This window comes from Halichoeres trimaculatus, unplaced genomic scaffold (assembly GCF_033239565.1).
Source record: "Halichoeres trimaculatus isolate MK-OKI-2021-1 unplaced genomic scaffold, fHalTri1.1 fHalTri1_scaffold_15, whole genome shotgun sequence".
NCBI lineage: Eukaryota > Metazoa > Chordata > Actinopteri > Labriformes > Labridae > Halichoeres > Halichoeres trimaculatus.
The window spans coordinates 11492453-11722701 of record NW_027437193.1 but is presented as its reverse complement, the minus strand read 5'-3'; the positions used below and the strand labels follow the sequence as shown (position 1 = coordinate 11722701).

Below are 230249 nucleotides of genomic sequence, written 5' to 3'. Positions count from 1 at the left end.
TGTTGTTAAGGTGAGTTTGTGTTTCCCTTATACTTTGCACACCTTCAAACCCAGTCTTCAACTCAGCATTTGCTTATTTCTTACTGAAAACCAGTTGTCAGTCATGTTCTCAATTAAACTTCTGTTTTATTTTAGGGAAAAAGCTGCAACAACTGTTTAAGTTTGACTTCTCTTAAAGCTGCATTTCCTCTCATGCTGATTTTGAATGAGCTTATATTATAAATCTTGTGAAAAGTGAGTTGTTGTTTTTTTTTAAATTCCTCAGCTATTGATTAAAGTTAGTTAGAACCTGACTGCCTTGTAGTGTTCAGCCATAGAGCTACAAAAGGTAGAATGAATATGACCTGTTTCCAGCTCTGAGCTCGCGCACTTATAAAAATATTCCCGACGCTTTAAGCCTGTGTTGAAAGTAATGGATTTTCCTTTTTTTTTTTTTTTTCCTTCAAATTTATAAAGTCACTTTTTGTAATGGATTCCACAACAACAACAAAATTCCTAATATAATTTCAGCTTCAGCATCGACTTTGTTTTTCCACCTCTTGTGTGAAATCATGCCAAATTCCACCATGTAGTTCTGTGTAATAATCGAACGAGAGTCACGCACTTCTAAGTGTGTAACTTTCGTTTGATTCTGATTTTTAAAGTAAATTCGTAATTTTAAAAAAAAGCTAGAAAATTCACTATTTGCCTTTTTGAGTGTGATCTGCCATAAGTGGGAATGCTGCTGCTCCAGAAATCCCTCTCTCCTCACTGGGAGCTCTGGGATTAGATGTCTGAGCTCTCTGGATGGTATCCAACACCTCGTGACACTAATCAGCATTGTGATGACCAAATTCAATCACATTATACAGACAGGAGGCCTTTTTGACCGAACGAGTTCAAACACAAGCGTGATAATTGTATTACAGTTTATTGCATTTAAAAAGATTTCTGTAAAATCAAAGTATGGATTTTATTTTGGGTTTAAATTTTGCCCCAAAATGCTGATTTTAATAGTTCAAGGGCCTCTTACGCATTGTGTCACAAAGTCTTGAGAGATCGTGCAAGCTTATTAAAAGATGTAACCTCTCCAAAACAAATAAACAGAATCCGGCCCGAGGCGTTTTTACATCCTGATTTATTTTCCTAACAAGTTGTTTTTCATAACTGCCGCGTGCCTGCTGTCGATCATTTGTACAGAAAGCTGAGAAGCTGCTCTCCAACATAAAGCCTCTCACAGCCTCTTCATTTTATTGCGACAAACACATCACAAAACATTAACACATTACTTCACGAGGATTTCGATCCATAACGAGTTCTCAGGAGTGTGTGTGTGTGTGTGTGTGTGTGTGTGTGTGTGTGTGTGTGTGTGTGTGTGTTTGAGAAAATAAAACTTATAATTATCATCCAATAATCATTCGGTCATTCGGGTTGAAGATACAAAAGCAACATAGTTTATGAGATACAGTCACCGACATTGTGCAGAAAGACGTGAAGTGCGTCACAGCAGGAACCAGGAAGTGTCAAAAGTTCACATCAAACTATCCAAAACTGTCACTTCGTTGCATATTGATGGTCAACATCTCTTTTTTAAGGCATTTGAATCACTTTGACCAGTCCTCTTCTTTCAGCTGCAGTGAAATCTTTACAACAAAGTGTAAAATGTTAGCAAAATCACAAAAAAGGTAACACCGCTGAATTTTACAATATTTTTTTTATAATATATTTTCCACATTCAAATGTACGTACTTATAATAAATAAGCTTAAATAAATTAATAAATACAATAATAGTAATGATAATAATAATTTACATTCACCTCGTTACCACACTATTTACTCCAAAAACAAACGGTTAATTTCCCCGCAACTTCCTGATTTCAAAGGACCATTTCTGATTACATCATCGTCAGGTCTCCTTGACACGTGCACGTCTCCAAACATTTTAAACAACTAAATGAGTTTAATTATCATCATTTTAATAAGACGAGAAGAAACGCCCTGTGAGATTAAATATACATATATATCATTATTTTATAAGCTAAGATTGCATTTGGCTGCCTTGCATAGCTCGATTCACCTTTATTGCTAACACAATGAATCTGAGAACTCCAATCATTCAGAAAAACTTCCCTGATCATGTAAAAACACTTTAGATGTTTATTCCTCGGTCGTTTCGTTTAGCTGAATTAATTTTCCCCACAAAAAGTTGTCTCACCGACTCTCTAGACTCAATCGTACGAATCCTAAAAATTAAATCTAAAGTTAATTAAATGTTAACTGCTCTATCTGATTGATCTTTAACCTTATTGCAGCACAGCCAACACTGAGCATAAATTACACCTCTCTGCTAAAGAAGAAAAAAATGCTTCTTGAACGAACTATTCTACACTAATGTGAATTTCTGGAAACACAATTCGACAGTGAGTCATTAGATCTTATTTTTAAATAACTAATCAGAAGATGTGTCATCAGATTAAAGGGGGTTCATTCGTTTATGATAAAAAAGCATCACTTTATGCCCCGTGTCAACCCAAGAATTTGGAACACTTGAAACCATCCCAAAAAAGAAATAAAAGGAAAAAGAAAAAAAATCTGCAGACTTTTCACTTTTTAAGAAAATAATAATGAGAATTTCACACAAAATGAAACATTAAAACAGGCGTTTGTTGCAGTGCATCAGCGTGTCTGGAGTTCATTTCGTTCCACTCTCGACATCTGCGGGGGGAAATTGCATCGCTTTCAAAACTTGAACTTTGTCCAGCTGATTGATTAATTGTGAAAAGAGCCATTAACTTCCCCTTGTGCTTGGAAGGACTGGCTGCGGACGTGCAGGTCGTAGGGGAAACGGGCCTCCTGGGAGACTCGGTACATGGAGTTGTGCGCAAGAGCCGTGCGCCCTGGCGCACTACAGTAGCGCATTCCATAGTGGCTGCTTTTGCCGTAGTCTGGCGGATCGTCGTGCTTGAGGGAGAAAATCCCGTTAAAGTTCATAGGAGGGCTCAGCTGGCCGTCGAAATGCGGGCTCGCGCTCTCTGGGGACGGGTTCTCGTAGTAAGACTCGTACGCGCTGCTGTAGCTGTAGTGTCTGAAGGGTTTGGAGCTGGCATCCAAGCTGCTCGCGCTGTGTCCTGGGGGCGTGTTCATGTCTGAGCCCGGGTACGGATACATGGCATCGTAAGGCGATCTGCCAGAGAACATGACCTCCCCGTTGTGGTCTGTGAGGAAATTTCTGGCGTTGAGCTGCAAACACCCGGCCACCAGGTTGGTCGTTGGCTGAGATAATCCTTTGCACAAAGTCTGCACGAAGGCGAGTAGGTCCGGTCTCTTCCCCGCGCTCAAGGTCTCTGACAGGGCCCAGATGTAGTTCTTAGCCAATCTTAGGGTTTCAATCTTGGACAGTTTTTGAGTCTTTGAGTAGCACGGCACAACTTTGCGCAGACTCTCCAGCGCGTCGTTCAGGCCGTGCATCCGGCTGCGCTCCCGAGCGTTGGCCTCCTGGCGCCGGAGTTTGGACCGGTCCATCCTCTCCTTCCCCGAGTTCTTTTTCCTTGGGCCTCTCTTTTTAGGGAGCCCGTCCTCATCCTGGTCCTCTTCCCTCTCGTCCTCCTCTCGGTCGGAGAGGTCGTCCTCGGCCTCTCTCATATCTGAGTTGGATCTCTTCGGGTTGTGCTGTCGCTCCTGCTCCAGGCTCTCAGGTAAGCTTTCACGGGGGAAATTGGCACTAAACCGCGGCTCACACATCACATGAGATTCCTCGAATGGCAGTGTCAACATATTTCCTGAAAACCAAAGCAAAAGGGTATAAAGAGTGAAGACAAAGCACATCACTGTGGTCTTTCTAAAGGTTGTCTGTTAATTACCTTTTGGATGAATCCTCCCAAGAGGGAGAGGAACAAATTAGAAAGCAAGGCCAGTGTCAAAGCAGGCTGTCATCTCTTTGTGTTTTTTTAGCCAAAGGGCATAAATAAATCTTTTAACAATAACTGAAGCCCTAGAAGTCAGCGAAAGCATTTAAAGCCTGTACATACCTCTGGTCAGCATGCACCTTGCATATTCCCAAATGTCTCCGCGGAATCTGCGCTGCAGCTTCTTCTCCTGCAAACCACAAATCAAAGAAAAAGCTGAAACCCGCGCTCCCTTTTTCTCTGCTGTGTTCTGCTCTCCCTCTTCTCTCCCCTCTCTCTGTCGCTCTCTCTCTTCCTCTTCCCTCTCTCTTTGAGGAATGACACTCATGCCAACAGCGGGTACCCATGCCATCTGCCGCTGACGTCTTGTGGCAGCCGAGACCACGTGTTCAGCGTCCCATGGGACCTCCATTCCGTACCGATCATCTGGCAGCTCCGGTAATGGGCACCGGGAGGCCCGCGTTTACCGTCAGATACACAGACCGGAGAGGGATAACAACTAATATCTGCCTGTTTCTCCGTGTAAGAAAGATAAATTCACGTCTTTTTTTCGTCAGGGAGAGGAAGGATGGATGTGCGAGTCTGCAGCATCCTCAACAGGTGAGACAGGCACACATGGAGACAGACAGGCAAGTTTTAAAACGGAATTAATGAACTTTCGAGTTGCTTCATTTCAAGTATTTGCACAAAAAAAAAAAATCAAACACACAACTGAACCTGAACAAAGAGATCCTCTTGAATTCAGGATTTAGACAGCTTAGTTACACTGAGTTAAAACCATATGGATATAATTAACTCCTTTACAATAAGGGTCGTTTTTAAAAGTCAAAAACCCACAATACTTTTGAGGCTTAGGTATAATGAACAGCAGTTTGTTCTCTGTTGTTGATGGCTGTTAACTACAGAAACTAATTACTCTAAAGGAAAAATCATGCTGAAACCCTCTTTTCTATGCAAAAGTAGAAACACTATCAGCGGCCCTTATGGAGGAGAAAAGTTAGAATGATCTATTGGCCCATGATTCATTGAGACTTTCAATGATATCAGAAGATTTCCAGGGCAGCGAAGTGACAGAAGTCAATGTGATCATTTTCCAAAGGGTCCAAAATTCTCCTGTGGGGCTCCTGGATTTCATTAAGGGAGTTAGGAATAAAAAAATAACACTGACCTACAAACTTTTAAACATATTGAGCCAAGTTGCCAGAAAAATGAGAGACTGGGCTGGCTGCAGCACAGGTCTATGGATTTATTGACACATTTAAAGTGACATAGTTGTTTTACAGTTTTTGCTTTTTCTAACCAGTTTCTCTCTGGGTGTTGTTGCCCTAGGCACCCCATATATAGAGGCTGTAGTACAGAATCAGAAACACTTTATTGATCCCTGAGGGGAAATTACATCTCAGTTTCATCCCTCCCAAGAAACATAAAATGACAGTGACATGGGGAGTACAGGAATGGGACAGTGTGCCCATCACCCTGTTTTAGTAGTTATGAAATGAAAACATAAGGGAAAAGAGGGGGGAAAGTAAATTTCAGACTATGCCTTGAAGGGAGGGGTATCGTTGAGATTAAGAAAAAAAAAACACCACCATATAAGCACATGATAAAAACAAACAAAAACTTAAAGACTTGCTCAAATATCACTGCACAGACACGGAGGGGCGCACACGCAGCCTCACTCGGGCGCGTGCGCAACAAACCCCAGCAGACTGCACTGTAACAAGCCAAAAAAGGCGTTGAGTCTGAGTATTGGTTCGACTCCCACATTTCCTTTCTCTCAGAATCAGAAATACTTTGTTAATCCCAGGGGGGGATTTGGTGTTACCATTACTCTTCACACAAATACAGCAGTAGGGGATAGAATAGTGAATGATGTGTCCATGTTAATAATCTAGTGTCCAGGTGTGTGATCCTTAAAGGGAGGAGTTGTAAAGCCTGATGGCCAGAGGCAGGAAAGGCCTCTCTGGCTGTCCTATAAAATGAAGAACAAATCATCAGGCACACAAAAGTTAGAATCAGACCAGAAAGCACTTTATTAAGGAGAAAGTGACCAACTTAGACATTTTGGATGTTAAAACAACTGAAAGTAAGAAAAAATGTCACATTTGCACTTATTAAAGCACTAGTTAGACGTGCAGTCCTGTGCAGCTGATGTGTTTTTATGACACTTATAAAAAAGGCAGAGCTGTGTTTTATGAAATAAGGCCTTCTGAGAGTTGTATTATTAAGATGCAGATGACTTTCTCCATCATCTGACTTCACATTTGGTCCGTTAAAAGGCTTAAAATAGGGAAAATAACAGAATATTTATGAAATTCTTAAAAATTTGTTGCATTCCACCAACATCCCAGATTGATAGAAGTGTAAAAAAAGAATGTGCTTCTTCACATTAAAGAAACTGTATTGCAAACTGTGCTTAAGGAACAGCTCTTCCCCTAAGCTTTACAATCATTGATCATTAAATGACCTGATCATAATGGAGTAAGTGATCAATAGTTGCAGTGTTGTTTAGAACAGACTCCTGCAGGCTCCTCACACTCAGGAAGGTGTGAGTGGGAGTGGGAGGGGAGGGATGGGGTTGGGGTGTGCACGGTGTTGGTACCTCAGGAGCGTACACATTAAGTACACCCCGTGGAAAAGGCCTGTGGCACGCTGCCAACTCCACACAGGGGCACAGCTGGCACTCGATATGGGTATATGCACTCCTCAGTTATGTGAAACACACACACACACGCACACACACAGGAAAGCACGCCTGTGAATGACCTTGTTGCAAGGAGAATCAATTAAAGCGACTTATCAATCTCTGTGTATTGGACGTTACACGACATCGATCGGCAGTGTGGGGCTGACTGCAGAGCGATGACACCAGAGACCACAGGGAGGTGACATATCTGTGTGTGGAGAAATGTGTGTGTGTGTGTGTGTGTGTGTGTGTGTGTGTGTGTGTGTGTGTGTGTGTGTGTGTGTGTGTGTGTGTGTGTGTGTGTGTGTGTGTGTGTGTGTGTGTGTGTGTGTGTGTGTGACAGAGCATCTAACATGTCACTGGTAAGTGTGTGTAAGTGGATAAAAAAAAAAAATCTTCACACACATTCACAGGTAGACACAGAAAAACAGCATAAGTAATGAATAAAATAGTCCCTTCATCTCTGCCTCCCCCCAAAAATGCCTCAGCTGGTCTGCTGATCGTTCTGGTCCAGCACATACACACACACACACACACACACACACACACACACACACACACACACACACACACACACACACACACACACAAACACACACTCTCTCTCACACCAGCATCTGATGAGTCAAACTCCCCATCTCAGACTAATCAGTTGACTGCACTAATTGCAAATGCAAATATGCAAATTTATATTAATTAATTACTCCACTAATTAGTTCTCTTGTCTTTTCAGGTAATAAATCATGGTGTGGTTGAGAGGGAAAGAAAGAGAGTGAGACAGAAACATGGCAGTGATCTTTTGTCTGCTAGAAATCCTTCTCTCAGGTCAGAGTCTGGAGCCGTTTTTGGGGACGATTTTCATCAAAACTCTGCTCCACTGAGACGACGTTTCCTCACCACAGCAGCTCTGACCTGCTTAATTATTCCAATTGATATTTTATGTGTCATACTCCAAGGGTGGAAGCATTGTAATTTGAGAGGTATAGCAAACAGCAGAGGTTGGTAAATCAGGGTGTCTCGCTGACACTTCTTGCCTGTCAGCTCTTTTAATTATCACATTATCAGCTTTTATAGGCACGGCGCGTGGTGTGGAGCTGCAAATGAAGGCGCCGCTGATCGCACGCTGAGCCGCAAGCGTTTCTCAATTGATGTCAGCACTTAAGTGGGAGTTTGGAGGATGAGAGTAGGGTGAAGTGGTGGTGTGGTTGTATGACATGATCCTGTCCGTTGTCTGACCTGTAGAGCTGCTTCTCACACTCTGGGACATCTCTTCAGTGAGGAGGTGTGAAAGGAGAAGCTCCTGAGGTCGTGACTGAACCCTAAAACTCCACTTTTTCAGTCTTCACACTGACTTTATAATGAGCCTCCTCAGTTATCTCAGCTCCTCTGAGATCTCACTGTTTCACTGAGGTAGATGTAAATTAAATGTGTGCTGGGCTCTTCTAAATGCACATTAACCCTGAATGCCTTGAGCACACATTGGTGTGGAGACATTCAACTTGTTGCAGCTGCCAAATAGTTTTCAACTCTTTTTTTCTCACTTCAAACCTGTCGCTGTGTCTCTTTTTGTCTTCGCTTTAGACTCCAGAGCTCTCTGACATTTTACTCACTGACATCATGTTTCTTTTGCTTCCATTTGTTCAACGCTAAAGTTTAGGACTTATTCCGAAAGACACCTGACAAGACAACAGAAAAACATTGTTCCACAAGGATAAAGACTCAAACTGCAGCAGGCTTCAGTCTTAAAATTAAGGCCATCTGAAGCAAAATTTGGTGTTGAATTGAGGCCACAAAACACTTAAAAGCTCAGGAACAACATCAGTTTTAAAAAGTTTTGCAATTCCGAATATTTTCCTCACTTTGTTCATCAACACGGCAGCGCTCTTAACTGGTTTGTCTCCTACCTCAGTGGTGTAAGTTTCCAGTGGCGTTTTCTCCCGGAGGCCAAGGGAAGCCATGCTTCCTCTCTTTTTTTAGACTGTAGCTGTGATTTAATGAAAATATTCCTTTTTAACAGTTTCGATACTTCTTCTGTGTTTTGTCACCGTCATCTCTTCCTTATTCCTCTCCTCTAGTTATTGAGCATTTTACAATGTGTAAAACAGCGCCCTCATAAATGTTCTGTGGCGAATGCGTGGTGAAAATACGATACTGCACGCTGTTGTCCGCAAGGAGGCCAAGCAGAGTTGGCATCCCTTGGTGAAAAAAAACAAGAATGATTAACCAATCAGATGAGGCCGTGGTCATGACACTGCTCATCTGTGATTGACCAAGACTGTGCCAAGGGAAACCACCCCGTCTTTGGCCTCAAACCAATGAAATCACAGTATCGTCATCCTCGAGCCATTGAATGAAATCAGGGAGATTAGCACATTAGCAGTGTGCATGAAGCGGCCGGTTGTGTGTTTAAGTGGGCGGTTGAATTAATTAATACGATGTTTAAGCTAAGTCAAGAGGACAATGTACATGTGTGAATGAGTGAGTGAGGGTGGGAGAGCTAAAGGGCGTGTGTCGGTGTTTAAAGTAAGTAAAACGAGCTCTCTCTGGGCACTCTAACAGGTCCGTTACATGAAATAGCGATACAAACTGCAACAAAGCCTTTTATGTACCCCACTCCCTAAAAAAAAATACAGATAACAGGCTTTGTCTCACTTGGCTTCCTCAAAAAAAATCTCCACGCCACGGCACTGGAAGTTTCTCTGTTGCTGCTGGCCCTTATACCTCTGATTCAGTCCCTTTGTCATATGGTGGGCCTCAAGGATCAGTATTAGGTCCAATTCTATTTTCAGCAGTATCATCAAGTTTAACAGCATTTCTTACCACATGTACGCAGACGACATTCAGTTGTATTATTCTTTTGATCCAAACAGTAATGACAACCTAAACATACAGCATGACTGTCTGTTTGCAATCAATGACTAGTTAAGCAATAACTTCTTTCAACTTAACGCTTCTAAAACTGAAGTCTTCATTGTCTTGAAGTCTTGAAGCGAATTGGTTCTTTGGGATCTAATGTCTGCTCTAACCTGAAAGATCTTGGTGTTATTTTTGACCAGGCCATGCACTTCGATAAACACATACTGGCCTTGACCCACGCTTGCTTTTTCCATCTGAGGAACATCTCAAAACTGAGATCCATTGTTTCCTCTACAGAATTGGAAATGATAATTCATGCCTTTGTGTCATCACACCTGGATTATTGTAACTCTCTTTCTGTGCCTGAACAAATCTTCCATTGATCGACTCCAGATTATTCAGAATGCTGCTGCAAGGCTTCTGACAAAAAACACAAAATATTGTCACATTACCCCTGTACTGGCATCCCTACACTGGCTTCTGGTAAGGTTCGGGATCCAGTTTAAGGTGCTGGTTTTAACATGTTAAGAAACCTAAGATTTAAAGCTAAGTCTCACATCAACCTGGACCAAAGGGCTTTAGCACAATAAAGTTACATTTAGAACCTTCAGATATCAGATTGAAAGACTCTGGGAGGAACCAAAAATGTTGCTGCTATTGTAATATCCTCTATAATAAATAAAACGCTTGTTTTTTTAATAAGAAGGGAGAGCATGCATTTTTGCTTGTCTTTACGGAATTTGTGTTTTCATTCCCGAATTTGAGGCACACTGAAATCCTTTGGGAAATCAGAAATAAGTCAAAAATATAAGTGAATAACAGAGATTTGGCCTCCAAAAATTATGTACTTAACTTTTTCTATCTTTCTATCTATCTATCTATCTATCTATCTATCTATCTATCTATCTATCTATCTATCTATCTATCTAGATAGATAGATAGATAGATAGATAGATAGATAGATAGATAGATAGATAGATAGATAGATAGATAGATAGATAGATAGATAGATAGATAGATGTACATGAGCGGTTGAGAGTATGTAGAGAAGAGAAACTGAAACTTAAGTATCAACCTCATCACCCACCCCTATTGATCCATAGTGATCCAAACGTAGGCATCAATATCAATATTTTAGATCGATCAGCACACCACTACTCATAACAATATATAGATCTATATATATATATATTTTTTAGGAATGGATCAAAGAGCCACACACTGAAAGGCAAGGAGCCACATGCGGCCCACGAGCCACAGGTTGGCCACCTCTGATGTACCATCACACCTTAAACAGTTTCTAGTTCCATATCAGTCCCCATATTTTCTTCATAATATCAAAAGTCCTTTTTTTGTAAAAAGTAATTCCAAGAATCTATAAAGAAATAGGTCGCAGGTCATTTAAGTTCAAAGACCCATCTCACTGGAATAATCTTCCTTCTTCTTTGAAATCAATAACTTCCTTCAAAAGCTTCAGATCACAATTATTCTCCCATTACAAACTAGCTGTTCCTGATTTTGATGCTTTTTTCCCTTTGGTTTCTGGGGGATTTATTTTCTATTATGTTCTATTAATTTCATGTTCTATTGATTTATTTATTAATTGATTGATTCATCCATTGTTGTCAATGCTCTCTGGTGATATAATGTTCTTATAACCTCATTATTCTGTTATTTATGTATTTACTTATTTCTTTATTATGACCATACTTGAGTGTTGTGCTGGGATGGAGGATATGTAGGGGTGTATATCTCAAAAAAGCAGTTTGTATGGTCTGTCTGTCTTGTATGATTTTATTTTATGTTGTGTACTGTAATTGTCGTGTTGAAATATCTGTTTTGTGTTGGGACCCCCCTAAAAATAAGATGCTGCATCTCAAGGGTCTATCCTAAATAAATATGAAAAATAGAAATATTGATTGAGGTGTCTTAAAAGGCACTAAACTAAATGAAAGAGTGACAAAGTTTGATCGTTTTGTGTTGAAAAATGCATCAGTTAAACATAACAAGGCTCAGTATGGAAGAAATATGGCATCATTTAACACACGTAATGAAAGAACATGAATAACTCTGGGTGATTTTGCTTCCAGTCAACTGAAACATAAGTTTTCTCAAACCTTAAAGGGAGAAGAGCTAAATGTCATCCCTCTACACACTAAACAGCCCAGAGTGTGATAGGAAACAAATAAAGTGATTTTTCTTCTTGAATGTGCGAGCAACTCCTCGTGTTCTGAATGTGACCTGAGTTTTTCTGATGTCAAACACTGTTCGAGGACACGTTTCCCTCAGTTAAAGCAGTCAAACACATCCCCCTCCCTCCTCTTCAGGCTGGATGTGCAAAGGAGAGCAGAGGATTGTGGGACTGATTACCAGAGGCCAGGTCCTGGACTGGTGTCCTCCAGCTGTGCTGTTCTACCCAATTAGAAAGTCCATATGCTGCCCCACTCAGCTGCTGAGTGGCCACACCTCCCACCCACACAGGTGGGAGCCCTGAGTGTGTATGTTGGTGTGTGTGAGGCTTTTGTTGTTGTTGTCTATGATAAAAAAACACACACACACACACTACACACAGACTCCCTGTTTTCCTGCTTTGGCATCCAAGTTTTCACAGCGTTATAACCTCACGAATATAATTCAGAGCGATGGTTTTCTGCTGCAGCACTTTCTAAATCCCAGCCGCTCCTTTCAAACTTAAACAAAGTAACTCTGCTGTCTTGGCTGCTTTGATAAGAAACACACAGGTATTTAGGTGGGTGGCATGGAAGTGCTAATAGTATTAAAATATGTGGCTATGAATAATGGATATGTTTTTGAAGATGTATAATGTAAAGATGTTGGTCCCGTTTTCAGACAGAGATGGGACGCAGACGTGAAATGTTGCTGCAGGCGCCCATTTTCTTTTTCAAAGCACAATCTGTTCACACGCGTTCAAAGTGGCTGCGGCAATCTGTTGTGGAAGAATGCGACACTTTAAAACCCCGAAAGTGATAAGATAAATAAAAAAATGTGTCAGATATTAAATTCAAACAGGAGTCACATTTTTTTCTTCCTTTTTTTTTTTTTTTGCTTCCAGTGTGTTCTCTTTTTTTACTGCATCGTAAAAGACAAAGCTTGTGTCTGAGTATTTCAGTGGTAGAACAAAAACATGGTTTAAATTCCTTAATCAAATCCACTGACATACATGTAAACAACATTGAATTCAGACTGAAAGTGTGTTCTTTCTCCAACTTTTTCCACTTTTTTCACAGCCACTCTCCTTTTTTTTTCTTCTCCAAGCATGAAGCCGAGGTGATTGACAGGTCTGCAATGTGCTTTTCTCACCTAATCGACACTCTGGGTGTTGATATGATGTCTTTCCCTCTTTTCCCTCATCAGCTGTCCTCGGCTCTCAGGCGTCACACTGAGTCTCAAACCATCTCCTGTTCTTAACATAGCCAAAGTGTGGTGGTGGAAGATTTTTAAATGCTAAGTGCAAATTAAGTTTTAGATCAGTTTTAACGTTATTTTCAGAATCAGGAGATTCATAGACGAAAAAAGAAGATTTTACTGGTTGGTCACAGGACACCAAGACTTCAAATCTGAGCACTATTAGTGTCCATTTCACCATTTGGTTGTAGAGTTGATTTTTGTTCAAGTGTTTCTTGAGGATGACAGTATTTCTAAGCTTCCCTCTCACCACAAAATATAAAGATAAACCCATATACACGACACATATTTCTATATCTTAACCTTTTTTAAAAAAACAAAACAAAACATTGAACTAATACATCAAATATGCTTTTACAGAGATTAAGTGATACTTCGACCTGCACCTTCTAAAATCTTCTAAATGTGTCTTTAAATGCCAGATTTCACAGTCTTCTTTTGTAACTTCGAACACTAATGTTATTACCAGCCACCCATAGGTTGTTCACCTTTGCCACAGTGGAGTTGTGGTGAAAACTCAAGTCTGTACAGAGTGTAGACTATGAGCAGTGACAGAAGCATTCATCCGTCCGTCCATTCATCTATTTCCTTCTGCATGCACAGGTTGGAGGCAGCAGTCTCAGCAGGTTGAGCCTCTTCCCAGCGATGTTTCCCTGCTCCTCCTGGGAGATCTTGAGGCGTTCCCAGGCCAGATGGGATGTAAAATCCCTCCTGTGAGCTCTGGGTCTACCCCCAGGCCTCCTTCCAGGAGTGTGTGCCAGGAATACCTCCAAAAAAAAAGACGCATCCAGGAGGCATCCTTGTCAATTGCCCAAACCAATTCAGCTAGATCCCCTGGATGTCCAGGCTCCTGCCCCTGTGTACAAGAAGGAGACTCATTCTGGTCGCTTGTTCCTGTGATCTCATTCTTTCAGTCATCCCCTGAAGCTTATGAAAAGAGCTGGGGGTTGGTATGAAGATCGAGTGGAATCCAGAGCTTTTCAAGAGCAGCATTACTGCTGATACAACACCTTTCTGCCAGAAAGTGTCACGATCTGGGATCTCACATTTTAAAACTAAAATATTTCAATGATAGATTTTTCTAAGATGGTATTGTTGACTAAATATTTCGATGCACACATTTTTCATGCCTACATAATGACATAGCACTTACTGTCACACAATGCCTCCCTTTTTTACTGTCTTGAGAAGTTACAGTGACCTTTGACCTTTGACGACAAATTTTTACTCTTAAGAGACAGATGTACTGACAATACAAAAATATAATATAACATTTAAACCTAGAGGCTTAAAAATCCCCCAGTCTTTCCAAAAGTTGTTCATCAACTCTTTTATGGACTGTATTATTTTTGTTTCACACTCACCATGGCCTTGTGTATTTATTACCAATTTGTATTATTTATTTTTATGTTGGAATTTAAAGTTAAATTCAACCCTAAGTGAAGCATTGAAAAGTTTCTCATGTTATTTTAAGTGTGGTAGTCCAGAAATAAACATTCCTGCAGTGGCTTGTTAAGCTCTCACAAAATAAAAAAAATAATAATAATAAAAAAAAAACAAAGGAAGAAAAAAAAAAGGTAAATGAAAGATAAAGAACAGACTTCAAAACAAGTAAATCCTCCATCTATTAAATTCCTTTGTAACGTTGCTGGAAATATCTCAACATGACACCCCGCCATCTGTGTTTAACCAGTTTTAGCGAGAACAAGCTACATGTTGTTGTGATGTTCTGGTTTGAAGTTGATCTGAGGGGAAAGTGCTGCGTGGTTTACAGAAGCTCAGAAGAGAGTAAACACCACGACGAAGAAAAGTTCTGTCTGGAGTTATTTGCTGGTTCATTTAAATGTTGTTCCTGCCTCTTTAGCATCTGATTTGTGTTGACATCTGTTCATTATGCTGAAATCAACAACAGTGAAACATAGGAGTGAAGGATAATGTCGAGTAAATGGGTGTTGTGCTTCAAATCCTGCTCACCTTGTTAAAGTGTTCGTTTGCAAAACCACCTGTTTACTATACATCATTCTGTTTATCACATGACCACCAACTAATCCAAGACATTGATTTAGATAATAATAGAAGATATTTTCAGTATTTAAAAATAATTCTTTTGTTCCCATAAAAATAAAACCCCAATAACACCTCCATGGTAATGGATTCCCTTTGGTCTCCATTTAACCATCATCACAGTGCATGGTCAAGTTAAAATATTAGCCTGCCATTATTTCCATTAAAGTGAACATTTCACTTGAAGTTAATATTACATACACGTACAGAAGGTGCGCTAATGGAATATGGATGCTGCTGCCCGGATTGCAGGACAGGATCTTGGTCAACTCTTTGCTCTAAAGTTTTTGCCACAGTGTCAACAGGCAAAGGTAAAATATGCTGGACTTCTTTCTGCAGACTGATTTGAGTTGATGTGTGTGATCACTGATGTTATTATAACAATTAAGAATTAACCCTTGCTGTTATTGGTTTTGGCCAATCAGAGTCAAGTATTTAACCCAGTTTGGTACAACAACAAAAAAGTATTAAAAACAGATTTTAAAAAATCTGGACATAAATAAGACGATACGATGCAAGAATATTACATGAACAATCACTGTAACTACTGGCAGTTGAGTGGGATTGTGGGTAATTTAGATGTCTGACCAGTTATTGTATTAAAATCCCTCAAGGATACATACTCAGAATTTCAACAATTCCTTTTTGGACTTTTAAAAAAAATCTTAAAACAAAGTAATGCTAATCTTTATGTTATTTTAAAACTAAGAAATGTCTTCCGTCACAAAAAAACAGAGAGCAAAATATGATAACTTAATCTGTCAGATTATTGTGACAAAGACATTATTAATGGTGCATTATGGTGATGAAGTATCACAGAAAGATCATGACTTTAGATTTAGTACATTTTATTTCAGGTCTTTTCTGACCTAGAAAAAAAAAGCCTCACATATAATTTCTCTTGTTGTCCTTTTGTGTAGAGTTGTGGGGATTAACTCACAAAACAATAACAAATTCAATTGTGATTCTGCAAAAACGAGCAATAGGTATTAAAAGTAAAACTGATTATTGTGCTCATACTGATCTTCTATTTCTTAACTTCACAGTTATGTAGTTCGAAGACTTATTCTATTACATTATAATGCAAATTATGTTCAGAACAAAATTAAAATCACGACAACACTCCAGAAAAGTTTTTTTGTGGTGTTTGTAAATTTACAACAACAAAAAATAAAATAAAATTAAATTAAATTAAAAGGAATCTAAAGGAAATGTGTTTCTGTTGTTAGAATTTTTTTGGAATGGTGCAAGTATAAATTCGAAAAAATTTGATTCACTCTAATTTTTTTAAAAAAATAACTTTTTCACAAAGCTGTTTTTGAAGATTGTAAGACAGTAGATTAATGATATGTTGGTTGTTTTTAACCTTAAATTTTTGGAGTTGATAGCTTAATTAAAAATGTTTGTTATATAGTAGGCTAGGCTTAAATAAGCTTCTGCCTGTGCCTGTACTTTAATAGCTCAGTATGTGACTGTCTTTGTTGAAGTGTCTGTACCCTGAAATATGTTATCGTGAAGTGAGTAAATGGAAATAACAGCTACTACTTTTCCATGCAGCTGAAGATGTAACATGATGTGAAGGCAAATTATTATTAAAGCTAAACTGATGGCATGGCAGGAACACAAACATGTTCATTAAAGAAAGAAGGAACCAAGTTCTCAGTAACTTTTGGCCTATCTGACTGTGATAACAAAATTAATTTGGGCACAGCCAGGCGGTTGATATAATACTTTGGCTGATAAATTATCCATTATTTTCATGCATATATTCTAACATTCAAGCCCTCAATCATTCTCCTGGCATGACTGTCTGAACATTTTTGTACTTTCATTAATCCATCACTGCTGTGGAGTCGACTGGAGCCTCATTCACAGCAGATCTTTGTCTGCAGGAATCAGCCTCTCACCCTGCATCATCTGCTGCATGTCACCATGATGGGGGTCTGCCCTGTCCCCCCAGAGCCCACCTGAGGGGACTTACAGTTGGCAGCCAGGACTTCTCACCTGTCAGGCTTCCAAAGAGGAAGCACTCAGCTTCCAGCAGAAATGGCTTCTTCCTATTTGGGGGTCGGCCTCGAGTCAAGATGGGGGAAAGCTTGGCTCTTTAAGAGTTGGGCCAATTCCCAGACTCAGTGTCTGCTCGTGCCACGGGGCCCTCTGATTCTGGGCTCCCCATCAGTCACTCTAAACACAGCTCTGTGCTGCTTCCAGTCTGTACACGGGGTTTCATTTTATTAAACAGCTTGATATGCAGCGTCGGCTTCACACGCTGCACGAGGAGGCCGTGTGTAGTTAAGTGGTGGGAACATGGTGTGATGTGGTCAGGTTAGAGGACGGAGTCCCACAAGGCCCAAACTGACACCTTGGAGTGATAAACATAGATTTTATTTATAATCTGTGGTTTGGATGATTTCCCTGCCTCATTACAAGACAAGAACACACACCAACACACACGTAGATGAAATATTTGCACACATTATCCCTTCTCATTTTAATCCTTTCCTTTTCAAGAAGCACAGAGCATTCCTGCTGCTTCTTCTTCATCTTTTACCAACATCGTTTTATTGTTTTACAACATCTTTTGGGATTTTTTTTTTTGTGTGTGTGTCTGCTTTACATGTACCAGATAAATATTTGTTTGTATATTTTGTTTTGTCCAAGACTTGAATTTTCACACACGTTAAAAAAGATGTAATCTTTCTTCTTTGTTTGAGAGCTCCAGAGACAACTTCAGTGTTTGATCAGATGACAAGAAAATGGATCTTTCAGGCAGAGATACTCAGAAAGGGTTTATTCATATGTTTTTACTCTTCTTGTTTTAAAACAAGTAATTTAGTGGCTAGTTTAGCAAATAAGGGAAAGATATCAAGCACACAACTTCTCAGGATTGCTTTTTTGAAGTCTTCCATGAAGATATCATTTACTCTCTACCTGCTTTAGAAATGCCAGGTTAACAAAATATGTAAAGTGACTCTTTAATCCCACAGATGTTCAGTTTATCAAAATTTCTGATCTAAAAAAAAGCAGCAAATTCCACAGATCTGATCTTGACATTTCTTTTACCAAATTTACTTCATCGTGTTCTTGGTATCTCTGCTTTGTTATCCAGACTCTATGTGAAAGACTCGCTCGTGTTTTGTTGCCTCCACATTTGCATGCGTGCATCCATTATGCATGTGAAATGTGCAGTTGAGCGCATCCTCCTCACAGGTGTGTCTGTTTTCCTTTTGATGAAGGCAAAGCAAACTTATTAGCAGGTCCAGGTAACATCAGAGCAGTGGCCATGTGATTCAATCACACACACACAGGGAGTCTGGCGCATGCCTGCACACCCTCCAACTTGTCTCCTCTCTCCTCCTCCTCTTCCTCCAAGTCGCTCTGGGGCTCAGCCCAAGAATAGGACAGGAGGCTGGGTGGCACATGAACACCAGCACTTGCAGAACTGCATATTTGCATGCATGGACACATATTAGATGTTGTATTCTTCATGCTTTTTATTTATGTTTGAGTGCATGAAATTGTGAGGATGAAGTCACAAGAAGAGATGATGCCCTGAACGTGAGCTTTCTGTGCTCCAAAATGATGCAACAGCCTCTCTTGTCTGACCAACCACCCTTGACTGGAGTGAAAACCAGAAAAAATGAACTCATTTGCATGTTTAACTTCCCAGCAGATTGACTTTTTAAGAGAATAATGAACAGAAACAACAGCTCAGTAAATCACACTGAAGAAAAACAAAAAAGAGGGACACAAATCTTACTTTGGTGCCAAAAATGAGCATTAAAAGCTCTTTAAAATACTGTGAATGGCTTCTGGTTACATGCAGTCCCTGTTCTCATGCCTGCCAATGGTCTTTTATGGCGAGGGACCTAATACAAGATTTCTGTTCTAGTGCAAACACAGTGGCCATGGGCACCAAGGAACAGCTGCCGTATAATTGAATTAACATTCGCCTTCTGCTCCGGCACTCGGCTCGGTGCTGAGGAGTCGTACACATCCCTCCACCAGCTCCATCAACCTGCACATGAATATGCATGCTGCCTGTGATAAATATGCACTCTGTGTGCGTGTAATGTTTGTGGAGCTGCATGTATGGAGGATAAAGAGCTATAGCAGACGATCCAGGGAGAGTGACGCCGCGTTCATCAAGTCCGTTGAACGTCGTTAGAGCTGCAGGGCCTCTGAGGAGGAGAGATGAGGAGCTTCAGTGATGTGAAGGCTAACAGAGACATCTAGTGGAGCACACACAGGGAGACAAGTTTAAAGTGTACAAAACTGACTGCATGGACAGGGCTGTACATTAAATACACCTCTGCTCTGCCCATAAAGTGTGCATAAAACATTTTCTACCTCTGCTCATTAAATAATTGTGACATTGTCATTTCTCTTAAATAGATTAAGCGTATATCTCGGAAAAAAAAAAGAATCTTTGGATGAACCTCAACTCTTGCAAATCACAATAATTTCACAAGAAGAAGTAAAAACAATATTTTATTCGAACTTTATGGGTGACAGTGCATCATAAGATTACTGTAGATATGAAAATATGTTATTTTAATTATTTGATTTTATCTTTTATTTCAGAACTCGAATAAAGGTTACGTAGGTTTAAAACATGTTTGCAGACTCAATATCTTGTAAACCACTTCTTCATGTATTTTGGTTTATGGTCACTTCTTGTAAAATCACAGTCTCATGAACTTTTGAATGATGCTCCACTGAAAGAAAACCTGAAAAAAATCAACAAATCACTGCAGTTATTTAAATAAAATAAAATGAAATGAAATAAATTAATAAAAAGATAAATAAAGCAATAAATACATTTAAAAAATAAATAAATTATTACTATTTTTTTAAAAGGGCCCTTGAGTTTTCTTAAAGGTGTCAGTGAAAGAAAAATCCTCCACAGACACCCAGTTATTCTCTAAAAATGATGAACAAACAAATCATTGGACCCAAAACCCGAACAATAAAATCTAATGAAACAAAGATCAAACTCAAACTTTCATTAATTTGTGAACAAAGACAGCCAACTGACCGTGTTAACCTTCTTGTTAGTAGAAACCCAAATGAACAGAATGAGATCAATCTTTTTTGAATAACTTCCCTCAGCTGGTTGTAATCAGCAGATTACGAGGACATCACAGGTGTCCCAATATCTACTGATTGGCGAGGACACCTGAGACCCGGATTGGGACCTCGGCCCAAAAAACAAAAATCCTTTGATTTAATTTGATTCAGATCAGGCCCATAACAGCAGACACATGACTTGTGTGTGATCAAACAAATCAAATCATTCAGTTCAGTTTTTTATTCAGTAGCTGTTGAAGCTTCTTTGAGGAACTTTTGGTTTGTGTTGCTTTTGCGCCCCCTGTGGACTAAGTTGTTGTCTTTTTGATGACCTTGTTCTCGTTTTTCATAAACAGAGTTTCCTGATGAAAAATATCTTATCCTGTTTCTTTCAACAGTCTATGTTTCATGTAGTGTAGGTTAGATCTAGGTTTAAGATTAGGGTTATTTACAGTTAGGGTTAGGGTTAGGATGCTAGGGTTAGGGTCAGGGTTTTGGAAGGGGGCACAGGTCAGTCACAGGTAGTTGGTCCTCAAAATAACTAATTCTACTGATTCCAGTTTTTGTTATAGTGGTGATATCAGCATTATAGAGAGCTACACAGCTGCATAGAAACTACACATTGCTGAATATGATAAAGGTCTTCCTATCATGACATGTTTAAACCTTTATTCCCTGGGAGCTTCTAAACAAGAATGAGGTCATATATCAGTGTGACTTCTATTCTGTGTTGATGGTAATTGTGTGTATCTGTTTCATATCTGGTTACAGAAAACGACATATTCACACAGAGTAGTGTATTTCTGAATGATGTTTAATGAGGTTTAAAGACTTGTTAAATTCCTATATTCCTGCCTGTGTTACACAGCTTTAGCCTGAAGGGGGCAGCAGTCTGTAGGGACTTGGCTGCTGGTTAAAGCCTGATATTGGTAACAGTGTGTGAAAGTTAGGACTGGTTTATCTGAGAGATGACAGTTTACATCCAGGGAACTGCCGATGTTCCCAGATTCTGATCTGTGTTTTCTTCGCATAAAGCAGGTTCAGTAACAGAACAGTGTTTAAATCTGTTTATTCCATAAAAACCTGTTCCAAGCAGAGAGCATCTTGCAGAATGAAATGAAAAATAAATACCTTGATGTGGTCCAGGTCATTGAAACCATAGAAAGAAAAGAGATATCAGAGGTGTTATTTCTGACTCAAAGTTGTCTTTCATTCCTTTCATCTATAGATCGACAGAAGGTCATCCTCGCTTTTATGTCCTCCAGACTCAAGGTAACCGTCCACCGGCAGAGGAAACATTCAAAGAGGGAGTTTTTACAGAACACCTCTGAAAACATCTAAACAAATCTGCCCTCCTCTGATTGGCTGTGAGGTTAGGAATTGATTTATATGTTACTGCTCTTTGAGTCTTTGTCTAGAATTAACATGATATCTGTTGTATTTGTTGTTTACAACCCTGTTTGCATACTTAGATGTTCTACTTTATGAAGGTATTTGTGTTGTTGTAGAAATGAAGACAGGCACACATGATCTGAGCCCTTTGAGTCCAGATTTATTGATACAGCTGTGCAGTCACAGAGCATGGTGGCACACGCGGCCGCCTGGCCGGCATGGGACAGTGACACACACGTGCATGCACAAACATGCATACGCACATACATACCCACTCTTACACACACTCTCATTCAGTTCTTCACTCTGTTTAAAGATGTCGTGGAAGTTTAGCTAGGAGTTGTTAGCCAGTTTGATGTTTTCTGTGTGTATTTCACCCTTTATTGAATTTCATCATCTGTGTGTTTCTTTGTTTCATACAGAAACATGTCCAGTGTTTTCAGCTTGATTATAATTAACACAGAGAGTTGGAGTGGTAGTACGAAGGGTGAAAATTATTTACCTTCCACTGCATCACTTTTTATCTCTCACAAACACACACTCACACTCACACACTCACACACTCACACACTCACACACATGCACTCAAGTCATCACACTCTCATCAGTATAGCAGATCACAGTGAGGAGATCAGAAATGCACGTTAAGTATTTTCAGCAGTTTCACCCACGCAAGCACACACCCAGGCATCGGCACCCAACGCACACATACTCTCTCTCTTACACACACACACACACACACACACACACACACACACACACACGCTTACTCACATACACATACACTTCTACGCTCTCTACATCCATCTAACCGCAGTCACTCCATCAGTTTGAGTTCAGTCGATACAGAGCGATTCAGACTAAACAAGGAAACAAAGCATCAAACAAACGACAGAGAATCTGTTCCATAGTAACCGTTACAAAACACCATGGTTAGAAGTCTTTACATGTCATAAATACAGCTATGTTTCTGATTATGGTTGGTATAAATTCTTGTTAAATATTCATACAGCAGCCTATCACAGCAGCAGGTGAAAGATAGAGCAAACTACAAGACTGTACATGTGTTGGTCTCTTGGTGCAGAGATGAAACTCTGCTTCACAGAGCGTCAGGCAGGCTATTTTCAGGATGCAATGAGTTCTGTTTTTCTGGTATTCAAAAATCTAATTTGCTATTTTTGTCACATTGAACTTTTTACAAGTTTGAGCCATTTGATTTTTCCGACTTCAGAGCTGGTGGATAAAACAAACACAAGAAACGAGAGAACCGAAGCAGAGGGACAAAGAGAAAGACCGTCAGATTACATTTTGAAGACGTACTTTTGGACAAATCCATCCACATAACAGTATCAAAAAAAAAAGGAGAGGACGGTACAGTGAAACAAAGACAAACAGCTAAAAACAGATTTTTTCTAAATGAAACAGCAAAAACATACCATCATAAATACTTCTTCAACATCAAACTGCTGACTTTACAGACAGATATTCTTACATTTACCAAAATAAAAGTCTTTACTGGAGAGCGTGAATCATTGTAGGAAGATATTGAACTGGTTTGTTTGACTTTACCTGAATCAGTACAGATTCATTTGACATCACAACTTTAGTTTTCTCACAGGTGGAAGGTGTAAAATGGAAAGTTCATTTATAGGCACACATTCAGCCAGGTGGCTTGCTAACCTCTGACTGCTTTTTTTTATTTTCATAGGTAGAAAGTAAAGTTTTGTGATATATTCAAGCACGATACTCGAGTTGAAGTTAAGGTATAAAAATGGGGAGTGTGTGTTGTAACTAAAACAGTTAAAAAAACAAACTCTGGATTCATTAAAACCAGATCTAGAAACGCATATATGAGAGAACACAACAGTATCCTTCAAAATAAGTGTCAAATATGCCAAAGCTTTGATCTTGGCACTTTTACATTTTGGATAATTTACTGAAAAAAGTAAAACAAACTTAATAAAAAAAATAAATAAATAAAAGTGCACATTTTAGAGAAAATATATTCATTCTTATGGAAATACTGCCAAATTACTTCCCATTACGTGTATTTAGTATATATTAAAAGCTGCAGTGTTGCAGAAGGTTCATTATGTTACATATGCACATAAGCAGTATTTGTTTCTTCTATACACAACATTACAAGCTTTAAAAAACAAGAAGCAGATACAGTTTGGACTCCTAGCTGCAGATGCATCACAGAAGCATGGCGGATTCAACAAGCTAACATATCAGCACACTGTAAACATGGTGGTTTAACAAACAAACCAACGACCTCGCTGGTGAAGCAAAACTGCCCTGCAAATAAAAAAGAAAAAGAAAATAGAGAAAAAAAGTATATTTTGTTGATTTTCTACAACTCAGTGACAATTTGGACTTCCTGCTACAGATAACAGACATTTAAGAAGGCATCAAGAAGAAGTTTTCTGACAGAGAAATGACGAACAGTGTGAGGATATCTAACACATCTAGTGCTTGGTGCGTACAGGATGTAACAAATGCATAAACAAAGAAGCATGTAACAAAACGTAAACAAGAAGATTTAATATCTTACAAAAACATGAATTCTTTTTCTGTTTCTGTGTGTGAATGTGTGTGTGTGTGTTGGTGTGATATGTTCCAATTGCAAAAGTTGCATCCTAACTTTTGGACATTTTTTTTCACTACAATATCTTACATTATATCCATAAAAATATCCGTTGGTGGAAAATGGAATTATAGGATTTCTGCTCCTCTTCAGGTCTGTATGCATACAAACTTTCAGTATATATACAACGAACAAACACAACAAACAATATGAAAGTGGCAATGAGGAACACATGAGAAATGCACAACGTCTGAGGAAAGCAATAAGAAAGTAAACAGTGAGAAGAAAAGTGAGCCACAGTTGGTTTAAAGAGACAGGAGTTCATAACTTTTCTACAGAGTTTTTGTATAAGGAGACAACTGCTAGTAAAATAGTTGTGCTATAAACCTGTGAGTTAACTCCAGTGTACTCTAAATATACTCCTCTAATGCACAACTTTCTCACCTGTCTTACAAATCTGTATCTATGTCGCACAATAAGCTGCTGTGACGCCTCACCCCATGTCTATAAATAACCTCTACACTGAATGTTCATGTGGTGCTAAGTGTTGACAGAGAGGCTAAACACAAAAGTGACGAGAACAAGACATGTCTGTAGTGTCTGAGTTAAACATACAGCTTACATTTAAGTCACAGATTGGCAAACCAATGAAAAGAACATTTTCAGTGTCAGTCCTCCAGAGGCTCTTCTTCTTCTGTCTCCTCTTTTTTTAGTACACAGCAGGAATGAGAGAATAAAGCACGTGGGTGGAGCTGCTAACTCTGCACACAGGAACGTGGGAGAATAAACACGGTGAATGAAAAAACAGTTGGTTATAGAAGACAACAGGAGGTGAAGGATGTCGGTTTCTTTGTGTCCTGTAGAGGGCGACACAGTCCAGCTAATGGGTTCCCTCTGGAGTGAGTCTGAGTTCTTCCTGAACAGGTAAATGCAGGTTCAGGCCGACAGCGGGGCAGCAGAGAGGTAACAGAGATTCTCCACGGGTTGTTTATTCCATCTCCACTTCTGCTTCAAAGAAATAAAGAAAGGAAGGTAAATAATCAAGATGAAACATTTTAACCAGGTCAGGCAGTCATTCATCTTCAGTCTTTACAGTATTTATCCTGTATTTAGTTTTTTAAAATACGTTTGAAAGTCAAAGACGCATATCCTGATTTTCACTGTGTGGAAAAGAAGGTTTACTTGTGGGCACTTCTCTGCAGCAGCACACCAACCACAAAGTAAAAATGGTCAGTGGTTTGATCAAAATCTCTCCAACCTGGTCTTAAAACCTAAAAATGAAGCGAGAACACAGCGTACAAAGACTTCAGTTTCTTGGTTTTTACATGCACGAACAAACTCACCATCCACTCCTTTGTTCTTGTCTTCTTCGCCCTCTGGAGATATCGCTCCTTCAGACAGCTCTCCTGAAGGAAGAAATGTTGTGTTACTTGTTGTGGGGACTCAAGTTATCCGGGAACAACCTGCTCTCTATCCAGACAGAGAGCAAGCATCTTCAAACATCCTGATGTTTGTAGGTAAGATTTCAGTGACTAAAAGACATTTTAGTAAAAACAAAGGGTTTTATTTGTATAAATGCAGTATTGGTGAACAAAAAAATATGTCAGAGTCCAAATTCTTTTAGTGTGTCATGTAAGATTAAAGTATATTTAACAAGAAATCCTTTCAACACAATCAGTACACACACACACACAGAGCTGCGTGCGCTCGGTTCAGTCCATTGCCATTCTCCACTCGTCCAGCAGATGCTGCCTGACTCCTCCACCTGTTCCTGTCATCTCAGCGTCTCTGACTCCAGCCGCTCCCTCCTGCCTTACAGGAGCCTCTTTCACTCCAGCTACCGTCAGCTGACGCCTCCTGCCCACATGCTCCCACCTTTCATCATCAGGCCTGTCGTATTTAACATTTCCACGTACCCCCTGCCAGATTGTCTGTATATTGCAGAATAACCTGCGCCTGCCTGTGTCACCTGCTCTGCGGACATTAGCCTTTCCACTACGCTAAATGTGAGGTGACACAAGGTGCTGCAAACAACAGGAGGAAGATGAAATCCTATTATGAGGTAACACAAAACCCCGGTTAAGGAACAACGTTGATGCTGAGGAGCACAGGATTTAAAGAAGAGAACTAGAAAATACAGAAGGGACTAAACTAACCTCAAGGTAGCGTGAAGGAAATCAAAAGTAAGTCAAGGGGAAAAAAACTTGAGCTATAGACACTTTTTGCTCAGGAAACTAAAACTTGTCTCTTGGGAAAGCAAAATGAAATATTGCATAACAAAAACCTCCTTGCTCAAGAACACCAAAAAGTTTGGCAAAGGAGCAGAAAATGTACCAGAAAGGAAATCAGGACTCAGTGTCAGAGAACCATAAAAAAAAAATACAGTTAGGCTACACAAAACGTTAAAAATGGTAAGGAAGGATGGCAAAATGATGCATGGCAGGATGACACTCATAACAGGAGCAAAGACCTTAGCAAGAGGGAACAAAATGTACAGCAAGAGAACAAATTTTCTTATTTAAGTAAAAAATAAATTCTTTCTAGGGAACACAGCGCTCATTATGAGAGGGAAACTTTAAAACAGTTGTTAAGTGGTGATGTTACTTCCTCTGAAAATTGTCTGTCACCATCACTTTTTGCATTTTCAAAATGCTGAAGTGTTGCTTTCCTGCTTTTTTTAACAGATCAGAGTGGAGGAAGAACGCCATGAGCCTATTTCCACTTATATCTATGAGAGGACAATGAGAAGATGAGATGGTGGAAGTAAAAGTCACATTCTTACATGACAATGCGAAATTCCATCCCTGAAGTTAATATGAGGCCATGAAATCTGTAAATGTATGGTACTGCATGCTAGTTTTGGATGTATTACGAGGTTTAAAGTCTTAAACAATAAAAAATAGACAAACTAATGAAACATAATGTCACAAATGGCAGCAAGAAGATACACAGGTAAGAAAGATTCAATATTGGCAACATTTGTTTGACTTGTAGCTGAATGACTGGTGTTAATACGTGGACGGTAAAGTAGCTTGTGTCTTGTGTTCGAGCTTTAACAGTGTTGGATAACAGGCTGAGCTGATGAGGGGGTGACATGTTGCTTTTCTGTAAACTTTGAATCATGATTTTGACATGTCAAGTGACACAGAGAGCAGGAAAAAGCTTGAGTTAACTAGTAAATGCAACACTTATCAACCAGATAAAAGGAACATAAACTTTATTGTAGAGGAGTTCAACATGTACTGTGAGCGTACAAGATGCAAAAGAGACTCTGAAATCTGAGCTTCTGGAGCAGGGAAAGAAAACTTATTCATAGAAAAAATCAAAGGCATGAAGGAGTGAAATTAACTTTGACATCTGTGGGGCTCTGTGTTAAATCATTTGGGGTGACATTTTTAGAATAGTCAGGGTTTTGATAGGGCTTAATGAAACAAATGGTATTAATGGGAGTTTGCTGATAATGTGGTTAAAGATGTCAGTTTGCTGGATGTAAAGCACAGTTATGGACGTACTTTGGGGATAACCCCGTCATTGGGACGTACCGTTCTGCAGCGGAGTGTGTGCGGTGCTCCCCGGCTGTGCTCCCTGCTCTGTGTCCTCTGTGCTGCCATCTGCTGGTCTGCTGGCCTCCGCTGACTGGGCTTCGTCCCCCTCCAGTTCGTCCTCCTTTGGTTCAGGCTGTTCGGTTTCTGTGTGGACCTCCTGGGGATCCATCGTCTCTTCTTGCTCGGCTTGCTCCTCGGCTTCCTTTTTCGCTCTTTCTTCTGCCTCTGAGGTCAAACAGAGAGACACAGGGGCAGGTTAGTATGTGGGAGACAGTGAGTGTGTGGTTGCGGGCTTTTTGCTGGACTATTTATCTTGTTTCAGTCCTACATAATTAAAACTTCTTCATGTTTCTCAACTTGCATATTAGCAGATATTCTTTGAGTTGGAGTGTAGCAGAGAGAAGCTGTAAACACATTTATTTACTTTAAGCTGAGGTAGACAACTTTGGAGCAACTGGGAAATTAAACAAACTAAGCCCTGTTTACACAACAACGTTTTATCTGAAAACACTAGACGCAGTGAAAATGCAGGGAAAAAAATCTGCGTCTACACAGAAACGCTGAGAAACTGAAAACACTGTCAAGAAGCCACGTTTGGGAATCTCCACCGAAGTAGAGCTGAACCAATCATCTGGTGCATTGACGAATACTAAGTGTAGAAGTGGAGCAACAGATGCACATTTTGTTGAAAGACAGTCCGCAGACTAAGCAGATTGAGCAGCACAAGCACAACATGATAGTCCACAACGATCATAACAACGGTTATGACCTGTTGTATGGGCTTGCACAAAGCAGAGCGCATCGTCATGGTTTCCACTGAAAATGTCGGCTTACTGTTTACACGACAACGGTGTTGGTAGCGTTCCAGAAAAATTCCACTCTGGGTCTGGAGGATGTTTTCAAAAGTTCGCGTTTTAGGTCAGCTAAAACGCTGTTTCTGTGTAAAGGCGAGGTTGCAACCAAGGTTGTAATAGTTAACTAAAACTAAACTAAAAAGGAAAACTAAAATTTAAAATACATTGCAGTTAACTCAAACTAATAAAAACTAGAAAAGAAAACAAAAACGATAAGTAAACTAAAACTGTATCTTGTGTTCACAAAACTAACTGAAACTAACTAAAATAACAGACAAAATTCCCTTAGTTATAGTTTTTGACAATATTAATAGCCTTTAGGATTTAAATTAATCTGACACATTTTCCCAACCAATTTTAGACAGTTTTAGGCAGTTGTCAGTGCCGCACAGCACCATCATAGCGGCGTATAGGGACGAGCTTGTTTACTGCACTGACTGGCTGTGCTCTGTGCTGCGACCAAACGTAGTGGAGCAATGAATTAGAGCATCTGTAATAGTTTAATTGTTACAGAGTCCAAGTTTTTATTTATTGAAGCTCATATTATATATTTTTTTTAATTTATGTTAATATTATTTTTATGTAATTTATGTCAACATTATTTTATATAATTTATATTTATATTTTTTTACACTAAGTTTATATTATTTTCATGTGTTTAAGGCAGCAGCCAAGATTTCGATATCAGCATTGACTGAGCAGTGAGCACTATGTTGGACTTGAAAAATAAACAGTATGACAAAATATTTACTCTGACCTTTTTGAATCCTGCACCTGGTTAATAAGGTATGAAAAAACTAAAACTAAACTGAGACTAAACTGAAACTAAACTAAAACTAAACTAAAACTAAGCCTTGTTGCAAAAATCAAAACTAAATAAAAACTAGAATGCCTGCTCTAAAACTAATGTAAACTAAACTGTAATGGAAAATAAAATGTCAAAACTAACTAAAACTAAACTATAATCACAAATCCAAAAATGTTATAACCTTGGCTGCAACGCAACAATACGCTTAAGTTTCACCCGAAAATAGTTGTCACGTACACTACCCCTTAAATGTTTGGAAAATATCTGCTCAGAAAAAATAAGTAGATGCAGGAAGCAAAAGCTTACAGTCACTTTAGTGGATCAATAAACACATTCTATCACCTTCCTCTTTAAGAAATGGATTCTTACTAATAAATATTAATCTATGAAATTAAAATGAAGTTTTTGTTCAGATGGACGATGAGTTAGGACTTAAACTCTTCTTGTAATGGGTGTCTGATTAAATAATGGCACCAACTTGGATAAATATTGTGATAAAACTTGATGCACAGACTCAGAGATCTCTGTGTGCCCCTTAAAATCCCGCTCTAATACAGGTCAGTCAGAATCCCCTTTGAGGCAGCTAAGAGCATTGCAGGCGTTAAGAGCATTGCAGCTCTGTAAGCCAATTTTACACATTCTGCTGGATTTCACGATCTGCTTGGACAGATCCCTTTTTACCACAGCATTAATGTCCCCTGAATCCCTGAATTTTACTGAGTAATAACGGACATACTGTACCTTTAGCAGCTTGTGATTTCCATCTCTCTCTATTCTGATAAACCTCTTCGTTCCACAGCGCTTTGAAGTTCTTCAGGTCCACCGTCAGCAGGGAGCCCTGTCCTGACGAGCTGCTGTCGGAGCCTATGCTCTTCACGCTGTGCCTCTTGGTCTCGTCTGAGCTAATACTGTTTAGACTGGACAGAGATAAGACGGTGGAAAAGAATTAGAGAGTAAACACGCTGCCATGATACTTCTCTACAGCTTAAACAGAGACAATGTAAGCAATCCAAAGGTGTTTAAATAATATTTACAGTGGACTGATGTTAAGCAGGTACAGTGTTTTCTTTCCTTCTAGCATAAGCCAATCAGAAATAAAGAAAAGCAGAAGATCACTTAGAGAGGACTTTTTCAATCTTCCTAACCAAGAATGTTAACTCCTCAAGCCTTGACTAAACCAAGTCAGCATTTTGACAGTCTGTCTAAAAGATAACCAGACATCAAAAACTAGATGACAACTTTTTCCCAGATACAAAGCAACATGGTAAGTTATTAATCAACTGTTTCGTAGAGCTGTTTTTGAAACATGACAACAAGCAAACTTTGTAAGTTTGTACTGTTAGTTAGCCAGCTTTATCTAGTGCTACTGACAAGCCAGTGCTCTGAGACGAGTCCTTAACTTGTAATGTTAACTAAATCCTTGTTATGTTCTGCCAGTGCTCGTCTACCAAGCAGGGCTAAAGTAACCTTACTCTTCATTTTATTGGGAGACTCTCAAGTTTTAACAGACCACTGCAGTGTTTTTAGCCTTTAGCCCGTGCTCTATCACTCTCCTGTTCATCTTTCTTCTGCTCTTCTGCTCTTTTTCTGTCTGACATTTCAGCTTCCGTGTCCACCATTACCACAAAATCAATCCAAGGAATAATTTTTTCAGCAGCAGAGAAAAACACAGATCTCTCTTCTCACCACTAAACTTCGTCAGTCACACTCAATAAGGAAGCTGAAAAGTAGCACTTTGTAATAACCAGTTTTGGTGCTGATTATCTCATTTTAAAGTGTGGATTACAATCAGGCATATATCTAGAAGGCAGACTTTTTCAAGATCATTTAGAAACTCCCCACAGCCCTTTTAAAAAAACTGAATTCCTTTTATAAGCCTGGTAGCTTCTGAACCTCCCCTGACACACCCTTATATGTTTTTCACTTAAATATTTTATGACAAGATCTTATGCAATTTTTGAGTGAAGATTAAGATTTTTTTTTGTTAAAGTAAGAATTTACTGTTGATCATAAAAAGAGCTCGTTGCTGTCGCAGAAAGAGCTACACAGCTTAAGCACCACAGCACACAGGCTTCTTGTTCCTTCTTCTGTGGGAAGTGTTTAAAACTTCATTCTTTAATACATCTTAAAACTTTTAGTTAACCAGCACAGAAAAAGTAACATTCTGTCTGGTCAAAACTGGTTAGAACTGAATTTTGGATGCTTTTACCTGATTTCCCTCTGTTTTCAACCTGATTCTTAGCATTAACATCCTGGTTAGTGCTCATTAGGAAACTTAAAGCTTTCTCCAGTTTAACACAAAAAAGTTCAGTTAAATAATCAATGACAGAAAAACCTAAATATTGAATTTGCTGCTCTGGGGGGATAAGATAGTCTTATAAACTTTCTGAAGTGCTTTAAGTTTGGCTGAAAGGAACAGTTTTTCATATTCAATTGCACACTGAAGAGGACAGAAAGAAAGACTGATAACCAGAGGAAGACAGAGAGAGCAGACACAGTTACAGATGATTGAAAGCAGCTATAAATGCTGTGCAAAAGCAGTCAAAGCACCACATAAGCACCCAGGTGTGTGTAAAGACAAGGAGTCTGCCTGAGTAGAAACACTATCTGAGATTTCCACTTGGTTAGCTCTGACTGCAGGCCCACTGAGTGATGCTAATGACTGCTGCTGAGGAGGAGGGTGGTATTGATGTGCAGGTGCAGGAGATTCAGAGCCAGACTCCCCCAAGTACATCTTTATTCTGTAAAATGCTCCGTCTGATAGGCTCAAGTTTCAAAGAAATAACCAACTTTGAGTTTTTCCAACCATTTCCCTCTGGATAGTTCGACTATTAGTTATGCAAGAGCAAGTGGAATGTACTTTCTTATTTGTTTGGTTTCAAAGACTAAATGTCTGATTCAGAAAGTGGCTGGAGGAAAAGCACTGAACCAATTAATTTAGCCTGTGGAGACGAAATCATTCCATTTTATATCTCCAGAGGCTAATGTGTATGCAGGACCAGTGCTGGGGCCCATTCTGGATCAGGGACGGCAGAGTTAGCATCTCTAAAATATCAATTTCAAGGTGTATGGCTCTGCCTGATGAGAGGTGGAGACACTTCCACGCACAGAAATGGATTACTGATGGAGGACTCATCTGCTGTTTTCAATACTTCCATTAGATATGCTGCTTTTACAGAGGAGCTGTTGAGGTTTAATCGTGTCATAGAGTGAGCAGTAAGTCAGAAAGGAGGAAGAAGAGCACGACTGGAAACACGGGTTTAGTTATCCTTGATTTAGCAGACTGGCTGATTAGAATCCACTCAGTTCAGGATGCTGTCACCCACTCCCAGCTACTCAGCCATGCTGCTGAGCAGAATGAAACCCAGATGAACTCTCGGAGAAGTGCCGCAGCTTACCTGGAGCGTCTAAAGCCGGCGAGGCCTGAATGGGAGGCCTCGTCAATGAGTGGTGTGACAATACGTTCCATCATGTCCGACAGCACCGTGAAGGTGGGCACCACGATGAAGTCTATAAAGCCTGGTGACAGAGTCAGACGGCACACATTCACAATCTATTAACTGGGACAGACAGGGCACAAACAATCACTGTTGTTGTTTTTTTAATGTAGAAATAAGATTTTAGGTAAATTGTAATCTCACAGGCTAAAACAAAACGGTCTGCAGTACCACCAGTGGCCACTTGAGGAGAAGCTTACCTTCAGGCAGCTAATGAATCACCTCAAGTATCACTTGTATACTTATCCCGTTTTGCCCCACTGGCAAAAATTGTTGCTGAAGTGTTTCACTGTCAATTTTTCCTCACAATAAAATTCTCAATGTTACTGATGCAACTTTTTCCACTTATATGCTAGTAGACAACTTAAACAAAGACTTTGGTTTATGAAAAATAGTTTCCAAGTGGTTCCTGTCACATGACATCATTTGTTTCCTGCTCCTTCCCTGGTAGAAGACATGGTTGATGCAATGGAGAGACAATTTTCTATAATTTTGTATAATTTTCCCCCAAACATATTTATAATTATTTAATCATTCAATTCTCTAGTGTAACCCTCCACCAAAAAATTGTACCTGGGATGAATATTTCTTTTCATGGGTTTATTTCTGTGAGTGGCAACAAAAGTTTTTTATTATTTCTATATAATTATTAGGTGACCTTGTGACAAGCTGTATGACCATCAGCAACAATTGTGGCCAGCAATAAAAATCCTATTTTCCTTAAAACAAAAAGTACAAAATTACAAAATGGAAAAATAAATACATAACATTATTCAGAGAGAATCAACTGATAAAACTATATGCCTCACAACTCTGAAAAAAATGGGCAAAAATGGGTTAAAGAGGGGCTATTGTGCTGTTTTTTACTCTATACACTGGGAGCTTTTACATAATTTACACACAAAACATTTCTATTTTTGTGTCACTGGTGTTTTAAAAACCTTTAATCTAGCCTCTGTCTGAAACATTTTGTCTTGGTAGGCCTCCCACTCCAATAACCCCTTCCCTCTGATTGGCTAGCTCTCACGAAGCCTGTCAGTGTCAGAACAAGGGAAACTCCTTGGTGGCCCACTCCTGCAAGGTATAATGACCTGTTTTGGAAACCCTTATGTGATGATCTCATCATTTCAGCAAGTCTTGTGAGGATCTTTACAAGATGTGAGCAGACGTTTGAGCAGTTTGCACAAAGATTCAGGAATTTGTACAACATATGAATGTGAAGCTGTTTGAAAATCTGCACAAAGTTTGTATGAACATCCAGCGTTGATACTTCATGTTCTAAAATATAAGAATAATACCCCCTCTTAAAGTGTTACTATTTCTCCTTCTTTAAAACTCAGATAGCAAAAGCTTAATTCAAACTGGAGGCAAAAAAACAAGAGTTATCAAGACTTTCAACCAAGGAAAGCTTTTAAGTCTCCTTGTCCTTCATTTTGAAGGTGCAAACTTTTAGGAATGTTTCTTTTCTCACTAAAATTTTTATATTCTGTTTCATTACTGTGCCCTTCTGCTGGAGTACAGACTTTAAACTGATCAAGTTCTGACCGTCAGTGGAGAGGACGAGCACATCATTGCCTTCATGAGCTGATGAAAAGACGCTGATGTAGCTGTCTTTGATAATGTTTTAAAAATGTGGCATACTGTTTCCATATTTCTGTCCATGCTGGCTTTCCTTAATGGGTCCTAGAAATGTCTACCAATGGAAGATATGATAAAGAAGAGAGGTCTTTCACATGCTTTGCAATTTATACGAAATCAGGAAAACTGCAATAGCTGCAGCCCAGGAAAAGTAACATTGTAATTTTCATTGCCTCCTTGTATTCCTATTTTCCTGTTTCGCTACATTTCTCAGTACACGAAAAAAGTAAAATGACCAAAATGCGAACAATAATACACTTGTTTTTTCATGTAAAAACAAAAACCTTAAATAACTTACCGTGGACCTCAGATTCTCCTGTATAACCCACAGACATACAGATTGTGTGTTCAGAGGATAAAAGAGTCACTCACCGATCTGGGACTGTGCCACCATTGTGGACTTTCGGTCGCAGAGCGGCGAGAACGGCAGGCCGAGCTCAGCTTCTTTGTCCCCCTGGAAAATGTAGCAGTGGCCTCTGTGACAATCATTTTCAGATTTTGGTTCCTAGCAAAATGTTTTCCCCTTTTCCAGGCAAAGACACACAAACACAACTGACTGAATCCCACCGTGCAGACTCACACACCAACAGACTCTGGCTTTGTCCTCCCAGCTCACCCCGAGTGCTTTTGGGCCAGAAATGTGTTTCATTTTCTTTTCTGATTTGTCACAAACAGATGAGATGTGGAGTTGGGAGGCTATGTTCTCTGGAGATGCTATTTACCAGCAATTCATATTCTGAGAGACAGAAGCCTGGTGAAAGCAGCCACAGTAACAAAAGCCCCATAATGAGAACAATGTGGATTAATAATGAAAGAGCTCAAAGCAACGCTGCACCAGTTAAACGTCTGTCTTTCATGTTGTCATTGACAAACACGCAATTTATTATCTATAACAAATGCATTGTTTTATCAAAGAGATTATGGTCTACATTTTAATCTGCCGTGGCGTCATTTTTAAACTCGACAGAGAGCAGAGCGCCCGCAATTAAACTTCTGAATGGGACTGCATATCTCGCTGATGGTAAGTGCTCTGAGGATTGGATGCGTGCCAAAGCCCCACCATAAAACAACCACCCATTAATCACCGTTATAGTGTAGTTAGATTTACACAAAACTGTGTGAAAGAAACCTCAAATATATGAGAAAAGATTGGGATGAAATAGCACAATCCCAAACATCTGCAGCAGAGGAGAGGATAAGAGCTTGAGGAGTGTCTTTTTTTAAAAGAAAGATGAATCAACTCGACTCCACATCAAGTGTTTCATCTTTTGGCAATCCCGAGAAATCCGAGGAAATCGATTCCTCCGAGACTTCACAGCTGGTCCAAAAGAGCGGGTATTTTCAGAGAGCGCGGGGAGCACAGTTGTAATCTAAAGGTCAGGAATGAACTTTTGATCTAAGCTTTTCAGCCAATGTCCCAAAAAATGGTTCAGAAAAATCTGAATTTCCCATCGTCAGAAAGAGTAGGATGAGGTAAAACTGAGGAATGAAGTGTTTTCATACATTTTATTTAGAGTTTTCTCCTCAAGAACCCAGTTTACTACAGTGACCTAAATAAAGTGACGCCGTCATAAACTTTTTTCCAACACTTTTCTCCCTGAATTTCTTTGTGCTCCTTTCAGAAAATGCAGATCCTACCCTCTTATGTTCACTGGAACACTCTCTCATGATTTACTCACTGATCCTTCAGGTGACCTCACTCACCTGTCTGAAGAACTCCTCCAGTAGGGAGGTGGTCCAGCGGTGGTGAAGGTCCCAACTTTTGGCTGGGTGGCTGATGTCTGCCGTGTGCAGCAGCAGGGACAGAGCTTTGGGCTTGTCGATGCTGCAAAAAGAGAACAGACATATCATTTTCTACATCACACAACCTATTTCAGCTCTGACTGTTACATGAACAGTTTTACACAGGAGGAAATGTCAGAATAACAGCAAACAGACCTAAACTTGTAATCTTTATTCATTCTTCCATCACACTCGTATATCATTTAAGATATGACAAGGGATTGAGCGTTAAAACCATGTGTATCAAACAAGTTCAAAACCCTGCTTATTTCATTCCTTACAGAAGCAACACTGCCAAATAGATAACCCAGGAAAATCTACAACAAGGATATTGAAAAATACCAATTCTAAAAGGACCACAAGAAATTTTCTTTGTCCTTGAGTGTCCTTGATAGCAGCAGGGTCAATCATAAAAAAGTGGCACAGCTGCAGATGTGTCCTTTGCAATCTATTGATTAAAACTGACTCAGAGCAATCGCAGGAAAACAGCAGTTTATAGAAATATTCTGTATATACTACAAATACAGAAAGTCATATCTGACATGAAGTATTTGAGGGAGGCTTTTGTTGAGCTTGTAAAATCCTTAAAGAAGCTATGAGGGGGATCTGTTTTAATTGCACTCACTCGCCACCTTGTGGCCTGGAGTCTCCTCACAGTGTCGTAAATTACTTTTAGTGAGACGTGTGTTTGTTTTGGAATAAATAAATCAGATCGAAACAAATTTTCTTCGTTCAAGACAACTTTTTACTGGATACGACGCTCTGAAGTAAGGTATTTATCAGTACAGTTACGTAGCGCTACGGTTTGAAACGTGACAAAAAGCAGACGTAGCAGCCGGCTAAAAGTAGCGCTGTCAGAAGCCTGGACCTCTGAGGTATCTGTAGGCTAACGTAACAAGATAACACTGTCAGTTTGTAAGTAGTTTAGTAGCTGTTAGCTATGTCCTGCTAGTCATCTACCGAGTAGAGCTAATGTAATGTCACTCTTCATTTTATGATAGACTCTCAAGTTTAAACAGACCACTGCAGAATAACTGCTGCATGTGGGTTGAAATGAACATTATCACAAACATTTAGCCCCTGTGTTATAGAATGATACAGCCCAAGCTAAAGGCTAATTAGCTTTACGTTTTACACTGGATTTCTGCAAACACATCAGCACTTTGAAAATGTTGAAAGTGCAATATGTTATGTAAGTGCAACTCCCCAGATTTTACATAAAGAAAGAATGATCCATCTAGCTCATCTGGTTTAAAATCTATCGCCAGTCAAAACTTAATGTGCAAATGTAGCACCAGCGCTATACTGGGCTCTATAGGGTTAAAGAGGGACTGATGCATCAGTGCCATCATTAGTATTTGTTTGTTTCTTTAACTTTTTGACACTATCACTTGTCTGAAAAAGCCTGAAGCACCCTGGTTCCATCTGTAGACTACAGTGAGTTATCTTATTTCTTTATTTTCATCCTTTATTGAGGCCCCTTTAAAACCCACCCTCAAGGAAAGTCAAAGTTAATCCAGCAGGCTGTTTAAATTCATTTAAATTCATAAGGCAACACACAGGAAGAAGTGAAAGAAGGGTACACAGGCCACACTGTGAATATCCACATCACAATCCAGCCTGGTTCAAATATTCTACCAAGCAGCAACACATTTCCTTCAGGGCAGATTGTAAGAAATAAAATATTTAGATAATCTTTGTCATAAAATCTTAATGTTTCAGAAAAGACTTTGAAAAATGTTTAAAACACTTTCAAGATACTTAAATACAGTCCGTTCATGCAGGATAATCACACATGTAGCCCTGGCAGTAGGAAACAGAGGTTATTTTCATGTAAACAGAAACATGTCACTTAGTCCTGCAGTGGGACTGATCGATATCTTTAGCAGCTTTTAGGAAATAAAGCAACATGACACGGAGGAAAACAGTCATTATTGCATAATCATTCAGCTAATTGTTGTTTTTTTGTATTCCTGTGATGTGTGCTGATGGCATCGGTCTAAAAGCAACACCCTCAATCTGCCAAACTTGTAAAAGCAAATACAACAACATCCCTTGTCACATGCCCATTAAACAGATGCTAAAAAATACTCAGACGTTTATTGGCGTGCGCATAAAAACACAAATTGTCAGCTGTCACAAAAACAGAGAAACAGCTCCATCCAAAACAAAATCCCCTCCATCAAAACACCTCCATTAGGCTAATCGCTTTTCTCCGCTGGAACTCAGTGTAAGGACGCTTCATTTCACCTCATCAGACATCCGTGGTGTCTGAGATACCACCTGATAACCATATCAAAATATCATGTTTAATGGACTGAGGTATGAATTGTGAGACACAGAGCAAAATGGAAAATATGCACACAAACACATTCACACACAGAGACACACACACACACATGCAGCAGAAGGTTAAACAGGGGTCAGAACGACTCGCTCAGATTTCCCCTCCTTCCATTTGTGGCAGATTGGGTCTTGAAGTGCACTCTAAGCAGACCGGGGGCACACTGGTTTGAATTACTGCACATTAAAGTCTATTCAGCAGTACAGCTTCCTGCAGACTGCAATCTCTCATTCATGTGACCCACTGCATGTGTTTGTGTGTGTGAGTGTGAGTGTGTATGCCCTTTGCTGGACCGCACTTCCACGATTACCTTCAGTCAGCACTCTTTAAAGTAAATTCACAAGTATACCAACATTGTATTGTTGATTGCTGTGTTCATATACATTCCTGGGAAGTTACTTATCTCCTTATCACTGCCTTTGGAGCATTCCTCGAGTCGTGACGAGAGCTGTGTGTTATCCCTGTGAGATGAATAACCTAAAGGTCAAACGCTTTGTGAACACTCATCTAAAGCAGCAGTGATGACTCATCACGTCATACGATAGTTAGCTCGATAACGCTTTTTAATTCTGTTCTCATACTTCAGCTCTGTGTCTGCATTCAGTGGACACGACTATCATTTCATTCAGCCACACCCATTATCAACAGCTGTATGGATACTTTCAGCATAGGATGACATGTCTCCACCTCCACTCACTGCATGAATCTGAAGCTAAAAAAATCCTGCATAAGTGGCATTTACACTCACCGGCCACTAAATTAGGTACACCTTGCTAGTGCTGGGTTGGACCTTCTTTTGCCTTCAAAGCTGCTTTAATCCTTCGTGGCATAGATTCAACAACATTCCTCAGAGAGTTTGGTCCATATTGGCATGACAGCATCACGCAGTTGCTGCAGATTTGTCAGCTGAACATCCATGACAAGAATTTCCCGCTCCACCACATCCCAAAGGTGCTCTATTGGACGGAGATCTGGTGACTGTGGAGGCCATTTGAGTAAAGTGAACTCATTGTCATGTTAAGAAAAACAGTCTGAGATGATTCCAGCTTTATGACATGGAGCGTTATCCTGCTGGAAGTAGCCATCAGAAGATGGGTACACTGTGCTCATAAAGGGATGGACATGGTCAGCAATAATACCCAGTTAGGCTTGGCGTTGAAATTATTGGTACTAAGGGGCCCAAAGTGAGCCAAGAAAATATCCCCCACACCATTACACCATTGATACAAGGCAGGATGGATCCATGCTTCCATGGTGTTGACGCCAAATTCTGACCCTACCATCCGAATGTCGCAGCAGAAATCCAGACTCATCAGACCAGGCAACGTTTTCCAATCTTCTATCGTCCAGTTTTGGTGAGCCTGTGTGAATTGTAGCCTCAGTTTCCTGTTCTTAGCTGACAGGAGTAGCACCCGCTGTGGTCTTCTGCTTCTGTAGCCCATCTGCCTCAAGGTTTGCCGTGTTGTTGGTTCAGAGATGCTCTTCTGCAGACCTCAGTTGTAACCAGTGGTTATTTGAGTTACTGTGGCTTTTCTACAAGCTCCAACCAGTCTGGCCATTCTCCTCTGACCTCTGGCATCAACAAGGCATTTTGGCCCACAGAACTGCTGCTCACTAGATATTTTCTCTTTTCAGACCATTCTCTGTAGATCCTAGAGATGGTTTATGGTTAAAATCCCAGTGGATCATTCAGTTTCTGAATTACTCAGACCAGCCTGTCTGGCAACAACAACCATGCCAGGTTCAAAGTCGCTTAAATCACCTTTCCTTCCCATTAGAAATTTGTGATAACGAGCAGTTGGACAGGTGTGCATAATACCTATTCCAGATAGTCCTCACGGCACCTTTAAATAGGGCAGAATTATTGAATGTCACCTTTGTCACAAGACAATTCACAGCATTTCATCCAACAGGATCCACCCTGTTTCACATAAGTGCCACAAAAAGCATAAAATGACTGAGTGCAGAAGCTTTTTCCATGCTAAAACCACCTTTAACTCAATGCATCATTCACTCCAGATTAACAAACTGCTCCTGAAAGCACCATAAACATATGAATTATGCTGTTGGAGCACAGAACATGAAATAGGTTCCCATGGCCAAGAAGCTGAATGCAAGCCTTACATCACCAAGGAGTGGTGCATGGTACACTGCAGCTGAACTCCCGAGCAGTGTTTTTTAGAGTGGTGAATCATGCCCCGCTATCTGGCAGTTTGATGGATGTAGTTGGGTTATGTGGTCATGAGAAAGCTTCTCTCTGGGAAGCATGGTGTCTACTGCAAAGTTGGAGGGAGCCAATCACATTTCAGAGGATTTGGAAGGGCCATTTGATAAGAAGTGAATGTAGCTCCTATAGAAGATGAAAAGTGCTGGATAAGACTGTTAAACAATGATTTCATGAAGGCAAATATCCCCTTGAAGCATTTCTTACAGCACGGTGTGCCAACAGAGTTTCTACCACAGGCTGTTTTTCACTGCAGTGTGCAAATAAATCCACCATGCCAGATCTGTTTGGACTGCCTCATAACTCTGCTGCATAACAGAAACACAAACTACCTTCAGTGTGTGCCTGAGAAGGCTAGTGCATACCTGTGCTGTATAATTCATACCCTTTGGTACAGACATGCAACACAATCCTACATTTGTAAAAGAGTGAGTGAACCACACTAGAACGACAGATATCACTGAAAAAATCTGTTGGTAGTCGACATGAATACATTTGTTGTGTTCCACTTTGGGTGCAGCCTTCAGGGCAGGGTTAATAGGGTTGGAAACAATGGGTGGGGAGTGAACAATACAATTACGGAGAGGTTAATATGGATGTAAACTGCCGGAGGACAGCATAGAGTGTGTGTTAAAATGGCGACTAACCCCTCGGGTTGCTGTAGGAAGTTCTTCATGGCCTTCACCTGTTGGAAGTGGCACGACATGTCTGTGGCGAGCACCATCTCCACCACCAGCGCCCTCAGCTCTCTGTGTGCAAACAAAGGGACACCGTGAGCTGCAGAATGACCTGGCAGAGTCGACATACCTTGGAGGCTGGGAAAGCTGAAGTCTGTTGAGTTATTTCTTCTCTGACAGAAATTTTACTGTTGCTGTGGCCTTTTACGTAATATGACATTTAACAGTCCTGGACCCTGAGGTGATCCAAAGTGTAAATTCCTGCCTCAACAAGCTTCGTATTAATTCTGATGAATAAGAAAACAGATTACCCTTGGTGTTGCAAAGTAAATTTGTACATTGCTTTCTTTGACCTGTCTGCTTTCTTAATGTCTCGTCTGCCTCCAAGTTTGCTCCACCTGCTCTCTTCACTATCTCTAGTTTTACTTTCCCTTTACTTTCACCCAGCTCTTCCTTTGTCTGCCTAAGTTCCTGTTTCGCTGACCTCCAATCATCCTTGGAGAGGTTATACAGGATGTTCATCTCATCGTCATCCTGCAGCAGGCGGTATGCTGCGCTGACATGGTGACTCTCCAGCACTGAGCGGTCATTGTACAGGATGGCTGTGTCTGACCTGTGAGACAGAAAGTAAGAAAAGACATCTTTTATCTGGCTTCATGAAAAAAAAATCTTTTAGGGAGAGAAGGATGCTGCTACTTCTCCAGTTTGTCAGTAAAATCAAAAACTTTCTCAGCTTTTGGAGTTTAGACTCATTCAAAGATCTACTCTCTCCCTTTTCTTTAGCTATTTCTCAAGTTTCTTAGGCTGAAGCTTTCTGTCTGCATTTGAAGGAAAGTTCTGGTTGCAGTACCTCAATATGTAGACAAAACATCATTCAGTTTCTGCAGCTTGTACTTTAGGTCATACTTCATGATTTATTCATTTAATGGTGGTCCACTGCTTGGGGGAATTCTCTACAGGAACAAAAACTAACAAAATGTGAGGAAGGACAAAAACAAAACAAAAAGAGAAACATGAACAGTGCTAAGAAATATGTAGAAAATGAAAAAATTAGAGATTTACATGATAACAATGTTTAAATTGGATGAAGTCTGTAAAGCTGTTTGAACAAAGACTTACAAAATTATTCACTCAAAGATTAAAGTTCAGCTTTCCAAAGTAAAATGAATCTGAACTATCTCATGAAGGCTGTAGAAAATACGCTTTCATTTTAAGACTGCTGATAAGGATACATTCAAGGATAATAAAGAAAGGAGATATAAATAATGCAACTTTCCAAAGTATAATCACAGCAATTGCTGCCATTAACATTTTTTCTTTCTGCCTCAAGTTCTCCAGAGAGTGGAGTGTATCTGGAGTCGCGTCCTGCCCCAGTGTTATTACTGCTCTGCAGGCCATCTCAGTGTCAATGTAAAGGCCCCCTGCTGCAAATGAAAACATTGATCGGGTGAGTCTGCGCCATGCATTTTTGATTTTATGATCCATTACCTTGTCTGGATGTGAAAGTTGTTTGTGGTCCCCGTGTGCTCGTAGTCGTGCACCGCTGCCGCAAAGATCATAGCAAAGATCTCAAGCTCAGTCAACCAGTGCTGCAGGCAACGAAAGGAAAAGAAAGGCAGGGTGTGAGGACCAAAGAACGAGATGATGTTAAGTGAAGAACATAAAGGAGGAGAAATGAACATGACGGTAGCAAAGAGAAATGAGAAGCCAGTGAAGGGAAAAAAGGAGAGCAGGAAATGGTTCATCATGTCACGAAGATACAGGGGAGGGAAGTGATATAAAGGATGCAGAGAGAGGTATTTGGCATGTGAATACATTAAAGTCACGGATGAAGGAGAACCAACAGGGAGCATAAGATGGAGAAAAGGTCAGCAAATCAAAATGAAATCTTCAGTTAAGACAAGCTCGATTGGTATTCACATTTTAAACTGTCTGTTTAAAACTTTTTCTTCCTCTCACACATTGATCCTGCTCTGTCACTGTATACTCAGTAAAAAATGAAAAAAGTTATACTCTCTGTTGCAGTGGCGGAAAAATACATCATGTCCTTCGATTTAACTTTTCCAAATCAAGTTTAAACCTTTTTTCAGTCACGACTCCTGACAACAGCAAAAAGAGGATAGTTTAAAAGTAGCAGCAAATCTTAGAGGAAGAGCTTGACAGTTTGGGAAACACAATTTCACCCTTTTGGGCAGAAAGTGAGATAAGTAAGAATACTGCTTAAATGTCAGTTTGGCAAACACAAAGTCAACCATTGTGTTTTATTGTCTAACAACATCATGAGGTATATGTCTCAGCTTATCATGTGTTCCCCTTTTTTCGGTGTTTCTCTCGTGTCTTCTACACATTTATCTTTTGTTTTTTTGTGCCAACAGGTTATGTCTCTTTCTTCCTCTTAGTGTTTCTTGTTTTGAATGTTTTTACCTTCACGTTTCATGTTTAATTTTGTAATTCTTACTTCTTATGTTTCTGTTTCTGTTCCTGTCTCCTGTTTCTTTCTGTTTGGTCTGTTTGTCGATCAAATTATTTTGCTCCAGTGGTTTTTTTCCTGTTTAAATGACTTTTGTTTGTTTGTTTGTTTGATAAATATTTTGTTAATCTGTCATTGGGTCCCCCTCTGTGTTTGGCCCTGTTTCTACCAAGCAGTCTGGTACTGATCAGTACAAATGGATCGGTAAAGCCCGATCCTGTTTGCATTTCCACAGCCAATCCTGCCCCCTGGTGGTAAGCAGCATGTAAATCAGATGCCGATAGCTGCACCAGTTACATAATAGCGTGACGCCATAGCAGCTAGCAGCTAGCGCTAATAAATCCAACGCGACACAGTTAACTATGCAATGATGGGAGACATCCAGCAGTTTGATTGGTTCTTTGTTACAAAGCGCAATCAAGCCTTGTTTCAGCTGTGCGCCGCAAGGAGAAATACAGCTGCTGTCACACTGTCGGTGAAGATTCCTTCGACCAATCAATGGTCTGCAGTGTTGTAGCTCCACCTTCTGGGATTGGATGGGAATGTCAGGCACTCAAATAGAAGGGAATGCAAAAGTGGGATGGTATGGGTCGGTAATTTGGGGACCTGTCCTGGTATTAGTCAGTGGAAACTAGGGCTGCACGATTATCGCAATCGCAATCGCAATCGCAATCGCAATGTCAGCACATGCAATTACGTAATCGCAAAAGAGGATATCGCAATCGCAATCGCAATGTCAGCACATGCAATTCAGATTTTTCTCCATGATAACCAAGCAAGTCTGTAGACTCATTATGACACAACTTTTTTTATTGAATCGCAAGCACAATCGCAATCGCAATATTGTCCACCTAATCGCAAATCGCACCTTTTCCCCAAATCGTGCAGCACTAGTGGAAACACCACAAAATGCAGACCCTACCGAAAGGAACCAAACTGAACCGCTTGGTGGAAATGGGGCTTTAGTTGCCCTGCAACTGAGTCACATCTTTTCAGTAATTCTGATGTAGCCAGTGCTCATCATAAACAGCTTCAAGGTAAGACTTCTCCTCTGTTATGGATTTTCATCTGCATCATTCTTCAGTTCATTACTCAAGAAGATAGGAAGACAACATTTTAACTTCTGTAGACTAGAGATCAGATCAATGATTTCTGTTGAGTTCCAGTTAGTTGGGATACCTAAGAGTCATGTTCTTATGGATCCCAGCATTGAGCAGGTTTGTTGCTAAAGAACCTCTTTCACAATACATGTAATTTTGCCCACAGCCCAATTTTTTGTTTATTGTGTGGTATTTGTAGTACACCCAAAGACCCCCAAGAATATACCTTTAGAAAATCCAAAAGTCATCCAGGGCCTGTACTATGACCTATTTTATGATCATTGCCATAGGTGTGAGCCAGGGTGCACACTTTACCCCAAAACTTACTCAAACACAAATAATAAATCATCATATTGGGTCAAATCACCAAACATCTTATGGATTTCTCAGATCCCCTTTCCCTTACTATAGTTCCAGTCTACAAATTAAAATTGTCCAAGCCATTGCTATGCAAAAAGACACGAAGGCCATAAAACAGATTACATGTATATACAAGTACTACAAACAGAAATTGACAGAAGTAATGTTTATGTATTGCTGTCATTGTAGATATATACAGTCTGATCAAAACAATCCTAAAATGCATCGGTTTTTACTTCAATGGCTCATTATTATCTCATCACAAAGGCATAATATACAGGCCCTTTGTGGCTGAATAACATTTTATGTGAAATGTTTGTTTTAAATCTAGCATCCAAATTCTAAAAGAAATCATACTTAAAGGATGAATTCTGAACAAATCTTGAAAGGTCCCCCTGATATACAAGATATGTATCCTGATTCTACCACAGTAACCCAACCTGTTAATTGAACAACTTTACCGGTCTCAGGATTTGATGATTTTTTTCCCACTTTGAGAATATATATGTGGCCAAATAATTTGTAAGTATTTTAGGTGTACACCAACTGTAAGTTGGCCAGACACATCTCTAAAGAATTGAATTTGTTGAAAAAAATCATGAAAAAAAAACTTTTCTTTCCAGTTAAAATTTAATAACTTCTTTCAATTTTAATACTTAGCTTTACATTTGATTTCAAAAGATGCACCAGACTTCACTGAAGGTGATTTGACCCAATATGATGATTTATCATTTGTGTTTGAGTAAGTTTTGGGGTAAAGTGTGCACCCTGGCTCACACCTATGACAATGATCATAAAATAGGTCATAGTACAGGCCCTGGATGACTTTTGGATTTTCTAAAGGTACATTCTTGGGAGTCTCTGGGTGTACTACAATTACCACACAGTAAACAAAAAATTGGGCTGTGGGCAAAATTACATGTATTGTGAAAGAGGTCCTTTGATCCACAGCTGTTCAATTTAGCCAAAACTGTGTGCAGACATCAGGTTGTAATAATGAATAAGTTATTGTTGGATTGGAGCTGAAGGGAGCCTGGATGTTACTGCCTGTACGGGTGCTTCCCACCTGTTTTTGCTCTTCATAAAGAGACCAAACACATTGTCTTGTATTTTTTTCTGTGTGGAATGTGATTGTGTAACACAGCTCTGTCTACAAATGGAAACAGGATCATTGGGGATGCCTAAAACTGAATCTAAAACAGTAAGTCCAACTGGTGCTGGGGGTTAAAAAACATTGTAGTGAAATAATTCAGTGGAGTTGGGTGTGTGAGTGTGTGTGTGTGTGTTTTGGTGGGTTGTGGGGAGACCAAAAGTTGTGAGCTGAAGAGGTTGAGGTAAACATACATCAGAAAGGTCAGGGTCAGCAGTTGATCATGAGACCAGTGCTTGAAGAGCTGTTGTCTTTAAAAAAGAGTGTAGAGAATTTTACATGTGACTTAAGTTTTAAATTTAATTATTGGGAGAATTTTTAAACAAAAATAATTAATCAGGTTTTGTTATTTGCCAGCCCATTTTACTCTAGCCCAGGTTTAAAGCCTTCAAAAAGCTCCTTAGTTCATGGTTTAGCACAACTCTACTGACAGCTATCACAGAGTCAGGGTTTACTGGAGAAGCTGACACACCGTAGTGTTGCTGTTGTGCCTTTTGACAGTTGTTTTGCAAAGGTTACAGCCCGTCATACTGTTGATCCTGCCGTGCTCTGTGTGCAATGACTCAGCTTAACAAAGAAAAGTGATCCGCCACCACACTCCGCCCCCAAAACAACAATATAAACCACCCAGCGCAGTTTCACCCGAGGCATCATCATATGCTAATGTGGTAAATATGAGAAGGGTATTAATCTTCCCATCAAACTATGGGCATGAAAGTGAATACGCTTATTTTCCTAAATGTCAAACTATTCTTTTGACTGCCTGAAAAACACTTGCTGAAAAATTATGTTTCATGAAATGAGCAGCGACCCGGACAAAGACTCTGAAGATAAAGTCAACAATGACTAATGTGGATCATACAGACTGAACCTGCGTGTGGACGCTTTCTCTTTTATTTGTGGGCGTCGATGTTTAATCTATGAGTGTTTGCAGCTTCCACACACCTGTGAGTGTGCTTTTTCCTCGGAGGGTTGCTCGACTTTCAGTGCGCTCGCATACACAGAGCGGGGATTTAGCCCAGGAAGCTCGGTCAATACTGGTGACTAATCAACAGTGGGGGTTGGAGGAGTCATTAAGAAAAGGAGGGTGTGCTAAGACGGCTGATCCATCCTTCAGTATTTTGTCCTCATGGGGCTGGCTTTATGAATGACCTGTTGATTGTTGATTTAATGGAGTCTGGAGGGCCTGTGAAATGATAGATGCTGTTCTCCTGCTCTCCCAGGAGCCCAAGGTTCTAGCAGTAATGCGGTTTACTCCGCAAGGCACTGCCCACAGAAACGTAGCATGTCGACAGCTGTCGCAGCCACCTTATTACGGTGATTAAATAAAAACACTGGAAGTGGGGGCGGCTGGCTCGTTGGCTGGTTGGGGACTTTGAACTCAGCTTTTTACTTTTATGAAATGAATCATGTAAGAGAAATACCCTTAAGACACTACAGTGGGGAGAAGAGAAATATGGGTCACTGGATGGAAAAGAAGAAAAGCACCAAGGAGCAGATGAAGTTAGATTTTTACAACAAAACATAAAACACCTGATTTCAATGCTGGTGGTTTAAAAATTTGACAGATACTCTTCAAATCATGGGTTGTTTTTCTCAAACTGGCCTTGAGCAAGACCAAAAATAAAAAGGGGGATTTTCTTTGGATGACTTGTTTTTTTCTGCAAAGAGCGGCTGCTGGACCGTCCAAAAATAAGCCATCTTTAGCAGCTGCATGTCCGGCAAAGCTGCAATTAGGCTGGCACAAATGTTTCAAACACCATGTGAATAGGAAAAAAAAGTGTTTACACTCAAGTTCAAACAAAATCCTTTGGGTTTGTTAGAGTATGTCGTACTCACCACCATGCCAGTTTTGAGAAGCAGGTAATGTACAGTCTGTGTGACATCAGCAGCGTGCATTAGGTTGTGGTACGGGTTTTTATGTTTGCTGTATCCCACTTCTAAGGCCTCCACAAATGACACCACTGCAGAGATTGGGATCTGATGAGCAGCAGAAAGCACAACAACACATCACTGAGAGCTGAAACACACCACAGACACAAACTTCTCAAAGCTATCTGCTCTGATTTAATATAATCCCTATCCATGCACAATCTCCTCCACGACCAAAATTGATGTCATAAAACCACAGATTGTGAATCTTTGGGCTTCTTTAGGCTGTGCGGTTACATTTTCATTACGGCTTTATTGCCTGTGCTGTCACTTGAAGTGGAGTGTGCTCAGCCACAAGCATCTCATGAGATGACATATGACCAACCTTCTTCATTACGTGGTCATTGTAGAAATTAAACAGCATGATCTCTCTCATGATCTCAGAGGCACGTGTGCGTGTTTCCGTCAAAACATGTATGATGAAAGAGGACTATGGAGGTCATTATGACCTGTGCTGAATGTGTCTCCTTGTTTTTACGACAAACACAAAATGTACAGCTGAGAAGCATGATGCAGCTTTACCTTGAAGCGGCTAATAAGGTCATATCTTGTGAGCAGCTCGTAGAATATGAATTTAAGTGCGTGATCCCCGCTGGCCTCATTCAAGGCAAAGACATCAAAGGACCACCTGTCGACGTTCTGTGTGAGGAGAGACGAAATTAAATGTTTCATTATTTTTCATCAAACAGCCTAAACTGAAATGATAAAGAGAAAAGTTTGATACCGCCGCAGGACAACAGCGTGTGCTGGCGTGTGCAAGTGATTTGATTTCCACTGTGTGGACATGCGTGCACACGTTAATACCTTAAGCACAGATATGACAGACGGGGGGTAGCTGAGTCCCACCATATTGGAGGTGCGTCGGTACATCCTGTGTGGAGGAGATAAAAACATCAAATGAGGAACACCGCTGACTGTAAACGCCAGAGGTTACTAAACCCACCGCAAACCACAGCCTGGAAGATCCCCCACCGAGAACCTTTTGAGAGCTTCAAATCAACACACTCAGTATGAAACTGTCTGGAGAAGGTTAAGTTAAGAGAAGACTTGAATAACTTTGAGGTTTTTTTTTTCAAATAGGGAAGGATCAGTTTGTAAGGCTTTGCCAGAAACATGGGTCATATACGAAGAGTTATTCAATGTAAAAGCAATTGTGTAAGTCTTTGTGGTAAACATGTGAATCAAGAGACAGATATGTCACAAAGAGCTTGACAAACAGCAGACTTCTCAATTATAATGAATCCACAAGAAATTAAAACTAGAATTCCCACTTTTGTTAAAATATTTTTCCTAACAGTGGATACATCATGTCTCATCAAACCTGGATAAGTTGAGTTTACTTGAAAAACACTTGTAAACAGGTTACTTAAAAAAACTAAGTAATGAAATATGAAAACAAGTTAATTTAACTCATCATCTTGAGTAGTTACAATTATTATGGAAAATAATTCTTCTGAAAGTCATTAATCAAATAAAGCTGATGTCTATTTGTTACAAATAAAAATATTAAGTAATGTTAAAAATTTTTGGGCATATATTACTCAAAACCGAAAGATGTGATATCAATAAATTTGCCCTATGAATTAAGTAAATTTGATCATAAAAATTAGATTAAAAAAAGCAGATTTAAACAACTAAATCAAATAACATTTTAAAGTACAGCTAGGTTTCATATCCATAGCATTCCCTCCTCACTCATGGTTACAAACGCAGTCAAAACAAAAATCAGCTCTAATTTCATAACTTAAGTAACTGTGAGTGAGGAGGGAAGGCAGCAGAAATATTGAAATATTGTTCCTCGGGGGCACAGGTTCTCTGAGCTCCATGGCACTGACCAGTGGTCTGTGCTCCATGGCACAGGGGTCTTGTACCTACTGACTTCTGCAGAGTGCCTAATGATTAATATATTAAATGAAATGTTTGACTGGACTACTATACTACTTTGGCTAATTCTGAAATTGTGTGTAAAAAGATATATCTATTTTTGACACAGACAGTCAATCTACACCACAGACAGCATGGACAGCTGATCGATGCCACTACAGGCACAGACAAACAGTCCGTGCCATGTGGAGCACAGGGATCCTGTGTCACTGCTACAAATCCAGAAGTATAGCAGGGTCTCATATTAAATGCATCCCCTCCTCACTCAAGGTTACAAAACGCAGTCTCAGAAACCAATGATTTCAAGTTCTGCTTACTTGAACAGTAACAAAAGTTTAATCCACTCAGAAATCATCAGTTTCAACACTGAAAACTCAGACATTTGAGTAAATTCAACTTTCAAACAAATTTAAAGTTTTCATAGCTTAATCCAATTGAGTAATTTGAACTTTGGGGTTTACGGTGCAGCTTTCCACCTTTTTATTTCCATCCCTGTTTCCCCACTCTTCACGTCTCAGTGGATATCTAAAAAACAGACACCCCTCTGAAAATAAAGATTAGACAGATTAAGGCTCCCATGTTTGAGGCTTACTGGCTTGAACAAATGCATGTTGCATGTTAGCGTGTGATAAAGCACAGCCTTGGAGAGGATGCCATTTGCAACTCTCTGAATAACTGTGCTTTGCCAGGCGTGCTGAGGCTGAGAAGATGTTTGGTTGACTCAGGTGAGGAACCAACTGTACAGAGGACACACACGTGTTTCCTACAGGCGGCAGTTTGAAGAGGAATCAGTTGTGCTCATTTTCAGTTTCTTTTCTGCCAGGTTTAATTCTTTTGTAAACTTGAAATTCACTGCATAAGCAATCATTTCTTCCACCAAACTATAATAGTTGTTTGCAAAAGCTGCTGTTTCTCTTGTCCACTCACTGTTGTGTGAAATATTAGATCAATGAATGATTCACTCTGAAGAGTGAGCAAGCTGTGACAGATGATGGGATGCTCTTCTTTCAGCCATTGTACAAAAACAGAGAAAATAAGTCTGTCTGCCATTACAGCTCCTGTATCAGACCTGCAGCTGAGTAACAGTGCATCAATTTCCAGCTGAAAATTATCATGACTGCTGGTGTTACAGAAAAATAAATTAAATTGCAGGTTTTTTCATTTCTCCTCAAAATCTCTAGAAAAAGGAAAATATTTCCCGCAGTATCACTAAGGCAACAATTTATGTTAAACCAACAGCCCAAAACTCAGCATTGCCTTCCAGGTTCTTGTGAGGAATATGGAGCAAAATATCTGAAATTTGGCTTTTTTTAAACTCACTAAAATGACAATTTATCAGACTGAAAACTCTGAGTAAGATGAATCATTTTTTTCAATTTCATGCTAAAAAATCGCATGAAATTGGACCATTTTGAAAGCTTTTTTTGGTTACCCATTAAACATAAATTTCAAGTTTTGATGAGTATTCAGGCACAATAAAAAGGGAAAAAACAGATTTCGAGACTCAAGATGGTGTTTTGTCCACAAATTGTGGATTTGTGAGAAAAATATAATTTCAGTCCATAATTAGCCTAATTGTTATCTAGAAAAAAAGAGCAGCCAGCCGAATCTGCTAAAATAAAGACTCTGGGGCTTTTTGTGAAGTTATTCTTGATTACAGGGTTTCATGAATAACTGAATATTCAATCTTGCAGCACACAAGCGCCACATTTTAGGATTTTCAAATAGGATTTTTGAGTAAAGCAAACAAACACTGAGTCTGTGTGAAGACGAGCAGGCTAATCAGCAGCCCGAGAACTCTTCAGCAGCTGTTGTTTATTTTCATCTCATTTTAACTTTTCAGATAATAAACCTTCCTCATCTTGGAGAAGGCCTCCTCTTCTGAAATCCACCAACATAGTATATGTAACACCTTTATTCTCATAAATCTACAACCTAATCCCCTGTGCTTGAGAACTCCTGCTCATATTTGTTTCTGTGAATTCATTAGATTCTTTTTCTCAACTCTTCCCTCCTGATTTTATAAAATTTGTATGTTAAACTGACATGGAAAAAAATATGAATGTCTACTGTCAACAGAGTACGTGCAGTGAAACTTGCAGGACAGGTGTGGCTGTCCTTTCGTGATGTGAGGCCAAACAAAAGCTGTTGAAAGCTTTGCTTTAAGTTGCTCCAGGCTATACTTGCACAGGCAGACTAGTGAGGGATAGGATCTCAGTGCAGGAAAGATAAAGGTGACAGTCCCTTTGAATTATTTAGCATCACTGGCAGCCCGCCTGGAAGTGTTTGTGTGCTCGTGTGTCCCACACACACATGTATGTTTACCTCTCAACAAATATGCCGGCCTGGACGGCGTGGACGATGCTCCGAAAGCGAGGTTTCTCCTCATTGCGTCGCAGCATCAGGCCCATCTGTCGGGTGAAAGTGGAGGCGAGCCAGTCCCGCACCTCTGATGGCACCGACTCTGACTGGATGTCACTGAGCTCATCTTCTGTGTCCACCAAGCGCCTGGGAGAAGTGAGGGATGAAAGTTAAAAGCCAGACACAAAGAAACTTAAGTAGAGAACACAGAGGGATGACACCAAAGGCTTACTAAGATTTATTTATCCTAGCTCTACTTTTACAGGGGATCAAAGTCAAATCCAAGCACCGCCATCAAATAATATCACCTCTTATGTAAGATAAAAACATCCCAGGCCTCTTGGAACATTCAGACGGGAGTTTTTGAATCCAATTGTGTGATATAATTCTCTGCAGCCACACTGTTGTGTTGACATGTTCAGGGGATCAAAAGCAAAGCCTGCTGGTCTCCACCCTCTGAACTGAATACAAGTTTTTATGGCAGAGAGAAAGCATTCACATCACATTGATAATCATGCTGCTACATGGATTCTGCTCTGGACGGTTCATCCTCCTCCATCCTGTAGTGGTCATGTAGCAGCCGGCCCTAATCTGGTGAGATCTAGATGATGAGGGGTTTATATAATTCCATAAGCCTACTCATATCTCTGATTCTGGACCTGCATTCGACCACTGATGTGGATTGACCTACTATTTTCACTGACCTGAACCAAACCTAGCATTATTATCTGCCATAACGTTGATGTTCATGATTTGAGTCAAGTTTATTTATTTTTTAGACTTTGTTTTGTAGAATCAGGGAGAAGGTCAGTACAGCAATCAGTAAGCTCTGCAGAGTTATGGAAGGGTTAGCTCCTTTACAGAAGTTATACATTCAGTCTATCATCCATCATAATGATGTGAGTCTCAGTTACACAGCAAGGGAAAGAAACGGCTACCATGAGACTAAGAAAAACAAGCAGAGGTCAATCGCTGCACTAATGACAGTCATTTGTTTCCAAGAGTCTGGCCTCTGTCAGTGCTCGGATGCTTTTTCCACAACAAATGAACCATGTTTCATCATATTTGTCCCACTGCGTTACGCTCCTGTGTCCTTACCTCGTCTCCTCGATGTAAACGGACTCCAGCACCGATGCTGCATACTCTAGATTTTTCTTGAGGTCAGTCAGCGAAGCCTCTCCTCTCTCAAGTTGTTTCACCAGACATCTTAATCTAAAACAGAGATTCAGCAGTCATTAACAAATGGGATTACTCCTCTACTATCATGATATGATAAATTAATTGTAACTGGTATTGGATTAATCTGGTTGTGGATCCTGCTGTACTAGGCAATCATCTTATTTCTGTAAAAACACAACAACAGCGTGCTCAGTGTAAGTCACAAAGCAGGACAGGAACAAAACAGTCTGAACGATAAACTGAATCTAATAAAGGTAATCTGATAAAGTACAGAGTGGTTGTGTGAGCCAACAGAAAAAAAAACAAAACAAAACTGAGTTTCTTTTTTACTTTATGTGTCAAATAAAACATTTCAGAGCTGTACAAAAAGACAGATACGATGAAAAAAGTTCACACTCCTGCATCTCTTGAAAGAGAAACTCTTCGAGCTGATATGAACTCTAATGAAAGTCTACACTCCAAGATAAACTCTTCTTTTTCATTAATTTCTAGTAGCACTGTCAACCTCATGAGGCACTCTGACTTTTAAACAAAGGATATCATAACAATAAGGACGCTATCATTGACATTATTAGCTTAACCTCTGCTTTTCACGCTATCAGGGGTCAAAATGTCCCCTGTTTGAAAGGTCTTTTTATTCCCAGCAGTGCCGTGTGGTCTGATTTGCATTTGTTGACTTTTTAAAATTAAAAAAACGCTTTAATATCCCAGTTCTGGGTTCTCATGTTTTATGACTTTTGAAAACATCTCAGCTCAAATTTATTAGATTTCCCTGTATTTTCTGGGTCACAGTCACCTTTTTGACCTTGATCGGCTCAGTTTTAATCTTCACAACCTTGAGCGCTCCAGTCTTGATACATCGAATCATAAAAGTGCTTCAGAAAGGTATAACAGCTTCAGATCAGAAAGAAATTGCTCGGTGCGTGGCAGCTTTGGCAATTCAAGGAATACATCTATTCTATATTTGGTTTATATTGTCCAGAGCCACAAAAGGGACAGGAATAGGCAGAGAAAAACAACGGTTAACTTCTGCATGGACACCAGATACCATCCTGTGCTCATTTAAAAAAATTTCATGAGCACGTTATTATTGCATGCTTTCAAGAAGGTTCCCCGTGCTCACATGAGACTAACAAGAGCCTTTCTGTTAAGTTTTTAGAGTGCTAAAGGAAAGAAAAAAAAAAGCAGACACTTTGATCAGATATGAGTTTGACCTTCAAGGTAAATCCAACCAGGTGTGCACACACAACCTCATGAGCAAAGTAAATTTCCTCAAGAGTACAGAAAACTTCCTCAAAAGCATCATATGTCTTGTAAATTTTTTGTGAGCTCTGGTTGGTTTCTGGTGCACATGTATAATGTATCTTGTTTATGAAGACCCTTTTTTATTATGTCCATGTGCCTTTAGGGGCTTTGTAAAACTATGCGTGGAACTAGCTGTGGGGAGTGGGGAGTGACATGCAGGAAAGAGGGCACGGGCTGGATCTGAACCAAGTGGCAACCTCTGGTCTGGGAATATGAGACAATGCAAAAGTGCTAAAATCTGCTGTTTCTCGAGTGTTCGCTTGAGGCTGGCTCCAGAAGCCAAAAAAAAGCCAAAAAAAAGCCATTTTCAAAGCAGAAATTAACCTATTTACAGCCTGGTTCATAAAATGTCTCCTGTCTGAGTCGCTAATTTTACTATTAGCACACACTGTGAAATTTTTTTCTAAACTGTCTGTTTGAAGGATATTAAGATCGCGAGCTCCCCCAATAAGAGGCACAGCTGAGGGTCACGTGACCCACAGACGCCCTATGGCTGGAGGGGAAGTCCTTGCCACTAGCAATATGGCCGCTATAGCCGATGGGCTTCATTTTCGGGTTCAGAAACAGACAGGGGACATCGGCAAGACCATGTCTATGTTTTATACAGTCTATGCCACCTGCGCGAGGGCAAACCTCATGGACTGCGTCCTAAACCACTAGGCCAGGGATGTCAAACTCATGCCATGGAGGGCCAAGAGGCTGCAGGTTTTCTTTCCAACCAAGAACTCCACCAGCTGATTCCAATGATTACCTCACCTTCAAGCGGAGAGCAGGGACTAATCAGTGAAACCAGCTGGTGGAGTTCTTGGTTGGAGGGAAAACCTGCAGCCTCTTGGCCCTCCATGGCACGAGTTTGACATCCCTGCACTAGGCCATCTGTGCTCCACCCTGTCAGGTCTTGATGCAGCTGAAATGACCTTTGTATCTCATTATTACCTGTTAAATCATATTCTGCACATACCAAAGATCGTATCAGGTCCACTATGTCACAACATATTGGTGAGGGCATGAATTTGTCATGTCTATTTATATTATATGACTCAGTTATAACTATTGTGTTTACTCTTGATTTACAATCTCCACTTGATTTAACATCTGTAAGAATGTAAGAACACATAAACCAATCTATTTTTATAACTGTTTATTCAGGCAGTAAGGAGTTAAATGAATCACGTAAATCAGTTGTTGACAGGTAAGAAATATTTCTGAAACATTCAACAATGACTTCCTTGTCGGTTTCTTTTCTAATAAATCCATTTCCTTGTGGATTAATGTGTGAAGCATCCTCACATCCTGGCACAGATATTAAAGAGAAGAGCAACTTAATTTCTGCACAAATGCAACCTCCGGTAAGTCTACCACCTGCTGCAGGACTGGAGGTCACACAGTCCCTTTCACAGTCAATGCCCACAGAGGCTACGACTGTTGTTGAATTATTAAGCAGACAGGTGGGAGAGTGGGAGGTTTCAGATGCTCCCATTGATTACTTCCTCTGAAAGTGATTACAGTGTTTTACGAATTCATACCACCAACATGTTTCTGTGCATAAAAAAAAAGTTGTGGAAAATGATTATTTAATATTCATGAGTGTTTGACCTATTTGTCCTTTTGTGTGTGAAAGCAGTTAAAATATTTTCTAAAACCTCACCCCACAAACCAAAATGAACGGATGATATGCTTTGTTACTCATTTTATCCTCGTTGTGAGGCTTCAGCATTTCAGCATCACTAGCTCATAGCTTTCTCCACCCCAGCCTTTGTAATTACTACCATGGCATGACACAGGCCACCATGAATGACCGGACCCTTGCAACATTATTTATCAGCGACATGCACAGGTTGAAACTCTGCAGTAAACCTTCAATCATAACAAAAGCTTCTTTGTGTACTTACACTTCAGTGGGAGCTATTTTAAGAGTCATAAGGAAGTGAATGGATGAAGGGTGAGCTGCAGCTCTAGAATCAAAGAAAGCACATGTGATTTGGTTTGCGCTAATGATGGTTATTAAGAACAGCTGTGTGCCAATGAGCTTCCCCGCTAATACACAAGAGCAGAAAAACTACCCTGCTGCCATCAACAGAGCTGCATATCAGACTGTAACACGCCTACAGTGCTGGAAAATCTGGGGTGTATTTCTTTTGTTTTTGGCCGTTTATTCTTATTTAACATCTTGAACGTGTGAAAAGATGCTGGTATGCCCAGCTTATTTGGCAAGCCTGGGCTGAATGACAGTGTCACATGTGCTGGAATAAATGTTTGTGAATGTCTCATCAAAAAAAGCTTTGTCGACGGCTTGTTGCTTTTGTTTTGACAACAATAGACTAAATTGAATGCAATCAAATTTTGTTGTCCAGTCAGAAGATTTTGAAACAGATGCGAAGCATCCAGGACAGCTCTGTAAGAGCGAATGCTGCTTCAAAATGAAAACAATGAGGACGAATGGGCTTTTGTTCTGTCATATCTTTGTTGTTTTTCTATTGTATGGTATTTGCGTTTAGAAAGCACCGCTCAAAGTGTCTTTATATCTTACATTCACCCATTCACACCTACTCACTCATGGCTGAGGCTGCCATGTAAAGCAGGCATCAGCGTTAGCTAATCCCATTCACACATACAGCCACTGGGAGTCATTACCGTAAAGTGTGCTGCCCAAGAACTTTGGCGTGTTGGCAGTGCGACCTAGGATCAAGTTCCCAAACTTTTCTGTGAGACAAGTCACTCTACAACTGAGCCACTGAAGTACAACTCTATCATTTAGAAACTGAATCAGAAGAACGACCTTGTAATGATGAAAGAAATGCCAGGACGGGTGTTACATCAACATCTGCCAAGCAAAACAAAATCCGCTCTTTACACCTGCTATTACAAACCGTGGCGACACACTGGGTTAATGGCACACGTTAAGGACCAAAGTAACTCCTGGGCACAGAGCCATGTGGAAATCAGTTTAAGCCAGAGAAAAGCTGCTGGGGCAGAGGAGCACAGCCATGTAATGTGCAAGGGATGCACATTTAGCAGTGAGAATATGATCTGATTTCCTCTATTTCTCCCTTTATCAACTTCTCACATTTGATTCACTGCAGCATGGCTGAATACAAATGAAAAGGCTCAATGTGGCCCAAGAGGAAATGACTTTCTCTGAATTATATGAAACAAAAGTTTGAATCAGATTCATTGAAATGAGTGAACATGGATCCTGCCCATTTAAACATTTATCATCCTGTGTGAGGATGCTTTGCAAAAAGCACTAAAGATGAATGACGAACACAATAAGACTGTTTTTTTTCAGAGTCTCCAAGAGGAAACAAGGCATTTAAAATAATGAGTCTAAAACACCACATTTCAGGGGAATTGCTGCAGAGAGCTAAGCTATCCTGCTATTGTAAGTACAAAGTCACTCTGCTAACACCTTAAGTTTTGTTTTTAAGTGGTAAGTCCTAGGTTTTAGTTCAGGAAAGAGGGCAAACAACATAAATTGAATAATATCAGGGCAATCAATCAACACAATGACCGTTACAACAACTCAATCCTCCTTACATGGGGTGCCTGCTACCCAGGAGAGCTAACAAAGCACCCCATTCATTTTTTTCCAATTGACAGAAACTGGCCCAAGAGACCTTTTTTGTCAGTAGTATAAAACAGAAAAAAAAGCATTCAGTATTTTCAAATTAACAACAATTTTCCCTAATAGTGTTGTTCAAATGATTGTAATAAAAACAACAATCATCTTGATTCCTAAACTCTTAAAAAATGATAAAAACAAAGCCAAAACATGTAAAGCTTAACTGTGTAAATACTAGGCTGTTGTTTCTGTTCTTTGTGATGTATGTATGTTTTTGAAATCATATATAGTAAGGACCATGTTAAAAAAAACAAAAAACACCTGTAAATGCAGAGCAGAGAAGTATTATGGACATATTCTTGACAGCAAAATTTGTTACTGGAAAAATTTGGCCAACCCCAACTCCATCTGATCACAGTTGATAGTTTCTGGAAAGATTACGATACAAAAGCTGCTTTTTCTTTTACTAACGATAAAAAAACAACAACAGCACTGGCTTTGCTTGGTTGGGGCTTCTTCTGGAATATCTAATCAGGTCATACGTTGTGGACTGCAGAGATTACAAAGCCCTTTAAGCCAAGTATGAATACACTGTCTGAATCAGAAGAAGGATAGCAACCTGTTTTGTTTCATTGTGAACAACAGGATGTCGTCTGCAAACAGTCGTAATTTGACAGAGAGCTTATTGCAGGGGAGGCAGCTCAGGGTCTTTGCTCAGACATTTGATGTCCTCTTGTTTGACAGCTCAATATTTCACCAACAGCTGCCGCCAGCTGAGGGGTCAGCTGGAAAGGCCTGACCTGTGGGGGCTCTGATATCATGGTGCTGAATCGCATGTTGGATAAAAACGACAATGGCTTGTGTACGTGAGCTGTCATAGTGTGAAGACATCAAATATCTCATTGAAGACCTTTTGGTGAACCGTAAGCTAGTCTGTTCTGTCTAGGGATTAGATCGAGTGGATTTTCTTGAAGGTGTTTTAAATCCACAGGTCAGAATAACAGAGATTTAGGGGAAAGGAAAGGGAAAGGTGTAATAACTGAAAAACAAGTTAACCCAACTGACAGAGACGTCACAGTTCAAAGCTTTTTAACTGCTGGTAGAGTTATAATGTTATTAGAGGAAGGGGAATATTACTTAAAAGGTGATCCCTTTTCCTCATCCTGTCCCTATTATTTGGTCTGAGTGATGTTTTACAAACATTTAACTGACAACTTCCAGTGGCCTCCAGGTTAAACAGGCCAGAGAAGGAATGGGACAAAGACTCGAGCCTTCAGCTGTCTTCCTCTATAACTGAGGATGGAAGATTTATTTGCTCTCCCTTAAAGGGTTGAGCAGAGCGCACAGAGAAAAGATTAGACTTGGAATTCTGTAGAACATTTTCCTCCCAGCTCTTTGACCTCGACTGACCTGCTCACAGAGAAGGACAGGAAAAAAACGGGGCTGAAGGGATCTGGCGTCAAACTAGAAGCCGCCCTGCAGTGTACAGTCAAGCTCCACAATGCTCAACCCCTCGACAGCTGTTGTGGCAGCCACAATAGAACGTGAAATATGGGGAATTATCAGCAGAGCAGCTTTTTCTTTGCAATGAATTGTTTTGTCACTCAAGCAAAAAGAATATGGAACGTAGAAATGCCCCCTGCTTTCACAGTGTGAGGAAATTTAAAAGCAAAATATACCCCCTTTCATTCTAAATTGTAATAAAAACATGCCCATTTCTGCTTCGAGATGCAGAGGCAACAGACAGACTCTATTTTCCGCCCAGCAGAAAGCAGGGGAGGTGATAAATGGTGCTATTTGAGCAGAGGGGAATGAGAGCATTGCCAGGTGCAAAATTTGGTCACCGCCTGTGTTCCAATGACATTCTAGCCTAGATGGTGTGTAATCAATGGCCTGGGGTCAATGTAATCACCAGAGGAGATTAGCATGCTTTCAGGGAACACACACAGGTTTTTGGGCTGATAAGCGCGACAAGGGCTGCAAAAACATGATGACTCAGGAGAGCCGGTTCCACCTTTTCAGTGATTTGTGACTGAAGATCTGTAAGGAGAGCACTGTCAATAAATTACGGGAGTCCAGGGACATCTACATTTAGACAGATGGATGGGGTGCAGAATTCTGAGGTAGGGTTTAATCTGGAGTTGGCTTCTGATCAACAGAAAACAGCTCAATGTTCAACCTGTTTCTATTTGTTTGAGATTACTTTTAGTTGTTTCCTTTCCAGCTCATGAAACAGTTGAGTTGAGCCAGAACGTTGTATTTTTATTGGAGCTGTCAGCCATGCAACATGTTATTACTGTGTTCTTGTTTTGTTTATATTTTGTTATTGTGCCTTATGGCACATTGTAGTAAAGCTGCCGCATTGTCTTCTTACTTCCTACTGCCAACATGATGGAAAATAATGAAACCACTGTAATATACACTTTTTTCAGGTGGTTTTAAAATACCCTAAAGCACTTTAAGTTCATGCTATGAGCCTAGCATACAGGTGCAACTAGCCAGGCTGATATCAACAAGCACTGCTAAAAGTTTAGACCACAAACATCATTTCATTGCTCACATGTGATTCCCAAAAAACATGTTTACATTGTTTATGTTTAAGTAATGAAGAGTCACTGTTTTGTTCTGAGTCTTTGAATGCATCATTCCTGGAGCGGGGGCTTGGTTCCCTTTAAGACGTCAAGGTAATCAAGAGAAGTAGCCCCAGCTGTGAAAAGGCCAGAATTGATGCACTAGACAAACTACAACGCCAAGACAGCAGACTCAAAGCACACCCTATTTTTGGGGATTACTGGTGTGAAACCCTTTTTTGTTTTTCGTTAAGTCTCAACTTATTTTTAATAAAATCGAAACTGTGACAACCACGCTGGGGCTGGCCGTTCCCCTCAGCGCTGCCAGCCGGTCTGTCATCGGACTCCGGAGGCCAGGTGAGCTTATCCTCACTCTGTATTTCTCGTTCATGAAACCAGTCCTTACAGCTGTCCGTCTTTTGTTCCACATTTAATGTGTTAGGGTCAGTTCCCTGGATAACAATATGAACTCATAAGCTGTTATAAAAAAGTCAACTGACTTTTGAAAAAGATACAATTGAATTAACAGTTGAAATTCAGTGAATAACCTGGAGTAAGAAAACTGTGTGAAAGTCTCAATTTTCAAGTTTATCATCATCAGCTTACATTTGAGAGATGAAACCAAAGTAGGACCTGTTTCACTTTGTCAGCTACAATCTTAACCATCAGACACACTGGTGATATACACAAACATGTTAAAGCCAGTATTTTACTTTCATTGTTGCCTCTGTAGACCTAGTTTTGTAGTTTTGTGCCATCTGATGATGTTGTTCTGTTTGTCCATCTCTGCCGTTCTGTCTCTGATTATACCCCCAATCTATCTGCTCATCCGGTTGGACAGATTCATGATAAGATAGGAAAAGACTTTATTGATTGATCCCCAGGGAAGAAAACTGGGTTGTTGCAGCTGCACATACCTGGTGTTTGTCTTTTCTTTAAGGTAGGTAGCTTGCTTTTCAGAAGTCAGCACTGTTTACTTGATATGAAACATTGTTAAAACAAAGAAAGTTCATTGCTTTAGCATATTTTTATAAGGATCTTTGACACATCTTTTTCATAATTTTATCACGAGAATACACATAATGAGCAACATTGAAGGAACAAACTGTACAATACATATGGGAGAAAACCTACCTAACACAAAACCATGCCAAAGAGTTTACATTCCAATAAAACAGTCACCACAGTGTGTGACTGTGTGCTGTTGAAATGTTCCACCTCCTTCGTCAGTCTGTGTTGCCATGGAACGTGAGCAAAATGCCTAAAGTGCATTTAAATACAAATGTTAATGTGACACCCACTCTTTAACACTGGTGGCCATTCAGCAACAGCAGCTCAGACTGGCTGCTAGAATTACAAAATCCTGCTGCAGTGCCAGAAAAACTGTACAGTCTGTGTAACACCGAAAGCTCCTGCAAGAAGTTTGGATATCTGTTCTAAACAAAGATTTCCTGTGGGAGGTTGCAAATGACAGATGTGACAAGAATGGTGGAGGATAGAAAAAAACTTAAAAAAGATCAGTGTTTGGCTGAATACAGCCCACTCATGCCAGAGTCTGACAATCAAATCCACTTGAAGAAGTAATAGAAAGAAAAATCAATCTGCTCTGCACAAAATATATCAGAGTCAATACCCGGGGATAAAATGCTTTGAATGTTTTGTGAAAGGTCAACTCAAATTAGTTGGTACAAAAAGTACATTAAATACACATGAAACACCATTTTTTTCCTGTTTAGTTTTTAAACTCATCATAAAAATAAAAATGCTGCTAATGCTGTCTTTAAATGTTCACAGGCCCAGCACCATCAGTACGAAACAGTGGGGTTTTGACTTTAGAGGGTATATGGGATAACCTCTCATTTTAAGCTGATTCTGGCGCCCTCATTTTTAAAGCTGTATCCATTAGCTCCTACATTCATCTTCTGAATGTAAACTTTTAATTTAAACAAAAAATCTTATTCTGCAGTTTCTTAATGGTCAAATTTATCTCCTAATGTAAGCTCTTATTTTGGATTATTTTTTGTTTTAGTACAAGGAATTGAAAATATAAAGTAATAATTCACTTTTGTTGTTTGTTTTTTGGGGGTGCATCAATATCAACTTATCTGCTTCATGACCAGCTAAAAAACTCACACAGAAGTTTTAAATAGTCAAATGTATTTTTTAAAGCAACGTTGTGTATGAATTTTAATTGTTGTAGAAAAATAACACAGCTCTAACAATTTTTATAATATCATGCAATTGAAAATATTTATCAATAAACTGATGTTTAACATGATATGGAGATTTAACAGAATGGTCACATGCTAGTACAACATATGAGTTGCCGCTTGTTTTCAGTCTTTTTTTTCTACTCTTCGGTATTCAGCTCCATATATAGCTTAAAAAGCATTTCACAGGCTTTAAAGCAGCCATGTAGAACCTGAACTTTGGCTCAAAGCTGCTTCAGGCAGGACTTTTGTGTAAGAAATGTAGCCGTCTTATCTAAAGTGGATTGTGAAGGGCAAAGAAGGTTAACTCAAGCCCCTCACTCCAGATGCTGTAGATTACTGCTTCTGGCTTCAATGATGCCGAGGTGTCTGGTTTGGCCGGTGGATAGGAGTCTTCTCACTTTGACAGACAGGTTAGTAAATATGAGCAGGCGCTGCTCACTTCTCAATATGTGCGGTTATGAAGTTCAAACGCGTTCAAACCATTTACATTTGAAGCAGATAATATGAAAAATGGCTTTGGGCTGTTTTATGAGCTGGCTGTTTTCTGGGAAGAAAGCTGTTGAGATAAAATGTGTACTTATACATAAATGTATGTGCAGCATTTTGTGAGTATAGAGGAGAATAGAATTTGAAAGTTTCAGTCCTTTTCAAAGCAAAATGGACCTCAAAAACAAGCAGAAGAACAACAATGTTGACGCATGTGTGCTCACATTTTCTATGTGATCATGGTCACACCGATGTGGACATGAAGATACTGTAAAGCCTGCAGAAAGCCGGATTCAGCAAATTCCAGCCTGCACACAATGACTCAATGAGAGGCGATGGACCATTTGGCAGCAGATGACTGTGGGTGTTTGATTTACCGGCAGCCAAGTCATCATTTTAAAAGGTTGGCATTCATCTGCCATATGGGCTTTTATCGTCCCGCTTAATGCTGTATGTATTTCAAAGCTCCACGTGACATAAAGCACTACCAGTTCACACTTTGACTGAAGAATCTTAATCTCAACAGTAGATGGAACAATAAAGGCTGTCCTCACTACTTAAGAGAAGATGAACTTATGGAAGCATTTTCTTTAGCGGGTTATGATGATGTTATAATCTATGCAGTAGTGTTTTTTTCTGGTACAAAGCACGGCTTCTTCAGTGACGTCCCAGTGAAGCAAAACTCAAATCAGAAGAAGAAAATAAAAGACTTGCTTCGTTTGTTTTCCCCCTGTGGACCTGAGTCTGTGGCTCAAACTTTCTTTCAACCGAAGCTTGATGATTTAACTTTCAATTCCAGTGTTTTAAACATGGTGTTTAACACTCGTCTGCATTGTTGTTCCATTGTAAGTGTGTTAATGAGCAAGAGTGTATGTGTTTCTGTTGTGCCTGCATGAATCAAAAGCCTCTTTAAATCCTAACTACATTTTCTTTAATCCGAGTAAGCAATTTGAGAGTTCTCAGAAGTAATTTGTTCAACGGGGAAATAAAACAAAGCCAACAGCTTAAGGGAGAACAATCGGTCTGCGCACAAGCAGCAAGACGGCTTGAAAATGGTTTTAAATACACCACAGAGGCATCAAACTTCATTTGTCCTGGTACATGTCCATGAGTGTGCACTATATGTTTGTAAATGTGTGTGTTTTAATCTGTGTTTTGGCATGGACCAGGGTTAAGAAGCTGCAGCAGGAAACAGCCAGTGGTGCAGATAAGAATGTGGCCAGCAGCCAGAGGAAACTTGAGGAGCTGAGTAAGCACAGAGTAGCAGACCGATGGCATTGCTGGAGGAAACCATCTGCTTAGAGAGTCCTTAAAAAAAAAACTAACACAATTTCTGAGACGTGCACTCGTAGATCAGAGCTGGTTTCATTTTCACAAGAGATCCGCTGCATAGAACTGGATTATATGCTGAATTTACGAAGAAACGTAAACCAATACATTCCTGTTGCATTTAATTACAGCTATATATTTCATTTCTGCCAGATCTCTTATTTCCTACATTATATTCAGTGAAGAAGAAAAGTCATAACAAAAAGTTAAAACACAATGAGTCACTGTACAAATACCAGCCCTGGCCATAACCTGAACTTTACTTCACCTCAACAAACTCAAGTATTAATGTCCTCTTCTTTTACAAACTTTAACTGCAGATGCATAATCCCAGATAATTAAGGATTCAAGGTTTTTATTTGCCATTTGTTCATGGACCAACAGCTCAGACACACAGGAATCCTTGTGCAGGGCTCTCTCAGAGTCGACAAGGTATGAAAAATTTAAATAGAAAATATAAAACAATTTAAATAATCTATATAAAAAACACTAAAGCACTAAAACACTATAAAAAGATGGTGACATATACAGGAATGGTGGTGATGAATTTAAATATAAACAAATCAACAAAAGCATTAAGTAAAACAATGAGATATGGCCAATTAATAGTTGGTCCCAGTGATTTAACACATTAGTTAGCAGAAAAAGATAAATGCTTAGCGTGGGAGCAGAGGTCACAAAGAAGCAAATGAATGCAAGGTACAAACACGAGCTCGCTGGAGTGTAGATGACACTGCAGGATCGTATAATTAAGGATTTAATGGACTTACTAATGGCTGTACATTTGTCCGCCCTTCGCTTTAGGCCTCAAAACAACAGTATTAAGAAGAGTTGAGTTACGCATTCAGAAAAGGGAAATGGCCTTTACATCTTCCATAACAAACTTTTTTTTTTTTTTTGTATAATTAAAACAATTCCCAAACTTGGGGGACTTTTATTGAGTGATTTGTTGTTATGTTTACAGTGCTCAATGATTCCAACAATGACTTAATGACTATACTAAAGATGAGCAAATTCTTCAAACAGTTAAACATTAATAGGCAGAAGAAATCTGATTGTTTGTGAATTGTTCAAAAGAAACACCCACATATCATGAGATTTGCTGAAATAATGAGGTCCTCTCATAAGGGACACCAAACTGGTTTATGACCTGTTGTGGTGTCGGCCCTCAAACACCAAAGTCTTTCCATCATTCTGTCTCTGACAGGCCTCCAGAGGGCTGGCCAATCAGAGGGAAGGAGGTTTGTGGAGTATAGAGCCTTAAAGAAACAGCAGCTAAAACAAAGTTCAGACAGAGGCTTAAAAAAATATTCTTAAACACCAAAAAAAGGATTTTTGGAGCTGCAAACCATGTACAGCTACTCTAAGTGTCGCAGAGTGTCAGTATAAATCCTAAAATTATAAAAATGTCGCATCACCCCTCTCTGTCCCCTAAAACAACCACAATTCTTTTAGCTTTTAACTGCAAGAAACTGTCTTGTACATAAATCTTAAAGAATATCTTTGACATCTGGAAGTGAAAAAAAAGGAAAAGAAAACACTTTGAGCAGAAAACCTCTAAGTTAAACTGGGATGGTAAGTGAACTGGGATTTGCAAAGTGCTTGTCTATATATAGTTTTTGAAACACTCACAGCACTTTACACTTCCGGTCAAATTCACCCTTTCACACGTATACACACATTCACACACTTATGTGTGCAGAGGCTGCTGCAAGGTGCCAATGTTCACATCAGGATCCAACCAACACATTAACACACTGATGTCTGCAGCTTGAGGGGCAGTCTGGGGCTAAGTATCAATCCAAGGGTCACTTTGACATGTAGAATGCAAAAGGTGGGAATTAAACAGTCAACTTTTCACTGCATGGAGGACAATGGCTTACACTGAGCCACAGCCACCAAGAGAGGTGCCAACATTTAAAATATGATACCCAAACATGATTTAGGCTTTTATTCACAAATTTTGACAGAGCAGAAGCAATAAATATCACCTGAATACGACACAACTGCTGCATCAGCTTAGAAGAGTCAAATCTATACCTGAGAGTTTAATCATCTTCTGGAAAGATGTTGAATGCTTTAAAATGAGTCTGCAGTATTGTGATGTGAGTAACAATTTAGTATAATTACTCCAACCCTCCACTCAGTACAGAAACCCCTACTAAAGTTTCTACATCAGTGAGTGAAAGAGAAAAAAAAACATTTCTTCCATTTTCATCAAATCCAAAACTTCTGTGTGGAGCAGAGGAGGGTAAAATGATCTGAAATCACCACAGAGAAGCAACATGTAGTTCATATTTGCATAAACAGCTGGGATAATAGGGTCGTGCCTCTCTCTGCTATTCTTGATTAGCAAAGCCAGCAGAGTGAAGCAGCTCAATCAAACAGTCTACACACTATTGCACAGCAACTCAGTGTATTAATAAAACGCAGCAGACAGTAAGATATCTGAAATTACAGAAACCTCGAAGAGTTCAGCGGCCTGACACTGAACAACCAAAGTGTACTAATTGACCTCACCGAGCTGCACCTCCTGTCACTCCAATAATCCACTCAGGGAGATGACGAATACATGCACATACTTATGACACATCACTCTCTGTGGTATATCTCCCCTGCATCTACGATATTACATTTTGTCCTTGCACCATATGTCAGTACAGTATGCACTTTACTGATGCACAATTTGTTCCCCCATTACTGAAACAAACTCCTGCAAAGTGATTGTGAGACTGTTTCTGAGTGCTCTAAACTCCAAGAATTAAACCAAAGCAGAGTGAACCCTGAAACAAAATAAACACCGCCGTGTCTCTAATCTCACAAACAAATCCTCTTCTTGATTTCCCTCCAGTGAGCGTATACCTGCAGTACGATCTGCCCAGCCAAACATGCCATCTCTCATGACATGTGTCAGTGCCGGATTATAATCTCTAACGCACAGTGATGCTTGGGTTACGTAAGAAGAGAGATTAAATAGTGCAAGCCACAGTGAGGGAGGGTCTACAGCTAGAAGAGGCAGAGAGTAGCCAGCATGACTGTAAACAAACATTATTTCCAACCTTAAATAAAACCAGGGCATTTGATTCAGCTAAGCGCAAGTAACTAAGTACTAATAATTAGTTACAGTTCAAGGTGCAACAACATTCGACAATTTTAGGCATTATTCATATTCTTTAGAAATTCATCTTTAACATCGTCTAAGGAAAATACAATCTTGATTCCTTTTCCAAGGTGAGCTTAAAGAAGGGTCTGTTTCTCATTTGCATCCAAAGTAGGCACCTGGAGGGGCTGAGGCACCTTACTGTGAGGGTTTTCAGGCACACCCAACTAGCATGGTACATTATATGAATCCCAGACCAGACTGGAGGGGATGCATATTACATCTGGCATGGGAGCACCAAGATCCTTTAAGAGCAGCTGGGAAACAGTGCAGGGTAAATCAAACATCTTGACTGACCTTCTGTTTGCTACTATGCCCTAGACAAGTGGGAGAGTATGGATTAATGAATGAACAAATGAAGCACGTGGTTATTGTTCTTGAGAAGACAGGTCTTCTGCACCTTCTGCACAGAAATATTTCAATCTGACAGACTCAGGTCTTTTTAAACAATTGTTAAACACTGGACATGATATAAAGATTCAATGAGCTAAGGAGCAACTTGGCATATGTATTAAATTAAACCTGAATGGTGCTAAACCTTCTGAATCTATCTAAAAATTGCCATTATTGAATTCTGATCTGTATCATAAACTGAAACTGAACTGAAAACTGAGAGGTTACAGACAGTTTTGCCACAACCAAAGGTGTTGGAGTGAAATTGTAGGTAGAAAGAAGTAATTTAAAGCCCCGTTTCCACCAAGCAGTCCAGTTTAGATCAGTACAGTTTGGTAGCCATGTCAGTGAAGTACTAGCTTGACGCCATAGCAGAGGACACAGTGCACCCTGCAGATAAATCCAATAAAGGAGAAAACAGTACACGGTAAACAAAGAGAAACGATGGAAGACATCCAGCAATTTGTCTTTTTTTGTGATTTCCATGTGGCTCTTTGTTACAAAGTGCAATCAAGGTGTGTTTCAGAGAAGGCTGTGTGCCGTCAGGAGAAATACAGCTGCTGCAGCACGGAAAGTGACGATTCTTTCGACCAATCAACAGTCTGCAGTGTTGTAGCTCCACCTACTGTGATCGGATCAGTTTTGTCTGCCACCCAAGCCGAAGGGTCCAAAAAGTGGGACATTTTGTCTTAAGCCGCGTTTCCACCAAGAAGACCGGTTCGGTTTGTCTCGGTACGGCGCGCTTTTTGCGGCGTTTCCACTGACTCATCCCGGGACGGATCCCTAAAAACCGAGACGAGCTGTCCCACTTTTTTGGGACCCTTACGTATGGGTGCCTGACTGAACCGATCAGCTCTCGGAAGGTGGAGCAACACACTGCAGACTGTTGATTTGTCAAAAGAATCGTCACTTACCCCGACAGCGGCTGCATTTCTCCTGGCGGCACACTGACTTCTCTGAAACAAAGCTTGATTGCACTTAGTAACAGAGAGCTACATGACAATCACAGAGAGGACGAAATGCTGCATGTCTTCCATCCATGTTCTATGTTTACTGTGTCGCGTTTTTCTTCTTTGTTGGATTTAATAGCGGGGTAAGCTGCTACGGCGTCACGCTATTGCTTAACAGCTATGGCTTCCGGCATGAGAGGGCACAGTTTGCTGTGGAAACGCAAATGGGATCAGGCGTAACTGTACCAAACCGTCACAAACCGTACTGAACCAACCCGAACTGCTCGGTGGAAACGCAGCTTTAATTATTTGGAATCTGTCCCAAATTTTGTCAGTGACAATGAGACGAAACGAACTGAACCATTTGATTAAAATGGTGTTTCAGACTCTTGAGCCACAACTACAACACCGAAAGGTTTCCAAGATGTAAAAGTAGACTGCAAAAAGTGATAGTACAATTTTCAACCATGACTGAAAATTTAGAGCTCATGCACAAATAAATATAGGCTTAAGAGATTTTGAATATAAGAAAACATGGTTCAGAAGTGACAATGAGCTAAATATTGTCCAGAACTACTGTCAGAATATCTTCTGATGACACATTTTACAAATACCTAAATAAAAGATATGTACTAAGTGATGCATAAGATATAAAGTTCACATGGTTTAAACAGTGTGAGGAAAGCACAATTACTACCCAAAGAGTCCTTTAAATTATCTAATAGAATTCCTCACACAGTATTGTCTCCTTCATCCTTTGTCGATTGTGTTTTGTCATGTTTTGTCCGTTTGATCAGCGTTGTACACCATGTGTCAGTTCATAACAAGGTCATTAAATGCCACTAATTCACTTACAACAATCTAATAAGGTGGAACAAGATTTCCAAAGGTCATTGAATTCCCATGTCAGATGACTCATACAGGCAGGAGATTAAAGAAGGCTTTCTATCTCCGTCAGCCACACACAACAGATACGTACACACACACCAAAGTCAAGTCGTGAAGCTGCAGGCAGTGCTGGAGATTGCAAAAGCAATTTTGAAAAAGTAAGTTTCACCACTTTAAGCCTCTGTTTTGGTGTCACAAAAGAAGGTTTCTCTTCCTCTTTTACCACCACCAGCATGGCTCTGAGCTGCTAAATATGAAAGCTTATTGGTGGGAACTAAAAATACCTGATGGGACATCATGCAGCTACCTGGGTTCAGACTGTGTGCTGTAACATGAAGGTGTTGCCAAAAGAAGAAAATTTATGGTAAACCACCGAAACCAATTGGAGTGAAACGTAGCTCCTCAGTCACAAATACAACACAGTCACGTTCTACAATTACATCTAATTTGTATGCAACACTTAAAACGTCTTAGTGATCTAAGAATAGTGATTAGCACAGCAACACTCTGGTTCACACTCATGTTATTTTAAGTCATCTACCCAGCACTGGTTAGCTAACACAACTTTCAATGCCAGCAGCATGTGTGGACATTGCCAAATGCTAATGCTAGGCGAACGATTTTAACATAGATTTTTATTTTCAATCTGACAGCCTCATGTGGGCTGAGCAAACTCAAAACTCTGCACAATAACAGCCAATCGATGACTATTAAGATGTGTGAAAACCTTTTTTTGGGGGGTTGTGCAGAAATGAAAACAGCTTGCAGAGCAATTTGAAAACACAATCATAGTCCCTCACTCGAAAACAAATCAGGTGTAGAAACACACAGCACAATATGAACAAATCCCAGAGGCAGATGGAGGAAGGTAGGTAACAGTGATAAGAGAGGACACTCATTGATATGTATTCGTGCTGGTTGCAATCAGACATGAGGCCATTTCCTCAGATGATGGGAGATTAGATTAATAATCAGGCAGGACATCGCCACGGGGCTGTTTCTGTACGAAGCAGTGAGGTTCATCTAAAGTTGTGGGCTATGAGTGGGAATGGAGAACATAGATAAAAGAAACATAAAATGTCAGTTTATATTGACACATTTCTTGTATACCATATCTATATTACATGTACTGTCGTAGTATATGCTTTCCATAAAATGGGATGAAACTGGTTGGATTTATCTGATGAAACCAGTTCTACTACAGCTGTTTGAGATGAAGTGATTCGCTCAGTTTATGATATGATACAATGCAATTACAAATTGATTCAATGCTAAATAATGCAGTAATATAGGATTGGGTTTGACAGGAAACAATATGATACGATCTGTCATGCTCCAATAAGAAAACAAATAGCATACGAAACGAAGCAAAGGACACGATAAAATACTTAACAAAACTAAACAGTGTTAAATGATATGAAAACAAGATACAATGTGATAATACATAAGACATAAGAAACGAAAAGATGATATGTTACAAATAAAATCAAAAGAACTAACACATGTTACAAAACAAAACTATATGATACAATACAATAGGATATGATACAAAATAGGGCTGAATGATTTTGGGAAATTATATAGTTGCGATTTTTTTGGACCAATATTGCGATTGCGGTTTAGCATGTGAAATTATTATTATTATCATTATAATAATTATTATTTTCTATTTTTATTAATTTATTTATTTATTTTAGTTTATTTATTTTTTTATTTTTTTATTTTTATTATTTTTTTTTTTTGGGGGGGGGGGGTTGTTTATCTTCTACATCATTCACTGAACACAAGTAACAAACTGTTCTATAGTATGACCAACACAACAAAGGATACTGTCAACATATAAACAATTCTTTCCTGTAGGCCAGGCCTACATGTTACATGAAATGAGATTAATCGAAGCATAGATTGATATGAATAACGTATCTTTATTTAACTATTACAATCAGTAATACAAGTAGAATATTGACTGATTGATTTAACTTCAAGCCTTGTAGACGCATAATAAAATTATCATTAATTCCCTTGAATAAAATCAGAGAAAGGAACAAAGCACGACAGAACAACAAGCCTGTTACGAACAATAAAATAAGAATAAATATAAATCCTATTGTCCATGGATCTCACACAAAATTAAGTGCAGAAATGTTAATAAGACCAAATCTCTGGCTCAACAACTGAAATATGTCAACATGTGGAATGCACATTTTTTTTAATAAAATGATAAAGAAATACTGTGTGAACATAAATTTAAATATTAAGTGTATAAAAATATTACTGAACTCTCAGCAACACAACACAAACAAAAGTAAATGCACTTTTTTTTTTTGATTGCAGCCTTTGGGATTCGAAAATTGCATTCTATTACATTTCCATGTTGGTTTAAATTACATTAATTGTTCAGCCCTAATATGAAACCAAATGTAAGACATGAAACGGAATACTATGATACAACATGGTGCGATTTGATACAGGATTGAAGATTTGGTCCATCATGGTGTAACATGGCAAACGATGTAAGGTGTGTAACTTAACCACAATTTACCTGCAGAAGGTGTGTGAGCACTCACTGGGCTGCTGGTGGCCTAACCATGGCCCTTGGAGAGGAAACCTGGGGCTAACATTTATAAAAACGTGCAATCTTAACACCTCGAATCCCTATATGACTTCATTTCTCAACTTCACATCTGATAATGGTGGCCTTCTTTTCAAACCCAATCCCACAGGTACAGATCTCCCTCTTGGTCTTCTTTTTATACTCCATGATGCTACCTTGTTGTTCATATTATGATGACATCTTTTCTTTCTCCTCATCTGCCTGTGAAGAAACCTCCACATTTATTCTGGGCAGAGACTTCTCAAAGTTTTTTCTCCAAAGACATCCATCTTCATGGATATGGAGGTCATGGTCTGCCAAAAACTCCTCTCCAGGCTGCTGATAAAGTGCCACTTATCCATTTGCTCCCCCTCTGACTCCTGGAACTTGAGATTTAAGATCTCACTCTTCCTCTTTTATTTTTTGCTGCTGGTCTTTGAGGTCCTTCATTTTAGCTTCAAGAACATTTTTCACTGTGTGCTGTGGGAAGGATTCCTGACTTGTCTCGTCCTTGAGCAGTTGATCAGAGTCAGTGATATTTTACCGTCTGAGTTTCAGAGACTTTGACAAAATATTGATTGAAGTTGAAAGTCTTTTTACATGTCTTTCATATCATACATGAGGTTGTCTTTTCACAGCTGCCTTTTTTGTAGCCAAATAATTTTTCCTCTTTTTCTTTTAAACCCACTTCTGCTCTTAGGAGGCCAGCATTCAGACAAAGGTTTCCAAGAGTCTCTCCCTGTGTTTCAGATTTTATTAAGAGGTCTGTTTTGCTTTGACAAAATCTAGAATCTGTAATAAATGCTTTGTATCTTTTTCTCTGGTCTCCACACTCAGGGAGGATAAATGTGTTTGGGCAAATCAAAAACTAAAACATGGACTTAGTTCAGCTCCTTTATCAACATTCCTTAACTTCTCCTCTCTCCTCACCTCATCCCTCACAGCACACTGACAGCAGCCTTCACTTTTATCTCTCACTCACTACCCCTTCATCATCTTTCCTTTCCATCTTTCTACTCTATCAAAGTCCCATCTTCCTGCTCAAACACTGTTACAAAGCCAGATAGAAAAGACAAATACAGGACTGAACTTTAGGGGTACAGAAGTTTCTCATTTGGCTCGATTATTATCTCAAAGGAAGTTTTTTTTCATCTAAATGTTAAATAGTGTTTCTGCAGAGAGGGGAAAGTAAAACTCCTGTCTGCACTCCAGCAGTTTAGTCACAGCATCAATGTGGGAGGAGTCGTGAACACATTTTGGAGTGGCAGATGCATTTACACCCTTGGAACATCTGGCTAGTATGCATCTTCCAATCAGATTTACAGATTTGCAGTGAAAATAATCCAGTTTTACTGACTTTACTTGGACTGACTCAAATGATGTGCATGGAGGACAAATAGTTAATTCATCTCAGCTGCAGCCTCAGTCACACCTGACTGGTTCAAACTCAATATCGAACTTCAAAGCAGCAGGGAGAACTAATACCCTTTTGTTTCTGTTAAATGACATTATAAATCTTGATGTTCTTGCAGTCCTGCTGGAGTTTGAATGCACAGACAGTAACTGACTGCAGCTTGAATTATTTTTGGCATATCTGGCCTTTAACTTGTGTTTCCAATAACCTCCCCTCTGTAATTATATTGACTTATGTGGTCAATCTGGGATTCAATCAAAGGGCACAGAGAACAAAAGTATCCAGAGAATAAAGTGAATCTAAGCTGTTTAAAGATAGGGTTGACGGCGCTCATTTCTAAAGTGTGGCACAGACACAGAGACACACAGCAGATTTGCCTCGGTTCAGCCCTCCTGACAATGAAAGGTAAAATTTGGTCGGGGACTTGCGTCTGAAGTGATGTTAAACTGAGATTGCTTGGTGAGATTAGAGAGCAAGTCTTAAACCTCCTGAGCTGACAACAGGCTCATAGAAGGAAATTACTCAGGATTTCAAACATGGAAGGTACTTTCAGTATTCTCTGAGTGGATGCCATTGGATGAAATTTTTGATATTGAATTTCTTTTTTTTCATCTCACTAATATTTGAGGAGCATTATTATGGTATTCAATGGTATCATAAGTATTTAAGTATATAAAAAAGACAACCCACAGTCATATCTTAAAACTAAAGCTAAACAGTGAAATTTGAGTTATAAAGGATTAGTAAAGACAGGGAGCACTTGTTGATAAAAATGAAGCAACCTAAGACTAAAGCAAATCAAGAAACCAACAAAGAGTTTGAGATTAAGACAACGCAAAGTGCTAAGTCCATCGCTATGATGCAAAAACCTGCCCATCAGCCCCTATAAAGCTTAACTCCTTGACCTAATATAATCAAATCAAAAGGAAAATTAAGAGTCACCTCTTTTACAGTTGTAAAGGAGAAGGAAAAAAATGTGTTAACAAAAAAGAAACAAATGAAAGAAACAAACAAACAAAAAAATGAAAGGAAGAAACAAAAGCAAGAAAGAAAGAGAAAGGCAGAAAGAAAGAAAAAAGAAAGAAAGAAAAAACTAAGAAAGAAAGAAAAAATTAACAAAAGAAAGAAAGAAAGAAAAAGCAAGAAAGAAAAACGAAACAAACAAACAAAAGAAAGAAAGAAAAATGAAACAAACAAAAGAAAGAAAAAAGAAACAAACGAAAGAAAGAAAGAAAGAAAGAAAGAAAGAAAAAAAAACAAATGAAAGAAAGAAAGAAAGAAAGAAAGAAAGAAAGAAAGAAAAAAGAAACAAACAAAAGAAAGAAAGAAAGAACGAAAGAAAGAATGAAAAAGAAACAAACAAAAGAACGAAAGAAAAAAAAAGAAAGAAAAAGAAACAAACAAAAGAAAGAAAGAACGAAAGAAAGAAAGAAAGAAAGAAAGAAAGAAAGAAAGAAAGAAAGAAAGAAAGAAAGAAACAAAAAGAAACAAACAAAAGAAAGAAAGAAAGAAAAAAGAAACAAATGAAAGAAAGAAAAAAGAAAGAAAAAAGAAAGAAAGAGAAAGAAAGAAAGAAAGAAAGAAAGAAAGAGAAAGGAAAAAAATCCACTAGGCTATTAACATGGGTGTTAATTGCGTCACCTGACCTTTTGGGGCAAGCCCCAAGTGGACATTTGGGGAACTGCAGTTTGTTGCATTTCCCCATTGGCTTTACTTTTTGACATCTGAGGTTGCTGCATGAAAAGTTTCTCTTCATGTGCTTCACACAACCTTTTTTTAGAATTTAATTCAGGATTTGAAGTTTATTGGAGGGAATAAAAGCCATTTGTCACAGCCCAATCCACGCTCTAATAATCTAATTTAATTTTCAAAGCTGTCTAATTGACTTCATGTAAACATGTTTGTTGGAAAACTTTTATGACTGGATATTAAAACAAATGTATTCCAGCTGTAACACGAAAATCAAAATAACATGAATAATAAAGCAGAGAATAAATTAGACATAAAGCCACGTGAGAATTCTGAGTGTTAGTTGGACTCCAGGGAGGGTCTAACTGGGGGGTTTGCTGTAACGGAGTATCACGATTGACTTTGGCTGTCCTTTCACGGGTGACTTAAGTATTAGTGTTATCTCACGTGTGGGACAAAGCAGCTCTGAGGAGCGCAGATGTGAAGGTTACTGCTTGGCCGATGTAACCTTAAAGTGTTCTTATTGTAGAGGTGGACATACCCCTGAAGCAAACTATACCATAGGTGGATAGTGGATGTTATAACACATACACACACGCACGCACACATACAGGTCAGTGAGCTAACTCAATGCAACAGAGGAGGTAGCAGAAAAGAGCTTTCAATTAGATTATCTGTTTGACTCTAAGCCAGAGCGGCTATGTAATAACAGATAGTGCATAATGCTCTGAGTCTATCGGAGATGATTACATGAGTAATCCAGACATAGTGATAGCCAATTATGGCTGCTTCAGTGTTACGTTGACAATGGGAACAGATGCAGTAATACAGCAACAACGGCTGAATTCCAAGCACTGTGTGGTGCCCTCTAAGATGAACGTTCTTGTTTTAATGAAGGAAAGAAATAAGTCTGTACAGAAGTAGAGATAATCTAGATTAATACGGAAACACAAATGGGGAGACCACAAGACTTACAGAGGGAAGGAGGGAGACCACCATAAGTGAACTGTCTTCGTCCTTGTCACACAGACACAGGACACACAACCACACTGGTAGATCAATACAAGCTGCAAAGTGGTGTGCTGTGGTGAGTGAGGTCATCCCTCGTCTGTCCTTCAGTCCCGGCACGGACAAACAAGGACGAGAAAGTGTACTTCGTTTGGCAATGGGCCAACTTACACCACAGACTCAGGGGAAAGACCTCGAAACTGAAGCCTTATCTTTTTCTCAATGAACTATTGTTCCATCTGCCTTCAGAGCTCCACATGTGGACATTTCCAGATACCTGCAGTAATTACTGTCCCTGGCACAAAATGAATTAGACCAAATGCAGCTGAGCATTCATTGAAAACTACATACAATCATGCCTCTTGGGGAAAGTAATAAATCATAAGTACATCCTTTGGTATTATTCCTGTAAAATTATACATCGCTTATAAGCGCAAGCTCATCCAAAGAGCATAAAGAAATGTAACTATAGAAGAAATCATCCCTTCCCTTTGCAGCCTCCTAAACTAGGAGTGTTTGAATAAGGGTTTAAATATTTGAAAATGGACTTCAATAATTGAGTTTGTTAGTAAAAAGCATTTAATGACTTTCTTCTCCCATCGATCATTTCACCACTTTTCATCTTCCATTTTTTCTTGATCACAGCACACGTTTAATCACTCATTGATTGTACATTTTCCCTCTAACGTATTTCTTCACTTAATGAGAGTGCTGTATCTGAAAACGCCAGAAGAGAAGCACTTTAGTTTTATAATCATGTTCTCATAATGAAACTGCTAACTGGAGCAAAAAAAAAGTATTTTCTTTATCTTGCTTTCCTGTTTTATGTGATGTCTTGCTCGTGGCCAAAACACGCAGAACTAAGAGACATTGAAGGCGTCTGTTTTTAAGCCTTGAAGGTAAAACAAAAAGCAGAAATGCAGCACAGCATTCGGACACTTAAATATACTGAAAACATCACCTGTGCTGAAAGTTTTAATGGTTGGAATAAAGTTGTTTGTGCAGACACCGAGCAGAAAATGTCTTCATTCTCACACACACCTGTCAATCAGCTGTGCATCAGAGTAAGCACTGTTTATTCTCTCTAGATTACACTGTCATAAAGTAATAATCCATCTCTCTATTTTCTCCAGGTAAACACAAAACAATTGCAGCACTATAAATGTTGCACTTGGAGTACTTTCTCTGGCACTAAAAAAGTTTGGCTCTCAGGATATAAATGTGAAGGTTAGGAGAGCTGTAATTTTAGTGGGGTTGTTGACGTCTCTCTGGGGGATGCAGGAAACAACTAACTGAGGAAAATAAACATCAGTGAAAGCTGTGGCAAGTCCGTAAAGTCAGAGGAACACAAAAGTAATTTGTGACATTTATTGGGTGAATAAAAATGCTGGGTGCTGGTTTTGTTCAGTTGCTGAAACTTGCACGCCATATGCAAAGGAAACAGAAGCAGTTAATGGTTCAATTCCCACTCACCATCATTTGCTATATATGTCATTCCCAACTCTCTGCTCCCATCATTTGAAATATCTTTGCTTTGTTTTGCAGTGACAACATAAGGAGTATCAAAAGATTAAACTTTAGGTAACTGTTGGCAGTTAATGTGTTATGCTGTTTCAATATGATATCATTTAGTAGTGTTATGGTTTACATTGATTTCGACAAGCTTGCCACACCAAGATGAAAACTAGCAAGTTATGAAACAGAAGCCAAGAGCACGTCTTGTATTCCTGGATCAAGCATATTGTGATTGTCACGCAAAACTTTGGTCCTACTTTAATGTTATACTTCCTTTTAGCAGACTGTCTGCTACAATTTGTTGTTAGTTGAAGGTTTGTACGATAAATTGTTACCTGACAGTGCTGAAAATTTTAATGACCCAGAACATATTTCATATTTCGGATCTTAGCAGAATGTTGCCAGGATCTGGATCATACTTTTACATCTGTCAGAAATTACCATGACCTTGTCTTGTATTCTATTGCAAAGCAATCCAAGCGGGGAGTATATAAACATATGGTGAAAACGGCCCTATCTCACAATGATAAAGAATCCTTTATAAAACTCCTGGATCCAGATAGTGATCCGGATCACCTCCAAAATTTAATCACTCCTTCCTCATCCCATTTTGAACATTCCCTGAATGTTTCATCAAGATCTGTTTGTTACTTTTTGAGTTATGTTGTTCACAGACAAACAGACAAACTCTCCCAAAAACATAACCTCCTTGGCGGAGGAAACCATCTGACAGGCAGGCATGCAGAGTCAGTTTTAAATGTGGCTTCAAATCTCTGTAAACACAAATGTCCTCATCAGAAACCAAAGTTTAAAAAAAAATCATCCTGTGGCTACATTGAGCTTCTACTACCTGGGTTCTGGAAATGAAACAAACAATCGGCTCATCCCCATCTTCACATCTCTTAATCTGCCCTGAAGGTCGCTCGGGTCCGTTAGCCTGGGAAATCTGCCCCTAATGAAGGCAGACTATCAACTTCCACCCACAAACAAAGGTATAAAGTAACATGGAGGTAACATGAAATCATTAAAAAACCTCTTCTTTCAGAGTATGTTTTCATTTAATCATCGAAAAAGCTGGAGCACGTCCTTCAGTACTTTCCTCCTGTCAGTCCTGTGTTGTCTGCATTCATGAGGGAGCAGAGGTAGACGCATGTTGAGAAGAAAACAAGAAATAAAAGTACATTATCCCGTGTATTGCCCCCATAGTGTGCGTGGCCATTCTCTACAAGGAGAAGCAATGAGGAAAACACATAATGAGTCATTCTGCACCAAAGCTGTAATTGTCACAGCACACTGCTTTTAAAGGGCCACTAGGCCCAGTATGAGTGAAGAACCCCCTGTGGAACAAGAACCATCCAACATTTTTATGCTACTTCTCATTATATTTCTTATATTACTTCCTAACTTTCTCGAGTCTTTCTTTTGAACGCCCAGCTCAGTATGGTCTTCGACAGAGTCTCGCAAAGAGAGGTACGGGTCTGCAGCTTTGTCAAGGTAATTTAAATATTTCCTATTCTTAATAAAAATATAATAAAAAGGGTTTCACTGGATAAATTTTTCAGTGTTTTGAATGATTTACCCTGGTTCCTGCCTTGAAACCAATTAAAAAGCCTAAAAACACGATATGTTACCAAGACAGCAAAGGATCTTTACATCCAAGCCACTTATTTTCAGTCCTTTGGAGGGAGTCCATAGCCCAAACCTGCTGATGCAACAACTTCTGCAGCTTGATAATTAAAACTGAGCTTTACTCCTTTAAAAATGCATTTTCAATACTCTGTCCAGAGACGGCCAATGCTTGAAAAGAATTATTTTTACTTTCATTTTATACCATTATGCATAATTTATATATTTGGTTTCATTATTTTTCTTCATAAAATAGCCAGCCTCCAGCATGCCACAATCATTTCAATATAATGTTGTGTTGCTGCAAGATGTTATTAATTCTCTGGCCTGCTTTAGTTAATAATTCAGCAGATGAAAAACTCCTGAACTTTGACAAGGAGCTACAATTCACAGTCTTTGCATGTGTTTTTAAAGGGACTTAAATGTGAGAAAGAAAGAAAGAAAGAAAGAAAGAAAGAAAGAAAGAAAGAAAGAAAGAAAGAAAGAAAGAAAGAATACAATATGTGTGACACTGTGAATCAGGCCAGTGAACCACTATTCTGTTTATTTTCTGTAAAGGATGTTTGGCCTAACGTGTCAAGAAGAGTGTTGGAAAAACTGTGATGGAAAACAGACACCTGTGTGCGTCACAGCTTTGACTCCCAGCATGCCTTGCAACAGTTCATGCATTACTGCAAATACACAACAGCAAGTAGTATGAATATTTACAAACATGTCCAAATGTCCGTTTCTCTCCGTTTCTCTCTCTTAGACACTAAATCACACATGCACACGCACATGCAGGCGCGCACACACACACACACACACAAACACACCAACAGTGTTTGATCATTTTTCCATATTTGACAAAAAGGCTTTCTACAAAGTGACAACAACATGTTGTGCTATACAATGCCAGATCCCTCACTGTCCACTGTTTACATAACAGCTAAGCAGCAACAAGCTGCTTAGCACCACATCACCAATCAAGCTATTATCTACTTGGCAACTGTCCAGCAGCGGCTGAATGCTTGTTAAAGTTCACTCACTGTTTTTAATTTACTCTTTGATTTAAAGGATTGAAACTCCCATAAACACTTGGACAAGAGGTCTGCTTTAAATCTATTTAATGTTGGTTCATAGCTTTGGCCAACACCTTTGGGCATAGTGTTATTTGATACATTACTACTATAAGAAAAATGCCAACTGTAGCTTTAAGTAGATGAGATAAAACTCATAAAAACTGTAAACTATTCAAGACTTTTGAAAAGAGGGATGAACAAATGCAGAAAAGTGTGGTTCTGTGACTGTAAATACATCCGGCCACATGTACCAACTACTTGACCTCAGGCTTTGTGTATGTTATGTACGTTCAGGCCTGTTCCCTTAAGTCCCATCACTGGCTGCTGTGGTTTACAATCAAGGGAATCTTTATAAACAGGATGTGGTTAAAAAAGTTAGCAGATAAGACTATAACAGAAACTTAGGGGAATATTAGCAACAAATGTTGGAGTTCTATAAAAAAGTGGGTATTAAAAGACAGGGTATGTGTCAAAGGTTATAAACAAATTATAAAACACATAAAGGCGAGGTGTCAAAGTGCCTTTACCCTAACTTTGTAAAAACTTTATTTTTGAGGCACAAACCAGGGAATTCACTACATATAAGACAATCAAGTGTCTTTTAATTTATTTATTTTTTTTATCTTCCACCTTTTCTTTTCTTTTTTATATATTTATTAGTTTATTTAGCTATCCATTTCAATCTCTATGATATTATTGCTATTTGATGCATTAACTTGTGTTTTTATGTTATAAACTTGTGACACTTCTTCATGGCAAAAAGGTCCGATCCTACAAAATAAATAAATCCACTTAGAAAAGAGTATTGAAATTTTGTACCTCTGCCTGTTGACACTGTGGCAAAACTACAAGTGGGCGATATTTTTTATGGTACTTTAGTTTGCAGGAAATAAAAATCATATTCCTGGTTTATGGCTGTTTTCATTGACAATTATGAGAAAAATTGAGGAGGTAAACACAGCAAAAAAAACAGTGAGGGATGTTGAAAGATATAAGGAGCTGAGCTAAATCACTTTAGATCAAAGAAAAACGCACACAGGGGCCTAAATTAAAAAAAGGACTGGGTAGTATTTACATTCCCTAAACCTGTACAAATAATTGCAAGTCAGGCTCAAAATATCCCCACCTCTGGACGAGTGAACTTCTTTGACATTTCTTTTTCCATAATATTAAGGGGTTAAACTAATCTGGGGCTGACTAACACTTCCTTAAGAGGCATTTTATTTCATAATCTGAATCTTAATGAGCTGCTTTGCTGGCTCACACCAGGAGGTAAACTGAATATAAACTGTCATTATCATTATCAATAACATCTGTCATGAAATCAACCTCGAAATTAAAGTGCTCTCCACCTCCATTCAGATCATCACATATATGGATAAGATAAAGCAGCGCCAAAGAGACAAGGTGCTGACGGCTCATCTTGGTCGGACGCAAAACTCAAGCAAACACTTGATTATCAATAGTGCAATATTTACTCTGGAAATCTAACCTTAAGGAGGAACAGATTATGTGCAAAAAAGGCGCAACAACAAATCATATCCAGCTGAAATCTATATCAAAATGCAAGAAAGTTCCCATCCAGCATTTGCCTTGACAGATGACAGAACTACAGCTGTTTAAGTTCAAGTTTATTTCTAAGAAATTAAATTTACTTACAATTCATTAGTACAGAAAATTAGTTTTGAAGGGAGCTAAAAGCCACCCATGAGTTTTCTATTAGCACAACAAGGAAATGTTGCTATTTTACATATCCCGCGAGTCGTTAAAAAGTTGTGCTGTGTTACAAAATATTCAATCAGGCAACACAGTTTCCGTTTGTCGTGGCGTTATTTAAAGTTTATCCATTTACTTGTACTCTGGTCAAGCAAGTAACTCCATGCTCTTTCTGTGTGTGTGTGTGTTTATTCTCCATCAGCCTGCTTTCATAGCCCTGAAAGGTCAGTTTACAAAAACATTACTTAGACCTAATGCCTTTCCCTCCCTAGCTGCCGGCTTCTCCTTTTGCATAAAAGATTCTATTTTGCAGACCTGGTCTTTCACATCAAGTATGACAGATGCGGCTGGCCAGAGAGGGTATCTGAATACACTTCAGTGAGGTCTGCTCCTCCCGCTAGGACCCAAATGACTGGGTTAGCTAGAGATGAATGAGGTGAGGTGACAGAGAGTTGAATGGCGAGAGCAAAAACGCACAGCACATGCATGCAGATGGCTGCTAGGCACCACGCATGAGTAAACACATCAGCATATAGATCACTGGAAGATGCTGCAATCTTGGTGTGATTTGAAACACACACACACAAAGATGTAAAAACATCTCTGTGCCTCTTTTCACCTGCCTCCACTCATGGGACCATCGGAAAGCAGAAGCCTGGGTTGAGGTGGTTTATGGGGGATAAGGTGTGGATATGACAAACCAGATCACAAGGACAATCTCCATAAATCTGCAACGTTATTATCAGCAGGCAGCAAGAAAGGGAAGCCTCGTGATCTGGCGCTGTGACGTTCATGCTCTCATCTTAACTGAAGTCTTAACTTAGGGTAAAAGCCTATCTATTCAGCTTTGTAATCAATCTCCAGAATAGCAGTTCACTTAGCTTAATAACGTCCTCCTGAGTAAAGAGGGAGGGGATAATCAGTGTGGAAACCCTTTGCTGCAGAGAGAAAATGCAGCACTTGTACTTACACTACGCCTCTTACCATGTCACTTTAAGATAAGTGAGGAAAGAATCAATCTGAAAGTGATTTGCCTCATTGTGAAGCCATCGAGAGGTATTGTGTTCTCTGAAAGGAGAAATCCATCGCACTTCAGCGTGACTCCAGGCAGCTGCTCATCCATGACAGCACATGTTTTCTGCCTGTTGTGGGAGTAAAATCTGTGTTGGTGGTTAGTCTACCGATGCACACCCGTGAGGTTGTTGTTGAGCACCTGCGAGGTGTAGAAAACTGTGACGTGCGGTGATTCATGCTAACCGAGGCGGTTACTTCCAATAAGAAAAGAGCACCTGATGTGGAGCGTAAAAGAGAAAAGAGGTGAAAAAAAATAAAGATTGGTTGAGGAGAATGTAATTAGCTGAAGCTTGAAGATTCGTTTGAGCTGGGCAATTACCCCTCTAATCATCAGGTAGAAAGAGAGAGGAGGAGAGGAGGTGAAGGGGAGGAAGAAGGGAGAGAAAAAACAGCGCAAGAAGAAAAAAACATGTATTCTGAATCTCAACGTTTTTCTCTGGCTGAGTATAGGAGCTTTCATGGAAACAGCAACGGCTCCATGCAGCTCTTTAAAGGTACCAGGTGTAGCAATGGGAGTATCATCAAAGTCACGGCGGTCAAGGTCGAGATGCTCCTTTGAGTAAGTATCTTCTTCTATTTGAGAAGTTTGGTGCTTGTTTGGCCGCGTGTTAAAGTTGAAAACCCCACACAGAGGTCAAAGTTTTCAAGCAGAGGGCCTGGACTGATCTTCAACCTGCAGGTCCTTTCTCGCATATCACTACCTGCTTTTTCTTCTGGTTTCTTCTTCTGTCCTCAAAATAAAGGCAAAAAACCTAAAATACATCTAAAAAAGAAATCAAAATCCACTATGGAAGGCTGAGAAGCTCATTCAAAGTTACAAAAAACGAAACTAATTCTCCATTCAGATGTTTTTGTATGACTTGAGACTAGGGGTGCACCAATTACAGCCAGTTATTTCTGGCCAATCACCGATCACCGATCTTTGAAAAGCCTGATCTGCTGATACTGATTTTGGCTGATACCAATTTTATTTTTTATTTTCTATAACTGACAACATATACCTTCAATGTTCCAATCTTATTTAATTGAAAATCATTGAACAATACCTTTGAAACAATAAAATCTTTATTTTTTAACTTAAACAAACAATAAAGTGTCCTGAGTTTCAGGTCTCAGAGCAAAAGCAACAATGGCTGGCTGTCAGACCTCCCCGGAGGTGTACAATATCAGTTTCATATGTAAGGATGGGCTGATCACCAATCACCAATCCCCCAAAATTAAGAAAACCAGCACTGATTGATCAGTGCACGTCTACTGGAGACACACTCAGAAAATATAATATTCCATTTCTACCACATTTGTCCAACTAAACACCTTAAATTACTACACGCCACACATTTAACAAAAACATAAATGAAATGGGGCTGGAGAAAAAAATTAAGGACCCACTGCACGGCAAAAAAATGAAATCTTAGCAAGTGTTACTTATTGTTTATAGGGATGGGTACCAAATAAGATACTTTTACAGGTACCAACTGAATTCCATCTGCAGTATCGAGTGTTGATTCATGTAAAATCAAACAGTACCATGTTGCGGTACCTAAACGCATCCTCGTGACTGTGAGGGAGTGGAAAAGTAGGCAAATTTCCATGCTGGACATGAACAAAGCATTGAAAGTTAATGTATTGAGAAATAAATATGTTAAAACCGAGTACTGAAAATTGGTACCGTTGAGTACCGATATTGATTGCCAGGTACCCGGCATCTATACCAAATCGTTTCAAATGTGACCGGTACCCATCCCTAGTTATTAATTTATTTTATTTACCTTGTTTTTTTTAAGAAGTATCTTATCAGCCTTAATTTGAGCCACATTCAAAGTCAATGGGGTAAGAAAATTTGCTGGTCAAGATCCTTGAAATAAATAAAATATCTCAATACAAGAAACTTGCATTATTTTTGTCTGGTGGTTTGTTTGTTGAATGTAGCTCATATTAAGTTCAATAAGACAATATATTTTTCTTAGATTGCACTCATTGCAGTGAAGGTTTTCCATGATAAATGTCTGTTTAAACAGCCAAATGTAAATGTTCACAGTGTGGTTCACAGAACAGTTTAAAGAGATCAGGTCTCTAAATCTTTTTCTCCACTTGTTGGCGAATCCAATTTGTTTGTTTTCATGCCCAGATTTATGTTGTTACTGAGTTGACACCTAAACTTAGCTTGGCCAGGAAGCCTGACAGTTTCTAAATAAGTCAGAATTTTAAATATAGCATCTCTGTCAAAGGGCTTTAAAGCATCTTTTTAGAAAACAATGGGTGATGTCACCAAACTATGTTTCAAATTGTTTTTGCTTCTTACATACAAAATATTCAAGTTATTCTGGTGACATATAAATAAGGTTCCGCCAAACAAATTGATATCAGTAATATCAGTAAACATTTATCAGTGTTTGTCTGATGTTCAGCTGACGTTCTTCAATTTCTTTTCACATAATAACTGCATGTCTTTTTAGAATATAAAGTGATGTGAAGAGTCGTGTTTTTTTTCTGTGAGCAAAACTGTTAATTAAAAAGTTAATTGTTTATAATACTATAAATGAGTATAATTACAAAACTGATAGACCTTTAATTTCTGTGTGAAAATAGGCTGTGAGTTTTGAGATTAATAGTCAACATTTTAAATGAGTATTGAGTAAGCCGTGAGCATTTTTAATTGATATGTGATGCATGTATCTTGTGTATTTCCTTTTTTTTATCCGTGCACATCATTATCTTTATTGCCTGTGTAATTTCTGTCCTTATTGCTCAAGAGACAGCTATTTGTTTGGCTAGCTAATCCAGATCCAATAAGAGCATGCATTGTTGCCCCAAATGAATCATCTCCAATAAATAGCCCATGGCTGTGATGACTGACAAATGGTCCCAAACCACGGAGAGGAGAGACTGAGCGGCTTTAGTAATGGCATCTAATGGGCTGTTCTTGAAAGGCAGCCAATGCCTGGAAGATTTGCTTCCTGATTACTGACATTAACCAAAGAGTTGCATTTCCCCTCCCGATGCTCATCCTGACGGTATCTGTCCTCCTCCTCGGTGCTCTGCTTCTTTTTTTACTCCTTTGGTACAAATATGGAGATGTCTCTTTTGGTATTTTTATGCAGGTGTTGCTTTCTTGGCTGAAATCAGAGTCATGGACCAAGAGTTACACATAACACACTTACAAATGTAGGTACAGCTACTGAACGTCAGCCTCAGCCCAAGCACATATTTACAAACACAGACTCACTGTGTGAAGAGTTGAGAAGTCGAGGCAGTACATGCCTGAGCAGCTTGAGTCATTACTTCCCCTGAAAACATGTACTGAAGCCAGGAACAGAGCATCCAAGGCTGCAATCTGAACAAACACAGCAGCCCTGGGAGATAGACAGGAAGAGCTGGCTACGTGGCAGACTACATGAGGCCATTTAAGGCTGGAGGCCTGCCTGGCTCAGATGGCAAAACACTTAAAGCATTTAAAAAGAGTGGTCTCAAGGAGCGACCACTGTGACAGCACGCTTCATTCAGCTATTCAGAGCAGCAGTCAGGCGCCTGTCAAAGAGATGCACTAACCGTCTACTTATTGCTTTGTTGGTGGATAATCGTTGTAATTGGTGCTGCTTAGGTGATCAATGTCTTCTGTGATTAAGGAGAGATTTGTCAAAGACATGTTTCAAATCGACCATTCCCTAAACCCATCCCCATATCACAGACTGTCCAATCAGCCGTAACTAACCATGACTGCAGGCTTGTCAGGCTATGGATTCTTGCACATGTTTGAACTAGTGTTGATGCGGCTGTAGCTGTAACATTTTAGTGTAAGAAATTCATCAAAACACCAATGGTATCACACTCAGTTAATGCGGGACTTGAGCAGTATAAATGACTGAATGTGTAAGTCTTTAATCTGGAAACAGTACTTTATCTTCAGGTTGTTTCAATATAAGAAGAGTAAACAAGATGCAACCTCAGTCTTCTGAAAAGTAGAAGACAGCTTCTTGTTACTTTTTCTACCTCTTTGGTAAGAGATCAGATACATGTATTTTTCATGAAGAAAGCATATTCCCTTACTGTTTTTCACTTTTTACGTGTTTACCTCTAAATCTTTTAAAATTCATTTTGTAGTAATGGTAGACACAGGAGCCTAACTGACAGACAGAAAAAGGATAGAAGAGCAGAAGTGGAGAGTGATAGCGCGAGAGCCAAAGCTAAAACATACTCTAAAGGCTAGAATTACACGTTGAGGACATGTCTCAGAGCACCAGGCTGCCAGTAACACTAAATAAAGACAGCTACTAAACTACGGTACAAATTGACAACGTTTGCTTGTTGTCACATTTCAAACTGTAGTACTACGTGACTACTAATAAATACCTTACCTCGTCGGGTTGTATCCAGAACAAAAAATGTCTTAAATGAAGAAAGTGATCTCGATCGAATCTCCATTCATTTCCAAAACAAACACACTCCTTGTTAAAATTCATGTCTTTACAACAGTGTGCGTGAGACTCCAGGCCAAAGGGTGGCGCTACTATTCAACTTAAACAGATCCTCCTTACAGAGAGGTTTAAATATAATATCAACAAAAAATGAGGGCTTATGATAAGATTTATATGAAGGATTGATTCATACCTGATACTTGACAGCATAATGATCTATTTATGCAATTCTACATCCAAAACTTCATGAAATATCATGCTATGACATGTGACCTAAACTTTACTTGGCTCTAGGGAATCAGATCTGTTTTAAATTCAGGACTGACTGGGACTAATCCCAGCTGACACAAGATTTGGATTTTCCCCAAAAGGTTTAAAAACAGCTCTGCATGAACGTGCAGAAAACAGCAGAGACAAACAAACACAGCAAGACACAGACACAGCAAAAAATTAAATGCAGACTTATCCACAAACAGAGGCACTGCCCCTGAATCTTAATGCCTCTGTCTTGCACAAATACATATTAACAAACACACATTTAAGAGTGTGAAGACTGGAACAAACTGGAGGAGACGTAGGCTGGAGATGTCTGAGCTGCCTGAGTCATTACTTTTCCTGAAAACATGTACTGAAGCGCCGCAGAGCTTCTAAGGCTGAAATCTGAACAAACACAGCAGTCCTGAGAGACAGAAAGGATACACTTACACTCCCATATAAACATACACACACACATGCTCATACACAACACAGTTGGCAACCAGGCAGACGACAAGAGACCATTTAAGGCTGGAGGCATGTCAGGATCAGATGGTAGAACACTTAATGTTTCTGAAAGAGGGACAAGGAGTGACCACTGTGGGCCAAAGCCTGTTTCATTCAGAGCAGCATTCAGACGCCTGTCAAAGAGATGTACTAACCACTTTGTTGTTGCTTGGTTGGTGAATAATCACTGTAATCGCTGGTGGTTGGGTGATCAATGCCTTTCAGAGAAAGGGTAGTTTCTTTTTCTTCCTCTTCAAATGGATGGAATCAAATTGCTGTCTGTCCCATTCAGAAGCACAAGACTATAAACACACTTGTCAGAGACACGTTTTGGATTGAATGTTCAGCAAACTCATCCTCTTAACAGCGGCTGAACAATCAGACCAATTTAGGCGTCGCAGGTCTGTCGAGATATGGATTTCTCTGCATGACCAAGGCCTGTGCAGAGTGTTGTAGTGAGAGTGACACTTCAATTCAGTCTGTTTACAACCTTTTCTCAACACCACAACAACAGCCTATTAGAGCAGTTGGTTACACTGCACGCACACCTGGTGATACTTCAGGAACAAAAAATTCTTTGTGATTATGAAAACAAAAGCCTCACATGACACAACATGAATCCAACTCTATGATGGTCAAAATAGGCAGGAAACATTAGCAGTGGGAGTAAGTGTTCCCTGAACAGATGAGTTTTCAGACATCTCTTGAAAGTACAAAGGGACACTGCAGACGGTATGGACTCAGGTAATTCATTCCACCATTTGGGCACAACAGAGGAGAAGAGTCTGGCTAGAGATTTGGAGCCGCGCTGGGCTGGAAGCACCAGGTGTCTTTCACAAGCAGAGCGCAGTAGACCAGAAGGAGTGTAGACCTGGATGAGGGACCCAAGGTAGGCAGGAGCCGTTCTTGACAATGTTTTGTAAGCCAGAAGAAGAGCTTTGAATTCACTGGAAGCCAGTGAAGAGAGATAAACAGCTGGGTGATGTGCTGTTTTGGGCTGGTTAACGGCCAGAGGTGCTGCTGCATTCTGGATCATCTGCTACATTATGTTAATTTAGAAAATATTATTTACAGATTTGAAGCTCCAACAATAAGAGGGACAATAACAGGAGCAGTCAACAACAAAAAAAATGACTAAGTTTAGCAGCAAATATGGATATTCTTTCTCAATCTGGACAAGCTGTTTTTTTAATATATGCATGGTAAAAAAGTAATTCTGCATTTCACAAAAACATTAATGTGCCAAAGATACAGTCACTGGAACCAAGGTACAGAGATTCATCATCCTTCTCTGCTGTAGCCATCACTACCATCATTAAATGAACAGCCTGAGCTGAGTGATGTGACTTGCTCCACAGTCAAGCTTAGAGATAAAGAATAAAGGGGTATGGCAACACCACAGAGTCAAAACACACACAGAACTACACTTCAGAGTCTTTAAGGTTGGGTTTTGGAAAAGAAAAGAAAATTAATTGATAGACTCCAGAGCAAAGAAAAGATTTCTAGAAATGGCTTTTGTCTTTCAAATTCAGAGGAGTTAAAGTAACAAGTTAATCCAAAAACAAAACGCAGCCTTTAATACAAATACTAAAAAAGTGTACGTCAGTATGGTACTCAATAGGGGTGGGCAAAAATATAGATTAATTAATGCATTGCAATATTTCACCATTCAATCTCTAAATCAATTCACCCACCTGGCCAGTGGGGGGGTTCAGGACTGTGCATGTTATTAGCAATGTGACATACCACATAGGTTCACATCAGCATGAAAATCGGAAATCAAAGCTCTAAATCAATATCGCATTGAATCACAACCCTAAAGAATTTAAATTGAACGGAACCGCGAGGCTCTTAGCAATACCCAGCCCCAGTGCTCAAGACTTTTTATCTTTCAAAGGTTGAGCTAAGACCAATATTATTGCCTGCATCCTCCTTTTTTCTTTACAATACCCTCCACCTTCAGAGTTTATAATTCTTTTATCTATGGAAGATGAGCCCAAACTACATGAATTTCCCTCTGGGGATTAATAAAGTATTTTATCTATCTATCTATCTATCTATCTATCTATCTATCTATCTATCTATCTATCTATCTATCTATCTATCTATCTATCTATCTATCTATCTATCTACCTACCTACCTACCTACCTACCTACCTACCTACCTACCTACCTATCAATCTATCTATCTATCTATCTATCTATCTATCTATCTATCTATCTATCTATCTATCTATCTATCTATCTATCTATCTATCTATCTATCTATCTTCTAGTTGCCTGACATCAATGGTGTCTAATTCAGTCTTTTAGATTAAGACTTGCTTCCATACTTAAGCTTTTCTATTCCATAGCTTTTATGTGGAACCCAGAGTGGTGCCAATTCTTTGCTGAACATTAGTCTTTAGCCTCAATCTATTAGCATCATTTTACTTATGTTTCCATAACAAGTTCATTGTAGATGGGACTTTGGTTCAAAAAAAGGTCAGTCAGCCAGAGACAGGGGCTAATATTAGCTCATTGAGCTTGCTGCTGTAAAATCTGAAAACCTGAAAGTGACAAAGTTGATAGCATAATTGTGTAGCCTCAGACCAGGTTTCAAGAATTAATACTGCTTCCTGATGTTATTTCTGCCGTCATTATCAGTGTGAACCACTGGTGTGCTGTGAAAGACTGGAATGCTTGACAGGCAGAGTGATGGTAACGGGGGGGCGGAGCTTAGCAGATTGCCAGTAATTAAAAAAGAGGAGAGTGGCTCACAATAGTAACCATGTGGTCAAAAACCAATGTAGCAACAAAGAAGCAGTTTCCCAGACTACCACCAAGACAACCCACATCAAACGCACAAAAAACCCACGCAGACCACTGTTCCTTTCTTTACCGTCTTTCTAATAATTCCCTTAATTATTTTCATACAGGCACACGTACACAAATACTTTTACCTCCCATCCCTCCATCCCTTCCTCTGTGAAGGGGGCTAACTTTCCCTCCATCTGCATGTGTGAGGGGTTTTACTGGTGTGTCAGTAATGACAATGTCCCGGCGTTCCTCTCTGCCAATTAGCCCGGCTGTAATTACACAGACACATATGGAGCTGTCAATCACCCGGCTCCTCCACACAGGAACTCACCCACCAAGCAGAGCGAGGGATAGCGGCAGAGAGACGGCAACGGAGAGAGAGAGTTTCCAGCAGCTAGCTCTACACTACTCCAAAGGACCACACGCTGGGCCAATAAGCAGGATGATGTGAGTTTCGTTCAATTACTCTTACTGTGTGGCAGTCCCACAGTTCACTGGAAAATGTCATGTATCCACATCAGAGTGGAGCTCAAGCAACCTATTTTTGTTTTTGTTTGTGGAGCTATTTTCTATTTACTGAGTTAACACAATTTGTGCAGATGCATTCTTCAGATTGCTGACTACACTGATACAAAGAGAAAATTGTTAGTAGAAAATGGAGGGAAGCTTTGTAAGGTAAAAAAAGACAAAAACGTTAATAAGGAAAAGAATGGTTTTGTTCTATTTAATGCAACAGCCATTTAGTAAACACAGCATTTTAAGTCTGTTTAAAACTGTAGAGGCTGCTTAATCGCATTGAGGTTTATGCATAAATTTGCATAATTTAGGGCATGGGGAGTTGACAGGCAGGTGGGTGTGTTGAAGCTGTTGCCAGGAGGCTGAAGGCACACCTCATCTCCACCTTTTTTTTGTATCCAATTGAACGAAAATTAGATGACTATAGCTTTTTGAATATGATGACCGCCTTTGTTGGACTTCCTTATGCAGCTCAGACAGCTCAGGGTGATGTTACAAGGACTGTGTAATTTATTTTAGCAGATAGGTCTCTGGATGCCTGCAGACATATTTATCTACTAATTCAAACCTTAACTGTTCTAAATGTTTCACATTTTAAACTTTGCAAGGATTTTCTTCAAGTGGCTCAGACACAACCTCTTTAACTCATTGGCTGCCAACCACTTCCAGCCCATCTTGAACGGTCTTTTAAGACCCAAGGGATATTAATTTTTTATGACTATGTAAACAAAACTACTTAAGAAGAGTAGGTTCTCTTCGTTAATGTCTCTCTTCCTGTTTTGATAAAAAAATAGACAAAACATACTTTTTTAGATCTTCTCGTCTCTGACGCTCCATCCTTTGATCCTCTCTTGGATCTCCGTTGTCTTTTTTCGTGACTGCGCGACTCTTTCTCTTCGAACTAACGCGACAAGTCGTCAGTTCAAGTGTGAGCTGCCTGAACTCTTCTGACTTGCAATCAATCAATCAATCAATCTTTATTTGTATAGCACCAAATCATTGACAGGTCTAGACCCGTTAATGTTAATAAAATTCTAACAGAAGCCCAACATCAAGACAAGACAAGGGGCCTTATCTCATCTTAACCCACCATGAGTACAGCACTTTGCAGCATTTAGCAAGGAAAAACTTCCCTCCAACAGGCAGAAACTTCTGACAGAACAAGACTCATGTTGGACAGACATCTGCCTTGAGTTGAAATGTTTCACCTTGTCTCTGTCATCTTACATGTTCTCCTTGATACTGATCTCCTTCCAAAGAGCGAACCGCTCTCACCTGTTATAGCTTACAATTCTGATATTGATTGACAAGCTTTGCCAGATCCTGCAAACCTTGCAGAGCAGATGGACCTGCCTGATTCAGTTTCTGTACTCCTGCAGGTCCATCTTGCCAGGCTTCAATGACCAACGATTTCACTCGGCTAAATTCTAACCGGCCCAATCAGGGAAGAGAGGCGGGAGCTGTGGGAGCAGATGTGACGTCAGCAGACTTTCGTACTTGTCAGCGTTCCTTTGATTCTTAAATTAAATTTATAAAAACGGAAGCTGTCGTCTGACGCCTTTTTTAACAGCTGTTTCTCGTGATTCAGTAGTTGTTCAACTACTGTTTCTCAGAAGCATCAGCTCACATAAGCTACGTCATACCGTGGCTTGATGTGGATTGGTCCGTGGTGAGTGTGTTAATCAGAAATGTCGTCCAATCACCAGCTGCAGATTTTTTTTAAAGTCCCGCCTCTGAAAACAAATCGAAAGAGCTGCTACCCAGATGGACTAATGAAATATTTCCGTGGCGGATATATGAAACTGTTCGTCTGGCGTGTCAGGTTAAGATCCTGCCTCCCCCTCGCTGAAGACATTATCGACTTCTATGGACATCAATGGCAGCCAGTGAGTTAAAAACATCATGTTAGCAGAACAGGCAAGTTAGCAAACATTTGGAAGATCTACACCTTAATTCTAAACCTCAGTGTTTTTAAAGTGATCCAGTTTGGTGAACTGGCTGTTTGGCTTGCACTGTTTGGAGACAAGACAAGCCCTGTAAATAAACAGAACACTGTGCTGCTTTTCAAGATGACTGAACAAGGTCCAACCTGGCAACGCGATAGAAGTCACAACAGTGAGATGAAGCTCTGTGATATATTTTTCTGTTTCTCTCTTTCAGGCAGGACTTATTTCTGCAAAGAAAACTAAGATGAGGCTTTTCTTTCTTTGAATCAAGTAACAATGTGTGTCCATGTTTTCTATAGTCTAAGGTGCCGACAGGTAGAGGACTCCCGACTGTTACCAGCAGCCTCACTCTCATCTTCACAGCAGGAATCCATTTTGTCAAGCTGCAGTTCTTCCCTGCTCTTTGATTCTCCTCTTTCTTTGTTTATCTCTGATTCCGTGACCTTTTGTGACAGATCTTTCCCTCACTTAATCTCAGTCTGTATTAATGACAGTCCCACCATGTCATGGCCTTAAAAGCCGGGCTGTGATAATGTTATCTGAGAGCTGAAAGATTAACAACTTGGCACAAAAGCGCTTGCATGGTTCCACTACTAACAGCAGCTGAGTTATTAGCATACAAAAGTTTTCCTTGTCATGTCTCTGGATGTGGTTGAAACATTTTATAGTCTTATGAGCTCTCCTGCGTCTCACAGTCATAAAATATGATCCCAGCATCAGAGAGAACTCATCACAGCTGAAGATTAAATTAATAATGAAGGACATCGATTGTGAGATTTTGGATCAATACGGCAACACTGTGAACAAATGATACTTAAATCTGCATCACCCTCTAATCAAATAGCATTAATTAATGCCTGTGCTCATGTTAAATAAATGCATCTGAGTCTAGTCAGTGCGTGGAGAATGTGATTTCCCCTGAGCCTCTTTGGCTGAACTCAACAAATGAAAGTTTTATAACAAAGAAGATATCAAGCATGCAGCACATAAGTTATCTGTCAAGCTTATCCCCAAACAGCTTTGTTTTTTATTAAAGATGAATATTTGTGAATGCATACAAGTGTGAAAAGACATTTTTTGACTGGTTTAGATATTCCCTGTGTCTCCGAGGCATGACGGTGGATAAATCAAGGAGATAATAATGACACAATGATAACTTTTATTTAAATTTCAACACCATGATTAAGGTACACAGCCTTCACAAAATAAGGAATAAGAACAAAAAAAAGAGAATGGAAGGGTGAAGGAAATGATCCAAAGTCCCAACAGAGGGTCTTACCTCTGGGATGTCTTCTTGTACTTGCGCCTGACAAAGAAAAAAAAACAAAAGGATGGTGAGTTTTATAACATAGCTACAATGTCTTCTTAATTCTGAAAGGTTAAAGCCCTAAAGAAAAGAAGAGACTGACTTTGCATGTAAAATGGAAAGTTAAAAACAGTCTAATTTCACCTCTGCCTGTTGACACTGTGGCAAAATGTTTCAGTTAGCATTTGTACAAGACTTGAAGAACATTTTAAATGACATACTGAAAACGTTGAAACTAGTAGTTGATGCCTTGCTAGCCCCCAGTAAAGTAAACAAATGATACTTTAATTATATGAAAGTGAAGGTGGTTATACATGGTGTGGGCTTTGGCGACCAGCCACGTATATATGGCCCCAAATATTCCGCTTGCATTCGGTTTATTTGCTCAAACAGAAAGAATTTAACCTTTGTATACACCTCATTCCGAAAGAAAAGTGCCAATCTGAATGGAAATTCAATCGGTTTCACAGGAGTGGAATATTCCTTTCCCCAAACCGATTGAGGTATCATGTTTTCACTCAAACCGAAAGTTGTTGGGGTGCATTCTTTCAGCGCATGCTCGGATGTGATGTAAGACGCAATTAGAGATGTTCCTCAATTTTAAAAAAGGTGGCGAGCAGTCAGCACTGGAGGAAAGTTTGCTTTTGATCCAAACTTCAAAGAACTCAACATAATTTCAAGACTGGGCGGACAAAAAACTCGCAATATGGAGTATAATACCATGATAAAAAAAATGTCATCCTCCGTCTTTGATAAATCATGTGATGTTTACATTTTTCTGCGCATGCCCCATTGAGTATTCTGTTTAATTACAGCGGCGCATGTAGACCAGAGATTGGATTATTCCTTTCTATGTATCCTATTGTTTTTGGAAAAGTCATTCAGAAAGATTTCATTCAGAAAGACAAAAAACTCCTCAAAGTAAAAGAAAATGTTAAAGCTCAATTTAAAAGGTTAAAGACCTTAATGAGGTGCTGCGGTCATTTGATGTGTCAGCTAAAATGCCAACAGGAACGGCTAATGTTTTGGATCTTAATGTTAATCCAGCCCAGAGGAATATACTGTTGCCGTAAAGGGCTACTAATCTCTAAATCTGAGTGATTGTTTCATGGCTGGATAAAGAAACAGTTTTTAAATAAAAAAAGAAAAACATCTTTACACATTGGGTTTGTGTTTTTCCTTTCATAGATCTAATAAGTAAGAAAATGTTAAGTGAGCTGACATAAATAAAAATCCAGAGCCTTGAGGACTTGCTCACCCTAAAAAAAATCTAATTTGCATAACCACCTGCTCACTTTACATTATCCTGTACATTCACAGCATGTCAGTATATTTGTCAACATGACAACACAAATAAGATACACTGAGCCAGACATAAAACCCTCTCATACATTTCCTCTCAGCACTTGTGAAGTAAAAAGAAATTCACTTTCATTCTAAACCTGTGTTTGTTTGATGTACGGATCATAAAGCCTCATCCTGAAGGAAAAAACCGCAACAGTTTCACACAAACATGAGTGTGCGCTAAGTTAACTAGAACCAAATGAAATGTTGGTTATTCTTTACTCCTTCTGAGTCATGTACCAACTTTCAAAAAGTTTTCTGGCAAAAAAAAATCTTTGAGCCAAACAGATTTTTATCTCTGTCGCAGTGCAGCACAATACAAGATGCAACACTTTTGGCTGCTCAGTATTCCCTAACTGTTTGAATTTCTGGAAAAAGACTTTTAAATTCAACTTATTCTCTTTAATTTGCTGCAATAAGCCCTGCAGCTTAGTGATTTGATTTTCTTCTTCTTAAAAGTCTGCACAGAAAAAGAATGAAACTGTAGATTCATGAAGAAATTTCATTAGATAAAGAAAAGAACAGATCTGATACATGCCCAACGACAGATGCAAAGGTGGCCTTCACTGATTCAGGGTAGCATATGTTAAGCTGACTTGAATAATATATAAAAAGTAAGGCTTAAAGGTAAATGTATCCTGAATCATGAGCCTGTATGTTTATTTACTTGCTTTAGGTCATTTTTTTCCAATTTTCTTGGGATAATGACAGAGCAGTCACATCATTATTATCTACATGTCCATGAATCAAATGCCCACAGTCATTTATGTAAATGAGGGATTTAGAAGTGATAATGATACACAAACACACATCCAGATACCTGCAAACACCTACTATCACTTACTCTAACATTGGCCTAAAACCCACAAACACCTCCATGGAGAGATAGCAGTGTAGCTCTAAAAGCTCAGTTCATACACACTCACTTGAGACCCTCATAATAGCAAAGTGGAGGGAGGGACGGACCCACTGCTGTTTGAACAACAGACGTCGATTAAAATTCCAGTCAGGCAGAATTCACAGCACTTAGCTTGATTTGTTTCTCAGTTGTTTTCTGTATCCATCTTTCTCAGAGCTCAGCATAAAGCTTTAAGCTCAGGAAGTTAGTCTCTGTAAAGAAATGCTGGGGCGACTGATGAAAAATGAAGTAAACGCGATAAGAGAGGGCAGAAGGAGTTTTGAGAAAAGGACATGAATAACAAAAGCTGATAAGCTTTGAAAAGGAGTGAGTAAAATGAGAGTCAAAGGGTCTCTCCTCATCTCCTCCCCTTACTGAGCCTGCTTTACATCTAAATGTGTGTGTCAACAACGTAAAGCCTCTTCTAATTAGGCGGCTTTAGTGCAATAACCTCAGCGTAATGAGGATCTGGGTTAAAAAGGGTCACAGAAATTCTGGGCATTGTTATTGTAAAGGTCACAGAGGGCTTATTAAGCTCCAAGCATTCTTACATCGGTATATGCCAAATAGTGTGTTTTGTTTGTTCTATTCAATGCCAAAGGCTTTATAAAAGATGGACAACGTGGCAGCCCTCAAAAAGTGAAGCCAAAACGTTAAGCAGTTCTTACGTACTGACTTTGGTTAAAGTCTTACAATCCTTTTCTGTTATGTAAACTAATGGGAAGTTAAGTCAAATTTTAAAAATGCGAAACACATGAAACAAATGGTTTCTGCAGGACGACACACAGGAAAAGAATAGTAGGTTGGATTCAAGCTGCAGTGGCCTATTTATGGGCTAGCTTCATTGAGCGCACAACCTAGACCATGTGGCTAGATCAGCACCCCATAGTTATCTTTTTTTTAAGCTGATTTAAATCAGATGGTTCATTTTTTTCTGAAAAGTTCAGTTTTAGTTGATTTGACACAGTACTATAAGGTATAACACCTTGATTGAGGGCCCTGTTAGCACTTGATTAGCATAGCAGGACCTTTAAGAGAAATCTTAACATTACCAACAAGTCACCAAACTTAACAATGCCATAAGTCTGTCTCATGCTGCTACACTGTTTGTTGTATCATCTAGCTCAGTGCCTGTTTTGGTTGATAGAAGAGCTAAAGTGTCACTATCAACGCTTAACCAGCTGATCTCTGCAGCACTTCACATTAGTGCCAATGGGGGGAGCACTTTAGCCAACTTCAGTCCAAGGTTTTTCTGCAACAAAAGGTTTTTTTTTTCTTGCAAAATGCTGAATTATGTCTGGTCTCTGTTAGTAATGTTTTTGGAAAATGTCTCGAGATATGTTTGTTGTGATTCAGTGCCATATTTAAATAAAAGACAAACTGGCTGACCTTGGCTTCATTTTTGTACAATAGGAGAAGCTTGAGACCCATCATCCATCTTTATAAAACACTGAATGTTTTTTTTTTTCATTACAAGTGCCTCAGGGCCTAGAACACACTACATAAAACAGTAATCCAGCCACCTTGATCCTCCTTGGGCCATGCCAAAGCTGCCCTTCCCTTAGGGGAGCTCTCTGTTATGAACTGTTGAACAAGTGGTTAAATAATTCATTGATTTCTATTAATCAATGGGTGACAGAGAGGTCAGTGTGCCGCACTGATCTGATTCATCAATGGAAATCTATCAGAGTTCATTCACCGATGCAAAAACATAGAGCGGCCGTTTGTCAGGGGGGAAGTAATGAAGACCACCCGCTGTTCATGCCTCCATCAGTGCATGTCAGCGGGCTTTAGACTGCATCACTGAAGGTGGAGCAGAGGGAAAACTGTCCAAAGCAAATGCTCTCTCTGTCTGTCCGTGGATGATTGGTGCACTCTGTAGACTACGCTGTGCCAGAGAGAGCCATTCAACACACACACACACACACACACACACACACACACACACACACACACACACACACACACACACACACACACACACACACACACACACACACACACACACATATCATACAGCTGCCAAACAAATCTCCTAGGATAAGCTGGCAGCACATACAGTAAATGTCACCAAGCTGCCATGTACACTCTTAGAGGCACATCCAATCTATATCACACCGTACATCCACACCAGCACATGCAGAGTTAACCTTTCCCAGTAACAATCACACACATATATGCTGCTCACTTTTAAATGTACATCATATACTGTGTGCACTGCAACATCTGTAAGGGCTGCCTGTCAGTCAGAGCTCCCTCTCGCTTCAGACGGAGGCTCTTTGTGAGATTAAAGGCTAATGTGATCTCTGACACGCAACAGGAGCCCTCGGAGCACCCAGCGGACAGCGGCGTAGCCATGATGAAAAAATAAAAACACAAACAAACTCGGCCCCCTGTGCTCCCTTCCCCCAAACCCATTTAAAATTCATCTGACTCACTATCCATCAAATATCCAAACAGACAGATGGTTATGATTGAGAATTTATGACGGTGGCCAAATTGGGGAGACAATGAAGCCATCCGAGGAAACTGAATGTGGCAGGGGATGATGGTGCTGGAGCTGGTGGGGGCTGCATATTGGGCGTCTGACACACAGAAAGAAACAATGACTAATCACAAAACAGCAGAATCACCATGAAGAAAAATTAACTGTGAGGGAGCTGCATGGTTCATTCACTAAGTCTGTGGCACGGGAGGAAACCTGCAGCTGTAACGTTAAAGTTTTGGGGGGTTTTTTTCTACCACGCAACACCTCTGTCATCTCCTCCCTGCTGAGATGAATAAGAACTGAAAATGGACAACGGGGACAGTGCTGTGTGGAGATGTATGTGCAGGGATGTCACGGGGCTGAGGGTCAAAGAGGTGTCGATTGGACGGGGGATAAGATAATAAGAAATATTCCTGTGGAGGAGGGATAAATATGAGCTCCCTGGGAAGAAACTAAATAAATCTGGGGGGATGCTCAAAAGGCTTTTGAGTAAAAAGGAAAGGATTAGAAAAATATACCAGGCATTTGTTTTTGGCTCAATATCTCGATGAGAAATGAATCGACTGAGGCGTAGATTTATTCTCCTGTTGCACTTTTATGCCACAGGTGCCATCAGAATACATCATTACATCCTCTCCTCTTGATAGTTCTGGTGAATGGAAGTGAACAAGGAAGCTTAAATGGGCTGAAAAAGCATGCAATAAGAGTGAAAGTGTGAGCAAGCCTCCCTGTATTAACACTGAAGCTCTGATCTTTCTTTTTCTTTTCATCCAATAAAACGTTCAGAGTTCAAAGGATGTAGCTCAGAGCTGTTTGGTTTTAGTCGTTTCAATTTCTGTGTGTGAGTGTGTGTTTCCTTTAAGTCTACAGGTGTGTCTTGGTTTGATTCTTTCTCCCACAAAAAGAAACATGCACACACAGGATTCATGTGATTAAACTTTTAAAGACAAACTAGTAAAGATTTGTTTACATGTGAACTTTAAAGCCTAACTTTCACCTTAGTCTAGCTAACACAAAACACATCCTCGCACACACTTGTTGAAAACAGTGAAAGTAGATATACTCACAGTCCACGGAGCCTGAGCCAGATCTTCTCTATCTGTTCAGGCTGGAGGTACTTCAGGGCCGTGCTCTCAAACTCCTCGATCTCTTTGGTGGGAGACTCCATGTCAACACTTCCAAAATGTGCCAACCGGAGATCAAAAAGAAAAGTTTAATCCTCCTTAAGTAAGAGCAGAGAGGAAGACGTGACGCCGAGCAGAGGGATGTTGCTGTGTGCTGGAACTCTTCATTCACATTTGCACCCCCAGCTGCAACAAACTGACCGTCATGCTTCTCTGTCCCCCCTTCCTCTTTCCTCTCTTGTTTATATGAGAGAGTAAGTGTGACTGAAACTCAAAAACACTGTGCTCAAGCAGCTGTAGTAGTCGTGAAACATCCCAACTGTCCCCTGTTTCCCCTCTCTTCACTCTTTCTCTTCCTTTCTCCCTCCCTCTATCTCTCCCTCATGTGTTCACTTCTCTCCTGTGTGAGCACAGGGGTCCTGGAGCCGTGCCATGCTCTCCCAGCAACAACGGGATGCAGACGGCAGGGCAGCTCAATCCGGGATTAACGCTCACTGCCGAGCTCTTCAACACAAGAGGGAGGGAGGAGAAACACCAGCAGTCAGAGAGAGGGAGGAGAGGGAGAGAAAGAGAAGGAGGGAAGGAGGGAGGAGTCTGGCTCATAATGAGGAACCATGTTCTGCTGCATCCAGTGGGAAAGCGGAGGAAGTGAGTGAAGTGAGGGGATGCAGAGGGAGACAGGAGGGGAAGACCTTTAGGAGAGGAGACGACAAAGGTGCGACTTCTCTGCATTACTGCAAGAAAATACCTGGATTATAGGAGATTGTGAAAGTAGCATTTCCTGCGCGACGCTGCAGTAATGACAGATTTCTCTTCTTTCTACTCTGTTATTTACAGACACTTTGCCTACATTTCATCAGAAGCATAAAGGTTAATGTTATAAGCAAATTATAATGTAGAGTGACACATTCCTCTGAAAATGCAGATACTACAGTCATTGCTCAACATATTAAATGTCATGACAGGATTAAATAGCGTGCAAACAGCGCTTTGACACTGATTTGACCGAGATTACTCTGATCCACTGGGAGTATTCTGGACTGCCCCATATTCTCCTTTAATACAAGCGAAGTACGACATGAAATATTCTCTTACATCCACACAACACCATCAGAGCCCAAGTTTTCCTTCATTTTCCAAAGGGGATGAAATGCTCCCTCTGTGTTGTTTGGTCTCGACTAGCTGTTGCTCGGCCAGTTTTAAATTTAAGATGGTTTTATGATACCCGCAGCTATAAGCCATTATGACGCACAAGTTTCTGCATATATTATGTGTCACATTTCATCCATTATGAAGGCTGCATCAGTAATTGCACACTGAGTGCTTTAAGCTTCCTCATTACAGCTGGACATTTGGGTCTTTAATGTTTGAATTTTCTCTCTTTGATTTGTTTTAGACTCCTATGCGCTGTCTCTTTATCAGTTTTACCTGCAAGCTTAAATAATATAAACGCTCTCCATTAGACCGGAGAGGAAAGCATCACAGTTCACCACATTTCAGCGTGCACAGCTTTCTCAGTCCCCTGTCACTCTTTTCTGTCTTTTTATTTTCTGCAAGTCCAAAAGAAAAGGATGCGAGGATGACTCAGCCCAGACCCCCCTTTTCTTTAAGCCCCCGACCACACTCTTAGGTCTTTCAATTACTTGATGCAGGATGCAGGGATAATGCTAGGGCTCCACCTCAAAGAGGCTCCAGCTTTCATCTGCAGAGATGGGTCTTCCACGCAGAGGGAAGAGAGGGGGTCTGCCTGAGTGCCATGACGCCTGCTGATGTTCTCTTCAAAGGCGCACATGCTCTCCCCTGTCCCTTTGGCTTTCACTTTCTCTCACTTTTCCGGCTGCCATCTTCAATCCACTCTCCATAGCGGTGTTTCTCTTCCTTTTTTTTGGGGAGGTATGTCGGCCCCCAGGAGATATTAAGCCACAGGCAGAGTTGACAGGTCAACTTGAGGGGAAACCACAACAGTAACTTCGCATTACGCTGCCTGGTGTTCACAGGTTGACGCTCCAGGGACCTGATGTACCGTGTCATCTGTGTGTGTAAGTGTGACACTGGACAAGGTTGAGGCTGGTGGGAAAGATTTTTTCAATAACTGCAAGGACTGGGAAGGTCAATTTAGGCTGTTTGGCACTTAGGAGTAAGTCTTCACGTAGAAAAAGTTCACAGGGAGTGTTAGCTCAGAAAGAAGTCAAGATGTTGAGCGGAAATGATCAACTTGAGAAAGGAACTGACCCTAAATGTATAAACCATGGACATGGTCTCAGTGGGATCATCTATTGGTTTCTGAAGAGAGATTGTGAACGCTAGTGGCAGCAGTTGACAGCTAAGAGTTTAGGTTATAGCCTTTCTACATGGCACAAAAGCCCCGTCTCTGCTTCTGAGTATGGCACTCATTTTGTGGCGTTTTCACTGACTAATACCAGGACAGTTCCCCACATAACTGAGACGAGCCATCCCACTTTCTGTTGGGGTGCCAGATAAAACCAAACCGTTCCCAGAAGGTGGAGCTACAACACTGCAGACCATTGATTGGTCAAAGGATTCGTCACTTACTGCATCTGTATTTCTTCTCGCTGCACACAGTCTTCTCTGAAACAAAGCTTGATTGCGCTTTTTAACAAAGAGCCACGTGGAAATCACAAAGAAGACAAATTGATGGATGTCTTCCATCGTTTATTGTGTCGCGTTTTTCTTCTTCGTTGGATTTATTAGCAAGGTACACAGTGTCGCACTGCTATGTAAATGGCGCCGTTATTAACATCCAGCTTATATGCTGCCTACCAAGAGGGACACACGTTTGACTGTGGAAACATAAACAGGATCAGGCTTAACTGATCAAACCCGCACCAAACTGTACTGGTCCAAACAAGACTGTTTGATGGAAACAGGGCCTAAGTATCTAGCTGTCCGTCAAAGTAGCCACGCCCCGTATCATCCCTAATTATACATAATTTTTTGTCTTCATATCACCGAAACAAACAAGTTACAAATAAATAAATCAATAAAAACTATGAGGTACAGGTCTGAATGTATTTCACAGCTGTTGAGCCAACAACTCCAGAGTTTGACCCTCAAAGTATACAACATTGCCCTCAAAACTGAATAATTACTGCATTTCAGACCAGTGATAAGAGGCTGGGTTAAAAAAATGTATTTTTGAGTTGACGTGAATTTAAATGATCATAGTGAATCAAAAATGCTATTTATAAATAATTGTGATAAAAAACAGAATTTGAATGAAACTGAATTGAAAAACTGAATCTGAATCCTGAAAGCTGAAATTAAACATCCAATTTCAGAATATAAGGATTATAGAGTTAAATGTTCATGTTGGTTAAAATACAAATTTGTTTTCTAGTGGCACATATCTCAGCCCATGTTGGTATATCTTTATCTACTCCCATCACAAGATCATCACAAACGACTAGTGACCAGAATCAAACAGTTTTCAGCCTGTTAAGCCTGAGTCATTTTAAATACAACTGGTGCTGAGGAAACACATGAGGCATATGCACAGTGACACCAATACATGAGTCACATACATACATAACACATGTGTTATGTATGTATGTAGAAGAAGACAAGACTAAGTGGCTCAAGTTCATTTATCAAGGAAATGTGCCAGCGACACTCAGTAAAACTGTGCATGTGTGAGCTAGTCACTTCACGGCAGACTGCTTTTCCAACTTTGGACAGTACAACAGAGGGCTAGCCAATAGACTGGTCCTGAATCCAGGTGCATTACCAACCATACGCCAACAAACCTCGGACCCTGGAAATGTGAGTATTTTAAATGCTGTGTGCTGTGGAGCAGATGTGAGAGCTTTCCCTCAGTGTCCCCCCTGTCTCTGTGTTAGCTTCAGGATGCTAACTGTAGCTGCGGTTAGCCTGTTGTTTTAGCCTGTAATGTTACGGTAAACGAGCTTCGCTGTTTTCTAAAAATTGTGCACTTGGAGCTCTTGGCGCCGCTCTCAGTGACGCGGAAGAGTGGGACGGTATCAGCAGTGGCTCATTTACATATGAAGGTCACGCCCACTAAATCAGAGCGTTCTGAACAGAGGGGCTATGAGAGCCTGGAAACAATGCTGCTGTGCTTTAATTATTGGCTTTTTGGACCAAAACATGCTACTACCATTTCATGAAGACATCAATGATCCATATTTAACTGCAGAAAAGGAGCATAATATGGGACCTTTAAAATCTTCACAAAACTCAGCTTAATGCAGAGATGCAAATTCTCAAAGAGATAACTTTAGATGACAATTGACCTTTTGTACATGAACAAATCCGATTTTGCCGGTTCCTGTTTTGTTTTGACCAGAAATTCGAAATTCAAAAGCAGAAGTGTCTGACAAAAAATTATCCAAAAATTGCATTTAGTGCATATCTGGTGTCTTTTTTTTTTTGTAAAACGTATATGTTAGTTGTTTTTCTTTGCAGAGATGCAAAACATTTTCTCCTTCATCAAAGTGAGATCTTCAAAAAAAACAATGTGCAAATTTTACCTTTTTTTTTCTTTTACACCTAAAAGTCTATTTTCTGGTGTAAAAAATAACTTAATAAAGAATGCAGCCTGGAGAGAAATGTGGCCTCGAGCCTCTGCTTTCAAAGAATCTCAGAGAATAGCATTACCAGCTGATGAATGAAACGCCTAAAGGAAAACAGCACAGCTGTGATTATGTGGCTCTTTTTGACCACTGAGCAGTCCAGAAGGGAAAAACAACAGTGTTGAGAATGTGGTGAAAAACCAGAAAAGCACGGAAGTCTTTAGTTTGTTCTTGATTACATGTTGTAAAAGAATCTGACTGCAAAATGAGGAGTAATTAGCAGCCTGAAATTGCACATTTTAACAGATAGAGAGCCAAGCAAAGAGCATGAGATTTGTGGTTCGATAAAGCTAAGTTTGAAGAGAATGAGAGGAAATAAAGCTCTCCCTGGGGAGACGATGGAGGCTTTACTAATGTGCTGTAAGGCTGAATGAGTGATTAAGGAAGAGAAAGATTACACATGACGGCAATATCAAATTCAATTTGAAGACTGACGCACAAAAACATGTGGCAAAAATAACTTAAAATATGTTCCTGATTTAATAATATCACAACAACTGCTGAAGAAAAAAAGCCTAATGAATCAAGTGTTCAGGGAATGAATTATTCGTATGACTATGACGAACGGACCTGCTGAAAATTACGCTCTGCTAAGGTATTCTTGTCACTGCGCTCAGGCTCCCTCAAAGCTCACACATCCGAATCAAGACATTAACAGCCGCAGCCATTTGGAGGTACATGAAAAATTCAAATCTCATTTAATATTTCCAGGCAAGCTGATAAGGATATCTATGCATCAAAATAGCAATAGCCTCAGTGGTAATGACCACATTTTGGTGGAGATCATCCATCACAAAATGTGATTTTTCCATCCATACTTCATTTCTCTTTTTGTATTGGTTGGAGTGGAGATGGAAGGATGGGTGGGAGAAATTGAGGGCACTCTGTGAAATAGCTGTATTTATTTTTACAGTAATGGAGGTGGAAAAAAACAAGAGCAAAAAAGAAACTTCCCATTTCTTCATCCTCTCAAGAGAAACCTGGAGGTCAAAGGTGATGCAAACCAAACCCAAAGAGAAGAGGAGTGAAGAGGAAAGCAATCACACTCCAGCGTTTAAGCAGCATGAGTGTAGACCTTCCCTCACACACCTGCTGCTAAAATGAGGCAACCTGTGAAGTTGTGTGTCACTGTTTTTCAGCTCTTCTGACTAAAATTGGTGGCAGGTGGAGGAAAAGTACTCGAAGCTCATTTAACTGTTGGATTGTTTTCAGAATTTTTGGCCACACCACAAAAAAAAGTTTGTCTGTCAGTCCGCCACTTTGGCTCAAAGTTAAATATCTCAACAGCCTGTAGAAGAACTGTTACGAAACTTGGTACAGAGAGTAGAGGTGCCAAGAAGATGAACTGGATTGACTTAATGTATCCTGTGACCTTTCCTTTAGTGCCACCATGAGGTTAACAGTGATGGTTAAGAATATAAAATTTCAACAACTTGAATAAGACAAATAAAGCTGCTTAGTCAATCTTCTTGAAGTGGCTGCAACTTTACAAGAAGAGAAACATGACAAACCAACAGCCAAGACAACAGTGAATTACACACTGCTCCTGATCTCATTAAAGCCATGATTGGAAGTTATCACTAAGTCTCACTTTGTCTGACTGCTCACTCAGCTGTCCTCAGAGGCCCTGTTAGCCTCCACTATCATCCATTCACAGTGGACAGGTAGATTACAGTTGGCCGTCTAAGCTCGCTGTATTACCAACACTCACAGGAGGTTAACTGAGGATGTTAATGTGAGCCATTTGGAAGCAAACGTATAGTCTAAATACAGATGGGATAACCTGGACAAAGCTGAAAGCAGCTTAGACGTGTAAATAGCTCTGGCTTTGGGTGTTACATTACAATAAGATTGGCATTAATGGATGTTTTTTACGTCAGGAGTTATTTACGTCACTGTTGACAAATAGTTTAGATTAATATTTTTTTTTTAATACTTTAATGTGCTTTGCCTTTAAACTCTGGAAAAGTTTGTTCGGCTTGTAGTCTTTGAATTTCTTTGTTGTTGACTTGTAATAGCATGGTGGGTTCTCTCTTACATTTGTGATTTTATTTTGGTGGTTATCAGCTGTATACATGCATGGATAAAGTTCAAAATCCATTAAAATATTCCCAACTTACATTGAACCCCTTAACTGGCGGTGGCCCACCTCCAGGCTATTTTCACTTTGATTTGAATAAAGAGCCTCTCAGTACTACAGTGTCAACATTGCAGTCTTTTGAATGACTCCTCATTTGACCAACTGGATCAATCTATGGTCTCTCCAGAGCCAATAATATCCCAGAGCATGACATGGTGTGAACGACAAAAATGTTCAATTTCAGTGTCATCTTCCTTTAATAACTACAAACTATTTACATTTACACTTAGTTTGAAAGCTGCAGTTAATAGTTCAGAGTGTCAACCGTACTGAAAGTTTAAGCTTTCTAATGTACTCTAGAAGTTTCAAGAACGTCATCTCAATTAATTCGGGTATGTCTTTTACAGGGGTTTTTGGCATTTCCGGGGGATGGTTTAGGGATTAACTCTCGTCATAATCATTTTTTATTTACTTGCAACAAGCAATTTTTGGCTGTATGAATCTTTTCCGGGAACTCCTTGTCCTTCTTGCTTTCATTTGATTGTGTTTTAAGACTGTGTAGCACTTTGGTTAACCTTGGTTGTTTTAAAATGTGCTATATAAATAAACGTAGGGGTGTAACGGTACACAAAAATCATGGTTCGGTACGTATCTTGGTTTTAGGGTCACGGTTTCGTGCATTTTCGGTACAGTATGGAATGGTACAGTGCTGTGTGCCTACATGGAATGCCAAGGTCTGATGTAGGGAGAGCGTACTGCTCTTCTCTTTCAAAGCCAAGGCAGGAAGAGCATCAGCAAAGAGTCTTGGGAAGGACAAAAAAGAGGAAGTATCAACTACAAAACACATGACACTGATGAAATCCGATACAGAACCAAGGGATTAGGCAGGTTGAAGCAATTTAAACAAAATGCTATTTTCAATATTTTTTTTTTATTTGTATGCCTTCACTTCGTGGATGTGTAAACTAACCCATCATCACCTCCACCAAGGAGGTTATGTTTTTGGGAGTTTGTCTGTTGGTTAGTCTGTGAACAACATAACTCAAAAAGTAACGGACAGATCTTAATGAAATTTTCAGGAAGTTTTCAAAATGGGATAAAGAAGAAGTGATTGAATTTTGGAAGTGATCTGAATCACCGTCTGGATCCAGGATTTATTAAAGGATTCTTCATAATTGTGAGATAGGGCCGGTTTCACCATATGTGTATATAACTCCATGATAAATGGTGGGATTGCTTTGCAAAACAATACAAGACAAGGTCACGATAATTTCTGACAGATGTAGAAGTACGATTCAGATCCTGGCAATATTCTGGGTTAATTATCGTACAAACCTGCAACTAGTTCTTACTATTTCTACAAGTAGTATGAGAGAATGAACCTTTACTTATTGAGCTCTTCTCCTTTGGAATCATGTACCAGTTGGGTCTGGGATGCAGACATTCTCTCTTCTTTCAAGACTAAGCGTAAATTTTGGCTCAGAGTAGGTTTTCCTGTTTCATAAAATGTTTTTGTTGTCACAAAGCATCTTGCAAGCAAACATTTGTTCTGATTCGGCATTCTATAAATAAAACCTGATTGATCGAACATGTTCAATAACCCTGCCTCAACACTCTGTTATGAATTCCTCCGGCACAGATACAGCCCCATTCTGTAGAAAACAGTGATGTCATTTTAACTAATGTCTCTGTCACCAATGACTTATGTCCTCTATAAAAAAGTCCACTCTAGATGGTGATTTTCTGACCAAGAGTTCACTGCAGGGTCAAGGCTCAGAAAGCGCCTCACATACTGTAACTCACACGTCTCAAAGTGACAAAACACTGCATCATATTTATGCTGCACAAACAAAATACTCTGCTTCCTCCTCGCCTGTGAGTACTCTAATCCTGTAATAATATTAACTCACAATAACCTAAGTGCAAAGTCTTAAAAGGTTGTTGTACTTTGGAGCTCACCTGATTTTGAAGTGATGTTGGGGGTTATGTGGTGAAGATTTTGTTGGGTCAGAAATGTATCTTTAGGAAAAAAAGCTAATCATATCACATCAGACATCACTGGGTCGAATCCTTATCTTTAGGCCTTTGGATTATTTTCTGACTTTTTCTTTGCCTAACTGAGAAACTGCAGAACTCTAAACTTTGCTTTTAGGAGTAGAAACTCAACAAAGTGACCTCTGCCTTTAACAGTTAACTGCACAGAGCAGTACAGAAGCCTGTGGTGTCATCAGACAGCTCTTTAGCATCATAACTGTGAGGTCGTGCTTCTCTCATTTCGATAAATAGCCCTCTTGTTTCCCATGTATTTACTGTCACAATGACCAGCAGAGGCTCATTAACCGGCTGGTGAGGCTGGTGATGGAGCTTGTTGCTGCACAGCGTTTGTCAGTGGGGGTCTGTGAACCTGCAGTTCCAGCCAAAGAGGGGGTCAGCCTCTAAATCTGTGGGCATCCACGGAGGAGACAGCCGCCTTCATCAACTGCAAAGTTCACGGGCGGCACACAGCATCCAATTAAGCAGCAGATGAATCACGCAGCTGACCACAGAGGAGTTTCAGTTTTATGTGACTGTTGGATTTTAAGTGCGTCTGTGACTGTTTTGTTTTTGTTTTGTCTGATTTGTGCGACAGCTTTGATGATGCCGTGTACTACTCAGAGAATTCAAAAGAGCAAACTGACAGCAAAACAAGCTCTACTGCCAATGGGCATGTTGAGTAAAAACATTTTTTTTTGTCCAGAAAACTGCAAAATCACCAACAAGAAGCAACAGATGCATTTTTAGTAGTCACCATTTGTTGAGATAGCAATGAAATGAGATAAAAGCATTTAGCTCCTCAGCGTGGAACCCTCAGAAGGAACACACGCAACGCAATTAGTTTCCAATAAAAAAAAGGTGATTAAACCAATGAGTTAAACGTCTCTTTTGATCAAAACCTTTCACTTCCTTTTCTCTTGGGACCACGTTGGAAAGAGCTTTATTGCTTTTTGTGACTTTGAGTTCATCCTCTAAAAGGTTTGGGTGTCTCTGCAGAGGGACAATTTAAAATAGAAAAAAATCAATGAATCAATAGAATGAGTGGAATCAGAGACGAATGGGCTTGATGGAGACGATGCTGGGTGCTGATGTTGACATGAAAAGAGACGAGGAGCTCATCTGGTTCTTTTCTGGTTCATTAGATGCTAAGATTGCTAACAAAAGCAAAAGATGAAGTTGTTTACTTGTACAGAGATTTTGCTCGTGGTGCCAATAGTTAGATGAGGAGATAGGTTGATAAATCAAAACAGGACACAGAGTACAAGCTACACTCCCTGCAGACCTGAACTGGCGTTAGAGCCATAAAGGTGGTATTTTTTGGGGTAATAGAGACAAACAGTCTATCGCACATACCTCATTCAAAGAAAATTCCTGTTTGACCTTTTGTTTGAAAACCCCATATAGCCCATTCAATCGCCACTGAGTGCTTTAAAATGCAAAAGGCACCTCTAATGAGCAGAAACACCAGCATGATACCAGCCGCACAGATGAGTCAGCGTGTGTTTATACACTAATGGCTGCGTATTGTTTTCTATCCCTCTGAGTGTGCACTCAACTGTGTTGTAGCAGCAGCTGTATTTCAGCAGATGCTGCGTATCTGAAGTGCCGGGCAGCTATCGAGTTCATCCGCAAATAGATAAAATAAGCACAAAGAGGTACGAAGATAATCAAGGAGCTGCATCAACCTTAATTAGCCGTTCAGGATACTTGAAGTGCAATGGGCTGTGCGGTTTAATCAGATAGTGGAACACTTTAAAAACACAATCAAAGCCTTTGAAATGTCGCCACATTCAGCACGACGTCTGCAGACTCTTACCTTTATTCAACCCCACTTTATGACAGTCAATAGCTCTCTTTTAACTCTCTCACTCCCATACTGCCTGAATCACATGACCCCTCTTCTATTCTCCAATAAAATCTAATTATCATCGCCTAGAGAATAGCAGCCAGCTCTGGCCTCGGAGGTGACACGGTGGTTACATCATTTTATGGATTACAGCTAGTTCCGCAGCCATTTAATCACCTTGTTCCATAATCTTACCATTTGTCATTCAGTTGTAGATCCCCGCAACTCCCAGAGGATTTGCCCTCTATTAACCACTGTTTGCAGGGGCCGAAGACTTCCCCTGACCTTGGTGGGACTTTCCAGACAGCAACATAAAAAGGCAATAAAGCTGTCTATTGAGGAGTGTGAAGTATATGGACTGGATGCAACAAAGCAGAAAAGATGAACTCAGCTGTTTTCTAAAGGGCACATTTGTTGTAAAATCAGCTCATGTGCTTTCCCGGTTTCACCAGTGAAACGACCTAAACGCAAGAAATTCACAGAGACAGGATTTCTTCCATGTATAACTGCTGCTGAAATGTATCCTCACCCTGCGGGCCAGCACACAGTTATGCAAATTGCTCAGTCCCAGCCAAAGATTTAGCAGCATCTGGCTTTTTCTTGGCATTTGTCCACCAATCTGATTAAAGCTACATCCTGATATATGACGCAGAAATAAGTCACTGTCTCTGCTGACAAATGAACTCTTCCCTCAATGGAAGATATGAGTGCTTTTCGCTGTTTGCTGGTGCTGGTCATATTTTTCTTTCAAAATAGAAGAAACTAGTCTGTGGCTTTTAACTGTAGGAACAGGCTGTGACCAGTCAAGTGGAAAATCGCTTTCTCCTTTCACCACTCAAATCTGGAAGAGTAAAAGACCTGTGGTCTGTAGGGGTGGACCAAAACACTACACAAAAGCACCATAGAAGAAGAGGCGACAGTTACTGCAATAAGACAAGGAGTGGGTTGTTATTCTCCGATTTCGCCTGGTTGTGATGCAGTTCTCCTGCCAGACATAACCGTTTGCAAACCAAACCGAACAACAGAAGAAGGAAAAGGTTGTGACAATCGCTTGAATTATGAATTTAAAACAAAGATTTAGAACAGTCAACATGACAGCTAAAACGCTGATATACATGACAGACTGTGCGTCATGGAAACACTAACACAAAGTTTGAGAGAGACAGTTAAAACAGAGCAACGCCTGTGATCACCAGCACAGTGCTGGTTATTTCTGCAGGGACAGGAGCCCTGCAGAGTGTTTCCTTTAGTATCCACACCTGCAGCGCACTTGATGAAGCATTGTGTGAGTCAGGACTGGGCAATTAATAGAAAATTAATCCTTACTGACATTCAGAGCCTCCAACCAACAAAATCTTGAACTGGTGGGTCATTTTAGATTCGTCTCTTCTTCTGTTGGTAGTGTTAAAGGTAAAAAGGAATGTTTTATGAAATGTAAAAGTTAATCGAACATTTATTTATCGAGGTTGAATCCAACCTGTTGTTTTTCTGCCTTGAGCCATGATATAAGGTTGAGTTTATTCACAGCCTCTGATGCACTTTGAAATAGGATAGAGTAGCCACCAGGCAACAGCTCAGCTCATATTCATGTGTTTCAGTCACGTGGCTTTGTTGCTTGATTTACTGCAGCCACCATCTTTGGGATTTTAGTGCAGCTGGCTGAACAATGTGGTGCTGACATGCAAAAAGATTGGGCACTGAGTTAATTTCAAAAGCAGTTGAACATGAAAAGATGCTATACAATCTTTATTTTAGTTACGTTTGTTCAGTTTTTTTCCCTTTCAGGACAGCTCAAGGAGTGTGTCTAGGTTTTTTTCTTCGGGGGCAGATGGGGGCATATTGTAGAAGGGTTACACCCTGAAATTAAACTTTTTTATTAAAAAAAAATGTCATACATCCATTCATAAAAATTCCACATTGTCCATGAAGTTCAGGTTTTGAAACTTCAGACAAACTAAGTGACAGCTCTGCTGGGGGCCAGGCAGAGTGGCAGAGGAGAGGAGTTTGAAAGTGATCTTGAAAAGTCTCCCCTCTAGATATATGATTGATCATAATCCACACTTTAAAATGAGATTATCAGCATCAATATTTCTGGTTACAGGATTTTAGGAATTGTAACTTCTTAGCTTCCAGTTTGCGTCAACCAGGACTGGATTGATGTATGGCACGTCTAGGTCTCTATGACAACACCACGCCGGTTGACCATGTTTAGTAGAAAGAAGAGATAAAACACAGAGATCTGACAGAAAAAGGACAGAAGAGCAGAAGAAGCTGAACAGGAGAATGATACAGCCTAAGCTAAAGGCTAATTAGAATTTTTGCTCAAGCTGTATCACTCTATAACACAAGGGCTAAACTGTTTTTGATAATGTTCATTCCAACCCACTTGCCGCAGTTCTTCTGCAGTGGTCTGTTCAAACTTGAGAGTCTATCAATAAAACGAAGAGTGAGGTTACCTTAGCTCTGCTTGGTAGATGACTGGCAGGACTTAGCTAACCAGGATTTACCAACATTACACATTGTGTCTTAGAGCACCGGACTGCCAGCTGTGCTAAATATTAACAGCTACTAAATTACAAACAAACTGACAGAGTTTACCTATTACATTAGCCTACAGAAATGTTGGAGCACCGGGCTGCTGATGTCACTAACATATAGCCGGCTTGATGTCACGTTTTTAAACAGTAGCACTACGTAATACCTCACCTGAGCTCATTGTATCAAGTAAAAAGTTGTCTTGAACAAAAAAAGTTGTTTTGATCCGATCTCCATTTGAGTCCAAAACAAATACACGCCTCACTAAAAGTAATTTGCAACTATGTACGAAGACTCCGGGCCACAAGGTGGAAAGGGGGTGCAATTAAAACAGACCCTCCTCAAGCATTTTTAAGTTCTTCATAGCATAGAGGACATTCAGTCTCAGGTCCGTCCTAAAGATTGTGTCACAAGTGATGTGTTGTCATGTGAAACCCATGAAAAGTTTGATCAAGTTTTGATCTGTCTCTTTGTTTCTGAAACAGTTTTTAACTGTTTCATCAGGATCCTGATGCTATTTCCTTTGCCTGTGTGCATACTCTGTAATTAAGTAGATGAATTACATGTTTCTCTTTCTCAGGCACAGGTAAGCACTGCAGTGGTCACAGAGCAGACCCGGTGACCGTTATGTAGTATTCTGACTGATTTTGGCTCCAAATGCCCATCTCTGACTCTGAATTTGAAGTACTGAGATAAGAGATAAAACACCTTTTCTACTCTTGGTTGTTTCAGAGCCATACCAGCTAACCATGTTCTCCTTTAGCATATTTTAAGTATCCTGTAATGAATGCTCACTCCACGCCACCTGCGGCATTCGTGACGGTCTCCCAAGCCATCAAGGTTAATTGGAATCAGGCGTTAAAAGACGTTCAATATTCCAAAAGTGACAACAAATTATGTTAATGGTGGTTTCAAGTCCTTGTTATCAAGGTGGAATCAATCATGCCCACGTCCCTCGAGGTCAGCAGCCATACATAGCAATTAGCACTGTGCGTGTGTGTGCATGTGTGTGTATGTGTATCAAGACTGTTAAATGTCACACTGTAGATTATTCTCTCTATATAAAAAGAAAAAGGTGTACATTAAATCTTGCCACCTTGGTGATCACTTTCACATCAATCAGAGTCCAGGAATAGAAACTGAACAATGTTGAATGATGATTGTTCGTTGTATGCTGACCTGTTTAATGCTAAAAGGTGTATCGACTGTATGCAAATGACGCCTGTGTAGGATAATGAGTTGGACACGGCTGTCGTTGTCCTGCTGCAGTGCGCCCGTGCGTCACTTCATTATAATTAACATGTAATAGAGTCAAACCATAAACAGCAAACCTGATGGCTGTTTTCTCTGTGGCATCTGGTTCATCTGCTGCAGGAAGCTCGTCGGCCAGAATCTCCTCAGGACTCCGTGGGTCATTCAGGGGGGCCTTCTGCTCTTTGCCTTTGATCCCCATCCCTGCCGTGATGGCGTTCCACAGAGCGCTCTGGGACTTTGAACCTGCAGAAAAAACAAACAAAAATAAAAAAACGTAAGTATCTTTGAATAAAATCACCAGTAAAGCACTGTTGTTTAGCAGGAATTTGTTTGTTTACGTGATCTATCAGAAAATATGGCTGTAAATCACCTGAGGATGTACATGGTTTTCAGATCTTGAGCCACTAACACTTGGATGCTTTTACAATGCTGCCCCCATGTGTCCGTATGTTGTCAATGGCAGTGAGTCTTTCAGCAGTGGCACATTCAAAACAGTGGGTAAATAAAGTGCAACAGGAAAGTTTTCAGCTCATTGATTATTTCAGATCCCCAAATTATCATCATCAAAGGGTTTAGTTATTTTGTAAAAGCAGTGTGTTTTCTAGGTAACAAAGAGCATATTATGTTCTGGTCATTTTACACCTTTTTATTTCCAGAAAAAAAAAAAAAACATTTCACAACAAAATCTCTATGTGCAAGGTTTGTGGTCTAATGACAAATGTATTTTTGAAAAATCTTGTAGCTGTTTTTTTCAGCTTTCAATCTCTTTGAGGTGGTCAGAGATCTCTGTGGCTAATATGCCGTTAACTCAGAGTAAAATGACCCTTTAATTATGTGCTCTCTAGGAGGTGAAATGGTTTGAAATAAATGAATTGATAAATAATGAAGCATGACTAATAATGAACAGGCATTACACTCACGTGAAAAACTGGCCTGCGGTCTGTTTGAGCTCTCCACATCTTCATTTGCCACTGAAGGAAGAAATCAGAAGACAGACGTTAAAAGTGTTCAACTAAAAATTCATTTTGGTCATCGTAGTTGTTTTCTGTAAGTTAGTGCAAAGATAACTACTGCCAAAGCCAACTTTAATTTAAGGTTATTAAAATGGAACAGCCAAGTGCCACATCCATTCTTTAATAAAAGCATCTATTTTATTCTGATTCTACACTTCTATCTCTGGCTCTGATGCTCTTTCTTAATCTAAGATAATGGAAGGGATGATGAAGAAGGTTAAATCTGGACGAGATATTTATATAGGGGCATGTTTACCTTGTCTTACCTTTGTCAAAGTGCCCAACTCTGGATTTAATGGCTCTGGTAATAATCACGAAGAAATTACTCATTAGCATAGTTCTTCTGTGCACTTGTCAAAATCCAGTGAAAAATATTCAAGTAATTTTTCACCATTATCAGTTTTTAGAGCAGAGGTTGAGTCAGTGCAAATCATTCTTATTGAATAAACTCAGAGTTCATTCAGTTGAAGTAAATGGATGCACAAAGAGTTAATGAGTTGCCCCTTCTTTTTGGCTAACTGACATTTTTCACAGTGCTGAAGACAAAGACTGTCAATTCTTCATCTTGACATACAGCAGAGAAACTTATTAACAGAATTTCAAAGAGGTCTCAGGTTTTTGCATTTGTACAAGAACTTAAGCTTCGAGGAGCTGGCAAAAATGAGGGAATTATGTCCTGTGTGTTTGAGAGGTAATTGGCTGTTCTCCACAAACCCACAAGCCCTTTAAAGTAACCGAAGGTCGCTGAGTGAAAAGGAAGTCATTGTACATCCTGAGTGAGCAGCTGAGGACTGAGCAGGTTATCATCTCCTGATAGAAGCCTTTACTCCATTGTACACTGAAAATAACAGTCTCTCCTCTGTGGGTTCCTGTTGTGGTGCTTCGTTTTTAACCTCTGCTCCCTATAAGAGGCTGGACACTTATGCACCTGTCTCTCATATGCTCCTGGGAGACCTTGTACACAGGTAGCTGGGTAGTTTCAAAAAAAGAATATCCCCCCTCATGCATTTTTAAACATACTTGAGTCCACAAGCACTGGGCAAATCTGCCAGTGAGTGCGGCTCAAAGCATGCCAAACCCATATTCGACAGGGTTTTTCAGACGTGAAACCCGTGTCATTCAGCTGTGGCGTTTGAGAACCAAAAACTCAGTTTTCTGGCGTCCACATAAAACCATGAAACCAAATTTCCAAGATCTTCACTTTGGCCAGAGTTTTCCGAAAACATGATTTTCAGGGACGTAAAACTGCGGTTTCATGTGGACGAAAGGCCTAAATGTCCAAAAATATATGCCATTTCCCTAACACCCAGCTTCATGTGGACATGGCCTTAGGCTCCCTTCCTGTTTGTTTGTTATCAAAAAAGTACTGGAACACACATAAACCAATAGCCAGGTCTCAGTGTGTTTGTGATACACATTCATCTTTTATTTTTTGCTCACATGTTTATACCTAAAACTAAGCTTTAAAAAAAAACAACCTCCATTGTTAGAGATAATAATAAGGGATTATTGAGCTTTTTTAAAGCTTTTTAGTGTCCCTCTGTTTCCCCTGTAGTAGCTTAAAATGATTGACACTTGTTTTGGAAATCTCTTATTATCTGAAACACTTTGTTTTAGCTGCTGTCCCTTTAAGACTCCTGCTCTACAAACCCCCTTCCCTCTGATTGGCCAGCTCTTTGGAGGCCTGTTGGGGCTCAAGAGCAGACCTTTCTGAGCAGTTTACAGACAGATTCAAGGATTTCTCCAATATCATTCAATTCAAATCAATAAAAAAAAGCTTTATATGTCCCCGGGGGGCACAGGCACACAGTAAAAAAAAATAGGGGTGTCCCAATCCGATACACTGATCGGTATCAGCGCTGAACATGGCTACTTTTGGAGGATCAGATAGTTTTTAGCTTTCACGTGTTTCCAGCACTGTCGCGCTTTACAGCAGCTGTAAGTCAAACTATGTTGCAAACATGTCCGCTGTGTGGGACTACTTCTCTTTGGAAAGCAATGATAGTAAAACAGCATCTTGCAACATCTGTTAAGTGAGTGTTCCTCAAGGAGGTACCCACAGGGCTCACTTTAATACAACAAATATGATTCGTCATTTACAACAGACTCACCCAGAGAAAGGGATCGGTATGGGAAGTCAAAAAATCTGTATTGGGACATCCCTAAAATTAATAACAGTAAATCTATAGCCATGTGTAGAAATGGGAAAGAAAAGTACCCTCTCTTTAAACTCTGAATTAAATCTCCCAAAACTAACTCAGGTTTCCTGGGTTAGCCCAGCAGATTAAATGCACAACCTATACAGATGCTATAGCCAGCATCTTCACATTTTTCCACCTTTCTTCAGCTCTCTGTCAGTGAAGGCAAAAACCCTCCACGAGATATCCTTAAAAATATTAAGGCTGAAAAAGATTGAGAAACATGCCAGCTGAGGAGCTGGCAAAATATCTTTGCAATTACACATCACTTGAGAACATCACACATTTCCCACAAAGATGTCTTTCAACTGTGCAAACAAACAAAAAAATGATGGTGCAAACAACAATTCTACATTTTGCCAAAGAAGCATTAATAAGCTCAGTCGAGTCAGCAGCACAAATCCAGCTCTGTAGTCTACCATTGTTGTTATTGTCCTCCTACTCAGTAAGGCTTTTGGGCTCAGAACGTGACACGCATGAGTAAAAAGGACTGTGACGTCTCTTTTTAGAGGATCCTTGTGCTGCCAGTTTAAACAGTCACAGAGCTATTTCAAAAGTTTGCATTTTCAGCCGCCCAAAAAACGGTTTCCATGTAAACACAACAATAATTCATTGTTTTCCACTGAATACGTTTCACTGCCCCCTTCCCAGCCTCTTGAGCTCTGGACTTCTCTCTACATGCTGCCTGATGCTTTCCACTCTCCCGGCAGTACTGTGAGCTCCCTGTCAGTAGCTTCACTCATGCTGCATTACTTGTGTTGTTCATGGATTTTCCTGTGCCTTACCTTTTTACCTCCCTCCACTGAGCCCCAAAGCCTCCCCACTCGCCTCTCCGCCTCTGATCTTTAAGTCACACAGCTGCCTCAGTTCAACCTGTGCTACCCGAGCCACAATTCCCCAAACAGTCCCTGCTCTTGTGCATCTGTCGACACGGCTTCCCTGCCAACTTCACGGAGTCTCAGACTCACCTCTAACCCCAACAAGTGTACTGCTGCCAATTACCATCCACTTGTTTGCAATAAACACCCCTTTAACAACCTTTTTCCCTCTCTGTGGTCTTGTATTTGGGCTCTGTTTATAAGCAGTTTGCAGGATGTTTCAAATAACTAAATAATTAATAACAGCTTTGTGCTGCGAATGTTTACTCTCCTACCTACAAGATTTACACAAGTAAAACAATATGAAGGAAAGATTTTAGGAAACATAGACGTGCTCTTGCTGGGATTTGTGCCACCAGTGACTGGATTTCAATTACTGTACTGAATTTGAAAAGCACGATTTAATGCTTTCAGAATAAATGTATTTGCTTGGGAATTGTACTCTGGTAGATGTACGTTTGTGATACACCGCCCCCTGCAGTCTGGGAATAGACACCAACGATCTTATGCACGGATCTCATGTATCTGATTTCCAGGCGTCACATTCGCGCGGAAAGCATAGCACAGCCTTAACTCAGATTCAGTTCTACGACTCAATTTCCATTCAGCATGGCACAGACATTACATCTAACGTCCATGAGGAGGTGTAACCAAATACAGATTCACAGAAATCCTCTTCTTATCCACAAAAAACTGAAGTTTCCAGCAAATCTAGTTATTCAGTTTGTGATGTTCTGACATCATGGAAATAATGCCATCACAGCTCACTCTTATCAGGTGAAGAGTACAGCCACAGACCATGATGCAGTTTTCATGGACCTGTTATTCTCATTTATTCTCATACATGAAGCCTAGCAATAGCGGCCATTGTGCTATGACTTGGAGTTGAGACCAAAGCCTTTGTACCTGTCAAACAGCTACAACACCTCACCTGTCATTCAAATCAGCCACGTCCCGATTGTGCTTTTTAGATTGAATCCTTAATTTACCCTAAACAGATATCTTATACACAACTGTACCCCTTCCTGTACAGTTTTACTTCTTCTGTAAAAAATGTCCATTCTTCTTTAGGAGTTCATCTGGGGTTTTTTCAATTTGGCTTTTTTAGGTAGCCCCAAGTGGACTCTCAAGGAACTGAAGTTTAATGAACTGCACAACCTGCACTGGGCTTCATTTTCAGACAACTGAAGTTGCTGCTTCACAAAAGCCATATTCTGTATAATTTATATAGGTAGAATCAGTGAAGTCACCCGTTTGTTTCTGATATAGTGTTATGAAGCCCATTGTGAAGATCTGTCAAATTGTTAACAGTGAACTCAGCCTAGCTTCTTTCAGGTTAGGATGAGGCAAAGAGGCAGGTCTAGCTTCTTTAAAGACAGTGACAGGTTATCCACCTGTCAGTCAAGTTAGCCTCCCTCTTACAATGGCAAAACTTCTAAATTTAACAACTTCAAAAATCACAAGTCATAAAAAAACATCGTACAGTTGGTGAAGAAATGTAAATAAGCTATTCAGACCCACAACATTTTTGAATCAGGCTGAAAACATGCTCATGTTTGCAGCAAAATTAGTTTTTTTTTTTTGACTTTGTGTGTTTGGGGTTTGCATAATTTCTCCAGCCTTGTTAGAGCTGAAAATGTAAGAACGACCCATAATGTAATAAAAAAAATTAATAAAGCCTGAATTGTAATAGCTGACCCAAAATGTAACAAGTTGATACATTTGGGGCAAAAAGTTAGTCCTTTTTTATTACATGTCACTTTTGTTACATTTTGGGTCAGTTATTACATTTCGGTTTTATAACATTCTTTTTTAAATTAGATTTTGGGTCGTTGTTACATTTCGGGCTCTAACAAGCCTTAAGCAAAATCTCAGAGTTCTGTAATTTTTAGCACTTTTGTGCTGGTGACGAGATTTAAAGGGACAGCTTTCTCTGCTGGTATAATTATCATGTGCTGTGAATGAAACTAGACCTGCAGGGATAATCCCAATGCCTAATTTACAGTCTAGTGCTGGGCAGACAGCCAAAGGAAGACATCATCACAAACAGAGTAAGGGATAAAATGGGAAACATACGCTGCAAGGCCACGTAAGGATGCTGTTCCTTCAAAATTAATCCTGTTATTTAACAAGTGTTGGTAAATTATGTTTGCAGTGAAGTTAAAACAGGAATACCCTGAACTGTTTAATTGTCCAGTTTTTTATTTGTGGACCAATGCCAACAGTCTTCTGAGGGATCATCAGGTCAACACAGTGCCAACACATGGCCCCACAGCAGGGATCAATTTTATTTATAGCTTCAATCCTTCTGGGAATGGCAACACCAAAGCTGGTGGCATCCAGCCAAGAAGATCTAAAGATAAGACTCCGATGAGCCATTTTTGGTTCAGGCCAAAGACGATGCATCCAGCAATAAAGAAGACACTGATGAAAGTCTCAGAATCGACATGTTAACAACCTAAATCACTGATATCTGGACCTACTGAATGAATTGGTTGGACACTTCCAGTCAACTGTCAACTAGCACATTTTAAAGCAACAAAGACTTGATGGTTTCCTAGTTGATGATGTCAGAGACACCATGAACCCTGGTCAGGCCTAGACTTTGATCCAAAGTCCAGGATGGAGATGAACATCTGCATGATCAAAGCTTAGCTCCACAACCTGTGGTTAGCTGGGCTTATACCTGGACAGTCCTGTGACGTTCCTCTGGCCTTTACAGACCCTTTCAGCAAAGCAAAATCTGAGTCCTTTGAAGGCAACAGGCTCATTCTGCAGATCTCAGACTAGATATAGCTGTTTTAATAAGATCACCCAAAAAAACATTTTCGCACAGGCACATCCTGCTGTCTTTAAATGGGGACATTTTTTTTTTAATCTTGTTAAATCTCCAAATTATTTCCCATAAAAGTGCTGTGACAAAATGCTTCAATATCCTGCTACTGTTATTATTATTACCATCAGCTAAGCTCCTCTAACCACCTTCAAGTCAAGCTCCTTTTGCTGCATTTCTGCTTCATAACATGTGATTTGTTGTGGTATGTTTTCCCATTTGTGTCAGTGAATAAACCTTTACAGGCAGCACGACCTTCAGTTCGGCTCGCGGTGCTTCCATTTCTGTATCATTTCTGTCTCGCAGTGAAAATGTCATCGCACTGAGCGCTGCACTGGAAATGTGTTGCTGCTGCTCATGAAAACAGACATCATCGTCATCATGATCTGTTGGAGGTCATGGGCAAGTTTAAATGTGGGCTGTTTGTTTGTATGCCTTGTTAAATCTCTCCCACTGGCAGAGCATTTAGCCTCTTCGTCATCTTCCTGTGATGAATACAAGCAATATTGTCTGATTCAAGGTATTGAGAATAATCTGACAGAACAGATATTTTCCATGTTGAGTAAATTAAACCATCAAAGATGTTTGAAAGATGAACAAAGCTTGACTCTATAGAAGATAGTTTTAATCCATCTTGACAGTATCTTTTAATATCCTGAGTTTGCCTTGTATTATTGAGAATTATTTGACTGTGGGTGAAAGATTTCAACTATTCATTGAAAAGAACTGAGCGCTAACCCTTTAGCTCTAAAGTGCTTGAAGTGACCTCAGACCCATTGATGTGCAAAATCCCTCAATTTAGACTCTGAATTTAATGAACCCAAAAGCCTTGCAAAGTATAACTTCATGTTGAGTTGCACTTTGGAGAAGAGTTCAGGGGCAGTAATCATGCAGCTGATGCAGGCATAAAGGTTCCTGAATGATACGTTACAGTAACATTTCTTAGTCAGTGTGTTTCCTGTTTATATGTTGAATATTGGGTCCAACTGATCATTCAGTTGTTGTTGTTTTCTAATAATACTGTGACTGTGAAGTGAAAAATATGTTTACAGCATTCAAATCCAAAATAAATTACCTTGAACGGGCACAAAGTATGATATTGTATCATTTTGTATTCATGTTGCTTTGAATTGTATTATGTTGTACTGCGTTGTGCTGTACCCAAGCAGCAAACTAAAGGTGAATTCACACCTGGATTGTTTGGGGCAGCTGTTCCGAAACAGTGAGCAGCCCCCCCGAAACCCCGGTTTGTTTGGGCATATGTGAACAACTTCCATTCAAGCCCTGTAGCAGTTCTTTTATGGTGAGAACACAAACGCCCAAGCAACTGGCACAACTGACTCATAACTGTGGCTCACACTGTAGTAATGCGAGCAGTAATGAGCTGGGTTGACAACTGTACAGTCAAAACGGTAGAAGAAGAAGGAGTAGTAGAAAAATCAACCACAGCAGCTGAAGAAGAGGAGAACGAAGAACTAAAGAAAATGAGTCGTGGAGCAGTGAAGAAATAAAGTGCCTTATTGAAGTGTCTTAACGCATTCAGGACTCTAAAAAACTACGCATGTTGATCATGTAGTGCACCATCCTGCTAGCCCATCTGGAACATGAGCCAGATAAACGCTAATTAGCCACACACGTTATTGATGCTCCATGGATGTTCTTCCCTGTGGAAAGCGGGTAAGAACATGAATGAATGGATGCATGAAGATAATGAGAGAAAAAAATTGATCGCACATTTGTTTACAACTTTGGACCGCAAGAGACTTTTGCCTTGTGAACACAAACGAACCAAATGACAATTGTATCATTTTTGCCCCTGAATTGGAACAAAGCAAACAAGCCACAGTTGTGAATACACCCTAAGAGTATACAGCCTATGTGGAAAATCTAAAAACTGCAGTTCTTCAAGAGTCCACTTGAGGCTGGCTGCCGAAACCATAGACTGTATATAGAGTGGACAGCGTGGCTCCGCCATTTATCATTGTACGGTTTTGAAGCCAAAATTCCCCCGTCACAGGCGTAGCCATTGGCAGCAATTACAGCCAGAGTCTGCGCAGTAGAGACGATGAGGGATTCTGGGAGAATCTGAGTGGAGCTGGGTGACCAAAATAATGTTTGTTTTTTTTTTCTTTCGAGAGTCTAATCACTTCTTGACTCTACCTCCTGATATATTTTATAATCCACAAAAAAATACTCAAGAACGGCAGCTGCCAATCATCGTTAAACGTTACGTAAAGCCTCGTTTTTAACCTCGTATAACTAATGAAAACGAAACTTTTCAGAGAAAAGAGGACTTGAATACAAGGCAGCCAAATGATATCTTATATCAAATCACCACAACAATCGGATGTGAAAAACATTTCTATGAGATGTATTAATTTTTTAAAGTTTGACCACAGCCCATCTGGAATGACTGGAAAGCCGGATTTCTTGACCTATACTGCAGCCAGCCACCAAGGGGTCGGACGTCCATTTTTTTTTACAGTCGATGGCCGAAACACCAAAACACAGAAAAAATAATTTAAAGTAAGACGGCTTTTACAGCATTTATTAATGTTTACACATAAGCTCACTAACAGTTCAACTTCTCATTTCTCTATCAGCCCTCACTGTATGGGGATGATTTATTTCTTTATCTTGTTATTTCAGTTTTTGCAATTAAAGATACTGGACTTATGAGTTTTGCCCATATAAGGGCATGGCTTTCTTAAGAGGCAAAAGACCTGCTACTTGAGCTCATCTAAACTCAAATGAAGCTACGTTGTCACACAGTGATGAATCCCACTAAATCTGATTCTCTCTTATATCAAAAGACATCACATCTTTTCATATCATATCCTAGAATATAGTATAACATTGTATCATAACACATCATATCATATCAATAATGATATCAATATCTGATTGTATCGTATCCAGTCATTTTAGGCTCATATCAACTTGTATCCTGCTGTCCTGCATAGTTCAGTATGATAATATCCTGATATACCATTTTGAACTAGATCGCATCCAATTGTATTGCACCATATTGTATGTTGTTGCGTTATATTGTTTTGTGTCTAGATCCTTTTTTTTAAGTTTACTTCACTGACATGAATTCTTGAAATCAGTCCCATTAGAGATTAATATCTATGACAATGCACCTTATTAACCATCCAGCTAAATAACTACAACAATGTTGCTTCATTAATGCCAACAAAATGAGAACAATAGTGACGCAGATGTAATCTTGGATTTACAGGTAGAGATTTTTCCCCTTCACTGAATTCCACCCACACTCATTAATATTTGTTGCTCAACAGAAGGAGAACGTCAGGTTCCTCTTTCCACATTGCAAATTGTTTTGTAAACAGTGACAGATCACAGCGAGCAAGGTCAAGACAAAATAACCCTTTCTAAATGTTACTGTGCAAATTCTTATTGGAAAACCAAAAACTTATCTGAAAGTTGCCAAGAATCAAGCTTTGTAGGAATAAACTGATCCCTTCTTTAAATCTCCCTCATGCCAACAAAGTGACAGAAACCTAAACACCACTGGCACAGTAAAAACTAAGTGAGATAAAGGGCAAAGTTGTTATAAAGGTTTTTCATTAAAAAACATCACTATCAAAGTGTTCAGCATGAAACAAAATCCTCTTCAGTGCCATTGTTTCTGTGCCAGTACAACATGTTTCAGTGCCAGCGTTCTCAGTTCAGGTCTTGTTTTCCATGCCAGCATTCGGTGTCACTTTCTTGGCGCCATAAACCTGCCTCTGTCTCTTTTAAATGTTCCTTTCTCTGCTTTCAATTTGTTCACACTGCTGCTGCTGTGTGCACCCGTGACTTCCCATCATCATCCAGTCTTTATAGCATTATCATTTGATCAGCACAAGTCTTAACTCAGTGTGAGGATTCATCATTCTGCTGCTTGGTGGCGACACCCCTCAATTAGAAGATCTCTCTGCAGAGTCGGGATGCCAAAAACTTCCAGACAAGACTAATTATCACATCATCTGTTCTAATTAATAAGTATCTGTACTTTGTTTGCCTGTCGCTCTTGATTGAAGTACTAATTAATTCAATGAATTGAATCATTCAGCTCTCCAGCAAAGAGGAGATTCAGACAAAACCAGAGCGTCGCACATTAATTCTAGCTATTAAACAATCTCTGACTGGATTAGTTCCTGAAATGTTATTATGTGTACAGTAACAAAATTATTTTTCATAAATCTGTTACACTTCACTTTTGATACGTTGTTCTAATTCTAAATGTTTAAGTTAAAAGCAAAAATTTGTTGCAACTATCTGATGATTGTTAGTTATTGTTTCATATGGATTAACTAAGTGATTAAAGTTTTCAAAAGAGCTCACAGCAGGTGTACAGCATTGACACAGATTGAACAATTTTGATGTGGGTGTACAAATTTAGCAAACTTCCAAAAATCTACCCCCTCCTGTTGGCCCTCTGTTTTAAGGACCAAAGGGAAAGGGATAAAAAAACATCTCGAAACGCGGTGCCACCTGCCACTCGATCTCTGTTATGTCATCACCTCTTGATGCGCGCTGGCTGTCGTAGGCAGAGCAACTGTTCATTCACATCCATACCAAACACATTTTTACAAAGTGATTGTAAACCAATGTCAAATTAGGGTGGCACATATACAGCAAACAGACATCACCACAATGCACCGCATCACATCAGTAACAAGACAGCAAAGCCATGAAAAGCGAATGTTAAGCAAACGTAATGTTAGCTTATCATAGCTTATGGAACTAATGCAGTTCCTCAATGCAGCTTAGCTGTCCAATCACTCATGAAATGCAGCCCACTGCAGTGACTGTGTCACCCTGGTCTGACATCAGAGTAGCTATTATTGGCTATAGCTATTAGGGATGGGTACCGAATTAGATACTTTTATATGTACCATCCAAAGTCTATCAAAAGTACCGAGTACAAATTCAAGAAAAATCAAAAGGTGCCATGTTTAGATAGCTAAATGCATCCTTGTGACTGTGAAGGAGTGGAAGAGTAGGCCATTTTCCATGCTGGACATGAACACAGCATTGCAAGGTTATATATTGAAGAATAAATATGTTAAATTGAAGAATTGAGAATTTAATATTAAACAAATTGATATTTTTTACCACATAAACACAAAAAAAAAAAAAAAAATTGGAACCCTTGACCACCAATACCGATTGCCAGGTACCAGGCATTGTTTCAAATATAAAAGGTACCCATCCCTAATGGCTATAGCTATAACAGGGTTAGATTGATCGCTTTAACAATTGATTCCAGAGTAAAACCAACAGTTCAAAACATGGCTAATATTAACGTGAAGTAGCAAAGGATTAGATGTTTGGTTTTTCTAAAAAAAAAACGATATCATGGAAAATCTGTTATACCCCTTGGTTTAAAGTAAGGTCTTATTTTGTCAGGCTGTGTAGTTTCCCATGGCCCTTTTCCTTGATCTCGTGGAGAATGGGGACACTCCTTTACTACACGTGCATGCACAAAACCAAGGACTAAGGGGTAGAACTGGGATTGGTCCAGAGTCTAAGAAAGAGTTCATATTACATTTTTTAGTGAAGTGTTGTAGGGTTTGACTTCACTTTATCCACATTCACTCGAAACAAATGTAACAACTGTGCAGTTTCCCTTACCCCTAATGTCAGATTCTTTTTACACATTTCAAACAATTCAGGCCTCATTTTTTGTCTCTGTGGGCTATATCTTGAAATCAGACTTCTATCAAGACTTGTTAGCTGAATGTGGTTCATATTTGTTACCCAACGAGACATTTATTCTAATTAACGCTTGGTTTGTCATTTAGTAATTGTAAAGCAGAACGTTAGTTGATGTCCTGTTAGTTACTGTGATATCTTAATTTAAATGCAACACTACATATTTGGTGATGGATGGTAACTATCTGGAAAGGGACAGTAGTTGTTTATCAAGCAGAGATAGATTTGATCACACTGTGTTGAGACAAAATTTGCTACTTCTTGGTGTCTGAATGGAGCACACTAAAAATGAATTCCAAAAAATAAAATTCAGACATGAGCCTGAGGATGTGACATTTATAAAGTCCTGCTCTTAAAACAATTCCATGGTATGGAAATACTCCACAATCCTAAGATTCAGCTGATAAATTCAAATTGTCTGCATGAAATGAGATTTTCCAACATGAGCAGAAAACTAACAGAGCTAACAAGCCTAACACATCACTAAACAGCACAGTCAGAGTCCAGGCAGAGGCTGCCAGCTACAGTCCAGGCTCAGAGTTTAATAGAGGAGTGAACACAAGGTGTCCAGCCAGGCAATGAGGTACCAGCGCTGAGGAGTCATGCTTCAGAGGAGGTGATTGGCAAAATGCTGCACAGACTGAAACCCAGGCACGGTGAGCAATTGATTGTGACACTCATGGGTTACCATGACAACTGCCATGCTTGTGGACAGTGAGGCTGTGATATAGGCCACTTGTGAATGAGGCAGGCTTTTAGAGGTAACAAGGTGTGCTCATGTTAGTTGAAACTACAGTGCCTTTTTTATCTGGGGTGATTAAATTTATAAAAGAGGCTTCAACAAATGAAAATATCATCAACATACAACTTTTTCGTTTTTGATTTTCACCAACTGCATCAGTGAAGCTATCCTCTCGTCAAATTGCTAACACACAGATACCTGAGCAAATGAGTTGTAAAAGTGACTCCCAAAACAGTGGGAAATTCAAAATCAATGAACAATTCAAATCAGATGAAAAATGAATTGCAATATCTTCTATAAACAGCAGAAGGTGCCACCTGTCTGAGACTTTCTTTATTTAACAATGTCCCTCAAATCAGTGGCCAAATAGTTATGTATGAAGCGGATACTTGGGCCGCTTGCCAAACTAACCAATTTAGCATGTTTTTGCAAAACAGATCTAGATCTCAATGGGTTTTATGTGGTTAAATAAAGGTTAAATAAAAAATAAATTTTCGCATTCTATATCAATATCTATACCATTGCTAGCTTTAATCAATGAAGTTGGAAGGATTTCTTTTTCTTGCCTAGCACATTGTGACAGTTTTTAAGATGTGTAAAACTTTTTTTGTTTCGATCTTGCCAGCTAGGGAAACCCCTGACAAGAGACGATAATCTGAGATCAAAAAGGATTAAAAGAAAAAAAAACTCATACCCATTTAATTCCAAGAGTATTGCCACAGAGAGAAACAGAGACATAACAATCAACATTAAAACATCATTAGAGCTTATTCCTCTGCAGGGTTTCAATCACATCAAACACTTCTTTCTCCCAAATGTCCTTTTGCTTGTTTTTCCTTAATCAAAGAGTTTAACTTTTCATTTCAAATAAAAGTAACTGTTGAGGTGAAAAGGGCAACATAAATGCATGAGATAGAACAGTTTAGTGAGATCACCTCACTCAAAGCTTGAGCACAGACTACTGTAGGTTGTTTATCTCCTTAAGATACTAACATTCAACTAAAAGAAGACATCAGATCCCATGATGGACCTTTAAAGTACCCATAGAAGTGATTTAAATAAAGACGTAACTAATTTAAAAATAAATGCTGTCATTACAATTCACAGCATGTCTTTCCCTTGTGCAAAATAAGTACATGAAGTATGATGTGATGAACTTTTAAAACAACCTCTTTGCCACCTCTCTGGTTTGCAGCAAACACATTTAATTGCTTGATATTTCTATCTGTGTGGATGGAACTGCAGTTAATAACTGACACCACTAATATGTCTTCAAAACACTGAGGTAACAGCCAGATAAACCTTGGTTGAAAGGCCAAACATCAGTGTTATGTAATAAGTTGCATCACCGTTAGGTAATGTGACATGTAACAATGTTTTTCTTAAAACAGATGGATATAACACCTGCCTGAAAGGAAGCAAGCCAATTCAGGATCAGTTTCTAACCTGAGCTCTCAGTGTCAGATTCTCTGGTCGATCTTTGCTGATCCTGCACCGTGTGTGTGTGCGTGTGTGTGTTTTTAGTATCCTCTAAAGAACTGTCCTTCTTCCTCTTCTCACCTGGTCGTACATAGGCTCTGTTTCTTTTGTTTTCCTCTGGCTTTCTTCATGAGTCTCATATGAAGGCACAAGTATTGTTTCTATATTTATCACCTCTCACGGTGGCCCTGAGTTTTCTTGACATCCAGAGAAAAGTGCTTGAGTTGACACAAAGTTTTGACAGCAGCAGAGTTTTAACTGCAGCTGTCAACGCTAATATCAATCCAACAGCTTACAAACTGCAAGTCTTCTGAAAAAATCAATCAGTGACTGAATTCACCACCTTACAAATATAAATTAAACTTTCATTCATTCCGTTTGGCTTCATTTCTCGCTACCTCTGACTCCTGGGAAATATCCGTCTCTTCAGCAGCTAAATTCTCCTCCATGTTCAACATTTTATCATTTCATGTTCACTTCTGTTCATAGCTGGGCTGGTTGCGTGGGTTTATCACGACCTTGTTATCCTGCCTGCTACATCTAAAAACAAGGTTTATGAGAGCAGAGAGAGTGAACCAAAACAGTAAAGCTGCGGGCTGTGAAACCAAATCAATGAGCTTAAAGCCACGGTAATGCTCTTTAGAGCTCAGACAAGGTATGAAGATAGGTGATCATCGTGGATTGTCTCCACGAGGGACCCATTTCACATCACAACTAGTCCTCTAGTCATACTGTGTACATGAAAGTGCTGACAAGTGCAGCTCCAGCTAATTCCACACCATTAAGACACAAGAAACAGAACTATCTATGTTTGATCAGCTGTTTATGTAAAAAAAAAAAAAAACATAATTACCTCTCTTGTGAGGATTTACCCATCAAAGGATCAGGGTTAAATTAGTAAGCATGTTCCTGTTTGACCTAAAAGTGCAACAAAAGGCCATCACTACGAGAGTTAGCCTTTTTTTAGTGCCTCCTGCCAACAGGTGAACTGCCACTCCAAAGACAACCTCCATCAAGGTGTGTAGCCAGCATGAGGTACAAAAAATTGCAGTTCCTCCAGTGTCCACTTGAGGCTGGCTCCAAAAGTCCAAGAGATCATATTAACACCCATATTGAAATGCTTATTTTTACACCAAAAACATGTGTTTACAGTCAGTCAAAAGAACTGTTTCCATCCTAGTAGCTTCTTCGTCTTTTTATTCATAAAGGTGTGGGAACTTTCATAACTCACTGCTTTAAAAGATAAGGGTTAACTTGATGGACATATGGGTTACCTGTAGCTGTTAGCCATGTAGCTAAAAAGCTTTGCTTCTTGGCAACCTCTGGAAGTTAAAAACAAAGTTATAACAACCGCAATTCTTTGAGACCAAGCGGCAACCTCCGGTCTCAGAATGTGAGACAATGCGGAAGTGCTAAAACCTGCTGTTCGTCGAGTGTTCGCTTGAGGCTGGCTCCAGAAGTAGCGGGAGTCACAAACACACCAAGCCAAAAAAATCAGTTTTCAAAGCAGAAATTTACCTATTTACAGCCTGGTTAAAAAAACGTCTCCTGTCTGAGTCGCTAATTTTATTACCGGGGTAAATTTTTTTCTAACGTAGCCGTTCAGGGGATATTAAGATCACAAGCTCCCCCAATAAGAGGCACAGCTGAGGGTCACGTGATGGCCGGTGCCCTATGGCTGTAGACGAAGCCCTTGCCACCAATATGGCCGCTATAGCCAATGTGCCTCATTTTCCGTTACAGAAACAGATGGGTGACGTCAGCGAGACTACGTCCATGTTTTATACAGCCTATGTTTGAGACTCCACCTGAGGTTGGCTGAAGTAACAACATAAACCATTAACACACATATTTACAGCCTGGTTCAAAAACCAGCATGGGTCCAAATAGCTCATTTCTCTAGCCATACGCAGTATTTTTTAAGCTATCAAACTCAGGAAATTTGCTCATATAAGGACATGGCTGACTCATGTGACAGGTGGGACCCTGTAGCTGCCTGCAAAGAGGCTAAAGCAAGTCTTTGACTCATCCTGACTCAAACAGAGCTAGGGGCTTCAAAACTTTGTATCAGAAACAGATGGGTGACATCACAGTGACCACATCAATATATTTTACAGTGTATGCTGCCAATGTTGAGCTTCAAATTTCTTCTCCTGAAAACAAATGGGTGAGGATAACGAGACCTGCCGTCTGTTTACACCACAGATATTTTCTTTCAGAAATGCAACAGAACACTTGTTGAAAAAGCTTAAACTGGCTCCTATTTAAATTCCTGCCTTTGAAAAATCTCTAAAAAGTTGTTCAGTACCAAAGCTGACACGCCATCTGTTCTTTTACACATAAAAGGTGTTTAGTTGTTTCGCTAGACCCAGTGTTTTCACAGCAGGAAGGAGCTGTCAGCTGTGGTAAGAACCCCTGCTGTGACAACACTGATCAGGGTGTGGCAAAAATAACATGGACTCTGCCTTGTGTGAGTGAAAGTTGAATTGAACACTACAAGTACTTTTTTTTCTCAGAAAAGAAAGCTCCTTGGTGAAAGTTGAAGGAAAACTTTCTGTGACCACCAACACGGTTTGTTTATCATCACTGTTGTGTTTGTCCCACAGATGTGTAGGCTACATGACAAGGCTGTCATAAACCACCAGATTAAACTCCACAGATTCCAGCACAGCACTCCCTCTCACCGCTCTCTTTAACACTGTTTCGACACTCGCTCCAGACTTTTCACAAGCCCTACAACAGCAACAGAAGAAGAGGCATAAGTTAATCAACACTTCGACAGTAGAATGAATTCCTGGTGATGTCAGCCGCGCACAGTGTTACTCTGCGAGCCCCTGTTTCCATGGTGTAGTTGCTTTACAGAGGCAGGCGTCAACTTGAGTAGAATGGACTAATGTGCCGAGTTGTGCAGAGAGGCTGAAATGTGATGCGTTTAACGATGCCGCTGCTGTGTGCACGCCTCATTGCTCTGCCTCGCTCTCTCACACATGCACTCACTTTCATGTATGTCACTATCACGCAAGCATACTTAACCTTTCCTCTTGTTCTCCCCAGTCTGTAATTTCTTACCTATGGTGATGTTGAAGCCGTCAATGCTGAAGGTGGCACTCCGACCTTTCCTAAATCGATGCTTCTTTGAGTTTGCTTCCATCGCTTAAGCAGCCAGCAGCCACCGTTGCGTCTCTTAATCTGTTTCAAAGCCTCTCTTCAGTTGTTTCAGTTTTCCTTTAGGTAACTCTCCTATTGGACAGAATGAAAAGGCAGTCCTCCTACTTCTCTGGGTGCTGAGCGCTGGAGGAGAACATTGAAAGACTCACCACTTCCCCTCGCAGTCACAGAACCGGAGAATCTCACTCAAGTCCTTCTCCACCCTCTTGTCTTTGTTGCACATATCTTTTCTTTCCCCCTCTCCGCTTCTCACACCTCAACAGGCTCATGTCGAGGAGCTTATGGCTCTTGATTTGTTTTTCTTCTCCCTCTCTCTCTCCCTCTCCACCCCTCCCTCCTTGCTTCCTTTCCTCGTCTCTCTTCCCCCAAGAGGTACAGTAGGTGTGTGGTGGGTGGCGGTGGTGTATGGGAGGAGAGGACATCTCTAGAGGTCTTTAAATGAACATGACTCCTCCTACTGTCAAGAATTTATAGCCAAAGCTAAAGTTGGTGTAACACTTGGCCTGTTGTGATCTATTTTAGATTTGCTCACACAAACAAACAAACAAACAAACACCGGCTCTCAAACCATGTGCAGCACATACAGTGATGCATGAGAGAAAATGTGGACAGAGAGGAAGAGAGAGTGATAATGTGTATTGAGTAAAACAAGTCATTAAATCAATGTCACTGCCTTTCATTTGCACCAGTTATTTAGTGAGGCACAGAAAGATGAAGCCCATTAACGGCGCACATGCTGTTCTCTAAAAGAAAACACCAAGCTCAGCCCAATTCAATGCTTTCGTTTCATTAGAAAAAATAAATGTGTTAGCTTCGTTTAGTTTCTCTTTTTTAACGTTGTCTCATTACTGTAGAACCGCAGAACGAGGACACTGCTGTCTGTTTCGTGAGTATCACCGAGAATCATCCTTTTGTGCCTATTCAGACCGCCTCTCTTCTCTCCCCATATCGCTCATCACCTGCACACAAGATCAACAAAGGATAAAAGCTCCCCTTATTAACACCACCTGACATTTAGCTATGGAATTTATCCTGTTTCCTTTTCCCCTCCTGATTAGTGACTGAGAGGGCTCTTTATGAAGGCTTCTGGCTTGCTCTCACACCTTCTCCTAAATCCAATCGATGTGCTGAGCAGCACACACAGATCAGAAGTCAGGAGTCCTTTACTTCACGTTTGATTCTTAGTTTTTGTACAAATTGTCCCCACACTTTGAAAAACTATAATGAGAAAGACAAACAGCTTTTAATCTTACATGCAACATGGTCTCCTCTTTTTTTATATCTTTTCACTGCTTGAGATTCTTTTCTGATAAGAGTCAAAAGCAGCGATGCCGCACCTTCTCTATTCATGCAGAATAACATCACAAGAATCCCATGATGCAAATAATCCATCTATCTGACTCACATCTACATTTATACAGGCTCTCTGTTAAACTATATCTGCATGATTCGTTTCATCACCATTTGGGTGAAGAGAACAATCATTCATGCAGTGAAAGAAGAATAAACTAGAGTCGTACCAGACACTGAGTTTTTAGTGGATTTGGCTTTTTTAGCACAAAGTATTTACAATTTCAGTTTCAGTCACTGTTATTCTCTTTTTCTATGAGACTCAAGCGAGAGATTCAGAGATCAGACACCAGGTCTGTAGTTACTGAGCAGCAGCTCAATCACAGCTCCCAAAGATTTACCCGAAGGGCATCAAGGGAGCACTGATTTATATCATGGAATTGCTCTATTCAGTGTTTTAAATTATAGATGTTTTTTGTTTTGGATAGAGGAAAATCTATCTACTCATCATTCAGGGCAAAGACAAACCTCTGTCATGACTCACTGAGGGAACTGTGAATTTAAAACAGGCTCAGTATGGAGAGCAGCTCCCCTTGCAGCTCTCCTGGCGCAGCAGATTTTAGAAGTGTAGGACCTTTGGATATATTTCCATGAGCACTGAAGGGTCCTTTACTGACTGTTAAGTGTGCATCCTCTCATGCTGTTGCTTCTGTGTTGCTTTTGCTTTTTTTTTCAAGTGACTCAACTGCAAAACTGCAATGCAAAGATAAAAAAGAGACATAAGAGCTCTTGATCTTTCACATTATTGGTTAGAACGATCAAATGTTGTCAGGAAGTCCACATTAAAGTCATCTAAAAAGTAGGATGCATCATATACATCAGCGCAATTTACCAGTACAAACGACAGTCGGTCATATTAGATCATGGTGGAGTATTTAAAGAAGCAAGCTTTAATATACTACAAATTATTCAACACTTGCCATGATTGAATTTCATATATTTAGAAATACCTTTTTATAACCTGTCATAAAAGTGTTTCATTTGTTTTTAATCTTTGAGTTTGCACTAAATCAAGCATGAATGTGTCTTTCTTGTCTTTTTTTAGGCAGGGATCTTAAATATCAGTGAAAAACTGTTGTAATCTGTAAACTGGTTCGTTCACCAACAGTCTCATCAGATTAACACATAACACATCAGTTGAAAACACTTTAAATTATTTGAACGGCTCAGACTTATACAAACACATGTCAAAAACTATGTGGAAGAGACCACACAAACCAAACTATACCTCTTTACAGTTACACATCTAAACACCTGGTTTTATCTGCAATAACATTACAGAAACTATATATTCTGACACAGTCTTTATGAAACTGAGACATTTTTTAACCAAATTAATCATATTTTTGGTTCCAAAATATTATTTGCAGGGTTGAGGAATTTTGTTTCTAAGAATTTTAATTTAATATTTGGGAGTAATAATCAAGGCCAATTAACTTCAATCTTTAAAGATGTCTTGCCAAGTAAATTTAATTTGCTTCATGTACAGAAAATTTCACTAGTTTAAAAAAAAATCCTTTTTAAATTTCTTGTTATTAGTGTTTCAGCTGGGCTCCTTTTTTTTTTTTTTTTGTAGAGTGCACAAAGCACGCTGCGTCCTTAGCAAGACAGAACAGATGGTGACTCCTCACTCCTCAGTGTATAGTCATGCATAGAAATAAAATGTGGGTAAACTGTTAAGTAACTAAACCCACTGTTATGCTGGTTTTATTGAAAAGATTCTCCTTTATTTAAGACAATCAGTGACCGGTGTATGGAGGTAACATGGTGAATCTGTAAGATAGTGTGGCAGTGCTCAGCAACCACATGGGCAGCTGGCAGGGTGTTAACAGATGGCACTAGAAAGAGCTACACAGCTGCATATGGCTGACACATTGCTGGACACAGGTTAACTTATACCTTAAATCATGCTGCGTCTACAAGGGTGAGCTGGAAATTTCATAGCCTGACTAGAAAAGAGATTTCATTGATCCCCGAGCAGCAATTTCATTTCAGTTACCTCCCTTCAAGACATATAAGAAAATAAACATGAGGAAACGCTGAAATGAGATGAACCTAGGAGCTCGCTAGCTACCAAGCACCCCTTTGCCACAGTGATGAAACTTGGGATACATTAAATTTAGGACTGAACGGTTTTGGAAAATAATCTAATTGCAATATTTTTGGACCAATATTGTGATTGCAATTAAGAAAGGGATTTTTGGGGCGACAGTATCTCCTGCATTATTCACTAAGCACAAGCAATAAATCTTTCTATAGTATGAACCAACACAACTAGGGATATTGTCAACACATAAAACATTCTTTCTTGTAGGCCAGGCCTACATTTTATGATGAATTGATGCATGAATTCATACAAACTACATACCTTTATTTAACTATTAAAGTCATAGTAGAATATTTACTGATTGATTATTCTTCTATCATTGTAGATGTGAAATATTTTTGCCAGAAAAAACAATATATTGACTTTTGCTGGATTTAGAGTGATACTCCGGGATGGAACAAGTTGGGTCCTATCACAAGGTTTAGGGCAGAAATTACCCCTACAGCAGTGATTTTGTGCAGCAGAAGCCCAGAGCGCTCGCACCAAAGACCCCCTCCCTGCTCCTCTGCCGGTTTCCTCTGCACTCAGACGGGGCCATATTTTACTTGACCAAAAACTCAAATAAACGGACTCCCACCGAAAAAGTCTGATATCGGTCTGCATTCACGCATTGTTTAGAGAATTTTCAGCGCGTTACTTTCACACATAAACACAGCTAAATAAGGCTCTAGTTCTCATCGTGTCTTCGTCCAGGCAGACTACCTGCGTTTGTTTATATCTGGCACGCCACTCACGTGGACTGAAACTCTAAGCGGCGAGAGCCTCGTAGCCAGCTGTGGCTCTGCAGCGGAGATAGCGCCGTTTTACACGATGAGAACTAGAGCCTTATTTATCGGTGTTTTTGTGTGAAAGTAACGCACTGAAAATTCTCTATATAAAGCGTGAATGCAGACTGATATCAGATTTTTGCGGTGGGAGTCCATTTATTTGAGTTTTTGGTCAAGTTAAAATTGGCCCCGTCTTAATGCATAGGAAACCGGCTGACAAGCAGGGAGAGGGTCTTCCGTGCGAGCGCTCTGGGCTTCTGCTGCACAAAAACACTGCTGTAGGGGTAATTTCTGTGATTTCTTGTGATAGGACCCAACTTGTTCCATCCCGGAGTATCACTTTAAGGAAGAACGAGTACACGTTACTACATTTCCTCTAGGTTTGTGCACATGAAACTTTTTTTTTTTTCATTTTTTAAAAAAAGATCCATGTATTTATCGTAATTGCAGTCTCTGCAATTTTGAAAATTCCATTTCATTACTTTGCGATGTTGATTTCAATTTGTTTAATCGTTCAGACCTACATTAAATTCAACATTTTCTGACTCTTACAGCATGGTTTATTTTTCAACACCGTCGATGATTTCATGGGTTGTTGCTGTGACAAGACGTCCGGACCTTGGGTCATCTTCCCTACCCCTCTTGAATTCAGCTGCCCACTTTTTTCAGATTGACAAAGCTGGAGAATCATCCCCTAATGTAGCAACCATGTCAGTGAGAATTTCCTTGAGGGTTAAAACATTTTTTTTCAGATATTTGATATCACCACAGTAAGGATGGGTACCGAATTAGGTACTTTTATAGGTACCGACTGAATTCTGTCAAAAGTACCGGGTATCGATTCATGTAAAACCAAAAGGTACCATGTTTAGGTACCTAAATGCATCCTTGTGACTGTGAGGAAGTGGAAGAGTAGATGATTTTCTATGCTGGACATGAACACAGCATTGCAAGATTATATATTGAAGAATAAATTTGTTTAATTGCAATTTTTTTATTTTTCATTATTAAACAAATTTATATTTTTTACCACATACACATAAAAAAGTACCGAAACTTGGTCCCGTTTAGTATCGGTACCGATTGCCAGGTACCGGGCATCGGTACCGTATCGTTTCAAATGTAAAAGGTACCCATCCCTACACCACGGTGCCAAATTTTATCTATATACACAAAATGTCACTGGTTCTACTATTCAAAGTCCTCAAACACAATATCAGCGTCAGTTAATCTAAAAAATAAACCATGCTGTAAGTGTCAGAAAATGAATTTAATGCATGCAAAGTTTCATTACTGTGGCATAACTCCTCCTAGTCAGGCTATGAACTTTTCAGCTCTCCCTCGTGTATACGGACAGGTATTGGTAAGAAATGGTTCAATCCATTAATGATTCTCTTGTCAATTCTTCATATTACGACTATTCTGCCCCATAATCATTAGAACAACAAAACCAAAGACAGGATTTCAAAGCATTAACAAATTTCCTTTTGAGAAGAGAGTTGTTAATAAATGTTGCATGCTATCAATGTGGATAGAAGTCAGTAATAACTGCCTTTCATTCATCCAAACAACAGTTATATTACTGGTGAGTGATCTGGCATTAGTGGACACTTACACTCACAACAGATTACACGCTCATTTCAGTTACTATTCCTCGATCTGCCTCTTTGGACAAAGACAAATCAGGACAGTATGTTACAGCACTACTGACAATAATTAGCGCAGTATTTATGAGTGATGCAGCAGTTAACATGTTTGAGGAAAAAAAGAAATCAATCTCAATCAGGACTTCTATCCAATTATGAAAGAGCCAGTTGGAGTCACTCAGCACAGTTCCAGCACACACATTATGCACTCGTTGGATGATTACACTCCATCTCATTTTGTTTTGCAAGCTACAGTGAGGGCTCTTTATCCTCTCCTTCTCATACTCCCTGCTCTCCCCAACCTCCACTTCATGCAGTATGCAGCAATTTGCGAGGAGCCTAAATTTGTAACCCTCTCAGTGTGAGACATCAGGTGCCCACATGTTCCAGGCAAGCTTTTATGTTAACGAGGGCATGTGTGGGAATATTTTAACTTCATCCTTCTTTGTGTCAGCAAACTCCGGGCTAACTATTGGTCTGAACAGTAACAGAGTGGATTTTAAGCCCCTCTTTGCTTTATGTAAAAATGAATACCCTGATGAGGCCACAGTGTCAACATCAGTTATTACCGTATTACTTCCCGTTCTTAACTTATCACGTATTTCAAATCAAAACTAGTGTAATGAGCTTAAAGCAATGTGTATAATTACCTAGGACATTAATCAAAGGGGAGGAAATGTGCCAAAGGGCAACATCTTCTTTGAGATGTTTTTTCATTAGAGTGGGTGTGGGTTCAAGTGTCTGTAACATGGCCACAGATTGCCTCAGTGCGTACAAAGCTTCCTGTTTAATGCATTCGAGGTTATAGAAGTTAGAAGAGATTACATAATACACTTAACTAAAGGACTGAGCCTCTGCTTTTATTTTCATGACATTTTAAAGGGCTACACGATGTTCTGCAACTTTTGTGTTACCTTGTTAAACCTTGGTAATGTGAGCTTTTCACAGAACATCCGGCTAAAATGCCTCAGAGAAGTAAGGACATTCAAAGTGCTGAGCAATTTACCTGTTCGTCGATCAGGTTAACACTTTGGCAAACAGCAAGATTTCACCCATGCTGGCCAGAGAGAAATTTGAGATTGTTGTTAGTGCACACAAGAGGATTATTTATATTGTGTCAGGGATACACCATCTGTTGCCTAACCCAACCCCACCTCTTCCCTTGTTGCTAGGTTGACTCAGAATTCTGTTGTGTTAGCATTTCTAGTGTGTTGTCTGCTGTTAACAGACAAAAAAACTTGGCGTCATAAACCAATGGGTGACATCACTGAGACTGTAGTCAGGGTAAAAGCAGTTTAACGTTTTTGTTTTTTTTTCTTTTTAAGGTCCCATATTATGCAAAAATCACTTTAAGTATTTTTGTGAAATTTGTGGGTCTTTGGCTTTCCTCCCAGCCCACAAAATGTGATATTTAATGAAAAAACCTGTATTTAGTAGTGCTTGTGAATGTAAAATCCTGACCTAAAACAAGCTGTTTGGAATTTCTGGGGTTTGCCGACGTCAGCGATTCCCTTTTTTGACCAAGTCTGACCTGATTGGTCCACCAGAGCAAGTACCCCTCAACCCCCTCCCCGCCCACTCCTCTCCCTGCATCTGGAGAGAAATCTCTCCAGCAACGAGTGTGGCTGTTTTTGGCTGTTAACAGCCACATAATTCCATCATGCACAAGCTTCTCATCTCAGAAGAAGACAAGACTAAGTGGCTAGAGTTCAGTTATGAGGAAAATGTGCCAGTTACACTCAGGAAAACTGTGCATGTGTGCTAGTCACTTCCCGGCCCACTGCTTTTCCAGCTTTAGACACTACAACAGAGGGCTAGCGAATAGACTGGTCCTGAATCCAGGCGCATCACCAACCATCCACCAACAAACTTTGGACCCTGGAAATGTGAGTACTTTAAATGCTGTGTGCTGTGGAGCAGATGTAAGAGCTTTTCCTCAGTGTCCCCCCTGTCTCTGTGTTAGCTTCAGGATGCTAACTTTAGCTGTGGTTAGCCTGTTGTTTTAGCCTGTAATGTTACGGTAAACGAGCTTCGCTGTTTTCTAAACTTTGTGCACTCGGAGCTCGTGGCGCCGCTCTCAGTCACACGGAAGAGCGATGCGGTATCAGAGGTGGCTCATTTACATATGAAGGTCACGCCCACTAAATCAGACCGTTCTGAACAGAGGGGCTATGAGAGCCTGGAAACAATGCTGCTGTGCTTGATTTATTGGCTTTTTGGACCAAAACATGTTACTACCATTTCATGAAGGCATCAATGATCAATATTAAACTGCAGAAAAGGAGCGTAATATGGGACCTTTAATGAAGCTGTAAAAAGGTGCATGTTAAGTCAACTAACAATTTCATATCATCACCTTTGCAAGTCACCACAGGAATTTATAATCAGTTGATGTTTATATACATGTGGGCCCAAAATGCACCAGCTAGCACAGGCTGGGCTGTACCTTTGGTAAATGGCTACTGTCATAATGCTATGGTGCTCTAATATTCTTTTGTATGTAGGCTGTCTAGTTGAACTAGCATTCTGTCATTTACCTGATGGGGGAAAACGTAGCGGGACCAGAAACAGACAAACTGATTGTTTTACAGATGACACTGCACTTATGGGTTTCGAGGAATAATGTTGAGCAGATACAAACATCATGGGCTCTAATTTCGTGGCGCAGCGCAGGGGGCGCAAGCCTGGCGCAGCCTGCGCAGTGCCAATTTCGTGCGGCACACCGCCGTGCGCTGCCAATTTGACAATTTGGTAGACCGTCTGCGCAGAGATGGGTGTGACGGCGCGCCAGGGGGAGTTGACGGCGCACCAGGGGGAGGTGTCAGCAGATTCATGTTGGCGCAGTGACAATTTCGTGCCAAAAAAGTGCGCTGAAAGCTCGCCAGCTCCAACCTGGTCTATCCTCGGCGCAAGGCGCAGCGCACCCCATGCAGCTGTAATTTGGTGACAGGCGCACATGTGCGCACATGTCATCAAAGCTTCAGAGGCAGGTTTCCAGAGTGTCACACACATTTTAATGCAGTAAACAATCACAGCAATCACTATTTAATGTAACTGTCTGAACCAGCATATACATTTATATCTATATTAACTGTCCCGTCACATCTGATGTCAGATTAAAGCCGTTTGTCATAATGGAAAGTTAACCTGACGGCAGCTGGAAGTTTGATGCACATCTTACGATTAAACAATAAACAGCCTTAACATCTGATACAGAGTAAATATCTGGTTCTCTCATTTCATTTAATTCAAAGAAAAGAGGGAGAGAAAAGACGAAGAAAAAAAGAGACGAAATAAATGTATGTCACTCATGATTTACCCATGATTTCCCATATTGCTCTGTTTTAGTCTTTATTTTTAACGTGATCTAAAAAGATGGAGTACATTATTGTAAGGAGGATGAGGTGGAGACACCAGGAGAGTATACAGTATATCACCAAAGGCTCTGCTTGGTGATGACAAACCAGGAGTGGAGGTGGATCAAAAGTATTCTGAATGGATAAGCCAGCTGTGTAACTGTCTCTTCATTTTTTACTCCGAACAAAGACAAAGGAACAGATTAAATCTGTCCCGGGAGCTGGCCCACACGGTGACGCGCGTCGTGTCCTCCGATGCGCCCCGCTGTCCATTGACCTGCTGCAGGCACAGCGGCTCTGACCGTCTCCGCTACCTCTCTCCGCGGTGCTGAAGATCACTCAGACCAATCAGACGCTGCGCCTCGGCCACAGGGCATTTAAAGGCGAGGAGAGGCGCTCATTTGATTGGTGAAAACAGCGCTCAGCTGTGTTAAACCCACTCACAGCTTTTCTCCTCCCTCTCTGCCATTTGCGCGGAGGGAGGCGTGGACGCGCAGCTCTGCGCCTGGACTGCGCCTGTACTGCGCATCCCTTGGAACTGCAAGAAACTTGCAAAGTGCGCCGGTCACGCCCTGTGCGCACGGCGAAGGCTGGCGCAGGGCAGGTGCGCCTGCGCCTGCGCCTGGTCTACAAAATTAGAGCCCCATGTGTTGTGCTTAGCAATTAAATTTTCTTTTCAGCTCTTTCAGCCTTTGCTTATTGATTATAATCAACTCTGGTTCATTAGAGTTTGTCTTTTTGGAGGATAGACTCAATGAAGTCAAAATATGGTCATTCCCCGTGGAAATCCAAACATTGTTGGTTAGTGTTCTTAGCAACAATGAGTTGCCAGTGTTAGCCTACAAGCAGTCAGTTTGACTGTTGTAAACACAAGTTCACAGTTTCACCACCCACCAGTTTACTTTTCCAACTAATTCTCTATACTCAATAGCATGCCCTTCAGGAAAACAACTCTGATTTTTTTATGACTCTGTGGTGAGAAACAGAAAGGATCGCAAAAGCACTTACCAAACTCATTTGTTTTCCTTTGGCCATAAAGAAAACTTTAAGACAGATCAATTGTTATTCAACTTGCTGCAAAAACTTCCAATGGAAAAAAAACTGAGGCTCTGAAATTATTGAGTGTATCTGGTGAAGGGAGGGCAGATTGTTGCTACGACTGGATCATCCCGATGTTTGATGAGTGACAAGGTGTCATCATGTAACTGCTGGCTGTCAGCTTCAGCAAATGATGTGAGCTTCACATATAATTGGGGGACTGTCTCAGCCGGACCTGGTCTGATCAGGAGATAGAGCATAGATCTGCTTTAGGTGATTTTATTAGACCTGACACATGACAAGTGGAGCTAAAAATCAGGAGAGCTGCAATAACCAACCTGCGCCAATTAGTAAGCCTCAATCTATACTGAAATATAACTCATCTGAAAGTGTGGTACATTTACAGCTAATCTTATTAGTAATATTTCATTCTTTGTTTCTCTAGTAGAAATTATGTTCAGTGAGGTTGTCAATGCAGATGGAGTATCTGATCTTCTGTCATCAAATAAAATTCATCTGATATTTGCCAATTGTTAAACAAGATGGATTTTATAGATTGCAGTCTTCTTAATCTGGTTAAAAGTATGTAATTATCATACACCGCTTTATATAGCATGCATTTTACATCATGTTGGCTAATTTTGCCATAATTTATTTCCAAATGATTGCGTTTGTGTATTCAGTTAAACTTTGTCCCAGCCTGGTTCATAAAAAACTGTGACTCAGGATTGTTGATATAGTGTTACCACATGGATATTAGGTGTTTGCTGAGCATTTTGTGTGTGTTTTTTAAGACTGTACAATATAATGGGTATTGATTTTAATTGCAGGAGAACATTTCAAAGGGAAGCAGGTAGTACAACAGCTGCTCTCAGAGGTGTCCCCTATATCCATATATCTGTTGGATCCTTGTCAAGACCCATTTTCTTCAAGGGTCAACACCAAGGCGATGTTGCTGTCACTAGGCAACAGGGAGACCTTTCAGACTTACATTGCATACATTACTCCAAGGATGACAAGGGGTTATTATGGCAAATAGCTTTCATTACTCTAGAGTGGTTTTTATAGTAGGTATACCTAGGTCATATCATTGTTATTTTCAGTTTTTTGGACCCCTTCACGTAATTCTGTCCAGAATAGAAACACGTCAGGGTCATGAAGACTCCACACAACTGCGACTAAGCTGTATGCACAAGCAACAAGTTTTAAATTTTCTTCTTGAATTATTTTTATTTTTATTCACCTTATTTTTTAAATCTAGTAATAAAATGTAATGTTTTTTTGACAAACCCTTGCTACAGTGGCTGTTAGCACAAAAACGCACCTGCTTGCTTTTGCCGTATGTGTCCCTCAACCTTTGATCTGGTCATCAAACACCAGGACAGGCCATCATCACCAGACATTAATCGGCGGTGGGGACAAGGGGGAGGTGAGGACTAACTTGGGGGATGAGGAAAAAGCCTCTTTCACCAAATTAATTCCATTGCTTCAACAGGAACATTAAAAGGACCCCAAAATCCTCTCATTGAGGTTATTTCTTTAACACAGAAGGCAATAACATCTAGTGTACAGTCCTACATTTGTGTTATTTTCAGTGTGCAGATAAAACCGACATATTACCCTCAATTCATGCAAACACAAACAGCGTTAGGCTCTTTGATTGTGTAATCTGTCCCAGAAGCACAAAACGATTCTTGACAACAACTACGCAATCAGAGAGAAAAACAAGCTCATTAGAGATCTCCCCTAGACTGCTGAACGACACACACTTTGTCAGTCCCCATACCACTGTCACCACAGTGACACACTGGTGTAATTAAGACACACAGGGTGTCAGGGAGCTTGGCTTCTCCCCTGCTAAATACTCATTAGAGGCACCTTTAAGGGTAATGTTGGCCTGTGTTGGAAACCTGAGGGAAATGAGCTGACAAAACAGAGAGCATGAACTGTCATCTCAGCCCTGATAACAGGGAGGAAAAGTCATGAGCTTTATAGCACATACGTTTAGCTAATGATTTCTACACCAGCATGGTTCCACATCAAAGAGCTGGAAGCAGTTGTGCAAGCATTAGGTCAATGGGGCAGACCAATGTAAAGCTTTTGATTAGAATCATACATTAGCACACAAACCGCCTCTGCACATACTAGCACAAGTAATCAGTGTTGTTTAGACCAAGTCAGGAAACTTCTGAGTTTCTCTGCAAACGTCACATGCAGTATGAGGTGTTGGAGGAGCAGCAGATTGTGCAAATAGCAGCATGGTCACAGAAGCCACACAACAATAGTGGAGCTCATGTAGCAGAGCTTAACACTTGCCAAGGGTGCTAATTGAAAAAGAAAAAAAAAGCATTGTAATTCAGTAAACCATATGCTCGGGTACTTTTTCTACTTTGGATTAAGTGTTTTTCACAAGAAAAATGCTCTTAAATACAGCTTGAGAAAAGTAGCATCCTTTGCAATCAAAAAATTTGGGGATGCACCGAAACTGATCAGTGTATCGTTGCATCGGTGCCCCTCAAAGCTGGATCAGTAGCCACGTATACATGGACCAAAATATTTCGCTTGCATTCGGTTTATTTGTTCAAACGGAAAGAATTTAACCTTTGTATACACCTCATTCCCAAAGAAAAGTGCCAATCCGAATGGACATTTAATCGGTTTCACAGGGGTGGAATATTCCTTCCCCCAAAACGATTGAGGTATCATGTATCCACTCAAACAGGAAGTTGTCAGGGTGCGTTCTTTCAGCGCATGCTCAGATATGATGTAAGACGCAACTAGAGACTTTTCTCAACTTTAAAAATGGCGGCGAGCCGTCAGCACTGGACTGCTGCAGAAAGTTTGTTTTTGATCCGAACTTTGAAAGAAATGGACTTAATTTCAAGACTGGACGGACGACAAACTTGCAATCCGGAGTATTGCAACACTGTGATAAACAAACTGTCATCCTCCAGCTTTGATAAATCTCGTGATGTTTTTCTGCTCATGCCCCATTGACTATTCTGTTTGATTACAGCGGCGGATGTAGACCAGAGATTGGAATATTCCTTTCCATATATACTATTGTTTTCAGAAAAGTCATTCGGAAAGATTCCATTCAGAAAGACGGAAAACTCCTCATGTAACTGTGGCTAGTGTCAATGGGAAGAGATCCATGTTGCCGATCAAGGCAACAGCTCTATGCCTTTCTTTTTCTTTGCAACTTGATTTTTTAATGTTGCCTCTGGTGCACTTGCTTCGTTTTTATTTTGCTGCATTACCAGTCAACAGGTATAAAAGTTTACATTTGAAAGGAACTTGTGAAAATTCTGAAAAATTGTTTTGATGGTAAACATTTAAATATTTCATAGTTTAAATAAATATTAACTTCAGTAATTCCATACACTCATTTTTTACCCCAAACTTTATCAGTCTTATCCCATAATAGGGCATGCAGGTTATTATTTAACACTGGTATCTGATCGGTATTGGTCAATACCAAAGCCTTGGTATTGGTATCGGAACCACCAAAGTTTGATCGGTGTATCCCTAAAAAAATTAATTTTTATTGATTTAAAATCTATATTTTACAGCTCTATATTCTTTACAAAAACATTTTTTCAGTTAGAATCAGAAATTGGTACGAATTGTGTAAAAACCTTCGTTTTCATGTAACACTGGTATCAGTACACGATGCAAAAAGATGTTAACACAGCCTGAGGAACTACCCTGCTCACCCTGTCTGGATTATAATCTGCATAAACACCCATTCACTAAATAAAATGTTCACGTTAAAAGGGACAGTATTTCTACTCACAGGCTGAGTTGCATCCATTCTATCAGCAAGCTGTTATTACTCACATTAAACTGAATATTTACACCAGTAGAGTATTAAGACAAGGTGAGCAGGACCTCAGCACAGCACCTGATTGAGTTTTTCTGATTTACGACTCTTAGAATCTACTGACATTTTCATTTCAGTTTCCTCCTCTTTGCACACAGCTGTATCTTTTACTGTGTGGCATCAGCTGTTTGCTCCATGTCCTTCAATTGTCAATTCCCCTGTCGCAGCAGAGAGTTTTGTTTTTGACCTCTACTGCCCTTTCCGTCGCCTCTCTTTTTCACACAGTAAACAAACCGTCATCTTCTTTATGGTGGGTTGAAAGGACTGTAACGAGTCTGCCAGAGGCATTGATTAGCACTGTATCCTGAACTGGCGAGCATGTTTCAGGTAACACTGGCTTACAGTGATGACAGACAGCATTTCTCGCCTCCTGTCTTCCTTCACCTGCAGCTCTTCCTGCTCTATAGATCCCCATCTCTCTGTGAGTCAGAGATGAAAGGGTAAAATGTGAAGATGAAGGAATAGATGGAACACATATTTGCCATATGGGGCACACTTGCTGGTTCCTGTGTCATTTTAAATTAGTATGAATTACTTATGACTCAAAGCCTCACTGTATGTCACTGCTCTTACCACATGTTTTCATTTTTGTTTCATTATTTTTGTCATGAAAGAGAAACATTGCTATCACTTCTTTCTTGCCGGCAGCTGCATTTTAATCTGCAATAACTCCAAAATTTAGCTGAATAAGTTATTGCTTTTTACACCATATCACAAACATTAATAAGAATTTTGTTAGTTTTAATAAGAACAGATTCATCTTTAATTAGTTTATATATTCCCTTAACTGCATTATCTTTTTACTATCCCATAATTTAAACGGCTGTATCCAATTACTTGGTCCCGCTCACACCTCTTCTTACTTTATGAAACAGGAAGCATGCATCATAGTATATAGGTAGATGCAGAAAAATCAATAGTTGGCCCATGCAATAGCAAATATCATACTAATGATGATTTAAAGGGCTGTTTCCTCATTTCCTTTGGCGCTCAAAGATTTATAGATCATGGTGCTTCTGTGGTTCTCCAATTAAGATCAGCTTCCTTACAACTTTAACATGTTCTACAGAGCTGTGCAACAACTTCATTTGTGTCCTGCTAAGTGAGATTTTTAACACTTTGGGTATGGAGTTTAATGCTTGGCATCTATGTGGCCATATTTATTAAAATAATGGAGGTTCAACTAGCAACTAATTTCAACAATTTAGGGAGGAAATTTCAATTCCAACCATAGAGTCTTAAGTTAAAAAAAAAACACTAAAAAGTCAAAACAGCACAATTTGCTTAGCACAGTAAGTACCTACAGCTGGTATGAGATCACAGAGTTTGCAAAATAACAATGTAAAACTGGTATGTTGCTAATGTTAGCAGAGCTAGCACCCCGGGCCCTCAGGCTCCATTGCAGGTGAGGGTTTACATACCTGTGCTGGTTCCACATTTCTGTTTGAGTGGCTGTATTCCATTTGGCCATTTGTTTACTGTGCTTGTTTACATCTAAGTAGTACAGCATCACAGCATTATGCGTTTAATGGTGCAGTCAACTCAACACGCACATCCCTAGTTTTATAATATTTACAAAATATAGCTTGCATGTTGTGAATAGGAAGACTTGGGTTAATTTCTCAACGAAATATTGAATTTCTGCATTGAACAAATAAAAACTGAATCTCAGACTCGAAAGAGCAGTTTGAAACTAGTGCTGCACGATTATCGCAATAGCAATCGCAATGTCAGCACATGCAATTACGTAATCACAAAAGAGGTGCGATTGTGCAATTATTTTAAAAAAGTGTAAAAAAAAAAAGAGCGTGTTTGTGTGAGTGATGTGTGTGAGTGATGTGATGTGTGTGTGTGTGTGTGTGTGTGTGTGTGTGTGTGTGTGTGTGTGTGTGTGTGTGTGACTGAGTAAGAGACTGAGCATTAGATGACTAATCAGCCACTGTTTCCACTGGTCATGTGACTACCTGCCCCCCTGGTACGGCAGGTAATCCATCTCTGCTTTTTTCTTGATTTTTCTCCATGATAACAAAGCAAGTCTGTAGACTCATGGCACAACTTTTTTATTAAATCCCAAGCACAATTGCAATCGCAATTGTCCACCTAATCGCCAATCGCACCTTTTCCCCAAATCGTGCAGCACTATTTGAAACTTATAAGAGAATAAACTATGAACTTATAAGATGCCACTTTCAGGGCAGCTGCCCTATGTTTAATTCCAAGCTTCCACCATTTCAACACATGGCGGCCTCCACTCTTTCTCCTTCCAACTCCATCCTTTCAAGGAAGACTGGAAAAAGACATTTTCTAAATAGAGAAGTTATGAAACTAAAAGACTGATTTGGCACGATCTTCCCCATTTATGGATGTGGAGTCTCACAGACATTTTACTCCACTGTCTCTGCACCAAATGCAATCTTCTTTATTAAATAACATTCAGTCTGTGTAATACGAGTCAAGAGGACAATCCCAGCCCCTTGTAAGCCACAGGAAACCCTCTGACTATGACCTAGTTCTTGTGCCAATCAACAGTAAGGTAATTGCAGCTCTTCAACATCCCTGATTGTATCACAGACTGGAAGACACTTCTTATAAAGTCTACACTGATTCTGAAGTCTGGGAAGCTGAAACGCTGACACTGTTTCAAATGATTCATCTGACAAGAGTGAAAGGAAGGGTTATATAAAGTTGTCTGAGCTGATTTTCAGCTATTTTCTGCAATCTCTGATCATCTGGGCTGAACAGAAGTGAGACTGTCAAACACTAAAGGGACCCAACCAGATGAGGAGGTAGGTGTCTGTGTTTTGTTCCTCAGGAGGAGGCAGATGAGTACAGTCAGCTGAGAGTCAGGGAGGAGACTCCTCAGTATACATGAGAACCACTGGGGACAAGGGAGGAAACTCAACGGGAATCTACACTGCTGTACAGTCATGGAAACGCCACAGTACAGATGGTATTTTAGGAGTCAGCCAGGGATAAGTTTATTCCTTGGAGACGGATATGCAAGGAGTTGGAACTACAGGTGGCAGCTGAAGTGAGGGCTGCAGATAAACAGGGTTAATTGAAGGAAACACTGACTAACACAAAGGGCAAAACTGTAAAACACAAGTGTTTGGAGAACAATGTTGAATTGTATCTGTCATGAAATACAAATCAAATCATAGAGTAAGAAATAATTTCTGGAAAGATTTCTTCTACATCCCAGCTATAGCTACTGATTCAAGTGAGGGAAAAAGAAAAAACTAACAAATCCTAAAAAACTGCAATTACACTCATGAATGTGTGAAAATGAATAGGGCTGTAATTTGTTCCTGCAACACCTCAAACATCAAAGAGATTTTTTTGGGAGTAGAGATATGTTGCATTGAGGCTGGCCTTCAAAGAGCTCAGTATTCATTAGGTGAATACCTTTTTTTTCTGCATCATATTCACAGCAATCCTCTGAAGTGACCAGTTGCTCTCATCTACAGATAAATCCATGGACTGAACCACAGAGATATGCAGTTTTAAATAACACACCAGCTGTGTTTGGGGCCTACATTCTCCCAAAACCAGAGAGATAGTTGTTCAGCTGTAATATAGGAAAGGTCATTTTTGTCAGTTTACTTGTTTGACCTATTTGGCGTCCTGTCACCTTCGCGCTCTGTATTATTTTTTTATTTACTAAGACACACTGACTATGCACTGTATTGCAGTGGGGTTGCAATCACACAAAGTAAAAAGCAGACAGATAAGCTTAAGAACATTTTGCCTACTCTTCTTCAGTATACTTATAGAGAGGTATCATATAAAGGGATTTACAGGGATAATTAATGGAACTTTTCCATTCTACATTGCAAATGTTCCTGGTTAAATGTGCCATGTCTTCCTGCTTGAACAAGCAGATACGTGGGGGGAATAATGCATTAAATGTCATCAAAATATCTGTCTTTAAAGTTTGGAAACTAAATCTAGCCAAAAGAAAAACAATCCATGTGTAAGTGGCATTTCACATATTTTCAACTAAACCTTTAGCTTACCCCTTTTATGGAATTCATGTTGCACATTTCACTTCCATTCATTGCTATGTTTTGTTCCAGTTATTACTATAACTCATTCTTTTACTGTTGTTTTGGTGCTGACTTGAATTAGGCTACAACTTCCTCTTTCTTAATTGAAGTCTATGTAATGTTATAACTTCTGTTGTTGCTTGAAGTGGGGTAAATGCGTCATTTCCTTTTCAGTATTTCAATCTTGAACAGTAGCTACGTCATATTTTAAAAACTGTACTACTTATTAACTCGCCAAAGCTGCCAATAACTAAAAGAAAAGATAGTATCTTAAACTTAATAACCATAAAAGGGTTTTTTAGCCTTTTTTTGTAACAAATTCACATTAGTGCAACAGGTGGCTAATTGTCCTCGATGTATCCACTCACCTGTTCGTAGACCCTCAGGTGTCTTTTTCTTCAAACTATGCCTGGTTACGTCTGAGTCCTGTCTGCTCAGCACCTCGGAGAGAGACTGGCGGGAACTCTGCCGTCCGGTTTGGCTCGAGACGTTGAACCGCGCGCTCTTCTTGGCACGGTCCGATTCCGGGGCAGACTGGCTCCTCTCTGGGTCCTGGTTTTCCGGCTCCGAACCCACTTTCACCAACGCATTTCTCGTCCTTGTTAGAGCAGAAGTCACCGAGCCCATCACCAAAGAGAATGAAAACCTCAGTCGAAACTAGTTACACAGTTTCATTTTTCCTCAAAACCTGTTGAAACTTGACTCCATTTTTGTAGAACTCGCTCTTTAAATGTTGAAGCAACTATTTTCTTCCTGTCAATCTCTAGCTTTTTGTTTGTAGGTTCATCTTGTCCGAAAGTAATTAACGTTAATCATACAATCACTAAAAACACATCACTGATCATCTCTCTCCACTTGTTTCCTCTGTCTACAACGTCACATGGAGAAAGTTGCTCCGTCGACACACACACCGATCTCCGGGGGCAGCCCGGCGAAAACAAGCTACATTAATTAACAGACAGACAACCGGTATTATTGAAACTAGAAAAAAATAGATGAAAATTACTAGATCTGGTCAGATATCAATGTAATTTTTTAAAAAAAATATCCGAGGATTTCCTGCATTAAAATCCCGCTTAATTTTGCCACATAGAATCGCGAGATTTCGCACACGCCTTATAAACTACTCAATTAACTGATTCATTAAAGGTTCTGCAGCTTCTACCCCAACGCTGCCTGCTGTGCTCCGGTTAATGACTGAATGACCTGCTACTGGACAAAGTGCAGTTCACATTTAACACCTACAGATGGCAGTCTAGTGTCGCAGGTTGTCAGAAAATAAGGAGGAAGCTCAGCTCATTTTGTACAGCTTACATATTGTAGGCAGTATGAAGACAGGTGAAATTCTCAAAGTATTAGGTTAAATTCAAAACATAATTGAAGTATATACAACTACCACAAAAAGTAACGCAGATATGTGGAGATTACATTGCTCTAACATTCCTGACAATCTCACCTTAACCTTACCATGTGTTGCATTCTGGCGCTTTCAGTCACGTGAAATGATCCCCATCTGAAGAAACACTTTGAAATTAAATTTTGTTGAATCACTCAATTCCCTCAATTAATTTCTTCTGGAAAAATGATAGTCCATCAAAGTTGGAAAGTTGAGTTTTAAAGCTGACAGTAAAAGTATCGGTAACGTGCATATATTTGAACTCTGTTAATTTAATACACACAGTATTTCTGTCAGTTGAGGGAGCTAAGAGGATGAAATTGCACCTGGAATGCTGATGAATTTACCCAGCCTAGCAGACTTAAAGTGTAATAATGTTGTGTATATCCTTGTGTAATCCAATAATATACTGTTGCCAAATTAGACCTTTGCAAGGCTTGAGGAGGTAAGTTTTTCTTGGCGTAAGGTCAAATGTTGATTAGTCAAGTTGAGCTGATGTTGCAGAAGAATGTATGACATGAACTTGTGTTTTAAATGACTTCATACAGAAGTATTATGACAGTGTTTGGTGCCCTATATTTGATACTAGTTACATAAAAGACTTCTGAAATATTAATACAGCTGGGAATTGAAAAGTTACACTCCCTCAAACCGCTGAGTCATCCAAACTTTAATTTATCTAAGGATTTACAAAAGTCACAACATTTTCCCAAAAAGAACATAACAAGGTTTTAGAGGTTGAGACAATAAGTTTACGACTGACCTCTTTTTCCCAAATGCGGAATTTACCTGACATGTTTCTGTTTTTTTTTTTTATTTAAGCCAAAGTATCACACCTTGTGAGCAGTCTTGAGTGACAGTCTTCATGGTTTATTGCTGCATACAGGCAACTGTGACATCTTCAGCATACAGATTTCCTGTAGTGTACATGCTGTACTGATCAAAAATACTACTTTGGTTACAAAGAAAGATATTTGCAGATCTCAGTAAGGGTTTCTATGCTGTGCTGATTTCATTACTGTGTCTAAACAAATGTGACAAAGAAAAAATACTTTGAGCAGAGAGGAGAGAGCAAAATACAGTTTGAGTGTCAGCTAACAGGCTTACTGGTTCATCACATGTAAAGGCACTTTAAGAAGCTGTTTGTTTTGTTGTGTTGTTGGTTTGTTTGCTTGCTGGAAGCCTCAGTGAATTGTGTTTCTTCTTATTGCTTTAGTTGATTGTTTGGCAAAGACAGAAATGTTACTACTCCATGTCATCGTGGTTCTGGGTTGACTCGTTGATCACCTGAGCGAGGATGCAGAGGACAAAGAAAAGATGATTAGCAGAGAGGTGTGTTATTGTGTTATGTAAGGGGGGTACAAGATAATGACCTTACTGGCAGAAAATCACTTCAGATTAATTGTACCTGACCATCCCTGGTCTCGATGGTCTTGATGAGAACCTTCTTGGTTGTTGTGGTTTCAACATGAGGTTTGGAGTCAATCATTGTTTCTAAGAAGAAATTGTTTTTTAAGATTTAGTGAAATAGAATCAACGATAATGACCTTTTCGCTCTTTAATAAAGAAGCGGAATGCAACAGTACCTCTCAGGTTTAGAGATGAGAAGTTTGGCAGAGGGGTAGAGATTCTGAAAATGGAGCGTGACAACAGATCAATCATTATTTTCCATCTACTTCAAAATCAGCTAGATCTTGAAAGCATCATGTCTTCTTCAATACCTGCTCTCCTCTCCTTCCAGCAACTTCCTGTAGGTAGCTATCTCAATATCCAGGGCCATCTTGACATTTAGGAGGTCCTGATACTCCCGCAGGTGGCGGGCCATCTCGTCCTTCATGTTGTGAATGTCGTCCTCCAGACGACCAATGGTGTCCTGGTAACCGCCTGTCTCCAGGGAGAAGTTCTCCTCCATCTCTCTCATCTGGCGCTCCAAGGACTCATTCTGGGATAGCAGCCAAGAGACGACAAAATGACTCTTAGATGGAGAAAATACCTTATTCTATACAGAGGTTCTCTGTGGCTGGTTAAAATGAACTCTTCCTGATATCCTTCTCACTACTCACGACTCCTGGAGTATAGTAACTGAGCTTTGTCTTTTAACAGATTTAATGCTTACATTTTGTGTATGAAACTTGAAAGCCAAGGTAGGTACCCATAAAAGGAAGATCTGAACACATCTCTTCTCATGTTTCTGGACGGTAAACAATGCATGCAATGAGCATGGGAAAGGGAAGCTGCAGCTTTAAGACGTTTATGACGTATGCCTGAAAAGTTGGTGATGATTCACAAAAACTAAAAACCCTCACCAGACAGTAACAACTGGGCACCTGGATTTGAGTGTTTTTTATCATTACTGTTCATTACAATGGAAAAAGCAAAACCTGCATACTCACAGTTCCTTTGAGAGCATCCACCTCACAGGTAAGTGCCTGAACTTGGCGTCTGTAGTCATTGGCCTCTTGTTTGGCCACTCTCAAAGCATCATTGTTCCTGGCAGCAGCATCAGTGAGGTCAGCAAACTGGCAACCACCAGGGGCAAACAGAGAGAAAAGGAAGGAGTGAGAAATCAACTGTTCAATAAATGATGAGTCAGAGGGCATGGCAGAGTGGATGGGGCAGAGAGAGTGGGTTATGAAAGATGTGGTCGCAAGGGAGGTTTGCAGACATTGCACGGCAGGTTTTAAGTGGTTAGACTAGTTTTATGAAACACTGTTGGTTAATGCAGTGTCCAAAGGCCATGAAGACTTAAATTAACTTTAATCTTGTGTGTATTCCTACAGACATTTTTAGGCATAATAGAAAATAATTGAAACTTTAATTACAACTAATGAGAATAAAATTCACACTGGACCAAAATGCAGGGCAGAAACCTAAACTAGCATCCAGTAGCATGCTAACACCCCCTTTACCTTGGACTTGTACCATTCCTCAGACTCATGGATGTTTTTGGATGCCAGGTTCTCGTACTGCAGACGGACATCTCTCAAAGCTGCTGTCAGGTCAGGTTTAGCCATCTCCATGTCCACCTGCACATGCTGCTGCTGCTGCATCTGGTTCTGAAGTTCCAGTATCTCCTGCAATATCATGTGCAAACATTGCATTTTTCAAAGCACTTTTGGATACTTTCCTATAAATTTCTGACTTCTTAATTAGTTGCAGTGAACTTGTTTGCACTAAGGTCAACAAATTTTGTTATATGTTAGCCTTTAACTCATTAGACATGCTCAGTGTTTTCACAGCAGACTAGGCCAGCTTTAGCCACAAAAACAAGGAAGCTTACCTCATCATGCAGCTTCTTGAGGAAGTTGATTTCATCCTGCAGTGACTCTACCTTCCTCTCCAGATCCAGCCTGGCCAGAGCAGCATTGTCCACATCCTGTGTAGTGACACTGACTCTTAATAAGGAGACTTGTGAAGGTGACATGCATAATGCGCTGTGAGTATTTTGCTGATGGGGCAAAAATAGATCTTTCACATGCAGTGGAGACACACCAACACTGGAGCTACATATTCAAAATGATGCATTGTGAAGCAAGGTCATACACAAATGTATCTGATGAAAGGCAACTGCAGCCACAAGGGGAGGGTAAAGCAGTAGTTAATTTTACTTCAATACGTTTTTGCATTGTTTGCTGAAAAATCTAGCCTACAACATTTCAGAGGCACATATTGAGTCTCTTTCCTCTTTACATTTCTCCAGGATTTGCTGTCACTGATCACTTTTCAGATTAGGATTTTACTGTTTCAGTGTGAAGACCATTTTACTGGCATTGTTTTATACTTCGTTGCTCTGCTTTTAATAAGGATAAGGGCATAATAGGGTTTTTCCTAATGGAGCTTAAGGCCTCTGTTATTTCATGTGTCCTTGTCCTGTTCCGCAAAATCCAGAGAAATTGTTGGCATCCTAAAAAAAATAGGAATGTGATCTAACAAAGGAAACCAATGCCAAGAACACCCAGAGCCACAAAGCGTTATTCAAGAGGCCCTTAATCCCATTTGTTATTTCTTAACTGCATGCTTATCCTGAAAATCTCCACTGTTGCTTTTGAGAGAAATTTGGTCATTCCACTAGAAGCAGTGAGTTTCACCATTGTCTGGTTTTACTGAATAATGCAAGGTCACTATTGTCTTAATTTTGCTACATTACGCTGTACTCCAAACCTCCTGCTGTGCTCTATTTCTTTTGCTTCCATTCTTTCTCCTGCACACACACATACACACTTGTTGGGGAGCTATACAGCCCTGAGCTTTGTCAGGGCGTTGGCAGGCTGGTTAGTGAGGTATCAGCAAACGAAGCCGCTTTGCCCCCGCTCTAATGCCACAAACAAAGTGAGCTATTCAGCAGGGTTTCCCAAATGGGCCCGGGGCTGGAAGAGTGACTGTCTGCCTGACTGAGCGAGAGCCGGCTGTAGGCCCCACATTGTTGTCTGAGTGCCACCCTGGCATGCCACACAGGGACTTCCTTCCTGTTATTCAAACACTTGGGTCATGATTGTGAAATGTATTGATAACTTACAGCATCTCCTAAAAAAAACTTGAGAAATGTGCTTTAAAAATCCATACTTCATATCTGCAGCTATGCAAATGCAACTAACTTTTGATTTCTGCCTGTTAAGTCTTGTGACACCCATTTGGAACAATCTGCAGCCCTCACCGTCACTTCATTATCCACCATGAAACCCAGTGATAGGGAACAATCTCTCTGACAGTCCCTCTCTGGGACTATGTGCTGATGCCCTCCCAGAATGAGACAGTCAGATCACATGGTGGCTTGTCTTCTCGCTCTGATAACCACATTGGGTCCGCACCGTTGTTGTGTTTGTGTCCGTCTCATTCAGCGTGACCGGTCAGACTTAAAAAGATCTCCTCTCACTACAGGCCTCATTTAACTCAACAGCCACAACTTGGCCTTTTGTACCGGAACAGGGTCGGTTCTGCTCTGCAGCTATTTGGGCTCATGTCTGAATCTGCTGTTGTGCCATCACAAGAGAGCAGCTCTCATGAGCAATAATTAGATTGAGATAAAGAAGGAGAAAGGGGACAGTGACATGGCTAACCTATTCGAAGTGAGACTCATTAAGTTAAAAGTTTGATCTAATCTTGTCTATTTAAGGTGTCAAACCCTTATTGAAACAGAAATAGCTGTGAAGGTGGGGCAGTGGAGGGCCTAAGGGCCATCCAGCGGTCATTCATCTCTGAGTCAAGAACAAAAATGAATATGACAAAAGCAGATTCTGTCCTGTGCGACCAGTTTGAAAACACTTTATTTTGGTGCATGTGCCATACTGTACCTGTCTGAAGCTCTGCATGTTGCTCTCTGCCTCCTCTCGCTGGGATATCTCATCCTGCAACCTGCAATGAGAGACAGAAAAAAAGCATTTTAAATTAAAAGCTAATTTGAGTCAGCAGAGTCCCTGTCTCCTGCTTTCATGTCATGTTCAAGCATGAAAAACCTTGAGTTGGAACACCTCTCGGACATAAAAGCTGCAGCAGCAAGTTGCATGCTCAGGTTTTGCGCAGTGCCACATGCGCATCCACTACAACAAAAACGATGGGACTCCGAGCAGCTCAGACTGGTTTAAATTCTCACACATTAATGGTGTTTATGGGGACGCCACATGCACATTAGAAAATCATTTTAAGAATAAAGAAAAGTAAAATAATGTACAAGACTTTCTGAGAGAGCACAGAAGTGCCACGCCTCCTACTTCTCTCTCAGCCGGTCGATGTCGTCCGCCAGGTTGTCCCGGTGAACTTCCACCCGGGCCTTCTCGTTGGTAAGCTGGTCCACCTGACGCCGCAGCTCCCGCATCTCATCCTCATAAAGATCTGAGACCCGGGACGTCCCTTTGCCCCGCAGCTGCTCCAGCTCCGCCAGCAGGATCTTGTTCTGCTGCTCCAAGAAGCGAACCTTTTCGATGTAGCTGGCGAAGCGGTCGTTGAGCGACTGCATCTGCGCCTTCTCGTTGGTGCGGTTGGTGATGAATTCGCTGTTGATGGCGTCGGACAGGGAGAAGTCCAGGTTCTCGGAGGCCAGCCGGGGCATGGCCGCGCTGCTCCGGAGCCTCTGGGTCTTCGTAACATAGATAGAAGGAGCGGAGGATAAGCCGTAGGACATCCGGGAGGAGCGCACCGGGCTGGAGAACTGACGGCTGGAATAGGTGGTCCTGGAGGTGATTCTGTCCCCGCCGAACATCTTCTTGTAAGAAGACTGTGGACCTGTTTTGTAAGACATCTTAAATGTTTCACTTCGGGCTGTAACTCAGTGATGTTCTTGTCCCGAGTGCATCAGAGGAGTGAGCCTTGGAGGGCGTTTTCTGAACATTACTTATTTATAGCCCCCTCCTTATGCAAATGACATAACGGTGTCTTGAGTGACAGCTTGGCAAACCAATCAGAGACAGGGACACAGAAGGCTTGTCTTGGTGTGAGTATGGGTGACATTGAGGAGCAGTGAGGAGTTAACGAGCTTTCGATTTACCTTCATTTACAGTAGCTTGCAAATATCTAAACCACGTTAATATTGAGGCATAATGACTACAGAATAGACTGTTTGGAATTTTTGACATTTTTTTGTAGTTGACCACTGACCACTGACTTTACCACTAATACTGTTACTGTATTTAAATGCTTATGACCTGACCACTGTGAAGAAACTGCTGACAAATGATCCCCTTCTTCAGGGCGCAGTGCGTAGGAGCATCATGTAGAAAAACAAAAAAGGTGAAAATAGAAGTTTAATTATTTTGAAATAAGAGATTCAAGAGAGTCAATGAGTTTTATTGTCAATTTAGAAAAAAAAAATTAGATACTGTTCCTATCTTCTGACAGTTAAGATAAAAAATTAAAGTGAAAAAATGTCAGAACAGAAAAAAATAAAGACATTTAAAATATTAAAATACAATATAAAATAAAATAGGATAAAAATAAAGGAGACAAGAAAAACAACCTTTATACACAGCGCAGGTAGTGCAGTGTTGTGACAGCCTAAGATAAAAGATGTTCATGGACAGTAGTGCAAATGGTTTTTAAGGTGCAAACAGATTTAAGATAAGTAATTTTGAGCATATAAGAGTTTAATCCCCTCATAAAATTATCAATACCCTTTTGTTAATTCAGAATTAGCTTTTTACATCACAGGGCGCCCACCTGGAGACTGACATCATGAACCACTATGTTGTCTACAGTAATTCAGAACGGACAAAGAAATGTACTGAACTGTTGAGAGAACTAGCTCTGTGAAATACTCTGCATAACTTACACATATTGTTACAACATAATATAATGTAACATATGTCAACATCACCATGAGTTTATCACCAAACTTGATTCAAAGAACTGGATCACTATCTTTTGAAAGTACTCAGGTATTGATATATAAGTGCATTCAGAAATACATTAGTGTACATTATGCTATGTTGTATCCATATAAATATTAAAAAACACAAGCTACATAATTTAACTCTTTGTAGAGATCACCAGAGTTGGGAAAAAAGCGAAAAAAGGAACAACAGACCACCTTGTGCAAGCTAACACTAAAAAACTAAAAAAAAAAAGACTAAAATAAACAACATTTATAGTTCTTGGTTTTTTTTTATGAACCAAGCTAATGATTAAAAAAAGTACAACATGAGCTTAAAATATGGCTACATAACTCAGGTGGAGAACTATCATGTTTCTCTGCATCAAATGAGCTAAGAGACATTTGCTCTGCATTCAGCCACTACGGCACAGAGGTACAGTGACACCCTAAGTGGAACTATAGGGATATTGTTTAAGAAGACACTTTTTTGTTTTCCAGTTCTGGTTTTAGAAAATATCAACAAGATAATTCATCCTTCCTATCCGATTTTCATGATGAGACTTAATGATACTTAATTTAATCTAACAGTGTCTTTTTCCTTCTGTTTTTCACAATGTAGAAGTTTAGCTGACCCTGTGAATCACTGTGTCATGAAACTATAAACTGTGATACCTGACATCAGCAACTACGTGTGTGAGTTTTATCAGAGCTTAAAGGCAGAGAACAGTTCAGTTTGTGCAAAGTCAGCAGCTCTAAAATCAGGTTTAGGACAAGTGCAAGAATATGCAAACACCACCTGGATTACACTGGTTTACTGCACACAGGGTTGGGTTGAGTGCAAATCAAAGTCAACCATTACCGAATGTTTTTAGGTCTTAACTCTTTGGCTGACCTGCAGGAGAAAACAAACATATGAGCTAAATCAAAGGAGCGCTCTCTCTTTCTTCCTGTCTCCAGGTACAGAGTGGTAGGTGCTGCAGTGCTGCTGACGGGCAGGGATTTAGTGCTTTGAGGGGCAGCAGAGCTGAGCCAGTGACACTCTACACCCTTAAACAACACTGCACTGGAGCCACAGGACACACTGCGCTTGTATAAAACATTAAAGAATAAGTTCAGAGGGTCTTAGTCATTTCAGTGACGTTAGCAGACTAGATAACACCCTAACTGCACAAATATTTCTTTCATGGAGAAATTCAAGTTTTTACCTTCAGGGATTGGGTGGCTGCAGTGATTTGGAGTTGGCATGTTGCCTCTGAGTTGTGACTTTGCAGGAGAAACAGCTCCTGAACTTGGTAGGCTGGAAAAAGAAAGCTATTTTAAATGAAGACTGTTTTTTAAGAGAATTGACTTACAGTTTATCCTTTTTTTCTTTATTAGACATAATACTATTTTTAAGATGAACAAAGTCCTCTTGTAAGGCTTTTTTTCTACCGTCTTTTCTAGTCTTTGCTGTTAAAAACACAGAAATGGATCATTTACTTTAATAAAAGTAGACATCACACTGAAAATTTTGTAGTTTCAAATTAAGTCAGAGGTGTGTCTTGTCTTAGTTTACTGCAGCCATCCATCTCTAGCCAGGACTATAGCCTCCTGGCAGATAGCTGTGCTGAGATGGGGTATGCTCTGAACCATCTATCAGATAACTGAGTAACTTAAGTAGTTACTCAATTAGGTTAAGTAGTTAAGTACAGGTAAAGATTAAGGACAGGTAAGTGTGAGTAAGTTCAGAGTTTTGGCCATAAACTGACAGCATCATTAGCAGTTAGGGCCAAAATCCACTAAACCGTAGAACCCAATCATTATTTTCTCCACTCTTTGAAAGAAATTTCACATGATCACCCCTGACTTGGTTGTGGGGGGGCAGTTAAAATTCCTGCTCCCAGGCCTATTATGAGCCAACCCTGCCAGGGCGAGCCACAGAGTCAGACAGAGGAGGCCGGGATTGTCCCAGACAGAGCAGGGATTGTGTATTGCTGATCTGTCACCTAACTGCAGCAGAATGCCGACAGTGGGCCGTAATTATTGTTTTGAGCCCAGTGTTTACCACTGCCATAGTTTGTACCAAATAGCTCCCATTCTTGGCAATGTTTGGAATGTACCATTCGGGTCCTTTTATTTTTGTTGCTGAGTTTCCTCGTTTCTCTCTGAAGTAACAGCCCTTCATGGGGAGCCAATTAAAAAGATGGTACAAAAGGACCAGGAGAGGAATCAAATAAGACTAAACATCAGTTAGAGTAGGTCAGCATAATTGGACAAGCTATCAGATAAGTTAAATCTTGTTCCAGGGTGTCATTGCTCCAAAACCACAGGCACTAGGCAGCAAAAGGCATCCTTTGTTACATCTCTCATGATAGTGAATCACCGACCCCCGAGCTCAGTAACCATAGCAATCACCCAAAATGTTTCATTTGAGTAGAACCATAGAGAGAGACGAATCAGGCTCTGCCCAACCTATTGTAATTAACTCGTGTGGTCAACAATCAATTATTTGCAAAGCTGCAGAAATTTGAGTTTGTGGTATTCAGCTTGCTCAGCATGTCTCCAACGTACATTTGGTCAATTTTTAGGGCTACTCTTTAATTTTCTGTTGGGGGGGTCTAATAAATTCGTTGGCTTCTTTGTGGGTCATTACTTGGCAGATTTAGTGGAGGGAGTGCAGCAGCACAATGCATTTTTTTGCGCCTCATTGGGTGCACGGAGAGCCGTCTGAAGTAAATCGCAATGAGAGTAAAAGAAAGGCTGTGAATTCATGCCAGAGGGCCCCCGTGAGCTTTTGTTGAGCCTGTATGTGACAGGTTTTTAGCACTGCTGAAGCTGTACAAATACTGTACAGAAGATAGTTTAAAACTTTAGCCTAGGCCAGGCGTCCCTAGTTTTTACAACTCCTGTCACTTTTTTAAGTTTTTAAAACTTTTCTTTTAATTTTTTTTAACAGCTGCAATAATTTTTTTCAACTGTACAACCTCTCAGACTTGTGAGTCCCTGAAGGGGTTAATAAGCACAAATCTTCTATTTTTTTGTTTTAAGTACATTTTCCCGATTACACATTCTGATCCTATATCAACACATGATTTTCTTACTGTAATATTTTTTTAAAAGTTTAGTAAAGTATCGCTATATCTGCTTGCTTTCGGGTAAAATGTTCTCTTCTTTATCCACTGAATAGCTTTAAGCTGACTGGATTTTGTGCTTTAGCTTACTGAGCAGAGTGGAGACAGGCGCTCATGTCTGAGAACGGCGCTTCAACTTGATACCTTTTGACCATCCTAACAACGAAGGAATTAAACTGCAGGGGCCATTTTCCAAATCTCCATAGTGACCGACTAAACCCTTGGAAAGTCTCCAGAATGGCCACTTTGTAAAGACCTCGCAGCTCGCTTTCTCTCTCGCTGTCTTTGTCTCCTTTACTGCGAATGTATGTGTGTGTGTGTGTATGTGTGCAGAGGGAGTGATTGTGTCAGGGACAGGGAGGGGTAACGGGTGGGGGGGGGATAGGTTTGCCTCCTTTATTTGCATCATTAATTTTCCTGGCACACAGCATTAAACTCTGTAATGGCCTGCTGTCATTTGGTTATACTTATCAATGATAATGCCCTCTGGCCTCACATCATTCAAGCCCGTCTGACACTGACCATCACATCACAAGTGTCACTTCCATATGCTTGACTGCATCAGGGGCCATCGCCCAGACTGACGGACAGCTGCAGTTGACATTCTCTCTAATAATTAGGCTCAGCACTGACCTGCCTGTTGATCCTAGAGAAGCATAAAATGTGAGAAAATGTATACTCCTACTGTATCTGTTAATACTTCAACATAAAAATTCCCTAATATGTCAGAAACAATTTAAAAGTTTGGAGTTTTTTGACACAACAATCACGAGCTATGACTACAGTCTAGGCCTGGTCTTGCTGATTCAAAAATAGGCAGATTATTTCCCGCCTTAGGCTCATCCACATGCTTCTTTTTTAATGACCTTATGAGAGATAAATGTCACCACAGTCCACATTTGCTTCTAGGCAAGAATCATGAATGGGGTTGTTTTCATCTTCTTTGTAGTTGACCCCAATAACCTAATTCTTATTTTATTGGAAACATCTCTAGTAACTATAAAGTTTTTCCTTAGCTTCAAATGTGGTTTACAGTTTACTGGTCCCACAGCCCCTTGAGCAGTTTTTCAGAGACTGAAATTATGTTCTCCAAGTTAATATACCACTTATCACTGCTTCCTTTGCAAAATGATGCAATTCATTTAACAGTTTACATTATTATTTTTTTTTATGATAGTTTAAAAACCACATGAATTCTTTACAAGCTGTGTGTTAGTTATTGTATTTACTGTGTGGTTGAGTTCCTCTCACTGAGGCATGGAGTATAAGACCCAAGAATCACCATGACAGTTAAATCAGATGTTAATGATGTGGTGACAACAAGATCTGAAGTGGGTTTGTCTTAAAAAGTCGTTTGAGAAGTCCTGACTACATAATTTAGCTAGTTGATTAAGGAAAAAACGTACACTGAAAGATTTCAAATAAATTGTGATGACTGCCAACAGATCTCTCAAAGACGTAAGGTGCACGTTACGTAAGTGATATTTTATGGAGAGTGTCAAAGGGAGATAGTTCCCTCGAAACATTAGCTAACTTACCGAAACTTGTTGGTCTTCACAAATCTTGTGGAAGTGAGAAATTTAATTTATTTTTTTCATCCGGAAGAAGTCTTTACGTCGATCAGGCCTGATGGATGTGGGCAAATTTTCCCCACTAAAATAGCGTTACATCCGGGTTTGAAGAGGCAACCGTTAGTCCATCAAACACAGAAAAAGAGAAGGTAAACACTTACCGCTGATTCCAACAAACATCTCTTAGGCATTCGGCACTATTCCCGCTGATTGACAAAAAATACGTTTTCGCTGCGACTGGAGTAACCTGTTCAGGTACGCTCATGGGGTGCTATCTTTGTTTGGGTTAGGCCGGAGTAGTGCATGTTGGGAAATCATACAAAATGCTGCATTACAAAAAAAAAAAAAAAATATTGGCGGGAATTTGTTCTTAATTTGACAGCCAGAAGACTTCTGGTGGGTCACTAAAAATACATGGTAAGTGCTCTAAAAGAACTTTTTAGCTCGTTGATTGAAAATCAAGTGATTCACATAAATGAAAGCTACTGTTTTACAGGGGATTAGCTTTGCACCTGCTACATACCAAAGTAGCCTAGCTAAAAGGTTAAAGACATGTTATTTAGAATATAATGAAGTTTAGCTGGACAGACTTGATAGAAATACAGTATAACATACATAAGTATGTTTGAAAATGTGTACACATATCTAAAATATTTAAAAGCTTTTATTTTGTGTATAGAGGATGTCTCCTTATAAAGAATTATTTTCAGTGCACGTCGTTTATAGATTTCTTTTTATTTCACCGTTGTGTTGCATTTTATTTAACCAATGACTTGTGTTCTTATCATTGATAATACAGATATTTACAGAAATTCATATAGACAAATACGCATGGCTACATTTAATCAGAAATAAGAGGCACAACTCTTTTTTAATTGCTGCACTTGTCTGTAGGTTTAGGGCGAGCTGCAAGAAGTTAGTTTTCCACAAGTATTTGACAAAAAAAACAAAGAATATCTTCATAACAACAAATACAGTCAAAAAATATCCATGTTAAACAATATATGTAAAGTAATGTATTTTAACGTTTCTGTAAAGCATTATGTCCTGCTGTCAAAGTATGGGACAGTACTGGCTACACCTCAAATGTAATCTGTCAATTGAGTCTTGTGCTTGCACTGCTCTCTCTACTCCACCAGATGTCACTCTTGCCATTTCCACAGAGGAGACCTCCCCTTCTGGATGCACTTTTCTATCCGGTATACTAAACTCAACTGATGCAAATGAAGACAGACTACCGTTTTTATTCGACCAGGTTTTGGAAGTGTTGATGGTGGGTGCCACCCTGACGCCTCTCCCTTTGACACTTGAATCTTTTTTCCCACTTTTATAACTGGAATCATCCAGAAAAGGGTCAGAATCGCTTCCATGTGGCATATTGTAGTAGGTGCACTTTGGGGTTTTAGGCTTTGCCATCTCCTCAAGCTCAGATGAGGACAATGCTTTTAAAAGGTTGTGTTGGGTTTTATAATGAGGCGGGGATTCATCACTAGACCTCGAATCTGTTGATGTGCTGTCTATGTTACTGTACATTCCCAGGGCGACTGGAGGGGACGTCCTGATGAGGTGATTCTCCTTCAGCAGCCATCTGCCTTGATCGATCAACACCCCATCCTTTGAGTCCTTTTCCAAGGGAAAGGAAATGCACTGTGCGGCATTTGGGACTGATTCATTGTCTGCCTTTTGGGAGCTACCAGCACTAAAATACGACAGATCTTTAGACACTTTAGTACCTGAGTCACAGGAGGAGAAACTCTTCCCACTTTTTGTGTGGGAATTTTGTAAGACTTTTGAATCATTTGCAACAGTCAATTTAGGCTTGCGTTTACAGACTGGAAATTGTCTCTGTTGACCCTCCTCTCCACTTTCTGAGACAATATCTACAGACTCCTGCGATTGGTACCCACCACTCTCTGATGTCTCCGGCCTATAATCAGACAAGTCTGAGCAGGTCGGGCTCGGAAGACACTTCACAATGAATGAACTATTCTTCCTCCTTTTTGAACTTGAAGTTTTTACAACTCGAGAGTTATCTGGCTCTATCCTGATTTTTCCATTTGCATCGTATGTGAATATAAGTGAAGCGCACTGGAGGGCTGAGTTAACAAAGTCAAGTAACTCCTTGGATATTTCAACAGGATGTGGAAGACTTCTGCCTCGTTCTTCTTGGTGCTCCTCTCCTTCGTCTGTTTCCCCTTCATCACCTTTATCCTCTGCACACTGAACCTCAGACGAATAAATACTTTGACATTCAGGATTGTATTCTTGAACCTTTATGTCTATATCTGCATCTTCATCACAGCTACTCCGATGCGGCAGATATGAGGCCTCCTCTAGTAGATTCTTACTTTCTTCATCATCAATAACGCTTTCTTCTTTCACCTCAACCTCTGATTCTTGCTTTTTATCTTTGATCTCTATCCCCTCTACAACTTCTGCCTCAACAACTGATTCTTCTGCCAGGCTGATTTCTGTTTTCTCTACATTTAAGCAGTTCTCTTCACCCTTGTCACACATTTTTCCCCCCCTAAAGACAGTTTCCCCTTCCTCACCTTTTTCATCATCATCATCTTCCTCCTGATTTCTGATTTCATAAGCCACCTCACTGACCTCCTCCACCTCCTCCCTCTCCTCACTAACTTCCTCCTCAAGTGCAGTTTGTTCCTCTTCTTCCAACTCTTCCACCTCAGTTAATCCCTTCTTTTCGTCTCCCTCGTTTTCCTCAATACCTTCCTCTGCTTCGTCATCTTCTTCCTCCTCCACATCAATAACATTTTCTACTTCTTCTTGATCTGTCTCCTCATCAACCCCATCCTCCCTTCTTACTTCCTCGTCAGTTTCGTGGTCAACTTCACTCTCCTCCTTCACTTCTTCCTCCATCTCATCCGCTACCTCAATTCCCCCTTCAACTTCTTCCTCTTCATCCCCCTCCTCTGCCTCTTGATCAACTACACTCACCTCTTTTTCTTCCTCTTCCAACTCAGCCTCTACTTCATCTTCCTCTTCCTCCTCTGCCCCCCCTTCAACTTCATCCCCTTCTTTTTCCTCTTCTGCCTCTCGACCAACCACATACCCTTCTTTTTCCTCCTCTTCCTCCTCTGTCTCCTCATCTGCTATTTCTTGCTCCTCTACATTCCCGTCAACCTCAGTCTCCTCTGTCTCTTTTTCCTTCTCCACTTCATTTTCCTCTCTTTCCTCTTCCTCTGTCCCCTCATCATCCTCAGTGTCTTCTTTTTCTTCCTTCTCTGTTTCCTCGTCACTTTCACCCTTCACCTCTTCTTCAATCTCAGTCTCCTCATCACCCTCTCTTTCATCTGTCTCCTCAACACTTTCACTCCCCCTTGATTCTTGGTCTTCATCCTCCACTAATCCGTCCCCATCCCCCTCCCCCTCATCCTCTGTTATCTCATCTTCTGTCCCTTCCTCTAGTTTGATAACAGAGTCTTCCTCTTTTTCACCGCCCTCTTTTTCTCTCCCTTCATCCTGCCCTTTGTCATCTGTTTTATTTTCTGCCTCTTCCTCACTTTCCCTTTCTTCTGCTTCACTCTCCTCTTCTACCTCATCTATCTCTTTTGTATCTTCCTGCTTCCTGCCATCCCCCTCCTCGCTGCTGTCTCCCTCATCATGTTCTTCTTCATCTTCACTGTTGTTGTGGTTTAACAGATCACCTGTGTCCAAATCGTTGGCATTGTTGATTGTGGTCTGAACTCTCAGCTCTGTATCTGACTCAATCATCACAGTGGCACTGTCTGGCTCAGGTGATTGTTCAGTTTCGTCTTCTACAAATTTTTCAACGTCTTCCTCAGACTCTGACAGGTTTCTTTCAGCATCTACAAAAGTGCTCTCCTCTACAGGATAAAAAAATCTTGATTGTTGGATAGTGGAGGAAATCTCTGCTCTCAAGTGTTCTGGCATGTTCATTTCCTCCATCAGTTCATCAATCTCTAGACGCCGATCCTCAAATACATCACCTCCCTCAGAGGCAACATCGAGGGCAAATTCTGTTTCTGAGACTCTGGGAGACAGAGGCTCACTTTCAAGCCTCTCCCTCAGAATCTGGAAATCCTTCCAGCGTGCTCTGAGCTGAGAAGATGCTCTGCTTTGCAGATCCGTCAGACTCGCTCGCTGCTCCTCTGTGTCCTCAATAGCAGAAATTTTTTGGAGGGACTGCATCATTAACATGGCCTCAGAATCACTTCTTGATTGGTCACCATTCCCAATTTCTGATCCACTGAGGTTATCTCGCAAAGTCACCACTGATAAGAATGACAGGAAGGCTCTGCAAGACGAGCCGAACACTGAAGCTACTTGTGTTGGGAAATCTGGAAGACTGGTGGACTTCTCCAGATTAGATACAGTGTTGGTGGTCTCAGACACCCCTCTTATGTTTTGAATAGATGAATAAATCTGCTTCAGGACTGGTTTTATCCTTGCATGAGGACTTAAAAAGTTTGATGACGTTGATGACTCATTGTCAGCTGGACCAATGGCCTCTTCTGATTTGTGAGGTCTCATTACGTTCTCCATTTTTGCAGGATCAACTCTGACACTTGGCATTGACACACATAAACCTCTTGCATAATGTTCATTGTGTAACAGAGTTGGGTCCTCATGACACTGTGGGACAGTCAGACAAGAGGCAGACTTTCTGACATCACCTGGAGGTGGAGGGGACACATCCTGAGTTTTCTGGCCTTCAGTTTTTTCATCTGATTCAGACTCATTTCCTATCTGAAACACAACTTTCATCTGGGCCTTTGATTCATCACTTGTGGTCTCTTCGGTGTATGGTACTGGGTCAGGACTAACTTTTTCCAACCAGTTCTCAACATACTGATGAATTTCAGAGAGTGAAGGTCTGAAAGAAGGCGCTGACAAACTCTCACTCAACTCTAAAGACTTTTTAGGTGTTGGTAGTTTGTGTTCACTCAAAGATTTGTGTCGAGAGATTGATTTTCTGGCTGGCAGAAGGGGTTTTTTGGGTTGTAAAATGTCTGAAATGTTTTTCTTCATCAGAGGCCTTGCAGTTGATTTATTTACATTAAGACCATTATCTAAGTTACGTCTCAGAGTTAGGTTCCTTTTCACATTCAAAGCATTGGCTAACAAGGCTTGTTCTTTTCTGGACATCTTTCCATCTTTACTGGAATTTTTGACTTGAGGCTTCTCTATTCCATTACTCTTTTGAACACTTTTAGCACTTCCTGATGAACCCAAACTCTTTTTTCCAATACTGGCATCACTGCTGAGCTTTTCTGTAGATGACTTGACTCCGTTTTTAAGGAGGCTTTCTGTGCTTTCTCTTTGTTTTTTATCAGAGCTGCTTGTGGAAGTAAAACTCTTTAGATTCCGAGCAGGTGTGATCATTATTTTCTTCCTTTCAGTTTTAACGTTTTTTTCTCTTGTTTTGATCACATTTCGACCTTCATAGCCAGTCACTAATGACACATGGTTTGTCAACTCATGCGTTTGAGTTATTGGCTCTGATGACAATGACAACATCTCTTCTTTTTGTCTTTGTTGAGAGTCTGTGGTGGCTTGCTGAAAATCAATATCACAATCATTGCTGGATGAAGGAGGAGCTGAGTCACCAGACAGTTTGCTTTCCAGTGCAGGTGTGGAAGAATATGAAGGTGGACCTTCTGCGCTGTATTCCTCATTTGCAAAATAGTTGTCATAGTTGCCTTGACTCTCATAGATGTGCATTACAGTCTCTGTAACCTCCATGCCATTATTTTGGATCTGAAGAACCTCAGCGACTCCTGTCGACCTGATGGAGGAGTGAGAACCTTTGTTGATCGCTCCTGCTGATGGAGTTTTCCGAGGCTTTGGGATCGGCCTGTTGCTGCTGCTGTGCCTGACAACACGATATCCCTCAGTCGTCTCACCACCAGCCGTCCTCTCCATGTAAGAATAATGTCCCAAGGTGCTTTCTTGAACCCCAGACTCAGTCACCATCTTTACACTTTCAACTGATGCCCTCTTAACCTGTTGGGCACCTGGTGTAGGGCTGCGCTTGAAACTGGCTTTTGATCGACCAATGACTCGTTCGTCATTAAACTTGACGCCCTTTCCATCCACCGGGGGATGGTTACCTTCTTTTAACTCGTCTCCACTGATGCTTGTGGAGTTTTTGGCAACTGCGTTGTTTGAGTCGGTTGAGCTTTTTCCTGACTCAGAAATGGAGGCACAAACTGTCCTCTTGCTAAGGCATGTTCGGCTGAGTGTAGTAGTCCAATGGAGCATCTCCTCCTCTTTGATGGTTAGCCGGACCTTCATCTCCACTGTCATGCTGCCATCTTGATTGACACGGAAAGACTTCTCAATGTCATCATCTTGAGGCACAATGGAAGCATGTTGCCCATTCACCCTCCCAGTTTCACTTGTTCCATAGGATGTGCGTCTGTGGCTGGGATCTGTTTCATATGATCTGCTATTTCGATGCAGGTGGCCATTTGTGCTTCCATAGCGGGACTTGTTTATTTGGTTGACTATGTATCTCTCAGAGGATAGGGAAAAGTTCCTGGAGCCTCTTCCACTTGAGAAAGATTTGTTGTTCACTGTTGATGTGTTTGGTACACACAGATGTTTGTGAAGCCAAGCAGAGAGAAAGAGAAGACAAAAAAAAGAATCAGGACTCCTTGAATAAATACACTCTGTATAATGACTGTTAGCCCCTCAAGGATTTCACACGTGTTTTCGTACAAAAATCTGCAGACTGTTCCAACCCAGTAAAATTCTCCAGCTATCAAACAAGTGTTTGTCCTCTGACTAGGTTGTCCTCTATAAAGAGATATTCACATGAACTTGGAGCGGTGTCTGAAACCATGCCCTAGAATTAACAGTTGCACGCAATGCTACTTACAAGCTCTGGGCTGCAACATGGATGGTTCCGCTGATTCCATGTACATTGCTTGTGCCATCTGGCCCATTCTGGAAAAATTGTAGTTTCCTAATCTGAATGGCTCATTCCCTGCTGCCACGACAATTCCAGAGCAAAGGATAAGTGCAGCAAGACCGTCAACCTGAAAAAGAGTCAGAGACACAAGGTTTTTATTTCACTGAATGACACGTAGAAACAGTGAGGACGGTTGGTGTGAAAGCCCTCAAGTTCTTGTTTTGTCTTGCAGTTTAAGACTCAACTGGAATCCCACAGCTCAGCAGCTTTGTTTTGATTCCTGCTGTTTTAAGACTAAGAATAAACTATCAAATGCCAGAAAGTGATCAGGTGGTGCATCAACAGGTTTCGTCAGAAGAATATCCTATTTGTGTGACCCAGACAGACCTTTGCTTAAGTATCCCTGGATAGAAAGTTAAGTCCAGGACAACAGTAGAGGTGCTGTGGATTGGCAAGGCATTGCGCCAGTTGAAAGCTCACAAAACGTTTCTAGGAATAAGATTCTGAAAGATACATTGCATTGTAAAATAGAAAGTGAAAAGTCCTTGCTTGGGAGGAACTTTGGGGCCTGCAATACTGAACTTTTCTGGTTTATAGTTTGTTTTTTTGACACAGTAAAATTTCCTGATCTGGTAACTTTTTTTACATTTGTCTTCTTTGAGCCTAATAGCATAAATGCATCTGTATCAGCTCCTAGTGTTAGAGTGATCTGGAAACTGGCAACCTTCTACCAATAGTGTCTGTGTTTTTCAAATTTACATCAGCTGTTGAAACATAGAAGCTTTCCACAATCCATTCTAACATAGAATTTTGATAAACAATCAAAATTACTTCATTAATGAGTATTATATTAACATGAATGATAATCTAAAGCCATTCGTGAGTGATGTATCAGGCTGAATGTTGCCGTGTTCCTCTTTAAACTCAACAATTTCTTTCAAAGTCCATCCTCTCGCTTCATGTCAGAATTTATGCTACTTTGAACCAACTTTTCTCTACCTTGTGTCACCTTCCAAGTGTTGATTCAACAAACTCATTTGCAGTGCCATAAAGAATGATAAAAAATTGCGCTTAGGATCTTCTCCAGGCACACAGACTAACTTTAATGTTGCTAATAATGCTTATTACCACTGGTCTTGTGCTGTAATGCTTGTCTCTATATGCCACTGGCTTGATTTTTCATAATCTTTGTCTGACCTTGCGCTGCAGTGTTGACACCTCAACAACAGTGGGTCACATGAACCATTTATTTTCTTGAAGAGGAACTAAAGTGGCTAGTACTTCTGGCTGAAAAGCCACTTTTAATTTCCCTGCCAGTTTGTTTTCTTCCTGACATCAATGTGCAAACAACCATCTATCCAAGATGATGCTGGTGCCAGCAGCTGATTCACCTAGCTTAGCATAAGCTGGTTTGGCTCCATCCAAAGTTCCCAAAATCCACCTCGCACATTTTATCTCATGTGTTCAAAGTGGACAACCAAAACAACTGCTTGTTGTTTTCCAGTGTTAAACAAGTGGCTTCCATTCTTTATGCCAAGCTAAGCTAGCCACTTTTTTGTTCATCCTCATAATAAACAGAAATTGTCAAAGTGATCATCTTTCCCAACTTTCAGCAAAAAAGCCCGCCTGTTATTTTTGATACTTGTCAAGCACACTTTCCTGTATCATTTTGATCGATTATTTACAAAAAAAGCTGCCTCTGTTATTGACAAGAGTTGTTTTAAATAAGAAATGCACAGTCATTCTTGTTTTGTTTGCTCAATACTCACTCTTCTGCCGTCTGTCGAGAAGAGTTTCAGCACAGGGAACTGCAGGATCTGGGAGAGGTAATCCAGTAAAGCATCAAATGTTGGTGCTGTCCTTCTCTGCAGCACTATTGTGCGTCTCACACTTGGGTCCCTATTCTTGATGACCTCAAGTCGTTTTGGTGTCCGTACTGCCACCCTCTCAGCAACCCTTGCTGGCTTGTTAACAACATCACTCCGTTTCCCAAACTGTGACCTCTGAAGCTTTCGTCCCCCTGCAGTGAAGGGTCTGGTGGTGTTCCATGGTACTTGCCGTCGAATCACCTCCTCGAGGTTCAATGGCTTCACCCGTCTTTGATCAGAACACACATATGATCCCCCATCGTGTAAATCATCCAACGCTTTGACCAGGTGGGTGCCACGGGGTGTGGTGATGGTCCGAACTCCAAAAGGCAGAGGCACTTTCTTTGACAGAGCATCCAGCAGAGCATCATATGTCTTAAAGGTGCGGGCATTGATGACCATACGATGCCCGCTGAATGTGTAGTCCCCGCTCTTGTAGAAACATACTCTTTTAGAGGCTGAGGGATCTGAGATTGGCTGGAAGGGTCGGGAGGGCAGCGTCTGCCCACTGCCAGAGGACAACCCTGGGGCAGTCGGCTCCTGGACCGGTGTGTTGCTCATATTGGCTTGAGCTGACTGCAAAGAAACAGAGGGGGGAAAGATGATCATTATTATTGCTTTTATGTTTGAGTAATGGACTGTTGTATATGTTCTACATGATCCAAATTATTGGAACTTTCAATAATGTGGCTACATATGTTTTGTGTTGCACAGCCTAAGATTCTAGTTCTTAAAAGACAGGCTTAGAAGGCATGTTGCTAAGATACAGCATTGTGAATTAAGGCTGTAGCAATGATGTAGAGTTGGCTTTATTTTTCCCACAGAGCCATGCTCACTGTAAAATACAACTATTCTGCTTTACAGAAGAGCTGTTTTTTTCTTCCAAATTGTTCTCACTTTGGGGAAAACAATAGCTCACTTCCCTTTCAAAATGATATAGATCATTTCTTTACATCCTTTACAAGTGCAGAGGAACCTTTACCCTTCAATCTGGTGGATATCTCCTCCCAGTCACACTGGACTAAAAACTCAGCATGTGCCGAAATCAGTTGTCTGGCACTTTTCCCATTCTTCACAGCTTATTTTGTTGACTTTTTCTCAGTTTAAAAATAACTATCATTGCTCAGATTAGGTGCAATCCTACAAGCTTGTCTATAAGAAGTTTAATTAATTACTTTAAGCAGCCCTCTGGGAAAAGGATTGCCTTTTCTTTAGCTTATTTACGGTTGTGAGGCTTTATGATGCAGCAAAAGTGGTTGCTTCCAGATGCATATGGGCATTGCTGAGGCTGGTAAAACAACACTAGTTTTATGTATGCCTTTCTTATTCAAATTATTAGTTTTTAAAGATTAAAGTTACTCAATTGTCATTTTAAAAGGAAGATACAACCAGTAAAATGAAGTACATGATAACATGCATGAGGTCATAGCCCACTCACTTTTACTGAAGAAAGGTTTTTTTACTGTGTGACCATAGTACATTATGTAGTCATACTATGAAGATTTGTCAATCAACATTGAAATGTAGTTTATTCCACTCATGACTGTGCTGTTTTGTGCAGTTCTTTTGTTAAACTACATATTTTGCAATTTGGGTAAATGTAATATTAAGTAGTAGTAGTCAAGTAGTACATTTCTTTGCAGCAGGATAGTAGTCCAAAATCTAGCACAGCAGAGATTTAGCATAGCTTAGCTGAAGAACGGTTGTCTACAGCATAGTTTGCATAATCTGCAGCATGATGTTTCATACTCATCTTTTTAATTGTTCAAGTAATAACCCGAAATAACACTAAAAAAACAACAACAGCAACAACAACAAAAACAGAGCACCTCTAGCTACAGACAGGCTAAGATTTAAACCAAAGCTACAAACACCCAAAATCAACTAATCAGACAAATAAGTCACTGACTTACACTTGAACTAGCATGTTAACAGAAAGATGATGAACAGGACTTACTGTATTCTTCACATTTCTCCTGTATTATAAAGGCAAAAACCACCAAAGCGTGCATCCGATATTCCTCCGACCGATGTTCAAAGCCTCTCAGCAGCACTCCAAGGCTATTTTGGGACTAGCGACATCCTGGCTAATTTGCTTAATCTTTGCTCACACTTAATCAGCATATCAAGGTAAGGTAACGCATGAAGGGAACACAGAACTGATCTGGAGTAATCTTGACATGTCTGCTTTAATCAAGAAGAAAATTGATCAGGAATGGACTTGATGAACTTCAATTGGACTTCAGTTTAATTTTATACATTGGCAGTATCACTTCTTAACTAAAATTTACCTAAAAAGCTGGAAGCAAACATGAAAACACTCCGCAAGTTTCCTTTTCTCTGTTGAGTATCAAATTTCTGATTTTTCATCAGTTCTATTGGACAATGTGCAGAAGTATCCCACTGATTACAATATTATTAAATTATTAATGCAATTGAATAACATGTGAGTCATAAAGTAACTGAGGAAGAGGTTTAAAAAGCCCAAAAACTTCAGGGTGGTGCTACATTACTAAATCTATACTGCTGTGAAAATATGCCACAGGTTGTCAGAGCGGTTTCCTATTCCTATTTACAAGCAGCCCGCTTAATCTGATTTGAGAAGTCTTGGCCTAATAAGGATTAGGTGAAAGATTTTGCGCACTAGCTGACAGCATCAGGCAGAAAAAGGTCTTCAGGGCGCACTTTTACCTCACAGCAGGTATTGGATATGAGCCATTCTGTACACACATACTGTGCACCACCTTTTACACCTGAATATAACTTTGTGAATTTCACTGATATCACAGCATAAAAATATCAATCAATTTGGAAACACTGTACCTTTGTTTCACAACACTGCACATCCAAAAGGTTGTATCATGCAGTCAGCTTGAACGATCTTCAGAGATTTAATGTTTTAATTGCATCAAGGGGTGAACACTGAGTCACATCGCTGCAGCTATCAGACAGTGTTCCACTTATTAATGGCCTCATACTGTGTGAAAGAAGCTAATACCTTCCACATGCACGTGCACTGTCCTTGATGAGAGTAGCTAGTAGGGGATTGAAGGAGGGGCTTGTGCGGGTCAAACACAGTCCAAGTTAAGGTGACGTTTTAATACACCTTGTATTCAAAGTATGTCCAAGTAAATCCATACCATGCTATAATTTTTTTTGCACATTTGTTTTTTTGTTTGTTTTTTGTTTGTTTTTTTGTTTTGTTTTACATGTGCTGTATAATATACAAATTATAACTAAAAAGCATAGGTCATTATTGCTCAGGTATATACATGAAATAATTCAGTGATGCACAATGTTCAATCTCTTGGTGGAAATGTCAACAGCTGATCTGTTTGGATTAGTAAGATCCAACTAAGTGAGTCAATCAGTGCCACACAAATGCAGTGTCAGGTCAACAGTGAGCCATCACTGTGGCTAAGATGCCTGATCAAGTCACTCAGCAGTCAACACTTGGGTCATATCTCCATCAGAAGACATTTGCACTATCAAGGGTTCTGGGCAAGACATGCACTCTTTCACTAAATGTTCATTGAAACTGATCATAACACAGCTGATAAGAGCAAGCCAAGAATTTACCAAAGCAGCTGCGGTCTCCATAGCTCAACCCAATATCATGTAGCCTAATTGATGTTTCAACCAAAGCCTAGATTCTAAATAGTTTTGGCTTTCTCTAAACATGCGACAATGTCATTGAAGTAACTAAAGCACCCAACTTAATATCCTTGTAAGGATTGCTTTGTTTTACTAACAGTCCCAAACCTAAGTAACTGTGTCCAAGTTGTAATTGTGTGTGTGTTAATTTGTGTTAACAAGTTAAATGTTAAATCTTTTAGAATTTGTCGTCGTTAAATTCTGATTCAAAAGACAAAACAGTACTCAGCTCTAGAGACAAACCAAAATACTGCTTTAACAGCGCCCTTTGTTCACATAGCCTCCTGACTACCAGTAGTTCAAATTTGTCCTCTGTGGAGGACATTTGTAAACTTAAATATCTTCCACTTCACACTACTGAATAAACTCCTCATGCCATCTACAGAGGACATTTAGGGCTTTTCAATGATACCAAATGTGAAGGGGTGGGGCTTTGGTACCTTTCTCTTTTTCATCCATCCATCCATCAGTGGAAGTGCAATTTATGGGAAGAGGAAAAGTAAGTGTATAAAACTTTTTAATAAGCAAATTTTGGCTTGAAATTTTAGTGGCATATTTTATATGGGACTCTTAACAACACATTTGAACATTGTCAGAATAATTTTACTGTATTTTAGCATTGTATGCATTGTAATATACATAATATCTGAAATATAATAAAACGTGTATCTTTTTTTAAAAAAAAAATTTTTAATTCTTCAGTATTCTAATAACCTCACAAAGATTGGGGAATCTTAAAATCTTTGTGATTGGACAATTTTTTTTATTTTTTTTCTGGTAGTCAGGAGGATAGGGAAGGCTTGAGTGGCACTTTGGCGCTATCTAACGACAGGTAACGATATCGTAAAATATGGACTTGTTCAGTAGCAACCAGGCAGGTGTTCGTACTGAGTTCAAGGAAAGGTTGGATTATCTACAGAAAAAAAGACAAAAAAAAAAAAGTTCAGAAAAGACGTATGAAATGATTACCTTATCTTACCTTTCCTCAGAGCCACAACAGTTAGAATGATCTTTAGGTCTTTCTCGATTTTTCTACCTGGATTCCCTCGTCATGGATCGACTCGTCAGGTCTGCTACACAGCGGAGTATCCGTGTGCGGTCCCGGTCCGTCAAGTAGACGCCGCCGCTTTCACTCTAGTGGCGTGGTCTTTGTCGTGGATTTTCCTTTCTTTTTCGTTCTGATCGCTCTATTTCATTGGATCATTCAACATGGGGAAAAAAGAAGAAGAGGAGATAATCAGAATTGCGAAGAAGATGGATAAAATGGCGCAGAAGAAAAACGGGGTGAGATGTGTGTGAAGAATGAATGCCGACCTGCAGCTTAGCCGAGCTGGCTGATGTTGATGTGGAGCTAACGTTGGCGCTATTGGGATGCAAGTGGGGTTACCTGCTGAATGTAGTTAATTAAATCTATACCTATTTGCCAATATGTTCAAACGTGCAATCAACCCATCATCAATAACTTAAGCCCCAAGCCTACATTTGTTGTGGCTAACTGGCTAGCCTCAGTTAGCTTCGAGGTCTGTTATGGTTAACGGCAGTTTGGTGAAACGGTAGCAGTTAGCCATAGCAGTGCACCAGTCTCCGCTTGCGTTTTCCCTCCTCACACAACGTCATTCTTGATCGGGTCATCTGAAGATAACCAAAACTGTCTTGCAAGGAATTATGTCCTAAATCAATATGACACCAGCTTCATATTCGGTGGTTTTATTTTGAAACCAACATTACTTCTTTTAGCCAGTTAGCCGGTTTGGGCATCAGCTGTTAGCTGCACAGCAACTAAAACTGAACCATAGTAATCATCCAAGTAATCTTTCCATATCATAAGCTTGTTCTTGTAAATGCGGAAATTGTTAGAAATGCTTCTCTAATATTCAAAGGATTTGGGAATCGGAACAAATGCCCATCACAAAAACCCTACAGTGCATTTCAGATGTGTTATAATGACAGGCTAATAGATCTGAACCAAGAGACAGCTAAAATACCACATAAATTAAGTTAATGTAATGAATCAAAACCTATGAGGAGTTAAAAAGTGGACTGAAAACAAACACATTTATTCTCTAAGTCTAAACAATAAGTTTTATTTTCTGTTCATTGAAGAGGCAGCAAAAAGCAACAACTCCATAAACAAGCTTTAAGATTTTATCAATCTCTCTATTAATTACAGCTGTTTCAAGGTTATAGAAGAGGACATTATTTTACACCGATAGAAGTAACAAAAAATGTTGCAAACATTGTCGTTCAGACATGCAAATGACTATACTCTTTAATAATTGGAAGTATTTTGGATGGCATGATGGTGTGAGTCCAGTTAGTGATATGAGGCATTGGTACTTATAATGTGAAGGCTGATTACAGATGAATGAGACATACTCTTTGTAAATGTGATTGCAGGCTGGGGCTTTGGACCTATTGAAGGAGTTGCGAAGTATTCCCATGACTCTCGAGCTGCTCCAGGTACTTTTGTGTTGTTGTGGTTTCTGCTTGGATTACTATTCATAGAATAAGAGATTGGAGACCTTGTGTATTCTGACTTGACATCTCTCCACAGTCCACTAGAATTGGGATGTCTGTTAATGCTATCCGCAAGCAGAGCACAGACGATGAGGTGACAGCTTTAGCCAAGTCGCTGATCAAGTCGTGGAAGAAGCTTTTGGGTAAGTAATACTTTTCTTTTTTTTTCCCTCATTTGTTATCTGCTGCAGACTGTCTCCACAGTCGCATACATTTGAAGATGAAGAGGATAAAGCACAAAACAATATTCCATTTAGAAAAGGGAGGAAAGGAAGCATTATCATCACCATGGATGCCCTGCTTATATCACTTTCTGATGATATCTTCTGGTTTCCTGATGTGTTATAAATGATACAGATGAGCCTGGAGGTGGAGACAAATCATCGGATGAAAAGCGAAAAGAGCAAACAACACCTGTGGTTTCTCCGTCAGAGGGAAGCCCAGAAGCAAAAGAAGAAAGGTAACAGGACAAATAACCATATAATACAATATCATTGGCGTTGTTAGCTTTTCATTGCTTTAATTTTTTAAGTATGATTATATATTTACTTTATCTTCTCCCCAAAGTTGATTTAAGTTCCCCTTGTTTATCCTCTCTCAGCAGCTCCAGCAGTAATTCCAGCAGCAAGAGTGAGCCTGCTGAGGTTACATCGAACACATTAATCAACACGTTCCCCCGTGCACCAAGTACATCCGATTCTATCAGGCTCAAATGCAGAGAGATGCTGTCACAGGCCATGCAGACTGGAGGTAAAATTATTGTAAAGTAATATCAAATCACCTGCTTTGTTCTCCATATGCTTACTAGCAGCTAAAGTTGTGATTATGTGTCTTTTCGTTTTCTCCCTAGATGACCATATTGCTATTGGTGCTGACTGTGATGAACTTGGAGCTCAGATTGAGGAATATATCCTGATCACTGCCATCTGTGCAAATTGTAAATGACCTAATTGTAGTAATAAGGTTTGAATGCTCAAGATAAATGAGAACGTCACAGATTTGCCAATTTTTTATTTTGTATTTAACCCTCAGTTTTATGTGTGGCAAACTGATGATTTTTAATGGGAAAAAAGCCCTCAGATAAGTGACTCTAAAAAAACGGAGAAATATTTATGTGCTCTTAAATTTACAGAGAAGTCCAGATTCACCATCAGAGCTGTTTCACATTAATTTTTAAACAAATAATGTATGTTTTTTTCTGCTGAATGTGTTTTTATTATAATTCTAAACATATTTCATCTTTAACATGTAGTTTTATAAATTATTAATGGAATAGAGATGAATTTAAAAAGCCAGAGGGTTTTTTAAGACACATCTTCTTATGTATGTCAGGCAATAACAGGAAGTGATACATTTTAGATAATTGTTAAATTAATAAATTAACAGATCATTTAATTTTGATTTTTGCCAACAATATTTAGGTATCAATCAGATTCACCTTTTAATTTCAGTGCTGGATTAAATTTGATCAGTCACATACAGATAGATTTTAAAAATGAACTAAGCTATGCTAAGCTAATTCAAGTTAAAGGGGATGAAAAGTGTCTACACAAAGATTCATAAACATCTGTAATTCCTTGACCTGCTATCACGCATCTTCCAGGAGTTTAAGAACACAGACATGAAATATAAGAACCGTGTGAGGAGCCGAATCTCAAATTTGAAAGATATGAAGAACCCCAATCTAAGGAGGACTGTGCTGTGTGGGAGTGTGACTCCTGAGCGGATGGCTAAGATGACCGCAGAGGTGCGTTGACTTTTCTTAGTGTAGGTTCAGAAGTAACTACAGAAACACATTTGAAGTCTCTAATTTTTTTGTGCATCTTTTCTTTAACGTTGGTTTTACTTGAGCTTTTAATTGAATTGATCATAAGCTTTTTACTTAAATTCATCAGAACTTTCATTATTCCATTCTTCTGTTATTAGGAAATGGCCAGTGATGAGCTGAAAGAAATGAGAAAGAATCTGACCAAAGAGGCTGTCAGGGACCACCAGATGGCCACCACAGGAGGCACTCAGACTGACCTGTTCACCTGTGGCAAGTGCAAGGGCAAATGCTGCACCTACACACAGGTACGACTGTTATTTATGCTTCAAGGAAGAAGGAAGATGTGCCAGCAGTCTCTCAGTCTCCTAACATAGACCTCACATCATTACTTGTCAAGCTGATATAACTCCATGTATACTATTTCCAGAGGTTAAATTGATGTTGGAATGAAACTATGGGTTATCAGTTGTAAAATCGAGTGATGCTAAGTTTTGTGTGTTCAAACATCATTGCTTAACCTGACATAATGAATGTTTTGTGCATGATTTTGTCATTCCCAGGTTCAAACCCGCAGTGCTGATGAGCCAATGACCACATTTGTCTTCTGCAATCAATGCGGAAATAGATGGAAGGTGTGTTGGGCAGCGTGGGCTTTTATTGACTCAGTCCTGCTCTGACTTGCAAAGTTAGCCTGTGTGGGGAAAGGTTTAGCCCTTTCCACTATGCTGAGACCTGTGCTTTTGTAATACATCTACTGTTAAGCTATTACTATGCTGTAGTCACACAGGAAGCATCAATTCTTGTTGAAGATATTATTCAGCCAGTTTGGTTCTCTTCCACTCTGCTGGCAGACTGTTTACTTTCACACCTGTGTTTCAAGAGGAACCTTTTCTAAACTCATTAGTGCTCCTCAGTCTGTAAACAGAATCCCTCATTTCTAATGCCCAAATATTGTTGCTTTCGAATTCCACCTGAAGTCTGTGGACCCAGAGAAAGAATAAGTTATCCAGTTTTTATCTTCATCCAAGCACAACTTCAAATGTTTGCTCTTTATGAGAAAGATTATTTCAGACTGTGATGGTCTGCAACCAAAGTATCATCCAAGCTCACAGAATCCATCTGAATCTAATTGACTTTTCCTTCTGTTTTATGTTGGTTTCCATTAATTGGTCAGATAAAAATGAGACAAACAGATACAACTTAAGCCAAAGATGAAACTTTGAAAAAGTCTTATTTGCAAAAACTTATATAAATTAAGTCCATAAACACTCAAAAAATGAGCTTTAAACAGAAAATTCTTCTATCTTCAAATATGCAAATAACATTACGGTACATTTCTCAACACAATAAGAGATACTGATATTTTAAAATGAAATAACTTTGTATTCATTTGTTTTTTTTCTGTGTCCTAGTTCTGCTGAAGCGGCGGGTGTTTCCACGACACACCGGCAAGTAGCAAAATTCCCGGACCAGGTTTTGTCTTTGCAGCAGATCGGAGCTTTGCATTGTGTGGTACATGGTGCACATCACGCCATGCACAGATGCCACAGCGATTATTGTTTGAATAAATATACTGTTCATAGATTGAGGTCATTGTCCGTTCCCCCTACACCCTGCCCCCCAAATCTTTTACTATTGTCATTAGTTGTTTCTCACTGTCAGATATATGCGATCAGTCTTGTATCATTCTCTTTTATCTGCATTTTTTATATGTAGTTTTAACACTTTGGATAATGTTGTTTTGCTTTCCCCTCACAACATTGCATTGTTTTATTTAATTTCCCAATAAAGTGTAATCCATTTGATTAAAAGAAGCGCTTTTCATTAGGCCTCAGTATCATCTACTTGTGCAATTAAGGAGCTCTGTGAGTATGTGTGTGTGTGTGTGTGTGTGTGTGTGTGTGTGTGTGTGTGTGTGTGTGTGTGTGTGTGTGTGTGTGTGTGTGTGTGTGTGTGTGTGTGTGTGTGTGTGTGTGTGTGTTTGTGTTTGTGGGAGTGTACATTTGATGTCGGTAGAATATTCATCACATCAAAGTGAATTCTGATGAATGCATATTAATCGGACCAGCAGCAGCATAATCTCATTGGCTGAAATGGGGAAGACACACAATTGTGTCCCTTTGCTCAAGGTTTTTTTAATTGCCAGGTGCAACCACTCTGTGTTGACCGACTGCTGTGCTGCTTTCCCACATGCAGACTAAATCCAGACTGGTCCCTCGTCTCATCTCTCTCTCAGCTCTCTGATTCATAGAGTTAAACATGATAACTTAAAGTTGGTGTGGAAATCGGTGAGTTCAGTGGTGTGTGATGTACAACCATTTAACTAAAAATGGTAAATTTATGTCAGCATAACTATATGGAAGTGTACCTGTGAAGAGGGCATCAGAAAGAAGAGTGAAACTGCAGGAGTCTAATTAAGTAGATAAGTAAGTCAGCACACTGGACCCAGGTGTTCTGACTTGGTGTGTTGCATAGGTGACTGTGGCTGTCAAGTCATCCTCTGTCAACCGGAAGGTTGAGGGTTCAATCTCAGCTCTTGCTATTACATGCCAAAGTTTTAAGCAAGACAATTAACCCTAAAATGCTCCTACTGCTGGTAGGTGGTGTGTGGTTGGGTTTGGATGCGTTGGCTAAAACTGATGGTTCTGTACAACAGAAGTGTCTGTTATGAGTGTGTGAATGTGGTGTGGATGGGTGAAGAGACCAGAGGTGTAAAGTACTTTAAGCGGTCAAAGACTAGAAAAGCACTAAATAAGTATTGGTTCATTTACCACCAATCACTACATGACACAAAAATGCACTGAAATTGAAATAACTTTTGTTGGTTTAAGTTCTTAAACTGTATTTAAATTGGATATATTTTCTCTGGCCTCAACAGCAGACTGGGTCATGAACCCAACGGCTGGATTTCACTGTAAATTGACATTGTGTGGTGGGCAGTATGAGTGGTTTCTGAGGCTAAAAAAAACAAATAAAAACCCACCATTAAGCTGAGGAAAGATGCTATCATGAAACAAAAGACTCAGTTCATTTTCAAGTAGTCCACAATTAGCAGAGTACTTGGAAAATTGTAACGAGTTTAATAGACAAGGAAAGACTTTTAGAAGCTTTGAACAGAACCAGACTCCTATTGAATTGAAATGTGTATGAAAGTGAGATGAATAGAGACTGTCAAAAGCAGTAAAACCATTTCTTAAAGACTTTTGGTAACATTGCCAGTGTTAAAAGTAAGTGCACTATTTGCAAGAACTACAAATTATTAATAGCCTAATCTTCATATTTATAGTTGCTAAAGTCAATATGTCTGATATTAGCATTTATAGTAATGATATTGACAAATGAATGACAGTATCAATTATAAGAGTTGGAGCAGAACTGTTCTAAAATCAACAACGACATTGTTACAGTGATGATGATGGTAATCAAACTAATAGTGGTAGCACTGGAGTCTCAAGCAATGATCCAGAGGAACCTATGAGACAAGGGAGGTCAGAGACTCCTAGAGAGATCTACAGTTGTTATTTTAGCAGGACATGGAAACTAAGTTTGGGACAGACTGACAGGAGGGAAGACAAGAGCTTACTGTGCCAATTCCTTCTGAAGTGAAGGCTTTTAATAGTGTAACTAAGATCCGGTCTAAGCCTGTGCCAGCTCTATAAAAAGGAAAGTGTAAAGCTTACTCATAAAAGTAGGGAGGTTTCCTGCCTCCTAGACCCTGAAAGGCAGATGTTTCTAAAGGAGTGGAGCTTGATAACTGAAGTCTCTACATCCCATACTACTTTTATAGACTTGGAGTCCTTATTAAGACTTTAATTCCAGATTGGTGCAGTGCTACAAAAAGGCACAACAAGTTACTGCAACGAAATTCTGTTTAAATGAAATCAGTCCATATTCAGTAAAATTATTGTGCTTTATTTTATCTCAATCAAAATGCCCACAAGTCATTATTTTCTCAGAGTAGCAGAAAAAAAACTAAACCATATACTGTAAACATTCACATTATTTGTCTTTTAAAAATGTATTCTTCAGTAAACTCAGCGCAAAGTAACACATTTAATATAGTAAACAGAAGAAGAAACAACATTTATAGGCATCACTCCAAACCATTGGCTTAGATTGTGTTTTGAGGTTGATCTGCGCAGTGAACCCCACAGCTCAAATTGCACATAGTAAGTTAAAGTTAACTCTAAGACAAGTACAAGTGCCACCATGAAACACTGGTTGGCAAGAAGTTCAGATCAACCAGCCCTATCATTGATCTTTATTTGCCATAAGCAAATAGACATGTGTTGTCACCACAGTCCTCTATATTGGTTGGTAACACCATCAGAACTGGACTGATGTTGTCACTACTTAGGAATCAAGACAAAACACATGCGATAATTTGGCCAAAGAGAGGGACGATATCCGGTAAACTGGCCTTGTACTTCAGTACCCACTCTTACGGCAAGAGTCTGAAAACAACTGTTGCCCATGAGAAAGATGTCATAAAATTGAATGTCAAGGCACTTCCCCATGTGAGGATCTTGTCTTTGAGTGACATGTTTGTGAGGCAACAAAGTAAGTCAACTAAAACTATTAGAATACAGAAAAGTATTTATAACTTGGCAACTCCAATTTTCGTCAACAGAAACGCTCTTGATAAAAGCACATACACAGTTTACATGGTAGCTTTGGTGTTGCTGCTAACCTGGCCTGACCCCCAGTGAGAGTCTCAATGGGAACTGAATGTCGTATTGCAGAAAAACATTTGAAACACATATAACTCAATCTGCACTGATGTTTATCAATGTCACTAATGTGGGTAACACTTTATCTTGTTTGTTATTCTGTAATTTACCTAACAAACTGTCTTAATATAATTATGGCCTAAATAAAGGCAGGCTTTACCAATTCATCATGAAAACAAATACAGGTGAGCAGACGCGCTAATACAGAATTAACAGTGTGCTTGACATAGATGGAACTAAATTAAGTATTTTTTCAGAAAAAAAAAATCCTTTGTTGAGTGAATACAAAGAAAAGGTTGATTAGCTTGGCTTAGCTTAGCTTGACAACCACTAACAATGAGACTGTGCTAGCTCGACTCATCAGAAAACTGATTCTTCCACCTTCAGCACTTGTTAGCACATTATATAAAATCAGTTAACAAAACTCAAAGTGTTGGAGTCAAAAACAGACATAGTATTTTCTTTGTTGTATGAGGCAGACACTTACTGCAGATGGAGTTAGCAGTTAGTTATTTAGAGTTAGCTAACTAACTCAAGATATAACTTGTAGCTCTTTGTCACAATTACTAAGGTTTTCCCTTCTGTCAAAATTTTTGCTTCTGTTGTACATTGCTTTGGACAAAAGCATCTGCCAAATGAAACTGTGGAGCTGTAGCTAGCGTTAGCTGCTAGGCGGACCTAGCAGCTAACTAGCTGTTTCTGGAATTTGTGTTAACTTAAGTTAGCGAAATCAAGCAGGTTTGGCTCTGGCTGCAACAAGAGCAGTACAGAAACAAGGGAGAGTTGTCAGTCTTCTCATCCAAACCCCCACTGGTAAGAAACTACTCTACCTATAAGCTATGCTTTAACATTTATCATTTTATCCAAACTTCCACTAAACTGTTAGCTACTTTAGGGGACTTGAAAGAAATAACAGGCACAAAATAAAGTGTTACCCTAAACTCTACATTTTTACACAGTGACCTAGGAGAATAGTTCACACATATTTTTACATAAATATATGACTAAATAAATATAATTCATACTTGGTGATCTGTTTTGTATTAGCAATAAATAATAAATACTATTTCTGGTACATAAAATGACTGTTCTTACATCTTGCTAGTAAAAAATAAATATACCTGTAAGTTGTGCAGTGAACAATACTCAAATTTGAAATAGTTGTTTTAAATAGGCAGTTCTCTGTGATCATTACTCTGTAAAGAAAGCTTATACACTCTTCCATTATTGATTTCAGTTTCTTGAGAAGACAGATTTCTCACTGTAACACGAGCGCTCCTCATTTTCTGTTACCTCACTGATAACCACACCTGCAGATGTTTCACTCTCACACATTTTCTACATGAACTGGAGTTGCCAAGTCGCTGTCACAGGTACCAAAGTGTGAGGTTAGATAACAAAACACGGGGAAACCAAGATAGAATCATACAGTACCCCACAAAGCTGCCTGCAAGTAGAGCTAACATGTAGCCTTTGACTTGAGCTTTGATTTTCATACGCAGTAAATAGAACCAGGCGTCTCTACATAAAATACCCACAATTCCATTTTTTCTATTTACAAACTCATAAATATATAGTCTACAGTAGGAATTGTTTTCTCCTCAAACAATCATACAAAAAAAACAAACAGACCATAAAAACAAATAGACCATAAAAAACTCTGAACACAAATAAAATAGATTATTTCTATCAAAAGAAAGAAAACAGAAACAAAATGTAATCATATTCCTTTGGAGTGTTTTGCTTTGTTGATCTGTAGCAGTACTTATGATGTCAAGCCCTCGGGTTTTGAGACCTGAGTGTCTTCGGTCAGGTGCAGATCACAATAGCGCTAATATCCCTGGGAGGGGCCAGGCCCGGGGCCCGTAATGTAATCCTACACTGAACATACCAAGAAAATTGTTTAAAAAATAGGTAAGGAAGGAGGGGGTTTGGGCTGAGAGGGATAAAGAGAGTTAAAAGATCACAGGTCATCACCACCCTAAGATTCAGGGGACTGCTCTGACAGAGTGTTGAGCAGATTTTTGTAGGCTGGGGAGTTCATATAGCGGGGATATGAGTCTCTTTGCATTAGTGTGTAGATCTGAAGTTGGGCATCATCAAACGTTTGCAAGTTGGGCTCCTGCATGTTCCTGTTGATCGTCTCTCGCACACGGGAGTCGAGGCTCACCTGGCAGTCAGGGAGGGGAGGAATCATTAGTTTAGTTAGAATAACTAACATTTTGATATAATTACTTTCATTCTCACATGCAAGACTAAACTGCCATCAGCAGCCAGCTAACTTTGCTTTGCTTCAAGAAATTAAGGGAAAAACAGCACGTCTGGCAACATCTAAAGAGGACAAAATGACATAAGAAGCTCCTCTTACACTGGTTCTTTATGTTTTATCTTATGTGTTTGATCTTTTAAAAAAAGTTGTAAGAAACAATTTGCTTCATTACAATAGGTTATGCTCTGTCATAATTCTTGTCAGGGGTAGTTAACTTAAGTGGGGTTGGCTGTTTGCCTGGTTCAGCTGCTCAGAGCTCAGAGGCATTAAGACAAGCATTTAACTGTCTGTAAAATGGCAAAACTGTTGAAGTAACATGTAGTTTTTGTGCAGATTAAGCAAACCAGATCCAACATGACGGTGAGACAGAATTAAAGGAGCAGAAGAGTGTTCTTCTTTCCGGTCATTTTGTTTCTTTAGGCTGTAAGCTGTACATTCATATTAATTATAAGATTCAAGAAATAATCATCTTATCTAATTATTTTTTAAGCCTCTCCTAATCTGTCAACCTTTATGATTTAAATCTTAAAGTTATCCCAAACACTTAACCCACTTAAGTATAATTCACATATAGTGCAGCCAGACCTCTTTAGGCGAGAGAATGGAGATGTAGTCCTCATAGATGATCCGAGCCTTCTCCTCTACCATACTCTTATTGGCCTCTTTGCTGAATTCTTCACAGGCTAACCAGAAGAGCATGTTCTCTTCGCTGAACTCAGTGCGCAGAAACTGTCGGAAGGAGTTCCTCCCAGCTGGGCAACACATCAGCTTGTCAAACGACTGCCCCCATGAGCGGACCTCCTCCAGTGTGGGTTTAGGACTAGAGAAGAGTGAGGGCCACATGGTTGTGAGTAGTTGAATAACTTTTTAACGAAAATGAAAGTTGGGGAAATATTATTACTTGAGGCAAGATGAACTTACCAGTCTTCACAGTCTGCGGTCCCCTCTTTAACGTCATAGGAAGCCTTTCGATTCCTGTCGTCCCGGTCTTCATTCCTGGATGACACAAAATCATAGCATGCAGGAAGAAGACTGATCATAATTTGAAGCTCACATGATATGTATCAGCCATCTGACTGTAAAAAGGCATGATCAAATTTTACCAAAATAACACACAACATAAAAAAACACACCCAACATAACACAGTAGCTTAAACCTGCTGCTGAGTCTCGGTCACTCAGGCTGTGCTGGCCTGTGAGCAACAATGTCGGCCATGCTGAGCCACAATGAGTGACTTCTCAGCAGGAGAGAAGACCTACCAGGAACAACTACAGCAGCAGCACCAGCAGAAGCAACACGCGTTCGAGCCCCGTTGGTTGGCCTGGCCCTGCTGGCCCTGCTGGGCCGGTGCAGTTCCCCCTGCTGCCGACTCCTGCTGCACCGACATCTGCCTCTTTCGCATCTCCATCCGCTCTGATCCCATGGGCTGCAGACGGAGCAGAGGGGAGAGGAACTGAAGTGAGTGTTAAGATGTCAGGAACAGGGGTGAGCTGAGATTTCTTCAAAGCATCTCTCTGGTATAGATTAAGACTTCACTTGGTGTACTGAAATGAGACCAGAGAACAGAATAAAATCTGGATAGTGCATTCATCTGTTTATCAGGACTTTGATCACCCTCACCATGGTAACTATTAATTAGATTTATTTAATTTTCCACCCACAAGTTGCAGTATGTGCCGGCTGTGTGTGCTGTGGTGCTTTCTGGTCAGATCATGTGCTGGCATGCCCAGAGATCATGCAGTAAAGGAATGCTGTTTGTTCCATTCAGGCTAAAAGTGTGGAAAATGATTTGCTGATTAAATTTCCTTCTGCCTCCAAATATGCTCCTTTTAAAGCATCTCAGCTCTACTATTTAGAGCCTGCTGCATGTTCCTCCTTACACTCTAACTGCATGTGTGAAAGGGACAGATGGCTGACCATGAGCTCAATGTGCATATCAAAAACTTGGAATCTCACATTAGCAAAAGACTGAGTGGAAAAGCAGAGCATTTAAGGATATACACTGATTACTGAGACTATGTCCAGAGGCGATAAATTACATGCTGCTGAAAATAATGTAAACATTTTAGTATGATAACTCCTGAGGTTCCCATTAAGATTTGCAGGCCTGTGAGGAATACACAGACTCTATTCACAGAATGACTTCTTGTCTGAATTTAACAAATGTGTCATCACCGGGTCAGACACTGACAAATCCTGTCAGATCATTTATGTAACAGAGCTGTCGCTCACAACACTCGGCATCATCCGGCTACTACACCTGACACAAGAAACGATGCTTTCAACAAAAAAGGGAAAAATGTCAGGAGATTTGCTACATGGGAGGGGGGGCGAAGGCGCAGCTTGCAAATCTATAACCGCAGCATCGCTCTATCACAGCCTTTCACTGAATACAATACCATTTGGTCATTTCTAAAATGGATCCGTGCGCGGGTTTTTCACACAGATCCAGAGCTGCAGATCTCATGCGCCTTGCCAAATGGCATATTTTACGCGTTGGGTGTCGGGTGCTTCAAAGCTGACACAATTGCAGTACGCTATGGCTTGACTCAACAGCTATAGACGATGAAATGGGGGGTGGGGGTGGTCGTATCCATTCAAAGGAGAAATCATGATAACACCAAATAAAACCACCATTCTTCCACAATCTTCCTGTAGCAGAAAATTTGATCAACACTTTGGGATTCAATGACTCGTGAACGACTGAACAGCAGAAAACATTGCATTAGCAGCTCGTACACCACATCAATGGAAAGTGCCACCATGAAGAACCGTAAGAGCTTCATCGCCCTGGACAACCACCGAAAAGACACTGCCTAGATCTGTTAAAAGCGCACTGTACAGCACAGATAGTGACATGCCCATTTAAAAACGCCTGGAAACGGCGTCAAACGCCCCGATCAGCAAATGTTCGTGCAATGATACATCTGTTTGCCACCAGTACTTACAATTTCACCATGTATGCACAGCGAGAAGAGGTAATTCTTTGCCTTGATTACATCCGATGGCACATAAGGCTTTTTCCCCCCCGACCGGCTGCTTCAAGTCAGTACGCATGCGTCTTCTCTCTCAACTCGTAGTAGCCCAGTGAAGAGCGTAAAGCCCGGCAGTTTGTGTGGCACAGGTTGACAGAGCAAGTCCTTTACCCTGCGTTAGTGTGCGAGGGAGTCCCAAAACTGGATGTTAAAGCCAAAAAGACTGCACGATGTCATGCAGAAAACATCTACAAACTTTAGCTGAGCGCTTGTTAAATTTCAGTAACGACATTTAAGGGATTATTCAGGAGCATGACTCCAAGAAGTTGTGTTTGTCTTTGTCGTATGCACCTTTGAGGCTTTCCCTGCAGCTGCTGTCCGTGGTGCTGAAACAGCCAAAGCCTGTCAGAGCACAGCAGTCAATTTTCACCAGCTAAACCTGACTGAGGAATAGCATGGCTTTTAGTGACAGTGGTTTGTCATATGTGAAGTTTCGACCCACATTTCTACTCTGAGTTAAGTACTTTCACAATCAGTAGCAGCAAATGGTTCACCAATTCATGAGCTGTGGGTGAGTTTAATCTTCTCACACAACTGTGTGCTGTAGACTTTACTTCTCTGTATGCAATAAAACAGTCTGTACTGTCAACATTCACTCAGTAACAAAGGCTGAGACCAAATCTTTTTCTTTCTTTTTTTTTTTTTTACCAATTATTTTTTACATTAGATCACATCAAACTTAAACTGAGAAAGATTAACTAAGAAAACTCAAGATTTTTTTTTATCATCATGATTAAACTACTCCTTTACTCCAGACAATGGTCAGAAACCCAAAGACTATTAATTTACTTTAATTTGACTGAATAAATTTAACAAGAACGCAGGAAGTCTGAGGTTTATTTGCAGGACTTATGCAATCAATTAATTCTCTTATCATAGCAGCTCCAAAAACATGAAATCAAACCATTAGCTTCCATATCTCCATTACTAATCAGTTGGATTGCAAGTACTTTTTTTTTTTTCTTTTTTTTTTCTCAGATAAAGTGAGCTGTGCTACGCCTGTGCTCTGTAATGTACAGTTAAGTCTGATAACCTGCCCTGATGCAGATGACAACACTGCCATCTAAAGGTAGCTTCAACCACACACTGGCCTGATGTTCTCCGTGTGAATGATAATGAAAGAATTCACTCACCTACACAGCTACAGTGGTCATGGGATTTTCTGGGGCATGGTAGTGTTTTAAGGGTATGTTTTTTTTAATAACTTTTTTGAACACCAGATGGCGCTCTGCCTTTCCTGCAGAAATACACCATACTACAATGTATGTTTATGGGTATCTACCTTATTTACACCTTTGTGTATTTTCATGTCACTTTGTTTTTCAAACTGCTCTCTGACGCAGTGAGTGCTCTATTAAAAGAAAGAATTGACAGCGCCTGTAATACAAAACTGACTACAGAACAGTTCTCACCATATCCACACAGACCTTCAACTGAGCTATGGCATGGGAGAGGCACTCCTCTGCACTGTCATTTTGTCATGAAAGGAAGAAAGGAAAGGATATGTGCCCTGCCATGTCCATATGAATTACTTTCTGTGCATCTGTGCTGAACCGGGGGTTTGCTCCGAGCATCTACACATCTTTATCCCCCTCCAGAGATACGGTCATGTGACTTTCCTCCACAACACTTCATTTAACACCTTCCCCTGTGTTCATGTTATGCAACACATAGCCCGCAAATAGCCACGTGAGATTGATACAAGCATGCAAGCAAGAGAGGAACAAACAATTCTCTCTATGGTTGTAATTCAAAGATTACATGCAGACAGACTTCTTCCTGTGAGGGCTCAAAGCCAAGAGGAGGGAGTCTGCACACACAAGGTCACAACGAGGAGGAGGCCAGACCTGGGTGACAAGATGAATACAGTCTTCTCAATGTGTGATTAAGAGAGATTGAAAGCATTGTGAAGCTCTGGGGAAGATTGAATTAACTGTAGATTCAATCACGGGAGCTCAACATGCTGATAGCCAGAGGAGAGGAAGTGTGTCACTGACTTAACACCTACACTGATCACGCACAGCTTCTGTGAGCATTCTAAAGGGGTGGATGAAAAGTTAAGACAGAAAAAAACAGATTCCCTCTGTTTGATGGGCTCTCCTACTCATAATAGGGTTGATTAAACTGATTAATATCTGTTTCTCTCAGGGTTGTGATCAGTTTGTTCTTGGTGCTGTGAATGTCAGGCACATGTTAATTAAACAAAATCAGTGTAGCAATTCTGGTAACCAAGACACACAGCTTCCTGTTTTTTTTACTTTATAATCTCCAGCATCATATTATCAACATGTTAGCTGGCACACCTCCATGTGACCTGATTATACCAATTATCATCAGTAAGAGCTTAAAACCTTTCTGTTCAGCTAAATTAAAGAAGTTTTGGAGACTTGCAGGAGAAACATTTGCACATCTTACTTACTATTCACATGCAATTCGTCTTTCTAATTTCCCTGATATCACAATTAGAAATGTTGCAGGAAGTATGCTATTTGATTTAAATTTTTTATTCAATAAATTTTTGTTTTGTTTTGTCATAGACCCTTTTCAAGCAAAAATTTGTTTGAAAAGGGTCTATGACTGAAACTAGCAGCATCAAAGTTCTTCTTTCTAGAAGTTGGCCAGTGTGTGCGAGTTTTATTCTTCTATTAATTTGGACTTAGTTGTCTCTGTTTGATGAACCTGCCTTAGAAGTATGAAGATTTTTGCTATGCCTAATGTGCAACTGTAAATTATTTGTGGTACAATCTTAAAAACACCAGCTCAAATATGGAGGGAAACAGTGCATAAACTTAAATTTAAGATACAGTAAATGCCTTGTTTTTATGTCAAGAACTGTCCTTTTAGACTCTATGTGCACCATATTCACCTGATGACTATAGAAAAATGTCTCATTCTAGAAAGTGGAAGACAAAATGTATGCCTTAAGTTTTTGCAAAGTGTGAAAAAAGTCATCCAATGGGGAAAGAAACACGTGCTTGTTAAATTTTTTGAAATAAAAAAATGTAATAAAGCAAGAAACTAAACAAGTAAATCCTATTTGCAGATTTTACTTTTAGGTCTTTTTTTTTGCATTCACACATTCCCACTTTCTCCTAACTGTTCCAGGGTCATTGAACCTGGACCCACAGACTCAATATCTTAGTATCTCATCAACAAACCTCACAGTAAAGGTCTCCTTTCAAAATGTGCTCCAAAGACTGTTGATTGTAATTAAGTGGGAGAGGACCTCAGGTCTCTTTTCCCTGCACACAATTACTTTGAGATTAAGGTTTAAGAGGCATGCTCTTTATCTTGACACAGCAGTTATCGTTTCTCTAATTATGCCTGGAGATAAGACATTATAAAATGAAGAGCTGAAACAATGTGATGCAGTGGGAGAGCCCTGTGTAGATGCAGTAGGCTATCAGTTTGTCATAACTGTTTATGTGACATACTTTTTATTCCGTATTCATGGTTATTGAAAAATTTATAATCTGTCAATTCAGAAAGGGCTGTTTCATTTGAATAGGGCAAGGCTGTGATACAGGTGTTAAATATTGACAGCACCCAACAGCACCCATAGGGACATTTCATTACAAGAAAAGCAAACAAAAACACAAAAGCTTTGCTCCATCTAAATGTACGAAATAGTGAACAAAGCAAACTAGCTCATAAAACGCTGTGACACTGAAACCAGCTCAGGTAGTTTGAGTCTTTTCATGAAACTCCCCCTTTTCTGCCTCTCATGTTGAAAGCCCTGTTGTGTTTTATATCTCAGAAGGTTATAAGTGGTTCTGTGCATGTAGGAGCTCTGAGGATACTTAAATGACACATACAGCTGAGATACATCAGTGTAATAACTACACCTGAGCAGTCTCAACCTGTTTGCTCAGTAAATGAAAAAGAGATGTATTTCCCAAGAAAAAAGTAGATGATGACATGAAAAAGTTGGTGGAAGCTGGTGTTTTCAAAGTATAGGTGCAAATTTTAGAGAAAAAAAAGGCATTTGTAATCTCAGTGAGATGAAAGTTAGCAACAAATTGCCTGTGTATTAGAGCAAGTTACAGTTAATTATTATTATAATCATTATTATTATAGCCCACCAGCTTCCTTTCTTCATTTCTGCCTGATGCTGAGTGAGGCTTTATCAACTGCTGTTAACGTAACACACCTTTATATATTTCAGGCTAACTTGGGTCTTGTCTGAATACATTGTATACTTTGAATAAATTACAATCTGCTGCATTGACTGTAATCCTCATTTTTAACTTTCAGGCCAAACTATGCAAACAAGCTGCATGCTTAGTTAGTGTTGTAGCGGTTTGTGTTGCAGTCTTTCAATCCATTCCAATATGTACGTTTCTAGACAGTTATTTTTTGAACATCTTCCAGTCCATCTCTGCTCTGCTCAAAGAAATACAATCATGTAATGAATATGCTAAAGACTGCCTGACTCCTTTATCCTCAAACTTGTTTCTAGAAACAGCTTCTGTGTCCTTTTGGCTCTTTTCCTGTGCTGTAGATAGTAACAAGGTTCTCTTCACTACAGACAGCTATAGGAAATCTTTATTTATCCATTTACTGAGAATCATTCTGCTGCCAAACCCTCAGCAAAATCCCAGGCTATTTTTAGAAAAGACTCCGCGTATACTCAGAACTCCCTCAAACACTCCCTTCTCATTTGGATTTGCTTTGAGATGTTTATCATATATTCTTTTTGTCTGTTTAACCGACAACTGCAACTTTGTGTTTACAATATCAGCCAACCACTCTGCACTATTTAAAGACAAACTATGTTCTTTTAATCTTCTTATGACTCATTCAGGCGGGAGGAACTACTCGATATAGAAGTTAGATGAGGAGTAAACAGAGATGCTGGTTGCACAAGAGCAGTCTAGTTGTTATAACAACAAACATAACGTTAGGATTTATGTCTCATTTAAAGCACAGTTTTGGTAATAAAGAATATAAAAGTTTTTTATGAGTTTGAGAGATATGTAGATATATCTTGATACCCTGCGCCTTTCAAAGCAAATTAGGCCCCTTTATTCCACTAAAGTATATCTTTTTACAATGTTAAGTGCAGCAAATGAGGATTTTGTAAATTAGTGTGCTTTAACTCATAAAGTTTCATAAAGTTTACCAAGTAAAATATCGGCCATACCTCAAGGCACACCATCTCCTGCTCTTCTTGGACGGGGTCATTGCAGTTCACCCTGTACCCCACATTGTGTCTACAGGCTCGGGCCAATCCACGCACCCGCTGCCACATCAGGGCCCTGGTGCGTCTGATCCCGAGCAGAGTGGACGTGGGCCTGACCTCCCACTGCCTTAGCGCTCTAACACATGGCATGGTCCAGCCATGAGCTCGCATCAGCCATGAACCGGGAGGTTCAAGTCTCCATCAGATCAGGAGAGAAATCCACGCACCTTGCTCCTCTCCTCTATGTCTTCCCGATGTCTCCTCTGAAATACATCTTGTCAGAATTGAAGTGAGAAAAAGAAAAGCATCAGTGACCCTGACGGAGAGAAGAGTGTTTACAAAGGAGAGAGCAGAAGGGGATTAGGACGGTGTTCCCACTGGATGAAATCCTGATTCCTCTGTGCTTTGCTGCGTCTCACCAGCTTAGGCCAGATTAAGCCAGGAGGTCTTAGTGTCTGAGCGAGATGGACGGAAAGGAAGACAGTAGTAGACATGGATTCATTTGTGATTAATATGTGCTCCTTGATGATTCTTCTTGTGTAATACAATGGATTAACACACATTAGTAAATGGACTTTGGAGAGGAAACATATGGCTACAGTGTAAATGCAGCATCGCTGTCGTAGATGTGGTAACAGCTTGAAGCTTCTGACATGTTGTGTTGGGATAAACAATGATCAAAGCTCCCCAGTGTGAGAAATCAACCAACTTCAGTCACCCTTACAAACATGATACAATACACCGTGAAATGATTGCACAGTTGATTAAATTGATTGGCTTCAGTCACATGTGGTGTATCTCTCCTTTTCCATCTTACTGGAGTTTGACAAAACTTATCAAACAAAACCTGACAGTATTAAGTTTGCTGCCATGCTGCTCTCATGGCTAGATCAGATTTATCCTGTATAGTACCAGTCTTCTTTCACTTTAAAGGTATTGCTTAAGCTGAGATATTTAAAGGTAAATGCGAGTTGTGTCACTAAAGCAGTCTCGAAGATAGATTGAAGACTCTTACCACTTATTTCTTGTTTTCATTGACTTGTGTCCCTGTTTTGGAATACATTGAAACAAAAGTTACCTTTAATCACAGCAGTTGAGGCAGCAGGACAATTTTACCATACAGTTGCATTCTATCTTGACATCTATTTTATACCTTTTTTTTTTGTCACTTTTAACCCTTGTGTGGTATTAGTATTGTTGTTACTTAGCCAGTGCTTATGGGTCTATTTATGGGATAGTGTATGAGAAAAAAAAAGTTTGGTTCCCGCAAGACAAAGGGGGAAAATGTGCGGGAATGCAAGAGTAGATGGTGTTTGTTGAATTTTCAACAATGTTTCAACTTTCAAGCATGCACACACGCACACACGAATACACACAGACAGACACACACACCTTGTGCAGGAACAGGAGGGGCAGAAAACACAGTCAGGAGGCCCAGAAAGGAGGAAGACAAAGTGGGGGTACACAGGACCTACACGTTCCACACTTTTATTAGTCCCGGGTCCAGTGGACCCAAACACCCTGTATGTAATATAAATGCGTAGGGTGGGTGTATAGTATGTGGTCAGAGAAAATGTGTTTTGAGTTATGTTCTTCACAGAAAATGAGCCAAAGTCAATGAATTTTAGGTTGAAAAAACAATTGTTTCATTTTTCTTTTGATGAAAACAGGTCCCACAGACCTGAATACCATACAAGGGTTGATGATCATCAAAGTTACACACAAATTAAGTTTATTTTCAAGATATGAGAATGTTATCACTGCTAAAGTTGTTGTGAAGGCCCAGTCTGCATTTTAAGCCCTAGGAATTCACTGATACAGCTTTAAATTAGGTTGATTTTTCAAACATGTTTATACCCAATGCTGAGAATTCAATTTATATATTCATATTACATGATTATCAATTCATCTCGATAACTTTAATAAAAATGTTGTGACACCTTTTACTGCTATGTAACTATATGTTCTAAATTAAATGTTAGTCCAAGTTTAGTACAAGATTTCTATAGTATGCCACAGACCCATTTTTTCGCCATTAATACTCTAAGTAACATAAAATAATGCTTGACTTTTGGCTTTTGTCAAAACCTCGAGAGTCAAACTTCTCTGAATCGTCAGGAGTCAGCCTGTAGCTCATGTGACCGTCACATGATAGAGCGTGACGCAGTGTTGTAGTCAGTCAGCTGTTCTTACAGGACAGTGGCAAGCTAGGTGAGTATTTCAACCGAGCTATTCCTCGTTATTTAACCCAAACTGCACATCAAATCCCGAATTGTTCAATTTCTTTCACCCTGCCAAACTAACCGTTGTTGCCTTTCCAGCTGCTGTCATGTCGGCCCGGTGGTAGAATGAATTTTTAGCTTTGTTAGCACTGCTGTTTGGGTTAGCATCCTCGGCTTAGTTTGCTGTATGCTGCCTGCTAACGCTGAATGACAACATATCGAAAAAAAAACGTTACAGTGCCATAGTGTTGTATTGGAGTGTTGTGCATGGATGTGGTATTAAAACGGAAAATTTAAGAGAACGTAAATTGTTTTGGCTTGTCGTGGAATTCAGAAAAACCTACTATGGGATGTCGTGACATTGGTTCTAGCTTGTTATCTAGCTAGGAGTTGATGCTAGCTCTCCAGCTACCTCCAGTTTTTTTCTGACCGTTAAGTGATGAAAGGTTAAATTTTCACTCCCGAGTAAAGATGTATTTAACACTGTTGCTAAAGAAATGTCTACTGTATTTCAAAGCTGTTGTACTTGTCGAAAATTTAACGGCTAACTAACCCTACCAGCCACTGAGTGCTGCATTCAGTCATAAGCATCAGGCGATATATTTTAAGCACAAATCAGTTAATCTGCAGCATTTTCAACCTTCAAATTATGTCTAATTTACTATTCCAGGGACAAACCTGTATAATGACCAGTCTGCTTGCTGTTGTTGATGGTTTTTGTTTTCTTTCCACAGGGAGTTGTATATTAGATCTGCATAACCTGCATTAGAAATTTGTCAATATGGATATTCGCGGGGCTGTGGACGCTGCAGTCCCCACCAATATCATCGCTGCTAAGGCTGCCGAGGTGCGGGCCAACCTGGTGAACTGGCAGTCCTATCTGCAGTAAGTAATGCAACACTAACAGTGTACATGACAGCAATCCTGTATTTTATGAGCCTTTGAATTTACTCATGGTATTAGTGGTGTGCATTTAACTGTATTGTTTGTGTTAAATTAACTAAAACAGCTGTTGAATCTGTCTTGTGTGAGTAAAGTACTTGTTCTATGATTTTCTTCTGATTTTCATGCTGTAATATGTTGGATAAATCTAAATGCTGTTGGAAATCTGCTACTGTCCCTGTGTTGTGTGATTCACTGTCTGGAGTGACACTTCCTCTTTAGCTTGTATCTTTAAATACTGTAATCCTTCTGATGACTCACTCTGCAAAAAAAATAACCAATCCAGTTATGTGATGTTAGTTTCAGTTAAAATATATATGATAAGCCTGTTCTTGTCTTAGCAGTTTACGTCTATGGGTGTGTTTTGCCTCCAACATGAGACATTTCCATGTTATTTGCCATTATTGTGGTGGCTGTCCTTGTAATTAGAAGCAGCCTGTTAGTGGCAGGAGAAAAGCCCAAACCTTCAGTTAGGGCAGTAGCTTACAGTATTCATATTGTAATAGCTGTGTGTCTCTAACTGCTCAGGGTGTGTTATCTTATGTTGGATGAATAATTTCATTGCATGGGTCTAATTTTAACCCATCAACTCATATCATTGAATTAAACAATATGCATTTAAAATAAAATGTCTTATGCTGATCTCCAAATTTCTTGATTTCCTCCCTTGTAGGAGCCAGATGATCTCTGCAGAGGACTGTGAATTCATCAAAAAGTTTGAAGTGGCCAGCTCTGAGGAGAAACAGGTCATCCTGACCAATGAAGGACACCAGGTATGACATCTTTGATATTCTGTTTATTTATGGGTGTTTTTGGTTTAAGTTTTTAAACGTATTATACAGCAGCAGGCGTCCCAGAGAGCTCTTCACTGTATTTTCTGTTTTGCTTACAGCCTTTCAAACAAAGCAGACAGACACCTATTTTTTTCAGAAGTCTTAATGTCAATTGATTCCTGTAAACCTCTGTTTCACAGTCACTCTGTCTTTTATTTCTACTGTTTGAAATAGAAAAAAAAGAAATGCCACAGACAGAAGAAAAGTGATGGCCTTTGGCTCAGTTTATCAATACTCACTGGGGGGAGCTGTGTCTTTTTGTGTCTGTTTATCTCTGTTTTTGTTTTTGCTCAGTGTGCAAAGACCTTTCTGAACTTGATGGCGCACATCTCCAAGGAGCAGACAGTCCAGTACATTCTGACTCTGATTGATGACACCCTGCAGGTACGCAGACAAAAGTACTGACTGTGGGCAAATAGGACATCTATTTTCTTGTACCTCTGTCCTTGGACACATCCATTGGCCCCAACATAGAAAAACTTTTGAGTAAGGTTGTATTCACCTCAAAGTTCTTGTGTAATATGATTGAGCATTAAAAAAGGGGCATGAATGTAGATTGCATTATGTAAGATATCTGGTCTTCCTTTTTGCTGGGCCGTAAAGAGCAAAATTGATATGTATCAGTTAAAGCATTAAACTGAGCTGTGATTAGTTTCAATGTCCTTTGATTTAGTTTGTTTTGTAAGCTACAGGTTTGTAGATAAAATCAGCTCTACAGTCAGGAAGTTCCTCTTGGCAAAGTGATAAAGCTGAAACTATGCATTTGTTATATTTTACAATAATAAAGAAGAAATTATGTCACTAGGTGTTGAATATTAATGCTTCACTTCTTTTAAAGCATGCCAAATTTTAACAGCTATCAATTTTTTAAAACATCCAATGGAGTTTCTGTTTTTTTTTCAGCAGGCATTCATGAACAGAAACATGCTAAACTTAAAGTTTTTAGTTACTTGTCCTGCTTTATGTGTTGCATGTTTTTAGTATGACCACCCTTTACATGTAGCAGCTTTTAAGGTAAAAGAGGAGCAAAAGCTCAGACCCATTGTTATGGATATGGTATAACATAAAGTCAGACTTTAATGATACAATACTTTACTGCTGTAAGAAACTTTTCCCCAATTCCACTTTTGTTCTGTCTCTTTATTAGTTTCTCACTTGAAATAAAGGATTCTTCAATTAGCCACTTCAGCTGAGCAGAAAATAAGTTGAAATCCCTCTTCGCAGTCCAAGAGCTCATCTCATATCTTTATTATTAATCAGGAGAACCACCAGCGGGTGAACATTTTCTTTGACTTCGCCAAGAAGACGAAGAACACCGCCTGGTCCTACTTCCTCCCCATGCTGAATCGTCAGGACCTTTTTACCGTCCACATGGTGAGTGGAGATGTATTGGTACTGCTGTGAGTGTTTTTCAGAGCATGAAGAAACGCACGTTATACTAATAAAAAGCTGTATTAGAAATCAGAGTTGCTGACACATGTCAAATACAGACCGCCCAACTTTTATTGTGGTAAATGATCAGAATCACACGGTGTATTGTTGATAATCAGCTTTATGTTAAAAAGATGAAGAAAAAAAAAGAAAAGAATCATTATTAACCTAATGTACATTTACTAGTTTGGTTGAATTGACTTACGTCTCAGAGATGTAGACGTTCGATTTTACAGCAGTGCATTTTTCACTGATTTTAATCAGAGCAGGGCATCAATAATTCCTCACTAAGCAAACTTTCACTCCTTTTCTTTAAAAACTGTAATTACTGATGTGATTTATACCGACCATCTCTTTCTGAGCACACAATGAGCACCTGCTGCTTAATTAAAAGAATCAGCCAGATGGCAGCCAGCAGGTGGGCAAAATCTGACCCCAGGAACGTGACGATGCACTTCAGCTCAGTCACACTGTCACACTGAATCTTGATTTTAAATTAGAGCCTTGACTTTTATACACATCTGTTTCCTGGCAAGAACAAATCAGACAGCAGAATTGTTGCTGGGGTTCTCCTGGTCAGGGTTGGCTGCTGTGGCCGCAGGTGTTTGAATTGGACCTCAGTTAAAAGTCAGTTTGTTGAAGGGGTTTTGGAATAAGGTTTTATTAATGTGGCCCGTCTTAACCTCCATTTTTTAACCACCAATCAAGGTGGAATTCACAAAGACTGCTTTAAGGTATAAAAGAAATATGTAGAGATACTCTCTAATTCTGCGTCTTGTGTTTATTTCTTTATATAGTCACTCTCCTTGAATTCGAAATGTCTTGTCTTCCTTTCATTAGGCGGCGAGGATCATCGCTAAGCTGGCTGCCTGGGGCCGTGATCTAATGGAGGGAAGTGATTTAAACTACTACTTCAACTGGATCAAAAGTCAACTCAGTTCACAGGTATGCTGATGAAAAAGGATGCTGTTGAAATTTCTTGTGTTAATTTCAACTGCTCTCTCGATATCAGATTACAGAAATGTTTTCATAGATTGGTGTCATTGCCTTTAAAGTCAATGATTCTGTGTTTGTTAGACTCTTTAGGCCTGTGAAATATTCTCTCATTTCAAGTGTTCTTTTGTCTGTCATATTTGTATTTAACTTTTAAAAGCAGTCCTGCAGGTTGAGGGAAAGCATGATCCACCCTCGCGACAAATGAAAAGAAGAGATGTAGGTCACCAAAGTTGTCTTTAATCAAGTCATAAACACCAAGATGAATCCTCCATGTTCATTATCAAGATGGCTGGTGTTGATGCTCATTTGGAAGTGCACATTGAGCTATAATGGCTGTGATGAAAGCAGAAGGCACTCAAGTCTGTGTTGGTTTATGTTGTGTAATTCTTTTTTCTTTTGTATTAAGAATCATGTAATGGGTCGATGCTTTCTCAGAGACAACTCATGCTTCCTCCCACTCATAATGAGATCATCTCTATATGAATTTCACGTCTTGTATTCTGTGGTGTGGGCCCAGGGTGTGAGAGTTCATCTGAATGAATGTAATGTTCCTGTATCTATTCAAATTGAGTTTGAGCAGGCGTGTCAGACCTTGAGATGTCCCGATGAAAGCTGCGTTGAAGGTGCTGGCTTCGCCTTGGCAGATGTATAAAGTAAAGAGTGGGCTGATGATAAAACGGATGAATATTGATTTACACTCCCTTTTGTGCTTCTGCATAGCAAATCAGAATATTTAAAAATACTGGAGGTCAATCCAGATGTTGCCATCTCTTTCCAAAGCTGGGTTTTTATCAGAATCTTTTTGTTTTGTTACCATGTGTTTTGCTAACTTTCAAAAAAATGTTCTGTGACAATTTCATTTCTCTCCTCAACAGCCAGTCAGCCAATGAGCGACTACCTGATATTTGGCCAAGGGCATACGATTACACCCCGTGCCTCTGTAACTGTAAAGGTGAATGGATTGTGAACAATTTTGCAATTGTTTCTCTTGTTTATCTCTCATTAGAACCTACATGGTACAGGTCCAGAATCAAGCTCAGGAGCAGGAACTATTTCCCCCAGTGAAGTGAGTATGAGTGAAGTGCATCTTCAGTCCTCTGGAGCCTCAAAAAGACAAATTATCGGGCTTTGGAAGCTGGGTCCTGTCAGCTGTCACTGGACTTTCACTTCTTTTCCTCCCCCTCTTTGTCTCTCCCATCCTGTTCTTGCACTCAGTAATAATTGCAGATTTTCGGAGACCTGAATCTGTTAGAGAAAATGTATTCAACTCCTCCATTTAGACAGCATGGTGTTTGCTGCCACTGGTTGGTTTTAATCATACAAGTGGAAACTGCATGCAGAAAGCCACTTTCCTTAATGCTAAAAGCGCATGCAAACACAGCTTTTTCTGTGCATTAGTATAACAAGGGAAAATTGGAATAATATTTTCACAGCAGCAGCATCCTACCATTTTAGATCCCATATTTTCTCAAGCATAGCGTGATTATTCTGAGAAGTGTGCTCAGAATGCTGTCCACACAAGCGCTATCTAATAACCAAAAGTCATATTTTCCTCTGCATTTTCAACCAGGTAACCTCCTCTGCTCTTCTGTCGTCACTGCTGCCTGCTCTTTCTGCTGGACTTCTCTGCTTCTCTTCAGTTCCCCCTCTTTCAATAACAGATTAATGTGATCTATTTTCTCCTCTCAGCTTTTCCACTCTAATCTCAATTTACATTATTCTGCTCAGGTGTGGTGGGACACTTTTCCCCACAGTTGCACTGTTTTGTATTATTGGGTCTGTGATCTAGCATGATTTGATGTACACTTAAACACAATAGGCTGCATGTGCAATGCCTCAGGTTTCAATCGGTGACGGTTATGCAAGTTATGGACTGGCCTTATTCTGTGTGCTGTATCTGCTTGTCAACTTCTCTATGTGTTTCAGAACTGCACTAATTGTACTTGACCTTCTAACGCTGTGTTTGTTTTCCTGAGCAAAGGTTCACTCTTCTGTTTGAGTAAATGTTTGCCTCTATCCTTTGCAGAGCTCTCAGTATGTCCAGTGTGTTGCCGGCTGCCTTCAGCTGATGCTGAGGGTCAATGAGTATAGGTTTGCATGGGTGGAGGCTGATGGAGTCAACTGGTAAGTCAAGCCTTCAATTTTGTGACTTTAGGGATGGGTATCAAAAACCAGTTCCTGTTGAAAAACGATAAGAAATGTTCAATCCATCGATATCATTAGCTTGTGCTCAACGATTCCCTTATCAATTCTTTTCACTATGTGGGAGCTGCTAGACCTTATCTTGACTAGTCTGCCGCAGCTATCATAAGTTTAGCAATTATAAACTTAAGAAATGTTCATTACTTAAGATTCATATTCTGTACATTCAACATGATATAAATCTCCTTATTTACCAAAAATAGTATAAACAAAACACCGCTAGCTTGATCCCAACGTATATAGGAAATTACATTGATATGCTAGATGTTAGCATACATTGGTTTAACTTAAGCTTCAAGAATACAATTTCAGCTTTCATCACAGAGAGATATAGAATTACTCTTTGCAAAAAATACAGAGAACTTCAAATGTCAAAATACTTGCCTACAAATGAAGGAAATGTTAGGTGCAGGCTCATTGCTGGCTTCATAACTATCACAAGGTTCCAAACAACTTAGAATAATGCTATAACCACTTTGAGACACTAGATGGCCTACTTGGGTCAATAATGTATAACAAAACACTACATTAATGTCACATGACGTGCAATGTTTAGACAAGTTAGTGTTTTTTTTCCTTTATCAATTTGTAAAAATGACTTTATTTAAATTATATATTTTATACCCCAAAATATATATTTAAAAAAAGATTTTTGCCTTCATGGAGCCTTTTCTTTAAAAGAGTCTGCAAGAGTTGTCAGTATAGCCTTGTGGTCTAGTTTGCACACCTCCTGAGGCAAGCCCTCTTTTTAAAGTGAGCAAATATTTAAATGCTTGTAAACTGCACTCTTTCAATTGACCAAAAGGGGGCAACACTGCTGGTTCTTAAACTGGTTTTATGTAAAGAATGAGAAAATAACCACATTTCGTATTTGATTTATTACTACAATGAAGATAAAAGTTGTAAAGAGTTTGATTTCCTCTGATCATGTTTGATTGTGTAAGTAGAGCCCTTGTAGTCCATAATAAAGGTGTAAGCTTGAGTGCCTGTGTGTCTGACATGCTGCAAATGAGTGCATAATATTAGGTAGCAAAAAGCTAAACAAACATTCTGGAGGCAACATCAACTTCTTTTGGACTGCCAGTGAGCTGTAACTAATGTCCCAGGAGGTTTAATTTCATCAAGGAGCAACAGATTATACAAATGTACCTCACTAGTCTCAGAGGAGAGATTTTGAGGCTCACTGTTTTACAGTTACACCCATTAATGGAATAAAATTCAAAGGTCTAAAATTCAGCCATAACTCGTTTTTAAAGTACAGAGAAATTACTGCAAATGCATGAATTAGTCTCACAGGTCAGCTTCACTTATGCCATTATTCCTCACCATTAAAAATGATCTGGAGAGAGCAATGAAGAGTAAAAACCGCTCAAAGGACCTTCCTGTCATATCCATAGCAAGTAACAGGTCAAACTACATTTTCTAAAGAGCCAATTACTGAAGAGGTGAAGGAGCTCATGTTTCTGTTAATGCTGCCTCAAGGAAGGTCACAGATGAAGGCAAGTTAACATTACTTTTTAAAAGCTGCCGGGAGTCCAGTAAGAGAGCCTGAGCTGTCTTTTGTTGCTCTGAAATAACCGGTAGCAAAGGAATTGTTTAAATTGTTTGAGTTCCTTGGAAAAAAGCATCCTGCTCATTATAGCTAGATAATTATTGTACATCCACCAGCGCAACATCCTTGCTTTCAGCAGCTGTTTCTATTAGTGTCTCACTGTTGTCATTAGTGCTCTGTATATTTCCAGGAATATTCTTATTCAATCTAAACACAGTCTGACAAAGACCATGAATGAAATGTTAAGAGTTCATGGAAAAGCAGCATGTAGGCACACAGCTCTGAAAGCTTCTCTGTTAGTACAAAGGTGATAGAGATGTTTGTTTTCCATCTTTTTCTTACCCTCCAGTATTAGACATTGTGAACAATTGTTTTTTCTTTTTATAGCATCACAGCGGTGCTCAGCAACAAGTGTGGCTTCCAGCTCCAGTACCAGATGATCTTCTGTGTTTGGCTCCTGGCCTTCAGTCCTCAGCTCTGCGAGCAGTTGAGACGCTACAACGTGGTGCCTGCCCTGTCCGACATCCTGCAGGAGTCTGTGAAGGAGAAGGTCACTCGGATCATCCTGGCCGCCTTCAGGGTACGTGGGGAATTTCTCAATCACTCAGTTCAGCTGCAGAATGCCAAAATCTGTCCAATTATATGAAAAATTTTTGAACCAGGCTGCTAAAACTTTTTATCCATTATTTTATCTCGGTATTTAAAATGTAGAGGTTTTATTAGGAGCAGGGTTAGGTGGCACAAAATGTATTTTGGACACTTTAGTGTTACCTTTAACAGCCTTCTCCAAAGTATCACTGAAAAACAACCAATAATAGAGTTACAAACAGCATTTTGATTTAAACCTGTGTTATATAGAGCAGAGTAAGGATTATGGAAACACCCTTTCCTGAAGTCTTTCATCTCTAAACACTTTCAGAAATCATAATTTTGGCTAAATCTTTCGCTATTAAATTACATTAGATTAGATTGGATTAGATTAAATTAGATCAACTTTATTGTCCTTTGCAGGAAATTTGTCTTAGACAGCAGTACTACTGGCCAAGGACGCAGTATTTTAAATAACAAAATACTAGACAACATACAACAGTAACATAAGCAAGAGGTCTGCGGCAAGCATGGCCAGAAGTTATTGGACAAGGATGTTAAAGTGCAGTGCTCGTCACAACACGCAGTGAAGATTGAGCACCATTCACTTCTCTGTTGTACCATGCTTTGGAGAGGAGGCTTCGGCATGGTTCACGCTTGCATGCAGACAGCACATATGATCTATAACGATGATCATTGCAACCACTTCTCTTGACAATCATTTTAAACAATGGCGGGGGTGTTAGAGCGCTGTGTCTGTGGCCAACGATCAGAAACACAGAGGCTGTAGATCCTTACAAAAGCTGAGTTTGAATTTCTCTGCAAGTTCATTAAAAACCCTGTTTGGAAGACAACAAGGACATGCGATTAGCAGCTAAAAATACCGTGATATGGAACCTTCCCTTCGACCATGAACATGAACAGTCAAAGAAAAAGAATTTATTGTGAAAATTTGCTGTGATTTTGAACTGTTTGAAGATGCTAGTTTGGATTTCGTCCAGAATTGAGCTATAAAATATTTCTTTGGCTGTAGTCAGAAGTTTGCAGGCATCATTCCAGCACTTTTATACTGATACAGGATACTTTGTGGGTACTTTTAAAGTCTTGCACAGCAATCAATCTTGCATTCAATTAGCTTTATACTTTAACACAACAACATTAAAGTGAAATAGAAACTTTTAAACATCAGATGTCACAGTCTATAAAACAAGCCAACCCATAAAAGGTACATGAATATGATTTAGAAGTACGCTGCCCTTTCAGCTCTCTGCTGATATTGCTCAAACCATCCATTGAATACCTAATGTAGCCCTAAAAGTTGCATTCCAGGCGTGCTCTATTGGTTTGAATGTGTGCCAGGTAATGAATTTCTCATTCTGTGTCCTGACAAAATCTAATTGATGTCTGAGGCTCTGTTTATCTCCCTGTGCTAAGGTGCTTATTTTACTGGAGGAGAAAAGTGAGTCTGACAAGTCTCCAATGCAGATTTCAAACTTCAGAAAAAGTATCAAAAACCAGAAGTGCTGACTTGAAATTTTCGAAGGGTTGGTTAAGTTTGTAGTATCATTAAATCATTGCTTGGTCCTAGACCTCAAAAGCCTAATAGAACAAAAAGTGAGACTTTTGTCTGGGCAAAGGTTATGGCTAAGGATATTTTAATATAAAACGCTTCCAATAGAGTTCGCCTTTGTCCAGCCTAGCAACAGTTAAGTGACAGATCTCTGCTGGGAGCACAATGGTGTACGAGTGTTGCTGATTACATGACTGAAACATGAGGTCAGACTTCAGTGAAAGAAAGTAAACTCTCTGTAAAGCCAATCTTTAAGATTTCCAGTAGTAGTCAGCATGTGTTACTTTCTTATTCACCAGTTATCAGGAGGCATCTCACGTCTTCAATCAAATAAAATAAACAAGATAGATTAATGAGTTGGATCGAATATTTTGAGCGGTGTTAGGTTTTCCACCATGGTACTGCATGTCATCCCTAAGGCCCATTAATCACAGCTCTCAAACCAGCAGAGCTGTCACGTTCAAATATGCCTGTACACGAAAGGTGTTCAGTTTTTAATTGGTCAGATGAGTTTGTAGCTTAGTGGGTACTCCCCAGAGCTGTCATTTGTCATTTAGCTCTGTAGGTAAGTTAGGTAGGCTAAGATAGTAGGGGTTTTTTTGCACTTAGAAAAAAAATAAATAAATATAAATATATATATATATATATATATATATATATATTCAAGGCTTCCCCCAGTAATAAATAGGCTATGACTTGTAAAATAAATAAAACTACATCAGTGCAGTTTAACGAGATGAGCAGACAAAATCCAGGCAGAACACAAAATAATATGGATACACCCAATTAAACGACACATTATTCTGCATGAAGCTTATTTCCCAAATGTCCTCATTATGCAAACGAGCCTGTTCACCACATGGGACATGATGTGTGACTTTATTTACTGGAACGATGTAGAAGTCCTTGAACACATCCTCTCAGGCAAAAATACAGTATTTACCACAAGTTTGCTTGTACTTAACACTAGTTTTAACTGCAGCAACTTTTATGAAAAACATGTTTTCACACAGCTTTTCTATCGTGTTTTCATGTCGAGCAAGCTTACAACATCTGCCGTAATCCTCCAAATTGAGATCTCAAGCAAACATCATGAAGCTTAATGTCCTGATCAGTGATTGTGGGTTCAGTGATTGTGCTGTTTATTTCAAGTAATGTCTTTCACTTAAAAATGAAAGCTTGTGGAACTTTTTCCAAGAATTCATTTTACAATACATTTTATTTCTGTCAAGCATTTAATTCTAAATTTATGTAGCCGAATATTTAGGTTTCTCAGTGCATACACTCTCAAATCAACAAAACTAAACTTGGATTCTTTATGAAAAAAGCAAAAACAGGGTTGAATGTGTGACGCAGCAGTTAGGATGCGCACTCCATGAGGCCAGCTCTCGAGCAGACGGCCCTGCGTTATCTGTCCTGCATTTTATTCCCAACTCTCACCCTGTTCTCTGACCAGCCCACTGTCGTGTTTCCTCTGAATAAAAGCAAAATAGCATAAAAATCTGTTGTCCTATGACACTTACAAAACAATATACTTATTTAGATTCTGACCATTCTGTTGTTTTATCCTGAGGCATTGTGTTATTTTACATCACAGCTCTGCATTCACTCCTTCACACCTCTCACAGCCCCCCAACTCAAAATCCTGATCACGAAAGGGTGTTGTGGTGCGGCTACCTTGAAATAAAGTCAAGACTTTAATGACAGTTTCTGAAACAAGGTATGGTCGATTTGGGTGGGATATCCTACCATAATCTACACTGCCTGGCCAAAAAAAGTCACAAAAAAAAGTTCTCACACCCCAGTATTTTGTTGGACCGCCTTTAGCTCTAGCACTGTGGCATTGTTTCAGTAAGCTTCTGTAATGTCATAAGCTTTACTTCCATCCAGTGTTGCATTCATTTTTAACCAAGATCTTGCATTGATGATGGTAGAGTCTGAGCGCTGTTAGTCAGCAATCAGTGAGGCTAACTGGAAAAAAAGGTTTTACTTTGCTTGGGAGCATAAAGATTGGACTCTGGAGCAATGGAAGAAAGTCATGTGGTCTGATGGGTCCAGATTGACCCTGTTCAAGAGTAATGGGCCATCAGGGTAAGAAGAGAGGCAGATGAAGTGATCACCCATCATGCCCAATGCCTACTGTTCAAGCCTGTGGGGGCAGTGCTATGATCTGGGGTTGCTGCAGTTGATCAGGTCTAAGTTCAGCAACAGTCTGTGCTCAAAGAATGAGGTCAGCTGACTACCTTAATATACTGAATGACCAGGTTATTCCATCAATGGGTTTTTACTCCCCTGATGGCACGGCCCTATTCCAAGATGACAATGCCCGGATTCATTGGGCTCAATTACGAAAGAAAGGTTCAGGGAGCATGAGACATCATTTTGACACATACATTGGCCACCACAGAGTCCAGACCTTAACCCCACTGAGAATCTTTGGGATGTGCTGGAGAAGGCAGCAACCAGACTCTGCCATCATCATTACAAGATCTTAGTGAAAAATTAATGCAACACTGGATGGAAATAAACCTTGTGACATTGCAGAAGCTTATGGAAACTATGCACTAGCGAATGCATGCTGTAATCGAAGCGAAAGGCGGTCCAACGAAATGTTAGAGTGTGTCACCTTTTTTTTGGCTGGACATTGTATTCATCTTAACACTACAACCAAGAACCTGGAAAAACCACGGGCTTTGGGCTTGTACTTGAATAAGCAATCAGCTTCCAGCTGTTCTGCTTCCATTGGCTTGATGGTGTCTCAAAGGACCAACCTTGTTTTGCCGTGTTAGTTGATAAAGAGAAAGAATGACAGCCTGAAACATAAGCAACAAGCAATAAAAACCATTGCATAAAAGATTTGGCAAACCCAGTTCACAGTCAGTAATGCACAGTTATTTGATTCAACAAAAGACTTAAGCTTTTCATACCAAGTCTGACAGAAACACCATTTGTGTCTTGGGCCTGCATCTAAGACTCCATCTGTTTGCAAATATCTGCCACAGCTTCTTGTCACATTTCTTAAACAAACTGCTCTCATAAGAGAGGCTTAATTAATGTTCCACACCTGTTCCTAACTTTCTGTTACTGATTTTCTCTACGACAGAATCTCCTGGAGAAATCAGCGGAGAGGGAGACTCGTCAGGAGTACGCTCTGGCTATGATTCAGTGTAAGGTGCTGAAGCAACTGGAGAACCTGGAGCAGCAGAAGTACGATGATGAGGATATCACCGAGGACATTAAGTTCCTGCTGGAGAGGCTGGGAGAGAGCGTGCAAGATCTCAGGTACTCAGAGGACTTCTTTTTGTAAATAATACATGATTACACAAAGTTTGCCAAACATCTTATTTTTGGTTATAAGTAGTTCTGCTGCAGAGAGCAGGCAGTGAAAAACTGGATTTCCTTTACAACTAAAAGCTCAACACGGCTCCCAGAGAATACAGGATGTTATCATCTTGTACTTAAACATAAGTGTTTGTGGAGAATTTTGTTTTCTAAAGCATTTTTCTTTTTCAATTTAAAGGCTTCATGGACCTAGAAAGAGGTCTTTTCTTGAGTTCACTTGAAAGTATTCAGGGTCTTTTAAAGCACTACTCTTTTCCAACAGAAGGAAGAAAAAGACTGTTTTTAGCAGAGGCACAAAGAGCATTGATCACTTTGTGAGATAACTCCTCAGTGCTTTATCTTTTCTCCAACAGCTCATTTGATGAGTACAGCTCTGAGCTCAAGTCCGGCCGTCTGGAGTGGAGCCCGGTGCACAAGTCTGAGAAGTTTTGGCGTGAGAACGCTGTTCGCCTGAACGAGAAGAACTACGAGCTCCTCAAGTAAGATTATGCAGGAGGAAAAAGGTTTGCTTAATTTGACAGTTGGCATCAGTGATGGATTCATTTTGGAGGTAGAAAACATTCATCGAGACTTTGTGAGAGTAACACATCACCACCGGAGAAATCTATTCTGATCCGCATGCGGAAATTGAGTGAGACAATTGAAATTAAAATGACATTAAGATTTAATTAAATTTCCGTGTTGCCTGAAGGTACATCTGAAATTAAGCTTTGGAAGGGGAATATGATTCAAAAGTGTCTCGACAACTGTCTGAATAATTGAATATGTGGAAACTAAGACACATTCATGATTTGAAGAAAAAATCTTTAGTGTTTACCGGTGATTTAAGGATTAATTAGTCACATACCGCTGTTACTGACTCAATTAAACCTGCAGACTAGTGAATACCTTTTCCTCAGTCCAACAGTTTTTGATGCTTGGTTAAACTTTGACAGAACATCCCTTTCTTAGACAATATAACACCAAACTTAGATTAATAAAGATGAGGTCAGTGATTGAATATCCCTTCAACAGTTAATCTCGCCGTCACTCTGTTCAAAGATTACCCCCTCTTAACATTGTTTTTCATTCTGTTTGTGCGTATCTAACCAGAGTCAGATCACAGGAGATAAGACATCAATTTGTGCCTGTGCTCTTTGTTATTCCAGTCACTCTCTCCCCGTTGGGCCTATTACCATTCAGGAGAAATCCCGACCTGCCCATCTCATTGTCTCATCACTCTCCTCTCTCTATGAAAAGCTCAGGCTTAAGTTACCCTCCTTGTTTTTTAGTCCATGTCTCTGATTCTCGCTCACGCTTGGATTGACTTGAACCCCGACTGACACCTTTGTATTCAACACTTTGTTTCATGTCCTTGCGTTTTGAAAACTCAGTTATTCCTCACTCTTAAGGTTAAATCAACACAGACTCTCAGAGAGATCAATGCTTTTCTGTGTCCAGCTCTTATCTGCCCTTTTTTTATCAGGATATTGACAAGGCTGCTGGAGGTGTCTGATGATCCTCAGGTCATTGCAGTGGCAGCCCACGACATTGGAGAGTATGTGCGACATTATCCACGTGGCAAACGGTGAGTTACATGCAGAGTGTGATACGCTGGTACCTCTTTGTGGCTGCATCTGGAGACATTCTCATCAAAACAGACTGCTTACACATTTGGGGAACTTAAACAGCAGCTCATTAGGAGCTGAGAGAACAGCTGGAGGTGATACTGTTGATAGCCGAACAACATCAGAAACGTAAAGACAAAAGTAATTCATTGTTTTTAACATGTACTGGTTGTAATGGGGTATTCCTGCCAGGCAGTGGCTGTAGCACATTCTAAAGCTGTTTGCTTACCATATTACAACAAGAGAAGAAGAATAAAAAACACAACTGACTATAAGCTGTTAATAGAAATCTATAAAAGGCCTATCTTTGCCACAGATAGAGATCCAAAGGCACTTGCAGGCACTGAACATGGCAGTATATTATCAACAAACTTAGCTTTCCGCTGAATGTTGGCATAAATGTTGAGACAGGTGCAGACCGATTGTCTTCTGTTATTGTCTACACCTGCAGCACACGCAGGGAAGCACGCTGTGAGTCGCTGTTGTCTTTACTTCACCAACGGCATAAATGATACCAGTGATCAATGAACTGTTCCTCTGCTTTAATGCTCATCTGTGCTTTACTTATATTTCTTATCCAAAAACTCTTCTGGGAAGCAAAAAAGAAGATTTGTTTTTTACAAGAACACCTGCATCAGTTTTAGAGTTAGTGATAGTTGTGATAAAATTAACATCTTTCTTTTGTGGAATAAATAGCCAGAACATTTTCAAAGCACTCTCATGTGGCTTGCCCCCGTTTTTAGATAAATGGGCTGAAACAACACAACCTGATCAGGTCATTTTGTCTACACACGAGAACTTCTGGTCAGGTCACATAAAAAATAAACACAAAGTGGGACAAGATCCTTTTTTCCCGTTGCATCTTCATTGTGTTCAACTACTTGTTCCATTTAGTGAAAGGGCTAGTGGACAAAGGGGAAAGTGTTGCCTGCACACTCTACCTCAGGACTGAACTGAAAAAGAATTCCAGTTTTATTTTGGCTGATTTGAAAGAGTAGAGTTTCTTTCAGGCTTTTATTCCTTGTTTTAGAAAGGATAGGACAGAGGAATAGAGCAGCAGATAGACAGAGAGTATGGAGGTGACATGCAAAAGTGCTGCAGGAGCCCCATCAAATCATTTTTACTGTACTTAAATCTCATTTCCTTTAGTGCCTGCAATAGCTTAACTAAATCTTTCTTCTGTGTCTTAAGTTGAACTTTGACGAGCTGAATCCTTTTCTTCATTCCTGCATCTCATCAGCACCTGAGGCTCACGTTTAACTTAAGGATGTCAAACATGAGATATAAATCAGCATAACCTGGCTATTCAACTGAAAAGTTACTTTAATGACAATTTTTGATCCTCTAGACTCCTGCTCACCATTATTTATTGAAAAACACCTCTACTTGTATCTTGAATCACTCACTGGCCAGCAGCCTGCCAGTTTGCAACCTCTGGGAAATAAGAGTTTTTTTTATCAGTGTTGGACTTCAGGGGTCTGCTCCTTCTGACGTCATCCAGTCTCTGATGCTGCAACTTCTTGTCCTGATATCTTTTGAACCTCTCCACGTGAGACTGAGATCCAGCCCCAAAACTCTGTTTGACTGACAGATCAATTATTGCTTTCTTTTCTCTCTATCAGTCTTATTTCCCTGAAGTGAAGTCTCAGAATCCTGTTTCCCTGATTTGTGGATGATCGTTTGACGGCTTGAATTTGGTAATCAAGCCTAATATTCCAACTAACTATAACCTAAATGAGAAAAGGAGGTCTGAGTATTTTGTGGAGCAAAATCAGCTACAGAGCTGTTCAGGGAGCAGCTTCCAGTGGCCTTTTGGGGGAATGCAGTTTTTATCATCCATCATCAGGTTGAGGATCATTTTTCAGCCCTGGAGTTGTCTCTTGGTTGACCTCAGTGAATATATGTAACATCGGCCATATTTTCACCTAAGCTTTTCCTCTCAAATCACATCATGTACTGCATTAACACATGCATTATGCAAGCCTATTTCTCTGCAGAGCATTACAGCCTCTCCCAGGGCCGGTGATCTTTTGTCTGGTATCTAGAAAATTTCAGTCAGGCTGGATGTAATTACCTGCTCATCCACTGAATGACCTAAATGTGAAAATAGTACCTGTTTCCTGTGTGAATAAAGGTTCTTTTCTGTCTATTCTTCCTTTTATTCCTCCTATTGCAGGGTGATTGAGCAGCTGGGTGGAAAACAGCTTGTGATGAATCATATGCACCACGAGGATCAGCTCGTCCGCTACAACGCACTGCTGGCCGTGCAGAAGCTAATGGTCCACAACTGGTATGAACACATTCATCGAAGCATTCATAGTTTCTATTCTGTGCCATATAAACAACAACAAGAAAAAGATTTATTGAGGAAATTCAGACCCTGAAATTAAATCTGAACTAAGGGTAGAATACTAGAATGCAACTCCCTCTCATTTGCATACAAATTATAAAAAGACTGCAGGTATTTTCCTTTCTTTTGATTAATTACATAGATGTCTGCTTGGCTTGAGAGTGGGCAGAGTTGTGCTTGGTCTCGTCTCAGGTCAATGGACTCAGCATACTGAGAAGAAAGTTAAAAGAGGAATTTTCTTCAATAGGAAATTCTCTGCGGTATAACTCAAACCTAAAGTGCTCAAATAACCTCTAATCAAGCTGTAAAAAAAACTCTCCAGTCCAAAAGTAAAAGCACTGAGAAATAAATGAATATTCTAACTTTTTTTATTAGACAGTTCCTGCAAACTTTCTCTAAATCAAGTTCTTTTTATCATTCATGGTTTATTTTTCGGAAACAGATACAATGCACAAGAGATGTTAACAAATAGTTAATTATTGCAAAGCTGATTGTTAAAGAGCAACTCTGTTTTTTTGACACCTGGACCTTATTTATAGGTGTGCGCATGCTCATATACTCACTCAGACAAACATCGTGCAGCTCGGAGTCCTTCAGAAGTTATTCAGATCCAATCGATTTTAGCCGCACTTAGCGGGGGCCATGGCAAGGGAGCTTCAGCGCGAGACATAATCTCTGCAAAATCGCTCATTTCGGCTATATTTTTTCATCCATCGCCAGTGTTATCATAAAGTCGGCTCGTCTACCGTCTTCAGGTGGGTCAGCTGACCCAGAGCTGACCTGGTAAACAAACGTTTGACGGTTGTCCTTACCGGTTTGAGCCTGAGCACACAACGAGGAGCTCCATGAAAGAAGGATGCAGAGGGAGAGAGACGAAGAGCTGGCTCGAGAACAACAAACAGGAGCACGTCCACGACTCAACGCAAACTGGTGGTGCGCTTGTGGACAGTGTTTGCCTATGGCAACAGAAGAGGAGTTGACTTTATGATAACACTGGTGAAGGATGAAAAAATATAGCCGGAATGAGCGATTTTGCAGAGATTATGTCCCGCGCTGAAGCTCCCTTGCCGTGGCCCCCGCTAAGTACGGCTTAAATCGATTGGATCTAAATAACTTCTGAAGGACTCCGAGCTGCACGATGTTTGTCTGAGTGAGTATATGAGCATGTACACACCTATAAATAAGGTCCAAGTGTCAAAAAAACGGAGTTGCCCTTTAAGGGTGTACTCAGACATGTGTTTGAGTTTGATTGTCCATCCAATGCACATATGTATTCAGCAATCAGGGTGATGTTTCAAGTCAGCACCTTTTCCATACCTGGATTGGCCGATACAGATTGATTCGATCAGATAGCAGTTTTGATTTAATATTAGTTATGTTTTTGCAACACCAGACTCGTCTAACTTTGTAAAACAAAATGACGATTATTGATGAACACACATGATCACAGAACTAAGACTTGCGCTATGGTTTGACCCTTTATGAGTCAGTATTGGACTGATCAGGCTTGTGCATCCCTAAGTCTAAAGCATGTTTCAATGTCAACAACTGGCAGGTGTTTTTCACAGCAGGGACACTCAGCTGTGGGCTGAGGGTTACCACAAAACATTACTGCTTCTTCTGAAAAGAGACCTGTTGACTGAGACCAAACCATAAGAACAGGAAGGCAGAAAACCAGACACTTTGAGTCTGGAATGTTCTTCTGTTGTAGCATGCCACAGTTAGTGGTTTGAGCCTCGCTGTCTTTGACCATAATGTTACCTTCATGAGCCTGCTCCTCGTGTTGATACTAGAGTCCGACCGGTATGGGATTTTTGGGGCCGATGCAGATACCGATACTGGGGGCAAAAAAGAGCCAATATATCCAATATGTCGACCAATATCCGATATATCGACTGATAAATATAATAAATTCATTTATATACACAGGATATATACTGTATATGAACACAAAATATTATAATACCCATATGATTCAAGACAGAGACAGAACACTTTTAAATTAAAACAAGGAACTTAAATTATAAAACTGTCAACCTAAGAACTGTAGTGTAAACCAATGATAAATAAGAACAAGCTGTAAACACAACTTAGACGATGTTAAAATGTCGTTCTATAGTCTCACATTACATAATGGCGGACGGGGGGGCGGGCACTCAGGCAGTGTGCAGCCCAACACACAGACACACAGGAACAGGAGTGACAGAATCTCCGTGGAGCAAAATTTTTTATAATCAGCTACATTTTGGCCGATGTTGATTAATCGGTGACAGGCATAATCGGCCCGATTACACAAGTTTTAAACAACTTACCTGTCTGTAGCTGCTCTGTAATTATGCAATACTTTGTTATACACAAGATGTTCTTGTGGAAAATATGATTTAGGGAAAAATCATTAGATATTGTTTGTGTTGGAGGAAAAATGAAAGCTCTTTAATTAATAAATGATTGTCAGCTTTTTCAAAAATCGATCACAGATTGCTGTAAATCAGCATCCCTACAAAGCACATGGACACATTGAAAACAACCATCATGCAGGTAGAGTTCATTGTAGATACTGCAAACATCACCTATTATTAGCACTCACAAACAGGAAAAATAATGACCCTACAACATTTTATTACCAAGTCATTCATGAACAATATGTCCAGCTCAATTTGGCTCCAAAAACACAATTACCAGGACAAAAGGACCGGACACTGAAAGTAGAGACATGATGTGATAATGAGAATATCAAAGATATAAGACATCCTGACACTTCTTTTTGTCTCCGAAAGAAAACTTTAATGGTTCTTGACTTGTCAGGAAAGGACTGAACAAAAGTAAAAGATAATGAAATGTCTTTTTTGGGAATTATTGGGTTCTGTATCTCATCCTGTCTTTGGGCAGTAAGCTAACACTGGGTGATGAAATGAGCTGTTCAACAGAGAACACTGTCAAGATAGTAACAGCCTGACCACCACATGTTTTGGTTTTAACTTCAGACATATAGTTTTTATTGCATATAAATCTATGAATTTAAAAACTCAAATATGAATGATTTTCCTTAAAGTGACTGCTTGTACTTCACAAGTCTTCATCTTTAAGTTAAAAGTAGCAGATTTTTATCAGATCCAGTTGTTCTAGTTCTCTCTCATCTTTCTGGGATTTCATTCCTGCTGGTTTCTTGGAAACAAAAATCTTACATGAAAAAGAAAATTTGGCTGCCATTATCTGAAACAGACTGTGCTCTCTTAAGCCAAAGTAGATAGAGGTAATGTGTCTGAAATCCCTCTCTGCAGCTGTTTTACCTTCTCTGTCATCATATTGTTGAGTGTGGACCATATGTTTGCTTCAGTAGGGCTTAACTTCATGTATCAATGTGAAGATTTTCAGCCTCAGCCTACAGGAAAAAGGAAAACGGGTTAGATAGTATCTGTTGTAAACGGGTAGACATCAACCTCCGTAATAGTTGTTTTTTAAATGTCATAGGTGATATCAGACGCCTTTTTTTCCCACATGTTCTTACCTGGTCATGGACTCTATCAGACCCTGCTGCTTCACACATATCACTCTCAGCAGGAATCCTTGAACATCTGGTGCTGGAGCCTGTGAAGTCATGGATCACTTCCTTTATCTGTGCGTTTGTTAGCAGGATCTCTCCTGGTGATACATTTTTTTGCCATCACCAGAGGAGATTTCAGTCCAAAAGGTTTTTTTTTTGCTTCCTACATTAGATACAGATTCATTCTCTGATAACACATGATTTGAAACACTAAGATCTGTGTTATATTTATGTTCAATAGTATAGAAAAAATTGGAATGTAATTCCTTCTTTTTTTTTCTAATCAAATGAGAGCGAGTGCTAATGAAAACAAAGTGAAGAAACTGGAGAATAAGAAGTAACCTCTAGTTTGATGCTGATTGTTGTGGTTACATCCTACAAAGAAACGTAAACGTGTTCATATCTGAGCTACCCTGCAGACAGGTACCTGCTGTGTGTGCATCTCTTCTCTGCCTTCAGTCACAATTGCAACTCTCATTCACGACACAGCAGGCGTTCTGCAGGCGGTCAAAAGATAACGATGCTTTGTTAGATCCATATGGTGCCCTATAATGAAAAAGTTTCATATATGGCTGTTTCATAAATGACTGTTTCACGCAGACATAAACTATTTCAGTAACTGTTAGTTTTGACCTGCGTCACCACATACTTCTCCCAGCTCATCAATGATATTATGAGGTGGAGTACCATTATTTTTGAGACATCCAGGCTTCTTCTTAATGAAATTTTCAGGAAATATTCAAAAAAGGATAAGGAAGAAGTGATAACATTTTTGAGGTGATCTGGATCACTGTCTGGATCCAGGATTTTTTTTAAGGATTCTGTATCATCAAGGTCACGATGATTTCTGACAGATGTAAAAGTACGATCCAGATCCTGCCAATATTCTGGATACTAAGATCCAGAATATGAAATATGTACTGGGTCATCATAGTTTTCAACACTGTCATGTAACAAATTATTGTACAAACCTACAACTAACACTAAATTGTAGCAGACAGTCTGCTGAAAGGGAGTATAACATTAAAGTAGGACTAAAGTGTTGGTGACAATCACAATACTCTTGGTGGAGGTCTGGGCTCTCTGAGTGCTTTTCTAGTTTAAGGTATAAATATCAGCAGATAAAAGCAGAGAATACAATAACAGTTGAAGCTTTGATAGGTTTGGGCATTGTTGCACTCTCTGTTGCAATGTAGTTTTAACTTACCATCATGTCATGGTAATTTAGATTTGAAGGCGCTGTGAGGACGTTCAGTTCTGCGGTGATTGCGGTAAAAGAATGAAAGACGTGACTTTTGACATGACATGCATTTGTTTTGGAAGTAAATGGGTTTTTTTTTTAAGCTCCACTTTGACAACTTTTGGGGGATGCAAAGCGACAAAGTAATAAATTGCTTGTAGCAACGTAACTATGTTATTGAAACATGACAACAAGCAAACTTTGTTAACTCAGTTTTTACCGTAGCTTGGTGTACAGAAGGTGAGCAGTCTTTTACGTTTAACTTTCTTCTGTCCTTTTTCTTTTTGCAAGTGTCCAACATAACTACAAAATGAATTCAAAAAATTGTTTTCTTCAAGAAAAAGGACGGATGTAGCTTCTCACTGCTGTACTGGTGACCAGGTGTCCAGGCTGTAAATGAATCCAGACTCCCAACCACAGTAACTGAAAATCAGCATAAAGAAATAACAGATTTTTGCACTGAAAAATTCATTTTTAATCGTTAATTATGAATAGGCGAATATGTAAAGGTGAGACTAGTTCAAGATCAAATATCAAGTCCCCCAGGGCCAAGTAGTTAATTTTTTAGCAGGGGGCTACTGAAATTTGCTTTATTTGTAATAAGTGAAAGAATAACAGACATCAGATGCTACATTTAAACTCTTATTGGAGAGCAGTATCTTTGAGTGGCATCATGAGAATAGTTCTGTATTATAGTAATTATGTAAAAAGGTGACTATACTTTAAATAATTACAGGTTAGGAAAAAAAAACGTTTCTTACTGGTAATTTTAATGTTATTATTAAAACTTGAAAAAATACATTTTTCGTATTTGGTGTTGTAGCCAATAAGCAACATCCAGTTTAGAAAAATTAAGCCTATGCAGAAGTGCTAAAAGATGCTGATCACTGAGAATCTGCTTGAGGCTGGCTGCAGAAAGACCATGGACACACCCAGCCAAAAAGCTTAAACGGCACTGAAGAGCCTATTTACAGCCTGAGTCAAAAAACGGCTTAGGTGTGAAATGCTAATTTTGCTATCCGCAAATAGAGGGGTGGATTTTTCAAACTTGGTGGTTTAGAAGATTATGGGATCCTTTGATTGTCCAATCAGAGACACAGCTCAGCTCACATGACTAACAGGTGCTCTATAGCTGTCAGAAAGGAAGCTCAGGAACAGATAATAACTGCATCCATATTATTTATGGTTGTAGCTTGTCGTTCATCTCTATTGATATTCTATTTAACAACCAGTAGAAACGCCTTACAGCTGCTTCGAATGCTGTACATCAACAACAAACTTACAAAAAGGAGTAAAACTTGCAAATAAACTGTCATCAGGAGCTGTGAGCAGTATCCAGCATCTTCTTTTATACTCATGAAAATGTTATTGTGATCAGATATGAAAGTGATTTTTTTTTTTTCTCGGCAGAAGTTTCATTTAAAAGCCCTGAGCACACATCATTACATCCATCTATTCTTATACATCCCCTGTATCTACTTCTTTTAAGTCATTATTCACCCACGCCTGCCTGTGTAACAAACTCATCAGGAAGAGATGATGATGTTCTGTACTTCAGCTGATTTGTTTCTGTGTCAAAACAGAACTCAAGGTCAGGCTCAAAGAGGAAACTGCGAGAGGGTTTCTGCCAGCGTGTCTCTGAAACGTGTTGGGTGATGTGCTTCTAGTTTGTTTGTTTCGGTAGAGACATGCGGGTTTAGTCAAGGGCGCTTTCCCCTTCATGATAGTAATGCGGCTGCAGAATAACAAAGCCTTCATTATTATTTATTGATTGATTGATTGTTTGTAGATTGAAAACCTATGGTCTTACTTTGCTGGCAGCGAGGATCATTTGAAGGATTATTTCAAAGAAAGCACCGCCCCTCTGAGTTGCTTGCTTCATCTTTGTCCGTGCTCTGTGAAGGAGCTCTCATACTCACCAACTGAAGGCCCCTGCTGTCATGACAACCACAGAAACGAATGTGTGAAAGCGTTACTTATCTCTTTGCCCTTTGGTCGACTTTTAAAGAGCTTTTCTCTTTGACATGTATGTAGAACTTGAATAACTTCAGAAAGAATGTTGTTCATACCACTCAGCCCTGCACGGATTGTTTTCAGTGTTGAGTCCCATCAGCCGCCGAGTTTCTTTCTGTCCTTGTGCTGCTCAGCCCCAGAGACACAGCCCTTTCAGCTGAAGTCTGTAGCTTCATGATATATCATTAGATTGCAATTCAAACACAAGCCCGGCAGAATAGCCAAATGTCGATTCAAGATCATATGTGTTTCGCTTTGAAAAAGCTGCAGGGAGAGGAAAAATGGAAATCGACCTTGCTAAGAAATTCACGCTGAACAAAAAATCTCCACTGAAGAGATTTTCTGTTTATCTCCACTCTGCTCTGTCCTCTGTATGACTCTTTATTTTGTTGTTATACTGTGGCCAATGTTTAATGTACAAGGTCTGGCAAACCAGGGTTTAAACAATCGATATCAGTTGAAGAACCACTTTAGCTGCTATGATACCAAAATTTGTATTAATGCGACATCCAGCAGATGGTATCCATGTTAATTCTGTTTTTATTCAACAATGTAATGAGACTTTTTCACCCTTTAAGACCTACTACACTAAGTCTGGCAGAGCATATTTTATCATTTTTACATAATGTAGTATCATTTGTTGCATAAAACTTTTGTTGTGTGTCAATACAACCCTTTCATACTACAACAATAATTTGATTCTTTAATATTTGGTAGATGAGCCCAAACTACATAAATTTCCCTTCGATGGATGAATAAAGTATTTTTATCTTATCTTAACAAATATAAATAATCAAATGAATCCAGTTCAATCGCAAAGTTACAGCAAATCCTGACTGTCGTTGCTAAAGTAGTCTTGTGCAAATGAAATCCATTCACTTCACCCTTAAATCCTCAGACGCTGGGTGGGGGAAAAGAAGCTTGTGTGTCTTCACCATAGACGGTAAAAAAAAAAAGGACGTCATCTTGCTCGGCTCAAAGTGAGGTCACCATAAAAACTGCTCCCCCTGGTGACTGGCTCAATATTGGTTAAAAATCCATCTCCCTAGTCATTCCAGATGGGCTGTGGTCAAACTGTAAAAAATTATTACACTTCGTAGAAATGTTTCTCACATCCGATTGTTGTGGTGATTTGAAGATAGCATTTGGCTGACTTGTATTTAAGTCCTCTTTTTTCTTAAAAGTTTCGTTTTCAGTAGTTACACAAGGTTAAAAAATGAGGCTTTACGTAGGGAGTAACAATGATTGACAGCTGCAGTTCTCATGTATTTTTTTCGGGGATTATAAAATATGTCGGGTGGTGGAGTCAAGAAGTAATTAGACTCTCGAAAGAAAAAAAAATTATTTTTGTCACCCGGCTCCACTCAGATTCTCCCAGAATTCCTCATAGTCCCTTATGAGATGCAGTTGTGCAGAGTCTGGCTGCACAACTGCTTCAATGGCTGCGCCTGTGACGGGGTATTTTGGCTTCAAAACCGTACAATGGTAAATGGCAGAGCGTGCTTAAGCACGGCACGGTTTGGATGGCCAGTGTGACCGCTCCCTCACTTTGGTCACTATGTTGATCACACAGTCAAAACAAAAAACAAAAAACAAATAGTTTAGCAATAGCTGGAGTGAAGGAGGACACAGGAAGAGGGCGGGACAAACTGCCAGACGAGATGGTGTCATTCCATTCCAGAGATTTGCGTAGTCCAAAATGTCGTTATTTTGGGCTGCATTTTCAAAACAGCTCACTTGAGAAGAGATTTGTAGAAAAGTTGGGCTTGCAAAGAAGCGGATAGGTGGATTTTTTTTATGTAAGGCGGTGTTGTTGACACACTAGAGACACATAATTTTGTTAGTAAACCATATAAAAGTGGATTTTGTGCTATATGTCCCCTTGACTAAAAAAAAAAAACTTTGTGTCCAGACCAACTAGATAAATTGCTAAAAAGCGTAATGAACCATAAGAATACAAAAATTTGACAAGTTTTTCGAAATACAGAAATATTGTGGCTGTTACTCTCAAAAATGTTAAAGTAAAAACGTGATGAAGATAATTCAGAAGCAATGAAAACAAACACGGTCAGGATCATGCTTTTGTTAATATGATTCATCCTGTGTTATACAAACACGCGCTCTGGGACATATTGAAAATGCATGATTTAGGTGTAACAGAAAGTTAAATGCAGATTTTAAATGTCAAAAGAATGATAGATCCATATGATCTGGTTTCAAATCTACTGCCACCGAAATTGTATATGCAAATCATAGCATCTGCGCTACACTGGGCTCTATAGAGTTAAGGCTCTTTTTGTATTTAGATCATGGTGACAGAAAAGAACAAAAAAACACATCTGTAATGACATTGAAAAGGGTTTCATTTTGAAACATGACATTTTTTTCACTAAAGTCACCAACATGATCATAACAAACACAAGTTGACCTAACTCCAAAAGCTGGAAACTTTTTTTTTTTTCAAATATCATCAATTGACAACCTTATCAATAGTCTAACTATTAAGAATGTATTTAGAGCAATTACAAGCATTTTTATAATACCAAAGTATTTTCTTATGTATTTTTCCATATCTTTATGTTTTGGAGCTTCTTGTTTTTAATTGAAGGATTCATCAGCTGCCTGCAGATACACCAGATATATCAGTGAGTTCCTCTCACTGCAGAAAAATGATTTCATAACGAACGCTCATCCTTCCGGTTATTATCATCGCTTTTTAATGAGAACCTGGCAGCACTCTTAATCAATATATAGCTCCTGTTTGAAAGGCAGCCGAATATTATCCCTGACAGCTCAAAAGATGAAATGTTATTATTAAATTACTTTTTTTTTAGATCTAATTTTCTTCATGATACTGCAGAAAAGTTCTGGTAGCAAGTGGGGCGTAGTTCATTGAGATGTTGGAGGTTTAGACCTGTAGAATTTTGTTTTTTGGAGAAGGCGAATGTTTCTAATTCCTGCCTGAAACAAACAAAAACATATTTCAAACCCCATCTTTACTTTACTATCTGTCTTTTGCATACTCTGATTGATCCGTCTCATGAGTTACTATTCATCAACATGATGAACACTGAAGTGCAGGCATGGAAGTGCTCCCTGAGGATGATTAATGTTTGGAATTTAAAGAGAGACCAAAAAAGAAACACGGTGGAAAAGAAACGTTTTATCTCTATGAATCAGAAAAGGTTATTTTGTGGCCTCCACTGACCGTTGCATTCACTCACTGCTGTGAGTCATCCTTAAATGGTTGTAAATACAGGAGGATGTGTGGCAAAGTGATCCAACCGCTTTGGTGCTCTGCAGAATAGATCCAGATTACATGCTAGCACTCACCCTAACCGTAACCTTTAAAAATTTGTATCTAATACTGTTTCTTACGATCCAGATTTAAATATTATCTTTAATATAATATATCTCCCTCTGAGGGTATCTCAGCCTTTATTCACATTTTAAGGTCTGTGACAGCCTTTTTGATTTTTTTTTTACAGTATCACACTTGTAAATGTTACGACCAGAAGAGCCGAATGTATATGTGCCCTTTTCGAATAATGACTTCATATGTCAGGTTTTGGAGAGACAGCATGTCTGGGTCAGGATCAGCAAGAGAAGTTCACATTCTTAAAAAAAAAAAAAGGAAGACCGTTGAAATGACGAGCTCTCTGAAACATTCACAATAACATTGATTTTTTAGTTTTTAAAAAAAAGAATATGAGCTTTTTTGGGATTTTTAAAAAGGTTATCGGTGTTTACGTGTCCATGACCAACCAGGTTATTGTGGATATTCCAAATAGGGAACGATTGATGACTGCATGTAAACATAGCCACTAACTGTAGTAGTATGGGCATTGGACATCAGAAGTATCTATCTGGGTTGCTTTTTAAAAATCCCAGTCCGTCCAGTTAAAGGCAACTGGATGAAATGTGCTTTGTTACTAAATTTTTTGGACAGTGTACATGAAATTCAGGTCTTGAAAAAGTCCAACAGATCAGAAACACAAAGAGGGGAAACTGAATTGAAACTAAAATTGTCTCTATTTATTGCCAACACATCAGCGTCTCTCCCCCGTTTCTCTGCTCTACCTTCTCCCTGCAGCTCACCTGAGTGCTTTTAGCTATTAGCACTCAGCTAGGAGGAGATGATAAGAGGGGCAGGTAGTGCCGAGGCTTTCTCCCTCGCACACACGCTGAGCATCACACAAAGAGGAGAGTTTAGTTTGTTCCCCTCTTTACCTTGTTTTTCTTCCCAAGCAGGGGTTTGTTCCCTCAAACTCGACTTAGATTGTTGGGTTGGTATTTTTTCTGTTGTTGTTCTGTTCTGGACTTTAACATGATGTCCATGTCCAGCCTTCATGCTGTCTTGTAAATAGAACAGAATAGAAAATACCTCATCTATCCCAGAGGGGAAATTCAGGAGTCACAGCAGCAATCAAGAAAACAAAAGTAAGAAAGTGAATAGAAAGTGCAAAAAGGTCCACAAGAAAATAGATGATGACAGCTTGTCCATCATTCTCCAGTCAGCCAGCCTCCACCTCCACAGGGTCCAGGACTGAGCTTCTTCTGCAGTCTGTTCAGTCTCTGTCTCCTGTATCCTGTCTGCTCACAGGAGGTGAAGCTCTTCCAATGTGGTGTTGGTGTCTGGTGTTAGCTCCGTTAGCCTTGTCTGTGAATAGCATGATGCTACTCTGCCTTCTGGTATTCCCTCTGTTGCTGGGTTAGCACAGGTAGCTTGTCCATCTTATTGGAGATAGATCTTACGTTCCCAATAATGACGGATGGAATAACAGGTCGTTGTTGTCACTTCTTAGCTCACACCTCAGTACCAGCACATCATCCTCACCTCCTCTTCCTCACCTTGTGGGTAGACATCAGGCCTTGCACCAGTTAGCATTGACATGCTACAGGCTGCTAAAAGCTGAGTTAACATGTAAACAATGCAGCCATGGTTACAAGTAGGATCTCCAGACAAACACAGGAGCAAAAATAGTAAAAATATCATGGAAGACAAAACCAGTTTCGTGTCCATGACCAACAAATGAACCATTCAAAGTAATGACCCACTCCAAATACAAAGATGATGAAAAAGAGACAAAAAATTACAAGAAACAGGCAGAGAAGAGAGAGCTGCCACAACCAACAGGGCGGCGCCTAGCAACATGAAAAATGAGAGCAAAATGTAGTGAGCTGAAAGTAATTCAAAGGGTTTTAAAGGTTGTTAGGTGGGCTGGAGTCAATGACATCACCTTTTGTCTGTGTTTGATATTTTCAGCCTTAATTCTCTCCTCCTGTCTTTCACAGGGAGTACCTTGGGAGGCAGCTCCAGTCCACCGACCAGCAGCAGGCTCCAGCCGTGGCAGCTCGGAGCTGAACTGCTCCAGTGCATGTGTGTTTGTGTCTCGCTGCGTGGATGAGTGTGTACTCTCTGTATGTCGTACTTTACCATTTCAATAATCAGAGGTTCATTCTGTGGAATGAGCTGAAACAAAGAGCGGTGTCGTTTTCTCCCTCCACCTTCTACCCGGATGATCCTCGATGTGTTTGATTTGATCGTTGTGCTCCGTGTCGTGCTCTCAGCTCAGTGACGTGTGGTGATTGAAGTCGCACTTTTTGTCTGTGATAATGTACAAAACTGGAAGTTATTTAAGTCTTAACTGTAAAACATTGTATGTAACCTAATAAAGATGCTTCTCTACGGTGCTTCTGTGCTACATGAGCCGTTATTGAGGTTAGAAAAACAGAGATATCACAAGATATCCTTCTTTATTTCATTTTCTCTTTTGAAGCTCAGGTTGAATGCAACCTTCTTTCTAATTAATTTCCATTATGAATTAAATCCGTGCCTGAAGTCAGAAATAGCTTCTGAATGATAGTCAAGGTTTGATTGGCGTGTTGTGGTTTCACTGCAGATTCTGAGGTAAAAGGAATCAGTAATGTGATTTTCTGGGACTTTTATATTCATTCTGAAATACTCAATCAGTGATGCAAATCAGAGAAAAACTGCCCGTTTCCCAAT

General features: G+C 39.8%; 7 protein-coding genes across 13 annotated transcripts; 2 read left to right on the top strand and 5 right to left on the bottom strand.

The window, feature by feature from the left end:
• Positions 1–894: 894 nt before the first annotated feature.
• neurod6b (neuronal differentiation 6b) lies at positions 895–4261 on the bottom strand. Its single transcript, XM_074688711.1, has 2 exons — positions 4009–4261; positions 895–3759 (listed from the first exon to the last, which is right to left on the bottom strand). The coding sequence occupies exons 1-2, from the start codon at positions 4235–4237 to the stop codon at positions 2750–2752; spliced, it is 1239 nt and encodes a 412-aa protein (XP_074544812.1). The 5' UTR covers positions 4238–4261; the 3' UTR covers positions 895–2749.
• Positions 4262–21919: 17658 nt separating this feature from the next.
• pde1cb (phosphodiesterase 1C, calmodulin-dependent b) lies at positions 21920–153255 on the bottom strand. 3 transcript variants are annotated; one of them, XM_074688678.1, is made up of 18 exons: positions 152874–153255; positions 117198–117248; positions 116355–116520; positions 53691–53804; positions 52557–52739; positions 49152–49218; positions 48870–48986; positions 48255–48395; positions 42824–42924; positions 41820–41948; positions 41306–41407; positions 36013–36133; positions 34681–34762; positions 32572–32692; positions 29915–30090; positions 27509–27736; positions 25310–25372; positions 21920–24971 (listed from the first exon to the last, which is right to left on the bottom strand). In XM_074688678.1, exons 1-18 carry the CDS (start codon positions 153130–153132, stop codon positions 24955–24957), a joined length of 2238 nt encoding a protein of 745 aa, XP_074544779.1. In that variant the 5' UTR covers positions 153133–153255; the 3' UTR covers positions 21920–24954. The 3 variants fall into 3 exon arrangements, with proteins under 3 accessions (XP_074544779.1, XP_074544781.1, XP_074544782.1); XM_074688680.1 differs by lacking the exon at positions 152874–153255 and adding an exon at positions 134214–134639; XM_074688681.1 differs by lacking the exons at positions 116355–116520; positions 117198–117248; positions 152874–153255 and adding exons at positions 96041–96067; positions 101865–102405.
• A 1477-nt stretch (positions 153256–154732) lies between these two features.
• On the bottom strand, positions 154733–160237 carry LOC141804645 (vimentin-like). 2 transcript variants are annotated; one of them, XM_074689203.1, is made up of 9 exons: positions 159610–160237; positions 159193–159253; positions 157182–157277; positions 156811–156975; positions 156295–156420; positions 155623–155843; positions 155488–155531; positions 155280–155395; positions 154733–155188 (listed from the first exon to the last, which is right to left on the bottom strand). In XM_074689203.1, exons 1-8 carry the CDS (start codon positions 160134–160136, stop codon positions 155295–155297), a joined length of 1341 nt encoding a protein of 446 aa, XP_074545304.1. In that variant the 5' UTR covers positions 160137–160237; the 3' UTR covers positions 154733–155188; positions 155280–155294. The 2 variants fall into 2 exon arrangements, with proteins under 2 accessions (XP_074545304.1, XP_074545303.1); XM_074689202.1 differs by having other exon boundaries at positions 154736–155188; positions 155310–155395; positions 159610–160233.
• A 6543-nt stretch (positions 160238–166780) lies between these two features.
• On the bottom strand, positions 166781–175213 carry LOC141804646 (uncharacterized). The gene is made up of 3 exons (XM_074689204.1): positions 174553–175213; positions 172751–172910; positions 166781–172445 (listed from the first exon to the last, which is right to left on the bottom strand). Exons 1-3 carry the CDS (start codon positions 175210–175212, stop codon positions 166939–166941), a joined length of 6327 nt encoding a protein of 2108 aa, XP_074545305.1. The 5' UTR covers position 175213; the 3' UTR covers positions 166781–166938.
• Positions 175214–179340: 4127 nt separating this feature from the next.
• tcea1 (transcription elongation factor A (SII), 1) lies at positions 179341–184387 on the top strand. Of its 2 annotated transcripts, none has more exons than XM_074687779.1 (10): positions 179341–179589; positions 180703–180765; positions 180860–180965; positions 181180–181282; positions 181427–181572; positions 181673–181729; positions 182415–182569; positions 182749–182895; positions 183151–183222; positions 184003–184387. In XM_074687779.1, the coding sequence occupies exons 1-10, from the start codon at positions 179515–179517 to the stop codon at positions 184009–184011; spliced, it is 933 nt and encodes a 310-aa protein (XP_074543880.1). In that variant the 5' UTR covers positions 179341–179514; the 3' UTR covers positions 184012–184387. The 2 variants fall into 2 exon arrangements, with proteins under 2 accessions (XP_074543880.1, XP_074543878.1); XM_074687777.1 differs by having other exon boundaries at positions 179346–179589; positions 181424–181572; positions 184003–184386.
• Positions 184388–186481: 2094 nt separating this feature from the next.
• Positions 186482–192689, bottom strand: rgs20 (regulator of G protein signaling 20). Its single transcript, XM_074687792.1, has 5 exons — positions 192539–192689; positions 190850–191016; positions 190511–190585; positions 190175–190409; positions 186482–189490 (listed from the first exon to the last, which is right to left on the bottom strand). The coding sequence occupies exons 2-5, from the start codon at positions 191011–191013 to the stop codon at positions 189302–189304; spliced, it is 663 nt and encodes a 220-aa protein (XP_074543893.1). The 5' UTR covers positions 191014–191016; positions 192539–192689; the 3' UTR covers positions 186482–189301.
• Positions 192690–199930: 7241 nt separating this feature from the next.
• Positions 199931–229933, top strand: atp6v1h (ATPase H+ transporting V1 subunit H). Of its 3 annotated transcripts, none has more exons than XM_074689371.1 (14): positions 199931–200018; positions 200764–200914; positions 201645–201744; positions 202099–202188; positions 203065–203178; positions 204076–204180; positions 205238–205297; positions 206258–206355; positions 208373–208565; positions 213247–213425; positions 213839–213964; positions 214951–215052; positions 217269–217382; positions 229535–229933. In XM_074689371.1, exons 2-14 carry the CDS (start codon positions 200811–200813, stop codon positions 229602–229604), a joined length of 1455 nt encoding a protein of 484 aa, XP_074545472.1. In that variant the 5' UTR covers positions 199931–200018; positions 200764–200810; the 3' UTR covers positions 229605–229933. The 3 variants fall into 3 exon arrangements, with proteins under 3 accessions (XP_074545472.1, XP_074545474.1, XP_074545473.1); XM_074689372.1 differs by lacking the exon at positions 199931–200018 and adding an exon at positions 200352–200475; XM_074689373.1 differs by lacking the exon at positions 205238–205297.
• Positions 229934–230249: the final 316 nt, after the last annotated feature.

What these genes read in the sequence shown, in the direction of transcription:
- neurod6b (XM_074688711.1), bottom strand. Translation starts at nt 4,237, where the DNA reads ATGGCATGGGTACCCGCTGTTGGCATGAGTGTCATTCCTCAAAGAGAG. An exon ending in AAGGTGCATGCTGACCAGAG is followed by an intron (nt 3,760 to 4,008) that starts GTATGTACAGGC and finishes TTTGGTTTTCAG; the next exon opens with GAAATATGTTGACACTGCCA.
- pde1cb (XM_074688678.1), bottom strand. Translation starts at nt 153,132, where the DNA reads ATGGGCTCGGTGACTTCTGCTCTAACAAGGACGAGAAATGCGTTGGTG. An exon ending in CTGTCATATCTGTGCTTAAG is followed by an intron (nt 48,987 to 49,151) that starts GTATTAACGTGT and finishes CTCCTCACACAG; the next exon opens with AACGTCGACAGGTGGTCCTT. An exon ending in CTCTCCAAGGATGATTGGAG is followed by an intron (nt 41,408 to 41,819) that starts GTCAGCGAAACA and finishes GTTTGCACACAG; the next exon opens with AGAGCTGAGGGCGCTGGTGG.
- LOC141804645 (XM_074689202.1), bottom strand. Translation starts at nt 160,136, where the DNA reads ATGTCTTACAAAACAGGTCCACAGTCTTCTTACAAGAAGATGTTCGGC. An exon ending in CTCATCTCTAAACCTGAGAG is followed by an intron (nt 155,396 to 155,487) that starts GTACTGTTGCAT and finishes ATTTCTTCTTAG; the next exon opens with AAACAATGATTGACTCCAAA. An exon ending in TCGAGACCAGGGATGGTCAG is followed by an intron (nt 155,189 to 155,309) that starts GTACAATTAATC and finishes ATCCTCGCTCAG; the next exon opens with GTGATCAACGAGTCAACCCA.
- LOC141804646 (XM_074689204.1), bottom strand. Translation starts at nt 175,212, where the DNA reads ATGAGCAACACACCGGTCCAGGAGCCGACTGCCCCAGGGTTGTCCTCT. An exon ending in TCTCGACAGACGGCAGAAGA is followed by an intron (nt 172,911 to 174,552) that starts GTGAGTATTGAG and finishes ACTCTTTTTCAG; the next exon opens with GTTGACGGTCTTGCTGCACT. An exon ending in CATGTTGCAGCCCAGAGCTT is followed by an intron (nt 172,446 to 172,750) that starts GTAAGTAGCATT and finishes ACACATCAACAG; the next exon opens with TGAACAACAAATCTTTCTCA.
- tcea1 (XM_074687777.1), top strand. Translation starts at nt 179,515, where the DNA reads ATGGGGAAAAAAGAAGAAGAGGAGATAATCAGAATTGCGAAGAAGATG. An exon ending in GTCGTGGAAGAAGCTTTTGG is followed by an intron (nt 180,966 to 181,179) that starts GTAAGTAATACT and finishes TAAATGATACAG; the next exon opens with ATGAGCCTGGAGGTGGAGAC. An exon ending in TGGAGCTCAGATTGAGGAAT is followed by an intron (nt 181,730 to 182,414) that starts ATATCCTGATCA and finishes ACCTGCTATCAC; the next exon opens with GCATCTTCCAGGAGTTTAAG.
- rgs20 (XM_074687792.1), bottom strand. Translation starts at nt 191,013, where the DNA reads ATGGGATCAGAGCGGATGGAGATGCGAAAGAGGCAGATGTCGGTGCAG. An exon ending in TGCTGCTGTAGTTGTTCCTG is followed by an intron (nt 190,586 to 190,849) that starts GTAGGTCTTCTC and finishes TGTGTCATCCAG; the next exon opens with GAATGAAGACCGGGACGACA. An exon ending in ACCGCAGACTGTGAAGACTG is followed by an intron (nt 190,410 to 190,510) that starts GTAAGTTCATCT and finishes ACTCTTCTCTAG; the next exon opens with TCCTAAACCCACACTGGAGG.
- atp6v1h (XM_074689371.1), top strand. Translation starts at nt 200,811, where the DNA reads ATGGATATTCGCGGGGCTGTGGACGCTGCAGTCCCCACCAATATCATC. An exon ending in TGATTGATGACACCCTGCAG is followed by an intron (nt 202,189 to 203,064) that starts GTACGCAGACAA and finishes ATTATTAATCAG; the next exon opens with GAGAACCACCAGCGGGTGAA. An exon ending in ACCTTTTTACCGTCCACATG is followed by an intron (nt 203,179 to 204,075) that starts GTGAGTGGAGAT and finishes TCCTTTCATTAG; the next exon opens with GCGGCGAGGATCATCGCTAA.